This window comes from Heteronotia binoei, chromosome 17 (assembly GCF_032191835.1).
Source record: "Heteronotia binoei isolate CCM8104 ecotype False Entrance Well chromosome 17, APGP_CSIRO_Hbin_v1, whole genome shotgun sequence".
NCBI lineage: Eukaryota > Metazoa > Chordata > Lepidosauria > Squamata > Gekkonidae > Heteronotia > Heteronotia binoei.
Window position 1 is genome coordinate 29778560 of NC_083239.1, and position 288358 is coordinate 30066917.

The 288358-nt window shown below is 45.9% G+C and overlaps 3 protein-coding genes across 7 annotated transcripts; 2 read left to right on the top strand and 1 right to left on the bottom strand.

Annotated features, from left to right (window-relative positions):
* The first annotated feature begins 3237 nt into the window (after positions 1-3237).
* On the top strand, positions 3238-46555 carry SCMH1 (Scm polycomb group protein homolog 1). Of its 4 annotated transcripts, XM_060258108.1 has the most exons (15): positions 3238-3355; positions 6939-7056; positions 8265-8333; positions 12087-12157; positions 13200-13434; positions 18735-18823; positions 20650-20893; positions 29766-29998; positions 32308-32434; positions 35034-35234; positions 36867-37049; positions 39525-39656; positions 42800-43003; positions 43543-43685; positions 44674-46555. In XM_060258108.1, the coding sequence occupies exons 2-15, from the start codon at positions 7047-7049 to the stop codon at positions 44797-44799; spliced, it is 2067 nt and encodes a 688-aa protein (XP_060114091.1). In that variant the 5' UTR covers positions 3238-3355; positions 6939-7046; the 3' UTR covers positions 44800-46555. The 4 variants fall into 4 exon arrangements, with proteins under 4 accessions (XP_060114091.1, XP_060114092.1, XP_060114093.1 ...); XM_060258109.1 differs by lacking the exon at positions 39525-39656 and having other exon boundaries at positions 3279-3355; XM_060258110.1 differs by lacking the exon at positions 13200-13434 and having other exon boundaries at positions 3285-3355.
* A 2563-nt stretch (positions 46556-49118) lies between these two features.
* SLFNL1 (schlafen like 1) lies at positions 49119-54889 on the top strand. Its single transcript, XM_060257620.1, has 3 exons — positions 49119-49839; positions 52456-53130; positions 54694-54889. Exons 1-3 carry the CDS (start codon positions 49390-49392, stop codon positions 54811-54813), a joined length of 1245 nt encoding a protein of 414 aa, XP_060113603.1. The 5' UTR covers positions 49119-49389; the 3' UTR covers positions 54814-54889.
* Positions 54890-57095: 2206 nt separating this feature from the next.
* CTPS1 (CTP synthase 1) lies at positions 57096-150534 on the bottom strand. Of its 2 annotated transcripts, XM_060257623.1 has the most exons (18): positions 79090-79261; positions 77496-77666; positions 76373-76473; positions 75514-75630; positions 74006-74089; positions 73687-73767; positions 72751-72902; positions 71854-71986; positions 69930-70018; positions 67992-68086; positions 66836-66898; positions 64936-64979; positions 64344-64440; positions 63720-63775; positions 63525-63621; positions 62471-62615; positions 58483-58573; positions 57096-58107 (listed from the first exon to the last, which is right to left on the bottom strand). In XM_060257623.1, the coding sequence occupies exons 1-17, from the start codon at positions 79253-79255 to the stop codon at positions 58489-58491; spliced, it is 1776 nt and encodes a 591-aa protein (XP_060113606.1). In that variant the 5' UTR covers positions 79256-79261; the 3' UTR covers positions 57096-58107; positions 58483-58488. The 2 variants fall into 2 exon arrangements, with proteins under 2 accessions (XP_060113606.1, XP_060113604.1); XM_060257621.1 differs by lacking the exons at positions 76373-76473; positions 77496-77666; positions 79090-79261 and adding an exon at positions 150525-150534 and having other exon boundaries at positions 75514-75645.
* Positions 150535-288358: the final 137824 nt, after the last annotated feature.

A 288358-nucleotide genomic window follows, 5' to 3' on the forward strand; every position in this document is an offset into this window, starting at 1 on the left:
CTGGAGGAGACCTGGAAGGATGCCCTGGATTTTAGGGCATAGGAAAGCCCCCCCACCCCTATACTGAATGCCATCTGAGCTACGTGAGGCTCCCCTGCTGTAGACTAGCTACCTGTCTCCAGAAGAAAAAGCTAAAAGAGAGAAATACATTGTTAAAAGCAGAATGCACATCAACTTCTCTGATCATTAGCCACCTTTCTATTGTTGCCAAATTGGTGCGCTTTGCTCTCTCACTTTCTGTACTGAGATGCTGGCCACCATCTGGTTGGAATAAATGCTGGATGTGGCAGAGGTGACTAGTGCATCAGTCTTTTAATTTTTTTAAAAAGGGGCTTTACTCCTTACTTAGGGGATAAAGTAAATATAATCTGAGTGAGCAGACAGAGAACTTCCAAAAGCTGCCTCTTCTAGAGTTCTGTATTATGTCCCTGTTCAATAGAGGAGTGTAGGGAAGGTGTTTTTCTTCATCCCAGATTATGGTATTATGACCTATTGAACAGCATATTTATACATGTACAGGGAAGACAGTAGATTGTCTTTTGAACTCATAGCATTTAAGACTACAGCACAAAGCTGGAATCATGAGAAAGGTAAGCTAAGACACTCACCAGTGAGTAAAAGAGAGGAGGAGGTTTATTTTCCAAGACAGGAGGGGGGAAAAGATTCTAGAACTGGGAGTAAAAGCATGGGAAGAAGAAAGGAGGATGTTCTTGGCTTATCTCTTCCTGCCATGCCATTCTAAGGGTAAGGACTTCACCAGTGAGAAGTCAGTAGCCAAGTTGGGTTGGGCTCCCACGTATCACACAGCCTGGCACGTGCTGTTCCTTTAATCGGTCCTCTTGCCAACCTCAGCTGTAAATATGAAGAATTTGCTGTTATATTAGAGAAAGAGTTCCATTTGGCAATTAATGGTAGTGAGACAGTTGAGCCTTTTACACCACTGGATTTGCTTCATTTTATTTATTTATATAATTAATATATATATATATATATATATATTCAGTTTTAGATCACCCTCCCCTGCCAAGGCAGGGCTCAGTGTGGTGTACAGCGTTCTCCAGGAAAAACCGTTAGAATTGGGCTACAACTCTCCCATTTGTTTCTAACTGAACCCCTGAAAGTGGTCAGCAATTTTGGATCACGTTAGAAGACATCAGGATAATTTAAATTCAGTCCATAGGCTATCTTTGGTGACATATTGTGCATTCATCCATAATGCTGATTCCTCTTGTAAGTTTTCTTTTGTTCCTGCAACAGCATGAGCAATCCAGAATTTCCCCCCCTTCCACAATTTGGTTTTTCCCGACTTCTTAATCCTGCCGCTGTGACTTTGCAAGTATGTGTGGCTGTTAACGTTCTTCTCCCGTTCAAAAATCTACGCCACGCTGTTCCACTGTTGAAATAACTGACACCATGCCAGAAACTGCGTGAGGCTCTGACCCCTTTATGATAACAGTATCTCGGGAGCTGTTCCAATTCATGAGTCGCTAGAACGGTTTGCTGTTCTCCTGCAGAGCAAGTTAAGATCAGATGTGGAGCAGTGCTTCCTTTGAATGTATTTTTGATGCCCAGTGTTTAGGCGGTTCCTAAATAATGGAGGATTATGGAGGTGATTTGTACCAGTGCGTGTGCTAATTGCTGATGCAGGAAGCAAGCTGTCCTGGTACTTGCTCATTAATAGCATGGTTCTGTCCTTGGTCTCTCACTGGTGAAGTCCTTACCCTTAGAATGACATGGCAGGAAGAGATAAACCATCCTCCTTTCTTCTTCCTATGCATTTACTCCCAGTTCTAGAATCTTCCCCCCCCCTCCTTTCTTGGAAAATAAACCTCCTTCTCTCTTTTACTCACTGGTGAGTGTCTTAGTTTACCTTTCTCATGATTCCAGCTTCTGGACTATTCAGTCAAGGGACTTTTAAGCAGGTGTGGAATGTGTGTTATCTGTCTCCCTGTGCATGAGTCATCTTGGTGCCCTTCTTAGCTGCCTGCTCGGAGTTCTTGGCCCTCTTCTGCCATTCCAGTATACCCACCCCAACACACATTTTGTTTTGCAGTTTTGGGAGGGGGCCAGTAGCGGCAAAGGAGATTGATGCTCTGTTTATATATTTTTAAAGAAACCTGGACTACCCTCCCTGCTTTACATGTGACTGGGGCAGGTGCATGGATAAATGCAGTGGGCTGCCTCATCTCATCTAGCTGGGCCCTAAGGCTGTGATGTTAATGTGCATTTAGCTTGCACATCCGCACTTATTCCCCCCAAATATAAATAGGATCAGGTTACAAATATGCATCTGGACAATGCCAGAGGGTTTTTTGGAAGGAAAGAGGGGGGGGGGGGGGGGAAGATATTTTTTGCATTTTGCAATCTGATTTCTGTAACTTTGGTTGGTTTATTTTTCTCATGCCGCATGCCTCTCAGGTCAGTTTGCCTGCTGGTCAGTAGCCAAGTTGGGTTGGGCTCCCATGTATCACACAGCCTGGCACATGCTGTTCCTTTAATCTGTCCTCTTGCCAACCTCAGCTGTAAATATGAAGAATTTGCTGTTATATTAGAGAAAGAGTTCCATTTGGCAATTAAAGGTAGTGAGACAGTTGAAGTCTGTAGACTGTCAGGGCAATCCTAGACATTTTACACCCTTCTGAGCTTATTGACTTTAGTAGACTTGGTGATGGTGGAACATGCTGTCAAATTGCTGCCGTCTTACTGTGACCCTTCATGGGGTTTTCAGGGCAAGAAATGAACCACAGTGGTTTGCCACTGCCTGCTTCTGCAACCTCAGACCTCCTTGATGGTATCTTGGGCTGACCCTGCTTAGCTCCTGAGATCAGATGAGATCAGGCTAGCCTGGGCCATCCAGGTCAGATCTGTAAACACAGAAGACTTGAACCCCTGGTTAGGATTACACTGTGTGTTTGTTAGCAGGCTGACTCCATAGTGGTTTAACAGTGCAGTCAGTTTATTTTTTTTAATTCCAGACCCCGATATCTCATAAATTCAAAACAGAAAAACTTGGAAGCGGGATTGCATTGTGAATTCTTAGAAACCAGAAGGCATATTACAGTCGTGTGGTTTGATTTAAAAACCACCTGTTTTGTTTTTTCAGGAAACGCTCGCTTTTGAGGCACAAATTATGTTTTGTCAACATTTACAGCTGATATTTGATACTGAAGGTGTAATGAAAGGGTATTTCCTGTGTGGTATTTCCATAACTTTTTTTTTAAACCTCCTCTCAAGAACTTTGTATTTATTCCTTTTTTACTTTTTTTTGGTCCCATTCCCCCCAGTAAACCTGAGCCAGTTCCAGTTTGAGGACCTGTGATCAGCAATATAATGCGGAAGCCAAGCCCTCAGAAAGGTAAGCATGAAAATTCAGCTGAAGACAAGACCTTGAGAAACCTTTCCTTTCATTGGGATGTGTTGGTAGATCAGGCTTTATGTGAGAAGCTGTGTTTAAGTGGCAGAGTGTTCTTTGCATGCAAAAGATTTCTGAGTCCATCTCCAGCATCTCCATTTTAAGGACAGGAGGTGCCAGGAAAGGCCTTTCTTTACCTGAGCCCCTGGCTAGCTGCTACCAGCCAGATATTATACTGGATAGATCAGCCACATGATTGTTTATAAGGCAGTTATTTATATGTGTTAGTGGGGCTAGAGACTTTTTTTTTTTTTAGATTGTGGCCTACATTTAGATCTCGGTCCCCTCACTCAGAAAGCCACTCCCAGTTTACAGAAATGGGTATGATTTTTATTTTGTTAATTTGCTTTCCCCTTTTGTATCAGTGGCTTCATATTTAAGTGTTGTTCAGCATTTCTCTGTTACAAGCGCACCTGGGGCTGTGTCAGCTGAAACAGAATTTTGTGCTGGGGTGGGAGTGGATGTCCACCCACCTTTGGGGCTCCGCCTCCTCCACATGGCCTCACGGAAGGAGAGGAAGGCCCTGCGCACGTGCAGGATTACCTCTGTCAGCACCATCGGCCACTACCTGGTGATGGTGGAGAGTGCCATCAAGTTGCAGCCAACTTATGGTAAACCTCAAGACAAGAGATGTTCAGAGGTGGTTTGCCATTGCCTGCCTCTGTGTAGCAGTCCCAGACTTCCTTGGTGGCCTTCCACCTAAATACTGACCAGGATCAACCCTGCTTAGCTTGCAAGATCTTACATGATTGCACTAGCCTGGGCTATCCAGATTAGGGCAGCCACTACCTAGTCCCTTTTTTTAAAAAGCGTGGAAAACGTTAAAGGGCTTTTCCAACCTTTTCGGTACTGAGCTGCTCTGTAGCATTACAGCATGGCTTGATGGGGAAAGAGAGGGCTTTGGGGAGGGCAGTCAGTCAAAATCACCATAGAGAATGTGCTTTTGCCCGCTAGAAAGAGGAGGGGAGCAAGAAGTGGGGGAGCCAGCAATGAACACTCTAGGAATGGGGTGGTGTCATGAGGTTTTTGTGTCCCTGTGTAGGTGCAGCCTGTGTGACTCTGTAAACCACCCTGTACACAGATACTGGCATAGGAATGAGTACAATGAAGATGCTGTTAACTAGACCATTTTGTTTAGCAATAGGCCGTGTTTTGGCCCCCATCGTTTGCAGTCTCCCTCTGCTTTGCTGTGAACAAATTGATTTTTGGGTGCATAATTATATTTAAGGGGCACCTCGCTTGCAGCTCTGTTAACAGGCAAGGCTGAAGCTGAAAGGATCACAAGTAACTCTACATTGCCGCTTTGGCTCCATCTGCTTATGCGCTGACCATGGCGCAAGCTGGTGCGATGCTGGCAGATGCATCCTTCCCTTTTAATGAGGCATGAAACTGCCAACCAGCCTGCCTCATGGCACTCTCCTCTAGCAGCCGTAGTCTTTCATCCCACCGCAAGGCAACTGTGATTTCAGGCCCAGGAAACAATCCATACGTTCTGGCAGGCTTTCAGCATGTTCAACATGCAGCAAGAATGTGGGCATGAACTCTGGGGCTTCTGGGTTAAAGTACTTTTTTCATTACAGCTCTATTTCCTTCCCTCTTTAGCATTTCCCTTCACTGTCTTTGAACATTTGATTAGCAATTTTCTGCCTCAGAGCAAGGGAGTGAGTCTCAGTAAAGAAGACAATATGTATATCACTCTTCATTTACATCTCCATGCAAAGCTCAAGGGTTATTATAGCACATCCCCCCCCCCCCCATTGCCTCTCGCTCATCCTAGGGCACATCAGCCTCTCTCTAGAACCACTTGTCCTTTAACAGAACAAAATTAAATGGAGGAAAGTGGAAGTCCATAGGAGCCTGCTGAGAGGCAGCTGGAGAGCCTGATAACGAAGGGGCTGCTTGATTAGTCAGCAGTGTGGTGGTCTCCGCCTCAGTGGGCTCACTCCAGCCCTTGCATTTCAAGCTTGTCCTCATTTACTCTGTGGAGCAAATCCTCTAGCCGTTGCTGTCGCTGTGACTTCTGGTGTTACAAACACCGCATGCCATATGCCCTAAACCCAGCACCTGTGCCCGTAAGGCAGGCGGGTTCTGTCTCATCGCAGATGGGTTTCCTAGAAAGCAGTTGAAGATATTATTTAGCTGTAATTGGCATACATATTCACTGCGTTTCTGCAGGCTTCTTAGCTTTTCTCTTTCTCTTTTAATATCTTCATTTTAAAAAGGAAGGCTCTTGCTTTTAAAAATTAATAATGGCAGCTAATATGGTTTCTCCCGTAGAGAGCCAGGTAATTGGTTGCTGGAGTTAATGAGTGTTTGAAGACTGTACCGTTCTGTTGGAGGAGGAGGGGGTCTTTTGACATTGCCAAAATGTCTTTTTCATCTTCTGTGCTTGGGGTCCTCACCCCCCCCCCAAAACAACCCCTTATTTTTGAGAAGAGATAGAGGGCTCCCCCCCTAGTACAGTATCTAATTTCTGGCAGGCTTTCAGCCACTCTAGAGGGTATTAACACAGATGCTGCCTCATTCTCCAAGCTAATGTATCCTGCAAGGAGTAGCAGGGGAAGTGTCTCATGAAAACATTGGCAGGTTTTCCTTGGCATATTCCTGCAATCAAGAGTAAAAAGGATCTTGATTGCTCCGACCATTCTGGTCCTGAGGACCTTTGAAGGGAGTAGCATGGACTAAAGCATCCCGATTGACTTATTAATGTATTTATTCCCCTCAGTCTCTGGGCCAGGATGGGAACTGTTTCTCATAACAGTTTACTAGTAACTGAAGATTCCCAATAAAAATAAACAAGAACACCTTTTTTAAAATAAGAAAACTCGGGACAGACAAACAAATCCAATTGAAACAGCAGCAAGGATTAATTGCTACTAGCTGTGGTGACTAAAAGGAACCTCCTTAAACAGAAACAGTAAAGCATTGAATATCAGGAGGTATGTCAAGGGAATGCCTTGGCTTCTGTGCCCTCCTTGGCCTTCCAGGGCATCTTTGCTTGCTGAAACAATATGTGAACTAGCTGGGCCATGGGTGTGATCCAGTAGGGCTGTTCTTATGTTCTTACGCCATGCGTGCAGAAGAATTCATTTTTTTTAAAAAATGAACTGATTTTCACCCAGCGCTGCAATCATAAGAGTTTGGTGTTGGATGATCAGTTCATATGACTGGACTATGAAATCAGAAGGGCTTCCTCAAGACTCTTGTTCCCTAAAATGGTGTATTTGATCCAAGTCCTTATCCGGGAATAAGCAGTCCAGAGCTTATATTGTCTTGTATCAGCTACTTTTTCATATTTTGGAGAATGTGGGAAGGGGAAAACAAACTGAGGACTACTGTACAGAGTTGAAAGGTTTAGATATATGACCTAGACACATCTTCTAAGGCTGGAACTGAGGAGAGAGGAAGGGCAAGCATCCCTAAGAAAGGGTCACAATTTTTGCATTGTGGTTTTAATTTTAACTTTAAACTCTTTTCTCCCACCCCCCCCACCCCCCCCCTTTCCTTTCATTTGTGAAATATACAGGAGTTCTACCATGTAAATATCAGAAATGATTCTTGGAATCCCTTTTTGCTTGTTAAGAATATTCATCCCCCTTCTCTCTCCTGCTTCTTCACTGCTTAGAGGAAAGGGATGGATAAAAGTAAGTGATAATGCTATTAGCTTGGGTGTTTCACCTGGACATCATGTTTTGAAGAAGCAAGGTTTGAGAATATGCATGAAATCAGGTGTTAAAAATGGAGTATCTTCCTTTCCTACAATTGAACATTTCCCGCCTCTTAGTTTTTCCTTTTTGGAAATAGTACAAAATAGGACCAATGTAACTTTATTATACTAATGAAATCGGGCAGATTTCTGTGACTCTCCCAGAATGTCAGGAAGCAGGTTTAAGAACTCCATTTTGCCATTTGGCTCATGATGAAAGTGTTCTAGGAGCGCCACACCATGATCACAGACTGCTTAATAAGGTTGTGTTGTCTGTAAGTGGCAGCCCAAGATGAATGCAGGGTCACTGGTGATCTGTCCTTGTGATAAACTATTTAATGGAGCAGTAAAGTAAGATCCCCCTCCCCCACACACACACTCGCATTCAACCAACATCTAAGTGAGTCACCACATGCAGGCAGCATGGGGCTACACAAATGGGGAGGGGAAGCATTGTTGGGTGGGATGAATCCTGCAGGCACTGTTTATCACTTTCATTGTTAAGAGCCTCCTGAGGAAACCTATGTGGTAAGAATTTATGAAATGCACATTAAAAAAAATAAAGTGTAGTCCTTTCCCCCCCACACAATTTGATTACCTTACTGAAAGCAAAATGGTACCTTGATGGACCTGAAGGATTGTAAATCAGCAGCTCGGAAGATGTTCAGGGTGGGAGTTGAGGGATGGTCGTGGCTGTTCCCTCATAGTTCTCCTGATTCTCAGCAAAATCTTTCCTGGGTTCTGCTTCTGATTGGAATCGGAGAAATAAAGAGCAGTGACAAATTCCTGTCACCTCCACCCATGACTAGTTGCTTGCTGTTGACCTTTACAGAAAAGGGCAGATCTCTTGATCTGAATAGGCATCTTAAAGCTCATTGTTATTTTTAAACCAGCCTTTTAACATTTTAATATATGGGGTTTTGATTTGTTTTCTCTCTTTTTTTTTGTATAATAAGTTGTAATCAAAATGGTGTGGATGTGGGGAGGGGGGGGACTGCAACTGCATCCAGCATCTGCAGGTTACAAGCAGGTAGAGCAATGAATGGAGGGCAAAATGAGGCATAACGGCTTATTCATGAAGAAAAAACTGTAGTAACTTGATCCCTCACTTACGTGCTTATGTGCTGTTGTTGTTTTCCTTAATAGCAATAGACTGGAAAGATGGCAAAAAGCACAAGTACGGGCGCCTGTCAGACTCTCCCTCTCAGTACCAAGGTATGAAATGAATCCATTTTGTTCTTCTATTCTTGTCCTTGTTAGCAGATGGCAATTTCCTCTGCCAGTCCCAGTGAGTACGCAGTAGGCCCAATGGTATCTTTCAGTGGGCCCACTTAAGCACTATCAGAGTATGCTCGCCATTAGGTGCTGCAGAGCTTTTCATTGAGCCATCCATTTGACAATCATGTCTCTTTTATAATACTGACTGGATTATTATGTATTTACTTTATTTATATCCCACCTTCTTCCCCAATGGGGACCCAAAGTGGCTTACATTGCTCTCCTCGTCTCCATTTTATCCTCACAAAAACCCTTTGAGGTAGGTGAGGCTGAGAGTGTGTGACTGGCCCAAGATCATTCAGCAAGCCTCTGTGTGGGGATTCAGACCTGGGTTTCCTGGATCCTAGTCTGGCATTCTCTCTACTACACCACACTGGCTACCAAAGAATGTGCAATGGAATGGGCATAAACTTCCACAGACTTTTAAAGCTGTTTGTAGATAAAGCAGAAAGAGGGGTTAAAGGGACTCAGAGTCCCTTTAAACCCCTGCTTTCTGTTCCCCACAAAAGCTGCAAGAACAGCTGCAGCAGGGAGCACCCTACTCTCTCTGCTGCTCAGCTGTTTCAGGCTTTCTTGTGCAGTCCATTTAAAGTTTAAAGAAACTGTGCAAGAAAGCCCAAAAACTGTGGTCACTTTCAATGGGGTTTGCAGGACCAACAACCAGCTTGGTTTACAAACGAACCTCCCAGTTTGATTCTGTTTGTGGTTTGGCCACACACTGACACAAACCATATTTTTCCAATTCGTGCCCATCCCTTGTCATTGGAGTCCCTTTTGTGAAAGCATGGTATTTATACAACCAGGTGGCGCAGGGCTGGTTCATATATGCATGTACATCACTTTATGACTTGCAGATGAGTATGTGACTAATGGCATTAAAAAGCATTGTGTTTGAAGTAAAGTGATACATAAGCCCAGGCTACAATATGTGGTGCATGTCAGCTTGTTTGCATGTTAACATGAATTGTTGCAATGAACATGGCATGTGTTAGCTGGCCAAGAGAGAGGTTTTCTCCTTGGAGCAGTCAAGTTATGGGACTTTGATGAACTGGAGAATCTCCAAGGGATGGCCCTTGTAAGGACTGGAACACTAACAAAACAACACCCACATCTTAGAGAATCTCATTAGCCAAATTCTAGTTCATGCTCTGGCAAAAGGCCTACTTTTTAGGTTTTAAACTTGTGGCTAATAATGTGGAAACAGACCAGCTATGGACGACATAGTTTGGAGGTTGGTATCATGGCTTGACTGCTACTTGAGGTACTTGCTTCACAAAGGGGCAACTTTCTGTTTAATCACTTAGAGCAGGGGTGGCCAATGGTAGCTCTCCAGATGTTTTTTGCCTACAACTCCCATCATCCCCAGCCAGCATGGCCAATGGCTGGGGCTGATGGGAGTTGTAGGTAAAAAACATCTGGAGAGCTACCGTTGGCCACCCCTGACTTAGAGTTTTGGCTACTGTCATGCCTCTGTACAAGTTGTTCTTTGTAACATTGTCTTCTTACCCACTGAATTATGCTTAGCATTTTGGGGCTCAACCTCCCATAGAACGCAAGGATCATGTTGTCTCATGCAAGATTTTGACACTTCCTGCAGCTCATGCAGCATTTGTGACTTCTAGAGTTATTTCCTCAGAAAGGAGTAGCAGAAAGAAGAACCATGAATGGGAGGGGGGGGGCAGAATTCTTTGAAAAATGCCGGACAGTGAGGCCTAAAGGCCAAATGACATGAGTTACATGGCTGTAGTAACAACATTAGCTCCTTTGTTCTGATCTGCCAGTACACCATCTTGAAGAATTTAGATTTTATTCCTTTATCTATTCACCAGATATCAGCCGAAAGAAGAATTTAATGTTAGCTGAAAGCCAGAGTGTCAATGAATAAGAACAATTTTAGAAAGAACCTCAAATCTGGTTGCTAAAGAGCAGTTTTAAAAAATGAGTCAGATCCTACCTACAGTCCTGGGGGATGGGGGCTGAGGTTTGTGGAGGTACTGTTTGGACTTTTTTTACAATGCAAAAAGGGAAAGAGGCACAACAAAGTGCTGTAACTGAACCATTAGTTTCTCCTGCGTAGGCAGCCTTTTAAAGACCAGTTCCTACTTACTCCTGGCCTGGGTTGCTCTCAAAGGTGAGCAAAAGAACAAGGCAAATTGGTAGGGCCTGAGGCCTTCTTAATTTTCAGTAATCTGTGTGCATGACAGCTATTTAGGGTTGCCACTTTCCTAGGGTAAAAATTCCCTGTCCCTTTAGTAGAGTCTTAAGGGATGTTGTTTACCTGGTGATGTGATTTACCTCCATGTCATGAAGACCAAGCAGCCTGAATAGCCTAGCCAAAACTCATTAGAGTTTGGAAGCTAAGCAGGGTTGGCTGCAAATAATCCTTGATTGAGAGACCACCAAGGAAGGCAGTGCCAAAGTGCCTCTGCTTGCCTCTCACCTGAAATGTCCCATGGTTGGGGTCACTGTGAGTCAATCATTCTTCTTTGTGGAAATCTTCAGCTGCCCATTTCCATGCCCTAAGATTGTGTTAAAGGGACAGGACATTTTCCTTCAGTTCTGTTGGCGACACTACTGAAGCACTTCATTTGGTGGGCCCTGACTGAAAACCTGAAAATGTAGAGTTAAATGGGAATTGTTAATGCTTCTTCACTTTTGCTACATTTAGTGTTCTCCTAGTCACTGGGGAACAGAGGTGTCTTGCTGTTTAAGTTGTGCAGGAGTTGATAAAGTACAGGCTTTTAGGAAGTGAGGTTTTCATTATTTTACCCAGAAGCCTAACAGGGAGCTCTAAAGCATGTTTTCTCAAAAATTAAGATATATTCATTAGTTTGGGTTATTTCCTGCCTGCCTAAAATTGAACATAATAAGTAACTAGCAGCAATTAAAAATATGTATCTAGAACCCTCCAGGCCGTCAGTAGTAGAAGTTAAAACGCCCATCATAAATCAAAATAACCATGCTTAGCAAAAGTCTTTTTTAGAACTTAACTTTGTAATTAAATATGCTTAACAGTGCCATCCTAAGTGTATATCTTTTTAAGTGTATTAAAGTTAATGGCCTTATAATATGTTTTGATAAGTTATATATGTTTGCATTTTTTCAAAATAATACATAATAAATATATATTAAATACATTAATATTGTTATTGTATAATAAATGATATATAATAATAAAGAAGTCAGTGGTCTCAGAAAGGTGTGATTCTGCTTAGCCTGCTTCTTTTTGAGTGGTGTTTTAAAAAAAAAAAAAAACTCATTGCATCTTTTCACTACTGTATATACCCTGTCCGCCGCTCTTTCACCATTTGGGAGTTCCTAGGTAAAGGAGATTGTTAATATAGATTTTGCTCTGTAAATAGTTGTTTGGAGGCTACTGTTTGGGGGAAGGAATAGGTTAAGGGTCAGAGCATAGGTTAAAGGTCAGGTCTTGCTTAGCTATTGACCTTCAGATTACTTCTCTTTCTTCCCCTCTGTTGTAGGTTTCTGCTGCATGCAGGAGACTTTATCAACTTCTATAGTGGCTTTCTTCATTGGCACCAGGTTTTGGTGGAGAGGGGCAGTCAGTATTGCAGGTGGGGGGTAAACAGCTTCGGGATTTCATTAGGATCCTAACAGAAGGTGGACCGCTTTCCAGAGTTCTCAGAGCTTCTATTGAACTCAATCATTTCCTCTCCTCCATGCTTACAGGTCACTTTGTCTGGGATAAATACTTGAAAGAGACATGTTCCATCCCAGCCCCTTCTCATTGCTTCAAGCAGGTAAAGGGAGCATTTTGTGTGGGTTTTAAAAAAAGAGTTGGGATAAAGGGTCTGCTTTTGGTCATGACATGGACAAATGTGGGATAGACTTTTCCTCATTCATTGGGGGTGGGGCAATGAAGGCCAAAATTTCCATAATTTCAAAGGTGTTGAGACAAATTTCCATAATTGGAAAGGTATGGAAACCTTTCCCCCCCTTTTGGAATTCATGTAATACTTTCTAAGATCATGTAATCTTTACTGATCAGTGTGAACTATCATGTGAAATTGTATTGTTCAGAACTTTGAAAAGCACCAGAAGGAAATTGTATATTTAAAGGAACTTTTTTTGAAAAAAAATCTATAATGTAAATTATGTGACAATAAATTTCAGTATCCTTAATACTTTAATACCTGCCAGTGTAAACAGGGCCTCATACTTACATGTTGGGATTTGGTCCTGAATAAGTATGCATAGGAGCAGACTGAAAGTGTCATAGTAATCACAGAGAAAGTTGTCTGAACTGAAGGCCCCATTTTATGTATTTAGACCCTGCCTTTCTCCTCAATGAGAACCTAAAATGACATACATCATTCCCTTCTCCTCCATTTTATCCTTATGGATAAAAGGACTTTGGGGTTAGCCATGGTGACTAAAGGGAACCTCCATGTTCAGAGGCAGTAATCCTCTGAATCCCAGAGCCAGAAGGCAACATTAGGGGAAGACCTCATTTTGTATGCCCTGTTGTTGGACCCTCAAAGGAACAGGTGGGCGGCCACTGTGTGAGACTGGCTGCTGAACTGGTGGAACCACTGAGCTGATCCAGCAGGGCTGTTCTTTTATTGTTGTTTTTTTAAGGTAAGCATTTTAGAGGACAGTTAAAACTACATTGAGAGGGCTATATTTGATTAAGGATTCTCTGTAATTGTCAGTTGGGACATGGAGCTCTGACCTTGTTATTCTTAAGATGCCAGGAGCAATTCAGGGAATGAAGGGGGTTGTGAGGGAAGGAAAACATGTGATTCATTTCCCAAGTCTGACAGGGGTCCTGGTTCTCCTCAGTCCTACACCCCACCCACCAATGAATTCAAGATCAGCATGAAGCTCGAGGCCCAGGATCCCAGGAACACCACTTCCACTTGCATCGCCACTGTGGTAGGGCTGACGGGAGTCCGTCTGCGACTACGCCTGGATGGGAGCGACAATAAGAATGACTTCTGGCGTCTGGTGGATTCTGCAGAAATCCAGCCCATCGGGAACTGTGAGAAGGATGGAGGGATGCTGCAGCCCCCACTGGGTGAGTAGAAACATCTGTCTTCCAAGGAGCATGTTTAGGTTGTGGGTTAATTCCTGAGGGAGGATGAGCTATTCCTTCTACAGCTCATATTATACAAAAAGGGGCTTTGGAGTACTGGTGAATGTCAAGGAGGTGAAACAGAACCAAGCACTGTGCAGAAATAAGGTGTTATGTGTGCTAACTGCTCATGTTCTGTGAAGTGGGTGTTCCCAACCATTTCAGTGTGGTGACCCACAAGCCAAAATTTACTTGGTATGATGACCCACCCAGGGTTGGCCCAAGGTTTTTTGATGCCCTAGGCAAAAGTGTGACCTTGGCACCCTTCTAGTTCAGCATTCCATTTTCTACAGTGGCTAACCAGATGTTCTCGAGAAACCAATGGACATCACACAAACGGCACAGCTGCCCCCACTCTGAACCCCAAGCAAGTCGCATTCCAGCATACACAGCCTTTGACCACTCCCTTCTTCATTACTCTCTCTAATCCTCCTAAGATTATAAGTAACTCAGTCTTGATCAACAAGCAGAAAAGACAAAATACCAGCTAATGGGTGACATGGCGGATGCTGTTTCCAGGGTTAGGTCTTGGTTTCCAGGATTCAAAACAGAGCAGTGGAAAGAGCAGGAGCAGCCATTAGGGAGGGCTGGCCCATGATCCACCTTTGGAGGCTTAGCAACCCATTTTTGGATCCTGACTCATGGGTTGGGGAACACTGCTGTGAGGGATATGGGGACCTTGGTCCAAATTATCAGTGGAAATAGCTGCATTTTGTCTGCAGACAGTGTGTTCATTGTGAATCGTTAACCCACTTTAGTAGTGGCTTCTTCTGGCTTGACATATCCTCCACTTCAGTAAGTGCTTTTCTTATCTGCTTTGGATGAATTATTTTCTGCACATTGCTGGTGGCAAAAGGCAGCATCCCTCTAACCTGTGGGAAATTAAATCTTGCTGTGGTAATGCCCTCAGGTTTGAAATGATAATGAACATCACATGCATGCAAGCACAAACCCCAAGATGACCTCAAGGTTTGATAAAGCCAGGGCTTTTTGCTGGGGGGAAAGTGTAGATGACTGGGGCAATGGCAAACCACCCCTTAAAAAGTCTGCCGTGAAAACGTTGTTACCACAGAGTCAGAAATGACTGGTGCTTGCACAGGGGACCTTTCCTTTCCTTACATGAGAGAACTGGGATGCGGTCACTGAGTACATATTTACATTGAGTTTAAGGTAGATGAGTCTGATCCTTGCCAAGTAAGTCAACTATGCCCTCATGTTTCTTCTGTGTCTGGCCTACCAATAACTTGGCCATAGCACAAACTTCCATAAAAGTGCCTTTTTAAGAAAATTATATCCATCTTTCTTTATTAGAAATGTGCACTTCTAGTTCCCAGCCATGAGATGCTGCTACACCTTTCCTTCTATGTGATCAAGGAAAGAAATCCTTGCTGTTCACCCAAGACAAGAAAGGAATTTCAGTGGTGCTTCTGAATTCAGGTTTTCCTGTACCTTTCTGTTTAATAAGCTAAACAGTATCTGGTTATAGACTGGGATTCACCAACTGCAGCTTGCCTTAACAGTCAGCTGTTATTTGTGATTACCTCTGACGGTGCCTTTTCCTAAAGTTCCCCTGGTCTTTCACTTCATGCCAGGCTTACAAGAGGCTCAGAATCATTGAATATATGTATTATAGCTGCTGGATCATGTTCATGCTGGCAAGGTCTAAGAACCATCTTAAAAGAATCCTTAGACTCCAGTTTTAGAATCAACTTGTCTCTTCTTCCCAATGCCTTCTGATGTATATTTACTTATATTTTCTTTTTTTATAGTCTGCCTAGGGGTGGGCACAAACTGAAATTTGTCACAAACCAGGCCCAGTTTATGGTTCGCAAGCCTCCATTTTTGCCCATCCCTATATGAACCTTCCAGGACCATCAATGTGAGTCAATACAATTGACATGATGGGACATTCAGTAAGCAATACCGTAGGATTTGGATTGTATTACCAAGCAGAAATCTAAAAACAGAACTGAAGGAAATCGTATTAACACAACACATTAAATCAGGGGTGTCAAGCATGCAGCCCAAGGGCTAGATCAGGCCCCCAGAGGGCTCCTATCAGATCCGCGAGCAACTCACTGTCACCTGATTCCTTCTCTCTCTCTTGCTTCCTTCTGCATCACAGCTTGCTTTGCCAAGCTTGCTACAGAACAAAGCCTCTATTTTCTCCATTGGCTGACCACATGAAGCAGTTTATGTACAAAAACTTGCAGTGTCCAGCCATTTCATGTTTCCTCTTGGGTCTTAGGCTCAAAGCATTGACCATGAGATTTCTGTAATGAATGTTAATAAATCAAAAGTAGGTTTGCAACTTACAGATATACATCTGAACAGCATACTCAAGATTGCTACAACACAGATATTTACCGTTTTCTCACACAGCTTACCTCGCAGTCACAATCCTGTTCCCTCCGCAGCGCCCGGTCGGATTTCCCACCATCTGTGCCGGAGTTACAAGAAGTGCTGCAGCTTCTGCATAGCAAACGTAAACTGGGTTTTAGCGGTTTACATTTGCTATGCAAAAGCCGCGGCACTTCATGTAACTCCGGCGCAGATGGTGCGAAATCCGACTGGACGCTGCGGAGGGAACAGGATTGTGACTGTGAGGTTAGCTGTGTGCGAAAATGGTTATTGTCTCCAGATTTTGATGCAATAATTCAGAGCAAGAGGTGTCAGTTATGAAAAACTGTTAGATAAAATATTGCAAGAGTGCTAATCTTTTAAGCATATTTTATTTTAAGTTTTTTAAAAAATGTATTTAATTGTGTCTCTGTCCTTTATAAAGTTTATATCTCTGCTACCTGGCATTACATTTTATGACATGCATGGTCTGGCCCAAAAAGGTCTGATTTATGTCAGATTTGGCCCTCATAACAAATGAGTTAGACACCCCTGTATTGAATGATGCTAAATTCCATATTAGGAACTTAGTTTCAATAAGCTATATACACAGTATTGTCTCTAATTATTTTGATTAATAAATTTGATAAGTGTGGGCAGAAGAACTGAAAGGAAAGGAAAGGTCCCCTGTGCAAGCACCAGTCGTTTCCCACTCTGGGGTGACGTTACTTTCACGTTTTCACAGCAAACTTTTTACAGGGTGGTTTGCCATTGCCTTCCCCAGTCATCTACACTTTCCCCCCCAGCAAGATGGGTACTGATTTTACCGACCTTGGAAGGATGGAAGACTGAGTCAACCTCAAGCCAGCAACCTGAAAACCCAGCTTCCACTGGGGATCGAACTCAGGTCCTGAGCAGAGCTTAGAACTGCAGTACTGCAGCTTTAACACTCTGCGCCACTGGGCTCTAAGAAGAACTAAGACCAATACTTAATTATCTGTTTCTCCTTGTCACCAGTTGAGAACAGAGAGTCCTTTCTTAGAGTGTTTGTGTTTAACAAGATAGTTTTTACTGGGTAACCCAGTCATCTGCTGGAAATAATCTTGGGAAAGCGAGTTTTGCTGGTTTTTTCTTAGCCACTAGAGGGCAGGAGATATGATGCCAGTCACAAACCAGAGTTAGAAGGGCACCAGTAATCTTATGTGGCCTATAAACTCTCTCGATTGCTGTCGGGGGAGAAATGTTTCTGCAGGTATTCCAAAGGTAATTCATACAGTCTTGAAAGTAAGTCCATGAAAGCAACTAGACCACAAGTTGGATGGTAGTCGTTACGTTGTTGTTGTTTTCATAATCAGTACACACATACTGCATTAACTTGTGGCCAGTAAGAGAAGGGTCGTTTTCGCACTCACCTCCAGCCGGCGCGATCCCCCTCTTCACCGCGCAGGATCTGCGCGGATTTCCCACTAAATGCCGCGGAGCAGCCTTTTGCGCCGGAAACTCCCGTCGCAAAAGCCTTTTGCGCCGGAAACTGCTTTTTGGAGGTTTACGTTTGAGCGGCTTTTGCGCCGGGAGTTTCCGGCGCAAAAGGCTGCTCCGCGGCATTTAGTGGGAAATCCGCGCAGATCCTGCGCGGTGAAGAGGGGGGTCGCACCGGCTGGAGGTGAGTGCAAAAACGACCAAGGAGAAATGCCCTCATAAAACAAGTGGTAACTCCAGCTTTTTTCAAGCCCTTGACAAAACAATACCATCCCCCCTCTCCTGTAAGTGTCCATGTCATGGTAGCTTCTGCAGCTGAGTCCCAGTAGGGAAGGCTTGGTCAGACTAACAATCCTGTTTGTGCGCTTAAAAATGCACAAATGACTTTGCCCTGTGTCTTGCCAGCCAGCTTATTAGACGGAGAGCTTCCTGTTCCCGGTGTCTGCACTCAGGGGAGCATCTCATCCCACATGTGCCCTACCAAACTGGGTGCAAATCTTGCCTGCCCGGACACCACAAGGCACGTGTTACTCACCACGGGTGCTCAGACTAGATGTGATTTGCAGGTCTGAAGTAAGAACAGGCTCTGAAGAATACACCTTGTGATCCGCTGTATAGCTGCACTTTAGAATTTCCAAGCACTGTCACATGAATGATGACAGGAGTGTGGTTCTTATCCTTGCCCTTCCTCCATCATCCTCAGGAGTTCAGTGAGGAATCAAATTGCAATTGGAAGATGGAGGGAGGGAGAAGTTAGTTGTGCAAGTCTTAATGCAGAGCTTTATTAAGCCACTCATAAGCCACTGTAAACCAGCAGCAGCTGCCACCCGCTAATTATTTTATTTACCAGAAAACAGTGAAGCTCAAAGACTACCCAAGTATCTTCCACCAGCTACAAGGGATGTTCCAGCTTTACTGAGTCTCAGTGCTCTCAGCCGATTTCAGCTACCCATTCGAAAGATTGCACTGCACTTTTTATTAGTAGCGTGTCCAAAGAATATGGTGATAATAGGGTGTGGTGGTGAAAAGCGCATGTATGTCGCAGCCAACTTGTGATGAATCTGTAGGATTTTCAAGACAAGAGGAATTCAGAGGTGGTATGCCATTGCCTGCCTCTGCATAGAAATCCTGGGCCTCCTTGGTGGTCTCCCCTCCAAGTACTAAGCAGGGCTCACCCGGCTTAGCTTTTGAGATCTGATGAGATCAAGCTAGGCTGGGCCACCCAGGTCCAGGTATAACAGGGCACAAGCTATGCTTTCTGAAAGGTAAAATCACTCCAAAGCTTTAATTTTTAGTGCATGGGTGTTTGAAAATGTACCTGGAAACCTCCATGTGTCTTCATGATAGAAGGGCCTATCATGTATGGAGAAGATGCTTTTGGGTTCTGTCACTACCTGTTAATGCTTCCTCATCTCTGTTCACAGGTTTTCGGCTGAATGCTTCATCTTGGCCCATGTTTCTCCTTAAAACTCTGAATGGAGCAGAAATGGCTCCTGTTCGGATTTTCCATAAGGTACTTCAGCGTAAAACTTGTTTTCATCCCTGTTTTAAACCCCATAGTGCTGAATTTACGGGGATCAGATTTTGGTCATCTGTGTGCTTTTTGCTTAGGATGTTCAGTTTGACACATTCAACAGCTGGATTTCCCCGACCTGATTTTGAATTGGTCAGATATAGGGGAACTCGTTTCCCATGCATCCAGAATGCCAGTTCAGATTGGGACTGTGGTGCATGGGGGAGAAGAAGCTTCAACCTTTACCCCTGCACTGTTTTACTGATTCAAAATGTTTGCCCAGATGGGATGCAGTGCATGTAGCCCATCAGTCCTCCCTGCCATTCTGGGTCAGGAAAACAATAGGGGGAGGCTGAGGTTCTTCTCCCCCCATGCCACAGTTCCAATCTGAACTGGGATTTCAGGTGTATGGGAAACGAGTTGCCCTACTTCTAACTTCTGACTGTCTCAAAAGTCAGATCAAGGGAAACCGGGACCTACACATTGAAAAACAAAACCATGTCATTTGGGCCTTAGTTTCTGTGGAAAGTGCAGGATGACGACTTTGTTTTGTTAAAGGAAAACAAGTTAAACCCTTCTGGTTCAGAGTCGTCAGTTGAGCATGAGAGGTGAATAGAGACGGCAACTTGTATATTTCTGAAAGACATGTGGATATTTGGGATGAAGTCCATAATTTTGATGAGAGCATGACTTGAATGGTGCATATTAGCTTCATAGGTGGGTATGTGAGAGGTCGGTGGGGTGGGTAAGCAGTATTTGCAGCCAAGGGGGTAAGTCTCAGTTGTGCTTGGATCCAGGCAGGAGACAGAGCTACGTCAAGTTCCGGACAAAGGCAACATCAGAATTCGTCCATGAACATGAGGGTAGAGAGACAAGTAGTAGGTGAGAAAGCAAGACTGGCGCTGACAGGCATGAAAAGGCGAGGTGATCTGATGCAGGGAGTCCATTACAGCTCTCTGCATCCCTCTTCAGATCTAACGCTGCACTGTTTTAAATCTAGAATATTTTCTTACCCTAGCTAATGTAAAGGAAACACCTGGGTGGAGATGGTTAATCCTTGCTGGGTTAGATGCAAACTAAATTTACCACCCATGGAAGGCACTACCGTCAGCATTAAAAACAACTTTCCTGCCTCCCAGTGCAGTCCACTGATCTCCACAAAGTGCTGCTCCTGGAGAATGGGGACCATCAAGAACTACATGAGGGGCAAATCTGGAGGTCTGCATCAGGAGCAGGGGATGGCAGATATTGCCCCTTCCTTTTCATTGTAGCAGAAAACTTAGTCTGGATCCAACCCACTGACTGGGAGTCTGCTTCTGCTACTAAATGTTTTTCTCCTTTCTGAGAAGACTCCGAGAAATGTTCTGCCCAGCTTTGCCATGCCTTCCTTAACCTGATCAATCAACTTTTAACTGTGGTTAGCATGGTTTAGTGACAGAAAGCTGGTTGCCCTAAGCAGGATCAGCAACTTCCCTGGACAGAAAATCCATTTACAATTTTTTTTCTCAAATTGGACCAATCAAGAATTATTCCAATCACTGTTATTTGGACCTAACATGTTTAGTTTAAGGAAAATATGCCCCAATTCAGTGTTGTGTCTGGACTTCGTTTGTGAAAGCAGCCATCTTATTCAGAAAGAGAACTGTAGATTTTGCCATTTCCTTTTGCAAAGACTGCTGGGAGGCATAAGCTATTGAGCCCAAAAGCAGCTTAGTCAGTTATGGGTTTGTTTCATTATTAGTCACCAGATCAAAGCTGTGGGATTCTCTCTGTGGTGCTTGAAGGTGTTTAGGGGGAAGTTCACTCATGCTTTTCTTCTCCTCTAGGAGCCCCCATCTCCATCCCAGAACTTCTTCAAGATAGGAATGAAACTGGAGGCTGTGGACAGGAAAAACCCTCATTTCATTTGCCCAGCAACCATCGGTGAGGTGCGGGGTTCTGAGGTCCTCATCACTTTCGATGGCTGGAGGGGTGCCTTTGACTACTGGTGCCGCTATGACTCACGAGATATCTTTCCCGTGGGCTGGTGCTCAATGACTGGAGACAACTTGCAGCCACCTGGGACAAAAGGTAAGAGTCATGCCATCCTCTGCAATGCCCCTGCTTTCCACCTGTGCATATCCTTGCAAGGAGAAATGAGGGGATGCAGATTAGCAAAGTCATAACGAACGCCTGTCTCAGGCTTTTTATTGCAACTTCACCAGTTTAAAAAGGAAGCTAATTTTGGGCAATAGTTTGTTATCAGCCTGTTTCCAAGCAGATCCTGCAGTCACAAGTTTTTCTTGCCTCCTTTCATTGCACAGAAGATAGGTATTTTTCAGCTTCCTTGACAATTACTTCAAAAGATAGAGATTTTTGTTTTTGTTGTTTGCTTTGGGCAGCACTTTGTTGGTAGATTGAAAAGCCCATCTCTTTGAGCAACTCTCTCCCCTGCACCTTTTCTTTTTGAGTTCTGTGAATAACCAAACTCATGCTGGGGTCTAGATTCCTTCCCGTACAGTCAAGACTGTACTATTCTGAGAGCTGGAGTACGCAGACTTTGGCCTGACTCAGTACCGGATTAAACCCTGTGGAGGCCCCTAGGCAGTTGAAATCTTGGGGGGACCCTTGCAGATTATCTCAGAGTCTGAGTGCCTGCTCCACTCCCACAGCCGCTGCTGCAGCCTGCAGGCACCTTCTTAAAAGCCCCTTTTACTAAGCTACGGGGGAGACGCAAAGAGAGGCAAAGTTGGCGGCAATGCCAGCAGCAGCTGCACCAGGCAAGTCGGGCAAAGAGCAGCTGAGTTGCTGACTGCTCGTGCAGGCTGAAAGGGCTGCAAGCAGGGGGGAAACTGGGGAGGGGGAGCCAGCCCAGGGCCCTTGAAGGCATGGGGGCCCATAGGCCAGTGCCTGCTTGACCTAATTGTTAATCCAGATCTAGCTTGACTTCATGGCCAGTTGTTACTTGTGGTTACACCCCCACCCCCCCCGCCAGTGTGAAGTATGTCATGGTGTGCTGAACTTCGGAGTAGGCAGAAACAATGTAAGTAAGTCCTGTGGAGAAAAGGGGTGTCCAGTCACATACTGAGGGATTATGCAGGACTTTACAGAACCGTCCCACCACAATTTGTTTCTTGGACATTGCCATCTGTACAGACTCCACCAAATCCCCTTGCCTGAGATCAGCACAGGGACCAACTCAGTCCCCAAAAGAAATTACCAGCCTTACTGGCCATTTGTTCAGAGACTGGCAGCCTGTCAAGCAACATATGCTGAGCTTCGTATGATGATGGGCTCCCTGTTGATAGTGAACATTCATCTTGGTTAGGAGCCTTGGCTCGCATTACATACTGAGGGCTCTAAGCACCATGCACAGCATCTCCCGCTAAAAGAGGATCAAGTAGTAGGTGCTGTGAAAGACCTTAACCTGAGATCTTGGAGAGACTCACTGCCAGGCAGAGTAAACAAGACTGGTTATGATAAGACCAGTGGTAGGCAGCTTCATTTGTTGTTGTGTGTCTTATATGAATTCAGAGGCTTGCTTGGTGTCATTAGTGGGGTGCTTCAGTTCTTTTTTGCCCTGAATTTTTGACACTGACATTTCCTGTAGCCAGGGGTCATTTTGTAGAAAAATAGGCGGTGGAGCTTATCCAGGGATTGTTATCAGGACTGCGTCCTTGCTTTCCCCAGATGGCTCATACTCCCTGACCGGAATGTATGGGAAGGTACTGATTACTTGGTTTCAGTTCTCACTACTACTAATTATAAGCCAAAACGGGGGGGAGGGTGCAGCTGCACCTACTATTCAATGGACAAGATGGGGAGGAGAAGGGGGAACTGTAAGAAAGGTTCAGGAGCTGTGCTCCTGTGAGCTCCTGGTGAATTCAAGGCCTGTGGAGTCCTGTGTGCAAGAGAAGGGTTACATTGCTGTTCCTGAACCCTTGTTCTTCAAATGTTTTTTTTTTTCTGTTAGAGAGTGAAAGCTCTTCATTCAATATTTCTGTAACATATCTCTGAAAAGACCTTGGCTAGAAAGCAAGGCGCTTATATGCTCTTGATTTATTTCATCATTTGGATGGATTTCTGGGCCCCCTCCCAAGAATCTTTTTAGCACCAAAACCTCTGGAACTCTTTTACGCCTTTAGCAGTAGAGGGAGCAGAGAATCTGCTTGTCTGTCTTTTGCTTGGAGGACCCATCAGCTCCAGATATATAGGACGTGGCAAGCACAGTGTTTAAGAGAACTCTGGCATCCACATCCCGTGTCAAGGTTCTCGTAATCCTTGCTCCCAGTCCTGCATAAATGCCAGAATCTTGGTGAATGTTAATGTCAAGCATGCGGGTTCAATGATGAGTCGAAGTTGATACAAAGACTACGTTTATTGATAGACCGATACTTTGGTGTAACAGGTTCTTGAGAGTAATGCAGCCAATAAATTGATACAATACTTTTAAGGCTTACTTCAAACGGATTCCAAGGGATGGGGTTGCGGGGTAGCATTCACACATAAACTATCATAAATGTCTACATTCCCATAGTGTTATCAGGACTGCGTCCTTGCTTTCCCCAGATGGCTCATACTCCCTGACCGGAATGTATGGGAAGGTACTGATTACTTGGTTTCAGTTCTCACTACTACTAATTATAAGCCAAAACGGGGGGGGGGGGGGGGGGGAGGGAAAGAATAACAAACTAGCAGAGTTGGATCCTCCATGATACTTCACAGACCAGGTTAGGCAGGACCCTAAAACAATCAATTATCAATGGAATTTCACCATGCTTGACAGTTAATCTCTGCAAGAATGTTCAACACTTTGGAATGTCAATGAGAAATGACAGAAAGCTCTTGATGTTTTTTGGTGAATCTGAAGAATAAACATCTGGCAAAGGCCAAAGCTTCATTGTGTCTTTTGGGCACCTATTAACATTCAGCAAGGTACTTGACAGAGGTCTCAAACAAGCTTTATCTAACGTTTATGCAAATATCAAGAACTACCAGGTGCCTTTAACAAATGGTCTGATCACATCCATTTGTATCTCCTGGTACAGATAGGTTTGCGGAATTGTTTGGTTTTTTTAGAATGGTGACCGGTGAAGTATAGCCAGTAAAGTATAGTAGTATAGCCAGGAGACCCTAAGATTGTCTGGCAGAAGTTGTAGTTGTTTCAGTGTTATGTGCCACTAGGTGGTGAGCAAAATTTGTTTTTAAGGCAAGAGACATTCCAGAGTTGGTTTGCCATTGCCTGCCTCTGCGTCACACTGCTAGTAGTTATTGGAGGTTGCCCATCTAAATACTCGCCAAGACCAACACTGCTTAGATTCCGAGATCTGACAAAATTGGGCCAGCCTGGTCTGTAGATCACAGTGGATAGAGGGTACACATCTGCCCTGTCCATTGCTCTCTTTGAACTTAGAGGGAAGTATTTGTGAATTTCCTGCATTGCGCAGGGGGTTGGACTACTGTATGGAATGTAGCAATTCCTGGAGGTTCTTTCCAACTCTCTGATTCTATGATTCCATTGCTAGGGTTTCCAACTCCGGCTTGGACAATTCCTGGAATTTTGAGGTGGTGCTTGGGGAGGGCGGAGTTTGGAACGGGGAGTTTGCTCAGTAAGGAAATGATGTATCACTCTCCCACAGAAGCTACTGTTTCCTCCAGAGGAACGGATCTCTGTATGGAGATGGGCTGTATTTTCAGAAGAACCCCAGGCCCTGCCTGAAAGTTGATAACTCAAACTGTTGCCCCAGTCGAGCCTTAACAGAAAGGGACAGCGTATGAGAGGAGAGGATATGCAAACGTGGAAGAAATAACATAAATAGCCAAAGCAACAGGATGAACAACAGGATTTTCTGACAGTTTCCCACTAAATTGTTAAAATGCTAAGAATTGCTTCCACACAGCAATGATCCCCCATGGAGCTTTCATGGCCACCACAAGTGCAGAGGCATTGATGGTGACAATGGAGTGTCCTCATAACGGGTTTTCCTGCACTTAGCTTAACTCAGCAACAGCACCTGAGGCTTTTTTCAGAGTTTTTCTTCAAATCTTAATACAGGTATCACTGTAACATTGGTAACTAAAATATTTCTGTAGCCTGATCTATATTGATACATATTTATGTTAGTAACAACAAAAGCCTGACAAAGCTCTGGTGACTGGGGGAGTCACAAGGTGCGGGAGAAGGAAAATGTCACCAATATTGCTACATTCCATACAGTAGGCAAACATGCTTTGACTGTGATCTTTCCCAAGAGATTTGTCAAACCAGATTCAGGAAAGATTAGGGGGGGGGAGGGCACTTGGCTAGTGGCAATTATGGGTCAGTGTAGCGGATTCTCAAAACCAACCCACTCCTGTTTGAATGCCAGACCAGAGCAAATTGTGTCTGTGTGGAAGCGACCCGAGCTTTTGGCAGTTGACAAAAACATACATTACTGGTCTTCAAGCTTTGCTCCTTATGTTTAGGTTCAACTTTACAATAAGCTCTCCTGGAGTCGACTAGCAGAGTGGAGTTTGTCTCCCTTGGCTCTGTCCCAGCTGGCTAGAATTCACTGAGGGCCTGCCAAGCAACTGGGACCTAAGAAAGGATGCTTCTCGTCCCCTGCCCCCTAATCCTGTGCCAGGGGCAGTGAATGTCACTGTGGGCACAGCAGAGATCATAACTGCAGACTCTTGCCCCAGTTTCTTTTGTTCCTGTTAATGCAGTCAAGACTGTTCAAGATCGCTCTCCTGGAGCTGGAAGTTCCTTGCATACCCATAGCCAGGGCTTTTTTTAGTGATGGTACTCATTACCTGGTTGGGGGTGGGGGTGCTCTCCAAAGTCCCGATTGGGGAAAACAAGCAGAAATTAGCATGACCTTAGATATATATATTGGAACCCTTTTTTTGGGGGGGGGGGATGGTTTAAACAACAGAGATGTGCACAGCCGAATGGCAGCACCCTAAGAGTTAACCGTGTTTAGACAGATTGTAAGCCAGAGGCAGTCTTCCATTTTATCAAGTGATCTGGAATGTAAAGGAGTGGAGTTTCTCTCCCTTGGCTCCATCCCAGCTGGCAAGGATTCACTGACAGGCCTGCCAAGCAACTGGGACCTAAGAAAGGATGCTTCTCTTCCCCTCCCCCCCCCTCCAATCCTGTGCCAAGGGCAATGAATGTTACCGTGGGCGCAGCAGAGATCATAACTGCAGACGCTTGCCCCAGTTTCTTTTGTTCCTGCTAATGGAGTCAAGACAACTTGCTTGGCAGGCGAGCAGAAGTTAGGTTTTTTTTAAATTACCATGGAGATGTTTTAAGTGGCATAGGTCCATTCTTCTTGCACTTGTCAGCCATTATTCCCAGCAATTCTGGACAGATTATAAGGACTCCAGGAAGCTTTACTTCATTTGGCCAGAAGGGAGTGAAAATTCAGCTTCAGGTGTCCACAGGAGATTCAGGAATTCCTAGAAGATGACCCACAAGCAGGCATGGGTGGTAGAGTGCCTGCAGTTTGGACGGTTAGGTGGAAGTAACCCCCGGTGGCTCTGTTGAATTTCCTCTAAGAACGCAAAGGTAATAGGGTTTTGTTGTTCTCTTTAGTTGTATCGCTAGTGTGGTGTAGTTAAAAGGGGCAACCTGGAGAACAGGGTTTGATTCCCCACTCCTCCTCCACATGAAGCCCCTCAGCCCCACCTACCTCAAAAAGTGTCTGCTGTAGGGAGAGGATGAGACTGTGATTGTAAGCCGCTTTGAGATTCCTTAGGGTAGAGAAAAGTGGAATATAAATACCTTTTCTTCTCCTCCTCCTCTGACAGCTTTTTCCTTTTTCAGAGAGGAGATGGTATCTTTGGAGCCTGGTATCTTTCTTATGTCAAGGCAGAAGAATATTTTATGCAGGAAAAAAACATGGTTCTTCTTGTAAAGACCAGGTAGTAAACTGTGAAGTCTGCTGTTAAAAAAAAAAATGAATGGGAATTCTTTAATCAGGCAGATTTCCAAATCATGTGGGAAAGCTGTGTTGATTCAGGTCATTCTTTACTCTTCCCCCCTTTGACTACTTCAGCCAATTATGTCCTTGAACAATTGTTAGAATTGCAGAGGCAGTATCTGCACACATCCAGGAATGTTCTTTGTAGCCATCTTCTCCTCTCCAGAAAGGACAGAGTCTTAAAAGCCAGAGGTGCCTCTCACTTCAAGGTTACAGGTTGGAAACGAACCAGCCAGGCTCTTGGATCTCGCACAGCATGGATCTCGATACTTGGCGCTAATTGCCGTTCTCCTCCAGTGCGCTGAAGGGCAGAAAAAGCATTTTCAGCCTTTGCCTCCTTAGATCTGCGGGGAAGGTGGAGGGAAAAGGAGAGAGTGAGATCTTGTTAACGAATGATGCAAAAGGAAGCAAATTTTAGAGCTGTGACCCTGCAAGCCTCTGAAAAATGTACCAGGCAGCCAGCACTTAGGACTGTGATGCTGAAGAGAAACTGCGAGAATAACCGAAGGTCAGACGGCTCATGCTTGTTGAAAAGCCTGCTGCAGAGCACCATTATTTGTGGGTATTTTTATCCCTGTGGCCCTTGCCTTACCCCCATAAAACAATCCTGCCAGGAACTCTCTGCGGTTGACCCCATTTCTTTTACATCATGGTTCTGTGGATTGTTGTTATCCTCTACCCTGTTCCTTATGAATCGCGGAGCAGCAAAACACTCCACCCAGCCCTGACTTACGACACTGCACTTGTATCCCTCTGCAGGATCCGTGCATGTGAAATGCCCTGGAATTAGTGGCAATTTGCAGCAGTTTTTTGCGGGAAAGAAACCGTTCGTTGCCAGGCACTGTGTGTGTGGAGGGGAAGAGCACGGCTTGCAGTTATTGAAGTATTTTTGGCTCCCGTTGAGTTGGAAGGAGGGAGTGCTTAATGGATAGAACATCCACCTTCGCCATCCACTGATCAGAGCTTTGTGATTCTAGTACCGTTGCTTTAACTTGGGAGGGAGTTGGAGAGTTAGGGCAAATGAGTGCAGTTCTGTCTCCTTCAGTCCCCAAGCATGGTTTGTGAAGAGCAAAAGGAGCAGTAACAGGGAATGCGGAGCCTAGCGCAGAGTAACAAGGACAGGGCAGCCATCTGAGCAAGCAGAGCTCGCCTCTTGGGGAAAAACAAACAAACAGGGAGGTAGCAGGTCCCTGGAACTAAGTGTGATGCAGGCTAGTATTTCCTACCCTGCTGTGAGTGGGGAACATACCATTTCCTTGAAACAAGTCAAAAATAATGTTATGCTCAATCTTGCATATGGGAATAATCATACCTGTATTGTGTTGTAGCTTACGCCAAAGATTCTGCATGGAATATATAGAACATTAATTAATAAGTAATTGAAGTTGCCCCATGTGCTTCCATTTTTGATGCTTTAAATGACCATTTCCCTGCAGGAAACACCTCTTATAGGAAATCCACTTTACCCTGACCCCAGGGCAAGTATAGAGCACTCAAGAGTTTATCTTGGAGATGGCCTGTGGCCAGCTACCTGAGCTTATCTAAGCTGTACCTGATTGTAGCTCATTATGTACACCGCTGGCTTCTCCGTAGCTGTATTTTACCCTTGGACTCATATCAATAGATTGTCTCATGCTTAGAGCCAGCCACGTCCAAAAAATTGCCTAAAGAACTGTAGCAGTTCTGTATTCCCACTTACGTGATATATTTTTGCACAAGCGAGAAAAGGGGATATATGAACCCAAGGAAGAAATTAGGGTTGTTGGTATGGAGTTGCCTGGAAGCAGGGACAGGAGGCTGTAAGGGGCCAAGACAAAGGCACAGCGAATGAACCCATGTTTCAGTCACGTTAACCTAGAACCAGACGTGCAGGCTGAAGTTCCAGGGATATTGCTGCTGATTTCTCAGTGTTTTCCTTGTAAGTAGGACAAGCTGAGTCCGCCATAGAAGGCTGTTGCCATCCCTTTAGCATTTGTAAGTTACTTATGCAGCAATTAATTTCTTATGGTATGTTGTATCATGTCACAGTCTCAGAGTCAGGTGCTGGGAAAATGTTACAAGGGCAAGGAATCGTATTTATATCCCTCAAAGCAGCTAACCGCCTCATAAAATATATGAATACATATGAGATTATAACATGTAAATACACATGATTACATGTAAATACATGTGAGATTATAAAAATGAGAGCTAACATGCAGGTAGCCTGTAAAACAAGAGTAAACCATCTGCAGAGAAATACATAGGGCAGGTTAACATTCTCACAGGGAATGTTGGTGAGCATAAGTGAAAATAAAAATATGGGTTTACAATTATACAGTTTGCTGCCTTATGAAAGGCTAGCAAAGATGATATCAATTGGGTTTTTCAGGGAAGGAAATGGGCAACCACAGAGAAGGCCCTGTACCATCTAACTACCTGATGTACCTCAGAAGGCATAGAAAACATGGATTTGGATCCCAGGTGTCCTTTGGTACTTGTGGAAGATGAGTTCTTTGCTCTCACTGCAGTAGACCATTTTAACCTTCCATGGTTTTTTCTGGGGATCCATTGACCTAAGGGAAACAGAAAAGTTTACATTGCACAGCTCCTCTGAAACTACATGGAATCCAAGGCACAGAGCAAAGTCTGTCTGGATGATCTCAGGGGTGAAGAAGGTTTACATTGGGCATGTGTCCACCCTCACATTGTAAAATTTTAACCTATACTTCTATATTCAGATTATTCTTAATACCAAAGGAAATGCCCGGCAGTCAAGCCATGGCATACTGCTTCCAGAGGGGGGAAATAAAGTTCTTCAGGATAGTCTTTTGCATTGTATGTAGGGTCTTTAACTGCATATTTATGATTCTTCACTTTATGTATCTTCACTTCAAAACCAATAATGCTGCTTCAAGATCCTTGCTTGGGGTGGTTAGGTATCTTTGGCCAAGGATTATGCTTCTTTTCACGGGGGTTAGTCTGTGGCAACACACAGTTTGTCTTCTCTTCTGTGGCAGTGGTGATTCCCAAGAGCCCATTCCCTGTCCCCGATGTGATCTCTGACAAGAGCAGTATGCACAGCAGTACAAAGACCATGCTGGACCACCAGCCTGGGCAGAGGGGTCGCAAACCTGGTCGGAAACGAGGCCGGACACCGAAGGCTCTGACCACCCATCCCATCTCTGCTCCCTCAAAGTCAGTGGAACCTTTGAAATTTCCTAAAAAGAGGGGACCAAAGCCCGGCAGTAAGGTAGGTTGATGGGGTGCACATAGCCGCACGTTAGTACATTCCACTGTTACAGCTGTCCCAGCCAAGGCCTAGTGCTACAGCCAGCTGTGAGTATTCTAGGGCTAAGAATATTATACTGTTGACATGGTTATACCCCAGAATGTTACCTAGCTTTCAGTATTAGGTCTGAGCAAAAGGCAACCTGTTACGATGCACTTATTCTGGAGGAGTATTTACTAACATTATGATCAAAATGGCTATGCTTGTTCATTTGTTTAGAATTTATTTGTTTGTTTTTGCTGTTGAGTCTCCATTGACTTTTGGCAACCTCGTGGGGTTTTACGGCAAAAGATGTTCAGCAGTGGTTTGCCATTGCCCGCCTCCACATTGCAACCTTGCTATTGCTCAATGGTCTCTCCTCCAAATACTGATGTGGGCCAACTCTGCTTAGCTTTCAAGATCTGACAAGATCAGGCACTATCCAGGTCAGGGCACATATTCACGCAAGCATACTCAATTTTCAAGGATCTGTAATAAGAAACACAATACTTTTTAAAATCTCTAGTTAAAGCTATCTGCGTTTGATGAATTTTGGCCTGTAAACTGCCAAAGAGGCAACTAGCAATTTAGAGGGAGATCCATGTATGTCTTAAAACATTCAAAAGCTAATGAGTCTTTATTTTAAATTCCCTTTTCATTGTCCATGTATTCCTCGTTGAAAGGTTTCAAGTCATTGCTTTGACCATAAGTGCATGTATAAAATCAAATAAGACAACCAGCATTCTAATATAAATTTATATTGGGTACATCCCAACCTGCCTCTTCTTCTTTCTGCATCTTGTACAGCTCAGGCAGCTGGCCTCTCCCTGGAAACGGGTTAAGATCCATTTATTCTATCAGGCATTTGGAAACTGAGAGTGTATCAGTTGCTAATCATCGTATTAATTTTATGGAATTTTTAAAAATTACTTCCACATTTGGCTTGACTGCCTTTATTGGATTTTTTTGTTTGTTTCTTAAATAATTTGCTGTATTTAGGACACGTGTTCTTGGGAACCTTTCTGATACATTTTGTTAATAAGTAAATAAAAATTCATTCTGTTGAAATGGCGCTGTCACTGATAAGCGCTTGCTGTGCCTGTTCAAATATTATCGGTGTTTTATAATGTCCACCACCTGCTGTCTCAATCAGGACACCATCCTGTGCGCTAATTTGCCATTTTCTGTAACTTGGATAACCAAATATTTTCAAAATGCTACACAGGCCTCTGGGTGGCAGTGAGCACCACTGAGAGCTGAAGGCGCCTGATGCAGCCCCCACTCTAAAGCTAAACAAGCTCCTTGTTTGGCCAGTAGCTGGTTGGGAGGCTGCTGAGGAGTTCTGTATGTGAGCTTAAGGAAAGCTCAGGATGCAAAGGAGCAACAAATTTAAATCAGGCAATGTGGCTTAAAACTTCAGCTCCTTGTCACTAACTAAACTCTCTGCAGCCCCTCTAATTGGTCACGATTGTCTTTGATCATTTTTTGTCTGCTGCCTGTAAACTTGATCACTAGCAGAGCTCTTTGAAAGAAGCATGGCACCTGTTGAAGCCTTCTGTGTTCAGTGGACTTGGAAGGGTATAACTCTCCTTAGGGTTGCACTGTGTTTTTCATTTCCTTCCAAGCATGCTCCCCATGCTAGTTATCTATCCCTAACAGTTTCTTTCATCTGCCTCCTGGATTTCCACCCCTCCTTCAAGCTTGTTTCTTTAATTATTTAATCAATTTTATACTCCACCTTTCCCCTTAGTGGCGACTCAGAGTGGCTTACATTGTTCTCCTCCATTTTATCCTCACAACAGCCCTATGGAGTGTGTGACTGGCCTAAGGCAGGGGTGGCCAAACTTGTTTAATGTAAGAGCCCCATAGAATAAACGTCAGATGTTTGAGAGCCACAAAACATGAACATCAGAAGTTTGAGAGCTGCAAGACAAGGAAGGATGGAAGACAGGGGAGGGAGGAGGAAAGGAGAGATGGAAAGAAAGCAGCTTTAATGCATTCTCCAAGTCACTGGCTGGCTTGGCTTGGAGAAGTGATTTAAAGAGAGAGAAATGCCTTTCCAAGTTGGCTGACAGTGTGGTGGGGGCTTCAAGAGCCACACAATATGTGTGAAAGAGCCACATGTGGCCCCCGAGCCACAGTTTGGCCACCCCTGGCCTAAGGTAACCCATGAAGCTTTCATAGTCGAGTAGGGAATCAAACCTGAGTCTTCCAGATCATAGTCTTACACTCTAACCACTACACCACACTGGCTGTCTGAATTATTAATCTCTCACTCTCTCTCTCTGCAGAGGAAGCCTCGAACTTTGCTGAATCCAGCCCCCACCTCCCCTACAACCAGCACTCCTGAACCTGATACGAGTACAGTGCCCCAAGATGCAGCAACAATCCCCAGCTCTGCCATGCAAGCCCCTACAGGTACATAACCGTCCTTTGTAGGTGTTTGGTTAAGTGGAAGTAAAGGAGACCTGAGCAGTGGTAATTATAAATGTGACAGCAGGAAACTAGGGTGATCTCAGAAACAAAAGCAAACAGGGTTATGAGAGTCCAAGGTTCTCCCCCCTGTTTCCCTTCATCTCTCCATTAGAGCTTGCATATGTATATAATTCTGGAGTTGCAGCAGAAATGTCAGAAGCCTTTGAAGTTGACCCACAAGCTTTTCATCGCGGTATTCATCCTGGAGTCGTGAGGCACAGTTGAGTTACACTCCTAGGCAGGGGACTAGACAGCATGCTGTGGTGGTTCAGAAGACGTTGGCTTGTTCTCCTTCTTTAAGAAGTTTTCATAGGGTATAGATTTATACATGCTTGCAGCATATTGAAGTAGTCTCTTTTTTTCTTCACCTTCTCATCTCCTAGCATGTTATTCCTTTTTCATGGATATCCATTTGGTGTAGGGAGGGAGGGTGTTTAAGGTAGCATGCGGAATGGTGATGCTTTTTTGGCTGTGTGGTAGTGTCTCTTCTGAGAAATGCCCCTTTTTTGTATTTCTGCCTATATGAGTAATGAAAGAAAGTGCACCTAAGAAAAACAAAGTTATAATGCGGTCGTTGAAATGTACAAAGCTGCATTGTCACTTCAAAAACTACTGGCCTGAGCAGTCCAGAAAGTTCTGCTAAGCACTGTCTGCTAGTTCAGTGCATGCTTTGAACAGTTCCATCAGATCAAAACGCATCCTGTGGCCGGGCAGCTTTGTCTGCAGTCACCCATATTTCAAACCACCACCAGAAGTTGGATGTTGGTTGCAGCCATCCCTGCTTCACTTGCTAGTTGCTCGTTCTTGCTAAGTTTTCCTTCCAGACGTTTCGTTCTCAGCTGCGGAGAACATCCTCAGTGGCGTTGCAGCCGGAGCAGGCGCTCAGACCTTCTTGGCTGCTGTGCATTGAGTGGGGCCAGGGCTGCTGGAGAGCTGCTATTTCTAGGCTGGAGGGGGTGTGATGAAAGGGCAATTGGTTTGTGGATGTGCCCATTGTTTGGTGGGGCTTCCTGGAAGGGTAGTGATAAGGAAACTGGCTGTTGAATGTGACCATTGTTCTGTGTTAATTGCTGGGAGGGTTGGAAGGGGTTTGAAGATAAGGAAGCTCCGGCTGCAACGCCACTGAGGATGTTCTCCGCAGCTGAGAACGAAATGTCTGGAAGGAAAACTTTCTCCAGTAGAACACAGCACTTGATCCCGGAAGACTCTACAAACCCTAATGATGTTACCAGCCGTGAAAACCTGAAATCTTTGATCATGTTTGTGCTTAGAAATGTCTTTTAATCATCCCAAGTGCCATAAATCCAGCAGTTTTTTTTTCAAAAGCTCGTCTTTTGTAAGTATTCACATAGCAGTTTTCACAGTTCTTTGCTGGTGGACTGATGCAGGTGTATGTATCACTCTGCTGTTCTTTGCCCCTCATCACCTACATGCTGAGCAACAGTGTCATTGGCCACAAGAGGGTTGAACTCCTCTTTCCTGCCTGGATGGGAAAGATTGCTGCAGGCCAGGAGCTTGCCTACCTGTGAGGCACAGCTTGGGTTCCATTGTGGCTGAGCTATTTGAACATGATCCCAGTAGTGACTTAAAAGCCTCAGAAGACATATAACAGCTTGAGCTTTCGTGAGTCACTTCCTCTGCATCTGAAGAGGTTAGCTCTGACTCATGAAAGCTCATTCTGAAACAAATTTTTGTTCAGCCTTTAAGGCATTGATGCTGCAACAATATTTGAATCCTGTAGCACCCTAAGCCTTTTGAGGATCATATCGCCTGTCAGCAGGTATATCTATTGCAGACCAGTAGTTACCTACCTGAAACTTTGGGCTTTTCCCCCACACTTATTCTCATTGCTTGTGTGCCCATAGTACCTCGGGGTTTGTTTATTGGTTGTGCTTTTCAGCACATATTCTGCTTCCCCTAGTGTTTGCTTTGATATTTCATCACTGCATCTCCAGATTATTCCCCTGCACTATTAAAGAGCTGGGGAATAAACCAATGATACACTGATGAAGTATCAAAGATATACCTCTGGAGGGAACAAAACGCATGTCGGGGGGGTGGGGGAAAGAAATTATACAATATGGCAGAAGTGGCCAACGGTAGCTCTCCAGTTGTTTTTTTGCCTACAACTCCCATCAGCCCCAGCCAGCATGGCCAGTGGCTGGAGCTGATGGGAGTTGTAGGCAAAAAACATCTGGAGAGCTACCGTTGGCCACCCCTGCAATATGGGCACACAGGCAACAAAATAATGTGCAGAAAAGCCCTTTGCTACAGCAGAGTAACATGGCTAACCCTCTGGACTTGTTCATACAACAATATTGACAGAGTATATTATGTAAATACGAAAGCAAAGCTTTTCTTCCCTAGACAGCCTGGAACTCAGTGGCAGTTGCTCTCCATTTGAGCGCGTGCTTGGTGGTTAAAGCACGGTTCAGCCAAACAACTCCATGACAGGACAGTGACTCTGCAGGGAGCTATTGTTACTGGGAAAGTATCTTCATTTTTCTCTCATTTATCAGAAGCATCATGTCTTTCTCCACAGTTTGTATCTACTTGAATAAGAACGGGGGCACTGGGCCTCACCTGGACAAAAAGAAAGTCCAGCAGTTACCAGACCACTTTGGGCCAGCTCGAGCATCCGTGGTTCTCCAACAGGCAGTTCAGGCTTGCATCGACTGTGCTTATCACCAGAAAACGGTCTTCTCGTTCCTGAAGCAAGGCCACGGAGGCGAGATCATTTCAGGTGAAGACAGCCACAGTGGTTTCTCCTTGTTCTACTCATTTCTTGGTTGTATGCTCCAGAGGGGACATTTTGACTGCTCATGGCCTAGTTGTGTCCTTGCAGCTGTCTCAAAGAATGAAAAAGAAAAAGGCTTGTGGAAAACAGCTTGTATAGTTATATTAGGAGGTACAGGCTTAGTGTTAAAAGGGGTTTAGACAGATTCATGGAGGAGAGGTCTATCAGTGGTTACTAGCCATGATGGTTTAAGGGAACCTCCATGTTCAGATGCAGCTAGCCTTCGAATCCCATTTTCAGGAGGCAACACTGGAGGAAGCCTCAGCCTCCCTATCTGGTCATTGGATCTCCAGAGGAACTGGTTGGCCACTGTGAGACATGGTGCTGGACTAATTGGACCATGGGTCTGATCCAGCAGGGATCTTCTTATGTTTTTATTTGTCTGCCAAAGCAGGGTGCATTAAGATTTTCTTTAGTAATAAAACCTGTATTGTGTGCTTGGAAAGTTTGACTGCTTGCTCTTGTGGCAGTCAGTCTTTTTCAGTCTTTCAAGGCTCTTTGCTGCTAGACATGATTTATTTTATTATAAGATTGTCTCCGTTAATGCATTCAGGCCAGCTTTCAAAAATCAGATTTGCCCCTGTTCAAAGTAGAAACCACTTGCCTCTCAGACAGACAGGCAGCCATTGCAGTTGCTTTAGTATAGGTGTGATATGTTTACTCCATTACTAGCCTTTGATAATGGGCAGGCCACTTCATTTTTGCACGAATGGAAGCTTCTGAGTTGTCTTTCAGGGCAGCCCCCATGTCAAGCACTTTACAGCAGTCCAAGTGCAAGATTACCTCAGAACCAGTGTTCCCTCTAAGCTGAGTTAGTGGGGGCCTCCAACTGACAACATTTTTTCTTAGCTCAGGAAAAATTACCCCAGAGCAAGCTAATTTATGCAGTAGCTCACAACTTTAAAAGCTAGTAGCTCACGAAATAGAATTTTTGCTCACAAGACTCTGCAGCTTAGAGGGAGTATTGTTCAGCATTCCTTTAAACTTCATTACAGGGGCCTGAATCTGATAAGGATCACTATAGCACAGGGGGAGAAAGGGTATCTGTCCCCCACCATGCTGAGGGGCTGAGTTGCTCCCCCCCAGCTCATTCTGGTTCAGAAAAGTGGCACCGCTGGGGAAACAGGATCCCCTTTTTCCTCCATGCTGTGGTTGTCCTGGCCAGAACTGGAACCCTGTTACACAGTTTAAAGGCATTCTCAGGGGGAAACTTGCTCTCTAAAATGGTGATGCATCTTGTGGGGGCTCCCAGCTCTTATACTTTGGCCATTAGAATCATGAGTTTTGAAGAAATTAAAAACTTGTGTGTGGCTGCATGCCATTGAGTTGGTCTTAATAACAGGTATTACAGGGATTATCTTTGTGGCTTATTGGATTTTGCTTTTGGACTGACACAGCTATAAACATTCCACACAAGAGAACTTTTGTGGGGCCAGAGGAGGCACTCGATTCAAAACTTAAACAAATGCAAATACGAACGTCATCCTCATTGCCAGTGGTGGATCACTGCATGATCCAGGACTTCCGGTCCATCAAAAGTGAGCTTTAAGACGTTTGTCTTTGTTCTTTCTGCCACAGCTGTGTTCGATCACGAGCAGCACACCCTGAACTTGCCAGCCGTCAACAGCATCACGTACGTCCTCCGCTTCCTCGGGAAGCTCTGCCACAACCTCCGCAGTGACAACCTCTTCGGCAACCAGCCGTTCACGCAGCACCACATGCAGCACTCCCGCGAGTACGACCACGACAGGTACCTACCAGGTAGGAGCTGGGGCTGAGAGGCACTGTTATGGTCATTGCCCCAGGTGGAAGAACATTCCCACCAAGCAAAGTTCCAGAAGAGGGTAGGAGGACAAGTGGGTTCCCTCCATCCCACCCCAGGTTTCATTGGTGAGCAATTCTTGCTGCCTTTTGATTGAAGGCTTCACTTGGGCAATACTTCTGAACTTCAGAAGGTCAGCAGTTTTAGTCTTTTCCAACCAAAGCAACATAGTATCATAAAACTAACATGTTTATTGGGGCATGAGTTTCCATGGGTCAGAGCTCACCATCAGATGAATGAAGCTACAGCTGGTGGGGCGGGGGAGTCTGTCTATATGTATGTATACCCAAACAGAGTTTGTGGAAGAGCCTCTCCTTTGCATGCAGAAGGTTCCAGGTTAAGTTCCCAGCATTTCCAGCTAAAAGGGCCAAGCAATAGGTGAAGATGTCTGCCTGAGATCCTGGAGAGCCTCTGTCAGTCTGGGTAGACACTACTGACCTTGATGGATTGAGGATCTGATTCAGTATAAGGCAGCTTCCTTTGTTCATCTGAAGGATGGGGGAATGTTTATTTAGAGGATTTTCCCCTGCCCCTGTACTAAAAATAGTGGCTTATAGTAAAATTTTGTAGTGGCTTATATGTAAAAGCTTACAAGCCTATAAAATGGATCCAACCAGGGTCCCCCTCCTTTTCCCACCCAGTTCCTCTCCATATTAGGAGCCCCATGGCGCAGAGTGGTAAAGCTGCAGTACTGCGGTCTGAACTCTCTGCTCACGACCTGAGTTCGATTCTGGTGGAGGCTGGATTCAGGTAGCCGGCTCAAGGTTGACTCAGCCTTCCATCCTTCCAAGGTCGGTAAAATGAATACCCAGCTTGCTGCGGGGGTGGGGGGGGAGTGTAGATGACTGGGGAAGGCAATGGCAAACCACCCCGTAAAAAAGTCTGCTGTGAAAACGTCATGATGCGACGTCACCCCCGAGTTGGAAATGACTGGTGCTTGCACAGGAGACCTTTCCTTTTCCTTTCCCCTCCATATTAAAGCTCTGCAAGCTCACATGGCTTTTGGGCACGTAGATCTCATGATTCTCAGCTTAGCCTCTCTTTTTGGGGGGGGAGGGAGGGGCTCCCATCCTTTCTCTCTCAAAGACAGAAAAGGTGATTAGATCCAGCCTAGTGAGATGCAACAATAGAAATGCTGTAAAGGGAGAAAACAAGGAAATAGCAGCAAACCCGCAGATAAACCATAAAACTAGCCATACAATCCCAATTCACTTACAAAAGCAATAAAACCAGCAATCAGGATAGAACCCTCCCATAGTCTTAAGATGTAAGCAAGTTCCACTAACTGTCCAGAACATAAAAGGGACCAAAGTCCTGCCAAAACAGTAAACAATTCAGTTGGAGAGCATGTGGTCTACTCACTGCCTGCGATGAATTGCCAAAGGTAAGAGGAATAGTCTTTGTAAAGCAGGACAATGCATTTCACACATGTTGAGGACATGGTTTATAAACAGAGCTCTGTGTCCTGGGTGGGTAAATACCTCAGATTGTGTGCTGGGCAGACCTTATGGAAAGTAGCTTTACAAGAAATGTGGTGGCATCCTTATGGTAAGATTAAAGATCCTGCTTTGAATGGCAAGATGACAGCACTGTTGATAGACATCAGATGACAGCATGCCCTCCGAAGAGCCCATTGTGTCACTTTTGGGGGAGGGGAGCTCATCCGGGGTTGCTGCTCACATGCTTTTGATGCCAGCCGTGGGCTCCTTCCACAAAGAGGGCTTGTGCCAGGGTCCTTTGTGGTGAGGCAGGAGGCATCTTAAGTTCCCATTCCAGTTTGTGCATGCTTCTCTCAGCAGTTGCACACGTCTGCTTGAACTTGGTTCTAAGGATAAGGTATCTATATGTCAGAGCTGGGGGTGGGGTGGAGAACAGGGAATGAAAAGACAGACATCTGTCTATATACACTCATTTTGAATGGTTTATTCTGACAACCTTCTGGTTCATAGATGCAGTTCGGAATCATGTTCCCAGCATTAAGGAGTTCCTTTGAATGTCTGAATGCTCAGATTTATGTAGTTTTAATCTGCCTTGCAAATATTGCCTCTTTACCCCTCCTCAAATGGTAGCAGTTCTCTTTACAATTTTGATATCTGAACATATTCACTGGAATCAAGGAGCTCATTTCCCCCCTACCATGTTTTCTAGTATAGTATTCCAAACCACTGCCAGAGATCAATACCAGATAGTAGACCGTATGTGAATTTACAGTGGGAATCTGTGCTAGAGAATAGATTTGATTGCTTTCTTGGGGGTGGGGAGTGTGTACGTGCTGTGAACCATCTCATATCTGTGTTCCCTCTTCAGGGGATGCTGTAGTTAAAATTTTGACTACCCCAGAGAATCAGGAAAATTGAGCAAGGGTAGATTTTCTCAGGAAGATGCCTAAGCAGGCTTGTTCTCTCTTCCCCTAGACAGAAGCATTTCGTTAGATGGCTCTCTGCAGGGACCAGGCCGGGGTACAAAGAGATATTTCCAAGATTCCCCTCCATACAGTGCTCCTCTTTCCCCCAAGTTATCAAAGAATGACCGTCACCCTTTGGAAGGTGAGCACAGTGTCTGGTCCCTAGCTTGGTTTTTGGGGATGACTGGTTCAGCAAGCCGAGGCCCATAGAATTGTCATCACAGGTTGCAGGATTTGAGTCCAGCTGTCTGCCTCCAGCCTACCTGTTCATTGCTTAGGGCTTATCCGGACAGTGGCTTCCTTGGGTTAACTCTTGGATGCACAGCCAGGATTGCTGGAATAAGGGATGCAATTATGTCTGCAGGTCTGGCCACATGGGGCAATGTGGGTCCCCATCACCGGTGAAAATTGAAACAGTCTCATACATACAAACTGAAGAGTTGTAACTCAGTGGCACAGTATCTGTTTTGCCTGCTAAAGATGCCAGGTTCAATCCCTGGTATCCCTAGTTAGAGGGATCAAGTAGTGGGGGATGTGAAAATACCCTTGAGGCCCTGGAGAGCTGCTGCCAGTCAGTGTAGACAGTAGTGACCACGATAGATCAGTAGTCTGACTCAGGATAGAGCAGCTTCATATGTTCAAGAGTCGTTTGCTCAGATTTTACTGAATTTTGCTGGAATCACACCAGAGGGGGTGGGTATACCTTTGTGTTCTTTTCAGCAATTGCTGTGTGTCTTGAAGTATGAAGCTCTTCTTTCCTTTCCTTTCCTTTACTGTACTGTACACAGTATAAAAGTACTCCACTGTATTCAGATAGACGAAAGAACACTGTGTTTACAAAACTGTTGCAATCCTGGGCCCACATTTGAACAAAGCCTCCTGTGTGCCTGACCCATTCATATACGTCTTGTGTACTGCAGATTTTATTCCTCTGTAGAACGCTGGCGGCCCTGGCATGGTTGACCCAGGCTAGCCCCATCTCGTCAGATCTCAGAAGCTAAGCAGGCTCTGGTTAGTGCTTGGAGTGAGATCACCAAGGAAGTCCAGGGTCACTACACAGAGACAGGCAATGGCGAAACCACCTCTGTTCGTCTCTTGCCCTGAAAACCTATGGTGTTGCAGTGAGTTGGCTGTGACATGGCAGCACTTTTCACCCCCAGAACATTGGGGACATTTGAGGTTGCCTGTCAATTCATTCTCAACTGACAGACAACAAGGGAACTAGGATAGTCATCTGTGTCTCTGCCCTGCTTTATACCCCTCATGTTGACATAATATATCCTCCCAGTTCAGCATAAACCTGAATTACTCTGTTTTTAATGTTTTTAACTGTTTAAATATTTAACTGTTTTATACTTCAAATTGTTTAAATTTTATGTTTGATTAATTGTTGGAAGCCGCCCTGAGCCATTCGTGGGAAGGGCGGGATATAAATCCCAAATAAATAAATAAATAATAAACCTGCCTGATGTTTGAGGCCTACGGTGGAGGCCTTCTCTCCCCCCATTTAGATCAAATAGACAGTACTTCAGTGAAGGCTTTTCTCTACTTGCAGTCTGGTAGAGCACTTGCCTTAATCTCATTTTTTAGTGGCCGAGTTAAGACCTTTAAAATCCACCCCACCCCACGGTAGTTTTAATGAATTGATTTAGGTTTTTACCTGGTTTTTACCTGATGTTTTTACCTTAGCCTTTTACCTGATGTTTTTACCTTCGCCTTTTTAAGGGGAGGATGGGTTCTGTTGCTTCATTTATTGTTTCATCTCTTTTGACTTTTATCTTATACTGCTTTGTGGGCCTTTTGGTGGCTTAGAGGATTTCTAAATGAATCACATACAAACTAGCCTAGAAGATTTCAAATCAGTGGCATAATGGTGTTGAGAAGTCATGGGAAAGCAGCCAGGGCACAGATAATTTCTGGACCAGTTCTTCCTCATTCAGAAAGAGGACCTGAATTAAAAGAATCAGGCATATTGCTGCATCAGTACAAGCAACAATCAAGAGAATCCTTTCATTGCTCCCTGCATGTTTGAGATCCCCATATGGTGTAGTGATAAGAGTGTCAGACTAGGCTCTGGGAGACCAAGGTTCGAATGCCCACTCTGCCACACACTCTCAGCCTAACCGAGAATGGTTGTGAGGCTGAAATGGCAGAGAAGAATGTAAGTCCATTTGGATCACTGTAGGGGAGAAAGGTGGGGCATACATGAAATGACGTGATAAATAAAGGCCTGAGGGAAGTTTCCCAGTTGGCCTCACGGGACTGAAAGACAGCTTCCTCTCAGAAGTCCCAGCATTCCAGCTGTTCCATCTCTCCACTGCAGCGGATCAAAACGTGGTTCAGTTGGCCAACAAAAAAGAAACTCTCCACCTTTCCCTTGTGCTAGCCTTATAACAGGAGGAGATATCTTAAAAGGCTTGCCAGACTCAGCAAAGTATGTGGTTCAAGGCTTCCAGTTTAACCTTTCTCCCAGCTCCCCAAACAAAAATAGCAAAAAATAGCAAAAAAATGGAGAGCTGGTTTGGTGTAGTGGTTAAGTGTGCGGACTCTTATCTAGGAGAACCGGGTTTGATTCCCCACTCCTCCACTTGCATCTACTAGCATGGCCTTGGGTCAGCCATAGCTCTGGCAGAAGTTGTCCTTGAAAGGGCAGCTGCTGTGAGAGCCCTCTCCAGCCCCACCCACCTCACAGGGTGACTGTTGTGGGGGAGGAAGGTAAAGGAGATTGTGAGCCGCTCTGAGACTCTTCGGAGTGGAGGGCGGGATATAAATCCAATATCTTCTTCTTCTTCTTCCCTATGAGCAGCCAGGCTGGATATGTGGAGCAGGTCAGACATACAGCGAATGCCATTGCTTGCAGCTGGTAAATGCATCTTTAGTGGGGAACTGGCACTTGGTTTATGTAACTGAAAACTTATATCCTCCACCCTAAAGGACCAAATTGGCTTGCAGAAAGACTCACAGTACAGATGAGGACTGATAACAGAGAAGCGACAGTTTCCATGGGGTGCCAGCAATACCACTTTTGCTCTCCCCTTTGGCTGTACCTGCTGTTGTCAGTTTCTCAGGGCACTTATAGGTAGAAAAGCCTCAGCCCTCGCTGGCTGTGGTTTAGAGGGAAGTCATGTTTGGTTTTCCTCTCCCAACTTTCTGTCTAGGCAAAAGCACACCAAGTTGCTGTGTGGCTGATGGCTGCAGAGGCTTTTGTGCCCTCCTAGGCAGCCAGTGGGAAGTCGCCACCCTCCTCCTCCTGTTCTTCTCATCAGTGGCTTGTATGTTTTGCAGGGGAAACGTTTATCCTGGGCGATGGGCTGCCAAGTGCCTTGGAACCTCGCCTGGACCCATTAGACTCCGCCTTGAATGCTGTCAACGCGTCCAGTCCCAGCAGGACCTCCAGGGACTATCGGCTGCAGGGGTACAGGCACCTACACCAGCCTTCCAGCCTCACGCAGTGCGGCCCCTCTGCTTTGCACAGGCTTAGCACTGGGGGTAAGAGAGCAGAAACCACTTCCTCACAAAGAATTTTTTAAACTCCAGACCTGTGTTGTGAACATTAATGATTTGTGCAACTGGGAGAAATATGCAGCATCTTCCCATCCAGGAGGAGCTCCAGTCTAAGCCCTCTGGAGTAGGGCTGCCAAGTCCCCCCAGGACTCCGGGGCAGGGTAATCAGCTCCACGTTGGGAAACTCTTGGACATTTTAGAGAAGGAGCCTGGGGAGGACAGGACCTCAGTAGAACACACAGAGTCCACCCACCAGAGCATCCATTTTCTCCAGGAAAACTGATCTGTGTCGTCTGGAGATGAGCTGTAATTGGGAAGGATCTCCAGGTCCCACGTGGAGGCTGGCATCCTTACAAGTTATTCTACACAGGACTGCTCAGTCTTTGGTCCACTGTTGCTGCGGCCTGAACTCTGAAACAGATGGTGATGATTTGAGATGGTATGGGGAGACTGTCTAGAAATACAGCCCATTGCCCTCTCCCTCACCTCCTAGACCGAAGCCTTTTTTCTTGTTTACCCTCTAGGCTCAGACAGATACCTCGGACCCCGAGATACCTCACGTGTGTGCTCCCGGGACCCATCCACCTGGACAGTGGAAGATGTCATGCAGTTTGTGAGAGAAGCTGACCCTCAGCTCGGGCCCCACGCTGACCTCTTCCGAAAACACGTAAATACAATCAGTTGTTGGATGAGGGCCTTTGTAATGTTTGTAAGGAAGGTTCCTAGATGTTTATGGTTCAGAAGAGATGCTGGAACCTCTCCAAAGGGATAAAACAGGGTGTTCAGTACAATGCAGAGTACTTCTCATCCTTGTGATTAAGGGAAGGTAGCATTATGCAAAGCAAGCAAAAATTTCCATTCATTAGAGCTCCAGCACCCCATTAATAGTAGTGCAAAGGGAGACATTTTTGGAGGGTGCAGCTTATTGCATCACAATGCCATAACACTTTGGAAGGCAGCACCCAGCAAAATGTTAGTCAAGGTGCTGTGTAGGACATGAAAGGAATTTTATCCACAGGCTTCTGATCTTTAAAAAAAGACCTTTAGCATAGGGAGAGAGAGGAAGGGAGGAGCAGCAGAAATGAGACAGAAGAGGTACTGGAGAGAAGAAAGGGATCTGTTCTTAGAAAGAGGGTTAACACACATACCTGGCCAGAGAGCAGATATGGGAAGGCAAGGGAACTGAACACCAGCACTGGCTTGTAGAAAAGTAGCCATTCTTGCCCAGAAGTTTAGCAGGGCTCATTCTAGAGCAGGGAGGCCCCAACATTTTCAAGCCTGCTGGGGCACCTTTGAAATTTCGGCACAGTGTGGTGGGACACAGCCTCAGAATGGCCACCACCGCTGACCTTCAGTTGCACTGAAGATCCTTTTGCTATGGTGGCAGCTGCTGCCAAAGCAACATTTTAAAGAAATCTGCACAGGCCGTCAAATCTTCCAAGGCTAATCTGAAGCCTTGCTGGGGAAATGCTCCATCTGGCTCTACTCATTTTCTAAAAATGGAAGATGGGCGCCAACATGGGCACCTCTGTTCCAGAGAGAGAAGGAACAACACACACAAATAATACAGAGGGCATGTGTTTCTCATCTATCAGTTATCCATCTGTCTATCTATTGAGTCCTGCTCTAACATGCTTCCTTTTGTTCTGTGTTAGGAGATCGACGGCAAGGCCCTGCTCCTGCTGCGCAGCGACATGATGATGAAGTACATGGGCCTGAAACTGGGGCCAGCGTTGAAGCTCACCTACCACATCGACAAGTTAAAGCAGGGCAAGTTCTGAGCGACAGAGAGGCCCACCTTCAGTATTCTCGCCTCCCCCTCGTGAGCAGGTATGACTCGCCTGCGTTCCTCAGCCACCGTCTCATGGAGCGAGGAGGACTCCACCTGCACCATCTTTGCCAGTGAGAAGAGGAAAGTGCTCCTGAACAGCCCTACCCAAGGGATAGAGGCTCTCTCTGCTGGCATCCAGCAACTCACAGCTTACCTAACTTCAGCAACAAAGACGCTTTCCGTTGTGTGGATGGGGACTCCAGGGGATCTCACCAGAGCTGAGCTCATGTTGGCTTTGACCCATCTCCTTTGCCAGATACATCCTGCAGCTTGCCGTCCTTTTGCCACCCCTCTTTGATAAGTCTCCGTCACACCAGAAGGAGAGCACGGTTTTGAACTCAGAGCTGCCCGGGCCAGGAGTTTTCTCCCCTGCCCCCTTTTTAAAAAACTTTTCGTGCCATACAGGACAGACTGACAGTCTGCAGTGAGTCAGCTCAGACATAAAACGAACCGCTGCTGCTAGCCGGATTGTTCACTCCACTGGGTATGTGGGCAGGGAGGGTAGAAGGCAACAAAGATCTCCCTTCAGTTGGTGCTGGAACTTGCTTTCTGCCCTCAAGAGCTCAAGCGAACAGTATTCCCACGTTGCTGGTGCGAAGGCAGAAAGCATTAATATTTATTTGGAATAAGGAAGGGAAGATAATTGGGTGTGCCGCAGTGGATCTGCATTTGTGTTGCAAAGAACCATCCCTCCCTTTTGAAGCTCACCAAGTGAGCCAAGAACAGCGGGGTGGGAAGAAATCGTGGCTTTTTACTCAGATGTCATGGGGGAGAGACAACCAAGCAGACAGACTTCTTTTCTGTGTGTCTCCTTCCCTCCATCCCAAGCCTGAAATGTTTTCGTACTTACACTTGAAGTAGCCGCAGCAAAATGGTTCTCACTCTACATCGGTACCAACTTCTCCCGTTAACTTTGTCAGAGCCCTTTATGCTTCCCTGACCATTCATGGGAGGGGGAAGACCACACAGATGTGAAACCGGCAGGGGAGGGGAGGGGGGGCCTTGCCCAAACTCAGGCGGGGGACATGAATTGTTTTGTATGTATGTGTTCTGGGGAGGTGGGAGGGATGGTTAATGTATTTATTTTCATGGCACTTGAGCGGTGGGCTGTCCTTGCCCCTTAGCAGAGAGCTTCTGCCACTCGCAAAACAAGAACGGGAAAGAGGGTTAAGCTGAAGCTTTGCTCCGATTCCTCCGCAGCCTCTTCCTGGGCTGTCAGAAAGCAGAAGGAAGCTGTGTTTCAGTTGTCTGTGGCTCTCGTCCCTTTGGAAGGCTGCCGCAGAGATCCTGCAGCCATCAGGTGTGGGAAGTGTGCTCAGAGGCTGAAGCGCCTCCCAGGGCCCTGCCACCTCTCCCGTGGATGGTTCTTCCCCTTCCCCTCCAGGCGCTCTTGGAACTGTCCCAGCAGCGAAGACTGAAGACAGAGTGGGGGGGAGTCGAGGGGAGGGAAGCCTCCACTACGAAGCAATGAAAATTCATTGGCAATAAAGCCAGTCTGCAGGGAAGGAGTGAGAACTCACAAACTGCGCAAGGGCATGGCTGGCATGGTCCTCTTTTGGAGGTGGGGAGGGGAGTTGCCTGGCTGCAGGACACCATTTTGGGTGCACACTGCCTCCTGCAGGTAGCAGGGAAAGCCCTGCCAATAAGTCTCTTTTTTTTCCTGCACTTATTCTGTTGATTTGTTTATAAATAAAGGGGGAAAAGTAGGGCGCGCAGTGCTGCCGTGTGGCTCTCTGGTGACTGGTGCTGAAGTCGAGGGGGAGTGTTCAGCGGAAGGGAGAATTCAGGGCTCCCCCACGCAGGCTCTGCAGGAGCTTAGATGTGAAGGGCTGTGGCCTACTGGGGAAGAAGCAAGAGGGAAGAGATTTCCCCTGCCACAGATCCTTGGCGACACCATGGTATGAAACCTTGTCTGTTTAAAGGACTCTTCTCTCTTTGTTCCATTTCAGTGGAAGGGAAAAGGGGTTCATAGAACCATAGAGTTGGAAGGGACCTCCAGAATCTAGTCCAATGGAATTCATTGCCACAGGAGGTGGTGGCAGCTACAAGCATAGACAGCTTCAAGAGGGGATGGGATAAACATGGACCAGTCATCCATCAGTGGCTGTTAGCCACAGGGTATAGATGGAATATTTCTGGGGCAGTGATGCTTTGTATTCTTGGTGCTTGTGGGGGGGCAGTGCAACAGCTTCTAGTGTCCTGGACTTACTGGTGGACCTCCTGATGGCACCTGGGTTTTTTGGCCACTGTGTGACACAGTGTTGGACTGGATGGGCCATTGGCCTAATCCAACATGGCTTCTCTTATGTTAACCCCCTGTACAATCTGGGAACCTCACAAATACCTCCCCACCACCACCGCTGCCTAATTCCAATCATGAGAATTAGGGGTTGCGCTAAGAAGACTTCTGTGGCAAAACCCCACGCACACACATGGACAAGCATGTGTAGCACAATTGCTATAAGCTATAGTGGAGTACTCTGTGAAGATGGGAAATGCCCTCAACTTTAAAACAATACCAAAGCGGAGCCAGCTTGCCTCCTTTGAGCATGATGCTCCCTTATACTAACAACCCCTTTGGGCTGCTGAGCTCAGCACTACTTTGACTGGCAGCAGCGTTCCAGGGTTCTGAGAAGACAGACCCTTCCCCAGTCCCCACTGTCAGAGAGCCTTGTAAATGGACATACCAAACTGGACTGCTTCTGCTCTACCTCTGAGCCTCGGCTAGAGGCCATTGATGCCTCTCCTGCTTGCCGATTCTCTCCTGCCTAATTTGCATTAACTGTGAATGGAGGAGAGCCCATGTAAGTAAGAGGCACAGAGGCCATTCTTGGCAGGGGTTTAGTTTGTATTTTCTCTCCGTTGCCTCCAGGAGACATCCGCCCTTGCTGGAATCCAAGCAGCAGTTTGCTGGCATTCCAACACCCTCCGCTTACTTCCCTTCCTGTGGTGCAGCCTTCACAGTTTTGATTGCATTGGAGAGGGACAGGCGGTTTGTCTCAGCCACCCCTGGGATGAGAGGGTCTCCGTTCCCCAGCCGAGTGACATCTGCCTTCAGATTAGAATTGTAGCAATGACATCTATGACCTCATAATTTAAAGGACACAAAAAGGCATGAAGCCTCCTTTGCTGGAGGCAGCAGGGTTTCTCAGCACCCAACCTGAAGCTGCTCAATTTGGCATGACCAACAGCTCCTTCCATGGTACAATTTTGGTTTTCTGGGGAAGTGGGGGTGGGGGTTGAGGAGCCAGATTAGAATTTTGCTTTGGAGGAGGCCTAGTAATCTGGAGACAGTCTGCCTCACACGCGCACACAATTTTCTCTTTGCTCTGCAACTTGGAAAACTGATGGACATGGAGCTTCTCTTTGCCTTGGTGGCCTCAGGTGGCATGAACTTCAGCCTCCACCAACACCATGGCTGGTTGTGATCACAGTTCTGTTTTTTCCCTTGCCTGTTTCCTGTCACTTTAGAGTAACCAGAGGAGTAACTCTTGGGCTCAGGGTTTTTAATTTAGAGAAAGGAAGTGGAGGGTAGGAATAAACATCCTGTTCTCTCAGAGGGTAGTAGATGTTTCTGTGCAGCACATATGAACTTGCTTTCTATGGAGCTGCACTACAGCTCCATGAAGAAGACCACCATAGATTTATACCCCACCCTTCTCTCTGAATCAGAGACTCAGAGTGGTTTACAATCTCCTTTATCTTCCTCCCCCACAACAGACACCCTGTGAGGTGGGTGGGGCTGAGAGCTCTCTCAGAAGCTGCCCTTTCAAGGACAGCTCTGTGAGAGCTATGGCTAACCTAAGACGATTCCAACAGCTGATAGGCTTTTCCTGTATGAATCTGCCTCATATTTAGGACCGCTCAATGAAAACTCTGTAGTTCCAGAACATATTAGGTCTTCCTTAGTTCAAAGGCAGCATACCACCAGAAGCAGCAGATGAAGATCATCACTTTCCTTATGAGCTGCCACATGCAGAGAGACTTGGAAACAATGCTAGAACAGGGAGCCACTATCACATTTGAATCAAAGGCCTGAAGCAAAAAGCTTCTGTGGGACCGTGCATTCAATACACAAGTCATTCAAATAAGACACAAGTGCCTATGAGAGGATTTTGGCTCAGTGAGCATCATGTTTTCAAAAGGCCTTCATCTGGCTTATTAACATACTTTTCTCAGAAGAGTTAGCTAGGTAGCAGTCGTTGGCAGCAACCTCTTGCTATCAAATCAGCATCCTTGTCTGAAGGACTATCGTGACTATTAAATCCCAGTTTCTCGTGGGTTGTTTTCCTCACAGGCTGTGATATTCTTCCAAGGCCTCATCAACCACAGATCCTGTAGGGGAAGCTCCCAGTTTCTTCATCCACAATAATAAACTGGATATGAGTGGCCAGTAATCTCCGATCATGCGCTAAGGACAAAGCAAGAAGATCCATGTCGGCTTAACAAGACGTGTCCAGTTCACCAGCCAACAACATACCGATGAAGAATAAGAGCGAGCTGCGTGCCTGCTTCTGGATTCTCGCTTTAAGGCCTGAGAATGGAAACCGTATCTGTTCCAGAGGGGATAACAGAATGTGATCAACCAGTGTGCCAGTTAGAACATGCGCCAGAGCTGGCAGCTTTGCCAGAAGCAACAGCAGAAAAGGAAGAAGACCAACCTCTTGGCCCGACACGTTCCTACGTCCTCTACATTGGAAACTTGAATCCCAAATACTCACAGGAAGATATCTGCAGCATGCTGAAGGATATTTTAGGCACGGCCAGCGTCACCCTCCAGCGGCACAACATCGAAGTGATCAGGAAGCGGAAGCAGGCCTATGCCTTCGTGCAGGTGGCAACTGAAGCGAGCTTGGAGCTCGTCCTAAAACAGCTGCTGCTCGCGTCGGAATCGGAGCAAGACCTAGCCCAGGAGCTGGTGAAGAAAGGCAAAACTCTGGTTGTGGGATACGGCAAGAAATTTGCGCTTGGGGGCAACGATAGCAGAGAGGTAAGGTCAGGACCCAAAGGCTAATTTTCCTGGACCTGATATGGACTAGCGATCCAAGTCACTTGCCTGTGGATGATCCCAACTTTTATACCTACACATGAAATCATACTCGCACAGGAATCGTGAAAGAGAATGTTGTTTCTGAAATGTCATGGTAACGGTCTTGTGACCAGGATGTCCCACACTAGCCCACTCTCATTAGATCTCAGAAACCAAGCAGAGCCAGCCCTGGTTAGTATTTGGATGGGAAACCACAAGGGAAGTCCAGGGTCACTGCACAGAGCTCAGGTAGCGGCAAGCCACTTGTGAAGTCACTTGCCTTGAAAACCCCAAGGGGTCACCATGTCATCTGTGAAGTGACAGCACTTCCCACCCACAGGGGCTGAAACCCTCAGATCCCACTAAGCCTTTGGATAAGGCCGGGGGGGATTAGAACCAGTGTGCCTCTGAGATAACATGAGCTAGCTCACAGATTTTTAGCCTCCAGCTCACACATTTTTGTCTTAGCTCAGGAAGGATGACCCCAGAGCACACCAATTTATGGAGTAGCTCACAATTTTAATGGCAGTAGCTCACAAAGCAGAATTTATGCTCACAAGATTCTGCAGCTTAGAGGGAACATTGATTAGGACATTGTAGGATTTTAAAGGCACTGGGGGGAAACAACCACTCTGGCTTGGGTCCTACCTGAAAGCACTGCATGTGGCGATTTTTGTTGATTTCCACACCTATGATGCACCTGAAGCAATTCCTGGTGAGGCCTCACACACACACACCACAGCAGCATGTGGGGGCAACTGCAGATGCAGTAGAAAGGAGAAACTTCACCCCATAGAACCTGTGGTTGGCTCCAAATCCCTGGGAATGCATTGTTGTGCTAGTAGCAGCCGCTTTTAGAATCAGTTCAAAGGGACTTCCAGGGTCATCTAGTCCAGACCCTGCACAATGCAGGAAATTCACAAAAAAACCCTCTCCATTTTAGGTAAGAAGGTATTGTGCAAATGCTTTTCCCTGTGTGATGCTGTTGTGGAAAGAGTAATCGGATGCAATTCTCTTTCCTCACACTGGGTATCCTGCACTTGAGCATTCTCAACAAACCCCTGTGCAATATTCCCTTTCACACATCAAGTGAAGGAGAGCCAACAGTCTTCCTCCACAATTCATTCCGTTGCTTGCACATCATAAGAATTATTTCCTGCAGTTCAGACCCTTCCAGGGGCAGATCTAACCCATTCCCACATAGCTATATTTGTTGTGAAAACAAGTGTGCCTGATCAACAAATGTTGAGTCATTGCAACTGTCACAACAGAACCCACAGCACAGTAGCTAACAGGTTTCAGGCTGTGTCACTTTGTGCCATGTGTAAATAGGAGCCCTTTTCCACAGTAGAAAGTGTTGTGTGAGCCTACTTGACTGCCAAAGTTAACAAGCAGATGGTGAGGAGCACACAAGTGCAATTCCCAGCAACACTGGCATCCGCACAAGGTGCTGGAGAGATTAAGATGAAATCCATCACCCCCCAAGAAGGATCTTAGCCCAGGGTGGCCAAACTGTGGTTCAGAAGCCACATGTGGCTCTTTCACACATATTGTGTGGCTCTCAAAGCCCTCACCAGCCCATCGGTCGGCTTGGAGAAAGCTTTGTCTCTTTAAATCACTTTGCCAAGCCAGCCAACAGCTTGGAGAATGCATTTAAAGTTCTTTTCTTTCTACCTCTCCCTCTTCCCATCTATTTGCCTTCCTGCTCTCAAACATCTGACATTCATGTCTTGCGACTCTCAAACATATGTTTATTCTACATAGCTCTTACATTAAGCAAGTCTGGCCACCCCCATGCTAGCCTGTAAATAAGGGGTTTGCCCCCTTGGTTCCCTTCTGTCCCTCCGTTTGGAAATGTGCTTCTTCCAGTGAGTGGGGAAGAGGACCTGAGTTTTCTTGTCCTGAACCTAACTAGGGGAGGGGGTAGCAAAAGATTTTGTTCACACAATTAGTGGGAGTTATGGGCTGATTGGGAGGTAAGACGGCATGGCAGAGAAGCTTGGAAGATGAGATGATAAAAGGCTTGGAAGATAAGCAGAGTCTAGTTGGATGGGAGACCACCCAGGAAGGCTCTGCAGAAGAAGGCAATGGCAAACCACGTCTGCTTCCCACTTGCCTTGAAAGACCCTTGCTGGGGTCACCATAAGCCAGGTGTGACTTAATGGCACACATGTCCATATAGGCTGATTACCGCCAACAATCCATGAGTTCTCAATAAAAACATAATTATTTTTTAAAAAACGACAAAACAATCCCAGGATTCTACTTGCTGGATAAGCCCTTGTTCATCTGCCTCCGGAGTTCGATGTAGGTTCTCCCCTACATCAAGGCTCTAACCCACATGCAGTGCCTGGGTTAATTCCAGTCATTCAGTGCACAGAAGTCAGAATCAGCAATTGCAGAGATCTTACCCCATTCCAGTGGTAGGCCCACTTAGGTTTGGCTGTGCAAACCTTTACAATAAGGTGTTTGTCATGGGGTGCGCACCAAAGGCCTGACACTAAGCAACAAGTCCCTGAGATTGTTGTAAGGTTCCTTGGTACCCATTTGCATTGTTTTACTCTGTCACATCCACAGACCAACTCCATAGGGAGCAGCTTAGAATCTCGTCTAGGAGGGTTGCAGGTGCCCAAGATAACGAAGCCACCATCCAGCGAAACCCAGACTAATTCTGGCAGAAAGTTCGCTCAGCGTGCTTGGAGACTAACGGACCGGCCAGCTTTTCTAAGTGGCACTCGTTCTGACAGTGCCATTGTCCAAAAAGAGATTGTAGGCAAGGAACGCCTGTTCTTCGGTGCTTGCATGGGCAATGAGACGCGAAACGTGGAATTTAAACGTGGCGGTGGGGAATATTTGACAGGCACTCTGAAGCATCATGTGCGAAAGTACGTGTGCGCATTCCTCAACAGTGAAGGGGGAAGCCTTCTCGTGGGTGTAGAAGACAATGGCTTCGTGCTGGGTGTCCGCTGTGACCACAAAGATGAAGACAGGGTCCGCCTCCTCATCGACTCCATTCTGAAGGGTTTCAAGCCTCAAGTTTTTCCATCAGCTTATACACTGAGTTTCATTCCTGTCATTAAAGATGAAGACACCGGCATCTTCCTGAAAGTTATCCGGTTAACTGTCCATCCTCCCAAACAGCATGCAGAACCTCTTCTTTACGAGACAGACCAAGGCGAAGTGTACATACGGCGAGATGGCAGCATTCAAGGCCCTCTCTCTGGGAGTGCCATTCAAGAGTGGTGTCGGCAGGTAATCTTTTTTTTATATTGCTTTTGCTGAACCTGGTTGGTTGGTTTGCTTAACAGCCAACTCATGAAGTTGCAGAAAGCAACATGAATGTGCTCTTGCTCTCAGGGTCCAGAGTATCCTGATCTCAAGAGCTAAGCAGGGTTGGCTGGGGTTAATACTTGGATGGGAGACCACCGAGGAAATCCAGGGGTGCAATGGCAAACTGCCTGCCTTGTCTTTCACTGTAAAACCTTACAGCATCACCATATGGAGTCTGTGACTTGACAGCACTTTATACAAACTGTAAATTGCACCCCATGAAAGATAGTTTGTTGCATCAACCTAACAGATATTTCTTTTACATCAGTAAGTTGTAAAAGCACTGTTTTTACATAGTGTGTGTTCAGAACTTTACATCAGTAAGTTTTAGTAACCCTGCTCTAGATGGCCCAAGCTAGCCTGACCTTGTCAGATCTCTGAAGCCAAGCATCATCAGCCTTAGTTAGTACTTGGATGGGAGACCACCAAGGGGCGCTACACAAAGGCAAGCAATGGAAAACCATCTCTGTCCATGACTTGCCTTGAAAACTCAATGGGGTTGTTGCAATTTGGCTGCAAACTGACAGAAAAAAATCAGTTTTTTATAAAGGGGGAACCTCTTCTTCCATTAGAATTGCTACACAAAAGGGAGTTTAGCCACAAATTGGCACCTCCCCCTCTCTCTATATATATACACACACACACACACAGAGGGCTTTTTCTGTAGCAGGAACTCCTTTGCATATTAGGCTACACCACCCTGATGTAGTCAATTCTCCAAGAGCTTAGAGTAGGCCCTGATATATGATCCCTGTAAGCTCTTGGAGGACTGGCTACATCGGGGGTGTAGCCTAATATGCAAAGGATGTCCTGCCACACACACAAAAAAAGCTGTGTGTTTGTATGTATGTATTCAGAGACCCCAAAAAGGACTAGCTCTGTCCTGAACTCCTATGCACTGTTAGGGAGGGGCCAGTGGCTCAGCGGTAGAATATCTGCTTTGCAAGGTCTTGAAACCAATTTCTAGCACATTCATTTACAAGGAACAGGTAATGCGAAAGACAGCCTGAGACTGATATTGCTGTTGGTCAAAAAAGAAAACAGATTGACCAAGTCTGCTTATAAGACAGCAATGTACGTTCATGTGAAAACTTGGCTCTTTGGATAAATATCCTCTAAGACCCCCCATAGTGCAAATACTTATAGACAAGGAGTTCAGAAAAAGAGAAATCTAACAACTTACTATCCTATCCATTAGCATGCCGTTTGGTCAATTGAATTTGCTTATCTACCTCTCTGTAGATTTTAAGAGAGGCAGGGAAGAAACTGGTACATGTTGTCTTTTTCACTCATCATTTGTTGAGTGCCACACACCATATAGTAGTTAATAATACAATTCCGGCCAGAATTTCCCAGATCCATCAGCCATCTATGTCTTGCCAGTCTCTCAGATCCATCACCCCTTTCAGCCAGATTCACTACCTGCAAGCAGTCTGGGTGCTATCAAGGTGGGAACGGGATGACTATCCTTTTGTAAACCCCCAGAAATGGACAGAGGAGATCAAGAAGCTGGAGGAGAAAGCAGAGACTTTGTTGAAAGAGAAGGAGGAGCTGCGACAGCAGATACAACAGAACACCAGCCCGCGATGCTGCGCCTTCATGTAACCGCCAGAGCACTACGACAAAACCAGCCAAAGTAGTTAACGTGCTGGAAGTAAACAGAGGCCAAGAGAAAGCTCGAGTCCAGAGTCTTGTGTCTTTGTGGCAGCAGGATGCTGCTTCTGCAGTGAGAGTTTTATAGCAATCAAATAGATTGCATTTAGGTTCTACCACCTGTATTCGGACACCATGGCTTGTGCAGAACTTCAGTTGCTCCACCAGACTAAGTAACGAATCTCAGTTTGTCTGTTTCTTGCCTCCTCTGTATCTCTTAATGCGAAGAGCATCTTCCCTATCCTGCTGGTTCTGCAGCTAAGCAGGTTCGAAGAGCGGTACTTGCTTAAAACTCTGGTTTGCAAATTCAGAGGTTATAGCAAACCACAATTATTGCATAAACATTATTGCACAGTAGTTAAACAAGCAAAAAAACCCTTGTTGGTCTCACACACACACACAATTTGTTAGACTTTATATATCACAACAGCAGATCCAATGTATGAATGCTGTGATCTGTTCTACCAGAACACTGCAGAAGAGAGAGAGCTGCATCAGTGGAGACTCAAGGAAAAGTAGGAATAAACACTGCAGTGGAAAAAGAAATATCTTGGGGCCCCGGAGTGAAATAAAATTTCTTCTCCCACTGTCGCATCTCTTTCGGAAACTGGCATTAGTTTAGTCAAGCTTGCACATATTGTGACACACTCTCACTCCAAATCAAGTGCAATGAGGCGATATCAATAAAACTCCTGGGTTTTCCAAGAACAAAAATAAGAGGGTTGTGAACAGCTACAATCAATAGCAGCTCTGGTGGCTTTGGGTATTCCAGCTGGCGAGTGTGTGCAGGCTAATTCCAGCACGTGCACTTTTGCCTGATGAAGTGACAGTGGAATCCAGAGTCCTATAGCATTTCCCTCTCACCACCACCATTATCTTTCTGTCCACATAACAGCCACCCTCTACGATATACGTAGTCACTATATCTAATAGGAAAACGACAGGCTCCTGTGTTGATGGCAAAATTTGCAAGCTCTGGTATTCTCCCTACAAGGTCTCTACTTTCAACTATGCAGAAAAGGGGACTCTGAAAGATCATCCCCAAAATAAGGACATGCAAGGGACACGGCCTGATGAAGACTGATTATACCATACTCTATAGCAGGAGTCCACAACACCGATGCCTCTGGAATTCTGACATAGCATCATGGGGGCTGCCACAAAATGGCTGCTGCAGGAGGTGGAGCAAACCACAAAACAATTGCCGCAGCTTAACAGTGTAGATGCTCATGCTGTGGTGGCAGCTGCTGCCAAAGCAACATTTTAAAATATATATGCACCCAATCAGAAACCTTGCTGGGCAGAATTCCAATTAAGTTAAGCTGTGGCAATTTTTTTTGTGGTTTGCTCCGCCTCCTGCAGCAGCCATTTTGTGGTGGCCCCCACCATGCCATGTCATAATTCCAGATGTGCTACAGGCTCAAAAGAGAAGGTTGGGGACCCTTGCTGTAGAAGCAATGGAATATAGCAGGCAGCTGAGTATCAGCTAAAGGAAAGAGGGTTGGAGAGAAATCAGCCTGTTCAAGCCTATGACAGCTTAAAAGATCCCTGGCAGGTGGGGGGATTTTATGGGATCGTGCAAGATTTTCAAATTGCCCCCCTCCCCCACAATTCCCATCCAGCCCTGTCAACATCAACAAGGGATAGCAAGAGATGCCCCACACCAAGAGTCCCAAAGCTTTTGAGTCTGCAAACCATTTTAGAATTCTGACACAGGGTGGAGCCAGCCACAAAATGGCTACTGCAGATGATGATATTGGATTTATATTTATACTCTGAATCTCAGCATCTCAAAGCGGTCACAACCTCCTTTTACCTTCCCCTCCCCCCCCCCCCCCCACAATAGACACTTGTAAGGTAGGTGGGGCTGAAAGAGCTTTTTACAGCAGCTGCAAGTGAAGGAGTGGGGAATCAAACCCAGTTCTCCCAGATAAGAGTCCACGCACTTAACCACTACACCAAACTGGCTCTCACTGTAGCTTGCCTTCAGTGAGACAGTGAATATCCTTGTGCTGTCATTGTCAAAGCAACATTTTAAAAAAATCTGTAGTCAGTCAGAAGCCTTGCAAGGTGAAAGCCCCACTCACTATCTAAAAACACTTGACGGGCACCAGGAAAGTTGTCGGAAGGCACCATGCTGGGGATCCCTAGATGCCACATTGTTAACAGGAAAAAAAATAAGAGCTATCAAAAGATTCTGCAAGGTTGATAGATGACAGGATTTGGACGCAAACGGTTTTCCCAACATTTTAATGAATGGAAAAGGATATGGACATATGGTACATTTATATAGCAAAAGAAGTTCCCAATAACTTAGTGGTTAACACTGCTTACGAGCTACATTGGCAAAAGAAGAGATTATGAACACTTGTTTCTTGATGTTCCCACACCCCTTTCCTCTGTGTGTGTGTGAGGGGGAGGTGGGGAGGTGGAGCAAGTATTGCTGTAGAAACTGGCAACATTTGTGGCATCCCAAAAGGCCCCTGGCACAACAGGGGAAGAACAGGAGGGCCATCCCTTACAAAAATAAGGACCTCAGACCATCCTGTCCAAGGCAGATCTCTCAATGAGAGTCTCAAAGGCATCTTCTGTTGAAGTCACTTTCTCACATGTACAGTCCCCTTGATGCAAGGAGATCTTTCAAGTCCAGGAAGGACTTTAAAAGAGAGGGAGTGGATCTCAAATTTATAAAATGGGGTTGGTTTGTTTTTTACAAATTTTAATGCAATAATTGCAGCTTGACATGACGTATTCAGGAGCAATGATACCAAGGTTTCCTAAGCAGAAAGTGGGACTCCTGGAACAAAACAGAGTGGCAATGAAGCCCTAAATCCATCACTTGGGCTGGGATTAAGGGCAGATTTTCATTCTGCAGTCCTCTAAGGAAGGGAACGTCACCATTTAAGCCTCCTGCAGCAGAAGAGACCAGAAAATGCCAATCTCTCTTCTTGGCAAAGCTCAGACCTCTTCAGAAATCCAAGAACTACCCCAGTCCTGGGAAGTTCTCATTTCAAAATCCACAGACCATGTGGGTGCTAGGCAACGTGCATTTTCAGCTTCAGAGGCTTAACTAGAAATGAAAAAGTATGAAGAAGATTAAAAGAATATAAGTGTGACATGATTCCTTGAAATTAAACTGTGATGGCATGATTTGAGGAACTCCAACCAATGAGAGCATCCCAGGTATTGCAGAGAGAATGCCTGGCGTGTCCACAATAAAAGAGTCTTCTCATAGCCAAATATACCCTGATGGAAGCAAGAAACAAAAGGAATTATTGTGTGCATCTACCACCATAAAAGCACCCAAGTCAATACAAATAAATAATTTCACCATTATAAAAAAAATCAGTACTCTCAGAAGGGATCCCCTCAGCCTTGTACGGCATCACTGTCTAGAGGCAGAACACCAGCTGCGCTGATCATGCCGAATTCTGCTTTCTCTGCACCAGCACAGCATGGCTTGGGACAAGGGGGCCCCACCCCCAAACCAGAAGGGGCACAGGGACCTGACCAAGCACTTATTTTCTAGGTGATGTAATAAGAGAGGGGTTGACCTCTAACACACAGCCGGGGTGGGTGGGTGGAGCATAAAACCCCAGAACATTAAAAAATAAATATTACCGGCGATTACTCGTGATTAACTGCAGTGAACTTCAATTCTGTGATCTCGGAGTCCGGTGAACTGCTTCCACTTCTGTCACTGTACGTATCCCTGCAGAATTCAGATTGCATGAGAAAAAGAAAGGGGTTTGATCAGAAACGCTTCAAAGCTGCCTCTGGTTTATTTGCTGTGTTCATTCAAGTCGCTGGCTAATCAAGCCATGCGTGGCCAAAGCCCACAGCTAACTACAGCCTGCAACACTCAGCCAAACCAATTGCTAGACACAGTTCTCCAGGACATTCCTTAATATATGTATTTAATACATTTCCTGCATAACTTTCAGCTCAAGGCTTTTGAGGTGGCATATAGCTATTAAAGAAATCAATCATTAACAACAAAAAGTTGCACTAAATAGCACTCCTTGTGCGGTGGTGGCAGCTACTGCCAAAGCAAGATTTTTAAAACTCCGCACCTCCAATCAGGTCTCCAACGACCATTCAGAAGCCTTGCTGGCAAAAGCCCCACATGTCCCTGCCCACTTTCTAAAAATACTTGGTGGGCACCAGGAAAGTTGCTGCCTGGCTGCATGGCACCCACCGGCACCACGTTGGCGACCTTCTACAGGGTCTAAGGAGTGCTTGGCCGCCCATCTCAGGCAAACCCCCTTGAAGGTCATTTTGTAAAGGAAGCACACTCCAGGTTTGGCAGAAGTCCATGAATCATGGGCAAGCGGATGCTACACAGCCAGAATGCACAAGGGCAGGAAGGAACAATAGTGGCAATTCTTTTTTCCAGGAACAAAGCGACAGAAGAGGGCAGATTCCCAATAAGCCAGAAGAAAGAGCATTAAGAACGCTGACTTTCAAAACACAGCATCAGCAGTCTCTTACCCAAAATGACAGCTGTACACTGAGAAGTCAGCACAAGGAGACAGACCGATCTCTCTAAAAGGGGAGATGAAAGCCAGGCGTATCAAGCTACGATGCAGGCAAAAAGCCTCCATCACTTCTGTTTTGCAGAAACAGTGGTGACTTCAGCAAAGATCTACAATAAACTTTCCAGTGCAAGGCCATTCAACTACTAAAAGCCGCGCTTTTCAAATAAGAAACAGGCTTCCTTTTAACAACAGAGTCCTGCAGCACCTTCAAAAGAGCAATTACGTTACTGCGGCAGACACTTTTCAGAGTCAAAGCTTGTTCTGGCAGGCTAGCTGCAGTCATTTTTCCACGGTGCTGCCTGACCAAATAGGTAACTTGGTGACAATGACGACTGCTATGCATGCAGGCCGTTATACAGGCTTCAGGATTTCAGACTGTCTGCTGGCTTTTAAAGCTCTTTATCCAGAAGGAAACGGGAAGGCTGTGTCTACAGAGCTAGACAAAAGCACACCGATGCTATCAGAACTTCACACAAAAGTGATACACAAGAGCAGCACTGACAGCTGTAACACGAAGTCTGCAGCTTAGGGGATTGCAGGAGCAAACACATTTCAGTCTTTCCTTTTCTCTCCCCAAATTTCTTGCCGTCCACAATCATCACAGCTAACTCACTGCTGATCTCCAGTGGCCAGCCCCAATACCTTGGGAAACCTGTTTGTCCCCACTGACTGGTCATCAGAGGTAAGCGAAGCAACAGCTCAGAATTTTTTTTTTTTAGTTCATTTATTGTAATTAGCCATTGGCTGTTACAAATCTACAAAAATCCCAAGTAAAAGGAAAGTAAACTAGAAGTTAAAACAACGGACGCAATACAATGGCATAATTTGACCATGGAAGCGACATTCTCATGTATTGGGGCTAAAAAGCTACTCTCCACACGAACATTCTTAATACGATTGAAATAATTCTATCAAGGAAACTCTTAGAAGAGCCCCAAAACACCGCCCCCCATATGCCTTCTCGCAATCGTGGTGCTCGTACACATCCTGATTTTATGCGCTGTAGAATGGTTTCTATGCCTTTTAAACTGTGTTATTTTGTTTTGCCCCTTCATTTCCTCTTAACTTTATGTTGTGCAAGGAGGATGGAACTACCTAGCTATCCCAGAGTTATTTTATGTCTGAAGAACATTACTCTTGCATTTTTCTAGTGACACTGTTTTTTGCAGACAACCGTCAATTTTTCACTAATCTGCTGAAATGCAGTGCGCTGGACAATGAGAAATAAATATAATCTTCTCCCCACCCCCCAAAAAGCTCCCCAGAGCCCTCTGTAAAACAATCCTCTAGCCTAATGACACAAGAACTTATCTAGAACCAAGATCTAGGTGGGCAGCCATGTTGGTCTGAAGCAGCAGAACAAAGTCTGAATTCAGTGGAACCTTTAAGACCAACAAAGTTTTATCCAAGGTATGAGTTTTCGTGTGCAAGCACACTTCTTAAGACAAAGTTATCTTCAGGTTCAGATGTCTGAAGAAGTGTGCTTGCACATGAAAACTCATACCTTGAATAAAACTTTCTTGGTCTTAAAGGTGCCACTGAATTCACACTTTGCTCTATCTAGAACGTCACTTGTTATCCGCCTCCCCGCTTCATTCCATCCCAATGCTATAAGATCTGCTGGACATGGACAATAGGCCATATCTGTGAGGCAGAACCTGCCATTTTAGTCTGTATTGTCACTCTGTAGTTCTAGATTTTATATATTTTAAATTGGTCTTCTATTGGGTTTTTTTTACTGTTGATTGTTTTTATGAAATAACCTGCCCTGAGCCTGTTCTACAGGAAGGGCGGGCTATAGCAATGGCAATTATTAATTTGGATGGTGTGGGATTAAGATCAAAAGAGGATAGTAAATGGATTAATTTGATGTTAGTAGCAGCAAGACAAATGATAGCAAGGAATTGGAAAGAAGCTGAGGAATTGACAATTAATCATTGGAGGGATAAAATGAATACTATAATTATTTTGGAGTATTTAACGATGAAGATACGAAGAATGAACGGATTAAAGGTTAGGGAACAGGAGGAGGGGTGGTTTAGGAAGATGGTGAGATATTTGGAAAAGTTTAAACAATTTAAGACGATTGGTTGGTTAATAAGAAAATGAATGGACAAGATGTTTAAATAGAGTGATGGAGTTGTATTTGGATAAAATGTTAATAGTTATAAATTTATGGAATATTATAATGTATCTATGGCCTGGGACTCTCACAGAGGTGGAGTGGTGTTGGAATATATAACAATAATTTTTTTTTTTTTTAAAAAGGAAGGGCGGGCTTAAAATTGAATAAAATAAAATAGATAGATAAAAACAGAACCAAGGAAAGCTGTGGTTTTCTAGACACTCTGTAGACCAGGCATCCCCAACCTCTTTTAAGCTGGTGGGCCCCTCTGGAATTTAACAAAAGTGGTGAGCACAAACACAGATGGGCCACTTAAGGGGGCAGAGCTACACACAGAGGAAGCCCAAGTTCAGGGGAGAAGAGGAACAATTTCTAAAAATACACTGGGAAACAGGAGCGAGAGCGAGACTAAACCAGCACTGCAGTGTCTGCTGCTGCTAAAACAATCTCCTTTTAATCAGCGCAACCAATCTGGCCTCCACTGACCAATCAGAAGCCCTGATGGGCGGGAGCCCCAGCTACTTTCTAAAAACACTTGGCCAATTTGCTGCCTGCTTTTGAGGGACAGGTTAGGTCAAGGTTTTACTGTCCTACCACACACAGAGAAACCCTCATCACTGTCTAAAATAAAGCAGGCATCCAGCAGCACCATAAAGACTAACCAAATTTATTCCACCACAAGCTTTCAAGAGCCAGAGCTCACTTCATTAGAAGCACTGCTAGACTCTTGCTTTGTTTTGTCACTACAGACTAACTCAGCTACTCATCAAGCAGAACGGTCAGAATGTAGGATATTGCGCTCCAGGCTCAAGCAAAAAGGATATTGCATAGCCTGAAAGTATCTGCACCTAGCGTGACAGATTGTATCTTATTTGCACAACCAACGGCATTGGAAAGCACCTGCCAAGCAATCACACAATGAGCCAGGAACCTCAGCGGAACTCACCTGGGGGAGAGTCTGCAACCTTTCTGTATGTAATGTGTGAGTCTCCCTGAAGACGCCAGAAGGAGGCCAAAATATGGGGGAGACGGCTTGATGGGTCTGGAAAGGAACTCTGGGTGAAACTGAACACCAACGAAAAATGGATGCTCTAAGAAAGCAGAACATGCAGTGATCAGTAAATACTGAAAGCAAACCCAGACCAAAGTGCATGTTTCATATAAAGCAGGGCCTAATGGCTATCTATTACTGATAGACATTTGTGCTCATCTATGGGATTTAAGGAAACACCACAAAGATTTGACACATTACCTACTATCTGCTAATTTGGAAACAACTCTGGATTCCAGAATTCTTTCCACTATTGACCGCTGCAATGCTTGTCTCTCGTTAATTAAAGAACAAAGAGGTGCCCTTTGGACATCAAAAATTATATTCTGATTGGAGCTCAAGACAATCCAAATCGGACACTTTTTAATAGTTCCAAGGGAGGAGCAGCCATGCTGCTTTGTTCCAGTTAGCATCTTATGAAGCTTTTGATCGTGCTGGGAGCAAAAAGAGCTCAGATCTCATTAACTCTGCAAAAGACTTGCTCTTAACATTATTTCAGACTCAAGTTTCTTCCATCATGCCCAGAAATGTCTCTTCCTTCCCTCAGTTTTGTTTGTTGTGGAACATCCAGCTGAAATTTGTTTGTTGTGGAACTTCCAGCTCTGGTGAATTCAAATGCTTGCTATTCTGGGCCAATTTTGTTGGTGAAGTGGTTAAGTGTGCGGACTCTTATCCGGGAGAATCAGGTTTGATTCCCCACTCCTCCATCTGCACCTGCTGGATGGCCTTGGGTTCACCCATAGCTCTGGCAGAGGTTGTCCTTGAATGGGCAGCCGCTGTGAGAGCCCTCTCAGCCCCACCCTCCTTGGTGTCTGTTGTGGGGGAGGAAGATAAAGGAGATTGTGAACTGCTCTGAGACTGAGATTCGGAGTGGAGAGCGGGATACAAATCCAATATCATCATCTTCTTACCAGCTCCCCCTACCCCAGTTACTAACTCGATTGCTCACCTTCCAGCTCAACCACCTCCATTCGCTCTCCTTCGACATCCTGGCCCACAAACTTCATACCTTTTTCTTCAAAGACGTTCTTCAGCTCTGGATTTACCTGTGGAAAGAAAACTGGTGTCATGTGCTCTTGTCCCCAGAGAATGTTGGGGGAGGGGGGGGAGGGGACAGGGAAGATCTCCACATGGCAGATGGTACCTCAAATCTGTGCCTGTGCCTCTCTTCTATATAGTCACCGTCGCCATACAGTTTCCCTAACCAAGAGAAGAACACAGCCCTTCAGTTACAAGAAACCTGATTAGATCTCATCACCACCACTGCCCTAATCCCAGCTTCAAGGTTCAAATTACCAACTGCAGAATTGGAGTTTGTTTTTAGATTGTTATGCTGCTTTTAGATTGTATATTGTATTATATGTATTTGATTTTAATCTTGAATTATTGATTGTTACCTGCCCAGAGCCCATTCGGAAAAGGGCAGGCTATAAATTGAAAATAATAAAGAAATAATAAATAGATCAGATCTCTGTAACAGAACAAAGCTGGAGTCCGGTGGCACCTTTAAGATCAACGAAGACCAAACCCTGTAATTATAGGATTCGGTTAAATCCCAGCTCTGTTAGAAAGTGAGATCATGCAACTCCATCCGTGGAGATAAGTCCACTTTAGCAAGCCCTCGAGGTTAAGATAGTAGATTTCTATACTTTCCAAGAGAGATTCTGAACTTCCGTGCCTCAGCAACAGGTCTTAGCAAACCCATCAATAACCAAAAGGGGAGGAGGATGAAAAGAAAAATAAATAAGAGGTCTAGAAAAAGTCATACTCATGACTGAATTCTTTGTCTGGAAGATTGTTCTTCTCTTGCCAAGCCTCATGGTCCCACCCATTTGGCCAGGATTATGTTCCGGCATGTCTATTACCTGAAGGAGATAATGTGAAGAAGAGCACACTGTGATTGAAAAGGAATCAGAGGGCAAACACTGCTAAATTGATACCGGGGGGGGGGGAGGGAGGAGTGTTTTTTTGACATAATCGGCCTTTCAAGGGATACATAAGCACCATCCTTAACTGTGAAGATGCCACAATGGAGAAGTAAAACAAGTTGCATGACAACTGCATTGAGATTACCATAGAGTAATGATCTTCAAGCATTCCAGATCCAGACCCAAGTCACAATTACATTTTACTGCTTTTGACATTGATATAACAAAACAATACAGAACTGTCAAGTTGCTCCACTCGGACCATTTACACGCAAACAGTTTTCCAACTTCATTTTGTATCTACCAGTCACGGAGAGAACATTTCGCAAGCAAGCAATGCTTATTTTCCTGATAAAATTCCTTCTCAAACTGCCTAGTTGAAAGAACAGCGTCGCTTGCCAATGTGGTGGCATACAAGTAAAATCAACTTACCACTGGATGTGTGGTCTTGGGGTCAAATTCTGTAGAGTTGGCATCTGTACATTAAAGAGACATGAGTACATTAAACTCAGGCATCACTTGCTATGCAAACCCAGAGCTTTTTCTACTTTAATCCTTATTTTCTTCATTCTCAGGAAGAGGTTTCTTTTACCATCCATCACAACCAAGGTAGTGAGACAACAAATGCAACAAGTTAGAGGACCACAAGGTAACCAATGGATGAGATTTCCCTATAACCTAAAGCTTCCCTCCCAGCATACTGTAAGCCAGGATTTCCCAAACTCCCCCGCCCCCCCGGTTCTTTCCTGTGGTCCAGGCGGAGGACGCTCAGGGAGAAATACAGAGACTGTGCGCCGACCAGGAGCTTTCCCTGTCCCTCTTTTTCAAACATCAGAGAGAGGCAGAGGAGCACGCCTGGTTGGCACACAGTCTCAGTATTGCTCCCTGAGCGTTCTCTGCCTGGACCACAGGAAAGAACCGGGGGGGGAGTTTGGGAAACCCTCAGGGAGCAATACAGAGACTCTGCACTGGCTAGGAGCTTTCCCAGCCCTCTCTGATGTTTCCAAACATCAGAGAGGGATGGGGGAGGGCTTCTGGCCAGCACAAAGTCTCTGTAGCGCTCTCTGAGCGTCCTCTGCCTGGAGGACGCTCATACAGTGCTACAGTTGGCGGTGTGGGCATGGGGGGCAGGGGCCGGAGCATGGCACCAAATATAAACAGAAAGGGGAGGGGGCAGGGACAGTCAGGCTGCCCCTGGTGACCCTGCAAATGGGAAACGTTGCTGTAAGCTATTAAGAGACTAAGCAGTCTGGTTTCCCCTTCAGCACCTCCACCTCTGCCTCTCAGAATTTCACACCTCCTGATGCATGCTGAGCTCTTATCAGGCCACTGAGTGGTGGTCGTGTTGGCTGTAGAAACCCCTTCCCTATCTGTCAGTGACCTGCTTCTGTTGTCTTCCCAACAAGACACCCGAACACAGGCTTCAGAAAGAGCGAACTGGGGGCACACAAAGTACTGCAAGTAAAGAAACTAGGCCCATCTCCTTCTTTTCTCTCTCTTAAATCGACTCAGCTACTATCAGACACTATTCTAGGTGCCTACTCATCAGGTCTCTTTTGGGAGCCTTTTTCCTTTGGTTAATTTTAAAAGTCAGGATTAGGGAAGCATACCTAGAGATCTCCTGAGTATGCAGAAACTCCTGCCTTGCTTGCGGGTAGCTTGACTTTGTTGGGGGAGAAATGGATGCTGTTCCCCCTTTATGGCTAAACCTTGTATATTTCAAAAGCGGTACTCTGCGTATGCCGAACTACAGCAAAGACCCACTGTTGGTGACAACAGCTTCGATCGGCCTCTGAATCCCAGAGCCAGGAGGCTACACCAAGGGAAGGCCTTGGCCGCTATGCCCTGTTGTTGGCCATCCAGAGGAACTGATTGCCCACTGCATGAGAGAGGAGGCTGGACTAGATGGATCATTAGTCTGATCCACCAAGGCTCTTCTTATGCTCTTATTATCCAAAAGATTCTGCTTCACTAACAGTGGAGGTTTCTCCTAGTTGAAGAGGTGCATTCCATTGGTGGGAAGCTCCTTGCAACCAAGGAATCTCTGGAGGAAGGCTCAGTGAAAAGCAACCTATGGATCCAACCACCTTGGATACTAGCATCCTTAGCCCCCAACAGCCTGAACAGCCTACACTCCTCTAAGCTTAGAAGTTAAACATGGCTGGCCATGGCTAGAGCTTGGATGGGAGACCACCAAGGAAGGAAACAGCAAACTACCTCAGTTCATCTCCTGCCTTGAAAACTCCATGAAGGGTCACCGTAAGTCAGCTGGAGTTTGGCAGGACTTCCATTATTAACCCCCAACAAGGTATCCTTCCGTTGTTGCTTTTACCTTGCCAACCCAGGATGTTGCGTGCAAACTCCACAACTGCTAACTGCATTCCCAAACAGACCCCTAAAGGAAAAAAGGGGGGGCGGGGGAAGTAGACAAAGCTATTTAATGCAGGTACGCAGATAAAGCAAACTGCCTTTGCAACAAAGCCAGCTTTCCTTGTTCCATTCCCGTATGCAACTCCCTGGTAAAACTCCCAGGAATTATTTGCATAGGTCAACATGTAGAAGATAGAAACACAATGGAAGAGGCCGTTGATCCTGTGCAATTGTAGCAATCTTGATGCTCTAGACAGAACAGATACTGCTCCGTATTACCAAAATCCCTCCACTCCCCTCCCACCATCACCATGATGCCACATCTGTACCAGTGGGTTCCCAGATCACTGACAGGCCTCTTTATATACCCAGTCTCCACATGTTGCTAGGATGATGGCCTTATGATCAAAGTATGCATCCCGAAAGCACAAAGTTCTGTTCCCACTTTTTCTCCACATGCTTCAATGTATGTCAAGACCCAAGCAGACTCATATCAGGAATACCTTAAAATACCAAAATAGTCACCCATAATAGGAAAATTAGACCAAACTACACAGGGTACAAGATCCTTTAGAAATCATAAATATTCTGAATTTGTGCAATTTTATTAAAAGTGTTGAGTTACCTATACCAGCTGTTACAGATTTTGCTCATAGTTTGTAAAGTTTCCATTTTTAATTATTATTATTTTTGTTAAGCTGTAGTTGTTGCCAAGAGAGCCCCATGGTACAGAGTGGTAAAGCTGCAGTGCTGCAGTCCAAGCTCTCTGCTCACGACCTGAGTTCGATCCTGGCAGAAGCTGGGTTCAGGTAGCCGGCTCCAGGTTGACTCAGCCTTCCATCCTTCTGAGGTTGGTAAAATGAGTACCCAGCTTGCTGGGGTGAAAGTGTAGATGACTGGGGAAGGCAATGGCAAACCATCCCGTAAAAGGTCTGTTGTGAAAACGTAGTGATGTGACATCATCCCTGAGTCGAAAACGACTGGTGCTTGTACAGGGGACTACCTTTACCTTTTTAGTTGTTGTCTATATATTTTAATCTGTCTAACGGTATAACTGAAGTATCAATTTTTTTAAAAAAAGAAAGAAAAGGGGGGAAAAACCCTGTTATTTCTCTCACCCAAGAATGGCTTTTTCTGCTTTCTCGCCCAAGAAATGGCTTGTATCTTCCCTTCTGTCCCTCGAACACCAAAGCCACCCGGAACCAGGACTCCACTACAGAAAGAGAAAATGGTTCATTCAACAAACAGTGCAGGCACTTTTCAACCTTATCCCCTGAAAACATATTTCAATGTCAGACAAGCATTTTTAACACCCACATATGCAGCTACAGAACTGTGAAACTTCATGTTTCACAGAAGGCAGGTCTAGAAGTTGGTTAAACCCAGAATTATAAACCCCAAGTCTCTATCAAACAGCTGCAAAGCAAACAGAGAGAAGGCAGGATCTGGAACACAGATACAACAGGATACAGAGGGATGTTAATGGTATGGAACCTCTCACTGCCCCGGATGTAGCGCAAACACTTTGGGAAACCCAGTGGGGAGTAGGATTAAACACCCTTCTGCTTGCCAATTCTCTCATTTAAATCAGCCACACAGATGTCTTTTACAGACATCTTTCTAGTTCTGTTCGGGGGGGGGGGGACACTTCATATGTATAATTGTTTCAGGTGAACCTACTGAAGCCAGATAATGGGCATTTCTCATAAAGGGAGATGCAAACTTCAAAAAGAACCAATGATGGCTGCAATGCTCCTTTTCTTCCAGGAGACACTACTGTAGGGCAGTGTTCCCTCTAAGCTGTGTTAGCGTGAGCTAGCTCACAGATTTTTAGCCTCCAGCTCACACATTTTTGTCTTAGCTCAGGAACAACAGCCCCAGAGCACACTAATTTATGCAGTAGCTCACAACTTCAATGCCAGTAGCTCACAAAGTAGAATTTTTGCTCACAAGACTCTGTAGCTTAGAGGGAACATTACTCCAGGATAGTAATTCAGGTGCTCTGCTGCATCAGTTTACAATAAAAGTCAGCCAAAGTAGACATGCCAAATAAGGATCAGAGTGGTGAATGGGAAAGAAAACTTGAAGGGAAGGATGTTCTAACTTACACCCAAAGGATTTGAAGAGGCCAAAACAGTGTAATCTTATTCATTTAAGGAATTTATATGCTACTTCTCCATAGGTCTGCTAAATTCCACACACAATACACCCTTACCTGCCTTCTCGTTTGTTTGTCTACATGAGAGAGCCAGTCTGGTGTAGTGGTGAAGTGTGCGGACTCTTATCTGGGAGAACTGGGTTTGGTTCCCCACTCCTCCACTTACAGCTGCTGGAATGGTTTGGTTAGCCAAAGCTCTCACAGAGTTGTCCTTGAAAGGGCAGCTTCTGTGAGAGCTCTCTCAGTCCTACCTACCTCACAGGCAATGTTCCCTCTAAGCTGCAGAGTCTTGTGAACAAAAATTCTACTTTGTGAGCTACTGGTCTTAAAGCTGTGAGCTACAGCATAAATTATTGTGCTCTGAGGTCAATTTTCCTGAGCTGAGACAAAAATATGTGATCTGGAGGCTAAAAATCTGTGAGCTAGCTCATGCTAACTCAGCTTAGAGGGAACACTGCTCACAGGGTGTCTTTTGTGAGGGAGAAAGGTAAAGGAGATTGTAAGCTGCTCTGAAACTCAGAGGAAAGGGCAAGGTATAAACCCAATATCATCATCATCACCATCATCATGACATTATCCTCTCAATCTCTGGAACTGCTGATCCTCCCCCCTCCCTCCATGTAAAATCCTCAACCATTTCAGTCATCCTATTCTTGGCCACTTACACAACGGAAACACATCGTTTCTCGCTTCTTTTATCCAGCTATTGAGCACATATAACTGACTCAAGCCATGAGACAAAAGCAAGACTAGACTGTCTTTTGAACACGATGTTCAAATGGGTTTGGCCTACATAGGGAGCCCTGGGCCGAGCAGGAAAACAGCGAGAGAAGCCCAGCAGCTACCCTTCAATGTCAGCAGTTCTGTCAAAGGAAAGCAAGGTGACAAATCTCCTTACTCAGCACTGCAGAGTTTCTGCCAGGCCTCATGGTATCGAACAGGCTCTTCTTGCAGTGTAGCCGGTTCCAAGTCAGCAGAATCAATGTACTAGGAAGAAATCCATAAGGAAATATGAGAGACTGCGGCAGAAGAAGAGGAACCCAGTGGACCCTTGACAGCATCTCTTTTTGCTCATCACTGACTTTATCCATCTATCTTTATCCTACTCTGCTTCCAAGGACTCCAGAGCAGAGTATCCAGTTCTTCCTGGCTAATTTTTAATTACTACAGATGGACTGAACACTTCCAGAGGGATTTTGAGCTGCGATTGCTGGTTGTTTTCTGAAGCTACACGTGAAAAGAGGGTCCTGAAATCTGTTTTAACCATAGAAGTTTGGGGTGTTTTGTGCTTCATTTTAGCACTCAAACAAATATGTCTGTAGAAAGACAAGGGAAATGAGTGCTGTTTTAATAGTCACATATTTGTTCTGCTAATGAGCATTTGTCCTGCTAAAGAGCTAACTGGCAAAGTATGCGTGGACTGGCAACCGCTAATCCTATCATCATTTATGCATATCAGCAACTTTGAGCCCTGGCTGGTCTTTACTGGATGATCAAAGAACCAGTGGAATCCATTCTGTGACCCCCACAAGGGCTTCAGACTTCTTCTCTAAACAGCAGGCCTGCCAGGCCACAAGACAAAGTGCTTTGCCACATTTCATGCTTCGAAAGACATGTCACAGCCCCTGGTTCCAGATCGTTTTCTTCCCACGCTTCTGAGCTAACTGTATGCCACAGATGCATTTAGACCCACCAGTTCAGACACCAGCTTCCAAGACAGCTCAAACTGTCACTGTAACCGCTAGAAACAGGAAGTAAACAGACGCACGCAGCTGGGTTTCTTTGCGGCCATCAACTGTTAAGATTACAGGCTTGCCTCTCTAAATCTGAACACCCAGCAAGAACATAAGCCGTGCTTGTAGGGAGAGAAACAACTCAAGGCTTTCAGTTAGGTTGGGCTAGGTTTCAGAGGGTGGGGCCTGTGACTCCTTCCACTCTCTGCGTAAGAAGGACCATACTGATTCGTCTTGTACCTTCTTATGGAAGGTTCCCTCCCCTCTTTTTAGGACACATCTCAAGAGAAAAACAAACACCTCCTTTAGTTCACACACATGCAGAGTGATGCTGGGGAACAGAGAGGACCAGAATTGGGGATGAAGAGGGAAATGGATCCTCCTCCCTCTGAAAGGAACAAGGGAGGGCAGCACAGTATAGCCTGCTCTCACGAGGTCTCGGAAGCTAAGCAGGGCCAGTACTTGGAAGGGAGACTACCAAGGCAGACTCTGCAGAGGAAGGCAGCGGCAAACCACCTCTGCTTCTCCCTTGCCTTGAAAGCCCCTCGCTGGGGTTGCCATAAGTCAGCTGCCACTTGATGGCCCTTAACACACCCCCTCTGAAAAGCATAAAAATCTGTTGGCGCAATCCTGCCAAAGAACAAGTTGGAGAAGTGACTTGCTCCAGGATAATCATTTTCACAAAAGAACTCAGCTTAGAACACAGCTCACATTCATCCTAACAAAGAACAACCTTTAATGGTGCTATCCTGAAATCGGCTGTTATTCAACCTTTCAGCACATCTTATGAAACGCAGGCACACTTCTTTTAAAGGAGTTACAGAACAAAATTTATTTTGATAAAAAGCAGGAGGATTTTGTCACCAAGGAACATCACACTCATTACATTTCAAGCTATTCTGGCTTTCGGAAATCAACCCTCCCCCCACCAAAAGAGGTACCAGAAAAGCTCCACCATGAAACACTGGCACCCCATCAACTGCCACATCACTATGACAACAAAGATGTCCCACTTACTACTGTGTTTAAACATTCAAAGCCTGTCCTAGCAACAGCTAAGATTCTGCTGAAGCTGGTGAGAAAGTGTACCTTGATCTCAAGCTTGTGATTGATAGCCAGGGCAGAGTGTTCCAAAGCTTTAATGACAGAAGCGTAGGAATCTGAGAACTTGGTGTATTTGCCAACAAGAGCAATTGAGCAGGTCTCCAATAAACGATCGTATCTGTATCAACGGCAACAAAAGAACACTACTGCAGGGCACGAGTTTAGAGCCCGGCCACACCAAGTTAAAACACTGAACAAGCGATCCCAGTCAGCACGACCCCTTCAGTCAGAAAGTGACCACAGAGATATGGTCTGAGACAAGGACGTCCAACAAGTAGTTCATCCACCCCCTTAAAAAGCCCAGGAAAAGGCTGTGAACAGATTTACAAAAAGTTTTGTGGGTTTTTAAAAAAGGCTTTATAGGATTTCCCTCTGTGCTACTTAAGCTAGCAGCTTTATTTTAGGTGTCCTTGAACACAAGAAGCAGTCTTATACTGAGACAGACTTTTTGGTCCATTAGGGTCAGTCTTGTCTACTTATACTGGCAGAAGCTCACCAGGCTCTTAAGTAGAGGTCTTTAAGTGATCCTTTTAGTGGGAGACACTGTGGACTGAACCTGGGACCTTCAGCATAACAAGCAGATACTCTGTCACTGAGCCACTGCCCCTCCCTCCTTAGAGCACTGGTTAGAGTACTGGGCTAGGATCCAGGTTCCAATCCCTACCTTCCCCAATCCCCATTGTGCTAGGATCCAGGTTCCAATTCCTTTTGGCAGGGTTGCGCCTGCCAGGTGACCTTGGGACAGTCACCCTGTCAGTCACACAGCTGGAAAGGTCTCCTCTAAAGGAACAGCACTACTTGCTAACTGTTCCGGTGCTACTGCAGGAAAACCGAACAGCATACACACAAACAGAATTAAGTCCCCATAGAGAGGGAGCTCACCTGTCCGCCATCTCCTTCCATTTCATGAGCATCCTCCTAGGCTGCCTCTCAATAGGAAGGTCGAGTCGGTTTCGAAAGTAATCAACCACCCCCTGCTCCTCTAGTAATAGAGGCACTCGGTAAATGGAAGATACATCATGAATGCAAATTACCTGTTTAGCGAGAGAAAGAACACATTAGGATCTTACTGCATTACATGATATGCAAAATAATGGGCAGCTGACTGAATAGAATTATAGAATCGCAGAGTAGGAAGGGGCCATTCAGGCCATCTAGTCCAAACCCCCTGCTAAGTACAGGATTAGCCTAGAACATCTACCAGATCGATCTCATATTGATGGTCATTAAACATACATTACCCAAGAAGCAGTGCACAGACCACATTCACAAATGTAATGCACTCTTGTGTTTTCATTTAGAAATAATAACCCTGCCTAAAGGAAATATGGCAATATAAGGAAGTTCATAAAGATGCCAGGGGTGAGGGGCTCAGGCTGTCCCAAACTAAGCAGAAACCTTAATATTCTCTGCATTCTTGCAACAAAGAGGAGTTAGACATGCTGTCCCAGTTTCTAAACCTAACATGGGCACATAAAATCTAGTAAAAGAACCGGTTTGGCAAAGTGGTTGTGTGCAGACTCTTATCTGGGAGAACAGAATTGATTCCCCACTCCTCCACTTGCAGCTGCTGGAATGGCCTTGGGTTAACCATAGCTCTCGCAGAGTTGTCTTTGAAAGGGCAGCTTCTGTGAGAGCTCTCTCAGCCCCACTAACCTTACAGAGTGTCTGTTGTGGGGGAGGAAGATAAAGGAGACTGTGAGCTGCTCTGAGACTCTGAGATTCGGAGTGGAGGGTGGGATATAAATCCAACATCATCATCTTCTAAAAACAACCACAACTGCTAACAGCATTGGAACAAACTATAAGAGTTTTTACCTGCTCTGGTTCTACGTGACAAAACATGGAAATCTTTTCTTTTACTGAGGTGTCTAGAGGAGTGGAGCACCGGCAGACAATCTGGGGTGGAAGGACAAACACAAGGAAACCGTAAGACAAACAGCACCACCTTTTTACCTAACTTTTAATAACCCTTTATACATGTTATTTGTTTCTAAAGCGCTATGTATCTTCCATAGTCTATAATTTCTTCGGTGTAGTTACAAAAAAAACTTTCTGTCCCAAATCCCAGAATGACAAAAAGTTTCTGTACAAACCCGGGGTGTGCTGTTTCTCTCTCTCTCAGCGCAACACTTACCAGATCTGGTGAAAGACCAAGACCCCGAAGTTCACGGACACTGTTCTGGGTGGGCTTCGTCTTCTGTTCTCCTGTAGAACTTGGCTAGTAAATAAGCAACCAAAAACACAGGAAGTCAGTGTGTCAAATGAAGACCCACTGAAGTGCGATGCCACATTCAGATTTTAATCATTTTTTAAAAAACCCATTTTAAAAGGAAACACTCAGCAGTAAGAGCCGAATGAAGTGACATTTTGTTGATCAGTATATACAAGCATACATGAGCCCCAGTGAGAAATAACAAATATATATATACACACGAACGCATGTGTGAGAGTGAGAGACTATGTATCCAGGATACATCAGACCACAATAAGGATCACAACTTATTCTTCTATTTGGAATGTAAGTGAACCATACGTACTACATGGTTTTTTTGGCTAGAAATAAAGCTCCATAAAAGGAAGGGGCTGTGGCTCAGCTGAACAGCCTCTGCTTGGCATGCAGAAGGTTCCTGTGTCTCCAGTTAAAAACAGATCAGGTAATGGGTCATGTGAAGGACCTCAGCCTAAGACCCTGGCAAGCCACTGTAAAGTACTGCAAACAATACTCACTTTGCAGGACCAGTGCTCTCTGATTCAAGTGTTCTACTAAATTTAACCTATAAGACCCAAGCAGAAGGTGATGCACACGTAAACACACTTGAAACTGCCTTATACTGAATCAGATCCTTGGTCCATCAAAGTCAGTATTGTCTACTCAAAGTGGCGGCGGCTCTCCAGGGTCTCAGGTAGAGGTCTTTCGCATCACCTAATGCCTGGTCCTTTTAGCTGGAGATGCTCGGGATTGAACCTAGAACCGTCTGTATGCAAAGCAGATGCTCTACCACTGATCCACAACTCCTCCCCTAAACAGTGAGTTGCAGTACTGCCGTCATGACTGTCCACTTATGCATCATAATCATGAAATTTCAAGATCCACTGATTATTTAATATCATACAACCCACCATCTCACTCCACTGAGGACACACACAACCCATTTGTTCTTCCAAACTTTTACCAGCCAATTAGCCTTACGAGGCAATACAAGAACTGCATCAACTGGGACATCCATACCCAGCATGCTATTTAGATGCAGTGACACAGAATTCAATCACTCAAACTACTTCTCTGTTGAAAACCAATGTCGTTTAAAACAAACTTGTTTTTTTTTTGCATTTCACAACATATGCATAACCTTCTAAATGGCATTTCACTGAGTCATTATGCCTCTATGTCTCTGTTTCGTACTGTCACTGTTAACTTCAACCCCTTTTTTGCAGTTTTCAAGGATGCAGTTCGCGCCATCTCTGGGATTAAACTAATCTTCTCCCAAGCTACTTCAAAGAAGTCACAGTCAGTCAAATTACCTTTTTATACAGTCAAATTCAACTATATCCCCAACACTTCAGGCAGATTAGCTTTACACAACTAGGCACTGATCTACAACAAGCACAAAGGACACAATGAAAACATTTCCCAAGCCTTACCTGGGGTACCAGACTAACATGAATATTGCAGAAGTTCTCTCTCTTGACTTTGAACTGGAACTGGCGGAATGCCTCAATAAAGGGCATGCTTTCGATGTCTCCTACCGTTCCTCCAAGCTAAAATAAAGTGATCTAGAATTAAGCACATACTCTGTTCTTAGGCCACACAGCCCATGTCAGAAGTTGGGTTTTCAGGTAGCCGACTCGAGGCTGACTCAGCCTTCCATCCTTCCGAGGTCAGTAAAATGAGTACCCAGCTTGTTGGGGGGAAAGTGTAGATGGCTGGGGAAGGCAATGGCAAACCACCCCGTAAAAAGTCTGCTTTGAAAATGTTGTGAAAGCAACATCAGAGTCAGAAATGACTGGTGCTTGCACAGGGGACCTTTCCATTCCTTTCCCTGTTCTTAGGCAACACAGCCCATGTATTGCTGTGCAGAATTGTCAGCAGTTAATCTTTAGAGTATAACATGTAACATAACAGGTAATGCAGTTTATGGTGGTTTAGGTTCCATTTTCAGACAGACAAATAAGGCCATCCCATAGCAATGCAGATCCTGACATCTCCATGCTTCTACTGTCACCCAGCCTATACCCTTCCCTTTCAATCCCCTCTTAGACTACAAAATCTATACCCTTACTGAATCTAGTTTTTGCCGCTGGAGACCATAAACCATGTACTTCAACACTATCTCAATTTGGACATAGGCAAATAACAGGCCCTCAAGTGCTTTGCTGATCTCAAATATCCTTGTCCAAAACTCAGGACACTATACTAAGTCAATACAAAGTGATCCCTGAGAGATTAATCCATCCCGAACCATCACAAAGTACCAGACACAGGAGAAGAGGAGATACCAGCCTCAATCACGCAGACTTGAGGCTCTATGCCATCTTCATCGACTGGGATCCGAGCCTGCCTCATGACCCACTCCTGGATTGCATCTGTAATATGCGGCACAACTACAAAACAACAAGAAGACAGTAGCAGGAATACCCCATTCGACTACTTTCCAACCAAAAACACATCACAGAAATCAGTATTTTGCGTTTCTCATCATATTAGGCTCCATTTTCTGCACACCCCAACATAGAACTTTGCCTGCTTCAGTACAATCCTATTAGCCCACAGAGATCTGCTGTAACTTTCATGGCAGATGAACCAAGTTTGAGCCCAGTGGTATCTTGAAGACCAACGAAGTTTTATTCTGGGTATAAGCTTTCATGTGCATGCACACTCATTCAGAAACATTGTGCACATGAACACTTCTTCAGATAAATTGAAACAGAAGTCACCAACCACTACATATAGGTTGTACATATATGTAATGGTTGGTGACTTGTTTCAACATATCTGAAGACATGCACATGACCAAGTCAGGCCAAATTAAGGATATTAAACTATTCACTGACTACAAAGTCCACTGTATCAGTAAGCCCAAGCTTAAAGCTGTGGTAAGGGGGATTTTCAGCTAACGCAATTTTTAAGAATGTCCTACATGTCCTTCGTTCTGCAGAGAAAACCCTGTAGGTGAATATCTCATTTGCCAGGGCAGGGAGGGAGGGCAGAATGCTTGATTTAGAAAGCTCTCCTCAGGGAGGTGGATGTAACCAACTCCCAGATTAGCTTCTGCAAACAAGTCAAAGATTTCTCAGAAATGCTTTTGATCTATAAACCACTGGGTGGCAAAGCCCTCTGTGGTTTTAAAACTGCTAAGCTGGTATTTTTCAGTACTGTATACATTGACTGACTTGATGGCAATTCTTTTTTTTCTCCATTCACAAATATTTAAAAAATGTTGTATGATGCTATGGAAACACTGTGAGAACGAAGCATTGCAGGATTTAAAAAAAAAAATCAATTATGAAATGCTCTGTCACAAGAAACAGCACGCTTCATCTCAACTTGAGTACCCAAAGAATGAAACGCTGCAAATGAAATTAAGAGAAGGAAACAAATGGACGGTTACGTTTCTGATATTTACCTTGAACAGTTTTGCCCAGATAGTCTCCTTTCCTTTCTTTATTGATGACATACTGATAGATTTTCCCTGTCGTCAGATTGTTGTCTTTGGTGAGACGGATATCAAGAAAGCGTTCATAGTTACCAAGGTCCAGATCCACTTCCCCTCCATCGTCCAACACAAACACCTCACCTGGAACAAACAGTGACATACAAAGGTGAGCAGATGTGACTGCCTCCTCCCCCGTGTCCCTCTTCCTCTGCTAAAACCACTCTGCTGAGAAAGAAAAATGGCAACATCATTTTCCAAAATCCCTTAATTATTTCACTCATGCAGCTAATCCACCCAACAAAGCTGTACACAGAGGTAAGTGGTATATCACAATGGCTATGGGGGTGGTGCAATGCTCCCCTAGATATAAGGTAAAATGAGAGGGGACATAATGATTTGAAACAGGGGAACAAAGGTGTTTCAAAATGCAAAGGGTTGAAAAATTGAATAACTGGGGAACAAATCAGTTGGAGCTTGAGAATGAAAACGTTAAGTTGAATATAACAAGGTGAGATCTCAGTAGAGGAAAATCAAGGGTAGTGATACCTGATCATATTTACAAGTAGAAAAAACTAAGGCAGGAGGCAAAACAGAAACAAGAGGTGAGGCAGAAAGATAGAGGACTGAAAAAGTGTTACAATAATCAAATCAAGACATAATGAGGGAACAAAGAAGAAGAAGAAGATATTGGATTTATATCCCGCCCTCCACTCCAAAGAGCCTCAGAGCGGCTCACAATCTCCTTTACCTTCCTCCCCCACAACAGACACCCTGTGAGGTGGGTGGGGCTGGAGAGGGCTCTCACAGCAACTGCCCTTTCAAGGACAACCTCTGCCAGAGCTATGGCTGACCCAAGGCCATTTCAGCAGCTGCAAGTGGAGGAGTGGGGAATCAAACCTGGTTCTCCCAGATAAGAGTCCGCACACTTAACCACTACACCAAACTGGCTCAAACTAAATTATGGGAAGGAATGGAGGGGGATTCTTAATTACAAATTCTAAAAGGGAAAAAAAGAGGAGGCTCAAACAAAATACCAAAAGGTGTAGCTTGATAAGAAAGAAAAATGGCAGCACAATTATCAAACTATAAGAGACGGAAGGAACATGAGGAGCCCTGAAAAAAAGGAAATTCTGTCTTGGCAAAAAAGACAGCTATGAGGACAAAGTCAACAAAATGAAAAATTAACAAAAAAGACAACAAGAGACCACAGAAAAGAATAACTGAATATTGTCAGCATGGACATGATAGTATATATCAAAAGATTTCAGTATGTGTCTTTTCTAGCATCTTTTTCTCCTGGCCAGTTAATATTGCTAGTAGCATCGCTCAACTCTGTGCTTAACAGGCTACCTAACCTGTACCTGGAAAAAAGTTCTGTTGCTAATCCACTGTCAAATATGTGCATACAAACATCTCCAGAAAGAAAATATGAATGCAATTTTACACATTACAAACGACGCCCTCAGAAATATTTCTTTCTCAAAAGTGAAATGTTACATAAATACTACATAGAATTGTGTCTTGTGCAAACATTACATAGAATGGATTTTTATCCCCACCTTACCGTGCTCATAAGGAGAAAAGGTTCCTGCATCAATGTTAATGTATGGGTCAATTTTAATGGATGTGACGTGCAATCCACATGATTTGAGAATTGTCCCAATGCTGCTGGCAATGATCCCTTTCCCAATCCCAGAGATAACACCTCCCGTTACCAAGATGTATTTCATTTGTTATATTGTCTGGAAAAGAAAATAGGAACTTAGAAAATGTAGAACATCTGTTTGGAAAAAATACATATATCTTCCCTCCCGAATCAAAACACAGCAACTGTTTACAAAAGTTACAAAACAGACCATTAATGCTGTCTACCTAAACCATAAAAGGCACATGAGAAACCCTTCTACTTCCAGTTCTATCAAATCCTGTGCTAATTCTCTCCAATGAAACCTTCAATACAAGCAACTACTTTTTAGACTTGATTCTTCTACTCAGTCTTCATCATATTCTAATCAGAGTCCTCACTGCGAAGTTTTAGTTTACAGAAGCAATCATTACTACATTAACCCTTACTGCAACGAAGTCTAAATCCTTGCAACTGAATTCACACATGTTCTTCCTCTTGCCTTGTATCCCCCTCTCCTTAATAATCTGGACTGTAAACTCCTCTGAGGCAAGAAGAACTTGTCTTTTTGCTTACCCCATTCTGTAAAGCACCACGCATGCTGCTGGACACCATATAAACAACCAGTGAAAATCAGAATAGCTAACCAAAGGAAGTTGTTCACAATGCAATAAGGAACTCAATTAAGCAATATGGATGCTATGACTGAGAAAGAGCAAGATCCAAAGACAGAGAAGCAACACGAGCTTCCTAGGAACCAGACAGCTGAGAGTGGGGAGAGCGAGGATCAAGACGCTGAGTAAATTTAGATTTAGAAAAGGATAATTCATAGAAACCCTACCAAAAAGGACTAAAGATTCAGCTGAAGTGCTCATCAGCTACTAGGAAACTTCTAGGTTGAGAGGTGGAATAAAAATCACTCAAATAAATACAATTTCTGGGAAATTATGTTAAGTATTATCTATACATGGTATATGAGTTCAGTGAGCTTGGGATGATAAAGTATTATTCTGTGAGCTGCTGAGCAAACAGTTTTACTGGAATGAATTGGCAATTTGGCTGGAGTATTATGTCATGCCTGGCCAAGAGAACATCTCTCAAGGAACAGGAGCTAACTGAATTTATGACAGGTGGTCAGCTTCTGTGCAATCCTAAACACACTAAGGAAGCAGTACCCATTGAGTTCAGTGGGACTGACCTCTAAGTAAATCATGCTTAAGACCAGGGGTGTCAAACTCATTTGCTATGAGGGCAGGATTTGGCTAAAATGAGACCTTGTCGGGCTGGGCCATGTGTATCATAAAATGCAATGCCAGGTAGCAGACATATACCCTTTATAAAGGGCACAGACACACAATTAAAGATTTTTTTTAAAACTTAAAATAAAACATGCTTAAAATATTAGCACACTTGCAATATTTGTTTTACAGTCTCTAATAAATGTCACCTCTTGCTATGAATTATTGCATCAAAAACTGCAGACAATGTCTGTGCTGTACCAGTTCTGAATATGTGCTGTTCAGGTGTGCAAACCTACTTTTGATTCATTGACATTCATTACAGACGTTTCATGGTCAATGCTTTGAGTCTAAGACTCAGAGGAACATGAAGCAGCAGGGCATTGTGAGCTTTTGTACAGAAGTTGCTTCACGTACTAGGCAAGAACATGTGAAGGCACCATGGCACAGACTATGTGCTTCTCAACAAAACTATAATTCCCCCCAGAAAAATGACTACAACTAAAAAAAAATACAACTCCCCCCCCCAAAAAAAACTACAAGAACAGAAGGACAGCCATATACAGTGATCAGTGTCAGCCTACTATCTGGGAAGTCTAAATTCAAGACCCTCAATCAAAGGAAAATGTGAAAGAAAAATTAAGGAAAATTTGCTGGGTAAACCTGGGGTGGAACACACTCTCAGCCTAATGCTGATATTTCTCTTCTAAATAGTTCACATGCTTTCCTATTGAGAAAGACTGGAGGGCATGAATACAGTGAAAAAGACGAGGGGAACCCAGTTATACCTATAACAAGCCCAACAAAACTCTCTCTCTCCCTGTAGCAAGGCAAAAAGCTCATACCTTAACTAAAACTCTGCTAGTCTTAAAAGCACACTTTGTAGCTCTCCTGATGTTGGGGTCTATGCAAAGGAAGCTCTGGCTCTTTCTTTCCTTCCCCGGGCATGAGGAAAGGGAGGCGCCTCAGCCATTAATTAGAAGGAAGAGAGGCTTGTCTCAGTAGCTCTGAAGGGTGATTAATTGAGCCTGGCAAAACTTAATCACCCAGCAGAGCTCCCTCATTGGCTGAAGCTGCTCCTCCCTCCTCCTCCCTTTGAGAAAAGGGATGCGGGAGAGGGAAAGGCTGCTTTATCCGTGGAGAAACACAAAATGGTGACCGAAAAAAGCAGACAAGGGAAAATGAAGCAGATGACAACCAGTTGCTGGAGGGCCTGATCTGGCCCATGGGCCGTGAGTCTGACACCCCTAATTATGACTGTAGAAAAGTCTGTTACAGCAAAAGCAACCAAGGAGTCTTGTAGCACTTTCACCAACACATCTTAACCTTTTTTGAGTCAAAGGTCACTTAGTCGGGTGACACTGCATCCAAGGGAAGCTAGCTGACTCGCGGATGGTTCAGCCACAATAAATCCATTATGCCACAAGGCTCTTTGCTGCTCTGGATACAGCTGACTTACCCCTCTGGGCTTCGTGGCCCAGGAACAGATTCATCGTGACAGAAGATTTCATGGATGAGAGTCTACTGCAAAAAGTACTGGCCACTTTGTATACATATAAGAAGAGCTTTTCTGGATCAGACCCATGGTCCATTCACCCCAGCATTCTGTTTCACACAGTGGTCAAACAGTAGCACCTTGGAGGACCAACAACAGGAAACAGAGCCAAAAATATCCCTAGGGTTGCCTGGTCCCTTCTGGCCACCAGCAGGGGATGGGGAGGTAGGGTAGCCAGATCCAGGTTGGGAAACTCCTGGATATTTGAGGATGACAGGAACCTCAGTAGGGTATAATGCCATACAGCCCACCCACCAAAGCAGCTATTTTCTCCAGGGGAACTAATCTCTGTAGTCTGGAGATGAGCTGTAGTTCCAGGGGATCCTCAGATCCCATCTGGAGGCTGGCATCCCTACCCCTGATGTTGCCTCCTTAGGATTGGTATTTAGAGGGAGCCTGCTTCTGGCCATGGGAGTTTTTACACACACATACAATCCTTTTCAGTATCCACGTATCAGCATTACCTACACACACGCTATATGCGCTATATATCTCCCAATGAAGCAGGGGGTGAGTAAAGTAATAAGAACATAAGAGAAGCCATGTTGGATCAGGCCAATGGCCCATCCAGTCCAACACTTTGTGTCACACAGTGGCCAAAAAACCCAGGTGCCATCAGTGGGGCCAGGACACTAGAAGTCCTCACGCTCTTGCACATTCAGGGGTGGCCAAACTTGCTTAATATAAGAGCCACGTTGAATAAATGTCGGATGTTGCAAGAAGCTGCAAGAAGGAAGGAAGGCAAGCAGGCAAACAGATGGGGAAAGGGATGGAGGTGGAAAGAAAGCAACTTTAACTTTAAATGTATTCTCCGAGTCGCCGGCTGGCTTGGCTTAAAGAGATAAATGCCTTTTCCAAGCCGGCTGACGGGGCGGTAGGGGCTTCCAGCACCACACAATATGTGTGAAAGAGACACATGTGGCTCCTGAGCCGCAATTTGGCCACTCAACACATTTATTTCTGCAAAGTGAGGACAGAGAGTAGGAGGGAGAGGCCAGCTTCAGACTGCAGCCATTACCCACATGCAGGGGTCATTTTGTAGAAAAACAGATGGTGGAGCTCATCCAGGGATTGTTATGCAGCTGCACCAACTATTCAGTGGACAAGGTAGGTAGGTGGGGACGGTGGCAGACTGCGTCTAAAAATATCGGTTGCCAGGAGACAAAGGGGGTCCACCCACACCTGTAAGGCTATCATTTAATTTTTCTAAGAAATAAATAAAAATGTCAAAAATACGTAAGTGGAAAAAAGATACAATTAAAACTTTTGCAAAATAAATGTATATATATATTAGTAATTACAGTGTACATATATTGTATATATTATGGACAGTATACGGTAGATAAATACAGATTGCATTTTCTCCAGGGGAGCTGATCTCTGCCCCATGGAGATCGGTTGGAAAAGGAGATCCCCAGGCCCCACCTGGAGGCTGGCAACCCTAAATACAACGTAAATTTTAGCTGCATTACTGATATTGGAACTTCTATTATATTTTCAAGCTACTAAAAGGCCATTAACATTGTTAACATATTGTCTAGTTTAAGGGGGCCCACTTGCCATTGGGCAAGCTGACACCCTGGCCAGTCCAGCAGCGGGTGGGTGGGGAAGAGGAGGAAGGAACCCTCAGAAAGGTTCAGGAGCTGCGCTCCTGTGAGCTCCTGCTGAATGCAAGGCCTGCCCACATGACAGTTTACACCACCTGAGTGCCACAGAATCGGGACCCTCGGTAGTACTGAGGCGGGAAAGGAAGGGAAGAGGGGGCCATCCTGTCCCCACGGCCACCACCCCCGTCGTACTGAGGATCGCCAGTCAGCTCCGGGCCACCACTCCCCAAAGCCGGCTTGACAGGCGCCTCCCAGGGCTCTGCTTCGCCCCAGCCCAGGCCAGGCCACAAGCCTCCCTCTGCACCTCCCCCACCCCCGTCGCGCGCCTACTCATGCGCCCCCCCCCCGCGCCCTCAGCATACCACTCGGCGCGCACGCGCACAAAGCCCGACCGCCGAAAACGAGCCCAAAGGCCTTTGGAGGGGGATCTTCCGACGGCCGCTTGAACTGGCCAAGGGAGGACAAGGCGGCAGGCGAAGAAGAGCGAAGCCGGCGCGCGCGGGACAACGCATGGCACAGAAGAGGAGGGGGGAAAGGAGGAGCTACGGCTAAGCGGAGTGCGCTTGCGTCAAAACTCGGGCAGCTGGCGGCCGGGCCCGGCCGGCTTTCTCTCGGCTGTTTCTGATAGGCTGGGAGATTTCCCTCTGGTGGGTGGGCTTTGGTCTCGGAGGCGGGGAAAGGGGAGGAGTCAGAGTAAGGAGTGCATGAATGGGGGAGAATTCTATTTCGGAATTGCCGCGGCGCGAGCTTGTATAGGAGCGTTCCATATTGCCTCTTAAGTGTTTGTCCGTTTAATGCAGGGGTGGCCAAACTTGCTTAATATACCACATAGAATAAATGTCAGATGTTTGAGAGCCGTAAGACATGAATGGGGAGGGACGGTGGCTCAGTGGTAGAGCATCTGCTTGGGAAGCAGAAGGTCCCAGGTTCAATCCCCGGCATCTCCAAAAAAGGGTCCAGGCAAATAGGTGTGAAAAACCTCAGCTTGAGACCCTGGAGAGCCACTGCCAGTCTGAGAAGACAATACTGACTTTGATGGACCAAGGGTCTGATTCAGTATAAGGCAGCTTCATATGTTCATATGAATATGGAAGGAAGGAAGGAAAATAGATGGGGAGGAAGGAGAGGTGGAAAGAAAGCAACTTTAACATTAAATGCATTCTCTAAGCCGCTGGCTGGCTTGGCTTGGAGAAGTGCTTTAAAGAGACAAATGCCTTCTCCAAAATGGCTAACAGGGCAGTGGGGGCTTCAAGAGCCACACAATATGTATGAAAGAGCCACATGTGGCTCCCAAGCCACAGTTTGGCCACCCCTGGTTTAGTGCAATGGTAAGTGCCAGATAACCTGAATAGTATGTGTGTCAGTTTAATATGATATAATGGGGCCGCTTAAGTAATATAATGTATATTGATGCATATATCTAATAAAATGCAGGTGGACAGTCATGTTGATCTGAAGCGGCAGAACAAAGTTTGAGTCCAGTGAGATCTTTAAGACCAACACAGTCTTATTCAAGGTGTGAACTTTTCGTGTGCACGTGTGCTTCCTCAGGCAGGCAGGCAGGCATGTGTGCACATGAAAGCTCACACCTTGAATGAAACAACATTTGTTCTAATAGAATGCAGTGCATTATTAATAGTAAGACAAGCTTGTGTAAATTGGAGGTTGCATATCACAAATAGATCCTTGTGTATATTGGTGTGTAATGGTAATGATTAAATACAATCAGGTCATAAACAATGTTCCCTCTAAGCTGCAGAGTATTATAAGCAAAAATTGTGCTTTGTGAGCTACTGGCATTAAAGCTGTGACCTGCTGCATAAATTAGTGTGCTCTAGGATTATTCCTCCTGAGCAAAGACAAAAATGTGTGAGCTGGAGGCTAAAAATCTGTGAGCTAGCTCACACTAACTTAGCTTAGAGGGAACATTAGTTGTAAACAACATATGGCTTATACCCCACGTAGGAAAGTTTGAATGCAAGAGACAGACAGGTGGTTTGCCATTGCCTGCCTCTGCATAGCAACCCCAGCCTTCCTTTGTGGTCTCCTGTCCAAAATGCTAGCCCTGTTTAGCTAGTCTGGGTTACTCTGGCTGCTATATTAATAAAATCATAAAGAGTTGGAAGGGACCTCCAGGGAACCTTTTATGATGTGCATTTTCATATAAAGTGTAAATATTAATGGGACATATTATTAGTATTAACTATGTATCAAGAGCCGGTGCTTAGAGTGTTGAATTTGGATTTAGGAGACCTAGGTTCATTTATGGGCAAGCCAGGGTTGGCTCCATAATGCTCATTTCTCATTTGCTAACCCACTTGCAGAGCTTTGGTAATAAAGGTATAGAACTTCTATGACTGTACATGTGGATATATGCACACCATGATTTATCAAGGAAAGTATTACTATTCTGACTGGCAGCAGTTCTCCAGGGGCTTTCTCATCATCTGCATCCTGATTCTTTTAATTAGAGATGCCAGGGATTGAACCTGGGATCTTTTGCATGCCAATCGGACACTCAACCACTGAGTCGTTGTGTCCCCTCCACAAAAATGGGGGACCCAGGTGAGGCAGAGACTTATTCTTGTTTACATCGGAGTTCACAACTTCTTAAAATCAAAGAGCCACAATTTCAAAATTCCGAGCAAGAGATCAACAAAGAACCGGATACCAGAAAACTCATTTGCGTAACTAAAAGAACACTGCTTCATGTTAATGGTAATTGACGCACGGATTAGTAATCCATTAAACATCCTGCAGTCCAAACACTGGTTGTTGCAAGTCCTTCCTTTGAAACAGCATGCGCGAAATCCCACAATAATTAACCAAATATACATAGGAGCACCAAGTACTTCTTTTAGCACACAGGCATACATTAGCTCATAAGTAACAGTAACAACTCATAAGTTGTTTGCCCCTTTCTGTAAGTTATTTTTAGCCTTCTAACACCTTAGAAACCCACAAGATTTTCGGGACATAAACTCTCGCATGTCAAAGCTCTACCAAACATCTAACTGTTTTACAGCAGGCCAACATGGCTGCCTTCTGAAATTAACTGTGTGTGTTAAGTGCTGTCAAGTTGCTTCTGACTTATGGAAACCCAATGAAATGATGACCTCAGGTCTTGCAAATTGAGGGCCATGGCTTCCTTGATTGAGGCAGTCCAGCTCATGCTGGGTCTTCCTCTTTTCCTGACTAGAGAGCCAGTTTGGTGTAGGATTTGATTCCCCACTCCTCCACTTGCAGCTGCTGGAATGGCCTTGAAATGGCAGCTGCTGTAAGAGATTCCTCTTTTCCTGACTAGAGAGCCAATTTGGTATAGGGTTTGATTTCCCCACTCCTCCACTTGCAGCTCTCTCAGAACTGTCCTTGAAAGGGCAGCTGCTGTAAGAGCTCTCTCAGCTGCACCCACCCCACAGGGTGGGGGGTGGGGTAGGAAGTAATGGAGATTGTGAGCCACTCTGAGACTGATTCAGAGAAAAGGGCAGGGCATAAATCTACAGTCTTCTTCTTCTTCACCAGCAAGTCTTGCCTTCTCATAATGTGACCAAAGTACGATAGCCTCCTATTAGACATTTTTGCTTCTAGGGAGACTTGAGGCTTGATTTGATCTAGAACTCCTTTTTGATGGTCCACTCTCCATAAAACTCATCCAACGCCCTATTTCAAAAGAATCAACTTTCTTTCTGTCAGCTTTCTTTGTTGTCTGACTTTAGTGCCGTAAAAATCTTTGCATGCTGTTCCCTCCACACACTAGTTAATCCAGCATCCAATATACCTTAACAAACGATTTCATTTGATTTTTTTCTAAACAGCATTTGGATGCCTTCGGTTGCAGATGCCTCGTGTACATGGTATAACAACTCTTGTCTTGTAATGGTGCAATGGATGGATGAGGCCGCTAGATGGCAAACTTAAACAAGAAAACATCACCCATCCCGGAGTTAGCTAAACAAAGAGGTCAACCCCAACAATAGTGTTATCCAGGTGCAGATAATCTGGTTAATCATACTAGTTGTGTAAATCCAGATAGGAGCCTGGAGGATTAGTTGATTCAGCCACTGGTCTTCAGAAGGTCAAATTTTCATTTCTAATCTAGGAGCTGTGGAATGGAAACTCAGTAGTAGAAATTGTGTGACATCTTAATTTTTCAAATATAGCCCTGTTATGGACAGCAACTAACATTCTCCATGGTCATCTCTTTACCATCCCCTTTCTGTGAGGAACTTGTTGGGACAGTGTATTTCATCCTCACAAGAACTCTGTGAGGTAAGTTAGGCCAAGCAAGAGTGACCCACTCAAGGGCTTAATTCAGATGGCCAATTTGGGCTGATACAGGAAACACCCATGTGGTAAAGGAGATTGTGACCGCTCTGAGACTCAGATTCAGAGTATAGGGCAGGATATAAATCCAATATCATCACCATAATCACATCCAGATTTAAATGGCTCATTCAAATGTGCACATCTGGGTCCTTCCTTACGCCTGCCCTTACCTTGTACTCCGCCGTTGCTCTGCCGCTTCAAAGAGCTACTAGGTAGTAAAGGTAAAGGTAGTCCTCTGGGCAAGCACCAGTCATTTTAAACTCTGGGGTGACGTTGCTTTCACAACGTTTTCACGGCAGACTTTTTATGGGTTGGTTTGCCATTGCCTTTCCCAGTCATCTATACTCACCCCCCCACCCCCAGCAAGCTGGGAACTCATTTTACTGACCTTGGAAGGATGGGAGGCTGAGTCAACCTGGAGCCAGCTACCTGAACCAGCTTTTGCTGGGATCGAACTCAGGTCGTGAGCAGAGGGCTCCGACTGCAGTACTGCAGCTTTACCACTCTGCGCCACTAGGTAGTAAGTGGCAGCAAATCGCTGAAGCTCTTCCAGGGTGTCTTTCCTGGCTGTCTGAACGGGCGGGGAGCACTCACGCGCTTGAGTGGTGTGACTGCTCATCTGAGTTGTGCGCAACCTGTCCCTGTTCCAACAGTGGGCCATGCACTGCCTGACCTCCCCCGGGGCGCTTTCCACTAAACCGGCTTTCTTCTGAGATGGGAGGCTGCTGCCCATCTGTACCCAGCCACGGCCACCCACTGAGGTTCATGCGGAGATTCTCACTTCTTCTGCTCCATCTTTCCCCAAGGTTGGGAGCCTCTGCGCACTCAATTGGGATCAAGGATTAAAACAGCATTTCAAAAGGACTGAGCAGCAAATAAAGGCGGATAGACTAGAAACAGAAATTAGTGGACACATTCAGATATTCCAACAAGCTCTCCCCTCCTTTAAAGGCACGGATGCAACTTATGGGCTGTATCAACAGAAGTAGTGTCCAGATCACGTGAAGTGATGGTATCGCTTTGCTCTGCTCTGGTAAGACCTCACCTGGAGTATTCTGTTCAGTTTTGGTCACCACATTTTAAGAAGGATATAGACAAGCTGGAATGGATCCAGAGGAAAATGACGAAGATGGTGAGGGGTCTGGAGATCAAGTCCTATGAGGAAAGGTTGAAGGAGCTGGGGATGTTTAGCCTGGAGAGGAGGTGGCTGAGAGGTGATATGATCACCATCTTCAAGTACTTGAACGGCTGTCATATAGAGGATGGTGTGGAATTGTTTTCTGTGGCCCCAGAAGGTAGGACCAGAACCAATGGGTTGAAATTATCAAAAGAGTTTCCAGCTCAACATTAGGAAGAACTTCCTGACCATTAGAGCGGTTCCTCAGTGGAACAGGCTTCCTCGGGAGGCGGTGGGCTCTCCTTCCTTGGAGATTTTAAACAGAGGCTAGATGGCCATTTGACAGCAATGAAGATCCTGTGAATTTAGGGGGAGGTATTTTTTAGTTTCTTGCATTGTGCAGGGGGTGGGACTAGATGACCCTGGAGATTCCTTCCAATTCTATGATTCTATAATTCTAACTTGTTTTTCATGCTCATTCATGTGGTCTCATCACCTTCCCCTATACTCCTTCTTCAAGAATCCTGGAGTGTGGTTTTGTTTTGTTGTTGTTTGCCATCTTCTGAGCATGTAGCAGGTGTCCCTGGGTGGGGGGGGGGGAGAAGTATTTGTGAATTTCCTGCATTGTGCAGGGAGTTGGATTAGATGGCCCTGGAGATCCCTTCCAAATCTATTATTCTATGATTCTTGTCGTTGGCACAGGAAGCCTTCAGTCAAACTTCAGTTTCCTGCAATGTCCAACATTTAATCTCAGCCCATAATCCCTGTTTGTGGGGAAGAAATGAAACTCTAGTTTGTACAGTTGCTTGAATTTGGAAGTCATCACAAATTTGAGTCAAGGCTTCCCACTCTGGGTGATGATGATGATATTGGATTTATATCCCACCCTCCACTCCGAATCTCAGAGTCTCAGAGCAGCTCACAATCTCTTCTATCTTCCTCCCCCACAACAGGCACCCTGCGAGGTGAGTGGGGCTGAGAGGGCTCTCACAGCAGCTGCCCTTTAAAGGACAACCTCTGTGAGAGCTGTGGCTGACCCAAGGCCATTCCGGCAGCTGCAAGTGGAGGAGCGGGGAATCAAACCCAGTTCTCCCAGGTTAGAGTCCACACACTTAACCACTACATCAAACTGGCTCTCAGTCTTTCAATCACTTTCAATCACACTTTGTGCCCAGAAAGAGGAGAGGAAGAGCACATGGTAAAGAAGCCACTTCAGTGCCCATCAGGTTTGTCTTGGCCTCTGAATGCAACCATGATCGCAAATAACAACAACCTTGAAATCTTCTTGGGGTCACTCACTCACATTCTTCCCCACTGCTTTCCCCACTCTAGGGTTACCAGCCTCCAGGTGGAGTCTGGAGTTCTCCTGGAACTACAACCGATTCCCAGACTGCAATTCGCTGAAGGAAATAGCAGTTTCCAAGGGAGGGTTCTATGGCAACCCATTCCCACTGTGCTCCTTTTCCCTCCCCAAACTCCAGACTCATACCTCCAGGGATTTCCTAGACTGGAGTTGGTCACCATACCCTTTGCTGATTCTCACTTTTCTTACTGCTACCCTTTCCCCACACTCATTCTGCTAGCTCTGTTCCTCCCCCATATTTACCTCTCTCCTTCCTACTCTTCTGCCTCTGCTTCCTTCCCTTCCCTTCCCCCTTTGTCGACTGCCACTTGTACCCCTCTCCCCTTCTGCTTTCTTCTCTGCTTGCAACCCCCACACTCTGTGTTTGCATCCTCTCCTCTTGTTTTCATGGCTCTGTTGCTCTTGGTCACATATTAGTGTATAGTGCTGCCTGTCAAGTCATAGTCCCCTAGTGCTTTTTTCCAGGCAAATTAGTAAGCAGTGGTGGTTTACCATCGCCTTCCTCTGCAAAAATGTCCTTGGCAGTCTCCCATCCACATACTGACCCTGCTGAGCTTCTAAGATGTGGGAAGACTGGGCTACACCAGGGGTGGCCATACTTGCTTAACATAAGAGTCACACAGAATAAACATCAGATGTTTGAGAGCTGCAAGGTATAAAGGAGGATGGAAGGAAGGAAGGAAGGAAAATAGATGGAGAGGGAAAGGTGGAAAGAAAGCAGCTTTAACTCTGCCACCAGCTGGCTTGACTTGGAGAAGTGATTTAAAGAGAGAAATGCCTTCTTCAAGCTGGCCGCCAGCGAAGTGGGGGCTTCAGAGCCACACAATATGTGTGAAAGAGGCACATGTGACTCCTGAGCCTCAGTTTGCTTTCTCCCCCCCGGGGGGGGGGCGGATTGAACCCTGTGGAGGCCCCTAGGCAGTTAAAATCCTGGAGGGCCCCTCGCAAATTATCTCAGAGTTGGAGCACCCACCCCACTACCTGCGGCCCCTGCTGCAGCCTGCAAAAACCTCAAAAGCCCCTTTGACAAAGCTGTGGGGGAGAGGCAGAGAAAAGCAAACTTGGCAATGATTCCAGCAGCAGCCGCACCAGGCAAGTTGGGCAAAGAGGGGCTCAGTTGCTCGCTGCGCAGGCAGGCTGAGAGGGCTGCAAGCAGGTGGGAAACGGGGGGGGGGGAGCCGGCTCGGGGCCCCTAAAGGCATGGGGGCCCATAGGCCAATGCCTACTTGACCTAATAGTTAATCCAGCCCTGCCCCGGGCTATACAATAGCATTCCAGAACAATACCTTAAAGACTACGGGCATTTTCGCACAGAGCTTACCCCGGAGCGACGTCCCTCTTCACTGTGCAGCATCTGCGCGGATTTCGCACCAACTGCTCCGCAGAACCAGGAAGAGCCACGAAGAGGTGCAGCTTTTGCATCGCTAACGTAAACTGGTTTTTAGTGGTTTACATTTGCAACGCAAAAGGCTCGGCACCTCGTGGCTCTTCCTGGTTCTGTGGAGCAGTTGGTGCGAAATCCGCGCAGACGCTGCGCGGTGAAGAGGGACGTCGCTCCGGGGGTAAGCTCTGTGCGAAAACGCCCTACCTCTTTCTCTTTGTTCCTACCCATAGCATCTAGTCAACATCTGAGTCTTACTCTGTGCCCCTCCACCATCTGAGATGCAATGCAAGATGGCCTTTTCGGTTGTGGCCCCAGAATTATGAATGTGATCAAGAAGGAATTCTGGCACCCACTAGCCTCTCTCTGATACCTTGGGTGGGGGTTGCTGCAACTGGTTCAAACTGAAATGGATCACTTTCTCTTTACTCATGTTTTATATTGTTCAGATAGGGTTGTTAAGTTCTCCGCCATGGAGAACGTTCCCAGTTGGAATGCAAGCTGTGTATTATGGTTGCCAGGTCCCCCTTTGGCCACCTGTGGGGGGTTGAGGTGAAGGGTAGCCAGATCCAGGTTGGGAAACACCTGGAGATTTGAGGGTGTCGCCTGGAGAGGCCAGGGATCTCAGTGGGGTACAAAGCCAATGAGCCCACCCTCCAAGGATCCATTTTCTCCAGGGGAACTGATCTCTGTAGTCTGGAGATGGTTGTAATTTTTAGGGGGGGGGGATCCCCAGATCCTGCCTGCAAGCTGGCATCCCTACTATTTACATTTTAAGTAATTAAATACAGTCAAGTTTCCAGCATTTGGGGAAATCGCAGGGGTCAGCACACCTGGAGTGCAATGGATGAGCCTCACCCTGGGAAAACCTCAGGTAGGGGAATACCTTGCTTCATTATTCTTAGCTAAGTTTTGGTTATAACCTTGTATTCCCATGCTGGTTGGGCTTGCAAATTACTGTGGTTTATATGTCTCATTTTGAAGTTCCTTGGGATCTTGTATTTCTTTTCTGTTATGCCAATAAAGGTTATGTCTGTCAGTAGAAGATAAGTTATTGGATTTATACCCCCCCCCCCCCGTTGCTCTGAGTCTTGGAGTCTCAGAGTGGCTCACAATCTCCTTTGCCTTCTTCCCCCACAGTGGACACCCTGTGGGGTAGGTGGGGCTGGGAGAACTCTCCCAGAGGCTGCCCTTTCAAGGACAATTCTGTGAGAGTGCGGCTGGCCCAGGGCCATTCTGGTGGCTGCAGATGGAGGGGAGAAAGAATTTTTAAAAAATTAAATATAAGTTACAATAAGCTTGCCACAAATGGGGTTGTGGTTCTGTGGCCACCACGCTAGGAGCTATTTTGCACCCTTCTTGAATCAAGCAAGTCAAACGGGTTGCCAGATCTCACCAGTGACTAAGATACACCCCATTCCTGTGCAGCCTAATTTTACAGGGAGCTATTAAAAATTTTTTTTCTTTGGTCATTATTTTTAAAGCAGTGTTGAGACACAGTCAGAAAACAATAGATAAATATCTTTATTCTGAACACACACACACACAAAGAGCTCATCACAAGCTCCCAAATTGGTTGCAGCTGCAAAGCTGGCACAGGAAAAGAAGGGGAGAGGGATTTTCAGCAGTTCCACTTTCCAAGTGAGTCCTCTTCAGCATCTCACATGCAAACGCACCCCCCCACACACAAGCACAGACCTATCAGCAAATCCCATAGCAGGCACATGGAAGCTGCTGTAATATTTGCAGAATAGAAACTAGGGTTGCCAACTCTGGAAACAGAGGAGAAGTCACTGCAGTCACCGAGGGGCAAGGTAGCCGTGACTTTCCTGCATTGGACTTGGGATTGGACTAGATGACTTTGGGTATCCCTTCCAGCTCTGTGTTTCTAAATACCAGGAGATTTTGGGGGTGGAGTCTGGGAGGGAAGGGCAGAGTTTGGGAAGGGGAGGGACCTTGGCAGGGGATATAGAGCCTGCCCTTAAAGCATCCATTTTCTCCAAAGGAACTGATCTCTGTTGTCTGGAGAATAGCTGTCATACCAGGAGATTTCCAGGCTGGCAACCCTAGCAGGGCCCTTTCAGCCCTGGAGACCAAACAATTACTTTCTCACAACCAAAAACAGCATGGCAGTTTACTTCGGCTGGCCTACATTCATCCTGCCTCCCAGTTTTCTGGCACAGAACAAATCAGAGCTTGGGGGAAGCAGTGATGCCTCAGCAGAATCTCTACCACCAGGGCCTTTTTTTTAGCAGGAACTCACAGGAATGCAGTTCCGACTGGCTTGGTGTCAGGAGGTGTGGCCTAATATGCAAATGAGTTCCTGCTGGGCTTTTCCTGCAAAAAGCCCTATGTGAAACAATGGTGACATCTGGGGGTGTGGCCTAATATGCAAATGAGTTCGTTGCTGGGCTTTTTCTACATAAAAAGCCCTGTCTACCACCATTCTAGAAGAGCTGTTGAGAGTCAGTTCCATTCATTCATACGGAAGCCAACCAGAAGGTGCCCTACAGTACTTCTGGAGTCTAGTTGGGTGTTTTCATAGCAGCGCTTTACCAGGTCCGGGAAGGCTGCCTGTACCCACTTCTGACCAGTGTTGTGAGCTAGCTCACAGTTTTTTAGCCTCTGGCTCACACTTTTTTTTGTCTTAGCTCAGGAAGAATGGCCCCAGAGTAAGCTAATTTATGCAGTAGCTCACAGCTTTAATGCCAGTAGCTCATGAAGTAGAATTTTTGCTCACAAGACTCCACAGCTCAGAAGGAGTATTGCTTCTGACTGCAAGTAGGTAGGCCCCCTTTGTTATTGCTCCCTCCTGACTAGACTCCCTAAAAATACAAAATTAGCAGGTAGAAAGGTTGTAATCTAGCTTTACTTAGCAGGAATTTATCAATCAATGCATTTGTTCATTCATGACATTTTTCACCTTCCTTTCTCTGATTTCCCACCTGCAGCCATAACCTATTCTTATTTTTAAACGTTTTACTTTTCATTTCAGCCCTCAGCCATCTCCTTTGAGCCCTTTTCCAGAGATGCTGTATCTATGCATGCTGTGAGCCATTCAATGCATTTTGAGAGTGCATGCTACCCACAATGTTCCATGCTGGTAGGGCTGCTAGCTCAGGGTTGGGAAATACCTGGATATTTGGGGAAGTGGACCCTGGAAAGGGTAGGGTTTGAGGAGGGGAGAGACCTCTGTGGGGTATAATGTCATAGACTCCACCTTCTGAAGCAGCTATTTTCTCCACGGGAACTGATCCCTGTCACCTGGGGACTGGTTGTAATTCTGGAAGGCCTCCAACCACCACCAGGAGATTGGCAATGCTCTCCATCATCACCATGCTGTCTGAACAGGGCAACACATGTATTTTGCATATCCGTGGAGCTTCAGTGATCATGCAAAATACATGCATTGTCTCTGTTCAGAAAGAAGACGACATTGGACTTGTATCCCGCCTTCCACTCTGAATCTCAGAGTGGCTCACAATCTCCTTTACCTTCCCCTCCACCCACAACAGACACCCTGTGAGGTGGGTGGGGCTGAGAGGTCTCACAGCAGCTGCCCTTTCAAGGACAATCTCTGTGAGAACTATGGCTGACCCAAGGCCATTCCAGCAGCTGCAAGTGGAGGAGTGGGGAATCAAACCCGGTTCTCCCAGATAAGAGTCCACACATTTAACCACTACACCAAACTGACTCTTGGATCACACACTTGGACCATGCACATCGGAAGGATCCAGTCTAATTTGGAGGTTCTCTGTGTTTGTAGCTATGATGTCTTAAGAGGGCTCATGCCACATGGGTCAAGCAAGCTTCACTAGGAAGTACAACTTAATTTATCATCCTTGAAATTTCCCTTGATATCCATGCACACTCAACAGAGGTCAGGCTTGGTCTACATATGCAGCCATCAGCTGCCAGGATGGATCTCATCATTTCAGACACAGAGAAAGAGGGATCATGCCTTGGAAGGTTCTGTTATATAAAATGCCCCCGTAAGCAGAAATCCAGCACAGCAGGAAGTCAGCTGAACTAGAATATTTCTACTGACCATGTTAGTTTTCTATTGTTGACCCACAGGGGCTGTGGCTCAGAGGTAGAGCATCTGCGTGGCGCGCCAAAGGGTACAGGTTCAATCCTTGGCATCTCCACTTAAAAGTATCAGGCACTAGGTGATGTGAAAGACCTGGAGAGCAGCTGTTAGCCTGAATAGGCAATACTGACCTTGATAGATAAATGGTCTAAATTACTATAAGGCAGCTTTGTATGTACACGTATGTGTGTGCATAGTCTGGAAGGATGTAGCCTGTTCTGTTAATTTAGCATCGTACTGCTTCATTCTGCTGCATGGGGAGAGACCAGGAGTTTTACATATGCTTTATATGCCACCAGATGTTCCAACTGCAGTTGTAAGCATTCCACATTCAGAGATCAGGGAAAACATACAAAACCATGGGCTGCAATTACACACTAAATCAGGGGTGTCAAACACATGGCTCAGGGGCCAAATCAGGCCCCAAGAGGGTTCCAATCAGGCCTGTGAGCAAGTCTATTTTCTTCTCCCTTTCTCTTGCTTCCTTCTGTGTCACAGCTTGCTTTGCCAGGCTTGCTCAATCACATAGGAGCTACAGAGCAAAGCCTCTATTTTCTCCATTGGCTGAGGCTCCTCACTTGGGGAGGAAGGGGGGGGGAGGAAGAGCTGGCTTTGCCAGGCTCTCTCAATCATACAGCAGAGCTACTGAGCCAAGCCTCTTTTCCTTTTATTGACTGAGGCTCTGCCCCCAAGGGAGGGAGGGAAAGAGCCAGAGCTTCCTTTGCCCATTTCCTTCAATCACACTAGAGAAATACAAAATCTTTAATTGTGTTTGCCTGGGTCCTTTATAAAGTTTATATCTCTGCTTCCTGGCATTACCACCCTGAGCCCGCCTTTGGCGGGGGAGGGCGGGATATAAACATAAATTTACTTTACTTTACTTACTTTACTTACATTTTATTTCTCAAATGGCCCTGCCTAACAAGGTCTCATTTATGTCAGATCTGGCCCCAATAACAAATGAATTTGACACCCCTGCGCTAAATAATGCATTGTGTGAACTGGCAAAATCCACTTGAAAAGTGCACCGAAAGTGGATTGAAAATGCATTATTTAGTGTGTATGATAGCAGCCCATGTGTCCCTCTCCTAGCACAGCTCCTTTTTAGTATTTGACAAAGACCTAATCATAGAGTTGCCAACCTCCAGGTGATACAGAAGTACAATTGATCTCCAGCCTACATAAATCATTTATTTATTTACTTAAAACATGTATTCCACTTCTCCTGGAAAAATGGCTGTTTTGGAAGGTAGACTGCATGGTATTATACCCTACTGAGGCCCCTCCTCCTTAAATCCAGCCCTTCCAAGCTCCATCCTTAAATTACCAGGTATTTCCAAATCAAGAGGTGGCAACCAAACCCAAAAGCAAGATCTTAGATTTCTTGCTGCCTCATGTAGCTGCACTCTCAATATGAAGTGTTCTAGCCTACTCCTTGAAATGCTAGCTTTCACCTTGCAAGGAGAACAGTCAGACATGTTATTGTCCCTTCCCCTGTCTGCTGCTTCCAGCGGGTCAGTTCAGTCAGCAAATATGCTAAAAGTGGAAAATAGAAACCATTTACAATGTGGTAAAGAAAGTAGTCGGCCATTTTATTTGAACTTATAAACAGTACATAACCTCAACATGATCTTGAAGGAATGGTGCGGAGGAACCCTTTCATGTTTCTAAAGAACTAGCTCAGAAAATTAACAGTCATATTAATGTAATCAAGAGATCATAGTACTTCAGACCAGCAAGGAGCATGGCTAATTAGGCAGATTTCAAAACAACAACTCTCAGCTCTTTGACAGAATATCACATGCTGTAAGTACCGTTGTAATTGAAAGCAAAATGAGCTATGTTATTCTTTTTTCTGTTGGGGAGGGAGGTATAAGAAGATCAGTCTTGTTACTGAAGATGTTATTACCCTCTTCGTTGCCTTGACTGGGTACTGCTCCATAAATTAGAACGCCACCATTAACTAGTATAATACAAACAGTGGATCGTATATTCTTAAAACATTAGCATAGCTCACAGTTCTCTTACTAAAAAGAAGGGTAGGTTTTATCTCCTACTTTTCCCTACCCTGAGGAGTCTCAAAGGCTTCCTTTGCTCTTCCCACAACAGACACCCTGTGAGGAAGTGAGAGAGCTCTGAGAGACCTGTGACTGACCCAGGATCACCCTGCAGGCTTCAAGTGGAGGAATAGTGGGGAATCAAACCGGGTTCTCCAGATTAGAATCTTTCCCTCTTAATCACACCACTCTGGCCCTCGTGTGGTGTGGCAGCAGCACTAGGAGTGAGGCGAGCAGAACCTGGTTCCAGTTCCCCTTGCCACAATTACATGACCTTGGGCCATTCATTCTCTCACAGCCTAGCCTACCTCATGGCGTTGTTGTGAGGGAGAACTGCATAGGCCACCCTGCTCAAACGCTGGTTGCTAGGCCCACTCAGCTGGCAATCAGCGAATCCCTTTTGCACAAGAGATCTCTTTGCGGGTGGAGGGGGTGGTGTTCACGTAGCATTTAGGCTCATTTAGGAAATTGGAAATTGCTATACTAATGGGGGAAGGGTTACTTGCTGACAGGGTTTTTTTGTAAAAAAAAAAAAGAAAGAAAAAAGAAAGAAGCCCAGCAGGAACTCATTTGCATATTAGGCCACACCCCCTGCTGCCAAGCCAGCCAGAACTGCGTTCCTGTGTGTTCCTGCTCAAAAAAAGCCCTGGAGAACAGACTCCATGGCACTGTACCTTGCTGAGATCCCTTCCCTCTTCAAACTCCACCCTCCCCAGGCTCCACCCCCCAAACCTCCAGATATTTCCCCACCCAGAGCTGGCAGCCTTAGGTACTTTCAAAGTGCAGCCCTAAACAGAGCTACAGCTACAGCCTTCTAAGCCTGCTGGGTTGGAACCACAGTAAATTTTCAGCTAACAGAAGTCACTTCCATCAATGGAAAAGAACTTTTATACCCTCCCCTCTTGCACTACAACCCCCTGATCTCCCCAGAATGTTGCTCTTGGGGGACAGGGGACCCTCAAGAATGGCAGGAGGGAGGAAATCGGGGGAGGGGGTCTGCAATAGGAAGTGGGAGTTGGTAGAAATTACTTTTGGGTTGCCAGACCCCTCCTGGCAACCGGTGGAGGTGGACTTATCAGGAGCAGCTGGGAGGCCCAGCTACATGCACTGACACGTCTATGTCACTGCCCAATTGACCCAGAAGTGATGTCATCACTTCCAGGACATCAGGGGTGACACTCAGGTGCTTGGTGAAAAACTCTATGCTAAATTTGGCTTCTACCATAGAGTTTTCACCAAATACCAGAGTGACACCCCTGATGTGATGACATCATTTCTGGGTCACGTGTGTAATGGCACTGGATCTACCTCTTTTTCTGGGTGAGTTCCTCCCTGCTGGCCAGCTGATTTGGGGTCGGGGAAGTGGGGCCTGGCAGCAGGGGACCCCCACCTTCAGCAGGAGAGCTGGGAACCCTAAATTGCGCCCATCCCTTCCATTAGAGAAAAACTTAGTCTTGATCCAGTAGCCCATTGCCTCCAATGGATTTAGAAGGGTGTAGCCCTGACCTGGATGGCTCAGGCTTGGTTGATCTCATCACATTTCAGCAGCTAAGCAGAGTGGGCCTTGGTTAATACCTGGATGGAAGACCACCAAGCAAGGCCAAAGTATCCATGCGGAGGCAGGCAATAGCAAGCCATTTGCCTGAAAACCCCTACAGCGTCTCCAAAATTCAGCTGCGACTCGATGGCACTTTCCACCACCAACTTTATTTAAGATTTCCCTGTAACGTGCTTTTCTTAGTTTTACCTAATTTGAGCAAACGAGCCCCATAAAGACAACGCCAACAGCAGATGCCTGGCTTTGTGCCAAAATTATGCTGAAAAGCGAATTAGACCCCAAGCAGATGAAACTGTGTTGTGAGATCCATTAGATACAGCAAATGCAAATGGCTACTTCCAGGAGTCTTGATCAAATTAAACAGCAAGCCAAATGAGCCCACGATTGAATTAGCCGGGAGGCAACGTTATTCCTCATGCATGTCACAGAGGTGGTTAATCCAATTGTCTCAGATCCACCCCCCCCCCCATGTCGCCCTGAAATGCTGCTGCTGTGCTTCTACCAAGAATGTGTGAATTATCCAAAATGTCCCCTTTTTCATGCTCTTTCCATCTCTACAGATCCAAACGGAGAAACAGATCGATTGATCTGACCTCTTTAATTTCAGATTTGCCCAGAGAGCTCTTCCAATATGTGATATTGCACTAGATGTGTGCTTTTGGTTTTACAGCGATACCTGCAGCATTGGGATAGAGGCTCAATTAACTTTTGGTCTTGGCCCCTGTAGGGACAAACAACAGGCACTTGCATCTTTTTTTTAAAAAAAGACATTTGTATTGTGCCCGTCTTTTCCCCTTCACTGAGGCTTAAGGAAGTTGTTCTTAGAAAGCAATCTGTAGCATTGGAAAGAGGTTAGGGTTGCCAAGTCTCCCGTGGCCTCTAGGCATTTCCGGGAAAACTCTATGGTTTTCCTGGACACTCTAGCAATTTGGAGGTAAAAACTCTATGGTACCTATTGTACCATAGAATTTTCCCTCCCAAATTGCTAGAGTGTCTGGGGAAACCATAGAGTTTTCCCAGAAATGCCTAGAGCTGCCAGCACACGGCATCGCTGGCACAATGATGTCACTTTTGGGTGACATCATTGCATCGGCGACGTTGGGGGAGGTTCCCCCCACTGTTCCTATGTGGGCTGGCAGGTAAGGAATCTGCAGGGCAGGGGAAACCCCACCTGGTCGGGGGCCTTGGTAGCCCTAGAAGAGGTGCAGTTAATTCTTGCTTTTGGCATTGGTAGGGAGGGGAAAGCAGGTAACTATAATGCCTGTCTTTTTTCTCTAATGAACATTTAAGTAGTTGGGATTTAAATTGAGAAAGCAACACAGAAGGAAGAGTTACACCTCCTTTCCCCAATGCTCCAGCCCAGGTTTCCTTTGCAGCTGTATTGCGCAAGTAGAAATGCATACCAGGAGTTCCATGTATGGAACAGCAATGTCACATGCCGGTTAAAATACATGTATGAAACCAACACCATTATTAGATTGCTTGATTTTGCTATCCCATTCACCCTTTTGCCATCACCCCCGGTTTGCAGGCAGCCCCATCTGATTCTTCCCTACAATCTTTTTAAGAACTAACAATGACGCATTGCTCCAGGCACCATCCTTTTATATGATAAGATCAGCAGCATACTGAGAGTACTTGGGGAACGGAATCTGCATATAAACCTACACCACTAGCAGGGCCTTATTCGCTGTGGCCCCTGAGCTGTGAAACATTCTCTGTCAAGAAGCTTCTGTATCTTCTTCCCTGACCTCTTTCTCAAATGAAGTTAAGACTTCCAGTGCAAGCCTGTAAGCTATTGCGGTGTAATGCTTAGACTGTGGGACTAAGAGTTGGGAGATCCAGGTTCAAATTCTTTCTCAGCTATGAAACTCACTGGAAACTCACCGTCACTCTTTTTCAGCCGGACCTAACTCACAGAGTTGTTGTGAGGATAAATCAGAGACAGGGATGCTGACCATGCATGCTTCTCTGAGCTCCTGGGTGGAAGCATGGGATAACAAAGGATGGACTTATTATCTACCCGGCATGTGGAAACTGAGACTGTTTTTCCAGTTATTCCCCACCTCACAGGACTAATAGGGGAATGGGAGTGGGATAGTTTTAGAACAGGTAAGAAAATGTTAAGCCCAAGTCTTTTGTGAGATCTGGGTCAAGACTCTTCAGGTGCTTTTTACAGAGGCGGAATGTTGCAAAATCCATTCACAAATTTTCAGGTTCAACCTTTGCCATGTTTGCATGTACAAGCATGACAAAGCATGTGTCCCAGAGACAAGAGTCTTCCATTCCTCACTTTGGGATTTCCTCGCTAGAACTGCTAGAAAGGGAGCCAACTTGAAAGGAAGAACAACACTAACATCTCAGGCCAGTAAGAAGCCTCACCTCCCAAAAGACAAAAATAGAGGCAAAGCATTTAGCAGGCATGCTAGCCCCCTCTTGCAGACCTTGTGTTCCAGGGGGCTAGCACCTTAGTGTAGATCTCCCCAATATGTGTGGTCACCATGTTGACTGAACAGGGCCAATGTCCATATTTTGCATGTGCAAATGCACAAAGCAGAGGAGCCTCGTGGTGCAGAGTGGTAAGCTGCAGCAGTGCAGTCCAAGCTCTGTTCACGACCTGAGTTCGATCCCGGTGGAAGTTGGGTTCAGGTAGCCGGCTCAAGATTGACTCAGCCTTCCACCCTTCTGAGGTCGGTAAAATGAGTACCCAGCTTGCTGGGGGGAAAGTGTAGATGACTGGGGAAGGCAATGGCAAACCACCCCGTAAAAAGTCTGCCAAGAAAACGTCATGATGTGACATCACCCCAGGGGTCGTTAACAACCCAGTGCTTGCACAGGAGACTACCTTTGCCTTTTTATGCACAAAACAACTACTGTATTTTTTCAGGGTTCTCTGGATGGTGCCTACTAAACCTGTATAAGCATAAAAAACATGTTGTTCAGGCAACATGGCAATTAAGCTTATTGGGAACATCATGGGTTGGGAAATTCTTGGAGATTTGAGGGTAGAGCCTGAGGAGGGTTGGGTTTAATGCCATAGAGTCCACCCTCCAAAGGAGCCATTTCCTCCTGATATCTGTAGTCTGGAGAGCTGTTGCAACTCTGGGAAGTCTCCAGGCCCCACCTGGGGGTTGGCAGTCTGAGCAGGCAGTGCATGTCACAATCCATGTGGTTGCTGGGCCCCCAATTTACACAGATGTAATATCTGGAAAGGGCTAAGCCTTCTAGAAAACAAGTCAGCATAGACCACTGCATCATCCGTAGAATGAGCAAACCTTCTCATATTTGGACTCCATTATATCTGAAAGGCCTTGACCCAGCTAGCCCAGACTAGACCTGTCTTTTCAGATTTCGGAAGCTAAGCAGGTTCAGTTCTGGCTAGTTTTTTGGATGGAAGACCACCAAAGAAGTCGAGGGTTGTGATGTGGAGGCAGGCAATGGCAAACCACCTCTGAAGTATCTAGTCTTGAAACCCCTATGGGGTGGTAGGGTTGCCAATCCCCAGGTGGGGGCAGGGGATTCCCCGGTTTGGAGACCCTCCCCCGCTTCAGGGTCGTCAGAAAGCGGGGGGAGGGGAGGGAAATGTCTGCTGGGAACTCTATTATTCCCTATGGAGATTTATTCCCATAGAAAATCATGGAGAATTGATCCATGGGTATCTGGGGCTCTGGGGGGGCTGTTTTTGGGGTAGAGGCACCAAATTTTCAGTACAGCATCTAGTGCCTCTCCCCAAAATACCCCCAAGTTTCAAAATGATTGAACCAGGAGGTCCAATTCTATGAGCCCCAAAAGAAGGCGCCCCTATCCTTCATTATTTCCTATGGAAGGAAGACATTTAAAAAGGTGTGCTGTCCCTTGAAATGTGATGGCCAGAACTCCCTTGGAGTTCAATTATGCTTGTCACACCCTTGCTCCTGGCTCCACTCCTAATGTCTCCTGGCTCCACCCCCAAAGTCTCCTGGCTCCGCCCCCAAAGTCCCCAGATTTTTCTTGAATTGGACTTGGCAACCCTATGGGGTGGCCATTGATCAGGTGTGACTTGAGAGCAAAATATACCATCTAGCCAGGCCTTGAATTCAGCAGGAGCTCGCAGGAGCACAGCTCCTGAACCTTTCTGAGGGTTCTTCCTCCCCATCTACCTACCTTGTCCATTGAATAGTAGGTACAGCTGCATAACAACCCCTGGATGAGCTCCACCACCTATTTTTCTACAAAATGACCCCTGCATCTAACTATCTGCATTTTATCATCTATCTACCTATCAGTTCCCCTCCAGCCTTGCAGATGCATTCCCTATTTTTGTGAATCCTTTCCACTTGGCCCATTTCATGCGTTTGTTTGCCATAGATCTGACAGCCATTGGTCAGCGATCTGCATAACCCCTGCCCTTTTCCCCACCCCATGATGCCCTATGAGTCAGTTAACCCTTTAACATCATCACTGCTGCGCTGATGTTGCTGTTTTGGCTCCCCCCCCCCTTTTTGCTCATTGTTTTCCAGGTCAGGGGGGGGGGTAGAATTGCTAAAAGGATCAGAAAATGTGATATTATTAATTTTGGTCATCTTCCATCTCCTTTATCCCGCCCTCCTCAACCTGTGGTGCAGAGCAGTAAAGCTGCAGTACTGCAGTCCAAACTCTCTGCTCACTACCTGAGTTTGATCCTGGCGGAAGCTGGGTTCAGGTAGCAGGCTCAAGGTTGACTCAGCCTTCCAGCCTTCCATCCTTCCAGGGTTGGTAAAATGAGTACCCAGCTTGCTGGGGGAAAAGTGTAGATGACTGGGGAAGGCAATGGCAAACCACCCTGTAAAAAGTCTGCCATGAAAAACATGATGCAATGTCACCCCAGAGTCGGAAACGACTGGAGCTTGCACAGAGGACTACCTTTACCTTTGGGGAAGGGACGGTGGCTCAGTGGTAGCACATCTATGTGGTAAACAGAAGGTCCCAGGTTCAATCCCTAGCACCTCCAACTAAAAGGATCCAGGCAAATAGGCGTGAAAAACCTTAGTTTGAGACCCTGGAGAGCCACCGCCAGTCTGAGTAGACAATACTGATTTTGATGGACCCAGGGTCTGATTCAGTATAAGGCAGCTTCATATGTGCACAAGCTAAAATTGCTCTCCATTACCATGAATACAAAGTTTGTGGCTTTTAGGGTGGGTCCAGGTGGGTCCTGGGGATCGCCCAGAAATTATGGGTTATCTCTAGGCTTGAATTAGTTCCCCTGGAGAAAATGGATGCTTCGGAGGTTGTGTCCAGCCTACCACCTGGCATGCTGGCAACGTTCGTTTTAAACTGGTATTAATCACATTGCAAGTTGCATTTTTGCCAGAACCTGAAGAAGAAACCACTTTGCTTCTAAAATGGAGTATGACAAGCAATTTGAATAGAAGAACACCGCAGGTAGACCAGGGGGTCCCCAACTTTTGAGCCCCCTTGGAACCTTGATATGGGAGTGTCCCCACAGCCACAAAATGGCTGCTGCAGGAGGTGGAGCCAACCACAAAATGGATGCTGCAAGAGATGAAGACACATATGCACACAGGAAGCCAAAATGCAGGTGACGAGACTAATTTTTAAGAATACACTGGGAATTTGTGGAGGGGGGGGAGAAGAAAACCAGTACTTTATTGGCAGCTGTTGCTGCAACAATATTATTCCCATTTGGACAGCCAGTCTAGGGTCACCAATCCCCAGGTGGGGGCAGGGGATCCCCCAGTTTGGAGGCCCTCCCCCCGCTTCAGGGTAATTAGAAAGCAGGGGCGAGGAGGAAGAGGGAAATGTCTGCTGGGCACTCCATTATTCCCTATGGAGACTGATTTCCATAGGGTATAATGGAGAATTGATCTGCGGGTATCTGGGATGCTGTTTTTTGAGATAGAGGCACCAAATGTGCAGCATAGCATCCAGTGCCTCTCCTCAAAACGCCCTCCAAGTTTCAAAAAGATTGGACCAGGGAGTCCAATTCTTTGAGTCCCCAAAGAAGGTGCCCCTATCCATTATTTCTCTCTCTCTCTCTATCTCTGTCTGTCTGTCTCTCTCTCCATCCATCCATCCATCCATCCATCCATCCATCCATCCATCCATCCATCCATCCAATCTATCTATCTGAGAGTCCTGCACTAGTAAACAAAAATGCAGAGCAGCTGACAACTGCTCTGAACCAGAGTTCAGAACAACTTCTTTTTTCTCTCTTTTTGTGAAGAGATTATTATTATCTGCATCATCATTCATTATTTGCAGTCCTCCCCTGTGAAGTGCAGCTGTTTCTGCACGTTGTTCATTCTCTGGTACAAAATTTCTTTTAAAGGAATTCTCCCCCCCCCACCACCACCCCAAGTCAGTCCTGTTGGAGATGACAATGCACTCAAATGACTCCAAGTCTAGATATTAGCTAGAATTAACATTTGTAAAGGGAATCGAGAGACAAAGGCAAAGCTGGGGAGGAGGAAGAAAATGAAATGGATTTAAAAAAAAAAAATGCTCATTATAGAATGATAATATGGGATGGAGGCTGAACGTCCTCTGGCTGAAGAAGAAAAGAATCCACAATCGGTCCAGGAATAATTTGTCCACATTGAATGGGGGGAGGGGATGTGATCTGGCCCGAAGCCCGAAGAGGGAGGCAGATCCATCCTTGGAATAATGACCTCAAACCTCCACTTTCCAAAATGAGGCATAATAAGACAGGCATCATAAGACAGAAGAGCGTTTCAGGGAAGGAGTCATGGCTCAGTGGTAGAACATTTGCTTTGCATGCCGAAGGCCGGGGTTCAGTCCCCAGCACCTCCAGTGAAAGGATCAGGAATGTGATGGGAAAGAATTTTGCCTGAAATCCTGAAAAGCTGCTGCCAGTCTGAGCAGGCAATACTGACCTTGGTGAACAAATGATTTGAAGATAAGGCAGTTTTGTGGGTCCTTTTGAAGGAAAGGGGCTGCAGCTCAGTGGTAGAACATCTGCTTGGCATTCAGAAGGTCCCAGGTTTAGTCCCTGACATCTCCAGTTCAAAGGGTTAAGTAGCAGGTGATATGAAAAGCTACTTAAGATCTTTGAGAGCTGCTGCCAGTCAGAGCAGCCAATGCTGACCTTGATAGACCAAGGGTCTGACTCAAGAGATGGCAGCTTCATGTGTTCAAGTCAATACTTTCCAAAGAGATGCTTTGTGTGTATGTCTTCCTTCCTGTGTATGTCTTCCTTCCTGTATTGTGATGGCTATGAGTAGGAAAGGGTCGAGTTTGGGGTTAAGGAGTCTAGAGCAGGGGTGTCAAACATGCGGACCAGGGCTTGAATCAGGCCCCAGGAGGGCTCCTATCAGGCTCCCAAGCAACTGGCTGTCATCTGCTTCCTTCTCCCTCTCTCTTGCTTCCTTCTGCATCACAGCTTGCTCTACCAAGCTTGCTCAATTGCACGGGAGCCACAGAGCAAAGCCTCTACCCGCAGATTGATTGGGTCAATATGTGTTCTGGTCGAGAGAAAGAGACTGAGTTTCTAGATGCTCTCAATGACTGCTATGCAGCAGATGGTCACAGAACCTACCAGGGGTGGTGCGATCCTGGATTTGGTCCTAAATAATCCCCAAGACTTGGTGAGAGATGCAAAAGTGATTGCACCACTTGGGAGCAGTGACCATAAAGTTATTGATTTCACCACTTGTATAAATAGGGAGTTGCCCCAAAAGACCAGCACAACCACGTTTAACTTTAAAAGGGGTAAATTCTCTGAGATGAGGAGGCATGTGAAGAGGAAACTGAAAGGAAAGGTAAATACAGTCAAAACCCTTGGGGAAGCCTGGAGACTATTTAAAACTACAATCTTAGAAGCTCAGATAAAATATATACCACAAGTTAGGAAAGGCACAAACAGGTATAAGAAAAGGCCTGCAAGGTTAACAAATAAAGTAATGGAAGCTGTAAAAGGTAAGAAGGATTCCTTTAAGCAGTGGAAAGCTAGTCCAAGTGAGATTAATAAAAGGGAACACAGGCTGTGGCAAATCAAATGCAAGACTGTGATCAGGCAGGCAAAAAGGGACTATGAGGACTATGAGGAGCATATTGCAAAAAACATAAAGACCAACAACAAAAATTTCTTCAAATATATTAGAAGCAGGAAACCAGCCAGGGAGGCAGTGGGGCCCTTGGATGACCAAGGGGTAAAAGGATTACTGAAGGAGGATGTGGAAATGGCTGAGAAGTTGAATGCATTTTTTGCCTCCGTCTTCACTGTGGAAGATGAGAAGTGTTTGCCTGCTCCAGAACCACTAATTTTGGAAGGGGTGTTGAAAGACCTAAGTCAGATTGAGGCAACAAGAGAGGAGGTCCTACGACTATTTAACAAATTAAAAACTTATTCATGTAGGCAGGGCTTTTTTTGTAGCAGGAACTCCTTTTCATATTAAGCCACACACCCCTGATGTAGCCAATCCTCCAAGAACTTACAGGGCTCTTTTAACAGGGCCTACTGTAAGCTCCAGGAGGAGTGGCTACATCAGGGGCATGTGGCCTAATATGAAATGGAGTTCCTGCTACAAAAAAAGCCCTGCATGTAGGGGAAGTTCTGCCCATTTTACCACATCAGCTCTCTGGCACCTCAGGAGACAAACGTCAGGAGAGATCTTTCTCTGCCGGAGGGCTGCTCTTGCCAGTCAGAGGAGACAATATTTAGCTAAGAAAACCGGTGACTTGACTATCAGGCAGCCCCAGGTCTTCATATATGTTCCTACAAAAAGGTCTGTGTGCTTTCTTCTTGGCACACCCCTGTGCTGAGCACAGAAAGGCACTTCAACAGATTTGGCTACCTGAGAGCCCCAAGTGTCCCCTTGTGAGCTACATAATCCACAGGCTGGAAGCATCCGGATTTCAGGGATGAGAAGCAAGGCTGCCGATCCCTGAGACAAGAACCATCTGGACGTGTGCCTTCTGCTGTCTGCACCAGGCTGCTCTAGCCCTCCATTTGGCATTCGCCACAGTTCCTCCATATGCTGCTTCACATGCCTGATAGGGGAAATCAGCTCAGGAAAGCTCTCCTTACTGCTGTGTTGGCAGACACCATGATGGCCCCTCACAGCCCTTATCTTAAAGACAAGTCCTAGGTGCCTAATTAGCAGTTTATTTTCTGTTTGGTATGTCCTTTATATTTATTCAGCTATTTATACCTCTCTGTTCTCAAAGGGAGCTGAAAGCAACTTACGATGTCATTCTCCTCTCTTCCTTTTTCTCCTCACAGCTACCACCCTGAGGCAGGTTTAAGGGAAGAGACAGTGAGTTGCCCAAAGAGCCTCCATGGCAGAGTGAAGATTCAAACCTGAGTCTGGCTCTTGTTATAGGCTCAGGTTCAAGATGATGGCATCAGTCATCACAGGGGGCGTTTTCGCACTGACCTTAATCGGCAGCGACGCCCCTCTTCAGCGCGCAGGATCTGCCCGGATTTTGCACCAATTGCCGCGGAGCACCCGGAAGAGCCGGAAAGTCCCGCAGCTTTTGCGGCGCAAATGGAAACCGCCAAAAACCAGTTTCCATTTGCGCCGCAAAAGCCGCGGGACTTTCCGGCTCTTCCGGGTGCTCCGCGGCAATTGGTGCAAAATCCAGGCAGATCCTGCGCGCTGAAGAGGGGCGTCGCTGCCGATTAAGGTCAGTGCGAAAACGCCCAGGGAGTAACTAAAAGCCTCTTCCTTTTGTCTCTTCACAGCAGCTGAGCAAGCGCCAAGGAGCAGGGTGAGAGGTCCACCTTAGGACATTTCCTGCACATGATATACCATCTAACATTCCTTAGTTCTTCTGTAAACATGAGGCAAGCTGCAAATCGACAGTCATGAAACTGGCCTACTGTACAGTAGTACAGGGTTGTTATATGGACAAGATAAAAAGGATGCCTATGAACACTTTGCAAATGCCAAGTATAACTATATAATTATATATTATTATAACAAGGGCTCACTTTGTAGCAGGAGCTCCTTTGCATGTTAGGCCACATACCCCTTATGTAGCCAATCCTCCAAGAGCTTACAGTAGGCCCTGTAAGAAGAGCCCTGAAAGCTCTTGGAGGACTGGCTACACCCGGGAGTGTGTGGCCTAATATACAAAGGAGCTCCTGCTACAAAGTGAGCCCTGATTTAGTTCCTCCTCTTAGGTTCATCATTTTCTTTTGTTTTTATGGCAAATAGGTATGAACCATGCCTTTCCTTCTGACAGACTCTGAAACGTTTGAAAGCTGTCAAGATCTTCCTATGCACTCTCTGTCCCATAATCTTCTTTTCTGCAGGCTAATTGCATCTTTCCTCAGCTGACTCAGCTTTTAGACCATTTCTGCCTTAGCGCTCTCCTCAGAAACCTTCCCAGGTCTTGAAAAAAAAAAAAAATCCCCTCAACCGAATACAACACTGTCAATGAGGAATCAGCCAGTGCTAAGAAGGCGGAAGACAACAAAAGCTTGGACGGGAGGGACAGAAAGATTTTCAAGAGCGTTCAGTGTTCACACACCAGAGCAGGAAAGTGGCAGGAACAAACCAAGAGCATGAACCTTGCACCCCCTCATTCTTTGCTATCTGGTGGAATATTAGTAGTTAACAGAACAAAGACAGATACCGTCCCCATTGGACAAGGCCTAGGTTGACCTGATTAGTTTCTCCAACAACAACTGGGGCAAACTGTCTGAAGTCTGGCTTCTAAAACAAATTTCGCCGTGTCTCCTGTTTAATGCAACAGCTCCTGGGGCATGTTCCAAGTGGACAGTTCTCTCCTTCCTTGGCTTTCTTGTTCAGGGGACGGCTCCATGCTATCTTTTGACCTCATTAGCTTCCCATTGGGTTTTGCTTCCCTGCGTGTTCCAGCCTTCACTGCATGCTAATTGCTTCACAAAACTGTCCACAAGAATTTGCTCTGAGAAAGGCTGCTTCTCTTGCCAACAATCAGTGTAATCAGCTATGTGGAAGAAAGTGCCGGAAGGAGGAATGTGGTCATGGTTCAGGAGCAGATGAGCCTCTTAATCACCTTTATATGAGGAGGAGGATTATTTTAGATTTATATCCTGCCCTTCACTCTGAATCTCAGAGTCTCATAACGGCTTACAATTTCCTTTACCTTCCTTCCCCTCAACAGACACCCTGTGAGGTAGGTGGGGCTTAGAGAGCTCTCACAGAAGCTGCCTTTTCAAGGGCAGCTCTGCGAGAGCTATGGCTGACCCAAGGCCGTTCCAGCAGCTGCAATTGGAGAAACATTTATATACCAGCTTGTTAGAAAACATAAATAGGCACCCTGCTGAATCAGAGCAGTGGTCCATCTTCGCCAGCATCCTGTTTCACACAGTAGCCAACCAACAGGCCATAGAGGGCCAACAACAGGGCTTAGAGGCCAAGAAACGTTGCTGGATCCTATCTCTTCAATTCAGTCTCACAGGATTCTTTTCCTAATTACAATCATATGAACTTATGAAGTTGCCTTATACTGAATGAGACCTTTGGCCCATCAAAGTCATTATTGTCTACTCAGAAAAGCAGCAGCTCTCCAGAGTCTGAGGTCAAGCTCTTTCAGATCACTTATTACCTGATTCTTAACCGGAAATGCTAGGGATTGAACCAAGGATCTTTCTGCATGCCAAGCGGATGCTCAACCACTGAGCCAAAGCCCTTCATGCCCTATGATCCTTCTGGGACCTTATGATCTAGTAGTGGAAGTCCAGGGGGACGACAAGGAGGGCACCATCAACAACAGTAGAGCTGCTGGCAATTCCTAGGGAGGACTGATATCACTTCTGGGTTTCCCCCAGACATGATATCATGCTGTTAGCCCTATGGCAATTTTTTTGTTTATTCTTCTCTTGCCACCATTCTGAGTGGAGATAGAAAGAGATGGTTGCCAGCAAAAGGTCTCTCACCATACCACGAGGCTCAGCGACCCAATGTGAGCCCCTCCTTCAGTTTTTTGTAAAAGCTGAGAGGATCTAGTTCATGGGCTGTTCACCACACACACATGCGTGCGCGCGCGTGCATATAAACAACAACATTGAAATTAACTAAATGTTACATGCACAATACCATAAGGTTGCAAGCTAGGGTTGCTAGGTCCAACTCAGGAAATATCTGGGCTCTTTGGCGGTGGAGCTGGGAGGCTTTGGGGGTGTATCCAGGATACTTTCTCATTCCAAATAAATAATAAAAATTGGGGCTTTTTTCCCCCTGCCAGAGCCCACAGGAGTGGATATCACTTGTATAGCAGGAGATCTCCAGGCCCTGCATGGAGGTTGGCAACCCTAAATATAGTTAACCAAGGTGACTGCAAGTAACTATGGGCTCATGTTGAGTAACAGTAACAAAGTGTCCAAAATTGTATCTTCTATTGTCTGTTTCAATAGAGACAGTGCTGGTTAGAAATCCTGATCAAGACAGCAAGTTATTTTCATCCCTGATAGTTTGTGCCAGATTGTCTTCAATTGTTTTCAGTTTTCAGTAGCGTAGTAAACTCAAGCAAGCCTGCCTTGATGATGGTAGTAGAAGCTACCAAACATGAGGCCTTGGCATTTTTGCCTATCACTCTGAGAATGACTCCCTCTGAAGTCCAAAGCCTGCAACTTGGCAACTCTTTCCACAGTAATACCAGCTTTTGATTATATTTGATGATGATGCTCATCCCCAAACTCTGACACAGGAGGCTATATATTAAAACCCTCCAATGCTGACAAAGTCATGCCATCGCTCAACCAGGCTGTCCAAAGAGTGCTGTAACTCTCCCTTTGAATCTTCTGTCTTCCCTTGCTAGTGTTTATCCACATGAGTCAGTCCATCTATTCAGAAAGAGGGAGAGCCGTGGCTGCCCATCCATTACAGGAGATATGAGAAAATAAAGCAAAGGAATTGGGATTTTTAGTTCAAAGGCAGGGAAATCAAAGGGAGAAATAGGGGAGGAGGTGGCATATAAATTTTGATTTAGTATAGAGTTTGGGAAATGCTTCTTAACAGTAAGAAATATTTAGCAGATGGATCAAGTTCCTATCTTGCTTAGGTTTCCAATTGTGCTTATGTGCATCACCTTATGTAACCCTGTGACTTATTAAAACCCTACTTAAAGTTCCATCTAGTACCCAGTAAGGTTTATGGCTGTGGAGAAGTTTGATCTCAGATCTCTCTGGTTCTAGTCTGACACACCAATCATTCCTTTTTACCAGATCTCATCAACTAGAGCTGCCCTTGTGAGTAATAAAATGGAATTGTTCAGGAGACATTCTTATAAAAGGAACAGGGTTTATCAAACTGTTTGTTGTGTGTATTATCATGTTTTCCCTGCATTCTTTTCTGATGCTGGTAATCCAGCTTTTTCATTGTTTGTGGCATGTCATGGCTCATTGCACAGTTTACCATGCATCTTATACCGTCTTTCCTGCTCTGTTTTTAAATGTTGTGATCCGCCTTGAATATCAGTGAGAAAGATGGAAGATAAATTTTAAAAGACATTAAAAGTTATATTATCTGGCACTTCATTGTCTGGACAACTTGGAAACCATCGCTTCTTGTGAATTGCTTCTAATCACTTCTAATAGAGGGGTACCCTTACTGTCTCAGCAACTGCTGGGCAATTTTGAGGGTGGTGCCTAGGGAAGCGGAACGTTTAGAGGAAAATGGCATCACTTCCTGTGACACTCTAGAAATTTTCCCTAATCTCTGTGGTAAAGACAACAAAGACATAGGGATATTCCTAGAGCATTACCATGGAGGCCATTTTTCAGCCTTTTCTTTCTCCTGCTCCTCAATTTCTTGAGGGAAGGAAATTAGGGCTGAGGACAGGGGATTATCCACTACTGCATGTGGGCAAATGACAAGTCTAACTGACACCATGCCATCTCTAGATGGCTCTCCAAGCAAGATAGACACCCCTTCAGCATCTGTTACTCCCCACCCCCAGCCCAGATTTTAACAGTTCTTTGAAATTTCATACCCAGCTGATTTGGGGAAGGGGAAATAAATGTGAAAGGGAAAGGCCTTTGCCATCCTTCTGGGAAGGGCCATTTTGTTGCCCTTCTCACCAGGAGAGAAAGGTGCATGAAAAGCTTCATTACTTATTTAGAAATGGCAGCTCTATTTCAAGTTGTCAAGGATCAGGAGGAAGGTCTAGCAACAGATTCCACTTTACCTGAGTATATTTAATTGCACACACACACATACATACCCACACACATATATAAACAATGTTATCATTCTTCTTTCTCATTCATTCATCTTTCTCTGGAGTTGGGGAGATGGCTCTTGGCACTTTGAAGATGATCTTCTCTCCTTTGGAAAGGCATACTGTCAAGAAAGACGCTAAAATTATTTCCAAAGCTGTTAGGAGGGGGATGAGGAGTGAGCTTACTGGGAGCAGGGAAGAATGCCGAAAATAAGTGTGATGTGCCTATGTGACCCAGAAATGACATAGGCATGTCAGGAACATTGGGGAGGGGACACTCTGGGTTTTGGACAAAACTCTATGGTAGAATTAGTTTCTACCATAGAGTTTTGCCAAAAAAACAGAGCATCCCCCCCCCCCCCCCCAAATGTCCCTGACTTACCTAAATCACTTCCAGGTCATGTAGGCACATCATGTTTAATTTCTGCATTCCTCCCAGTTTGGGGGGGTAATTCCCTCCAACAGGCTGGCAGCGGAGAGGGCCTGAAAATGGTAGACCCCTGCTGGGGGGTGGAGGGTCTGGCATCCCCATGCTGAATTCCTTATTGATCAATAGTAGGGGGCAGCAAAAGCAGAATCTCGTGGGGATTAACTCTTCTGTGTTCATTTGTAGGCCCCCAGATAAGCATGCACAAGTAGAATTTACTGCCAATTATTTATATTGTTCGGGAGATAAAGTTTTAAAAAAATATTATTAGGGAGAATTTTTCATAGTGCTTCTTCCCAGGAGTTTAACAAACAATGTTAATCTCTTGCTCCTTTAGAAAGTTTTTGCTGGTCCCCAGTATGTTGCTGGCAGACGGGGTGGAATTCTAGCAGGAGCTCCTTTGCATATTAGGCCGCACCCCCTGGTGTAGCCAATCCTCCAAGAGCTTATAAAACGGAGCCTTGTAAGCTCTTGGAGGATTGGCTACATCAGGGGGTGTGGCCTAATATGCAAAGGAGCTCCTGCTAGAATTCCACCCCTGCTAGCAGAGTATTATAGACAACAACAACAACAACAACAACAACAACAACAACAACAACAACAACAATAATAATAATAATAATAATAATAATAATAATAATAATAATAATAATAATAATAATAATAATAATTTGTCAAGCATCAGTTGTTAAATACCCAGGTATGTACTAACAGTGAATATTCCATTTAAACAATCAATGCAGTTGCTCCGTACAGTGCAATCAGTGGGGTTACACTAGAGCAGGGGTGGCCAACGGTAGCTCTCCATATGTTTTTTGCCTATGACTCCCATCAGCCCCAGCCAGCATGGCCAATGGCTGGGGCTAATGGGAGTTGTAGGCAAAAAAAACATCTGGAGAGCTACCGTTGGCCACCCCTGCACTAGAGTAACTATTCAGAGGATTGCTCTTTTAGACAACATGAGTCGTTTTCCTGAGATGGTCACATAAAACAAGGTCTTCTGGGTAGTATGGCTTAGAGGTTATTTATTGAAAAAGTTCCACTCCACCTTTGTGAAAGTTCTCCCAAGGGAGTACTGCTTGGCTCTTTCGTTGCTTGCTCGCTCCCATTTGATGACGTCATCGGTTGATTCCAAGAGCTTGTGGGATGAGGTCGTGCTAAATAAAGTTTACTGCTATTAGTTACACGCTACAATGACTAACCTGGAGCTATCATGCTTTGGTCACTCCATGAGAGGACTCACTGGAAAAGGCAATAACATTAGGAAAAGTTGAAGGCAGCAGGAAAAGAGGAAGATCCAACCTGGGATGTATTACTTTTGTAAGGAAGCCACAGCCTTCAATTCAGGGCTGCCAAGCTCCCAGGTGGGCCAGGGGTTCCCGCAGTGGACCAAGGGGGGGATCCCCTCCTGACATTGCCGGCATGATGATGTCACTTGTAAGTGACATCGTCGCATCAGCGACATTGCATGCTAGCCGCTCTAGGAGCTTCCGGGAAAACTGTATGGTTTTCCCAGACGCTCTAGCAATTTGAGAGGAAAACTCTATGGTACCATAGAGTACCAGAGGCCGTGAAGCCTGTGGGGGACTTGACAACTCTGCTTCAGTTCACAAGACCTGAACAAGCCTGTCCATGATAGTGTTAGAATATACAAGGTCACCAAGCAGATGTTCCACCACTCAGCTACAGCCGCCCTCAGCCCTTGCCAGTTGCTTTTGCAACAGAAGATAACTTGCACTCCCATTGGCTACAGGCCACAACCTCCGTTATTGCCTGGTGGAAGATGTTTTGGAGAGCCCACCCCCATGATGATCTGTTATATTTCTTCAGTACAACTGTGGAGCAAAAATTTCAAAATATCCCAACTCCTTAAGATTGCTGCTGATCCATTGAAACAAATAGAGTCTCATCATGCTTTCTATTATTTCAAGCATCAAATTTAATTTCTACACCCTGTCAGGAAGCCAGCATGCACCACCAGCTGCCATTGCGCACTCTTGCCTATGATTAACATGACATCTTTAGCCATCTGTCAGTTTTATGAACTTAAGTTACTCGCTTTCACCAAGAGGATGCTTGCTGTTTGCAGGACCAGGAAAACACCTTGCATATCCTGCGTCTTGCAGCAACAACTCAGAAACTGTCATACATCTAGCCTAGGAAGCTTATTTTAAAAAGACATTTGGGAGGGGGGGACTCTACTCTGAAAAGTAAAATGACAATTTATCTCTGTTACTATTAGATCTATGCAAGTTATCACTAGCCCCCCCCCCCAGGTTCCACCCCCAGATCTCCAGAATTTCCCAACCTGCATCTGGCCACCCTACATCTGCATTCCCCAAAGGTGGCCAAGGGGGGACCTGGCAACCCTAGTACACAGCTTACATTTCAACTGGGAAAGTTCTCCATGGTGGAGAACTTAACCCGATCTGAATAATATAAAAGCAAAACATGAGTAAGGAGAAAGTGATCCATTTCAGTTTGAACCAGTTGCAGCAATCCTTATCCAAGGTATCAGAGAGAGAGAGGCTAATGGGTGCCAGAATTCCTTCTTGATCACATTTAGGGTGACCATAATGTCTGAAGGCCAGCCAGGGACACTGGGGGGGGGGGGGGGGGTGCGCGCGCGCCGCCGGAAACAGGAAGTGACGTCACTTCCGGTGACGTCACTTCCGGTGATGTCATGCCACCACCGGAAACAGGAAGTGACGTCACTTCCGGTGACGTCACTTCCGGTGATGTCATGCCACCACCGGAAACAGGAAGTGGCATCACTTCCTGTGACATCATTTCCCCCGCGTCACCTGCCGGAAACAGGAAGTGACGTCACTTCCGGTGACGTCACTTCCGGTGATGTCATGCCACCACCGGAAACAGGAAGTGGCATCACTTCCTGTGACATCATTTCCCCCGCGTCACCTGCCGGAAACAGGAAGTGACTTCACAGCACTTCCTGTGACGTCCCCAAAAATCCCCCAAATATCACCGCCGGAAACAATTTTGTTCTCAAATCCTGTATATACTTCATCAGTATATGGGATAAGGCACTTTCTCAACTGTGCTGCATAATGCAGCCTATTTATTTTGTCCTGTTGGCTCTGTTGGCTCTATCTGCGCCACCTTCATCACTTTCGGGGTGTGGATCCCCCAGTGGGGTGGTCTCCCGACTCCCTCCGCCGACTGTTTCTGATAGCCCTGCGCCCCCTCTTTCATTTGATATGTGTCCCGTGCGGGTGCCACCCTCCCGCCGGGAGATGCCGCAAAATGAGCCCCCTTGAGGCTTATGGCGGCAGGGCTCGGGGGAAGCGAGCTAGACTGCTGTTCTTTTGAGGGGTTATAGAGTGTTTCGAGCCCGTCCCTGTGGCATCAGTCCCATCGTTGTGGGACCAAGGGGGCCGGCGCAGCGGCACGCCGAAGCAGCCTGTCACTAATAACACCGGTCAAGATGCAGGACAGGAACCTGGAAGTGACCGACAGGCTGCTTCAGCGTGCCGCTGCGCCGGCCCCCTGGGCCCCACAATGATGGGACCGATGCCACAGGGACGGGCTCGAAACACTCTATAACCCCTCAAAAGAACAGCAGTCTAGCTCGCTTCCCCCGAGCCCTGCCGCCATAAGCCTCAAGGGGGCTCATTTTGCGGCATCTCCCGGCGGGAGGGTGGCACCCGCACGGGACACATATCAAATGAAAGAGGGGGCGCAGGGCTATCAGAAACAGCCGGCGGAGGGAGTCGGGAGACCACTCCACTGGGGGATCCACACCCCGAAAGTGATGAAGGTGGCGCAGATAGAGCCAACAGAGCCAACAGGACAAAATAAATAGGCTGCATTATGCAGCACAGTTGAGAAAGTGCCTTATCCCATATACTGATGAAGTAAATACAGGATCTGAGAACAAAATTGCACTAGAAGACACAAACGCAAAGCTCCCTTACACTGAATCAGTGCTTGGGTCCACCAAAGTCAGTATTGTCACATAAGAGAAGCCCTGTTGGATCAGGCCAGTGGCCCCTCCAGTCCAACACTCTGCGTCACATAATAACATAAGAGAAGCCCTGTTGGATCAGGCCAGTGGCCCATCCAGTCCAACACTCTGCATCACATAACAACATAAGAGAAGCCCTGTTGGATCAGGCCAGTGGCCCATCCAGTCCAACACTCTGCATCACATAACAACATAAGAGAAGCCCTGTTGGATCAGGCCAGTGGCCCATCCAGTCCAACACTCTGCGTCACATAACAACATAAGAGAAGCCCTGTTGGATCAGGCCAGTGGCCCATCCAGTCCAACACTCTGCATCACATAACAACATAAGAGAAGCCCTGTTGGATCAGGCCAGTGGCCCATCCAGTCCAACACTCTGCGTCACATAAGAACATAAGAGAAGCCCTGTTGGATCAGGCCAGTGGCCCATCCAGTCCAACACTCTGCGTCACATAAGAACATAAGAGAAGCCCTGTTGGATCAGGCCAGTGGCCCATCCAGTCCAACACTCTGCATCATATAAGAACATAAGAGAAGCCCTGTTGGATCAGGCCAGTGGCCCATCCAGTCCAACACTCTGCATCACATAACAACATAAGGAGGGAGGGAGGGAAGGAAGGAAGGAAGGGAGAAAGGGAGGAAGGGAAGAAGGGAAGAAAGGAAGAAGGGAGGGAGGGAAGGAAGGAAGGAAGGAAGGAAGGAAGGAAGGAAGGAAGGAAGGAAGGAAGGGAGGGAAGGGAGGGAGGAAGGAAGGAAGGGAGGGAAGGAAGGAAGGAAGGAAGGAAGGAAGGAAGGAAGGAAGGAAGGAAGGAAGGAAGGAAGGAAGGAGGGAAGGAAGGAAGGGGGAGGGAGGGAGGGAAGGAAGGAAGGAAGGGGGAGGGAGGGAAGGAAGGAAGGAAGGAAGGGGGGAGGGAGGGAAGGAAGGAAGGAAGAAAGGAAGGGAGGAGGGAGGGAAGGAAGGAAGGCAAGGGAGGGAGGGAAGGAAGGAAGAAAGGAAGGGAGGGAGGAGGGAGGGAAGGAAAGAAGGGAAGGGAGTGAGGGAAGGAAGGAAGAAAGGAAGAAAGGGAGGAGGGAGGGAGGGAAGGAAGGAAGGAAGGGAAGGGAGTGAGGGAAGGAAGGAAGGAAGGAAGGAAGAAAGGAAGGAAGGAAGGGAGGAGGGAGGGAAGAAAGGAAGGCCGCCCCCCGCCCCCCCCCCGCTTTCGGCCCCCTTACCTTAATCCAGGGCGGCGGATCCAGCGGCGGCGGGGAGTCCTCCGGCGGCGGCCTCGCGGCGAGGGAGGGAGGGAGCTGCCGGGGCTGGCCTCTGGAGGCCTCCAGGGACCAGCGCCAGGCCTCTCCGATACCGGCGCTGGCCTCTGGAGGCCTCCAGGGACCAGCGCCGGCTGCTCCGCGGCTTCCCCGCGGCCTCCGCTGGTCCCTGGAGGCCCTCCAGAGACTCTGGAGGGCCTCCAGGGACCAGCGGAGGCCGCGGGGAAGCCTTCGCTGGCCGGCGCTGGTCCCCGAAGGCCTTCCAGAGGCTCTGGAAGGCCTTCCGGGACCAGCGCCGGGTGCCCCGCGGCTTCCCCGCGGCCTCCGCTGGTCCCTGGAGGCCCTCCAGAGACTCTGGAGGGCCTCCAGGGACCAGCGGAGGCCGCGGGGAAGCCTTCGCTGGCCGGCGCTGGTCCCGGAAGGCCTTCCAGAGCCTCTGGAAGGCCTTCCGGGACCAGCGCCGGGTGCCCCGCGGCTTCCCCGCGGCCTCCACTGGTCCCTGGAGGCCCTCCAGAGACTCTGGAGGGCCTCCAGGGACCAGCGGAGGCCGCGGGGAAGCCTTCGCTGGCCGGCGCTGGTCCCCGAAGGCCTTCCAGAGCCTCTGGAAGGCCTTCCGGGACCAGCGCCGGGTGCCCCGCGGCCTCCCCGCGGCCTCCGCTGGTCCCTGGAGGCCCTCCAGAGACTCTGGAGGGCCTCCAGGGACCAGCGGAGGCCGCGGGGAAGCCTTCGCTGGCCGGCGCTGGTCCCGGAAGGCCTTCCAGAGGCTCTGGAAGGCCTTCCGGGACCAGCGCCGGGTGCCCCGCGGCCTCCCCGCGGCCTCCGCTGGTCCCTGGAGGCCCTCCAGAGACTCTGGAGGGCCTCCAGGGACCAGCGGAGGCCGCGGGGAAGCCTTCGCTGGCCGGCGCTGGTCCCGGAAGGCCTTCCAGAGCCTCTGGAAGGCCTTCCGGGACCAGCGCCGGGTGCCCCGCGGCTTCCCCGCGGCCGGCGCTGGTCCCGGAAGGCCCTCCAGAGACTCTGGAGGGCCTCCAGGGACCAGCGGAGGCCGCGGGGAAGCCTTCGCATGCCGGCGCTGGTCCCCGAAGGCCTTCCAGAGGCTCTGGAAGGCCTTCCGGGACCAGCGCCGGGTGCCCCGCGGCCTCTCCGCGGCCTCCGCTGGTCGCTGGAGGCCCTCCAGAGTCTCTGGAGGGCTTCCAGCGACCAGCGGAGGCCACGGAGAGGCCTCCACCACTGCCGCCGGGCCCCGCGCGCGGGCGGGGAAGGCGGGGAGTGAGGGTGGGAGCGTCCCTGCGCGTGCGCAGGGGCCCTGCGCAGGCGCAGGGACGCTCCCTCCCTCACTCCCCGCCTTCCCCGCCCGCGCCCGCGGCCCACCGGCTCCTGGGCTGCCTAAACCGGGACCTTTAATGGTCCCGGTATAGGCAGCCCGGGATCCGGGATTGGGTGGCCAGATCCGGGAATGTCCCGGGAGACCGGGACGGTCTGGCCACCCTAATTCATCATTCTGGGGCCACAACCGAAAAGGCCACCTTGCATTGCATCTCATATAATGAAGGGGCACAGAGTAAGACTCAGATGTTGACCAGATAATATGGAGAGGAACAGGGCTTTTTTTGAGCAGGAACGCATGGCTTGGTGTCAGGGGGTGGCCTAATAAGCAAATGAGTTCCTGCTGGGCCTTTTCTACAAAAAAGCCCTATTCCAGAATATTTATTGTATATCGTCAAAGGCCGTCACAATAAAAGATGTAGAACATGCTAGTAAAAATGTTCAAAAAACCCAAAGTTCTTATGTTGTTCCCCATTGTGATGTGTAAATTAAGCCTCAAATCCTTCCCTCCTTCCCAACCATCACCAATGGAAGAATTGTCTACAAAACAAAAAAATATCAAGGTCTTTTTAGCAGAGTAGAAAGTATATAAAGCTGGGTGGAAAACTCAGGGCACCAGGAAAGGACACAGTGTACTCTAAATGTAGGCAAAACTCTTGTTGCTTTATACCCAAGCACTGTAGTTTGCAAGCCAGATTAATAATGCCATTAAATCAGTGCTAGTGATTACAAAGCTGGGCTCGGTAACACATCGACTGAGGTGGATTTTGAATAGGCAAATAATGTTAATAAGAACCTTTGGGAGATGAATTCATATCCTGGGAATGGTAGGGGTTTAAAAGCTTATTTGCCTGTTCCGCTTTGTATACCATCTTCCAGGTCCATTTCCATAACCAAATCAGCACTTTTGTGATCAATTTGGTCGTTTTGAATAAAATAAGTCATGACTAGAACAGTCAGGTAGATATTTCAGAACAAGACCCTGGTTACTAAAAACGCCCCTCCTCCAGCACACAATTGTATTTGGTAAACTGTTATTGAGGTAAATTTTAAATTCAGCCTTTGATTTGGGGAAGGGGCAAGGAACAGATTTGCTTCATGATGACCCCTCAGTACAAATTTGAATCTTTCTATCTTCCATAACTGCTAATTAATTTTCCCAACTGAGAATCAGAACACCAACAGGGAAGATGACAGGGTTGCTAGGACTGTGTCGGGAAACACCTGGAGACTTTGGGGGTGGATCTGGGAGGGGGGAGTTGTGGGGGGGGGGGCTCAGCATGGTACAATGCCGTAGAGTCCACCCTTCAAAGCAGCCATTTTCTAAGGGGGGGCGGGGGTGGACTGATTTCTGTAGTTTGGAGATGAGCTAGGGTTGCCAGGGCTGTGTTGGAAAATACCTGGAGACTTTAGGGGTGGAGCTGGGAGAGGGTGGGGTTTGGGGAAGGGAGGGGCCTCAGCATGTTACAATGCCATAGAGTTCACCCTTTAAAGCAGCCATTTTCTCTAGGGGAGCTGATCTCTGCCTGGTTGGGGGCTGGCAACCCTAGCAGATGATTATGAGTTGTGCCAGGTCCGCTAATCCACATGTTATAAAATACACAGGTTTGATCTGCTTTCCTGCTGTAAAATGATCCAGGGGAGGGGAGTGCTTTTTATCCTGTACATGACATTTCCCTCATTGAGACAAATATATACCTTGGAACAGTTGAAGAAGATATTGGATTTATATCCCGCCCTCCACTCCGAAGAGTCTCAGAGCGGCTCACAATCTCCTTTACCTTCCTCCCCCACAACAGACACCCTGTGAGGTGGGTGGGGCTGGAGAGGGCTCTCGCAGCAGCTGCGCTTTCAAGGACAACCTCTGCCAGAGCTATGGCTGACCCAAGGCCATGCCAGCAGGTGCAAGTGGAGGAGTGGGGAATCAAACCCGGTTCTCCCAGATAAGAGTCTGCACACTTAACCACTACACCAAACTGGCATGGAACAGAAGGCTGAAGCCCCTCCAGAACTGAATCGGCCATGGCACACTTGGAAACTTTGATTCCCTGAAGTCATGTTTGGCTGAGCAAAGATCATAGACCAACTAATGTCTAGTTTAGGCCCTAGACGTCACCACAAAAAGGCTCCTGGCTTAGGTAGGGTTGCCAAGTCCAATTCAAGAAATATCTGGGGACTTTGGGGGTGGGGTGGAGCCAGGAGACTTTGGGGGTGGAGCCAGGAGACATTGGGGTGGAGCCAGAAGCAAGGTTGTGACAAGCAGAACTCCAAAGGGAGTTCTGGCCATCACATTTAAAGGGACTTCACACCTTTTAAATGCTTTCCCTCCATTGGAAATAATGGATAGGGGCACCTTCTTTAGGGGCTCATAGAATTGGACCCCCTGGTCCAATCATTTTGAAACCTGGAGGGTGTTTTGAGGAGAGGCATCATAAGTTATGCTGCAAATTTGGTGCCTCTACCTAAAAAAACAGGCCCCCCCCCCAGAGCCCTAAATACCCAAAGATCAATTCTTCGTTATACCCTATGGGAATCGGTCTCCATAGGAAATAATGGAATGTCCAGCAGACATTTCCCTCCCACCCACTTTCTGATAACCCTGAAGTGAGGGGAGGGCCTCCAAACCAAGGGATCCCCTGCCCCCAACTAGAGATTGGCAACCCTAGGCTTAGGTGAATCCCAGTTTTGCTGGCTTCCCCTTCCACACTGAGAAAAATTACAAAGTTTAAAGATAATATAATGTTTTTACAAAGAGATAAGAGATTCACTTCTGCCTGATTTGGGGCCCCAGCAAGCCTGGTGCTATCAGAGTTGACTAGTTTCCTGTGTGGTTAAGTGGGCCCTGGAGACCAGAGTTCAAATCAGTCATGACATGACTATGTGCCACTCACTAACTCTCCATCTAGCCTACTTCACAGAGCTGTTGTGATGATGAAAAGAGTGAATAATCTTAATTTAATTCACTTTGAGGTTTTCCATATGGGTAAGGCAGCACAAAAGAGTGTGGAGCAACAAGCATCTGAAAAAAGGCACAAAGATCAATGTTTACAAAGCGGTTGTGATGACAACCCTCATCTACGGCTCCGAATCGTGGGTTTTATACCATCATCACTTGCGACTCCTTGAGCGCTTTCATCAGCGCTGCCTTCGCACCATCCTCAACATCCACTGGAGTGACTTTGTGACCAACACTGAAGTCCTCAAGAGGGCGGAGGTTACCAGCATCGAGGCACTGCTGTTGAAGACGCAGCTGCGCTGGGCAGGGCATATTTCTAGGATGGAAAACCACCGCCTTCCCAAGATTGCCCTGTATGGCGAACTCTCCACCGGCCATCGAAATAGAGGGGCACCAAAGAAGAGGTACAAGGACTCCTTGAAGATATCCCTTAGCACCTGTCACATCAACCATCACCAGTGGTCTGACCTAGCCTCAGATCGCAAAGCATGGAGGCACACCATCCACCAGGCTGTCTCTTCCTTTGAGAACGCACGCATAGCTGGTCTTGAGGACAAAAGGAGATTGAGGAAGAATCGCACTGCTACAGGACCAACCCTAAATCAGACTTTTCCCTGCAGCCACTGTGGCCGGACCTGCCTGTCCCACATTGGTCTTGTCAGCCACCAGCGAGCCTGCAGCAAACGTGGACTATTGCACCCTTCTTAAATCTTCGTTCGCGAAGCCAAGCCGAGAGAGAAAGGCAGCACTGTCATATGGCTAGACCAAGGCTATTTGGGGGGCAGGAACGTAGTTCCGGCTGGCTTAGTGTCAGGGGGTGTGGCTTAATATGCAAATAGGTTCCTGCTGGGCTTTTTCTACAAAAAAGCCCTGTGTGGAATTATGGTGATGTCACAGGGTGTAGCCTAATATGCGAATGAGTTCCTGTTGATTTTTCCTACAAAAAAAGCTCTAAGCTAGACAATCCTGGCTTGTCCATTAAACATATTTCTAAATCCCAGATCTACTCTCTATCCTCCTTAGGTAGTTTGTTTCTGTCTAACTCTGGAGACCTATTCGACTGAAAATTGTCAGTTTCTTCTCTTTGAGAGCCTCACTTTCACAAAACATAGCTTTATTGCCAGAAAATAACAGTCCCAACAGAGACATCTTCCCAGCAGAGACCGATGCCAAGAAATCAGTTACTTTGTCAGCAATGTTCTTTCTTAATCTCCTGAGCTGTTAAAATCAAGCTAACTTTCTGGCCTCACCCATCCGTGCTTTTCCACCCATCCCGGTTCTGATAATATTTATGGTGATTTTTATGCTGTTTCAGATTCCATCATAGTTTCCCTGCAAAATAAATCATGCCTTCTACATTTCCCTTGTACCAATGCTGGCCCTGTCATTTCCTATTTAATGTGTTTTTCAGGGGGAAGTAGGTTCTCAGGCTTCAAGCACTCGTGAACCTAGCAGTTTCATTTCCATTCTTTCCTTATTTCCTTTTTTTTTGGCCATCTAATAACAGCTGATTTATGGCAATCCTGTGGGGTTTTCAAAGCAAGAGACATTCGGAGGTGGTTTGCCATTGCCTGTCTCTGTGTCACAAACCTGGTATTCCTTGGAGGTCTCCCATCCAAACACTAACCAGTGTAGGCTTCCCAACCCTCCCGCCCTGGCGGGGGACCCCCGAATGTTCAGCCTCCTCCCCCGCTCTTAAAAAATCTGGGGGCGGGGGGGAGAGAGAACATACCTGTAGGCATCATGTTATTTTACAGCTTGGGATCCATTTTTAAAATGTGTCCCTTTAAGGCTGCACAGGAATCAGGAACGGCCCTTTCTTTTCCTGTGCAGCCTTGCTTTCGTTTTCACAGCGAGCAAATTCTGCTGGAAGAAGACCAAGTACGGTAAGTATTTGTGTGTGTGTGTGAGAGAGAGGGGGAGGGGGGATTCCCTGGTATGGAGGCCCTCCCCCCCTTTAGAAAGTGGGGGGGGGGAGGGAAATGTCTACTAGGCACTCTATTATTCCCTATGGAGAATGATTCCCATAGAGAATAATAGGGAATTGATCCATGGGTATTGGGGGCTCTGGGGGGGGGTTATTTTTTGAGGTAGAGGCACCAGATTTTTAGTATAGCAGCTAGTGCCTCTCCCCAAAATACCCCCCAAGTTTCAAAAATATTGGACCAGAGGGTCCAATTCTATGAGCCCCAAAAGATGGTGCCCCTATCCTTAATTATTTCCTATGGAAGAAAGGCATTTAAAAAGGCGTGCTGTCCCTTTAAATGTGATGGCCAGAACTCCCTTGGAGTTCAATTATGCTTGTCACATCCTTGTTCCTGGCTCCACCCCCAATGTATCCTGGCTCCGCCCCCAAAGTCCCCAGATTTTTCTTTAATTGGACTTGGCAACCCTAAACCAGTGCCAGCCCTGCTTGGCTTTTGAGATCTGCTGAGATCAGGCTAGCTTGGCTATCCTCTGCGTATTTGCTGGGAGCTCCTCTGGGGTTTTCGTTTAGGATCTAGTAGTGTTTTTTGCTCTTATCGGGATGGCCCAAGTTAGGTTAATATTGTCAGATCTCAGAAGTTAAGCGAGATTGGCATTGGTTAGTTTTTGGATGGGAAACCACTAAGGTATACCAGGGTTGCTATGCAGAGGCAGGCAATAGCAAATCACCTCTGAATGTCTCTTGCCTTGAAAACCCTGTTGGGTTGCCATAAGTTGGCGTTGTTTTGTCAGCAGTTTCCACCACCGGTAGTGATTTGAAAATATACTGACGTGTGTGTCCCACTCCTGCTAAATAGTGATTTCGTTCTGAATCATAAGATGAAATATAGTCCAACCAAATATAGTCCATCCATCCCTGTTTACCAAGGATAGAGTCTGTTTTTAGCAACCGTTCCTAATAAACCCATGTTTTTATTTTGTACTAATCTGAGGGATATGGCAGGTTGGATAGGAAAGCCCCCTTGTCAAAATGGTGCGCATCATTCAAAGTTCAACTCCCTTTCCAAGATCTCTAAAAGTTAACTCTCTCAGATTGGCAGATGTATTTTGGCTTTGGGGAAGGGGCCATGGATTGGTGGCAGAGCACTTACTTGGTGTTAGATTTGCTGGTATGTTATAGCCAGGAATCTCTATTAGGTAGCAGAGTGCACAATGCTGGGGGCGGGGGGGGGGGCGTTATGACTTTGTACAGAACAGTTGAAAAAGAAACATTTGTAAACTGTTAAATCATTTTACAATTTATAACTAAAACAACTCAACAGTAACTTTGTAACCAAACAACTCATAAAATTGATTCTCTGACTTTTGCAAAAGTTTAATTAACTTTCTATATATGAAATCTAAAAGAGGGACTATTTATAATATATAATTTAAAATATAAAAAAATCATTAACTCATTAATTAACTCATTATTTTTTTTGCGCACTAGGCTTACACACAGCAGCCGCTTCTCAGTACTGTGTGTGCTAGCGAAGGTACAAAATTAGCAAAGGTACAAAGTTACACGAAGCCTTTTGTCAATTTCAAACTAAGAAGAGTCCTTTATTTATGGAACTCCATTCTAGATAGCATATGTGAGAGACAGGATCTAATCTAACTAGCTCAGATGGATGCAGATGTTCAATGCATGCCCTGCATCTGTAGTGCCAAAGATGGAGAGCATGTGTGCATGTGGGAGAAAGAGAGGTTAAGCTGGAAGGAAGGATGTCTTGTCCCTAAGTGTGGCATTCTACTTCAAAGGGATAGTATCAGATTGCAGAAAGGAAAGGATGTTCTGTGTTTCCTGACATCTCTATGGCTGCTTACAGATGGGCAATTTCAGGCGACCCAGAGACAACTCAGAAACCGACTGGAAAAACCTGTCCAAATGAGCACATCTGCCACCTGTCCCCATCCTGTACTCAACCCGTCCTCCAGCATCGTCAGAGCGGCTAAAAAAGTTACCGCTTTCGAAGTGGTAGCAAATTTCTGAGCCACAAGCCAATCACCTTACTAGCATCTGGATGCAGAAGCACTCAAGCGAGGCACCTTGGCGGTGTGAACCCACCAAGCTGCCCCAAGCCACTTCCAGACTTTTTTGTTAAAAAAATATATTGATTTCAAGCACATAGGCACATGGACGCATGAGTGCACATGCACGTAACCAATAAATTAATGGGGGGAAAGAAACCCAAACCAAGCTTCAGGGATGGTGCGCAACAGCTGTCTGATCACGCCAAGTCACCCCGTGCACGGATGAGAACAGCTTGCGGGGGAGCATGTGGATGACTTAGAATGCTTCTTTCTGAGCCGGCCTGATTTGGGACACCTCCCGTGCACCCCAAACTGCCCGTCTGTAAGCAGCTTATCTCTGAAGTCTGAGAAAGAAGACAACATACAGTCCTCCACTTCCAACACTTGGCATGCAGAAAATCCCAGCATCTCCAGTTAAAAGGATCAGGTAGTTGGTGTTGTGAAAGATCTCCACCTGACACCCTGCCAGATAATACTGACCTTAGGGTTTGTAGAATCTTTCGGGCTCAAGTGCCGTGTTCTACTGGAGAAAGTTTTCCTTCCAGACGTTTCGTTCTCAGCTGCGGAGAACATCCTCAGTGGCGTTGCAGCCGGAGCAGGCGCTCTGACCTTCTTGGCTGCTGTGCTCACTCAATGCACAGCAGCCAAGAAGGTCAGAGCGCCTGCTCTGGCTGCAATGCCACTGAGGATGTTCTCCACAGCTGAGAACGAAATGTCTGGAAGGAAAACTTTCTCCAGTAGAACACGGCACTTGAGCCCGAAAGATTCTGCAAACCCTAATGATGTTACCAGCCGTGAAAACCTGAAATCTTTGATAATACTGACCTTGATGGCCCAACAACCTGACTCAGTAGAATGCAGCTTGTGTCCCTGTTTGTGTGCACTGATGAGCAGGTTGCTTCCAGCCCTTCCAAAAAGGACATGTGGAGTGATAACAGTCAAGCAGTTTGGGGTGATTGAGAGATGCCCCAAGTGGGCCGGCTGGAAAAGAGCTGGCCCGAAGACTCCCCAGCTAAACGCCTGCATCCTGTCTGCAAGGCGGCCAGGCGCCTCCGTATGCATAGGCTCCTTAGAAGCTGGACCACTCCCCCCCCCCCCCAAAAAAAGTTAAGAGCTCAAGCACTCATGGGCTCAAGCACTCCTGACAGTTTTTAAGGAAGCTGGAAGCTGCTTGGGCCAGCTTGATGGTTTCATAAGAACATAAAAGAAGCCATGTTGGATTAGGCCAATGGCCCATCCAGTCCAACACACAGTGGCCAATATATATATATATATATATATATATATATATATATATATATATATATATATATATATATATATATATATATACACACACACACACACACACACACACACTGTGGCTAATAGCCACTGATGGACCTCTGCTTTTTATCTAATCTCCTCTTGAAGCTGGCTATGCTTGTAGCTGCCACCACCTCCTGTGGCAGTGAATTCCACATGTTAATCACTCTTTGGGTGAAGAAGTACTTCCTTTTATCTGTTCTAACCTGACTGCTCAGCAATTTCAGTGAATGCCCATGAGTTCTTGTATTGTGAGAAAAGGAGAAAAGGACTTCTTTCTCTGCTTTCTCCATCCCACGCATAATCTTGTAAACCTCTGTCACGTCACCCTGCAGTTTCACACACCAAGGTGCCTCACTTGCTCCTTTCTGCTTGCAGACGATGACCAGGTGACTGGCTGCAGGCTCAGAAATTTGCTACCACTTCAGAAGTAGCTTTTTTGAACCGGCCTGTGGAAGCCAGAGGATGGGGTGAGTACCGGGCAGGGAAGGGTGGCAGATGTTTGTGTGGGGAAGGATTTTTGGGGTTGATTTCAGAGGCATCTCTGTTGGTCCAAAGTGCCAATCTGTAACCCCGCTGGCTGCTCTTCTGCTCACTTCAGGTGACAGAATACCCTGGAAGAATAGCCGTATCTTTAGCAAGTAAACCAGTTGGTACACACACAATATCCTTTTCCAACTTGATATCCTTCTGAGCCTCTTGCAAGGCAAATCCTGAATGCAGGTTGATAAGGGAGAAGAGGCAGCACCTGATATAAGACCTTCCTCTGGCTTGTTCCCACCATGGCACCATCCCCAGGGGTCATGAGCAATCGACTTGGCAGGCCTTTGCACTTACATATCCCCTTTGTGGGTCTAAAAGCTCCCACTGTTGCCTAGATACAGGCTGTCGAGGTATAGCACAGGGGATACCTGGGACATCATTAACAAACTTTCAGCGAAGGTTTTCAGTTGGCAGCTTTTAAAAGAAACCTGAGCCACAGGCTATAAAATCTTACCCACGGCAGCCCCGAGGCAAAGCATCTGTTTGGAAGTATCTAGTAGGCATCACCAGGCCATAGCAGCAGGAAAGAGTAAAGTAATTGTGGTGGTTCCTTTAATCAGGGGCCCTTATCTAGTGGATGGCTGGACTGTAGGCCATATGAGGAGATTGATAGGCTTATGAGCTAAAAGACCAGCCAATGCCCCCAGTTTCTTGGAAAGGACAAACACAAAGTTTTGCAGAGCTTGAGAAAGCAGCAAACCCTGGGGTAAAGCAGCAAACACAGGGGTAAAGAAGCAACTCATGGGCACTCAATGAAATTGCTGTGCAGTCAGGTTAGAATGGATAAAAGGTAGTACTTCTTCACCCAAAGGGTGATTAACACATGGAATTCACTGTCACAGGAGGTGGTGGCAGCTACAAGCATAGATGGCTTCAAGAGGGGGTTGCATAAACATATGGAGCAGAAGACCATCAGTGGCTATTAGCTGCAAGGTTTAGATGGAACTCTGGGGCAAGTGAAGCTCTGTATTCTTGGTGCTTGGGGGGGGGGGGGGTACAGTGGGAGGGCTTCTAGTGTCCTGGCCCCACTGGTGGACCTCCTGATGGTGCCTGGTTTTTTGGCCATTAGAGACCAATTTTGCACGACGCTTTTAATCTTGGTTTAGCCCTGTCCCCAAGCTGACATTCTACACTAAAATCGTAGAATCATGGAGTCGTAGAGTTGGTTTCTCTGATTCTAGAGTAGAATGTCCGTTTGGGGACAGAGTCTAGTGCGAAATTGGTTAGAGTGTTGAACTGGATGGGCCTTTGGCCTGATCCAACATGGTTTCTCTTACGTTCAATGTATATCACACGCAATGACGACTCCACATGAACATATGAAGCTGCCTATTACTGAATCAGACCATTGGTCCATCAAGGCCAGTATTGCCTATGCAGACTGGCAGCTGCTCTCCGGGGTCTCCGGCAGAGATCTTTCCTGCCACTTCCCACCTGATCCTTTTTAACTGGAGAAGCCAGGGACTGAACCTGGGACTTTCTGCATGCACAGTCCCTTCCCATCTGCTTCCATGCCTCTGAAAAGCCATTGCCTGTAAATGGTTACGATGCCCCTCTAGCACAAGGTCTATCTGCCAACTGCATCCCAGCCTTGCCCTGGATAGACTCTGGTAGGGTAATCAGCATTGCCCTGACCTGGATGGCCCAGGCTACCCAATCTCACCAGATCTCTGAAGCTGAGAAAGGTCAGCCTTTGTTTGTTGTTGGATGGAAGACCACCAAGAGAAATTTCAGGGTCGCTGCACAGAGGCAGGCAACAGCAAACCACTTCTGTTTGTCCCTTGCCTTGAAAACCCGATGTGGCCTTCATAAGTCAGGTGAGACTTGATGGCACTTCCCACCACCGATCAGCATGAGGCACCCTGGCTCCACCCCCTAGTTCCAGCATGCCCTGGGGGAGACCTGGTTGAAGTATTGGGACAAGTGCCAGAATTGTCTCTTCAGCAGGGCTCTTTTTGTAGCAGGATGGTACGCTGCATATTAGGTCACAAACCTCTGATGTAGCCAATCCTCCAAGAGCTTACAGGGCTCTTAGTACAGGGCCTATTGTAAGCGCCAGGATGATTAGGTACATCAGGGGTGTGTGACCTAATAGACAAAGGAGTTCCTGCTACAAAAAAGCCCTGCTTTCCAGGATTCAATTCCCTCCCCAAGAGAATAAAAATGCAATGTGTGTGTTTTGGTGTGTGTGTCAGAGGCATGCATTCTGATCCACACACATGACCACTAAGGCCCTGCATAGTGCCCAGCTTTCTCTTTTCCACAGCAGCTGAAATGCATACATATTTGAACTGTTACTCTGTGTTATAATGATGTTTCTGCAGGGGATATCTTTCACCGAAAGAGCAGAGATTCTCTAGGCTTCGAGATCCATAGAAGAGAGGTGAAGATAACAGCAGAGTAAACGAATAAAGCGCACATAAGGTGGAGCAAAGCCTTAGGCAACTGGGTAATAATAGAGAGAGGAACTCAAGTAGAGAGCCTTGGTATGAGAACAGGGATGTTACATAAGCCCCATCTCTATTTTCCTCTGCACCGGGTCTCAGGGTATGTAATCAAAGTGCATGCGCTGGTTTATGGCTTTATCCTCTATCCTTCTGGGATGCTTCCCAGCTCTCGGGTCCATCACAGGATTTGTAGCAGGCAGCAAAGCAGAAAGGCAGCCATTCCCAAAGTCGTCAAAGTAATCAGTGTCCATATTTCACACAACCCTAGTTCTAGAAAACAAAAAAGAGGGAGAGGGGGATGTTTTGTCATTTAAGAACCTCATCTCTCCACTCAGAGGCTATCCGTTGCATGAAGCCAATAACAGCTGCTTCCTTGCAGTTGTTTTACTCCATTAGAAGTTATTGGGTTGATATCCTGCCCTATACTCTGAATCTCAGAGTGGTCACAATCTCCTTTTACCTCCCCACCCCACACAACAGACACCTGTGAGGTGGGTGGGGCTGAGAGAGCTCTTACAGCAGCTGCCCTTTCAAGGACAACCCCTACAAGAGCTATGGCTGGCCCAAGGCCATTCCAGCAGCTGCAAGTGAAGGAGTGGGGAATCAAACTCGGTTCTCCCAGATAAGAGTCCACGCACTTAAGTGCTACACCAAACAGGACTCCCAAAGAGTCTCTTTTCCCAGCATCTGTATGGCATCATCTGGCCTCTTCCAAGCTTCAGTCTCCCTCATGTAGGGTATCTTATTTGGTCTGCATCCTATGTCCAACTGGCCTGGTTGAGTTATACCACACTGAATATCACACTGAATATAAATCCAGTCTGCATGTGGAGCTACCAGCTCTGGGTTGGGAAATACCTGGAGAATTTGGGGGTGTGGCCTGTGAAGGGCAGGGTTTGGGGAGGGGAAGGACTGTGGCGGAATATAATGCTATAGAGTATGGGTGGCCAAACTGTGGCTCGGGAGCCATATGTTGCTCTTTCACACATATTGTGTGGCTCTTGAAGCCCCCACTGACCTGTAGGCCAGCTTGGAGAAGGCATTTGTCTCTTTAAAACACTTGTCCAAACCAAGCCAGCTGGCAGCTTGGAGAATGCACTTAAAGTTGCTTTCTTTCTACCTCTCCCACTCCATCTATTTTCTTTCCTCCTTCCCTTCCTCTCTTCCTTCCTTTGTTGCTCTCAAACATCTGATGTTCACGTCTAGCAGCTCTCACATATCTGACGTTCATGTCTTGCAACTCTCAGACATCTGACATTCATGTTTTGTGGTTCTCAGACATCTGGCATTTATTCTATGTGGCTCTTACATTAAGCAAGTTTGGTCACCCCTGCTATAGAGTCTATCTTCCAAGTGGCCATTGCTCCAAGTGCACTGAGCTCTGTCACCTGAAGATCAGTTAGAATCCCAGGAGATCTCCAGCCACCACCTGGAGGTAGGATTGCCAGGTCTACCCAGAGACTTTGGGGGTGGATCTGGGAGAGGGCAGGCAAGGGTTTGGGGAGAGGAGGGGCCTCAGCCTGGTACAATGCCATAGAGTCCACCCTTCAAAGCAGCCATTTTCTCCAAGGGAGCTGATCTCTGCCTCACCTGCAACCCTATCTGCATGTCCAAACAGGAGAGTCATCAGGCCAACTGTACCTTGTGGGGAGGCAGTCAAAATTTATCCTGCAGTTTACACTGGATGGGAAATGGTGTGCTATAGCCCGATCTTGTCACATCTCAGAAGCTCAGCAAGGTAGGTACTTGGATGGGAGACCTCCTTGCAAAGCAGATGCTCTATAACCAATCCCCTTGGCTAAATCGCCGACCTCTTAATCAAATGTGTTCTTCTCTTAGAACTTCCCCAGAAGCAGATATTTCTGGAAGCTGGAAAACGTAGAAAGGAGTTAGGGAGGGAACATACAATAGGTGTGGGAAGCCAAAGCCATAGAAGTGGGCAGGGGTGGTTTTCCGTTAGGTCTCTTTGACAAGGTTGCCAACTGAGGTTCTGGATGGTGAATTTTGAAGACTTTCATTGCTTTTCACCCCAAAAAATATTGCACTGTTGCATTTAGTTCTATGGAGGGTTATAGTTCATGGCACTCAAATAATTGAGTTTTTGAAACATTGACCGATTTCACACCCATCCTACACCACTCAGACGTTCCTCTTTTCAGTGCAGCATCCTTCCGATTTCCCACTATCTGCCCCGGGGCTTCATCTTGCGTCGCCGTTTTTGCGAGGCAAAGAGAAACTGCTAAAACCCAGTTTCTCTTTGTTGCGCAAAAACGGCAACATAAGCTGAAGCCCAGGGCAGATAGTGGGAAATCGGAAGGACGCCGCGCTGAAAAAAGGAACGTCAGAGTGGCATAGGGTGAGTGCAAAATCGGTCAAACGTTGTTTGAATGAGCTGACTTTCTTAGCAGTGTTTTTTTTAATAGGCACATTGAATGTAATCCAGCCAAAGGTGAAGCAACTGAAGTTATGTAATCCAGCCCAAAGTGAAGCTGCTAGGAGTCCAGATAAACATCTTTTTAAAACTCAGGAGCCTTCAGCAGCTAAACAATGTCAGTGATCCCAAAAGGAAGGGAGTATCATGCATGATCTTGATATACGTGGTTGCCATTTTGTGTTTGTAGGGCTGTGTGTACATTTTCGAGAGCTGTCAGCTCTTGGGAAATTGGGAAATCCCTGGAGATTTGGAGAGAGGAATTTGGGGAAGGCAGGATTTGAGGAGGGGAGGGACCTCAGTGTGGTATAATGTCATAGGCTCCTCCTTCCAAAGCAGCCATTTTTCTCCAGGGGACCTGATCTCTCTTGCTTGGAGACCAGTTATAATTTCAGGAGCACTCCAGCCACCACCTGGAAACTGGCAACACTTCATTTTCCAAGTTTGGTATACAAAGCCAGAATCCCAGATTACTGAAGCTGTAAAATACAATGTGTTGCACTATTCACACAAAATGGCAACAGCACATTGACAGGATCACTTCCCAATATGTGAGGTTGGTGTGCCAGAACTGTAGCAGCTGAATGGAGACTTATAGTTAATGAAATAAATGAAACATGCTGGATGGTGCCAAAGGGGCACTAACCAAGTTCACATTCTTTGTACAGAAGATTTCAGGAGCGAGAGAACAAAAAGACCTGTAATTCTTCCATAGCTTTGTGCTCCTCCTTTCTTTGGACCTGGAGAAAGAGCAGAAGATACAGGGCTTTTTTGTAGCAGGAACTCCTTTGCATATTAGGCCACACACCCCTGATGTAGCCAATCCTCCTGGAGCTTACAGTAGGCCCTGCACTAAGAGACCTCTAAGCTCTTGGAGGATTGGCTACATCAGAGGTGTATGGCCTAAAATGCAAATGAGCTTCTGCTACAAAAAAAAAAAAAACCCGAGCAGAAGCATATGAAGAAGCATACGGACACACAAACAAGAACATGGGGCCTCTCTAACCCAAACCTTGTGTTCTTCAGCTTGACTTTTCCAGCCATGGATTGAACTGGGGATCAGCCTGCACTGTAGCTAAGGTTGCCAACCCCCAGGTAGGGTCTGGTGATCTTCCAAAATTATAATGGCTTTCAAAAGTAAAGACATCAATTCCCTGAATAAAATGGCTGCGTTGGGCAGTGATTGGACCATATTGCACCATACCCTGCTGAGCTGCCTCCCCGCCCCAAACTCCATCCTCAGGCTCTGCCCTCAAAATCTCCAGGGAGGGTTGCCAGTTCCAGGTTGGGAATTACCTGGAGATTTGGGGGGTGGAGCCTGAGGAGGGCAGGGCTTGGGGAGGGGAGGAGGGGGACTCTAATGGGGTAAAAGGCGACAGATTCCCACCTTCAGAAGTGGCCATTTTCTCCAGGTGAACTGATCTAAGGAGATCTGCCACCTGAAGGCTGGAAACCCTACCTTCAGATATTTCCTAAGCATAGTTGGAACTGTAGCTGTACTACTCAACTTCAGCCCCTCTACAGACGACAGTATCCTGCAGTTCTTCATCAGCAGTGGCCACCGTAAGGTGAATGAAGAGGGCCAACACAGATCCCACTCCATTTAGAAAGACAAGAGTCCTGCATTTTAATCTACCCAGAGCCAACAGGGCAACTTCTCTGCTCAGCAGGGTTGCCAGGTCTCCCTTGGTGAATAGCGTGGGATGAGGGGGTCGGTTTGCCAGACACAGGTGAGAAAATTGCTAAAGATTTTGAGATGGAGCCTGGGAAGGACAGAGAAGAACCTCAGCAGGGACATAGACTCCACCCTCCAAAGCAGCCATTTTGTCCAGGGGAACTGATTTCTGTAGTCTGAAGATGAGCTGTAATTCCAGGGGATCTCAAAGTGATAAGTCCTAGCAGAAGTTCACCTTGCAAGAAGAGAGAGCTTCTTCTTTCAATCCATTAAATCGTGTCTAGACCCAGTGACTCCTGCTTCATGGAATTTAACTCACGCAAGCGTGGACTCTCCCTGGAAACTGAAAAAAACAAATGGAGACTATTAGACTTTGGTCACATGATAAAAAGACAAGAGTTGCAGGAAAAGTCAATAATACTAGGGAAACTTGAAGGCAGTAGGAAAAGAGGAAGATCCAGGGCTTTTTTTGTAGCAGGAACTCCTTTGCATATTAGGCCACACCCTTCTTATGTAACCAATCCTTCAAGAACTTACAGGGCCTACTGTAAGTTCTTGGAGGATTGGTTACATCAGGGAGGTGTGGCCTAATATGCAAAGGAGTTCCTGCTACAAAAAAGCCCTGGGAAGACCCAACATGAGATGGATGGACTCAGTCAAGGAAGCCACAGCCCACAGTTTGCAAGACCTGAGCAAGGCTGTTAAGGATTGGACATTTAGGAGGACATTGATTCATAGAGTTGCCAGAGCTTTTTTTGTAGCAGGAACTCCTTTGTCTATTAGACCACACACCCTGATGCAGCCAATCCCCAAAAGCTTACAGGGCTCTTATTACAGGGCTTACTGTAAGCTCCAGGAGGATTGGCTACATCAGGGAGGTGTGGTCTAATATGCAAAGGAGTTCCTGCTACAAAAAAAGCCCTGAGAGTCACCATAAGTTGGAAATGACTTAACAGCACTTAACACGCACAAAAAGTAGAACGGTCACTCCAGCCTCCCCAGCAGGGAAAAACCATCACAATGAAGAATAATCTGCCTTCCGATGTTAATTATTATTAATTCCCAAAGTATCCAAGGACTGCTGTAGCTAAAACCAGGAGTGGAGGGCTGCAGCCTTCGGTTAGATAGAATTATATCAGTCCCAAATTTTGCAGAAGTGGGAGGATCCGAAGAGAAAATATGGAAAAGGGAGATTATGATAAAATTGGTCTAGCTGATCAGCTCTTCACTAGGCGAGGGCATTCTGGTGTTAATAATTAACCAGGATCTTATGATGGCGAAAACAGCCACACTGGATGGTAGGAATACCGCTTCAGTATTCTGGCAGCGCCTTCCTCCCTATTCACCTTGGTTACTGTGGTAACCGTACATCTGCTTCCACAATATCCTCCATTAATCATTTACATGCAAGAGGGGGGGAAAGGAACTTGGAGGAGCCAGCCATACTGCACAAGTTATTTTTAACTTGCTTTCCTTCCCCCCAACCCCACAAAAAAAACCCACCCACCCCCCAATATGAATGCATTTCTTGCTCAGATCCTAGAAAGGTGTGACTTGGAACAAATAACATGACAACAGTCACAAAACCTCTAATTTTATGGGGTCTTGGTTTGGTCAGCCCCATACTTGAAAACATGAACTTGCCATTGGGCTCTTGAGGTCAATGTTACCTACTCAGACTGGCAGCACACATATAGAAGGACCCAGGCCTGGCATATCGAGCTCAAAGAAGTGTGGCAGATGTTGGGGTAGATCTGTCTCTTCCTGAGACTCTGGGGAGCTGCTGCTGACAGTTAAAATAGATCATATTGTCTTATTCTGAATGCAGGCTCCAGAGTATGAATTAAACAATCCACAAAAGGGGCAGACAAGAAGGAATTTCTCTTCAAAATTGGGAGGGGGGGAATCCCAGGATCTGAGGAAGCAAAAATTATGGGATCCAAGTTTAACACCGACCCAGTGGCAACAGATAACCTCCCACCCCTATTTCTGGCCGCAGTCTTCTAATTTGAGGTATCTAGGGATTTCCCACAATCTTTGTGGTAAAGACCATAGAGACTGAGGATATTCCCAGAGCTTCACCCAGGAGTGATGCTGGGTGCAACTCTGCACCATGAAATGACATTACATCCTCCATGCCACTTTAGGAAATTCCCCAATCTCCAGAGGACCACAAATGACATCACATTCCCCGAAAATCTTCTGGTATGTGCCAGTGCAGGACTGGCAAACCTAGATCTTCCCCATCTTCCTCTCCCTCTTGGAGCAATTTCCAACCCCAGGGAAGTTTATTCCCGGAGAAAAGCTCATTGCACATGCTAATAGCTGTATGGGTCAGGTGAAGCCTCTCCTTTATGGACATGATGCTACTCCAGGTTGATGCTCTGTATGAAGCTCCAGAGGGGGATGGTGGGGAAAATATCAGACTGTGTTTTTCACTGGCAGTTTGCAGGATCCAAGCCACTAACAGCAACATCTATAGTTGTAAACAATGAATGTCCACTGAGCTTGCAAAACTGCATTTTGAGATCTCAGCAGCCATCTTGGGGGTTGCTAGGCAGCCACAACAATATTGTCAGCCCTTAGAGCATTGGCTCCTATTAGTCAAAGGAGAGATTGAAAACAGGTTTAAAATGGAAGAGAACAAAGGAAACGGGAAGAGGAAAAACTTACAGGGGACATAATTTGGTGAGTGGGGAAGAAGAAAAAAGGAGAGACTTCCAATGGAAGGGAAGGAGATAAGCCTGAAGCCTGTGTTTGCAGATAAAGGTTATTTGGCTGGTGGGTGTGAAGGTGAGTCGAAGCAGGGAAACAGGAAATAGTGGGTGGGGACAAAGCTACAGTAGGAAATATTGTAAAGTGAGTTCAGTCAGCTCTTAAGTAAGCAGTAACAGTTTTTTCAAAAAGAAACAGTCACAAACAGCACAGGAAACTCTACGCAATATATACACTGTGGCTGAGTTAAACACGCCCCCTTTAGTTGGCAGCAATCCCTCCTATTGGTCTCTCCAGGATCCTTCATTTGCATTTCCTGGAAGAATAGCCTCACATCCTGAGTGGCCAGTTCTAAGGCAATGGCCAATCAGAATGTAGGCATCGGGATCCTGGAGAAGCATGCTTCAAGCTCAAGCCTACAAGCTCAAGCCTACTAACAGTGAACACAGCAAACACATAACAGGAAATGACATGCCCCAGTGATTTCTCATGGGTATGAGACAGCTTAATACGTATCTGTCCAGTGTGCATCTCATAAACATCCCTAGCCATTTAAGACATTAACTGACAACTTGACCCTGATTATTAACCAGCAATCTGTTTACCAAAGGAATAGCTGACCAGCAGCCTCAACACTATTGTTAAATTATTCCAGCAATTGCTTTTAAGAGGCGAAGAATCCTTGTTTAATATGTTCTGTGAAAGTCCTCTTCATTTAAAGCACTGTCTTCAGCATTGCCAGAGGGGGGAACTATCTTTAATCCCAGGTAGCAGCAGGGATGCACTGGTCAACAAACGCCTGAGCTCAGGGGTGGCACTGGCAACCAGGGCTGGTGCGTCCCAGTAGGCCAGGTAGGTGGCTGCCTAGGGTGCTACCTGGACTCAGGGGTGGCCAGTGGGTGCCCCCTCCCCATGCACACCCTGCCACCACCACGCTCACCCTTGCTGCCTACCTCTCTGCTTACCTGAGGGAATGTGGTTGTCAGAAGGGAAGGGGTACTGGTGGCGGTGGGGCGGTGAGGCAGCAGGTGCACTCAGAGGCACTCAGAGCCAGGCTCCAAGCACCTCCGAGTGCACGCACTGCCCCGCCATCCCCACTCAGCCTTGGAAGCACAGCCCTGGGAAGTCTGAGTGGGAGCGAAGCAGCAGTGAGAATGCTTGGAGGCACTCGGGCCATGGGGGGGCAGGGCTGAGGGCCTAGGGCACCAGAAACCCTGGCAACAACATCATATGATAGGAAGAGGTGGTGTCAGAGTGTCCATGCTTGCCCAGGAAGAAAGGAATGATCATTACCATTGTGTGACCTCTCCTCACCACCCTGCTGTATATCTCAGAGTGTATTTAAAGAGAGACAGGAAGAATGTTGTGTTTTTAATTCTGGGGATTTTGAAAAAGACTAATCCTGGTCCTTTGAATTCTGTGTATTTTTTTTTAAAAAATATCTCTGCGTTGTAATCAGCATCATTTTAAAAATGTGTTAATTGCTCTGTTACATTTTGCTTCCCTGCAAGTTGGTTTTGCATTGTAAGCTGCCTGAAGTCTGTAGGAGATAAAGGCGTATTTTGCATGGGTGTTTTCCCTCATTTTCATCATGCATGTCCATCAGATTTTCTTTGTCATTCTGCATTGATTTTCCTCCCTTCAGCACTAAGTTTGCTTTCTGGTTGTCCTTTCCCGGGTTTCTCTGAGAGCGCTTTCATGCCGATTTCCCCCTTGTTTCACTTCCAAACTGAAGGTAATTCAAAAGTGTACAGATTCCCTTGGATTCCCGCCCCCCACTCTTTTGCCTCCCTTCAAAGGGAGGCCCCCACCCATATCGAGGTTGTTCCACCTACTTGGCCCCTTCTGCCATCCTTCATTCTTCATTGGTCAACAAGCTCCATTGATTACTTTTTAATTTTAAAATAAATTTTTGTTTAATTTCTTTTTTTTACAAGCGGCATGAGTCTAGCAACATGAAACCAGCGCTACTCTTGGATCGCTGAACTTTAAAAAAATTAAATGTGGGGGGAAGTCTAAAAGGAGGCTTAGTTGTCTGAGGTTTAGTTCCATGCTGGCATTGACTTGAAAAATCTGAGAGGAGGCAAACTGCAGCACTCGCAGTTAAAAAGGGGGGGGGGATTTCTGTGCTGCATGCAAACAAGATGGGGGGAGTCATCAGCATGGTGAATGAAATTGACATGAGATGTAAAAAGAGAGAGAGAGAGACTGGGATGGGAAACCTGAAGCTTTGAAAACATTTTCCTTTTAATGCTTTAATGAATTGAGTTTTGGGAGGAAAACAATTTTGGCAGTCTCCAGAAACCAAACATTAAAGTGGTGGCTGAGCCACACAGACCTTCTGCAAACTGCCAAACTTAAGATCACTTCTTCCATTTGGAAGAAAGAGTGCAATCAGCACAAGAGAGACTTTAAAAAACTGCCAAGATCACAACAAGTTTGTAGGATCAGATGAGAGAATCACAAAGAGAAACCCACACAAATATGCAAGGAAGAGCAGGAAATTAGCATTACTGTGCAATTGCACTAGGGCATCGGAGAAAGTAACATTTTTTTCAATTTAGTAACACAAGACTAAAAAAGCTCTGTAGAGCTTCTCCATCTCCATACAGATTGCAGCACTATGCAAAGTGTGGTAGAGTTGCAGCTGACTTTGCACAGGTATGCACACACACACATGTTGCCAACAATCAAAGTTTGTGATGCCAGTGTCATTGGTTCTACCATCCATTCTGCACATTCAATTTATTCCCCTATCTTATAAGATCATGAGATTCTACCATTTTTCACAGTGGCTGATAACACAGCAGAGACTCTCCTAGTGCTTGGCAATATGGAAAACAGGGCTCCACAGTTGCTTGTCAGTTTCAAAAAAACAGTCTTGTCAGTTTCAACATTGAGTTTTCCCCCTTTGCCTGCATTCCTTTCTGTTCCCTTTCATTCAATAAACTAATGCTAAAATGCAGGGGGGGGAGGTTGTAGAAAAAGCCCAACAGGAACTCATTTTCATACTAGGCCACACCCCTGACATCACCATGGTTTCACATAGGGCTTTTTGTAGAAAAAGCCCAAAAGGAACTGATTTGCATATTAGGCCACACCCCCTGACACCAAGCCAGCTGGAACTGTGTTCCTGTGCATTCCTGCTCCAAAAAAGCCCTGCTAAAATGCATGTCCAAAACCTGAACTATGAGGATTTAAATGGAAGCCTGATAGCGCCTGATTTTTTGGCCACTATGTGACAGTGTGTTGGATTGGATGGGCCATTGGTCTGACCCAACATGGCTTCTCTTATGTTCTTATGAAGGTGTTTGCAGGAAGCTATGGTGCAGCTGCAATAGAGTAATTGCGTAGTTTTTAAAAAATTGGACACCACCGCTGACCAGGCCTGTAGACAGGAATTTTTTGGTAGGGGGGCACTGGAGCCACTGGAGGGGTGTGAGGTCACTGCTGACATCACAAAAATTAAATTTAAATAAAAAATAAAACTTGGCAAGGGGAGGGAGAGAGGGCCACAGCTAGGGCAGAATTTCTGCATTGTATCCAATGACATGACTCCAGAAAGGAGGTTTAAACTTTAAACCAGGGGTCCTCAAACTACGGCCCGTGGGCCAGATGCGGCCCGCTGAGGACGTTTATGCGGCCCGCCGGGTTATGGCAAAATCAGACCGGAAGTGACGTTCGACCTAAACTCGCGTTAGCAACGCACACTTCCGGCACTGGGCTGAGGCGGCAGAGACAGAGTGTGAGGTGATACCGAGGTGAGGTGAGTTCCCAGGCCGGGGTGTGTGGTGTGGGGAAGGGAGAGAGATGCAGAAGACGGAGAACTGACAGCCCGCGGCCTTGTACAGTAACGGCAGTCCAGCCCTCCAACAGTCTGAGGGACAGTGAACTGGCCCCCTATTTAAAAAGTTTGAGGACCCCTGCTTTAAACTCTATGCTCAGCTGGCAGGTGGGAGGAAGAGCCAGTGTGATGGAGGAACTGTGTGGTCAACACCAGTCACCCCAGGTTCCCTTGCCATACCATACCAAACCTTTAATGGCATAATAGATTCAGATAAAAATACACAGAATATAAAAATTTAAACATTGGAGATAAAATCAAAATAAAACCGAGCTTACAGATACATTCAAACATGGTCAGAATTAAATTTAAGGATGTCAGCCAGAAATTTTGCCACAGCCTCACTAACCACCCCCTCAGTATCACTCAATAAATAATAACAGGGTGGCAGAATAGACAAATCTGGAGAAAAAGAAAGCTTGCCAAATAAATCTTTACGGAGGTTATGGTAAAAAGAACAATCAAGCAATATATGCTGGATTGAGTCAGGGGTATTCGCTCCACAGGAGCAAAGTCTGTCGGCTAAAGGGACTCGCTGATATCTCCCTTGTAAAACTTTGGAGGGAAACGCGTTTAGTCTGGCCTCCAGTGGGAGGGGAGGGTGACCAGAAGACTGGGGGGTAGAGGCAGCCCTAATTTGAGAGGGGGCAGCACCCCTAATGCCCCACCATTAGCTACAGCCCAACCCCCATAACATGTCACAAGTGACGTTCCCATCTCAATTTAGAAAGCTGCAGATTTTAAAAATTGTAGCTGCAGAATAAATACGCCAAAGGAAAAAGAATGGTGCATAAGTTGGGCACAGAATCCGAAGTCAAACTTAAAGGCTTTTTGCTGAGTGTGTCCTCAGTAAAATGTGCATGCCTAATGGGCCAAAGCTGATATAAATGTTTTGACTAGAGAAATAAACGGGGCCCTTGCACTTTAAGCATGGGGGTTAAAAAAATTTCCCTTAAAATAATTGCAAAACAGGGCAACTGTGTAGAAGCTGAGGACCTAACTGATGGAGCTCCACAAGCTGCCTGAGGGCCCTGACTAGGGTCGCCAACAGGCCTGGAGAAAATAACCCCCTGTCCCTTTAAGAGAAGTTTAATTATTTTTTTTATTATTTTTTATTTTATTTTATTTATATCCCGCCCAACCCCATGGAGGCGGGCTCAGGGCGGCTCACAGCATAAAAGTTCTAACAATAAAATTCAGAATTAAAATACAATAATTTACATAATTAGAACAACTAATATAACAATACATCAGTCAATGTCAGTGTGCTATCTTATAGACTTCCTTCAGAGTATTTCAATACCGGTCAGTTATAAGCTAACCGGAAGAGGCCCTGCAGAACTGTCCAATGTCCCACAGGGCCCTGACCTCTTCCGGTAACTGCTTCCACCAGCAAGGGGCTGTGATTGAGAAGGCCCTGTCCCTAGCTGACTTCAACTGGGCCTCCTTTGGCCCGGGGATTACAAGCAGATTTCGAGAGCCAGACTGCAGCACTCTCTGGGGGGCATATGGGAAAAGACGGTCCCTAAAGTAGGCAGGTCCTAGGCCATATAGGGCTTTAAAGGTAATAACCAGCACCTTGTACCGGACTCGGTATATTATTGGCAGCCAGTGCAGTCCCCGAAGGCCTGGCTGAATGTGCTCCCATCTAGGGAGCCCTAATAACAGCCAAGCGGCGGCGTTCTGCACTAGCTGCAACTTCCGGGTTTGGCACAGGGGCAGCCCCATGTAGAGGGCATTACAGTAATCCAACCCTGAGGTGACCGTTGCATGGATCACTATTGCCAGATTGTCCTGCTCCAGGAAAGGAGCCAATTGCCTCGCCTGCCTAAGATGAAAAAATGCGGACCTAGCAGTGGCTGCTACCTGGGCCTCCATGGTTAAGGCAGGCTCAAGTAGTACCCCCAGGCTCCTGACCCTGTGCGCCATTGTCAGTGGCACACCGTCAAGAGCTGGTAGGGGAATTTCCCTTCCCAGACCACGGCGACCCAAGCAAAGGACCTCTGTCTTCGCTGGATTTAGTTTCAACCTACTCAGCCTGAGCCATCTAGCCACGGCTTGTAATGCCAGGTCCAGGTTTTCTGGGACACAGACAGGCTGGCCGTCCATGAATAGATAGAGCTGGGTGTCATCAGCATACTGGTGGCAACCCAGCCCATACCTCCGGGCAATCTGGGCAAGGGGGCGCATGTAGAAATTAAATAACATCGGGGAAAGAACTGCCCCCTGAGGCACCCCACAATCAAGCGAGTGCCTCAGGGACAGCTCACCCCCAATTGCCACCCTTTGTCCCCGACCATCAAGGAACGAGGAGAGCCATTGTAGGGCCAACCCCTGAATCCCCACGTCGGCGAGATGGCAAGTCAGCAGCTGATGGTCGACCGTATCGAACACTGCTGATAGGTCTAACAACACCAACACTGCCGAGCCGCCTCGATCCAGATGCCGCTAGAGATCATCCATCAGAGCGACCAGCACTGTCTCCGTCCCGTGACCCGGACGAAAGCCGGACTGATGGGGGTCGAGAACGGAAGCATCCTCCAGAAAACTCCAGAAAATTAGAAATTATTTATCAGCTGACCTGATAGAGCTGCATGCCATGAAACGCATCAAATACCCATTCCCACTTTCCTGGCCTTCCGTAAACTATGCAAAATTGAACTGTGTTAGGGTTGCACCGCACAATATGATTATACAGGTTCACTTAGATAAATTATCAAGGACTGCAGTCTGTACTGCTGTGTTTAGCTTATTGTAAGCAGGAGCATCTATGTAATTTCTGTACCACTTCATCTGTCATGTGACTAGTTGCGCTCTGCTTCAGTTCTTCTGGTTCTTTCATTCTTTCTGGTGGTTTCAGACTTCTAAAATCCTAATTGCCTTGGTTATTGAATGCCCAAATTTTTTGAGTGAGTTTGTACTGGCTCACCATGTGCAATCTGCCAAAAGTCCCTGTGAGAAAAGCAGAATATAAATGATGTCAATATATTAAAATAAAACAAATAGACCTCAGTTAAAAGGGACAGGATGTTTTCCTCCAGGCCTTACTGGCAACCTTTCTCCCAAAACCCACAGGTAGCAGGTTGCCATTTTAAGACACATGATTAGCTATGACCAATCAGAAGAGCCCCCTTGCATTCTACATCCCCTACTCCACATGTGCTGTATGTTGAGGTCCCCCCCACACACACACAAAGGGATAAGAAACAAGGGCTCTGAATCAGTAATTAGACATTGCACCATCCTTCGCTGCAATTTGCACATAAAATGTTCCAGGCAGTGGCTATCAAGGATTTCTGTGTATGGGGGGCGGGGGAGAGTGGTTCCCCTTCCCTGAAGCATCATTCAACCTTTATATCAAACAGGATCCGATGAAATGCATCTGTGTTCGGTGACTTCCCCCCCCCCTCCCCGTTTAAATGAGTTTGCTCTCTTTGAAAAAACATTTCCATCTCCATTTAATCTTTTTATATAAAAAAGACAAGGCACACAGGCAAACAGAAAAGCTTTTGTATCAAAATATAATGAATAATGAATGGGAAATCATATCTGCACGAAAGATTGTCAACTTAGATATGCTTTTCCATATGACCTGCTCTTTCCCTCATCTCTCTTCCACCTCCAAATTTATTGTTGCATTTTTCCCTGCCTCTAATTTTATAAACACAAGCACCTCTCCATGACTTGCCGAAAAAGATGTTTGCTTAATCTTTGGCATTTCCTTTCACAGTATGTTTTTTGCAATCGCCAAACAATCCGGCTTTGTTAGTTTCAGATTAATTAAGCCATTGTTTTAAGAATCTAAGGCATGTGCATGTTAAAAGTTCCCATTCAAATTGTCCTTGTTCTACTGGTGAGGGCGGGTGGGGGGAGAGAACACTGCCAAGGAAATAATTAGAAAATAGATGCAATCAGAGTTAATTTGGGTCTTGTCACATTTCATTCTTTGAGCACTGCTGGACTTTTTCATTTCTGGAGTCACCCCTCCCACCATCCAGAGAACATAAGGTTCTTATCTAGAATAGGATGTGACCAGCAGTGTGATCTAAAGCATTTTTATTTTGAAGCACATCCCACTGAATTCAATGGAACTTGGTGGTGGAAAATTGTTTTCAAGTCACAGCTGACTTATAGAGACCCCATAAAGCAGGGGTGTCAAACATGCAGTCCAGGGGCTGAATCAGGCCCTCAGATGGCTCATCAGGTCCCCAAGCAATGTGCTCTGGTCTGCTTCCTTCTCCCACTCTCTTGCTTCCTTCTGCATCTCAACTTGCTTTGCAAGGCTCGCTCAATTGCACAGGAGCTACAGAGTAAAACCTTGATTTTCAACATTGGTTGAGGCTCCTCCCCGTCCTGGTCCCCTGGGGAGGGAGGGAAAGAGCCAGAGCTTCCTTTGCCCAGTTTCTTGGATCCCATGGGAGAAATACAAAGAAAGCACTTTTAAGAAGAAGAAGAATTGCAGATTTATATCCCGCCCTCAGAGACTCAGAGCAGCTTCAAATCTCCTATGTCTTCTCCTCCCACAACAGACACCCTGTGAGGTGGGTGGGGCTGGAGAGGGCTCTCACAGCAGCTGCCCTTTCAAGGACAGCTCTGCTAGAGCTATGGCTGACCCAAGGCCATCTCAGCAGGTGCAAGTGGAGGTGTGGGGAATCAAACCCGGTTCTCCCAGATAAGAGTCCGCACACTTAACCACTACACCAAACTGGCTCTCTAGACCAACAAGTGCTAACGTTTTAAGCATGTTTTATTTTAAGGGTTTAAAAAAAAAATCTTTAGTTGTGATTGTCTGTGTCCTTTAAAAAGTTTATATCTCTACTACCTAATCTGAAATAGGTACACACATGGCCTGGCCCAACAAGGTCTCATTTATGTCAGATCCGGCCCTCATAACAAATGAGTTTGACACCCCTGACATAACAAGGTGGTTTGCCTTTGCCTGCCTCTGCATCACGATCCTGGTATTCCTCAGAGGTCTCCCATCCAAATACTAGCCCGGGCCGATCCTGCTTTAGCTTCCGTGATTTGATCAGATCATGCTGGGCTCTCCAGGACAGGGTTCAGTGGAACTCGCTCCCTATTTAAGCGAGCTAACGATTGCTTCCTGGGATGCTGTACATGGTGGGCTGCAGCTAAAAGATGTAGGCTTTTCAGCGATGTTCTTGGGAACATCGTTTTTAGTTAATTTATTCTAAGAGATTTTGATGTTGTTATGTATGTGGACTCAAGGGAGAACTGAATTGGGTGTTTCTGCATGGCTCATTGGAGCCAGACGACCAGAGCTTGGGGACTTGGGAACAATAGGCAGCAGGATCCGAATCCCTGCTGACCTGCCCCAATCACGGCCCCCCTGCTGGTTTGAATGGACCAATAGAATGCTAGTACGGAACCCTGATGTGGGTATAAGGTTGGCCCTGTTAGCCCATTCCTCAGTCTTATGCTTATGCCTCACTATGCTGAAATCAATAAAGAGCCGATGCTTCACTACCACCTCGCCTCTTCCATGCATTGAACCCACTATCTTATAGATGTGGTATTCAAGATGACTTTGCAAAGTGGCAGATGAAACAACTGAAAAGAATCAAATCACAAGGGAAAGGAAACCCCCACACAATTACAACCTGTCATGCAAGTCGGAACTGTCCACAAACTAAAAGGAAGCAGGGGGAGCACAACAACAACAACGACAAAAAGCATGATCTTTCCAAAGACTGTCTTTCTAATTGCAGATGGGTAACTAACTGTGTTTGTCTGCAGAGCTAAAGTAAAACAGGGGTCCAGTGGTACATTAGAGACTAGCAGAACATGTGTGTTAAATGCTGCCAAATTAATACGATTTATGGTGGCCCTATGAATTAATGGGTGTTTTTACACTGACAGTTTGTGACTCTCTATCACTGCATTGGAAACTCACCTTTTACATTACCTAACATTCTTACAACTGTTTTCCATCGTTGCTGCCCGAAGCATCTACATTTGTTTCAGTGAGATGAGTTCTGGCGCTGCTGTTGCAACGTTTTTTCTCAAAACTACTTTTGATCCGGTCATTTCTCTACAGGCGTTTCAAACTTGTATTGTAAAAGTTTTCATGCATTTTAAAAGACTCCTCAAAAAGCCACAAGGTGCAGTAATTTGCATGAGAACTGACAGCACTTGAAATTGTTACATATCATTGCTTGCCTCATCTTGTAATTTAATTGTGTATTGTTTTTGCAGTGTTGACACAATTTCCACGCAATCGTATACATTTAACTAAGCACTGGTATTCCATCTGCCCTCTGATCAAAGACCCCCCCCCACCCAAATTGAAACACTTTCAGCAGGAAATATAGAAGTTTGGCTATGCAAAATGAGTGCAGCAAATCCACCAATGTAAAAGGAAAATAATTAAAGCGGAATGGTGGCAGGCGATTTGAAGACTCTAAAACTCTGGATCAATGTAAAAACACCATTGTCCTCCAAAACTTCCTAGAATTACCAGTCTTGCTCACATCTTGCAAACGGAAAGCTGAGACTTCCTTGATTATGGCAATCCAACTCATGTTGGGTCTTCTTCCTGTCCTGCTGCCTTCAGTTTTTCCTAGCATTATTGCCTTTTCCAGTGACTCTCATTTTCTCATAATATGACCAAAGTACAATAGCCTCAGTTTAGTCATTTTAGCTCCTAGGGAGAGTTCTGGATTGATTTGATCTAGAACAGGGGTTGCCAAACTACGGCTTGGGAGCCACATGTGGCTCTTTCACACATATCGTGTGGCTCTCAAAGCCCCCACCACCTGTCAGCCAGCTTGGAGAAGGAATTTGTCTCTTTAAATTACTTCGTTAAAGTTGCTTTCTTTCAACCTCTCCCACCCTCCTCCCTCCCCCGTCTATTTTCCTTCCTTCCTTCCACCAAACAGCTCTCAAACATCTGACATTCATGTCTTTCAGCTTTTAAACATCTGGTGTTTATTTTACATGGCTCTTATGTTAAGCAACTTCAGCCACCTCTGATCTAGAACCAGCAGAATGTATTCCATTAAAGCTTCCATGAGCCAGACCTCGCTTCTCCAGTTGAATTTTCATCAAATGAACATTTGTGATTCTTCATCTTTGGCGTTTCACTCTCCAGAGAATTTATAAAATATACGGAAATGGATCAGACTGTTTGCTGGCTGTGGCTCCAGCCTAATGCAAATTTTATGCATATGTGGTGGCAGTGTCCCAAAATAGTTTTATATACTATGATAGTTGATTATTCAGTTCCCTTTGAGCTACTGGGAGTGATGCTTGGATTTTTTTTCTTTTTAAAAAACATGTTGTTATCAGCTTGAGTGCAGCATGCTGCAAAAGACTGTCTTTCTAATTTCTGATCTGTAAAGTCAAATAGGAGCCCAGTGGCATGTTAGAAATTAACAGAATATATTCCACTATAAATTTTCAGATCAAATTCTTATTGTGGCTCTACAAAGATTAAGGAATGGCTGATAAAGAACTAGAATGCGGCTGCAACAGCTAAACTGACAAAGCTTGTACAGCTAAGAAAAAAGGGGGGGTGCAAATCTGCAGAGACCTTTTTTTAGCATTCTGGAAACCATTTGTTCATTTTATATACCGTATATACTCGAGTATAAGTCGACCCGAATATAAGCCGAGGCTTCTAATTTTACCCCAAAAATCTGGGAAAACTTATTGACTCGAGTATAAGCCGAGGGTGGGAAACGCAGCAGTTACTATTCCTGTGGCAGGTAAGGCCACAATGCTGCCTGCAATGAAAGATGAGGAGAATGGTGATGAGGGAGTGATCAGCCGAAGGTTGCCAAATGAGGGAGACGACAGGGAGAGTTGAACTCCAGCTTTAGCTGTCCTTGGAATTCCGGGGATGCGGGCGGAATAGTGACTCGAGTATAAGCCGAGGAGGGGTTTTTTCTGCCCAAAATTTGGGCAGAAAAACTAGGCTTATACTCGAGTATATAGGGTATATAAAAAAGGTCTTTGAATTTGTGTGTTTATAATGGGGTAGATCTGGCCTCCAGTTTCAGTAGGTTGAAGCACTTGAGGCTCTTTAGCTTGGAGAAACATCGACTGAGGGGTTACATGATAGAGGTTTGCAAGATTATGCATGGGACAGAAAAGGCAGAGAAAGAAGTACTTTTCTCCCTTTCCCGCAGTACAAGAACTCGTGGACACTCAATGAAATTGCTGAGCAGTTGGGTTAAAACAGATAGAAGGAAGTACTTCTTCACCCGAAGGGTGATTAACACATGGAATTCCCTGCCACAGGAGGTGGTGGTGGTTACAAGCATAGACAGCTTCAATAGGGAATTGGATAAACATATGGAGCAGAGGTCCATCAGTGGCTATTGTTGGAACTCTCTGTCTGGGGCAGTGATGCTCTGTATTCTTGGTGCTTGGGAGGTCTTCTAGTGTCCTGGCTCCATTGATGGACCTCCTGATGGCAACTGGCTTTTGGCCATGATGTGACAGAGTGTTGGACTGGATGGGCCATTGGCCTGATCCAACATAGCTTCTCTTATGTTCTTAGGAAAAAGGGGGCAGGTTTTGCTGATTTCTCCCCTCCTGTAGCAGATTTCTGACTCCACCAGTGCAGCCATTTTCTCTATATGAACTGATCTCTTTTACCTGGAGATGAGTTGTCATTCCGGGAGATCTCCAGCCATCAATGGGAGGCTGGCATCCCTAGGTGATATATTCAGATAACTGGATGACCACACTTTGTTCAAAAGACAGGCTTTCTTATTACTGATGTTGATTATGTCGGATATTGTAACTGCGTGCAAGAGGAACTGGCAAGAAAAAGGTCAAGTTTTTGTATCCCATTTTTCTCTACCTTAAAGCAGCTTACAATCTCCTTCCCTTCCTCTCCCCGTAACAGTCACCTTGTGATGAAGGTGGGACTGAGAAAGTTCTGAGAGAAACTGTGACAGGCCCAAGGTCACCCTGCAGGCTTCATGTGAAAGAGTGGGGACTCAAACCCAGTTCTCCTGGCTAGAATCCACTTCTCTTAATCTAGGGTTACAAGCCCCCAGGTGGGGCTTGGAGATCTTCCATTTTTGCAGCTGATCTCCGGCTGGCACAGATTAGCTCCCCTGGAGAAAATGGCTGTTTTGAAGGGTAGACTCTATAGCATTGTACAATGCTGAAGCCCCTCCCCTCCCCAAACCCCGCCTTCTCCTGGCTCCATCCCCCAAACCTCCAAGTATTTTCCAACACAGATCTGGCAACCCTTATCTTAACCACTTCACCACACTGTCTCTTAAAGAACAAAAAGTTTGTTTTTCAGGTGTGGTTTTAGAAAAAGAGTAGCAGCAGCTGACTATTCTCCACCTCCATTTCTCATTCTTCATCTACTCAACCTGCCCAGATTTGCCTACCCAAATTTCCCCTGACCCAGATTTTTTTTCAAGATCTTTATCTTCTTTGTTATGCTGAAGAAAAGCCTGAAAGAAAAAAAATCCCCTTTAGCTACCATGACTGAGAGAACAGCAGGGTGTATTTATTTAAGGCAGGTGTTCCTTATCAGTCAGAATATGTTTCTGTACTTCAATGATAACTGTTCTTATTCAGTGTTTCCCTTTCTGACACCTCTCACCTCTTTCTCTCATCTTTTTGAAAGGCAAGTGTTGTCAATGGCTTTTTCCTCCTAACAAAAGGCTGGGGTGAGAGAGATTTAGGGGCCCAGGACATTCGTTGAGTTTTATAACAGGTTGAAGAGGGGTTAAATCCTGATCTTTCTGGCTTAAGCCAAACACAAAGTACACAACTATACTGGCTCTCAAGTAACAATTCTTAGACACAAATACACAGGCTTTTGAGGAACAATTCATAGACACAAAGATAGATAGATAGATAGATAATTTTATTTGTATCCCGCCCTCCCCGCCGAGGCAGGCTCAGGGCGGCTAACAACATCATACAAATTTCAATTATACAAAAAGCAAAAAACACAAAATTACATTTAAGCATTAAAATTCTGATTAGGTTTAAAATTAGTTAATTAAGTTAATAAAAGTGCTAATACTGTTCTTTAGGATGGCGGTTATCATTAACAATTTCTTCCTTCGTCAGCGAAAGCTAGTCGGAAGAGGAAGGTCTTGCAGGCCCTGCGGAATTGTTCAAGGTCCCGCAGGGCCCGCATCTGGAAGTTGGTTCCATAGGCTCGGGGCTACAGAGGAGAAGGCCCGGTTACGGGTACATTGCAGCTTCACCTCTCTCGGTCCGGGAGTAGTCAACAAGTTTTTTCCAGCTGACCTCAGTGCTCTCTGGGGTTCATATGGGGAGAGACGGTCCCTAAGGTAGACAGGTCCTCGACCATATAGGGCTTTAAAGGTAATGACCAGCACTTTGTAACGAACCCGGTATGTAACTGGCAGCCAGTGCAGCTCGCGCAGTCCAGGCTGTATGTGCTCCCATTTAGGAAGCCCCAGCAACAGCCTAGCCGCCGCATTCTGCACCAGCTGCAGCTTCCGGGTTCGGTACAGAGGCAGCCCCATGTAGAGGGCATTACAGTAATCCAGTCTCGAGGTGACCGTTGCATGAAGTACCGTTGCCAGATCTTGGCGCTCTAGGAAGGGAGCCAACTGCCTTGCCCGCCTTAGATGGAAAAAGGCTGACTTGGCGGTGGCTGCAATCTGGGCCTCCATTGATAATGAAGGCTCCAGTAAAACTCCCAGACTCCTAACCCGGTGCGCCGCTTTCAGCGGCACCCCGTCGAAGACCGGAAGAGGTATTTCCCCTTCCCGAGCGCCCCGACCCAGACAAAGGACTTCTGTCTTCGCTGGATTCAATTTCAGCCCGCTCCTCCTCAACCAAGTTGCCATATCCTGCAAGGCCCGGTCTAAATTCTCAGGGACGCAGTCAGGCCGGCCGTCCATCAGCAGATAGAGTTGGGTGTCATCTGCGTATTGATGGCACCCAAGTCCGTATTCCCTGGCAATCTGGGCAAGAGGGCGCATGTAGATATTGAATAACATTGGTGAGAGAACTGCCCCCTGGGGCACTCCACAGTCCAGTGTGTGCCTCCGGGACCGCTCGCCCCCAATAGCCACCCTTTGTCCCCGATCCTCGAGGAAGGAGGAGAGCCACTGTAAGGCAGACCCCCTCACCCCTATGTCGGCGAGGCGGCAGGTCAGTAGCCGATGGTCGACCGTGTCGAACGCGGCCGACAGATCTAGCAGCATCAGCACCGCCACACCACCCCGATCCAGATGCCGTTGGAGATCATCTACCAGGGCGACCAGTACTGTCTCCGTCCCATAGCCCGGGCGAAAGCCGGACTGGCAAGGGTCTAGGATGGAAGCGTCATCCAGAAAGCTCTGCAACTGCAACGCCACTGCCCTCTCTATTATTTTACCTAAAAATGGTAAATTGGAGACCGGTCGGTAGTTTGCCAATTCGGCCGGGTCTGCTGTACTTTTTTTCAAGAGGGGTCGGACCAAAGCCTCTTTCAGAGATGATGGAAAACGCCCCTCCAAGAGGGATCTATTTATGATGTCCCGTAGAGGACAATCTAGCTCCCTCAGGCAACAAACACACGGGCTTTCCGGTAACCATTTTTAGACAAGGACACACTGACTTTTGTGTAACAATTATTAGACACAAACACATGTGCTTTCAGGTAACAATTCTTAGGCACAAACACACTGACGTTTGGATAACAATTCTTAGACACAAACACACTGACTTTTGGGTAACCATTCTTAGACACAAACACAAAGGCTTTCCCGTAACAATTCTTAGACATGCTTTATAGTACAAATTCCAATCCGGTAATGCTAGACCTCCTCTTAATTTACTATCTTGTAGGACTTTCAGTTTAATTCTAGCTTTCTTGCCTTGCCAAATAAAGGCCTTAGTCATGAGGTTAAGTTGTTGAAAAAATAATTTAGGCAGCGTAATTGGAATTGTTTGAAACAGAAATAGAATTCTTGGAAGAATGTTCATTTTAACTGTAGCAATCCTGCCTAGAAGAGAGATTTGTAGGTCTTTCCAGTTGGTAAGATCATTACAAAGTTCTTTTAATATTTTTTCATAGTTGTCTCTGTATAAGGATTTTAAGTCATTTGTCAGCTGTATCCCCAAATACTTTATCTTCTTTTCACATTTAAAACCTGACAATTGTTCTAAGAGTTCGATTTGTTCTTTCTCGATATTTTTGGTTAAAAATTTCGTTTTCGCGACATTCAACTTGAATCCCGATACTTCTCCGAATTCTCTTAATCTTTGCTTTAAAAATACCATCGAGGGAGAGGGTTGCTCCAAGGTAAATACGAGATCATCTGCAAACGCCAACGTCTTAAACTCTACATTATTAATTCTAGTCCCTCGGATTTGGGTGTCATCTCTAATCTTCTTAATCAACGGTTCTAATGTCAAAATGAAAAGTAAAGGGGATAGCGGACACCCCTGTCTCGTACCTTGTTCTATCTCTATTATATCGGTCATCACACCATTGAAGCTCACTTTGGCTATCTGTTTTGAGTAAACCGCTTCTACCATTTTGGAGAACCTTTCACCACAACCAACGGCAGACAACGTTGCTTTGATAAAGTTCCAGTTGACGTTGTCAAAAGCCTTCTCTGCATCTACAAAAATAGCCGCAAATTCCTTGTCCGAATGCTCTCTGTAGTATTCAAACAAATTCAAGAGTAACCTCACATTCTGGCTCATCAAACGTCCTGGAACAAAGCCAGCTTGGTCTTCATGGATTAATCCAGCGATTACTTTCTTCAATCTATTTGCTAATATAGCTGCATATATCTTGTAGTCACTGTTCAAAAGTGAAATTGGTCTATAATTTTTAATTTCAGAAGGATCAGTACCTTCCTTATGAATAAGCGTAATTAAGGCTTCTTTCCAAGTATCTGGGATCTCAGCTGTGTTGTAAGCGTTTTCAAGTACTCTTTTAAAGGGCAGCAATAGTGAGTCTTCGAAGGCTCTAAAAAATTCAATCGGAAGACCATCTGGACCTGGAGTTTTATTACTCTTTTGCTGTCTAATTACGTCCACAATCTCCTGTATTGAAATGGGGGATTCCAGGCTTGTTCGCTGTTCCTTTGTTAATTGTTTCATTTCTGCCGTCTTTATGTATTCTTCTTGTTTTGGTAGTTCCATCTTCTGCTTTTTATAGAGACACCGGTAAAAGTCTTGAATAATTTCTTTCATTTGAAGATTTTGATATACTTCCTCCTGAACTTGATTTTTCAACATTTTTATAGTTTTTTTCTCTTTCTCCTTTCGCAACCTGTAGGCCAACCATCTACTCACTTTATTCGCGTTTTCGAAGTAATTTTGCCTTACCCATTTCAGTTTTTTCTCAATTTCTTCCGCCAAAAGAGTGTTTATTTGATGTTGAACAAAAGTGATTCTCGACTTCATCTCCTTTGAGTTTCCAATTTTCTGCTGTTCCTCAAGATGCTTCAATTTTGTAATAAGTTCATTGTAGGCTTTCCTTTGTTCTCTCTTCTTTTTTGATGAATATCTAATCGCAAGGCCTCTGAAAAAAGCTTTGAATGCATCCTATATAGTTGACATTTTCGTATCTTTTTCCAAGTTTAATTTAAAAAATTTAAATTTTTCCAAGTTTAATTTAAAAAATTCTTGAATCTCTTTTTTGGCCCCATCCAAAAATTGGGGCTCTTTCAAAATTTGTAAATTTAAGGACCAACGGGGGTTTCTTGACTGCTCCTGTAAAGTTAACACAATTGGGCTGTGGTCAGCGTAGGACTGGGGAAGAATATCAACTTGGTTAACAGACAATATCATACCCAAAGATATCCAAAACATATCAATTCTTGACCAAGATTTGTGTGCGTGGGAGTAAAAAGTAAAATCTCTTGTAGTTGGATTTTTTGTCCTCCAAGCATCAACCAAGTTCAATTCATGTGCCATTTTCAAAAAGGTACTAGGTAATAAATTTCGATGTTTCTTCTTTCTTTGAGGGTCATCATATTTTTTATCCATTTTGATGTCAAATATAGCATTAAAATCTCCAACAATGCAGTATCTATCCGAATTGTATTCACAAAGTTTGCTATACACATCCTGGTAAAACTTCTCTTGATTTTCATTAGGGGCGTAGATGTTTCCAATTATTGTTTTAAGACCATTCAGTTCCAATTCCACAATAATAATTCTACCCTGCTCATCTGAATATAGACAGTTCGATTTAATATGGTGGGATATAAATATGGCCACACCCTTCTTCTTTTTAAGAGGATCACATGATGAGTATAGGGTACCCAACTTTTTGTTAGCCAGATACTTCACATTGTCTCTCCTAATATGGGTTTCTTGCAAGCAAATAATTTGTGCACCCGATTTAAACAATTGCTGAAAAGTTCTCTTTCTCTTCCCAGGTTCATTTAAGCCGTTAACATTCAAAGAGAGTATCTTGGTTCCCATCCTAGAATTCATTTTGTTGGATCAATACTATCAGGTATCTTGGGTAAGTCTTTCTTGCTCTGAAGTCTGGTTTTAATCTTCTCACGCTGCTTTTTGGGAGACACCTCAAGAGGTCCCTTGGCACCTTCCTGCTCTTCATCAGACTCAGATCCATTCCGTTTTACATGCTCCTCCCAAAATTCTTCCATCTTTGCCTCAGTGGTGATATTATATCTTTTGGCTTGATATGTGAAGAATAAGCCTTGTGGGATGAGCCATCTGAATTGAATTTCATGTTTGACCAACCAGGTGGACAATTTCTTAAATTTGAATCTCCGCTGTCTAACACTCCAAGGTATTTCTTTCAAAATCTTAATTTTGGTACCCTTCCAATTCATTTCAAACTCTCTTGCTTTTTGTAAGACTCTTCCAATGGTCTCAGGGCGGACGAATTTTACTTGAACTTCTCTGGGAAGTTTAAACTTCCTTGTGTAGCTGGAAGATACTCTTTTAGCCCAAAGAATATCTCTTGGGCCTTCTTCTAGTAAATCTTCATCATCCACCATCAAAATGGTTGTAATTTTGCCAATCAAATCTTCCTCTTTCTCTTCTGGCAGGTTTTGAAAGCGGAGAATAGTTGCAGCTTTTTCCATTTCCAGCCTCATCACCCGGTCTTCCAACTCCATCAATTCTGTTTGGTTTTCTCTGACTATATTACTTGTTTGCCTTTCTCTGTCTTCCATTCTGTCCATCTTTGCAGTTAAACCATGGACTTGTTGCGTATTAGCTTGCTGTATCACTTGGTTGAGAGCTTGGTGTAAATTGGATAATAGAAAACTATTGACCATCGAGGGCGCTGGACTGGGAGAAGGCTGGCATAGCTATATGTGGTATCATACCCCTACAAAAACTGGTCGCTTTTTTAGACATGAAATAAGGAAGTCCTTGTATAGGACTTGGGAGGAAATTAAAGTTTACTACACTCATACTCCAAAGTGGTTATCTCCGATTGAAGCTTTGACTCATCCAAACTTGTATAATTGGGATATCGTGCAAGATTACACTTATCTTTTAAATGATCACAACGAATTGATCGAGGAGGAGACTCTTAAGCTAAGTTGGTGGCTTCAGTGCCAACTTAAATCAAGATTTCGCAATGACAAAGAAAAGGGGTTTGCGAGCACACCACTGGACTTAGATCTTATTTTGGACTCTAAACAAAAGATAATTTCTAAGGTATATGACTGGCTGCTTCAAATTAAGATGCAAGATGAGGTTGTGAAGGAAGCATGGATCCGCTGGCTGAAGGATTTCGGCTACAATATAGATTTGGAAGAATGGGAAAGATTATGGAAGCAAAACTTAAAATTGTTGAAACCAGCAGAATGGAAAGAAAACCTATATAAAATGGTCTATAGATGGTATCTTACACCAGATAGGTTGGCCAAAATTTATCCTTCTTACTCTAACAAATGCTGGAAATGTCTAGAAGTTAAAGGGTCTTTGTTTCATATATGGTGGAAATGTAAAGCGGCAAAAAAATATTGGTCGCAGGTGAATATTTGGATCCAAAAAATCCTAAAAATGCATATTAACCATGTACCGGAATTGTATTTGCTGAATATTTGTAGACAGAGTTTGCCTCTTCCTAAACTGAAAATATTATTGTATATAGTTACTACTGCTAGAATTCTATATGCTAAGTACTGGAAAAATGACATAATTCCTAATAGAGATGAGTTTATTAACAAACTGTTGGCTGCCGCAGAATCTGATTTACTATCTACAAGATTAAGAAATGGCAATGTCCAAAAATGTCAAGAGGAATGGGATCCTGTTTATAAATGGGTTAAAAGTAGAGATGCTGGAATTGAGTAAATATGGGACATTCTTTCTGTTCAATATGTAGATGTTTAATCCTTTCCATCTCCCAGCGTGTATGGCTGGGTAGGTGTTTTGTTTGTTAGATGTTATACTTGTTTGTGTTGATTTGTTTTCTGGGTGATTGAGAATGTTGTTATTTTTGTTCTATATATGTTTTTTCTGTTTCTTTTGATTTCTTTACTCTTATCAATAAAATCTAAAATTTCAAAAAAAAAAACAATTCTTAGACATGAACACACTGGTTTTGGGGTAACAGTTCTTAGACACAAACACATGGGCTTTCTGGTAACAATTCTTAGACACAAATGTATGGGCTTTTGCATAACAATTCATAGACACAAACACACTGACTTTGGGATAACCATTCTTAGACACAAACACACAGGCTTTCCTGTAACAGTTCTTAGACACAAACACACTGACTTTTGGGTAATAATTCTTAGACAAAAACACACAGGCTTTGGGATAACAGTTTTTTCCTTTCCTTTCATGGTTGACTCATTTGACCAAAAGTCTCAAGTCAGGCCACTCCTCAGGCATACAAAGTCCATACCTTGAATAAAACTTCGTTAGTCTTAAAGGTGCCATTGGACTCAAACTTCATTCTGATGCTACAGACCAACATGGCTACCCAAGTGCATTATTATTCATACATACATACATATATATATATAAATTTAAAATTAGATATTTTTAATTATTATTTCTTCTTCTTAGCCCCATTATCAAATTCCTTCAGCATAATCATGATCGCATAGAAGAATTGCCATGGCTAAAGTAATCCTCATCCTTTAATAGAAATGGTACTATCTTAGCTCTTTCAACAGATGCTAAGTTCCTTAAGGTTGGAACCCACCATTTCACTATTTATATCTATATATCTATGATAGATGATAGATAGATAGATAGATAGATAGATAGATAGATAGATAGATAGATAGATAGATAGATAGATAGATAGATAGATAGATAGATAGATAGATAGATAGATAGATAGATAGATAGATAGGTAGATAGATCCAGGGCTTTTTTGGTAGGTCTGGATTTGACATAAATGAGAATAAGGCCAGGCCATGTGTGTCATAAAATGTAATGCCAGGTAGCACAGATTTAAACTTTATAAAGGGCACAGACAAACACAATTAAAGATTTTTTTTACTGAAAATAAAACATGCTTAAACATTAGCACACTTGCAATATTTTGTTTAACAGTCTTTGATAACTGACACCTCTTGCTCTGAATTATTGCATTCAGAACAGGAGACAATGTCTGAGCTGTAGCAATCTTGAGTATGCTGTTCAGGTGTACATTTGTAAAAAAAAAAAATCCATGTGGAGGCAACCAGTACAACACTATTGAAGAGGCAGCACCAGTGTTGGTTGATTTTCTGATTTCTCTTCTAAAATCCTTTGTGGGACCCTCTAGCTCTAAATAATGTGGAAAAATTATCCTGGCTGATAAAGATGTACACAGTGGATGTTCCTAGAACCAGCGGCTTAGTTAATACAGAGAGAAAAGTTCTGGCTCCGTCAGCAAAAAAAGGGACTATCTCCTCAGGTCATGATCCAGCGACTTTTTCTTTAAATACAAGAACAGCAAGTATGTCAAAGACTTAATCTCACTGTTGTGTGGAGCCCTTATCTATGCTGTTATTATTGCCTGGTAAGAATTCAATTGATGTCTACAGCCAATGCTTGCAACAGCCGTATAAAAGGATCTTCCTGAGGAGAAAAGATTAATGAATAAAGGAGAGACTGAGAAAAAGACGGTCCTTGTGGCTCTCCCATGCCGATCCCATTTCTTTTGTTAAGGTTTGCGAAACAATGAGCAGGCACTATCAGGGCCGGAGATGCCGGAACACGTTTAAATCAGGATGTAACATAGACGGAAAGCCAGTACTGGCTATGGTGGTGAAAAGTGAAGTCGCAACCAACTTATGGCAACCCCAGAGGGTTTTCAAGGCAAGAGACGTTCAGAGGTGGTTTGCCATTGCCTGCTTCTGTGTAGCAATCCTGGACCCTTGGAGGTCTCCCATCTAAATACTACCCAGCGCTAACCCTGTTATGCCAGTTTGGTATAGTGGTTAAGTGTGTGGACTGGGAGAACAGGGTTTGATTCCCCACTCCTCCACCTGCAGCTGCTGGAATGGCCTTGAGTCAGCCATAGCTCTTGCAGAGTTGTCCTTGAAAGGGCAGCTTCTGTGAGAGCCCTCTCAGCCCCACCCACCCCACAAGGTGTCTGTTGTGGGGGAGGAAGATAAAGGAGATTATAAACTGCTCTGAGATTCAGAATATAGGGCAGGGTATAAATCCAATATCTTCTTCTTCTTCTTCTGTCTTGGCTGTCTTGACCTCATCCAGCTCTGGTTCCTTGAAAAAATAATGGTCTTCTTGCGGACTTTCAGAATTTGCAATTTGCAGCTGAAACATAACAGAAGAAGAGAATTAAGTGAGGATAAGCGTAAGGGAAAGTAGTTCAGTAGGAGAGTATCCGCTTGGCATGCAGAAGATTCCAGGCTCAGTTCCTGGCATCTCCAGGTCAAAGGATCAGATCTCTGCCTGAAACACAGGAAAGCCACTGCCAGAGAATAGACGGTCTTGACCTTGACAGACCAATGGTCTGATTTCAATGAAGAAGACATTGGTTTTATACCCTGCCCTTCACTACCTGAAAGAGTCTTGGAACATCTTACAATCACTTTCACTTCTTCTCCCCACAATAGGCACCCTGTAAGGAAGGTGGGGCTGAGAAAGGTCAGAGAGAACTGTGACTGACTCAAGATCCCCCAGCTGGCTGCATGTGAGTGGAGAATCAAACCAGATTAGAGTATGCCGCTCTTAACCACTACACCACAGCTGGCTCTCTGAGGCTGCTTCCTGCAAGAATTCATTAAGACATATAATTTACTTATAATTTCCCCCCCTTCCTTAGGCCAAGGAAGCCAGTGTTCCAAATGAATACAAGAAGTTTAGGAGATATCTGCAACTAAGGACTATTCCATAATGAATGGCCATTAATATTGAAGAACAGAGAGAACAACACGCAGGGTTCCCACCCACCCTCGGTAGAATAGCAACTGTTGACAAAACTGACTGATATGTTAAGAAATTCACTGTGCAACCCTAAACAGAGTTATGCTCTTCTAAGTCCACTAGAAGGGTGTGTCTGGATAATATCATATTTGAACATATGAAATTGCTTTTTATTCAGTCAGACCACTGGTCCACCTAACACCTTATGGCCTGTTCTGACTGGCAGGTGTGCTTCTCCAAGGAGGAGGAGGAGGAGAAGAAGAAGAAGAAGGGAGGAGGGTTGGATTTATACCCCACCCTTCACTTGGAGTCTCAGAGTAGCTTACAATCTCCCCACAATAGACATCCTGTGAGGAAGGTGGGGCTGAGAGAGCTCTGAGAGAACTGCTCTTGAGAGAACAGCTCTGAGAGCACTGTGACTGACCCAAGGTCACCCAGCTGGCTGCATGTGGAGGAGGAGTGGGGAAACAAACCTAGTTCTCCCAGATTACACTCCAGACTAGAGTCTTAGCCACTACACCAAACTGGCTCTCTATGCCAGAGGGTTGATATGCAACCTTCTGCACAGGCAGCTACAGAGTCATTCATTGCCTCTCTAAAGCAACCCAAGCAGCTTGAATAAGACAGACCAGCCCAAGCTCATAAGAGCTTGTCAGCGAACCAGACTCAGCCCTGGTTGGTACTTGGATGGGAGAGCATTGAGGAAAACTAGGGCTGGTATGCAGAGGAAGGCAATGGCAAATACTGTGGCTCATCTCTTGAAAACAAGAAGGTGTCCTAAAATATATCAGCTCAGTCATAAGTTGGTTGTGACTTTATGGCAACACAATTATTATTAAAGTAAACTAGTTATCACAAATAAGCCAAAGTTTGTTCATGATGGCATACATCCGGATTATTCATTTATTTATTAACTTCTAGAGGATTGTGAGGCACTCCAAAGGGATCTGTTGAGGCTGGGTGAGTGGGCGTCAACGTGTCAGATGAAGTTCAATGTGGCCAAGTGCAAAGTAATGCACATTGGGGCCAAGAATCCCAGCTACAAAAACAAGTTGATGGGGTGTGAACTGGCAGAGACTGACCAAGAGAGAGATCTTGGGGTCGTGGTGGATAACTCACTGAAAATGTCAAGACAGTGTGCGATTGCAATAAAATGCCATGCTGGGAATCATTAGGAAGGGAACTGAAAACAAATCAGCCAGTCTCATAATGCCCCTATATAAATCGATGGTGTGGTCTCATTTGGAATACTGTGAACAAATCTGGTCACCACACCTCAAAAAGGATATTATAGCATTGGAAAAAGTGCAGAAAAGGGCAACTAGAATGATTAAAGGTTTGGAACACTTTCCCTATGAAGAAAGGTTAAAACGCTTGGGGCTCTTTAGCTTGGAGAAACATCGACTGCAGGGTGACATGATAGAGGTTTACAAGATTATTCTTGGGATGGAGAAAGTAGAGAAAGAAGTACTTTTCTCCCTTTCTCACAATACAAGAACTTGTGGGCATTCAATGAAATTGCTGAGCAGTCAGGTTAAAACGGATAAAAGGAAGTACTTCTTCACCCAAAGGGTGATTAACATGTGCAATTCACTGCCACAGGAGGTGGCGGCGGCTACAAGCATAGCCAGCTTCAAGAGGGGATTGGATAAAAATATGGAGCAGAGGTCCATCAGTGGCTATTAGCCACAGTGGCTATTGGCTATTGGCCACTGTGTGACACAGAGTGTTGGACTGTCTGGGCCATTGGCCTGATCCAACATGGCATCTCATTTTCATTTCATTTTATTCGATTTATATCCCGCCCTCCCCACCAAGGCAGCTCAGGGCAGCTCTTATGTTCTTAAGATAGATAGAGAGAGAGAGAGATGATAGATAGATAGATAGATAGATAGATAGATAGATAGATAGATAGATAGATAGATAGATAGAAAGATAGATAGATAGATGATAGATAGATAGATAGATAGATAGATAGATAGATAGATAGATAGATAGATAGACAGACAGACAGACAGACAGACAGACAGACAGACAGATTTTTGTTTTTTTAATTAAATTTCTAGCCTGCCCTCCCTTTCTAAAAAAATTACAACGTTTGTCAAATCTTAAGAGTTCAGCAAAATTCTCACAGGGGGTTTGAACAATGGAGCCCAGAAGCAAGTATTTGGGGTGAGGATGGGGTAAGAAAGAAAGAGTACATTAAAATTTAGAGTTTCTGGAGTTCCGCTTCTATGAGCTCCTGCCCAAAATGAGGCCTACCTGGCAGAACATCTCTCTCTTACAAGCCTTAAGGACATAAGAACATAAGAGAAGTCATGTTGGATCAGGCCAGTGATACACCCAACACTCTGCATTAAGTCTTGCAGGGCATGGACGTTTCTTGGCAGAGAGTTCCACCAGGTTGGGACCAGGGCACTTAAAGCCCTGGCCGTGTTCAAAGATAGCTGGATATCTCTTGGGCTGGGGCCACAACTCTTTGTCTGTCCTCTCCTTACAGGCTACACACCAATAGACAGAAGTCTTTGACTAGCTCCAATTAGTCTAATATGAATGCCCATGACTTTTTTTCTGGAAAAGTAGATGCTGGAACTCTCAAGAGGGAAATGAAGGAGAAATACACCTGTGCCCCTCATGAAAACATTTTTTTTTGAGAATTTTGTTTCCACCAAGAGGTTCCAGAGTTCTGTCCCACTGCATTCCCCCAGAAAAAAAGCCCTGTGAATGCCTGAATAAAGTAAGGGTTGGATCACCAACTGGTGAAAAAAAGGAAGGAGGGGTCTCATTTCAAGGCGATCTTTCTAACGGGGCAATTGCCCAAGGACTGTGCTGTGGGGTGGGGGAGTCAACAGCCAGCACAGGTGATATGTTATATGGCATACCGAAGAATCCACCAGCCAGTGTCTCAAACCTATTTTTATTTATATCTTATTTACATTATTTATACTCCACCTTTCTCCCAAGGTAGATTACACAAAGTAAGTTACTACTTCAAAATGGGACACTTGATAATCAGTGCATTAGGATTTTTGAAGTCTGGAACCACACATTCTCTCTCTCGGCTTGATTTCACGAACGAAGATTTAAGAAAGGTGCAGTAGTCCATGTCTGCTGCAGGCTCGCTGGTGGCTGACAAGACCAATGCGGGACAGGCAGGTCCGGCCACAGTGGCTGCAGGGAAATGTTTGATATGGGGTTGGTGCTGTAGCAGTGCGATTCTTCCTCAATCTCCTTTTGTCCTCAAGACCAGCTATGCGTGCATTCTCAAAGAAAGAGACAGCCTGGTGGATGGTGTGCCTCCATGCTTTGCGATCTGAGGCTAGGTCAGACCACTGGTGATGGTTAAGGAACCACTAATGTGTGGAACCACACATTAGGCAGTACAGAAATCACAGAATGGAATCCTACTTACAATACACTACATGCAACAGTGCAGACAAGAAGTCCCAATCATGTGTCAAAGTAAGTTTGTGAGCTGTTTTATACAGTGCAGCCTTATTACTTATGCAAAAAATGCCACACCCTCTTGAACAGTTCAGTTTTGCATAATCTGATAGGGTTTTCATCTATCAAAAAAATCAAAATGGCAATCGCACAAAGCTTTGGGGGTGGGGGTGAGGGCAACAAACCTGTAATTTTGGAATCTGCTTCCCCTGCAAATGTGTCCAAAACTCCAAATGGATTGGTTTTTGGAAGTGTTGTGAAATCCCATTTGGCCGGATGTTTAGCAGCTGGCAACAGGATCTTTAAATTTGCTTTCATCTGCAAGTGACAAAACCCGATTTCCTAAGGAGAAAAAAAATGAGCTGTCGATCATAAGAAGCAGTGGGTTTAACAAAATTGTTTTACAACTGACGGGCACCAAAAGAGCAACCTTTTTAGAGTTTGGAGTTAATGAAATTTGCATCTGCTGATTTAGCAGTTCACAGAAGCGACAAAGTGCGCTACATCAACAAATACAGCAAATTATCACACACAGATGAATAGTCACAGAAGAACACAAAACAGCAGCATCTAGAGGTTATAGAAAATGTTATAGTTAAAGGAGCACTTAATATCTTGGGAGTTTTAATATCTTCACTTGCCCAGAGTCTTTATGGCAGACTGGATTAGGAACAGGTATGTACATATATATGATGGTTACCAAAGTGGGGGAGCATGTGCCTTACAGACAGGCCTCATCTGGGGCAGGAGCAGAGCTCCAGAACCTCTGGATTTTATTGTGCTCTTTCTTTCTTTACTTTCTCCCCCCCCCAAAAAAAAAATACTTGCTTCTGGGCTCCATTGTTCACACCCTCTGTGAGAATTTTGTTAAACTCTAAGATTTGACAAGCTTTCTAATATTTTTCCCCACAAAAAAAAAGAGAACATAACCAAAACCATTTAAAGCAGACAGATGGAAATCTTCATCATGCCACTGTGGGCACACAGGAGACAGTAATTTAAAAAGTATGATGGGAGTAAGGTTTTATTATGACAATTATAATTCAAGAAGCATTTTAAGGTAGATGCTGAGCTGATATAATTTAGGACACCTTCTGGTGATGTCAGGGGTGTGTGGCAGATGCGAATGAGTTGTGCTATGAGCTCCAGCACCTCTTTTTCTATGAAATGACCCCTGATTACAGGCAAAAGAGCCCAGGTTCACTCTCTGGTACCTCTGGCTCTATGACCTAAGGTGGCAGAGGTAAGGAAAGATTCTGGCTAGGCAGACCCTAAAAATAGGGCCCAGCCGTCAGGTGGGACCTGGAGATCCCCTGGAATTACAGCATCTTCAGATGAAAGAGATCAGTTCCTCTGGATAAAATGGCTGCTTTGGTGGGTGGGCTGTATGGCATTGTACCCTATTGAGGTCCCTTTCATCCCCAGACTCCATCCCCAGACTCCATCCCCAAATTGCCAGATCTAGGTTGGAAATTCCCAACCTAGATCTGGCAACCCTATCCTTCCAACTTTCTGCTGGAGGCCAGGGGGGGATGTGGCAACCCCACCTAAAAAGAGTTTGTAAAGATTTTTTTTTTAACTCTTGTTAAAAGCCTTGGATAAAAAGAAATGTGGTCTGGTAACCCTCGAGGAGAAGGTGAGAAGGGAAACTGCCTGGTGACCTTCAAGGGGAAGGTGAGGTGCCACCACCAAAAAAGCCCCATCTCTGGTTGCCACTCATCTCACCTAGGCGTAGGGTTGCCAAGTCCAATTCAAGAAATATCTGGGGACTTTGGGGGTGGAGCCAGGAGACTTTGGGGGTGGAGCCAGGAGACATTGGGGCGGAGCCAGGAACAAGAGTGTGACAAGCATAATTGAACTCCAAGAGAGTTCTGGCCATCACATTTAAAGGAACAGCACACCTTTTTAAATGTCTTCCTTCCATAGGAAATAATGAAGGATAAGGGCACCTTCTTTTGGGGCTCATAGAATTGGACCCCCTGGTCCAATCGTTTTGAAATTTGGGGGATACTTTGGGGAGAGGCACTAGATACTATATTGAAAATTTGGTGCCTCTACCTCAAAAAACAGCTCCCCCAGAGCCCCTGAAACCTCCAGATCAATTCCCCATTATACCCTATGAGAAGACGTTTCCCTCTCCACCCCCCCCCCCCCCCTTTCTGGGAAATCTGATGCAGGAGACAGAACTCACTCACCTCCGGAGGTGCAAAGGCACATGGTCCTTTGGGGGCGTGGCTGGGCTCCCCTCCCTTCACCAGCCAGCTGACTGGGGGCGGGAAGCAGCCTGAGAAAACGGAAGAGCTCTGGCTGCTGTGATCGGGGCTGGGTGGGAAGGGCTGCCGTTCTCCCCCTCCCCCCCCCGCTTTCCCTTTTATGGCCAGCGGGAGGAGGAGGCTCCAAATCGGGGGTCTCCAGGCCTAGCGGGGGATTTGGGACCCCTACCTAGGCGGGGTACACAGAGCAGGGCTTTTGAGAAAGATCGTAGTTGGTGGGCTGAACAGTACAAGAGGAGTCTGTCCTTCAAGTACCCCAAGCCCAACCCAAGCCATTAATGGCCTTAAATGTAACAACCAGCAGTATGAACATATGAAGCTGCCTTACACTGAACTAGCTCCTAAGTCCATCTAGGTCAGTATTGTCTACTCAGACTAGCAGCAGATCTCCAGGGTCTCAGGCATTATTACTGCTGTCCTGATCCTTTTAACAGGAGATGGCAAGGATCGAACTTGAGACCTTGGTGCTTGGGGGGGGGGCACAGTGGGAGGGCTTCTAGTGTCCTGGCCCCACTGGTGGACCTCCTTATGGCACTTGGCTTTTTTTGGCCACTGTGTAACACCGAGTGTTGGACTGAATGGGCCATTGGCCTGATCCAACATGGCTTCTCTTATGTTCTTATGACCTTCTGCAAACCACGCATATGCTGTTACCACTGTGCCATGGCAAGTACTTTGAATTGTGCTCAAGAACATAGAGCCAATATAGTCTTTTAACACAGAGATGATATGATTCCATAGTCTGCCACTTGAACTAGTAGTTTGCTCTTAGGGTTTGCTCTGGGCAATGCTGGATTAAACCCTGTGGAGGCCCCTAGGCAGTCAAAATCTTAGGGGGCCCCTAGCAAATTATCTCTGACTCTGAGTATCCACCCCACCACCCACAGCCCCCACTGCAGCCTGCAGGCACCTTCTCAAAAGCTGCAGGGAGAGGCAGAGAGAGGCAAACTTGGCAATGACACCAGCAGCAGCCGCACTAGGCAAGTCGGGCAAAGAGCGGCTCAGTTGCTGGCTGCGCATGCAGGTTGGGAGGGCTGCAAGCAGGGGGGAAACTGGAGGGGGGAGCCAGCCCGGGCCCATAGGCCAGTTTCTACTTGGCCTAATTGTTAATCCGGCCCTGGCTCTGGGAGATTTGGGGACGGTGCCTGGGGAAGGTGGCAGAGAAGAGGGAGCCCAATGTGGAGTCTGCCCTACAAAGTTGCCATTTCCTCCAGGGAAAAATCATCTCTGGAGGATGACGATCAGCAGCAATTCCAGGACAACTCCAGGAGGCTGGTCACTCTAGGCTTATTAAGGACACTGTCACCCCTGTGTGGCTTGCAGGTGACAACTGTACATCATGCCAGTCAGAGAAGTATGAATTTCATATCAAGCATGTTCAGCTTAATATGTTCAGCTGTGATAACCTGACAGGAAGTGACCGCTGGGTCCATTTGGTTTGGAACCAAATGACTTTGAATGCTAACCAAACTGGTTTGCCCTGGCTTGTTTCAAAAACTGCATATGTAAAAAACACTGCTGATCAAAACAGAGCAGCACCCATTGACATCGCTAAGCACTGCTTAGAGGGACACTGAACAATAGGATTTTTTTAAAAAAATGCATTTATTTATGATTACAGTTCGTGATTGATTTAAATGTCTGTTTAAACAACTGCCTGCTAAGCACAGAAGTGGGAATAGGAGAAATATAGAAGTCCATCAGGCCTTGTGAGAATGCAGATGTGAAATAAGTCAGTTGCGCTGTAGAGCCAGTTTGGAGAGCCAGCTGTGGTGCAGTGGTTAAGAGCAGCGGACTCTAGTCTGGAGAACCAGGCTTGATTCCCTGCTCCCCCACCCCCCACATGCAGCCAGCTGGGAGACCTTGGGCCCCTCACAGTTCTCTCAAGAACAGTTCTCTCAGAACTCTCTCAGCCCCACCTACCTCCCAGGGTGTCTGTTGTGGGGAGAGGAAGGGAAGGAGATTGTGAGTTGCTCTGAGACTCCAAGTGAAGGCTGGGGTATAAATCCAACTCTTCTTCTCCTTCTCCTCCTCCTCCACCTCACTGTCAGGAATAAAGTATGTATTTATTTCCCTTATTTATAGTCCGCCTTTCTCCTTGAGTCTCAAGGCAGATTTCATTATGTAAGTCAATGCAATCAATAGGCTGGAACATCCAATAAACAATGTAAAACAATTTGGATTGCAGAAATCTGAAACCAAAGTAAAATCTGAAACGGAGCTGCAACAAAGCATAACATGACATGTTAAGTGATGCAGAAATTGCACAATAGATTCATACTTAAAGCAACAGACAATATGTACTGTACACAGCGCTGTAGTCCACAGTCCTTAATCCTTTGCCAAAGAATCTGAACACATCTGCATTGCCCAGATCTGGATGGCCTGGGATAGTCTGAACTCTTGGAAGCTAAGCAGACTTGGTCCTGGTCAGTGTTCCCTCTAAGCTGAGTTAGTGTGAGCTAGCTCACAGATTTTTAGCCTCCAGCTCACACATTTTTGTCTTAGCTCAGGAAGGATGACCCCAGAGCACACTAATTTATGCAGTAGCTCACAACTTTAATGCCAGCAGCTCACAAAGTAGAATTTTTGCTCACAAGACTCTGCAGCTTAGAGGGAACATTGGTCCTGGTTAGGACTTGGATGGGAGACCACCAAGGAAGACCAGGGTTGCTATGCAGAATGTCTCTTGCCTTGAAAGCTCTACAGGGTCACCATAATTCTGCTGTGAGTTGACAGCACTGTCTTCCACCACCATGACATTCCTATTACCTGTGCAAAAAAGTCCTCCTGAATAATGCAGCACTGCATCATTTGCAGAAAGCCAGAAGAGTGAAAGCCTTCCTGACCTCATCATACAGGCCGTTCTATGAGGAGGGGGCCACAACGGAGAAGGCAGTTATTGATTTTGCCCATTTGCAGGCTGGCACCTGAAGAAGGCCCTGCTCTAATGAGCAATGATGTCATGGTGAGGCATAGGGGGAGAGGCGGTCCTGCAGATATGAGGCACCAAGGCCATGAAGGTCTCCGTGCAAGATAGCTAATTGAGCCCAGTAGCTAGAGATGGGTACAAACCAGGAATATGCAGTTTGTTTCAGTTTGCGGTTCATGGCATGCTCAGTTCATGAGCCATAAACCATCATGAACTTTTAAGAGCTAAACAAACTGGTTCAGTTTGTGAGATTTGTGATATGATATCCCCTCCCTGCAGTGTGCTAGAGAAACCAAACTCACAGGGGATCTCTGGTTCATTCTCCTATACCTTCCCTGAAAATTTGGTGAGGATTGGATTTTCAGGATCCAAGTTACACCCCACCCCCAAGAAGGCACCCCATTCCCCATTGTTTTCTATGGCGGGGAAAACAGCAAAAAAAAAAAGCAAGGGCAATTGAAGCCTAGTGGAGCAGAATCAAAGTTCCAAAGAATTTCTGCAATCAAAACTGAAAGGGGAGATTTTTTTTAAGCCCAGCAAAACCAGTGCAATGTGCCCAGCAGAACCCAGTGCCAATGTGGTAACTCCAGCTCAATCACAATCCAGGCTGGTGGGGCATTTTTTGCAAGCCCAGAAAAACCAGTACAATGTACAGAGTGTCCAGCAGTACCAGTGCAATCACAGAGTGCCCAGCAGAACCTAGTGCCACTGGCCTTGCATGCTTAAAAGGACTGATCTCAAAGCACTGGGTCACAAATCCAAGCAACGGGGTGGGATTTTGCAAGCTTTGTGCAGGAAAATGAGACCTGAACACAATGGAATACAGGCAAAGGGGGGGGGGAGCCCTCTTTAAACTGACAAGATTAGTTTGAAACTAACAATAGTGTTTCTAAGGCTGGAGTAGGCTTCCCAATCTCCAGGTCCCAGCCGGGGATCCCCCGGTTTTACAGGCTTTCCCCCACCCCCCAGCCAGCTGACCAGCAAGGGGAAGCCCCACCCCCACAGTCACCATGTATCTCTAGAGCTCCAGCAGGTTTAGAAACCTGCAAAAAGGTCCATTTTTAAAATGTGTGCCTTTAAAGTTGAGCAGGAAACAGGAAGCACTTCATGGGGGGAAGGTCAGCAGCAGTTTCATCAGAGCACAGACCCTCCGTTTGTTTTGCTTTCGTTTTTAAATTTGTGGAGGAACCAGACTCAGTAAGTGTGTGTGTGTGTGTGTGAGAGAGAGGGAGGGGACAGTGGATTCCCTGGTTTGGAGGCCCTCCCCCCACTTTAGAAAATGGAGGGGGGGAGGGAAATGCCTACTGGGCACTCTATTATTCCCTATGGATAACGAGTCCCACAGGGAATAATGGGGAATTGATCTGCAGGTATCTGGGGCTCTGGGGGGGAAGTTCTTTGAGATAGAGGCACCAAATTTGCAGCATAGCATCTGATGCCTTTACTCAAAACACCCTCCAAGTTTCAAAAGAATTGGACCACGGGGGCAAATTCTATGAGCCCCCAAAGAAAGTGCCACTATCCATTATTGCTAATGGAGGGAAGGCATTGAAAATGTGTGCAGACTCTTTCAATGTGATGGCCAGAACTCCCTTTGGAATTCAATTGTACTTGTTCCAACCTTGCTCATGACTCCACCCCAATGTCTCCTGGCCCCACCCCCAAAGTCCCCAGATATTTCTTGAATTGGACTTGGCAACCCTAGGCTGGAGAATTCCACCTCACCCACTTTGAAGTTTAGTAAACATTTTGTTTGGGGAGACTGTATGGAAATGTATCCATTCACAAACCAGCAGGAACCTCCATGAAATACTTGAAAGTTTGTGGAAATTTTGCACTGGTTGTCCTGCCACAAATGTCAGTTTGTAAACAACGAACCAGCTGAAATTCATCATGAACTTTATTTGCGAGCCAGTTCATGCCCATCCCTACCAGTAGTTGAGGGACAGCCAATGGAGCAACCACATAATGGGAGTAATATGCACGCTCCATCTAGCTCCTGATAATGAACAAGCTGCATCATTCTGCACTAACTGGAGTCTCTGAGCTGACTTCCAGGGGAGACCTATGTAGAGTGCATTATAGTAGTCTTTTCTCCATGATACCATGGCATGGATTCAGGTGGCCATATTGGTTGTGTCAAGGAAGGCCGTCTTGAGGGCTAGACTGAGTTGGAAGGAAGCATTATTTGCAGCTACATTCATTTGCTTTTTCAGCAGTATCGTTGGATTCAGTATAATTCCTAAGCTCTTTGAATCAGCAAGGATCAGCTGAATCCCATTGAAAGTGGAGGTTACAATGTCCTTCAAAATTTCTGCCTTCTCATCCAGCATTAGCTCTGTTTCCAGGATTCAGTTTCAGTTTGTTTGCTCATAGCCGAAAATGATCACAGGTACCTCTAGAAATGAAAAAAAAAAAAAAAACAGAGTTTCTGGTGATTTCTAGAGCTACTTGCTGTCACTTTCAGGTTTTCCCCAGAAGTGATGTCATGATTCCAGTGATATATACAATGTACAGTTGTACTTCCTTCAGTCCTGATTCTTGACCTAACAGGAACTATTACATGGTGTCAGAAGTGACTTTCCATTCCTAGTAGCTGTACAAGTAACATTTGGTTCACCGTGAGTACTGTAGGAACTGCCCCAAACAAAGCAGAATAGCATACATGAGCTACAGTGGACAGCTGACCTAAAAGACCTAAAATGCCAGTGATGTCGCCAGGCTTTCCTTTCCCCCCACCACTATGTGGAGTAGCAGGAGGCAACAGAGCTCAGGTTGGGTAATCTCCCACCCATATCTCATATTAACCAGCACAAAATAATTTAACCAAATTTGTCCACCTAGAATGGTCTTGAGTTGGCCTCTGAAGCCAAACAGAGCTTCCCAAAGTTACATTCCAGAATATTGGCACTGGTGAAGAGAAGAGGTGCACTTCTTTCTCCTTCTTCATTAGTGATGTCAGTGCAAGCCACCAGAGGAGTTTCATTTCCCATTCGTTAGCCGTGCTTTGCGAATGAGACATATATATATATAATTTCTAACGTCAGTCTGAGCAGTCATGCCCGCTCATGTTCTTCCACAAAGGGCTGGGTCCGTCCGGAGATGCTGCAGTGAAAGACTCCCTGCCAACGCTCAGCAAGCAGAGGCGGGTTTTTTTGCCCATCTTCAGCAAAAGCTGAAGAGCAGGCTGCTGTTTGCAATGCGATTTAGCTGTCAAGGATAACGTATGTCTCCTGCCCTCCAGGAAAAGGGAAGCAGAGGTAGAGAGCAATCGAGCTAAACATGTTTGTACACACATTGGAGGCTTTGGCAATATCTGGGATGAGAGAATTAAGCTTTGTGGGGAAAGAGGATATGCGCTGAAGCAACAGCACACTGCCACAGTTGCCTGACAGGCAGCAGGGGACTCTTGCGGACGCTGTTTGCACATGAACAATTACCACATCACACTGGTGTTTGCAGCGGTGCACACAAATGCTGCCGTCCAACAGCATGCAAAATGTGACTAGCGTAACCTGTAGAACACTGCAATTCTGACTGTTGGCCATTGCATTGGGCAAAAAAACAACGTCAGGACAGGGCCAGAAGGTTGATGTTGAAGCGGTCCATCAGGTTTTGTGCCGGCGCTTTCCCATCCTGCGAGTCAACTAAAAGCTAAAACAGAGATTTTGCTTTTCTTTCCCAGTGGTGTTGGGGTTTTCAGCCACAAGACTTCTGGCATATACTGTAACCATTGCAAAAAATGAATTTGAAAGAGAAGGATTCAAGGCAGGAGAGAAGAGCTGAACTTCTCGGTTCTTCTGGAACTACCAACCAGAACTCAAGTCACATTGCCATTGGTGAAGAGGCAAGAAGAAGAAGAAGATATTGGACTTATATCCCGCCCTCTCCTCCGAATCTCAGAGTCTCAGAGCAGCTCACAATCGCCTTTATCTTCCTCCCCCACAACAGTCACCCTGTGGGATGGGTAGAGCTGAGAGGGCTCTCACAGCAGCTGCCCTTTCAAGGACAACCTCTGCCAGAGCTATGACTTACCCAAGGCCATCCCAGCAGGTGCAAGTGGATGAGTGGGGAATCAAACCCGATTCTCCCAGATAAGAGTCCACACACTTAACCACTACACCAAACTGCCAAGGATACGCTCCAGCTCCTAGGGAAGAGGGCCACTGTTCCTCATAGAGCTGATACAGTAAATGAATCCATCAATTGTTTTCAGGACAGCTTATCATATTTCTGCCAGCCTGATCTTCAACTCAACCTGCACTATCGATTATTGCTCTTCTACTATCTGTTTCTGCTCAGGGCTCACCTGTTACTGTTGTGGTTTTTTTGAAATTGTTTTATTGTTTACTTTCACTGTTGTGACCCACCCTGAGTCTGCTTGTGGGGGAGGGTGGAATATAAGTCAATCTACATTAATGAATAATAAACTCTGAGGACTGTGGGGTGGCAGTAGAGCTGCCGAGCATAGGAGATGCCCTGCCCCAGCTCCTGATTCTCACCACTGCTCAGATCAGTGGTGGGAGAAAAATAAAGGGGGGGGGCGAGGAAATCATTGCCTGGCTGACAGTGTGATGTCACTTCTGAGAGAAACCTGTAAGTGATGTCAGTCCTCTCTAGGAATCATGGGAACCATAGAGTTCCCAGTGATTCCTATAGAGGCATGATGTCACTTCTGGGCTTTCCCCAGAAATTATGTCACTCCAGTGCTGCCTGCACTCCCCCATGCCCTGCCCCTCCAGTCTCCGATTGAAAAAGAAGAAGAAGACTGCAAATTTATACCCTGCCCTTCTCTCTGAATCAGAGTTCAGAGCGGCTTACAATCTCCTTTATGTCCTTCCCCCACAACAGACACCCTGTGAGGTGGATGGGGCTGAGAGAGCTCTCCCAGAAGCTGCCTTTTCAAGGACAACTCCTACAAGAGCTATAGCTAACCCAAGGCCATTCCAGCAGGTGCAAGTAGAGGAGTGGGGAGTCCACACACTTAACCACTACACCAAACTGGCTCTCTATTGGTTGCCCAGCTATGTCTGGCCACCCCAGGTGTCAGCCTGGTGATGTAATGGGGCAGGACTTGAGGACATCACAAGAAGCAGCAATATTAACAACAGGTCTTCCTTACATTATTAGGAGGTATACCATATACTACTAATGAATGGATGCACTCTTAATATTACAACTTTGAAGAAAGGGACTATTTACCACACAGACACATTTTTTAAAATAACATGGAAAATATGCATTGAATGTATAACGAAGACCTGGCCTGGGTGGCCCAGGCTAGCCTGATTTCATTGGAAGCTAAACAGGTTCAGTCCTGGTTAGTATTGGGATGGGAGACTACCATGGAATGGTGACCCAACAGCGTTGCCATAAGTCAGTTGTGACTTGATGGCACTTTCCACAACCAAAATGAATAATATAACTGAGCTACTAGAAGCAGATTGTTGCCACCCATCTCTGATCTAGACAGATTCACAAAATTGTAGAAGAGGTGTCAAAACTCATGCGTTATAAGGGACATGTGGGACTCTGTGGGGCTGGGCCATGCGTGTCATTAAATGTAATGCCAGATAGTGAAGATATAAACTTTATAAAGGATACAAACACTGTTAAAGATTTTTTTAAAATTTAAAATACGAACATGATTAAAACTCTTGTGCTATTTTGTTTAAAATGGAAAGGTGGGGGAATAGTGGGATTTAGCAATTTTAAAAATAAAACATCAAGAAAAAGCACAAGGATCACAGCAGAAACTTAAAATATAAAATGCTCTGAACCTAGGAAAACATGAAATGGCTGGGCATTGCAAGCTTCTCTCCCTAACCCCGAGTCTGTTCAGGTTGGCAATGGCTCTCCAGTGTAATATCCCCCTTTGGTTGTGGGTTCCTAGGTTAGAATACTCACTAGGCTCCAGTTCTTAGGTCCATTCAGCATAGACAAGCTGGCTCAAAGCATCAACCCTTTATTTGCAAGGATACAACTCCAGCAAGAAACAGCTTCAACTGATCATACAAACTCTGGAAACTACTTGAGCTCCGCTACACTGAAATACATTGCAGCACAGACAATGTTACAAGGCATATGCGGAATGTACTGTCCTCTGTGCCCAGACAGACTACTCCCTTAGAGCAGAGACCTTAATGGAAAATCCATTCAACATTTTCTTTGCAGCCTTGCATGCCCAGAAGAGCTTCCTGCTGCAGCTGGCAAAGACAGAAGGAGCTAAGAACTTCAGCATCCTCAGAGCTTCAAAGGGGGAGGACAAGAGGAGGAGAAGGGGGAAGGAAAGAGACATGGAGCCAGGGTTTTTTTTTGAGCAGTTCTGGCTAGCTTGATGTCAGGAGGTGTGGCCTAATATGTAAATAAGCTCATGCTGGGTTTTTTCTACATAAAAGCCCTGTACAAAACAATGGTGATGTCAGGGGTGTGCCTAATATGCAAATGAGTTCATGCTGGGCTTTTTCTACAAGAAAAGCCCTGCATGGGACTAATTAAAGTCCTGAGTGGGTAGGCTGTGGCCCACAGGCCGTAAATATGACACCCCTGCTGTAATCTAATCCAACTCCCTGCAGGAAATGCAAACTAGAGCATTCACTGCAGATGGCTACTCAGCCCGTATCTGAAGACCTCCTAGTCTGAACACCTTCTAGACTAGAGGGTTGGTGAGGGGAGAGAAAGAGAGCATCATCATGCTACTGACAGAATGTCTCCTTCTACCACAAGCAATTATTTCAGTTTTTCATTTGTCTTTTTACAACAACAACAAAAAGACTTCTTGAGAGCAATGCTCCCACTAAGTCGTGGAGTCTTGTGAGCAAAAATTCTACTTTGTGAGCTACTGGCATCAAAGTTGTGAGCTACTGCATAAATGAGTTTGCTCTGGGGCTATTTTTCCTGAGCTAAGACAAAAAAAGGTGTGAGCCAAAGGCAAAAAAAAAAAAAAGTGAGCTAGCTCACACTAACACAGCTTAGAGGGAACACTTCTTGGGAGCCATTATGACTAAAGGGCAGTATGTAAACACAGCATGTAAAGAAGCAAAATTTGAATTCCCTACAGGGAATGGAAAAATGGGGAGGACCGGTGAGGGGGGCAGCAACAATAGGGAAATTATGACCAAGATAAGAGTTAAAGAGTCTACACACACCCCAAATACCCCTTTATCCCCCAGCCACTTTTGCTCAGAAAAACAACCATCTGGAAGTTTCAGTACACACGTATTCATAGTTCCGCTCTAGAAACAAAGGAAGGATAAGAGGGTTGTATTGACGTATTTCTTTGTACAAATGATTTTTCTACCACCTCGCAGTGGAATACAAAACTTATTTTTAAACTATTTCATCACAGCATACAAAACAAACCAGCAGCAGACGCGAATCTTAGCCACTAACAACAATTAGACCAACATCAAGCTGTACCAACTACGCAAATCAAGAAATGAATGTCAGTTTTCTAAAAGGCAGAACTGCAGGGAGAGGAGAGGAGATCATATTTTTAAAAACAGCAGCCCAAAAATATTTTTGTAAAAATAAGCTTTGAAAATACCTAGGGCTGCCAACCCCCAGGTAAGGGCAGGGGAGCCCCCAGTTTGGAGGCCCTTCCCCCGCTTCAAGGTCATCAGAAAGCATGGGGGGGATGGAAATGTCTGCTGGGCACTCCAGACCGATTCCCATAGGGTATAATGGATAATTGATGCACAGGTATCTAGGGCTCGGGGGGGGGGGCTGTTTTTAAGGCAAATGCCCCAAATTTGCAGCATAGCATCCAGTGCCGCTTCTCAAAACACCCTCAAATTATGAAAAAGATTGGACCAGGGGATCCAATTCTATGAGCCCCAAAAGAAGGGGCCCCTATCCATAATTTCCAGTGGAGGGAAGGCATCTGAAAGGTGTGCAACCCCTTTAAATGTGATGGCCAGAACTCCCTCTGGAGTTCAATTGTGCTTGTTACAACCTTGCCCCTGGCTCCACCCAAATTAGCACCACATTGTTTTAATTTAAAGTTTCAATTTAAATGTTTTTATCGTTGCTTTATTATGGTGAGCCACTCTGAGCCTGCTTTGGCAGGGAGGGTGGGATATAAATCAAATGAACATAAACACCCCCGATATCTCCTAGCTCCATCCCCAAAGTTTCCTGGGTCCACACCCAAAGCCACCAGATATTTATTGAATTGGACCTGGCAATGCTAATCCTACCCCAGGGCTTGGGTTGCCAACTCCAGCTTGAGAAATTCCTGCAGATTTGGGGAAGGGAGGAACTTGAGTGCTGTATAATGCTATAGACTCCACCCTCTAAAGCAGCCATTTTCTCCAGGGGGTGGTGGGTGGGACTGATCTCTGTTGTCTGGAGATTGGCTGTAATTCTGGGAGATCCCCCCCCCCCTGAAGGTTGGCAATTCTACCAGGGCACTGTTATTTAAAAACTCTCAGGAGCTGTGGACTACATGTTCTACTGTGGCCCTTTAAGACTACATAGTTGTAGAGCCAATTTATCTGCTTGTAAACTGTAATCTTTGCCTGGAAGGCAAGGTATAACCAAGGTAGCTCAACGTCTGTTGGTCCACTTACCCAGTAGTCACGCATTGTCACACGGCCCTGAAATGCTCCCAACATCAGCCAATTATGTTGCCATTCCCAAACTCTCCATGGCACAGACGCTATTGCGAAAAGAATGGAGCAGGCAAAGGGGGAAGGGTTGGACCAAAGGGCCTGTTTCTCCTCTTTCTCAGGGAGTAATGTTTCTGGGGGTGGGGGCGGTGCTTACACCTGATGCATGTAAGGAGGAGGTGGGGGGATCAGGCCCTCGGGCTTCGTTCTGCTAATCTCTTGGAGTGCTGATTGCGGTTTGAAACATTTCTCATTAGCTGCTCATTCAGCAAGCCGAAACGACTTCTGCCAGCTCAGCAGAATCCAGGGCACATTTTTGGCTCTGCAGCGCCAGGCAGCCAATTTGATTTCCTCATCATCATGCGAACCGACTCCACTTGTTTCCTTTTCATTTCACAGTAACCAGGGCCGTGAGTTTTACTGCAGTTTCTTGGCTTTCTTTTTTTCAAAGAGACGTTTTGCAACCTGAAACACTCAACATTCTGCAAAGGGATAACGGTGTGGGTTTTTTTCCACTTCAGGCCTAAACAACAAAGAGCCTTGCGGCACCTACCCAATTAGTGGTGCTAACTCTAATGCAGGGTTACCAACCTACTGGTACAGCCGATGGATCTCCCAGAATTACCACTGATCTCCCGAGATCACTTCCCCCCAGAGAAAATGGCTGCTTTGGAGGGTGGGCTGCTAGGATTGCCAGCCTCTGGGTGAGGCCTGGAGATAACAAATGCTGGTGTTACTTTCAGAGACTTCCTTTGTACCCATTTTCAGGAATTTCAATTTGTTGATATTTTGAAGCTGTTATAATAGCTGTTTGGAAATAGGAAAGAACTGACATAAAATCTGAAAGGATTTTTCTCTGACGGAATCAGCACAAGCACTAGCGCTTTAACTCGTCCAGCAGGAGCCGGAAGGGGAAGATACTGAGATCGGAAATAAGCTACTAAAGTCGGAAACTGACTTGCTTACATGGGACTGAATGAACTTGAGACTTTGGTTGTTATAACTTATGTTTGATTATTTTATTGTGATTAGTTTATTGTGATAATTATGAGATATATACAATATTGGGATATGAACTCTGATTTTGGACTGTTTCACTTTTAAGACAGTTTTGGAATTAGGTTCAATACTAGTAATTTTTAGTGTGTGATACTTCGTTAATTCTCCACAGTATTTTTGGGTTGTCCTTGCCTCTTTCTGTGGTTCTCTAGGATACATCCAGGTGGGGCCTTGAGATCTCCCGCTTTTGAAATTGACCTCCAGGTGACAAAGATCAGTGCCTCTTGAGAAAACAAGTGCTTGGAAGGGTGGACTCTGTGGCATTGTACCAGGCTGAGGCCCCTCCCCACCGCTCTCCAATCCCTGCCCTCTCCTGGATCCACCTCCAAGGTCTCCAGGTATTTTCCAACACAGATCGGGCAACCCAAATTATAATCCACCTTTTTCACTTGGACTCAGGGCAAGAGTGGCTCAATGTAACCGACGGATGGGACATTCAATAAACAGTGCAAGAGGAACTAGGCCTGCGAACCACCCAGAAGTCTGAAAACAGAACTGAAGCAAAGCATTAGTATTAAGACGCATTTAATGATGCAAAATGTCTCAGTAGGATCTTAGTTTCAGTAAACTATGGGGCTTTTTTTCAGAAGGAATGAACAGGAATGCAGTTCCAGCTGGTTTGGCATCAGGGGGTGTGGCCTGATATGCAAATAAGTTCCTGTTGGGCTTTTTCTACCAAAAAAGCCCTGGTAAGCTATACTTAATTTATCCAAGAAACTTTGTGAATCATTTACTTCAGTGCAACTCTATTGCCTGCATAGAAAAGCCCTCTGGAATAGTTCAGTTTTGCACAGTTTGCAGAAAGAGTGGGGATCCTTCCTGACCTCCTCAGGCAGGCCATTCCTGAGGTGGGGGCCACAACAGAGAAGGCACCTGTGCAAGCAGCTGATGGTATTGCCCATGGTATTGCATATTTTCAGGCTGGCAAATACTCAATTTCTATATTGTTGAAAGGATTCAAACCAAAGATGGCAAGTGCCATCTTCCTCTTCTGGAAACGAGTATCATGAACAGTCTAAGCAGGGATTTAAATAAACAAACTGATCTGTTCTTGCGGCAAGATTTTCCAAATCAGACTTTACCAGTACCGCTGATTACGAAAGGCAAAATCAGAACCACATATTAATGTCAAGATGTATCTAACAATTGCACACCACTGGGATTATGTATCATTAGCCTAGTAGGTTTTTCAATGTAATAATAGGAATGAATTACCATGGGGGGGGGGGAATGTTTGATTCATGTCTTCATAATCAGTGGGGCAATGGACCTGGAAGAAGCATCAGTGCCAGCATCTCTTTCAAGAGCAGAAGCATTTGGCGAGTGACTCCCTCTTAAAGACCAGGTATGGAGAGAGATTGCTTTCAGTGACTCATTAGTAGCTTTTGTTTGTGGATCTCCCAATTTGGAAACTTGAAACTGACATCATTCATGAACTCATTCTCCAGGTAGTACAAATGCACACCATCAAAGGGCTCCTATGGTTTGTTGTTTTCCTTTTTCTTTATTCCACATGGGCTTTTGATCATTCCTGTTACATACTTGTGGGGATAAAAATGCCTCCTATGGCATAGTTGACGATTCTTAAAATAAGATTTTTGATCAGTTCTGTCATTTCCCCATGAAGACTTGCTTTGTCAGTTTGTCTCCCCCCCCCCCCCCCCGAGCAGAAGAGATTCGTCTTATAGTACAAATAATGTTGGATAGAGTGGCAGTTAGCAGGAGATTACTCTTTCTGTGGTTTCTCCTGTGGTCTGGGTCAAAGGAAGGGCTGCCAATCTCCGGCTGGCAGCTGGAGATCTCCTGGGCTTCCAACTGATCTCCGGGCAGTGGAGATCAGTTCCCCCAAAGAAAATGGTCATTTTGGAAGGTGGACTCTACAGCATTCTGCCCATTGAAGTCCCCTCTCCCAAACCGTGCCCTCCTCAGGCTCCTCCAAAATCTCTAGGCATTTCCCAAGATGGAGCTGTCTGTCCTAGTCAAAGGAGAAGGGATGCCAGGAGATTGCCGGGGGGGGGGTGTTGCTGGTAAAGAGCAGCTGCAGGAGAACCTGATTCAGAATGGCTCAGGTGGAGGGTGAGGTAATGCTATCCCCATTCCATATTTACCTTCTAAACCAGGGATGGCTAAACTTGCTTAATATAAGAGCCACATAGAATAAGTATCAGATGTTTGAGAGCCACAAGACATGAACATCAGATGTTTAAGAGCCCCAAGGAAGGAGGGCGGAAGGAAGCAAGCAAGCAAGCAGGGCCAGTGTGTGGGAATAGGCAAAGTAGGCAGTCACCTAGGGCGCCGCCTGGCAGTGTGCCCCCTCCCTGACGCATGACTCTGGCTCCTGACCGCTGTCCCCTTGTCCTCTCCCATCACCAAGCTGCCCTCAGCAAAGCAAAGCCACCCTCGTCTCCCCGATGTGTGACTTAGCCTCCCACCTCATCCTATCCTGCCACCCTCCTTCCTAACATGGCCGGAAAGCACTTATTCTCACAATTTTTTATAACATCACTTTTTTTGAAAAATTAAAAATCAGTAAATTAAGAATGTGAAAAGTTTCAAGTTTGGTGCTCTTCAATTTCCCTATATTTTTAATAAGGGGGGGGGCGTTAGTGGGTGATTTGCCTAGGGCGCCAGAAAGCTAGCACTGGAAGGAAAATAGATTGGGAAGGGGGAGAGGTGGAAAGAAAGCAACCAACTTTAAATTCATTTTCAAAGCTGCTGGCTGGCTTAGCTTGAAGAAGTGGTTTAAAGAGAGAAATGCCTTCTTTAAGCCAGCTGACAGAGTGGTTGGAGTATGGAGAGCCGCACAATATGTGTGAAAGAGCCACAATTTGGCCATCCCGTTCTAAACACACTCTTATGCACTACACCGGGAGAACTGTACCTGTACCCAGATGGCCCAGGCTAGCTGAATCTTGTCAGATCTCAGAAGCTAAGCAGGGGTGGGCCTGATTAGTACTTGGATGGAAGAAAGTTCAGGGTTGCTATGCAGAGGCAGGCAATGGCAAACCACCTCTGTTCATCTCTTGCCTTGAAAACCTCATGGAGTCACCCTAAGTCAACTTGACAGCACTTTCCACATTACTTGTAGGTTTCCACTAGCAAAGCAAAAAGGCAAGCCCGATGAAGTAACTGAGAGGTTGTGGAAGTGCAATGGGAGAAAAGGTTAAACCTCTCCCACTCACCTACGCTGCTTGCTTTGACCCTGGTTTGAAAGGTTTCTTTTTAATGGAAGGTAGCTCTGTTCATGGATTTCCCAGCCTCTTGTATAATTTGACCTTTAGGAGGCTTAATATCATGTTCTTTCACCAGGTGCCCCTATTTGCAGTTTGCCTCTTGCCTTAGGGTGCGTTCAGACGTACCATTAGTGGCGACACAGCTCCGTCTCGCTGACGGATTAAATGTGTTCCTTCAGACATCCACATCTGGCAATCGAGCGACATCCAGGGTCATCCCAGCTTGCTGCGCCTCAATGCCGCATTACTTTGACAGCGCAGAAAGTCTGGCCCTTTTTCAAAAAAGCGGCACAAGATTGGCTTTTTCCTGTTTGGACAGCTCACTTCAATACTGCCCCTTGGAACGTTTACTGCCCCTCCCACCTTTTTTTTTTTTTTTAAGCCCCAGCAGACATGCGCATTGCCAGATCATCCAGGAATCTGAGGTGGCACTTCTGCTTCTCCAATCAACACAGGATCGGGGGGGGGGGGGGACGTTATCCAACTATTCAGAACAGGGGGGAAAAAAATCTTTTTTTTCAATGTGGAGGATTTCCAGATATCATTGTCACTGCCAATTTCTAGGAAAGTAATTCCTGGCAGTTCCTTGGTTTGAATCGGCAACATTCATTCCGGAAACTTTCCCCCCTTCCCCCCCGCCTCTGAAGCAATGTTTGATTTCCCACCTCCAAAAATTGGGCGCATGTTCAATGGACCCCCCCCCCCAGAAATCACCATCTGATCATGCATGTTCCAAGAAAAGAGCGTGATAGTATTGGATGTCTGATCGCTCAACAACAGAATGAGTCGCATTCTTGGATGCTCGTCTGAACGGCCCTGCATCGAATCAATATTCAGCGGTTCAAATTTGAGCGCTGCACACCCGCTTTTAATGGTACGTCTGACTGCACCCTTGGGGAGGCTAATACTGTGCTCTGTCACAAGGTGTCAGTGTTTGAACCTTTTTTTGTTGTTCAGCAGGTTCAAATGTTTTAGTCAGCGATGCGGGCCAGATAAGGTATGCATTTAAAACAGCACATAGATGCTTGCTTCCTAATCCAGCTCAACTCAGAGTGATCTTTGGTCACCTTCAAAAGTTCATACAACAGCAAGTACTAAATCTCATTTCTCAAGCGGATGACCAATCTCTGTTCTCAGGTTTACAAAATGCAAGTTTCTAAACCTCCAGCAAAAGCACAATGCAAATAGAACACCTTCCAGCTGACTAATGCTGGGCTTTTTCTGGAGGCTCAAATCGCTCCTGATTTTCTTGGGAGTCAAGCATTGGAATCAGTCTGGGCAGGATTCTTTGGCACATCTGTCCTCTGTCTGCATCTTCGCAGTTGTGCAGCCAGTTTATTTTCTTCTACATGTGTCTTCAATAATGAGGATTTCCAAGAGACATTGTCATTGGGGGCATCACAGCACACACACCCCTTTTTAAAGAAAAAGAAGCTAAAATATCAATACATCAATGGGGCATTGTAATAATAGGCTTGGGAAGTTCTCTGAATTCCCAGTTTCATTCTTTTTAAAAGTCTCTGTCTTCTTCCCCTGCTGAGATATGCTTTTTCTTTATATCTGTGTGAGGGAGAGGGAAAGAGACTTACTTAAATAAATAAACAAACAAAAAGTTTGAAATTCAGAGACCTACTAAGTCTACAGTTACAAGGCAGATAGTGATATGTCAATATTTTAATGACATCTTAAAAGAAATATCATTTGTCTTCAGGATGGCGAGGAGTAGAGGATGTGGTTTGACCACAATAGTCTAATAATTGAACAGTGGAGTGGAGGTGGGCAGGACAACCAGCAGAAACTTTACACACAAGGAAAGAGCCAATTCAAAGTCAGCTTCCAGAAAACACTGGGGTAAAAGTGTTTTAAAAAACAGAAAAAAGGGGGGCAGTGGGACAACCCCCCCCCCCAAAAAAACCTAAAGGCACAAAAATGCAAGTGGAAACTGGGATAAACCAAAGCAGCATGGGGCCAGAACTCATGGGAAAAACCCATGCGGAAAAGCCCACTGAGTAGGCACATGGGTCTACCAGGGCCACAGTTGTCTATTCTGACTGCCTTTCCCACCCTCACTACCTGGTCTTTTGAACTGGAGATGCTTTTTGATTGAACCTGGGACTTTCTGCATGCAAAAATGTTCTAGCAATGAGCATTTCTTCTCCTTTTTAGATTTGAAATGACACATTTATTTTTAAAAACAAATTCTATGCTCCTTTCCACTCAATTCCAAGGTATCTCCAAGGTGGTATACATTAATGTCACACATTAAGACATTTGAAACACTGCCCTGGCCGGAATAGCCCAGGGGAAACCTGATCTCGTCAGATCTTGGAAGCTAAGCAGGGTCAACCCTGGCAAGTACTTGGATGGCAGAGACCTCCTTAGGGGGTCTGGGACAGGCTTTATTCAGCCACCTCTCTGAATATCCTCCAGGCAGTGTAGATGGGACAAAACTGGAATGATATGGTCCCTGTGACCCACTCCTGTCAACATTCTGACCCTTTGCATTTTGCACCAACCGTAGCTTCCAGATATGATAGAGGGGTGATATGATAGAGGTTTACAAGATTATGCGTGGGACAGAGAAGGCAGAGAAGTCCCTTTCTCACAATACAAGAACTCATGGGCACTCAATGAAATTGCTGAACAGTCAAGTTAGAATGGATAAAAGGAAATACTTCTTCACCCAAAAGGTGATTAACACGTGGAATTCACTGCCACAGGAGGTGGTGGTAGCTGCTAGCATAGACAGCTTCAAGAGGGGATATGGAGCAGAGGTCCATCAGGGCTATTAGCCACAGCGTATCGTTGAAACTCTTTGTCTGGGGCAGTGATGTTCTGTATTCTTGGTGCTTGAGCAGGGGGCAACAGCGGGAGGGCTTCTAGTGTCCTGGTCCCACTGGTGGACCTCCTGATGGCACCTGGGGTTTTTTGGCCATTGTGTGACACGGAGTGTTGGACTGGATGGGCCATTGCCTGATCCAACATGGCTTCTCTTATGTTCTTATGTCTTCAAGGGCAGCCCCACGTAGACCATATTGCAGTAATTGAATATAGATATTACCAGATATGCACCACAGGGTCTTATGTCTTCAAGGGCAGTCCCACGTAGAGCATATTGCAGTAATCCAATCTAGATATTACTAGATATGCACCACAGTAGCAATATCCTTTTTGCCAAAGAAGAGCCACGACTGGTTTGTCAGCTGAAGATGGTGAAAGGCAGCCCTGGCCACCACTACCACCTGTTTATCTACAGGACTCTAACAGAACTTACCTTTTGGGAACAGCCTTCCCCTGATCAGATGACATAAATACAATCCCAGTGATTTAAAGGGGATTATACAATCCTTTATATAAGCAGAACGCAGGAGGACACTCTTTGGAAGTAGGACGCAGTTCTCAGAATACCATTTCCTGTTAGAATGCCTTTCCACCCAGCCATGTGCCAGAGTGTAAGGACTGAGTGTCCTAGAACAGGTCGACACTGATCAGAACAGAGGGAAACAGACTAATACTCTCGGTTGCACATTGGACTAGAGTAGCTGTATTGTTGCTGGATCTTTCCCCCACCTTTTCACCAAAACACCAACCTATTACTGAGGGAAGGCAGCATGGAAAGAAAAGCTACTCCGTCTGCGAGAGAGATTCCTCAACTCCAGTGTTTAGATTTACGGATTCTGTTGTATCAGTATAGGTCAGATGGGCAGATTAGCACCAATCCCCCCCCTTTTTGGGAGGGGGGGATACAAATTGTGGCAGAATATGAGCATCCTTCCTCCACTTTCCAAAATGCTGTGGACATCCAACACACTCAGACATTTGCTGATGCTCAGGGAAACTTGCCAAGAAAAGATTTACATGCATTAAGTCAAACATGTATGCTCTCAGGGTAATGGCTATTAGATTTTGATCAGGGAGCTCTGGATTCAAATCCTCTCATAGCTACAACATTCACAGTGTGATCTTTAGCACTCTGACTGCCTAACTTCTCACAGAGGATTAGAATGAGGATACAAGGGGAGCAGGACTCTTTTTTTGTAGAAAAAGCCCATCTGGAACTTATTTTCATATTAGGCCACATTCCTGACATTATCATAGTTTCACACAGAGCTTTTTAAAGAAGAAGCCCAGCAGGAACTCATCTGCATATTAGACCACACACCCTGATGCCAAGCCAGCCAGAACTGTGGTCCTGTGCATTCCTGCTCAAAAAAAGCCCTGAAGGGGAGTGTGAAGATGGATATTCTTTCAGAGAGAGAGAGACTTTTTCAGTTGAACAGTCTTTATTTCTCAGTAGTCACATATGTGGTCTCTAGACCAAAAGTCCTCTCCTAACACACCTAATGCACTGTCAATATTATTTTAGGCTCTGTTCCTCTCCCCCCAACTAGGCCCAATCTGCATTAAAGTTTGTTCAGGATTTGACTTCACAATCTTTCCCATGGCTTATTGACAGTTAAAAGTGCCATCCAAAAAGGAAGGGGAGGTATCTTCCTGACTGACAAAAGGGCCTGCCAGTCAGCATTGTACACAGGCAGGTCTGAAAAGGCTACATGATTGACACAAGGAGCCAGCCAGTCAGCACTGTGCCCAGGTAGATTTGAGAAAGAAAGAAGGAAATAACTTCATGATTGACAAAAGGGCCAGTCAGTTGGTACTGTGGTACTTTAGCTTCTCCTCTTCAGCCAGACAAATAGTTCAGCTCAAGCATAATCCTTTGCAAAAGGCTTATAGGTGCATGTGTGTCAAACACAGTCCATAAGGATGCACTACTAAAATCATGCTTTTGTGTCTTTGCTTCCCTAATGTTTCAGAAGAAGGGCCAGATTTAAAAGTAATAAAATACATAACAGAACAACATGACTTCAGGAACTGGGTGCAAATCGTATTTATCACACCATTGGCCCTCATCAAAAGTGGATTACCGTTATTGTCCTAGTTTGAGCTCTCCTCAGAAACAAGATCTCTGTATGTTCCGCAAAATTTCATAATCCACCCCAGGAAAAGCATAATCCCTCTTTAAAAAAACCCAAAACAGCAGGTGTTATTTTTTTTTCCTGCATTACATTTGCATTCTTTGGCAGGGCCACACCATGGCCAGGATGCCAGGAAAATCACCAATGGATTTCCCAGACAGTTTTACCAGTAAATAAAAGTCACTAAGGGGAGAGTTCTTTTGGATTTGGGCACAGTCTAGGGATTAGGCAAAATTGACAACCTCCAGGTGCCACCTGACGATCTCTTGCTATTACAATTAAGCTCCAGGCAACCAATATCAGTTCACCTGGAAAAAATGGCTTTTTTGGAAGGTGGTCTTTGAAATAAAGTGAGATCAGCTAGCTCTGAATCAACCAAGAACACTATTGCAAGAAGAAACAGTCACAAACAGCACAGGCACTTTACTCATTATATACACTGTGGCTGAGTTAAACACGCCCCACTAGCAGGCAACAGTTATTCCTATTGGCTCACTCCAGAATCCTTTATTTGCATCTCTTTGTTACAAGTTGTTATATTCTTAGCATCCTGACTGGCCAGTTCTTTCAGGCTTCAGGATCCTGGTTTGCAAGGAGTGCCTGTCTCAAGCTCAGACAACAAGAACCCAGTGAGATGCAATACATAACAGTCTCAATGATATTATACCCTGCTGAGGTTCCTTCCCTCCCCAAAACTTGCACAAGCTCCACCCCCAAAATTTTCAGGTATTTCCCAACCCAGAACTAGCGACCCTACAAGAAGGGCATGAATCTCTCTAACCCGCACGCCTCCCAATTCAATTTTTGCTACCCTAAAGAGCTCTTGGTGTCATTATTTGCCTTGCTGAGAGAAGCATAACAGGTCACAAACCGACAACCTCTGTATTCCAGTTAGTTTGTTAATAAACTGTGTTACTAAATGTTGTGATGACTTTTGGTTCGGAAAATTGGGAGTTTCTAGGACCATTCAACAGATGAAATTGCAGCTCTGCCTATCAACCAAATCCCGCCACCCCCTATTGGCAAAACCAATGTTAAAAGTAATGCCTGGGTTTGCATATCTATCATGCACAGTGTATACACTTTGTAAAAAAAAACCTCATTAAAATGGCATTTTAAAAGGATTATTCAAAGGCCATCAAATGGCATTACAATGGACCAGTGTGGAAACAGTGTATAAGGAAAAAAGAAGGGGAAATAAAAGAAACGAGGAAATCGGGATGAAAACACTCACAGTGGATATGTATGAAAAATGAAAGCTGGTAGATTTTCACATGCCCTAATCTGGAGAGCCCAAACCAGCCTAATCTTGTCAGACCTTCGAAATTTAGCAAAGTCAGCCCTGGTTAGACTTTGGATGGGAGACCACCAAGGAAGTCCAGGGTTGCTAAACGGAGACAGGCAATGGCAAACCTCCTCGGTTCCTCTCTTGCCTTAAAAAGCCTAACAGGTTGCTATCAATTGGCTGTAACCCGATGGTACTTTCCACAGCCAGATTTTTACATGCAACACCCTTGCTTCCTTCATGCATTACGATGCAGTAAAACTGTTTGTGTGGGACGCAAGAGAAAAGAATGAGGGAAGAGGATAACACTGGCATTTAACAAAAGGGCAAAGTCAAAGCGCAGACATTTAATCAGAGGAGACAGCGGAAGAAAAGCCTCCATTTTTGCAAGCACTCAGGAAGCTGAAAAACCACCCATGACTGCAGGTTACACACAGATCCAGCCCACCTGCTTTACAGTCTTTATTCTGTTTATTATTAGGTAACAGGAATGGAACATCAATGTTAAAAGTACCATTCCCCCTGGTTATTGGTGGGTGTTATGTTTGAAACATGCCAAAAAACCATGATTTCCAGCAGCCCCCATATTGGACTCTAATCGACTGTACAATTATGCCAGACCAGTTTTGGGGCACTTGGCCTTCCTGAACTATCCTGGTGCTGAGCCAAGTCAGTCACAAGGCACCCTTCACTTGGACTGCGGCACTATGGACAGAGTTGCCCACAAAACCATAAGAACCCCAGCAGGTCTGTAGCTATGGGGTGGGGGACAGGCCGCTCTATTAAAAAACCCTTTCCCTCTGTAGGGCTCCTCCATTAGCTATGGACACGTTCCTCCCTGTCACACTGAGATGAAGCCAAAGAACTTGGACTCTGGGGGTAACACCAGCAACCTCTTGCCCTACCAGCACCCGCCACCCCTCCCTCCCCACCACTTGAGAAGCAGCCCAACCCCCGCACTCGTCCCAAGGCATATCTGTGGTGTAAGGGAGAGCGAGAGAGAGAGCAAGTAAGAAGAAGAAGAAGAAGAAGAAGATATTGGATTTATATCCCGCCCTCCACTCCGAAGAGTCTCAGAGCGGCTCACAATCTCCTTTACCTTCCTCCCCCACAACAAACACCCTGTGAGGTGGGTGGGGCTGGAGAGGGCTCTCACAACAGCTGCCCTTTCAAGGACAACCTCTGCCAGAGCTATGGCTGACCCAAGGCCATGCCAGCAGATGCAAGTGGAGGAGTGGGGAATCAAACCCGGTTCTCCCAGATAAGAGTTCGCACACTTAACCATTACACCAAACTGTGCTCTTTTTATTTCCCCTTCATTTTCCTTATACACTGTTTCCACACTGGTCTATTGTAATGCCATTTGATGGCCTTTCAATAATCCTTTTAAAATGCCATTTTAATGAGTTTTTTTTTTTTACAAAGTGCATACACTGTGCATGGAAATGACATTACTTACAGGTCCCCCGCTCTAGGACTAAGAGGACTTGGCAACCCCATCATCTGAGCAGGTAATGTATCCCCCACCAATGATACTCCTGCTGTTGCAAATATCCCTATCTGTTTTCTAGCTCTTTTCCCATCCCCAATTTCAGGACCTCCAACTTGCTGCCACAGAACTGGCTGGCTGAAGGAGCCCTGCCCCTGAAGAGTGCAGTGTGTCGTGACATGGGAAGCTGGGATGGGAAACTGGAAGCCCTACTTTGGGGTGGATCTGGGAGAGGGAGGGGTTTGGGGAGGGGAGGGGCTTCAGTATGGTACAATGCTATAGAGTCCAACCTTTCAAAGCAGCCATTTTCTCCAAGGGAGCTGATCTCTGGCAGCTGGAGACCAGTTATAAAAGCAGATCTCCAGGCCCCACCTGGAGGCTGGCAGCCTACATGCTGGGCAATTCTTCCCTAAGAAAACTTTCAAGTGGAGATACTTAGGATCTTCAGCATATAAAATACGGGTTCTCTATTTTGCAAAATCAGCAGCAGGGAAGGAATTCCGGGAGGCTCCTGCAGGCCTAGACAGACGCCGTTCCTTCCTTTCACACAAAGGGAATCAGAGGTAGAACACAATGTGTTGTTTTTTATTCTGATGAGAAGCTGTCCAAAACACAGGACATCAGGGGTTTGGATTGGTAGCAAAGGGGACAATTACTGGCACTAATTAATTTCTAGCTGTGCAATATGTACACAGGGGAAAGAAAAAAGCAGCATGGCATAAAAGCCATGCCGGGAAATGCAAAGAACGAACCCAAGCCCTGGGGCTTGACAAGAAAATCTTCCCACTCTTTCTTTAGCTTTCCCATTCTGCCTTTAGCTTGCCTTCTTGCAACCACTTCTCTGCTCTAAGCCGCTTCTCCATCTGGTCTCCTCCGCTTTCTGGGGGGGCGGGGTCTCCTGATGATCTAATTACCTTTACATGGGGGGGGGGAGGTATGCTGAGAAACAGGGCAGCAGTCTCCTGTAACCCAAATCAGTTGCTCCGAAAGTGACCAAGCCACAGCCGAGGAGCCAATCTTGACATCTTCAGAAAGGCAGAATTGTCTTGTGCAGAATCAGGTTTTATTTCCTCCTCTGTTTTTACATGCACACTAACAAAAAATGGAAATGTGGGAAACAGATAAAACAGCCAACAAATTGGCGAGGTGAGTGTGTCTCATAAAGATCCTTAATTCATTCCTGCTGAGGACTCTGGAACTTGCAAATCATGTTCCTAATTGTGGTGTGCTGCATGCGCAGGATCATGGAGAATCCCCCTGGGCCAAAATTATATATGTGCTGAATGTGGATGAGGACTGATTCCCAAACAGACCTGCTGCTTCTCACAAGGTCTGTCTCCTGGTTTTAGGCAGGAAAGATTCTCACAAAATGCTGTCAACTCCAGCCTGAGAAACTGTTAGAGAGCTGGGGCTGTGTTTGTGGAGGTCAGAGTTTGTGGAATGAGAGAGTTCAGTGGGGACAAGATGTCACTCTAGGAGTTCTATTTCCCCTGGACTCTATGTAATACCATAGAGTTTGGTTTGTCAGTCCCTCAGTCAGAGCAGGGGATCACCCGCCCCAAGGTCTCATTGGGGAAAATAATTTAAAAACTGACGAAGTTGCATGTGCTGCTATGCTAGTTCCATGGAAAACCCAGAGCTGACAGAGGGTAAGTCTGCAAATTGATGGGAACTCTATGGTAAAACCATTAGCGTTTCCGGTGATTCCTAGAATTACCCTATATCACATACTGATTTTCTCCTGAAGTGATGTAATAGTGCACATGATGTCACATTTCTCCTCATGTCCCTGCCCTCAAACCTTCTGCTTGGCCAAGCCATTTTACATACGGTCAGCTCTGCAAAGCTGTCCGTTTCTTCATGGGAACTGATTTCTGTAATTTGGAGATCAGCTGCAACTCCAGGAGAACTCTTGGCCCCAACTTGAAGCTGGTAAACCTCATTCTCAAACGGTTTGCAAGGTACTGAGAGTCCCTTTTTCAGCACAATTAAGAAGAGACAGAAAGCCTGACAGGTGTAACAATGCTCAGGGCAATAAAGTGGCTCCAGAGCTTAGACCAAGAGCCCATTCACTCACCCATTTTTTTCCAGTGTGATAAAACAGCTAACTAATTGCCCTGAGTCTGGATAGCCCAGACTAGCCTGATCTCATCAGATATCGGAAGCAAAGTAAAGTTGGGGCTGGTTAGTATTTGGATGGGAGACCATGAAGGAAGTCCAGGGTTGTGATGCAGAGGCAGGCAATGGCAAACCACCTCTGTCTATTCCATAACGTCTGAATCTACTGCTTTTACCACTGCACAACAACTGCTACTCTTGCAACCATAAATGGCCCAGGTACAGTGCTGGCGCCAGGGTTCTCGGCACCTCAGGCGAGGCCCTTCCACCTGTGCCTGCCCCGTCACCCCTGCTCAGCCCCTTCCTCCTCCCTCCCGCTGCTGTCCGCCCACCTGCAGCACTCCAGGCACTTGCCTTGCGAGTTGAGTTGTACTCTTCTCCGACTCACTCCTCAGCCCCTGGTATTGCTGCTGGGCTTTAAGGCTTGGTTGCAGCTTCCTGAGTTGCTGGGCTTCTTCCAGGCCAGCACTTCTTCCCAGCCTGCAAGAGTCTGCCCCAGCTAGTGACTCCTGTGATGGGATGCCGCTATAGGCAGCCGCCTACATTGTCTAATGGTTGGCGCCAGCCCTGCCCAGACACATAAAGAATATAAGAGAGGCCATGTTGGATCACAGTGGCCAAATTGCACTCCACCAGTGGGATCAGACCTCCAGAAGCCTTCCCACTGTTGCCGCCCCCAAGCACCAAGAATACAGAACATCACTGCCCCTATGGGTGTCATGAGCCCTGACGAGGAGGCGCTGGAAGGGTTAACAGACCTGGAAGAGTTACCAGCCAGTTCCTCAGCTGAACAAACAGCAGATGGCCCATCAATCACTCTCCAGGCACCAGTGTCAGCTGTTGATGATCAATCTCCTCCAAGCTCTCCTCCTCCCACCTCAAGAGTTCGAAGCAGGCTCCAGAAAGAACTTTCAGAGTGAAGACATGAGGCACGCCGATGCTTCAGATCTCTCAGCGCTGAGTTCTAGCAGAGTCACTGCCACCCAGGGAGCAGGCTGATTGAGACTCCTATATAGCTCCCACCCAGGACCTGGTAACCTTGTGGAAGCAACAAGTCTATTCTCTGGCTTGCATCCACACTCCTTCCTGATCCTGACCTGCTTGATTTCTTTGGCACCCTGACCCTTTGACTTTTGGACATTGACTTCTGATTCCAGTTTGTGATTCTGCATTGGTGACTTGGCTCCTGCTTGACTTCCTGGACTTTGACCTTGGACTGGCTCTTTACTCCTGCCTGCCTGCACCCTGAGAACGTGACAATGGGTGGAATTCTAGCAGGAGCTCATTTACATATTAGGCCATTCCTCTGATGTAGCCAATCCTCCAAGAGCTTACAAAAAAGAGCCTTGTAAGCTCTTGGAGGTGTGGCCTAATATGCAAAGGAGCTCCTGCTAGAATTTTACCCCTAACTGCCCCAGACTTAGTGTTCCATCTGTACCTTGTGGCTAATAGCCGCTGATGGACCTCTGCTTCATATTTATCCAATCCCCTCTTGAAGCTGTCTATGCTTGTGGCCACCATCAATCACTTCTTGTGGTGGTTAATTCCTGGTGTTAATTACTCTTAGGGTGAAGAAGCACTTCCTTTTATCTGTTCTAAGCCTACTCCTCATTAATTTCATTGAGTGCTCACGAGTTCTTGTATTGTGAGAATGGGAGAAAAATGCAGATCTTTGGAAAAAACCTTCAGTTCCACAAATCTTCACAGGAAGTTCTAGGTTCTACCAATTCAGAAGTGTGGGCTAGCAAATACCCTGAATAAAGGCCTTAGTCCAAGGGTATCAAACTCATTTGTAACGAGAGCCGGATCTGATATAGATGAGACCTTGTCAGGCCAGGCCATATGTGTCCTAAAATGTAATGACAAGTAATGGAGGTATACATTTTATAAAGGACACAGACAAACACAATTCAATTTTAAAAAAACCTTAAAAGCAAGCTGTGACACATAAGGAAGCAAGAGAGAGGGAGAAGGAAGCAGATGAAGTCGTTCGTGGGCCTGATAGAAGCCTGATTTGGCCCACGGGCCACATGTTTGACACCCTTGGTTTAGTCCATAATGGCACCAACACCCCGCCCCCCCCCCCAAACACACACACACAAGGGAAGCCTTTTTAATACTGCTTTTTATCCTCCTTCAGAGAGCAAATCACCTTTCATTTACACGGGCAAACAGCGCAAAAACACTTTCCTGTTTCGACTTCTTTCAGTGGCAAGCTGCAAATCTGCTCTTGAGGGACTGGGAACTAAAATAGCTTGGAAAATTCACCTGCAAAACTAATTCTGCATGTGTCCCATTGGGCCAGACTCCACTGGAAATCCAGAATGTTATGTCACTGGGTAATCTGAGTGTGGAGCGTTCTGATTTAGCTTTACCTCCTGGGCACAGAGGACTGCTTTGTTTGGCAAGAAGGGCTGGCCGAGGGTATTACCAGGTAAGGGAGTGGGGGTGGGTGGGTTCAAATGTTTTGCTGCACCATTAAAGAGTTACATGAATTGCAGCTATAAATATAATGGAAGAATGGCAAGTTTTCCCAGCAGTTAAATCCTAAATTTAAGGGTTGTATATTTGCAGATTTCTAGACCGACTTGCTCTAAAACCACCATAGACCCTGCCTCCCATTTCTAAGCACAAAAAATGAATTCCATTGACAAGAAAAGTTAATTTTGGGAAGCATTCGTTACAGAGGTGTAGATAGATAGATCATAGGATTTTTTTCCTGGGAGAATAAGGCAGAACAGAGTTCTGGAACCTCTTAATGGAAACAAAATTCTAAAGAAAATGTTTTTAAATTTAAACAAAACTTTTATTGATAAAAACAAAACAAAAACATACATCATTAAAAATAGATCAAGCTAGAATATACAGGATTTTTAGCTAAAGTATTTTCCTTAGTGAGATAAGTGATTACAGGAAACCAAGATACCGCCACCTTTTTTCCCATAAACTGTGGGAGAAGTCAGAGAGGATAAATAAGCCAGAGAGGATGAAATAACATTTAAAAGTTCATTAGGGGCACCCCTGTGTTTCTCTTTCATTTTCTTTTTGAGAGTTCCGGCACTTCTTTTTCTAGAAAAAAAAGCCCTGGATGGATGGATGGATGGATGGATGGATGGATGGATGGATGGATGAATAGATAGATAGACAGACAGACAGAAAGACAGACAGACAGATCCAAGAGGGCAGCCGTGTTGGTGTGAAGCAGTTGAACAAAGCAGGAGTCAAGTTCACCTTTAAGACCAACAAAGTTTTATTCAGAACGTAAGCTTTTGTGTGCTCTCTAAGCACACTTCATCAGACGAGGGGAGCAGGTATTGTGGGCTGAAATACATGCAGTTTGTTGTTTAAGAGTGCAAACTGGCTGTGGTCACATGATAAAACAGTGTGGCTTGGCCATTTGGTCTGGATAGCCATAAAACGTAATAAAGTTCCCTGCCAATTGGTGTTTTTGCAAATCACAGAAGGACATGTATTTCCTAGTTGTAGGCTACAGCAGACAGACGGACGGATGGATGGATTTTTGTTTTTTAATTAGATTTCTAGCCTGTCCTCCCCTGCACAACAGGGCACAGGGTAGGTTACAGAAATAAATATATACAACAAATTGAGAACAATTAAAACATAATCACACAATATTAAAATATTGGAGAGCCAGTTTGGTGTAGTGGTTAAGTGCGTGGACTCTTATCTGGGAGAACCGGGTTTGATTCCCCACTCCTCCACTTGCACCTGCTAGCATGGCCTTGGGTCAGCCATAGCTCTGGCAGAGGTTGTCCTTGAAAGGGCAGCTGCTGTGAGAGCCCTCTCCAGCCCCACCCACCTCACAGGGTGTCTGTTGTGGGGGAGGAAGTTAAAGGAGATTGTGAGCCGCTCTGAGACTCTTCGGAGTGGAGGGCGGGATATAAATCCAATATCTTCATCTAAAACTATACAGAACATCCAGTGATGAAACTCACAAAATTAACTCTCAAAAAGAACCCCTAGCACTACGGCTGGTTTTATGAGGCTGCAGCCAAAAAGGCTCTGGCTCTGATTGATGTCCTTTGTGCTGAGGACCACCAGAAGATGTTGATCTATAGAGCGTAAAACTCTTTGAGAGACATACTGGGAGAGACAGTCCTGCAGATACGTTGGTCCCAGAGTGCACAGAGCTTTAAAGGTTAATACTATAATCCTGAACTTGATCTGGTATTCAGCGGGGAGCCAATGCATCTGATGGAGCACTGATTGTATGTGTGCTCTTAAAGGTGACCCAGTAAGGACATGAGCTGCTGCATTTTGGACCAGCTGAAGTTTCCCGGTCAGTTTCAAGGGAGGCACCTCATAGAATGAGTTACAGTAGTCCAGCCTGGAGGTGACCATTGCATGGATCACTGTGTCTAAGTCAGGGGGGGAGAGATAGAGAACCAGTTGCCTGACCTGTCGAAGATGGTAAAATGCTGATCTGGCAACACTTGCTATTTGAGCGTTCATTGAAAACGAGGCATCTAAAATCACACTCAAACTCCTCACTGTTGGTGTTGGTGGCAATGGCACTCCATCAAGGGTTGGGAGTTGGATTCCCTGCATCTGTACACAGATAAATGGGAGAATCTGCAAGTTCAAAAAGTATATATAGATTAAACTCCACCATCCTGCATAGTGAACTTTCTCTCATTCATGTGTCTGATGAAGTCCACTGTGGCTCACAAAAGCTTGTGCAGGCAGCAGGAATAAATCCTGTTAGTCTTTAAGTCTGTGCCCCTAAACATCTGCTTAATTTTGGACCCCCCAACATTCCCCTTTGCAGATGCTTCCTAGCCCTTTCCCAAGGCTTTTCTACACACCTGAGTTACTCCTGGGTTTTTTGGGAGTCAATCCACAAGCACAGGAATTGGTTTGAGCACAGTGTTCCACACATCTGCCTCCCCTTTGCATTTCCACAATTGTGGAGTCGGTTTATTTTCTTCTGCACGTGCCCTCAATAATGAAGATTTTCTAGAGACAGAGCTGTTGTCATCAGTGGTGTCAGGCATCACAGCAACCCCCCCCCCCCCCAATCTTTTAAAGAAATGGTACTAAAATATTGGTGTTATTTACTGATGTTTGTTGCCTGAGCTTGAGTCAGGCACTCTTTGTAAACCAGGATCCTGAATCCTGGACGAACTGGTCAATCAAGATACTAGGCATGTAACAATGGAATGCAAATGAAGGATTCTGGAGAAAGCCAATAGGAGTAACTGTTGCCTACTAGGAAGGCATGGCTAGCCATAGCCGGATTGTATATAGTTCACAGTGTTGCCTGTGTAATTGTTTCTTCATGAATAAAGTGTTCTTGGTTGATTCAGAGCTGGCTGAACTCACTATTTAACATTGGTATATCACTCACATGTTGAATCAAAAGGCTTAAGAGGTTCTCTGAATTTCCAGCTTTCAGTGCCGGATTAAACCCTGTGGAGGACCCTAGGCAGCTGAAATCTTGTGGGAGGGGGCCTCGCAAATTATCTCCTAATATCTCAAAAGTCCCTTTGACAAAACTGTGGGGGAGAGACAGTGAGAGGCAAACCAGCCCGGGGCCCCCAAAAGGTGTGAGGGCCCTTAGGCCGCTGCTTACTCAGCCTAATTGTTAATCCAGCCCTGCCAGATTTCATTATAAAATAAAGTGTCACCCTTTCCCTTAAATCTCCAGCTTTTAAAAAAACAAACAATCTCAAAATCAGCTTCCAGAAAATCACAAGAACAGAAGTGGTCTCATAAGAACAGGAAAAAACCTGTGTGTGTGTGTGTTTGTGTGTACAAAACCCCTCAAAGTGAAGTTTCCGGGTCAGTAAATGTGTACGGAAATCAGGTGATAAACTGAAGCAGCACGGGGCCAGAACAGACCCCCCCCAAAAAAAAAAATGCAGAAAAGACCTGGAATACCACTGCCTTACATTTAGCACAAAAGAGAGATCTTTTTTTAAAAAAAAAAAAAATCCACTAAACTGCCTTATTACCATCCTATTTAAAAAATCTAATTGAAGTGCCAATGTTGACACAAGCCTGGGAGCCCTTGAGGTGATGCAGGCACTAATTCCTCAGCAGAGCAAACAGTTTACCAGCTAGAGAGTTCAACTAATAACTCAGGTCATTTTGGGAACTGGGCTCCACAATTCAACAGTGCGGGGAGTGGGGGGGGGGGGAATGCTCCAAGCACATTATTCCTAGTAGTCTTTTCATCTCATCTGAGAGGAAGAAAAGAATGGGGGTGGGGGTGGGAAGAGGTCCTATTTTTTCTTGCCCAGTCTTTGATCCTGGCTTTTTTTCAATTGCATGTTTATTATCCTGCCTTCCTCCATGCCCCTCCTTCAACATCGCCCTGAGAGCCTATTGCAAAACCTCATGCAAACAAGAAACTCACAAAACCTGGAGTCTTCATCTTTCAAGGTCACTATTGTCTGCTCCAGGGGTGGCCAAACTGTGGCTCAAGAGCCACATGTGGCTCTTTCACAAATATTGTGTGGCTCTTGAAGCCCCCACTATCCCATCAGCTGGCTTGGAGAAGGCATTTATATTTTTAAATCGCTTCTCCAAGCCAAGACATTGGAGAATGCATTTAAAGTTGCTTTTTTTCAGCCTCTCCTTCCCTCCTTCCCATCTATTTCCCTCCCTCCCTTGCGTTCATGCCTTGCAGCTCTCAAACATCTGACATTTATTCCATGAGGCTCTTACATTGAGCAAGTTTGACTATTCGGACTGACAGTAGCTCTCCAGGGTCTCTTTCACATCACCTACTGCCTGGTCCTTTCAACTGAAGATGCCAGAGACAGATAGGGATGCCAAGTCCAATTCAAGAAATATCTGGAGACTTCGGGGGTGGAGCCAGGAGACATTGGGGGTGGAGTCAGGAGCAAGGGTGTGACAAGCATAACTGAACTCCAAGGGAGTTCTGGCCGTCACATTTAAAGGGACACAGCACACCTTTTAAAATGCCTTCCTTCCATAGGAAATAATGAAGGATAGGGGCACCTTCTTTTGGGACTCATAGAATTGGACCCCCTGGTCCAATCGTTTTGAAACTTGGGGGGTATTTTGGGGAGAGGCACTAAATGCTATACTGAAACTTTGGTGCCTCTACTTCAAAAAAACAGCTCCCCACAGCTCCCGATACCTCCAGATCAATTCCCCATTATACCCTATGAGAATCGATCTCCACATAGGGAATAATGAAGTGCCCAGCAGACATTTCCTCCCCCCCGCCCCCGTTTCTGGTGACTCTGAAGCGAGGGATTGGCATCACTACTCACGAGTTGCTGTCAACTTCTTCAAAATAACACAGACACACCATCCCAAGAGGAAGCCTTTCCAATCGGAGACTGAAGCCTCCAAAGGTGGAAAGTCACATGGTGGCTGACTGGGGGTGGGAAGGAGCCTGGGAAAGCAGAAGAACCTCCGCTGGGACCTGGGGATTGGCAAGCCTAGGAATGGAACCTGGGACTTTCTGAATGCCAAGCAGATGCTCTACCACTGAGCCACGTCCCTTCCCATTAATGAGAACACATAAAGTTGCCTTATATTGAATCTGATCCTTGGTCAACCTTGTCTACTCTGACTGGCAGCAGCCCACCAGGAACTCAAGCAGAGGTCTTTCATATCACCTGGGGTTTTCTGTATGGAAAGCAGATGTTGTTCCTCTGAACCCTCTCCTTACAGGAATATATGAAGCTGAGGCCTTTCAAGGCTACTCTTGTCTACTCAGATTAACAGCAGCTCTCCAGGATCACACACAATAAGATTTTCACATTACCTGCTACTGGGGTTGCCATCCTACAGAAAGTAGCTAGAAATCTCTTGGAATTACAGATGACAGAGATCAGTTCCCTGGAAAAAATGGCTGCTTTGGAAGATGGACTCTATGGCACAGTACCTGGCTGAGGTCCCTTCCTTTCTCAAGCTCTGCCCTCCCCAGGCTCTACCTCCCAAATCTCCAGGTATTTCCCAATCCAAAGCTGCCAACCCAACGAGCCAAGGCCAGGGCAACATCCTTGGCATAGAGCTGACGGCTCTCTCATAAGCACTGAATAGGAATCCATTTTCCCTTCTGTGTTATCAAGGCTGATCACATTGAGACCTCATGTGCACACACACACCACACACACACACACTCCCTCAGCGGAAAAGCTGCAGTGTGATTTGGTGAAACTCTCCAGGATGTCAGTTCCACCAACTGACCACACTGCTGTTTCCTGTTTAGATGCACTGAAGCTACATTTGCACAGTTTGAAGAGAAGCTCTCCCTTCTGTGCAGCCAGTGGCTGGTGAGAGCTGAAGGAACAGAGAAGCAACAGCTGAGCTAGTTGGAACTAGGGGAACAAAAACAAAAGCAATCTTTTTTGGACTGTTCCTAGAGTCACATTGCACAAGTCAGGGTTGCCAGGAACCCTAGTGGAGGTGGGAGTCACCAAGTCCTGTTCCCAGCCTCTGATCAGCTGGCCAGCAAGAAGACTTACCAGTAGAAATGCCTAGGCCACATGGCCAGGGCCACACAGGAAGTGATGTCATCATGTCAGTGACTTCTGGGTGACACTCTGGTATTTAGGCAAAAACTCTATGGTAGAAGGCAGTTTTACCACAGAGTTCTTGCCAAAATACTAAAGAGTTGCCTAAAGTTGCTGGCATGATGATGTCACTTCCTGTGTGATGCCAGCAATGTGGCCTGGGCCTTTCTCCTGGTAAGTCCCTCCCATCCCCCACCCCCTAACCCAAACACAAGTTTAAACGTCCCACTGAAACCTAGGCAACCAGTGGGAGATGAGGGAGGCATTTTACTGTTACTGGTTTTCTTTTTACTGTTAAGGGCAGTATTTACTAGAGGAGGCAGCAATCTTTGCTACTGTACAATGACATCACTGCCAGCCAACTTGGAAGCACTAACAGTGCGAAGGGGAGACATTTTAGCACTCACCTCAAAACTCCAGGTTGTACCAGAAGTAACATCATCATCACTGCCCCACCCCCATTTTGCTGGCCTGCTTCTGCCCAGCAACTAGATGAGCATTGGTGGGCATCAGCAACCATTTCCAGGACTTTGCCCTCCATTAACACCTGGAAAGCCTACTGAAACTGTCCACAGAGATTTTAAGTATCAACATGGGCTGAACACTCTCTTGTCCATGAAATCTGCCACTGGACTGAATTCTCTGTGGACACAAAGTGGCATTGCTCAACACAGTCGCAATTCTTTAGCGAAAGTGCTATAGGATTGCCAATTCCCAGGTGGGGGCAGGGAATCCCCCGGCTTGGAGGCCCTCCCCCCCACTTCAGGGTCATCAGAAAGTGGGTGGGGGGGGAATGTCTGCTGGACACTCCATTATTCCCTATGGTGACTGATTTCTATAGGTTATAATGGAGAATTGAGCCACAGGTATCTGGGGCTTTGGGAGGGCTGTTTTTTGAGATAAAGGCACCACATTTTAAGAATGGCATTCAGTTCCTCTCCCCAAAATACCCTCCAAGTTTCAAAAAGATTGGACTAGAGGGTCCAATTCTATGAGCCCCAAAAGAAAGTATGCCTATCCTTCATTATTTCCAATGGAAGGAAGGCATTTAAAAAGTGTGCTGTCCCTTTCAATGTGATGGCCAGAACCCCCTTTGGAGTTCAATCATGTTTGACGCACCTTTGCTCCTGGCTCCACACCCAAAGTCTCCTGGCTCCACCCCCAGTGTCCCCAGATATTTCTTGAATTAGACTTGGCAACCCTAAAGTGCTATATACTTTGCACTTGAAAGGGTGATGCCATAGTGGTTAATGACAGGACAGGGAAAACTTGGGTTCAAATCCCTCCCTCCTTTCTTTAACCATGGGACTCACTGGGTGAGCTTGGGCTAGTCATACCATACCAAACCTTTAATGGCATAATAGATTCAGATAAAAATACACAGAATATAAAAATTTAAACATTGGAGATAAAATCAAAATAAAACCGAGCTTGCAGATGCATTCAAACATGGTCAGAATTAAATTTAAGGATGTCAGCCAGAAATTTTGCCACAGCCTCACTAACCACCCCCTCAGTATCACTCAATAAATAATAACATGGTGGCAGAATAGACAAATCTGGAGAAAAAGAAAGCTTGCCAAATAAATCTTTACGGAGGTTATGGTATAAAGAACAATCAAGCAATATATGCTGGATTGAGTCAGGGGTATTTGCTCCACAGGAGCAAAGTCTGTCGGCTAAAGGGACTCGCTGATATCTCCCTTGTAAAACTTTGGAGGGAAACGCATTTAGTCTAGCCAACATAAATGCCCTGCGATGACTTGGGCTAGTCACCAGGTTGTATGCTACCACTTTTTGTTTAGTGCAAGCAGCTTTCTTCTGGATAGATAGATCCACAGCAAAAAGCGTTATAGATTAATTTTTTAAAAATAATAATAATAATAAACTTCTAAGGAGCTAGTAGATTGTGCAATAGATCGCTATTGTGCTGTAGTGATCTAGCAATTGCCAGGTTTTAAAAGCCTGCAAAAGACATCTGGTGTGTGAGGGAGTAGCCATGGAGGGACACTGGAATGAAGAAAATGCAGAGTAAATTGCAGTGTGGAAGCTCTCTGTTACCTGAAAGGCCTCTTCATTCACTGTGGCAATGAGAACTGTACAGAGCATCTTTGCTATGTACTTGCTCATGATTTTGCAGGATGTGTGGACGCAGACATCTTGGCTTCACCCTGGCAACTAAAAGGGAGATGAGGAAGGAACTGATGGAGTTATATGATTGCACCCAACGTGAAGGCATAGCTTCAAGTGTGACCTGGAAGTGACATCATCTCATCATGGGCAAGGCTCTAGCATTCATGTCAAACTCTGTAGTTAAACCATAGAGATTTAGGTGAGTGCTAGAGGATCATCTTGTGTGATGACGTCACTTCCTGGTTGCTCAGCAATTTGTGTCATTGCCTTGGGAACAATGCTCACACAAACACCTTTTTGCTGGCCAGTTTCCTCCTGCTGCTCAGCTAAGCAGTGGCAAGAAGCAGTGGCAGGGGGTGGGAGATGTTTCACCATAAATGGGAACATGGTAATCCTACTGGCAACATCTTCACTGGCCACAGAAAAAAGACAACAAACCCAGGATTTGTCAAGGCCAACCAGGATTTGAGTTATAGGATTGCCAATCCCCAGTTAGGGGCAGGGGATCCCCTGGTTTGGAGGCCCTCTCCCCAGCTTCAGGCTTATCAGAAAGTGGGGGGGTGGGAAAGAAATGTTCACTGGGCACTCCATTATATACAAAGACCAATCCCCATAGGATATAATTGAGAATCAATCCATGGCTTTCTGTGGCTCTGAGAGGGGCTGTTTTTTGAGGTAGACACACCAAATTTTCTGCATAGCATCTGGTGCCTCTCCTCAAACCCTGCTCCAAGTTTCAAAAGATTGAACTGTGGGCCCAATTCCATGAGCCCCAAAAGAAGGTGCCCCCATCCTCCATTATTTCCAATAAAAGGAAGGCACTTAAAAGGAACACAATCCCTTTAAATGTGACAACCACTTTGGAGATTGTCACAACCTTGCTCCTGGCTCCACTCCCAAAGTCTTCTGGCTCCACCCCCAAAGACTCCTGGCTCCACCCCAAAGTCCCCAGATATTTCCTGAGTCAGACCTGCCAACTCTAGATCATCTGCAATTAAATTCTGGTTTCATAAACAAACTATCATTAAAATAAAACAGGGTTTTTAAAATGGAATGTAAGAACTGTGCACTTGTATGCCTTGTTTATGTAGCATGTGGTTTCTACAAGCTTCCACAGATTCAGCTTTCCATTTTTACTTTGTTTTCAGACCTGCAATGGCTTTGGGACTGGGTTAATCACTTTGAAATGCCGGGGCAACGAGAATTTCCCATCATGAGAAAGAGAGTGAAAAATGACATGGTGGGGGGGAGACACGCACTCCCCAGAGGTCACACTTTTGTCTCATTGGAACTTGGCTGTGGCTCAAGTTCTGTTTTCCCAATTAAATGGAAAATGAGAGGCGGCACGTTGCACAGGCCATTTTCGGTTCATTCCTAGAATGCAGTTTGAGCATGGGGAGGAAGAAGCAACTGCTCTCTCCCACCCCACCCCACCAAGGCAGCTTTTGCATGAGAACAGGACTTTAAGTACCACAGAGACAAATCAATTTTGAGCTCCTGGCTGAATTCTGTGGAGAACCACTTCCTTCTCTCTTTTCTTTACAGGTTCTGGCCAAAGCCCAAAAAGCAGCATACCCAAAGTTCTGCAAGAAGCTTTCAGGGTATGTGTGGGTGATACCAGATGGGCGTTTAAAGCCGCCCGGGGGACGGGAGGCAGGTGGACCAAAAAAGTGCGTCCATATGGGCACATCTGCCTCCCGTCCTCCGGGCTTGCAGGGAGCCAGCTCAAAAAGGCATCACTTTCAAAGTGGTCCCTTTTCGCTGGGGCACTTTTGAGGAACCTCCCTGGCCATCTGGAAAGCCGAGAGGCGCCCAGAGAGCACCTGGGGAGCCATGGACGGGATGCAAGAATGTTCCAGATGCTCCCTGGGCACCCACAACCCGCCCCTTTTCTCAGCGCCATCTGGAAGCTCCGGGACGCTCCATTTCCAGCCAGCTCTCTTTGGGATGGCTCGAAGCTGACCCAAACCAGACGTCAGGTATCACCCACTGTGTCTCTTTCTTATGACTGTCAATATTCACACACAGTTGGATATGACCAGGGCTTTTTTTGTGCAGGAACACACAAGAATGCAGTTCCAGCTGGCTTTGTGTATGGTCTAATATGCAAATGAGTTCCTGCTGGGCTTTTTTGTAGGAAAACCAATGGAACAATGGTGACATCAGGGGGTGTGACCTAATATGCAAATAAGTTCCTGCTGGGCTTCTTCTACAAAGTAATAGTAAGCTGAGTAATAGGAAGCAGAGAGTGAGTATAAATGGGCAGTCTTCGCAGTGGAGGATGGTAAGCAGTGGGGTGCCGCAGGGCTCGGTACTGGGTCCCATGCTCTTTAACTTGTTCATAAATGATTTAGAGTTGGGAGTGAGCAGTGAAGTGGCCAAATTTGCGGATGACACTAAATTGTTCAGGGTGGTGAGAACCAGAGAGGATTGTGAGGAACTCCAAAGGGATCTGTTGAGGCTGGGTGAGTGGGCGTCAACGTGGCAGATGCGGTTCAATGTGGCCAAGTGCGAAGTAATGCACATTGGGGCCAAGAATCCCAGCTACAAATACAAGTTGATGGGGTGTGAACTGGCAGAGACTGACCAAGAGAGAGATCTTGGGGTCGTGGTAGATAATTCACTGAAAATGTCAAGGCAGTGTGCGTTTGCAATAAAAAAGGCCAACGCCATGCTGGGAATTATTAGGAAGGGAATTGAAAACAAATCAGCCAGTATCATAATGCCCCTGTATAAATCGATGGTGCGGTCTCATTTGGAGTACTGTGTGCAGTTCTGGTCGCCGCACCTCAAAAAGGATATTATAGCATTGGAGAAAGTTCAGAAAAGGGCAACTAGAATGATTAAAGGGCTGGAACACCTTCCTTATGAAGAAAGGTTGAAACGCTTAGGGCTCTTTAGCTTGGAGAAACGTCGACTGAGGGGTGACATGATAGAGGTTTACAAGATAATGCATGGGATGGAGAAAGTAGAGAAAGAAGTACTTTTCTCCCTTTCTCACAATACGAGAACTCGTGGGCATTCGATGAAATTCCTGAGCAGACAGGTTAAAACGGATAAAAGGAAGTACTTCTTCACCCAAAGGGTGATTAACATGTGGAATTCACTGCCACAGGAGGTGGTGGCGGCCACAAGCATGGCCACCTTCAAGAGGGGGTTAGATAAAAATATGGAGCAGAGGTCCATCAGTGGCTGTTAGCCACAGTGTGTATGTGTGTGTGTGTGTGTGTATATATATATATATATATTTGGCCGCTGTGTGACACAGAATGTTGGACTGGATGGGCCATTGGCCTGATCTAACATGGCTTCTCTTATGTTCTTATGTTCTTAAGTCCTCACCTGGAGTATTGTGTTCAGTTTTGGGCACGACATTTTAAGAAGGATATAGATAGGCTGGAACGGGTATATGGTATGGTATATGGTATGGTAACCAGTGTTATATATGCCATATATACCATATTATGGTATGGTAACTATATGGTAACCAGTGTTCCCTCTAAGCTGAGTTAGTGTGAGCTAGCTCACAGTTTTTTAGCCCCCTGGCTCACCTATTTTTGTCTTAGCTCAGGTAAAATGGCCCCAGAGCAAACTAATTTATGCAGTAGCTCACAATTTTAATGCCAGGAGCTCAGAAGGAAGTAACGTTTTTGCTCACAAGACTCACAGCTTAGAGGGAATATCGGCAACCACTTGCAACTGGGTTGTCTTGTTCCCATGTGGATGCTGCCTCTGCAAAAAGATCTGAAGCAACCTTGAGGACCGCCTAGCCTCACCCTGCCTCCAAAACACTGGCATTTCAGAGGGAAGCAAGGACTATATTTGCAAGATTTTGTATTCCTTAGTTCTGCAAACAGCCTGCCTCTGTTGTTGTTGGGCTTTTTTGCAGGGTGGGGGATCCAAGCAGGGGTCAGCAGCCTTTGACTATGAAAGCAGCAGACGATGTCAAAATCTAGAGCAAGGAATCAACAAAGAGTTCAGTTTGCATAATTGAAACTAGACAACATTACTGACAGGTGGATTAATGATCCACAAAGTTCCCGCAGCCCAAACACTAAGTGTTGCAAGACGTTTGTTAGGAAGTGGCACACAAGAGATTTCATAATGAATTAGAAATGTACACAACAGTGCCCTGTACCATTATTTTAGGGCAGTGGCATAAATATGTGCACAATTCCCACTTGGATTCTGGGCAATGATTAACCTCTCGTCATTTTGGACTGTATCAACAAAAAAAAGGCAAATGCAATTTTGTGCTGTATCAGCAGAAGTAGTGTCCAGATCACGTGAAGTGATGGTATCGCTTTACTCTGCTCTGATAAGACCTCACCTGGAATATTGTGTTCAGTTTTGGGCACCACGTTTTAAGAAGGATATAGACAACCTGGAACGGGTCCAGAGGAGGGCGACAAAGATGGTGAGGGGTCTGGAGACCAAGTCCTATGAGGAAAGGTTGAAGGAGCTGGGCATGTTTAGCCTGGAGAGGAGATGGCTGAGAGGTGATATGATCACCGTCTTCAAGTACTTGAAGGGCTGTATAGAGGATGGTGCAGAATTGTTTGCTGTGGCCCCAGAAGGTAGGACCAGAATCAATGGGCTGAAATTACATCAAAAGAGTTTCTGGCTCAACATTAGGAAGAACTTCCTGACAGTCAGAGCAGTTCCTCAGTGGAACAGGCTTCCTCGGGAGGTGGTGGGCTCTCCTTCCCTGGAGGTTTTTAAACAGAGGCTAGATGGCCATCTGACAGCAATGCAGATCCTGTGAATTTAGGGGGAGGTATTTGTGAATTTCCTGCATTGTGCAGGGGGGTTGGACTAGATGACCATGAAGGTTCCCTAACAGCTTTATGATTCCATGATTCTATTTCCCTTTCTGTAAAAGATCTCTAAAAAGCTCTTTGGTCTCATAATAACCTTTCCTTGCCATTCCCTTCATATACTGGTTATTTCAGTACCCTACCTAACCCTCCAGTAAACTCAGGGCTCCCCAATCTGTTTGAGCCTGCAGACACCTTTGGAATTCTGACACAGCATGGTGGTGACAGTCACAAAATGGCTGCCACAGTAGATGAACCCAGCCACAAAAAATGGCTACAGCAGTATGCCTTCAGTCACGCAGGGAAGATCCTTGTGCTGGGAAGGCAGCTGCTCCAAGCAATGTCTTTAAAAATCTGCACAGCCAATCAAATCTCTAATGGCCAATTAGAAGTCTTGCTGGGCAAAAGCCCCACCTACTTTCTAAAAACACTTGGTGGGCACCAGGAAAGTTGTTGGTGGGTACCACAGCACCAAGTTGGGAACCCCTACTTTAATTTAAAGATTTCATTGGGGTTTTTTTAAAGAACCTAAAGGTTCTGTACTGAGCTGCATTTGGATCTGTAGCCATAGGTGGCAGACTGCTTCTGCTGATAGCCAAGTAAGAGGGTTATTGTGGAGCTTGCTTTAAAAAACAGCAACACTGCCCTTGGACTATCTTGCTCCTTTCGGTTTCTTCCTTTGCAATTTAACAGCCTGCAATAAAAGTTAAGTTTGATTTATACAAGGCAAGCAACCTCGCCCAGGAGCAGGTAAGCCTTAACTTTGCATGTGTAAATACCATTGTCTTCACAGCAAAGTTTCTAAGGGACTTAGTAAATGGTCACATTCAACTGCCCTGGTCTGGGTGGCCCAGGCTAGCCCAGTCTCATCAGATCTTGCAAGCTAGATGAGTACTTGACTGGAAGACCACCAAGGATGTCCAGGGTCACTATGCAGAACCAAGCAGTGAGGAACCACCTCCATACATCTCTTGCCTCAAAAACCCTAAGGGGTTGCCTTAAGTCAGCTGCAACTTGACAACATTTTTCACCAGCAAGAACATTCAGCTCCATATTGAATGATGACACCCACAAGCTTCTATAATCTCTCCTGCAGCTGGCCTGGTGCAATAAACCAGTGGTCTTCAACCCATGGATTGAAATGGCCTGATGGGTCATGAGGTCCCCACCTTCTAGCAAGCCCCTATAGAGTCACACTAGGGTTGCCAATTCCCAGGTTAGGGCAGGGGATCCCCCACTTTGGAGGCCCTCCCCTCGCTTCAGGGTCATCAGAAAGCAGGGGGACGTGAGGGAAATGCTTGCTGGGAACTCTATTATTTCCTATGGAGACTTATTCCCATAAAAACTAGTGGAGAATTGATCCACAAGTATCTGGGGCTCTGGGGGCGCTGTTGTTTGAGGTAGAGGCACCAGATTTTCAGTATAGCATCCACTGCCTCTCCCCAAAATACCCCCCAAGTTTCAAAAAGATTGGATCATGGGGTCCAATTCTATGAGCCCCCAAAGAAGGTGCCCCATCCTTCATTATTTCCAATGGAAGGAAGGCATTTTAAAAGGTGTGTGGTCTCTTTAAATGTGATGGCCAGAACTCCCTTTGGAGTTCAATTATGCTTGTCACACCCTTGCTACTGGCTCCACCCCCAAAATCTCCTGGCTCCATTCTCAAAGTTCCCAGATATTTCTTGAATTGGACTTGGCAACCCTAAGTCACACACTCCAGGGAAACAGCTACAGGTCTTTCTCATCACCTTTTACCAGATTCTTTTAAAGGGAGACATTGGGGATTGAACCCAGGACCTTCTGCATGTCGGGCAGATGCTCTATCACTGAGCCACTAGCCCCTACGCTAATGAGCGGTTGCCATTTGGGGTGGCTGCTTCTAGTGCCTGTAATGCTCACACTGCAGGGCTTGAGAGATGCCCAGGTCCCACTACAGGCTGTTCCCCTCTTGGAAGAAACTGCCAACATGAGCCACATTCAAGGGTGACATCAGGAAGCTTGGCTGTGACACATTTTGAGCAATCTGTGTCTCTGATTCATACACCCACATTCAAAGCTTCTTCTACATCTGTGTTGACCTTTCGTTATCACAAGCCAAACACAGAGGCAGGAATCTTCAGGCATATATGTGCACATCCATACTATTCATGCACCACCACCCAGCTCCCGTACCAGCCACCCTCCAAATTATAATAAAAGTCATTGTGAAACACACACACGCATTCAAACAATGGCAGATTGAAACTTTTCCCTTTACTTTTTCAGGGATTTCCTCGGTAGCTGAAGGGACACTAAGTTCATTTATTTATTTATTTATTTATTTTGGAATTTATATCCCGCCCTTCCCACCAGGTGGCTCAGGGCAGCTTACAACATGTAAAAAACAAACATATAAAACTAGCATAGAATATAAAATTAAACATAAAAAGTTAGTATTTCATAATTTACGTAGTTAAAATTTAGATATTTATCACAGTTATATACATAAACATTAAACCATACAGCGATCTTACAGCTACACTCAGTTCAAGTTCAGTGCCGGTTAGTTGTGGGCCAGCCGGAAGAGGGCTGTCTTACAGGCCCTGCGGAATTGAGCAAGGTCCCGCAGGGCCCTTACCTCTTCCGGCAGCTGGTTCCACCAGGAGGGGGCCATTACGGAGAAGGCCCTGTCCCTTGTAGTTTTCAAACGGGCTTCCTTTGGCCCCGGGGACAACCAGGAGATTTTGAGTTCCTGATCTCAGTACTCTCTGGGGAACGTGTGGGAAGAGACGGTCCCTCAGGTAGGCAGGTCCTAGGCCATATAGGGCTTTACAGGTAATGACCAGCACCTTGTACCGAACTCGGTACATACCATGAGTCATTCATGGTATGCCATAGTGGGGGGGAACTGCAGAGGCAGATCCCATTCAGAAATTCTGAAGAATATCCTTTCAAACAAAAAGAGGGGACTTTGGAGTGGTTTCCCAATTTGGAGAAGTTAAAAAGAAACTGTTTCATCAGCTGCATAGGGAGAAAGGTCAAAGTAGCCTTGGAGCAAGGGGAAAGCAACTCACCAAGGACCCAGGAATGTTCCAGGAAAGAAGAGGCAGAGCATCCCCTTTTGCCTGTGAGTAGCAGGACTGGACTGGGGAAATAAAACATCCCAAGAGCATGCTCAGGTGAGGCCCTCAGAGCTGCCAACCTCCAGGTGGGTAAAGGGAGAGAGGTCACTTGTAGGATAAAGACAGCACTTTCATTCAAAACTTCATTCATCCAAGCATGAGCCTTTTGGAGTTTAGTGCCATTTTGAAATCTTACTGCAGACTTTCTGTCCCATTTGTCCATTGATGCATCAGAAACACTTTGATATTTTTCTGAGCTTTTGCCTTTGGTTGAGATCTGTGGTTGGAGCCCCCTGTGCTGGAAGAGAATTCAAAGCAGGAATAATCAAGTCAACCTCCTGTTCACTGGGACTCCTTTGATGGAACTGTGAAATTTTGGGGGAATTGTTATTGCTATTTAGTCTTCTAGTGAACATATTTGTATGATTTTGTTTCAATACATTCTTAGTTATTTGGTCACTATAATTTCGGTTGTGCTGTCTTTAACCTCCAGGTGGGGCCTGGAGATCCCCCACTTTTACAATTGATCTGCAGCTGGCAGAGATCAGCTCTCCTGGAGAAAATGGCTGCTTTGAAGGTTGGACTCTTTGGCAATGTGCCCTGCTGAGGTCCCTGCCTTCCCTAGGCTCTACTCCCCACCCACCCCAAACTCCAAGTATTTCCCAATCCAGAGCTGGCAACCCTACTCCCAGATCTGGCCTAGGGACCCCGACCTCCAGAAGGGGATCTGGGGATCTCCCGGAATGACAGCTCATCTCCAGACAACAGAGATCAGTCCTGCTGGAGAAAATGGAAGCTCTGGAAGGTGGATTCTATGGCATTGTACCCCACTGAAATTCCTGTCCTCTCCAGGCTGTTAGCAGTCAGACCCCTCCTCTCACTGAGGAGCAGTTCATAGATAAACACCCTTCATACAATATCATCTCAAATTGTATATAATATCATCTCAAATTTTAGGCCAGGCAATGGACAGCCTGGCCTAAAATGACACAAAATGGTTGCCAACCAGGACAAGTCTGGATACTGGATAGTTTAGAAGTGCGGGAAAGAGTGGCTGACCTGCTGACAAACTCCTCCCCACCCTAGAGAGATGAATAATTCAGAACAATGGGTCTCCCCAAGACAGACTTCATCCACACCAAGGTTAATCCAAGTGGATGACAGACCTCATCTACACCGAGCCTTCCTTCCCCTCACCCATTTACCCTAATTAAGCAACACTTAACACTATTCACAAAAACATGGAGAATCCCCCACCCCCACATGGATTGGGCAATGGATGCTCCATTGCCTTGAGAAATGCCTCTGCATCCCTAGTAGCAATGATTACATAACATGAAATCATCCCAATGTGGGAGCAGCCCTAGTTTTAGATCTGGATGGAGGACAATAGCCACTCAAAACGTTTTCTAGAAACAACCGGGAGAACTGATTGACCACAATAAAGTAGTTTCCCCATCTGGTACTCAGAAGGTCATCAAGCACCATTAGCATTTTATAGTTTATCTCAGAAAAACCCATCAAGGTTTACCCAAATCTGTCAAGTCGGCAGATTCAATAACGAGTCGATGTAGATACGAAGAAGCTAGTTTATTGATACTGGTTACTTGCGGCCTTGGCCAGGGCTTGAAAAGACTGGAGACCGTATATTAGATACATTGCATATAAGGAGCACTTCAAAGGGATTCCTATGGGCCGGGGGATCTTGCAAAGGGAACATTCACACATAGATGTTACCAATACATTCTCATGTTGATTAGAGGCCCGTGGCCTTGGTACTCTCAGGCTTCCTGTCTCCCCTGGGCCTGAGCTGAGAAGGTTCAGATAAGACTTTTCACACATCACCATTTCAAAGCAGGGACATTCTCTTCGATAGGGAGGGAGGAACAGGAGAGAGCTAGCTAGCAGCATTTGGTTACACTTTGGTTCTACCCAGCATGCTCCTTGAGTGAGCCAGAGTTAAAACCAGACTTGACAAAATCATTGTTCATCTTTGAAAAATGCTTTATTATTTGGGGGGCAAACACGTCAGGTTGCCCCAGGGAGCATTTTGTCCTATAAAGTATGGCTTCCTGCTCCATAGCAGTGTGTGTGGGTGTTCCTGTTATCAACAACATGCACCCCTGGTTTGTGGGTTTCTTCTCTTCTCCCTGTGAAATGCTGGTTGTTTTGCTGCTGCTTCCGTGGACCTCTAGAAGACCTGGTCACTATAGTCCTTTTGCCCATAACTATTCCCACTCCTCCTCTTAGCTAACTTGTGTGTTTTAAGTGTGTTTGTGTGTGTGTTGCCCTTTGATTTCTGTTTCAATAAAACCCTTTCCAGTTGAACATCTGACTGGTTTATTTGAGAGTTCTCTTAAAGGGGGGAAATCCTAATATATATTGGTGGAGATCCCAGTTACTTACCTCTCACTCTGTTTCCTTAAGCTAATTCCCCCAATTAAATAGGAGACTGTCTCTTTGTGATAACAAGGCTCCATCCCCAAATCTCCAGGCATTTCCAAACCTGGATCTGGAAACCCTACCCCTCCCCATCCCCTGCCAGTGGTCTGGAGAGACCTGGCTACCCTAATCTGGCCTGATGCTACCAATCCAGCAAAGGGGGAACTCTGTATGCAGACACGCGGTATAGACACCATGGGGCAAATATACCCATTCACCCTGCACTTTCGTATTCTTCTGAACTGAACTTTCACTGAACACGGGGATCCTACTCTCCATCTGGGGGCACTTGCTATTGAGTACAATGAGAACAATGGCCAGTGTTTCTTTTAAGCTTAGTGTTTTTACTGGTGTGTAAACTCCACCCCATGTATACACACTTCAGAATGTATGAGTTTTCTGGATGAGATTTAAAAAAAATAAACCCTGGCTCTTTCTTAAGCATGTTCTTCCCATCCATTCTATTGATACACACGTGGGTAATATTCTCACAAGTACATGCCCATTATTTGCATTGAAACCTGGCTTCGTTTCATCTCCGCCGCACCTGCCCCAGAGTACCACTATAGAGAGACTTGGAAACCCAACAACCAACTCCAAGCAACACACACACAAAAGTTGCCTCCACAGAGACATTTAGTGCTTTCTACATCACCTCCCAGACTTTATTCTTTTCAGGCTTTGATACAAGCAGCCATGGAATTGGACAACTTCCAGGTCTTCCCGTACTTTGCTGCACACCTGCTTTTGTATGATCTTTCTAGGAACTAAGTAAGGTGTAGATTTTCAGAACTCCCTACTTGTATCCAGACTGTTTTCTTTCAGTATCCCCTTACACCCATTTCCACCTACATCCCCACATTGTCTTCGCCAGCTTTTAAAATAATTAGTAGTCGTTATATCACTATAACATTGGTGGTGGTGGAAAGTGCAGTGAAATCACAGCTGCCTTATGGAGTCCCTGTAGGGTTTTCAAAGCAAGAGATGATAGTTGATTTGCCATTGCCTGCCTCTGGATAGCAACCCTGGTGTTCCTTGGTGGTGTCTCATCCAAATATTGACCAGGGCTGACCCTGCTTAGCTTCTAAGATCTGACGAGATCAGGCTAGCCTGGGCCATCCAGGTCAGGGCAAAGGCAAACAGAGGTGGTTTGCCATTGCCTGCTCTGCATAGCAACCCTGGTCTTCCTTGGTGGTATCTCATCTAAATATTGACCAGGGGTGGCCCTGCTTAGCTTCTAAGATGTGATGAGATCAGGCTAGCCTGGGCCATCCAGGTCAGGGCAGAGACAAATAAGGTGATTTGCCATTGCCTGCCTCTGCATAGCAACCCTGGTGTTCGTGGTGTCTCATCCAAATATTGGCCAGGGCTGACGCTGCTTAGCTTCTAAGATCTGACAAGATTAGGCTAGTCTGGGCCATCCAAGTCAGGGCAGAGACAAACAGGTGGTTTGCCATTGCCTGCCTCTGCATAGCAACCCTGGTCTTTCGGTGATGTCTCATCCAAGTACTGACCAGGGCTGACACTGCTTAGCTTCCAAGATCATACAAAAGCAGGTGTGCAGCAAAGTAGGGGAAGGCCTGGAAGTTGTCCAATTCCATGACTACTTGTATCAAAGCCTGAAAAGAATAAAGTCTGGGAGGAGATGTGGAAGGCACTAAATGTCTCTGTAGAGGCAACTTTTGTTTGTGTGTTGCTTGGATAGTTGTTGGGTTTCCAAGTCTCTCTCTAGTGGTACTCTGGGGCAGGTTCAGCGAAGATGAAATGGGAGGTGGTGTGCTCTCCTTCCTTGGAGGTTTTTAAAGAGGCTAGATGGCCATCTGACAGCAATGAAGATCCTATGAAATTTAGGGGGAGGTGTTTGTGAGTTTCCTGCATTGTGCAGGGGTTGGACTAGATGACCCTAGAGGTCCCTTCCAACTCTATGATTCTGATGATATTGGGCTAGCCTGGGCCAGCCAACTCAGGGCACTATAACAGGGGTGGCCAACGGTAGCTCTCCAGATGTTTTTGCCTACAACTCCCATCCGCCCTAACCATTGGCCGTGCTGGCTGGGGCTGATGGGAGTTGTAGGCAAAAAAACATCTGGAGAGCTACCGTTGGCCACCCCTGCACTATAACATTAGTAATATAGTGTAGCTACCACCTTAAAAAAAAAAAAAAAGCTAGCAGAAAGTCCTCCTGCAGTGGGAGGGGAAGAGTTGGCAAGCATAAGAAACATCAAGGAAAACATGGAGAATCCCCCTACCCCTGCATGGATTGGGCAATGGATGCTCCATTGCCTTGAGAAATGCCTCTGCATCCCTAGTAGCAATGATTACATAACATGGAATCATCCCAATGTGGGAGCAGCCCTAGTTTCAGATCTGGATGGAGGACAATAGCCACTCAAAACGTTTGCTAGAAACAACCCAGAGAACTGATTGATCCCAATAAAGCAAATATCCCCCTTCCCCCCCCCCCCCAAGAAAAGACCACCTGGCTGAATGTAGTTCATAGCAACCTGTGGAAATTTCTCCAGGAGTATATGGGTAAAGATCTTCTGCACATGTGCAAACACAGCAGCTTACCCACGGGTGCCCATGCGCATTCCAAACCTGAGAAGAACTTCTAGGTGAAACAGCTCTTGATTCGGAACACAACCAAGCACTGCTAGCTGAGCTAACTTGTATAATGAACCAAGGAATTGCATATTTGGAAGACATCCAGGCTTTTATTTTCAACTACATTGTACGGGAAATGGTAAATGTACGACCCTGAATGCCCAGAAGCTCATATTAATGAGAAAACATCCTTCTATGAAGTGGAAAGAGAACTGATGTGCCATGCCTAGCAGCTTAGTTTTGCACGGGCCCAGAATGGCGCATGAAAGCACTGCATTCAGCACACGAGAGGAATGCAACTACCACAACAGGATGCCAGGAGGGAAGGAAAGAAGTGTTTGCAGATGCATCTTGACTTATGTCAGTTTGAACCCTAGAACCACCACACCCAGAGCATGAAAGAAGCGACTGCACAGTGTCTTAAAGACCTCGGCATGAAACTTGGCTGGCCCAACGTATCCCTTATAATGTTAGAAGGCATGTAATAACTGTATGAGTCACCTTGGCATGTAATAACCAAGTGTCACCCACATCAGTTGTGACTATGATCCCACTAGTGAGGTTTTAGAAGCTCAGGATGGGAGACATGAGTCTCACTCCATCTTTACAGTCATGCCATGAGATAGATGAAGCTGAGAGAGTGTGACTTGGTCATCACCAAGGTCATCACAGTGAGCTTCATGGAGGCAGACGGAAGAGCTGAAGCCAATCCTCATCCAACACTCTAACTCAGGGGTGGCCAAACTGCGGCTCAGGAGCCTCACATGGCTCTCTCACACATATTGTGCAATTCCCAGAGGCCACGGAGGATCTTGATGCAGGTTTACTCTCAAATAAACATGCTTAGTATCGGGAGCATGACTTATAGGTAGGAGACTATTTTTGTCGTGTGTGAAGTGGGGAAGGAGGGGGTAATAGGTAGGCTTGCAAGCTCTTCTCCTCCACCACAGAGGTCACCCAGAGACCTAGAGCAGGGAAACAGAGTGCAAGAAGAGCCGAGGGATCAACTGGAAGGAGGGACGGAATTAAAGAGAGTGGCATAGGAATCCCCTTAGCTTCATAGCTCTTGTAGGAGCTGCATTTACTAACCTTGGTGTCAAAGCAAAGAGAGATGAATAAGGATGCAAAACGGTGGTCAGTGATTTATATGATACAGGTGTGTTTCCTTCTCCTGCTGGTGCCAAAAATAATTCCCTAACCTTTCCCTATGCTGGTCTTATGGGGACTGATATCCCTAACTTTTGTTTTTAAAAAGAGTTTCCATCTAGCATGGTCATGTTGTATAATGCATATATATATATATATATATATATATATATATATATATATATATATATATATATATATATATATATATATATATATATATATATATATAATCTTTCTGTGCAAATAAAGTATTAAGAGTTTTAATAAAGATGTGTATGTAATATTTTTTCATGTCTTACAGCTCTCAAGCATCTGACATTTATTTTATGTGGCTCTTACGTTAAGCAAGCTTGGCCACCTCTGTTCTAACCCAATGTGGTGCCACGGGCACCATCCATGATGCCCGCCAACACTTTCTTGGTGCCTACCAAGGTTTGTTTTTTTTAGAAAGTGGGCAGAGCCAGGAAGGTCTTATGCCCAATGAAGCTTCCAATTGGCTGTACAGATTAAAAGACACCCTGTTAAACAGATTGTCTGGCTAAAATGTGAACAGTTGCTATGACTGTTATGGCCACATTTCACACCCTGACATTTTGTGGTTGGCTCCACCTCCTGAGGCAGTCATTTTGTTGTTGCACCCGCCAATTCACAATCTACCATATTCCAGAATTCCAAAAGCGCCCATGGGCTCTAAAAGCCGATCCTAGTCCATGGTTGGGGACCCTTGCTCTAACCACTACTCTTTGTCTCACCACCCCCAGAGGTAGAAGCACCCAAACAGAAGCAAACAAGGAACTACCTCATAAGATAGGTACTTTCTATCATGGGGTGTTTTGGTAGAACTATAGAGGGACTGGCATGGCTGTTACGTAACCTGAAAATATCTGGCATGTCAACACACCGGCCTGCTGATTGCATTCACAAACACTAGAACTACCAGAGAGAGCCAATGACTGGACAAGTCCTTCCTTTCAACTGGGCTAAAATTCCATACAATACTTGCATAAGCCTGGTTGAGAAACCACTTGACTTATGGCAACAGAGCGCCACATCTTATGTAATAAGTGCAATCTTCCTTAGCTTGCAGAAAAACATTTTGATCCCAGTCAAATGCAGAACTCGTCCGCTGGGTTCTGATGGCAAGGAAAGGCGGACAGACAAGAACAGCAGCCTGGCAGAGGGAGAAATCTGAATGAAGTCCAGGAGTCTTTTCCCGTCAGTCCTGGGAAGCGTGAGAATTTCAGCAGGAGGTGGGTACTGCAATGTTTGGAAGTTTGTTGGGATACCCTGACCAGGCCTAAGACTTTTAGGGAACGAGGAATCCAAAAGGTCCATCTGATTCTTATCCAACTGAATACCTAACTGTGCAGTACGCTTTCCCTGAGAATGCCCCTGAGACAGGTCAACACACATTATAAACCCACGCATGAAGCTGCCGTATACTGAATCAGAACATTTGTCCATTCAAGGTCAGCAATGTCTACTTAGACTGGCAGCAGCTCTCCAGGGTCTCAGGTAGAGGTCTTTCACAGCTCCTACCACCTGATCCCTTCAACTGGGGTTGCCAAAGATTGAACCTGAGACCTTCTGCATGCCAAGCAGATGCTCTGCTAATGAGCCATCTGGGAGTTCCATACTTCCTAGATGTAAATGGACTAAGGTTGTCAACCTCCAGGTGGCACCTGGAGATTTCCCACTATCACAATTGATCTCCAGATGACAAAGAGCAGTTCCCCCAGAAAAAATGGTTGTTTTGGAGAGTGGACTCTATGGCCTTATATCCTGCTGAGGTCCCTCCCTGACCCAAACTCCATCCTCCCCAAGCTCCAACTCCTCCAAAAATCTAGGTATTTCCCAATCCAGAGCTAGCACCCATAAAATGGGTCCAATTCCCAACCCAGAACTAGCAGCCCTTAAAATGGGTCCAATTCAGATTAGGAGTGTGAGGAGTGGAGAGAGGGAAGTTATGCTGCACTTCTCCAAACTACAGCAGTGCTGACTCCTGCCCAGTTTGTGTGGAGTTGCCCCAGAGCAGGGGTGGCCAAACTTGCTTAACGTAAGAACCACACACAATAAATTTCAGATGTTTGAGAGCAGTAAGTTATCAGTGTCAGATGCATGAGAGTCACAAGACAGGAAGGAAGGAAGGAAGGAAGGAAGGAAGGAAGGAAGGAAGGAAGGAAGGAAGGAAGGAAGGAAGGAAGGAAGGAAGGAAGGAAGGAAGGAAAGGTAGAAAGAAAGCAACTTTAAACTTAAATGCATTTTCCAAAGTGCCAGTAAGCTTGGTTTGGAGAAGTGATTTAAAGACAAAAATGCCTTCTGCAAGCTGGCCAATGGGGGTGGTGATGGCTTCAAGAGCCACACAATATGCGTGAAATAGGGGAGACCCAAGTTCAGCTTTCCCTAGAGTAGGGTAGCCACTCCCCAGTTGGGGCAGGGGATCCCTTGGTTTGGAGGCCCTCCCCCTTCTTCAGGGTATCAGAAAGCAGGGGGAGCAGAGTTGAATGTCCAGTGGGCACTCTATTATACTCTATGGTGACCAGTTCCCATAGGATATAATGGAGAATCAATGTGTAGGTATCTGAAGCTCTGGCAAGGAGCGGTTTTTTTTTTTTTTAGGTAGAGGCACCAAATTTCCAGCATAGCATCTGGTGCCTCTTCTCAAAAACTCCCAAGTTTCAAAAAGTTTGGACCAAGGGTTACAATTCTATGAACCCCAAAAGAAGATGCCCCCATCCTCCATTACTTCCAATGAAGGGAAGGCATTTAAAAGGAGTGCAGTCCCTTTAAATGAAATGAACAGAGCTCCCTTCAGAGTTCAATCGTGATTGTCACAACCTTGCTCCTGGCTCCACCCCCAAAGTCGCCAGATATTTCCTGAGTCAGACCTGGCCAATCCAACCCTTTTCCTCCAGTTGTCCAGGAATATAGTGGCAAGAAGACGGGACTGAAATAATTTCCCAAGAAGAAGCCAGTCTCCTCTTGAAGTATTGTCAGAAATGTGAAAGGCAATAGGTCTTGGGTCACAAGGTTTTTGTTATGTACTGCTGTTGCTGGTTCTGTTTTGAGTTTGTGCCAGAACAATAAGTGTTCCTTCCTTTGCTCTGCCTAGAAATTTCTTTCTGTGAAAGTCCCAGCTGTGAGTCAATTTTTGCTTCTCTCACTCTGTTGCATCTTAAATTGCAGAACAACACTTCAATCCGGAAGTCTGCTATTTATATCTTCTCAAGTGAGATAAAGTCCATCAGAAAACCAAAGACTCACTTCCTGGAATTTTAGCCCACAAGATAAGAAACAAACAAACAAAAAAGAGTTCTCTCCAACATCACTGCCACAACTAGGTTCCCCAAGAAGCACAATGCATCATACATGGTTCACCCCTCGTCTGTTCTGTTCTCACAACAACCCTTTGAGGTAGGTTAGGCTGAGAGGGTATGATGCACCCAGTGAATGGACATAATGTATGTACACAAAAAATCCTGATCTTCATACCAATTCAACTCTTCTGTAAGCTGTTCTTCCAAAGAACAGGCTGAACTTCTAGTTTTCTAAACAGATTTGTTCAGCTCTGATTAGCTGCCCTTTGGTCAGGTGACTCTCCTTTCCTTCTCAGGCCTGGCTGTGCATAGTGCTGATTGGCTGATGCTCATGTCACACAACTATTCCAAGAAAAGGGCTATAGATGTTATCAGTTGAACAGTGAAGCTGGAGTAAGCACAGTGGACCCTTCAGGTGAAAAAAAAGTTTTATTTATTTCATCTATCCTGCACTTTTCTTCCCACATGATGCAAAGTGCTTACAACATTCTCCCATTCTTGGTCTTATCATCACAAAAAGGAAGAATTGTTGCTCAGTGGCAGAGCATCTGCTTGGCATGTAGAAAGTCCCAGGTTCAATCTCCAGCATCCCCAGTCAAAATGATCAGGTAATAAGTGTACAAACGTTTAGATCCTGGAGAGCCATTTGCAGTCTGAGTTAGGGGTTTCAAGACTTTCCTGGCAACTTGCAGGGGATGGAGGGGGACTTACCAGGAGAAAGAAAAAGGCCCAGGCCATGTTGCTGGCATCACACATGAAGTGATGTCATGATGCCAGTGGGGCTATGCTCTGTGTAATGTACTGAGTGACGAGACGGTTTGAAGGCAACATACTTTATTCGGTGGTACATTACAAGAGAGAGAACACGCGGGCCGGGTCCCGCTTATATACATTTCCCGGAACTGCCCCCCAGTCTGACCAGTCCAATCCTGGCCAGTCAAACTAGAGAGCTAGTTTGGTGTAGTGGTTAAGTGTGCGGACTCTTATCTGGGAGAACCGGGTTTGATTCCCCACTCCTCCACTTGCACCTGCTGGCATGGCCTTGGGTCAGCCATAGCTCTGGCAGAGGTTGTCCTTGAAAGGGCAGCTGCTGTGAGAGCTCTCTCAGCCCCACCCACCTCACAGGGTGTTTGTTGTGGGGGAGGAAGGTAAAGGAGATTGTGAGCCGCTCTGAGACTCTTCGGAGTGGAGGGCGGGAAATAAATCCAATATCATCATCATCATCAAACTTCTCACCACAGATCTTGATGGGCGGGGCGTATAGCGAGCTACATCCGGGGACCCGTTGGTTTCCCTGGGTCGCCTCTGTAGCGATTGCCATGTGGTACCTTAGCTTATGTTTCAAGACATAACGCTCTGGTACTTGGGCAACAACTCTATGGTCAAACTCTGGTAGAGAGTTTTTGCCCAAATACCAGAGTGTTGCCCAGAAGTCGCTAGCATGATCATATTACTTCATGTGTGGCACCAGGAACACAGCCTGGGCCTTCCTATTTGAGCTGATAAGTCCCCTCACTGGCACTGATCCTATTTGTGGTGGTAAGTTCCCTCACCGGCCCCTCACCACCAATTGGTGGCTGGGGGGCAGAGACTGGCAGTGGGAACCCTGGTTTTAATTGGGGGGGGGGTTCCTCATCTGAATGAATAGTAATGATTTTGAGAATAATGCAGCTTCATGCGTTCAACAACCCTGTGAAGTTAACAGAACAAAGCTGGAATCCAGTAGCACCTTTGAGACCAACCAAGCTTTATCGAGAATGTAAGCTTTCATGTGCTAGAAGCACACTTCATCAGACAATGAAATGGGGGTACAGTTGGCAAGCTATATGTAGCACTGCTACCTATACCCCATTTCATTGTCTGATGAGGTATGCTTCTAGCACACGAAAGCTTACATTCTGAATAAAACTTTGTTGGTCTTAAAGGTGTTACTGGACTCCAGCTTTGTTCTGTTGCTTCAGATCAACACGGCTGCCCACCTGGATCTACCTGTGAAGTTAACTGAGAGTGTGCAGCTGGTCTAAGTTCATCTAGCAAGCTTCCATGGCAGAGAAAGGATTCAAAACTGTGTCTCCAAGATCCCAGTCCAGGGCTCCCCAAACTTTTTGAGCCTGCATGTAGCTTTGGAATTCTGACACAATAAAGGGAGACCTGCAAGAAACTTTGTCCCCCACCTTTGTTTCCCATTCCCCCCAGGAGTCTATGCAGGCTCCCTCTCAATCCCCAGCAGCTTTCCCTTTTTCTCCCCTCCCACCACCTCCAGTCAGTCCAGCCCAGCCCAGCCCAGCCCAGCCCACCTGCCCCTCCCCCCCCCAGCAGCACCTCGTGCTCAGTTATTCCATTGCTCTCCGTTGCTGCCATAGTGCTATGGCTACTCTCCACCAAGCGCCTGGAGGAGCAAGCCCAGGCCAAGCAGCAAAGGTGGTGGTGAGGATGATGGAGAAAGACGTGGCAGCACAGAGAGCCAGATGGGCACCAATTCTTTGCCTCGGGTGCTGGGTGAGGAGATGGGACACACCTCGGCTTGGTTGAGATGCCTCCTTCCCTCGCCAGGCAAAGCAAAGGTTGGCAGGCATCAGTTGGTGGAGGGGATGAAGCAAGTAGCAGCTGCAGGGTGTCCTGCTGGCCACGCGAAGGCCACAGATGGGTCCTGTGGGGCATCCTGCTCGCTGGGTGGAGGCAGGCCACCCAGAGCTGGTTGGAATGTCTGTGCATGCACAGATAGCACTTTTTAGTTGCTCAGGGAGGATTAAAAAAAACCCCAATGCATTTTTAAAAAGGTTTTTAGATTTTTTTGGAAAGAGTGCCCCAAGTTTGCAGAAATATCCATTTATCCTCCATCAGCAGTCTGTGGAAATTAGTATCCGCACACAGGGAATTAGATTTATAGATGTGATGGGATCAGCCACAAAATGGCTGCCACAGAAAGCAGAGCCAGCCATAAAATGGTGTCCATAACCTACTTTCAATCACACACTGAAGATCCTTTTGCTGTGGTGGCAGCAGCTGCCAAAGCAACTACACAGCCAATCAAATTCTCCAATGGCCAATCAGAAGCCTTGCTGGGCAAAAGCCCCATCTGGCTCAGCCCACTTTCTGAAAAACAATGGGTGAGCACTATGAAAGGTGACAGCAGACACCATGCCACCCACGGGCATCTCATTGGGGACCTCTGCCCTAGTCCAGCACCTTTACCACTGTGCCACACTGTCCCTCTATATATGTTATAAATGGAGTCCTGTCTTCCCTTTCCATTCAGACACCTGAGATGCAAATTTGGACTTCAGCCCTAATCACACACATAGGGGATGAGAAAAACAGACATCTTATCAAGATCACTGCTGGTTTTACAAAAAAAAATAAATTGACTTAATTTGTATCTTCAGGGGCCCCCTGGTTCTTTTCCACTATTAAACTAAACTACTGCTTAGAACAACTCTACCACAGCAGTACCATCCCGGAGGTTTTAAAAAATTATTTGTAATGTCATTTTTGCCCTGAATAAAGACATCTAAAAAGCTTCTTTGGGGGGCACTAGAAGCACTTGTGTGTCTCCAATCCCACAATTTATAACCGATCCTTGTAAAAGCACATTAGAGGAGGATGTTTTTTGTTGTGGTTTTTCTTTGACATGAGCTTCTCTGGTGCTCCAGGCTTTTGACTCTCTAAATTGCTAACAAAGGGGGACTAGCCCTCCCCCAGCTATTTTTGCTGCTTTTAAAGAGCTCTATTATCTATCCCAAGATTAGCCGTGTTCCCCCACTCTTAGCTAAAGAGCATTCTTGGGAGAGCCACTGACTCCTGCTGAATAATAAAAAGGGAAGAGAAAAGAGTTTGGATGAGTGACTTTTGTGACAAGACACTTGGCTTCCCTCAGGTGAGAAGGGTTAAGTGGCCTCCTGAAACAGGGCCTGCCAAACAGAGCAGTGAGGAAGCCTGTTGGGAGTATCACAGAAACAAACAAACAAAAAGCCTTGTGTTTCATTGACAGAAACACTGGCCATTTGGAAGAGGCAAAGAAGCCTGAAGGGTCAGACTATAGATTGTATTGGCATGCTGTGATTAGAACTCTGGACATTTCATTTCTCATTTAAAAAGCAGCCACCATTTGGGAAGAAGGAATTAGGATCAGAGCCACAGCACTGGAAAAGGGCAGGTTTTGTTCTTTCCTCCTGCCCACACGTCAAATTGAATCAAAATGAAATTTTCCGCTAACAGAAGGGACAGGTGCAATTTCCACAGATTTCCCCCTTTTTACTGCAGATATCCCAGTTTGCCCCTTATGCCATTCCTGAGGGTCTCAGGGAGATCAGTGAACTGCGGTGGGAGGCAGGAAGGCAGGATGTCCTGTTCCGGTGGCAGAAGTACCTTCCGTTGGTGGAAAGTTTAGTCTGGGTCCAACAAACCATTTCACTTAACCAAAATTCTTTCTTGGATTGCTTTAAGCATGGGTAGGGTTGCCAAGTCCAATAAAGAAAAATCTGGAGACTTTGGGGGTGGAGCCAGGAGACTTTGGGGGTGGAGCCAGGAGACTTTGGGGGGTGGAGCCAAGAACAAGGATGTGACAAGCATAATTGAACTCCAAGGGAGTTCTTGCCATCACATTTAAAGAGGCAGCACACCTTTTAAAATGCCTTTCTTCCATAGGAAATAATTAAGGATAGGGGCACCATATTTTGGGGCTCATAGAATTGGACCCTCTGGTCCAATCGTTTTGAAACTTGGGGGGTATTTTGGGGAGAGGCACTAGATGCTATACTAAAAATTTGGTGCCTCTACCTCAAAAAATAGCCCCCCCAGAGCCCCCAATACCCACGGATCAATTTCCTATTATTCCCTATGGGAATCGTTCTCCATAGGGAATAATAGAGTGCCTAGTAGACATTTCCCTCCCCCCCACACTTCCTGTGAAAACGAAAGCAAAAGAAAGGGAGGGGCCGTTCTCAGAAGCCCTTTCTGCTTCCTGTTTCCTGTCCAGCCTTAAAGGGGCAGACATTTTGCAAACGGCTCAGGAGCTCTATAACATGAAGCCTAAAGGTATGTTCTCCCCCCCTCCACCCCCCACCCCCGCTTCCAGAGTTTTGAAGAGCGGGAGATGAGGCTGCGAACCCAGAAGTCTCCCGCCAGAGCAGGAGGTTTGGGAAGCCTAAGCATGGGGTTGGAGGTGGGGAGAGAGACAAGAATAAAACAGATTCCTCTCTTATTTATTATTATTTATTTAGTCTGTTTTTATCCCACCTTGCCTCCAAGAAGCACAGGCTGGCGTGCATTGTTCTCTGACAGTTTGTCATCACAACAACCCTGTGAGGTAGACGAGGTTGAGAGAAGGACTGGCCCAGGATCGCCCAGCAAGCTTCCATGGTGGAGTGGGGATTCAAACCTGGTTCTCTCCAGGTCCAAGATGGACACTCTAACCACTACACCACACCACACCACATACCACATCTTTAATACTATGTAATGTTTTATTGGCATTGACGATGTGGGGGGGTTGGATTTTTGATCAGGAAAAAACACTGGGGGGAGAATTTACAAATAGATCCTTCTGCAGGCTCTTAACTGGTCATCTGACACCCCCGTCCTATACGGCCCAACCAAGGGCAAGGAGCCATTGATATATTTTGCTGGGTCCAAGAGACTCTGTCTAGGGTTGCCAGCTCTGGGTCTGCAAATATCTGGGGATTTGAGGGGGTGGAGCCGAAGGAGGGTGAGATTTGAGAAGGGGAGGGACTTCCATGGGAAATAATGCCATCGAGTCCACCTTACAAAGAGGCCGTTTCCTCCAGGTGAACTGATCTGTGTCACCTGGAGATGAGATGCAATCCCAGGCGAACTCCAGCCCCCAACTGGAAGTTGGCAGTTCTAACTCTGCCCCAGGTAGAAAGCTCGTTGCCATGATATGGCCTACTGAAGTCTTTTTCTTGATGCATAAGATTGTATGTATGGTACAGAGTCAGACTGAGAGACGGTGTGGTATAGATTTGTATGGAGCCAGGTAATGGTGCTTCGGCCCTGCCCCGTACAATGAACCAAACAAATGTTAAAAGCATGTTGGCATAACTCACTTTGTATCTTTCCTGATTAAGTTGATATTTTACATTATGTTTTATTCTGTGCATTACATTTCACAATTGCTGTTTGTTGCTAGGGTGGGAGATCTCCTGGAATCAGGACTGATCAGCAGGTGACCGAGAACAGTTCCCCTGGAGAAAATGGCTGCTTTGCAGGGTGGACCCCATGGCACTATACCCCACTAAGATCCCATCTCTCCCCAAGCCCCCCCCTTCCCCATGTCCCACCCCCCAAAATATTCAGGTATGTGATGTCCCAACCAGGAGTTGTCAACCCTTGTTGTTGTTGTTCAGACGCACAGTCGAGTCCAGCTCTTCGTGACCCCATAGACCACATCACGCCAGGCCCTTCTATCTTCTACCTTCTACCTAGGGGAGGGACGGTGGCTCAGTGGTAGAGCATCTGCTTGGGAAGCAGAAGGTCCCAGGTTCAATCCCTGGCATCTCCAAAAAAAGGGTCCAGGCAAATAGGTGTGAAAAACCTCAGCTTGAGACCCTGGAGAGCCGCTGCCAGTCTGAGAAGACAATACTGACTTTGATGGACCAAAGGTCTGATTCAGTATAAGGCAGCTTCATATGTTCCTCCTAAGTTCACTCAAATTCATGTTCAATGCATCAATAATACGCTGTTTAACCATCTCATCCTTTGCCGTCCCCTTCTTCTTTTACCTTTAACCTATTTTCTACTTATTACACCCTATGAAGTGAGTTCTAGCCCTCAAAAGCTCACATACTTACAATGGTATCTAACACAGCATTAGTCTTAAAAGTGCCACAAGACTTCTGCTATGGTTGCTAGGTCCCCCCCAGCCACCATCAGGGGAGGAGGGGGTAGGGTTGCCAGATCCAGGTTGGGAAACTCCTGGAGATTTGGAGATGGAGCCAGGGAGGGCAGGGACCTCAGTGGGATACCGTGCCACAGAGTCCGCCCTCCAAAGAATCTTTTTCTCCAGGGAAACTTAATTCTGGGGGATCCCCAGGTCCCACTTGGAGGCTGGCATCCCTAAATTATTCATGTTAAAAAGTGTGGGCTCTTTTTGTCCAAATAGAACATAAATGGCATGTAAGACTGGGCAATTCTACCCCCCCCCTCCATGCAACTCATTTGGAAACAAATCCCTCCCTCCCTTGGAAGCCCCACATTTGCCTCAGTAGAGTAAGAAAAGATTCCCCTAGAGAGTCAGCCAGGGTCCATCTATGCACACACTCACACCAGGCATCCAGAGATTTCCCCACCTCCACAACCCGCCTCACTAAGAATGTCTGGAGTCCAAAACTCATCAAAGACCAAGAGAGCCATCTGTTCGAAGGGCAGCCAACCTTCCCTCTGAAACAAAGACAAGAAACAAAAAAAGAAAGAAAGAGATTCACAGTCTGGCAGCCACCACCCCAGACAAAGGCGACCCTTTTATGGCAAGGTCTTGTTTCATTTCAAGTAATGAAGGGCAAAAAAACCCCACAGCTAAGAAGAGAGACAGCACTATATACAGCGTGAACACACAGATGATCTACAGACGATGCATTACAGAGTACAGCATACACTTGATTATTCTTTTTATGTGTATTGAGTAAAGCCCTCTGCTGACGTTCCATTCCAGTCATGCAAACCAGGAGTGGCACACCAGCTGCGTGGAGATGGAGCTCAAAGGGTTACGATTCACACAAGTGGAAGCTGCACCTGCATGTAAAATCTACACATTGCCCAGTTCACAGGTGATGGTGACCCTGGATCACAAAGACCTATGAACTCCCACTATGGGCAGTTGGTGGGTTCTTGGTTCATGGGAGTGGGACATCTCCAGAGGGCTGTAGATCACATTGTGACTCCTGTAGAAATGAACATATGACTTAAAACCCACTGGTACTGATCTTAGTTTTGCAGTGAATGTGATTTGACTCTTTCTTACAAGCAGATGTACATGTACACAAGTAGGATTTATGCATGTATCCTGCAGTGGAAGGGAGCAGAGGCCTAACTATATGATACGTGTGACATGAGCAAGCTCACAGGATCCCTGATCACATATCATTGAGGGACTCACCTGCCAAAGCACCATTGGTTGCAGAGGCTTATACACAGGACTTTTTTTGTATCAGGATTTCCTTGGCATATTAAGCCACACCCCTCTTATGTAGCCAATCCTCCAAGACTCTTATTACAGGGCTTACTGTAAGCTCTTAGAGGATTGGCTACTTTGGGGGTGGCCTAATATGCAAAGGAGTTCCTGCTACCAAAAAAAAGCCCTACTTATACGCATTGCAAGAAGAGGCACTTGAGGCTTCCCACCCAAGCCATTTTCACCAGTGGAAACAGCCAAGATGGGGGTCTGTTTGCCCCTTTCTCAGGCTCTGTGTGTCCTTGGTCACATGATCCCAGGACAGGTAGAGCCAAAGAAAGTGGCAAGCAGCCTCACCCTGGGCATTTCCACTGGTGAAAGTGGTGTGAGAAGGAACTAGAAACTTCTCCATTTAAAAGAATGAAAGCGGGGGATTCAGATAACTTAATAGGCAAGTTGATATAAATTGTTATTTTCAGAGGGGAGCTGTGTTGGCCTGCAGCAGAAGAGCGAGAAGCAAGTCCAGCAGCACCTTAGAAATCAGCAAGATTTTGGGAGTATAAGTTTTTGAGAGTCAAGACTCCCATTGTCAGATGACCCCCAAAATCTTGTTGGACTCCAAGGTGCCAGTGGGCTCAAAGCCAGCTCTATTATAGACTATATAATATAGTGGGTTCAAAGCATCAAGAAGACGAGGCAGCAATGATAACAGCTCTTTATTGAAGGCAGCATGGTATAGGGCTGCCCGAACAAGACCCACGGGCCAAGCCTATATACAACTACTGGTTCCCGCACAAGCACATTATTGGTTCATTCAAACAGGCAGGGGGGCTGTGATTGATGTAAGCCAGCAGGTATTTGGATCCTACTCTCCGTTGTTCTCAAGTCCCCAAGCTCAGCTCTCATGGCTGCAATGAGCCAGGCAGGAATCACATACTGACACCATATACGGTACATAACAACAATATTCAGTAGCTGATTTAAAATAATAAAAAACTCCAGGGGTGGAAGGAAATCACCTCTGCACAGCAGGAAATATGGTGCTGATCTTGTAGGCGGGACCAGGAAGAGACACACTTTCCTGTCCACATGGGAGCCTTCCAGGATTTGCTGCCATCTTTCCCAAAACAAAGTAGGTTGGAGGAAGAGTGAAGAAAAGCTACTGCGGCAGAGCATATTATCTGTGCTATGCACTGAAATGGTTTTATGTGTATTTTAATTTTTTTAATTAATTAATTTATTTATTTATGGCAATTTGTAGTCTGCCCTTTCCCAAGAATGGGCTCAGTGAGGATAACAAACACTCTAAAAACAGTATAAAAACAATATCAGAGCGATGTGGACAATACAGTTTGACAGATCATACAAATTATAAATTTGTGTTAACTGTTCAAAATTGTTGTGACCCATCCTGAGCCTTATGGGAGGGAGGGAGGGAGAGAGGGAGAGAGAGAGAGAGAGAGAGAGAGAGAGAGAGAGAGAGAGAGAAAGAGAGAAAGAGAGAAAGAGAGAAAGAGAGAAAGAGAGAAAGAAAGAAAGAAAGAAAGAAAGAAAGAAAGAAAGAAAGAAAGAAAGAAAGAAAGAAAGAAAGAAAGAAAGAAAGAAAGAAAGAAAGAAAGAACTTGGAAGAGGTACAGAAACAACATAATGTCACAATGTTGTGGGGTATGGTTGCCAATCTCCAGATGGCACCTGGAGATCTCCTGCTATAACAGTTGATCTCCAGAGATGACCAAGATCAGTTCCCCTGGAGAAAATGGCCACTTTGGCAGGTAGGCTCTATGGCATTATACCCTGCTGAGTTCCTGCCCCTCCCCAGGCTCCACCCACAAAATCTCCAGTTATTTCCCAACCCAGAGCTGGCAACTCTAGGTAGCCAGGAGAAAAGCTGTCCAATAGCATCCAGGCTGAGGCAAACCATTCAGGCATAAAGTGATTAATGTTTAATTGGCCCCAAAAGTGCGCAGCAAAAACCAATGAATAGGAGCCACAATGGATTTTAATTCCAAATGAGGAGGCATCTGTCGAGTGCAGCTGAACAGAAAATCCAGTGGCACTTCATAGACCAGGGGTGGCCATACTTGCATAACGTTAAGAGCCACATAGAATAAAGTCAGATGTTTGAGAGCTGCGAGACATGAATGTCAGAGGTTGGAAGGAAGGAAAGCAAATAGATTGGGAGGGAGAGAAGGAAATAAAGCAACTTTAACTTTGAATGCATTCTCCAAGCCACCAACTGACTTGGCTTGAAGAAGTTATTTAAAGAGACAAACGTCCGCCGCCTCCAAGCTGGCCGCGGGAAGGTGGGGGCTTCAGAGCCACACAATATGTGTGAAAGAGCCACATGTGGCATCTGAGCCACAGTTCGGCCACCCCGACATAGACTAACCAAATCGATGCCCCCCACATCAGCTTCCTCTGCGTCAGAGATCACTTCTTCAGATGCATGGAGCGTTCATCCATAAGCAGAGGTGCATACAAGTTACCTTAAAAGTTACAAGGGAGAGAAAAGACGATAGTGGGGCAGATATGGTGGCTGGGCTTTGCCGCGTTTAAATTTAAATCCCGGTCCCTTTGATGCCGCCATGCTAACAAACACTGGAAGCGATTGAGCTTTTCCTGGCACCCGCGTCGGTGGAAAAAGCGAATTTTCCAAAGCGGCATGAATGCGTCGCCATGGCAACGGAATGTTCAATGTCCACACGCAGGTATTTTGCAAAGGAGAAGCGCTCACCTGCTCCTCCAATCAGCGGGCAGGAGGAACGGGCCTGGCGCAGCGGCCCAATCGCTGGCGGAGCACGCAGCCTGAATGCCAAACAGGACGGGCGAGAGTAAACATCGCTCCGGTGCAAGCGGGGGTGGAGGGAGGGGTGTGTGTGTGTGAAGGTTTAATGGGAACCGGGCGCCTGTTGGCGAGAGGCGCGCAAAGAGTCAAAGCAACACATTTCGATTCCTTGAGAACGATTTGCATTATTCATGGTGGATGAATCGCTCGGTTTCTAATAGAGAATGCTGAACCGGGAGAGTGGCAGAGGGAGTGCAGGCTTTGAGCAGGTGTAAGCGATGGGCGAGGGGGGGAGAGGCCTAGAAAGAGGAGACATACTCTTCGTTATTTCTACACCGGCAAAACGGGTGCATGCCCGCACAACCACCATCACAGTGACAGCCGCGGAATAAGAATCTGTGAAATTGCAGGCACCCCGTAGGGACGGTTTGGTTAAGGTGTCCAACTGTCAAGGGAAAACAGCACATTTCAGTACTGACTGCAAAGTTTATTTATCTAGCACGTTTGGGGGTGGGGAACCTTACCCTTTTCTCTCCATGGAGCTCAGAGTGGCACACCTGGTTCTTCCGTCTACCGTTTAAAACTCACAAGGTCGTTTAATCCTCACAAGGTAGGCTAGATTTATATCCTGAGAACGTTTCTATGCCTGTGGCTGCCCTACAGGAAGTTTTGCAAACGCGGGGACTGGAAGCTAGGGCTTAGACCAAAACTATAACCACTATACTGCACCAAAGTTGACTTCAGGCTTTGCTTTTCCCCTTGGGAGTGACTGTAATGGGGAACATCAAGGAATCATGGGACAATTAGAAATCTTGGCCTCCCCCATTATACCCCCTTAGACTCCCAGGGATTTAAGTAGGCTGGTTTCTATTTCTTCCACTTTTCTCCCCCCCCCCTTTTCTTTCTTTTTTTTGCCTTTAACGAAACACACAAAGCTGCCTTACACTGTATTTTTTTATTTAGCTAATTTGTGTACCCCACCTTTCTCCTCCTCAGTCTTCTCTTCTCCATTTTACCCTCACAACAACCCTGTGAGGTAGGTTCAACTGAGAGAACACGACTGGCCCAAGGTCGCCCACTGCATTTCCGTCACACAAGTGGAGATTCAAAGCCAGGTCTCCCAGATACTAGTCCAGGGGTAGGAGTCCAACATTCAGCCACTGCACCATGCTAGGTCTCAGTCAGAACCAGACTCTTGGTCTATCAAGGTCAGTACTATGTACCGTGACTGGCAATGGCTCTCCAGGGTCTCAGGTGGAGGTCTTCCATATCACCCGGCACATGATCCCTTTAACTGGAAATGCCAGGGGATTGTACCTGGGACCTTCTGCCTGCAAAGAAGATCCTCAACAACTGAGCCGTGGCCCCTCCCTAAACTAGCATCTTCTTTCAACAGTCCACCCCTTGGGAGAATATTTGATCCTCATCAACCTAGGATTTATTTTCAAAGCTTCTTTAGATTAATTTAATAAATATGACCATGTATTTATAAATAGTAAATATGAAATATAAAATTCAAGCTTATTCATTGTTAACTGATGTGAGATCCTTGTGTTTTATGCTGGGCAGCAGGGCATGTGGTGTGGCTCTCACCATCTCTCTGCCCAAAGTGACACCTACCATATGGACTTAACATCATTCCTACTAGCATAGGCCCATCCTGTTTCTTCAAAATACAATCCTTCTAATTTTCCCCTGGGAATAAGTCCCATTGGACAGACCCAGGTAGGATTGCTCCATCGGTCTTATTAGTATGATGGATTTATGGGGCACTAAATAGACGCCAACAGGATATTTGTTTCAAATGGGTAAAATTGCATTCAATGATGCCCATAGCTTCATGGAGAAAGATTACGAAAGGGGTCCTTTTTGAGCCTGTGATCACCTCTGGAATTCTGACATCGTGTAGTGGGAACAGCCACAAAATGGCTGCCATAGGAGGCCAAGCCAGTCACAAAATGGCTACCGTGGCTTACCTTCAGTCACACAGTGAAGAATCTTTGTGGTGTGGCGGCAGGTGTCATCGAAGCAACGTATTTAAAAATTCACTAAGCCAATCAAATCTCCAGTGCTCCGTCAGAAGAAGCCTTGATGGGCAAAAGCCCCATCTGACTCCACTATTTTCTAAGAAGACTTGATGGGCACCAGAAAAAATGTTGGTAGGTATTGTGGTGTTGGGGACCCCTGGAGGAGGATAAAATTAGAGACATAGTAGCCACTGTAATGAATAAATATCCTGATGTGTAGGAAAGGCCAAGGTTGTGAGGAGTTGACCAGAACTCCATTTATATATTGATTTATTGACTTCAGTTACAGTTCACCTTTCTCACAGACAATCAAGATGGATTACAACTAAGAACAGTGCAGGGAGAACAGCACTATGCAAACAACCAACAATTATGCAATATTGACTGTACTCAAAATTGCACTAAAAACCACAGTGTAGTATAAACAATACAGATTGTGTAAGTCCCAAAGGTTTTGACCCCTAAATATCTGTCCAAGTACCAGTCTGGAAAGGACAATAGAAAAACCATCCACATTTGTTGGCCCACTGTAGGAAAGTCTTCTCCCATAGAACACCTCTGATGCACACAGCACAAGAGATCTCCACCCAGCTCTGCACACATGATTTTGGGGAACAGTTCATTGGCCAGGGCCTTTTTGGATGGAACTGATTGGTCAAAGACAAACAATGTGCGTAGCTGCATGAGCTCAAAATAAACCAATGGATCTTAAACCAAGAAAGTCTGACAGCAATTGGCTGCTGGGCTAATGACTCAGTTATAGGAAAGATTGAGGAGAGAGACAAAGACATGCCCAGATCTCCTTTTTACAAGAGACTTGAGCATGTGCAGTGCATTAGCAGAGATCTAGGACTGTTTTGGGGCAATCCATCCATGCCATAGAGAGTTAATTCCTCCAACTAGTGGCAGTACTACTCAGGTGAAGACAGTCCAAGGATTCTGGATGTTGTGCATAAAGCCTTAAACATAAAGCCTTACACCTCACAACACTCCTTGATAGCCACTTCAATAACTCATGTACCTCTCGTGGCTAGTTATCTATTGGGTGGAAATACCCTGCTGGAAAGTGACAGGGGGTGACTGAAACGTTCAAGAATTTTACGGGTGAACTAAGGAGTGAAATTAATGATAGACAGGAAAGATTGATCTAAGGGGGAAACTTTAGTTTCAGCAAAAGATGGTTGCACAACTGTGTTTTGGTGAACTCCTTATCTAGCGGTATGTATCATCCTTCTGCGCAAACATGCGCCCCGCCTCCAAGTATGCCAGTTTACACAACTTCAGTTCCTGCAATACTGCCAAATGACTTCACAACTGAAAAAAAGTGGCCAAGGTATCTTAGACATTATAGTCAGAGAGAACTGCTACCAAGTACCAACCAAGTCAGAGGCTATTACTGGCAAACTCATGGATCTTTAATGGTCAGGGCTGGCCTGCCCACTAGGCAAATTAGGCATTTGCCTACGGCACCGGCAGGGCAGGGGCTCTGAATTCGGCCCTCCCCCGCTCCCCATTCCCTAGACAAATTCTTCGTTTGTCTGAGGGCTGTGCTCTCCAGCCCCCTCCCCCTTCCCCCACCCCATTTCAATGCCCGAGAAGGGGTGGTGGAGCACCGCTTTCCCCAGGCTATTTAAAGCACCCCCTCCCCAAGATCAGCTGATCAGCAAGTAAAATGACGCCAGAGGCTCACAGTTCCTATGCCGGCCCTCCACCGCAATTATTATCATCAGTGTGGGGTCGGGGCGGTAGCAGCAGCAGGAAGAACAAGCGAGCTGCCGAAAGAGTTTTCGCTGCTGCTACCTCCTCCCCCCTTCCTTCCCACGTGATCCAGGTTGGAAGGGGGGAGGAGGCAGCAGCAGCGGCCACTCTTTCGGAGGCTCACTCGTCCTTCCCGCTGCTGCTGCCCCCTCAACCCTGCACTGATGATTGGTGGGGGGGGGCTTTAAATAGCTCGGGAAGCGCAACGTTCCACCACCCCTTCCCAGGCATTGAAATGGTGAGAAAGGGAGGGAGGAGGAGGCTGTGGAGCACCAAGGCCCCCCGCTTGTCCCCTGTGCCAGCGATGGGGCACAGCACTGCGGAGGGGGGCAGTGGCCAGTGAGTCTGCCTGGGGCGCCATGTGCCCTAGGGCCAGCCCTGTTAACGGTGGTGGAAAGTGCCATCAAGTCACAATCCACTTATGGCAGCCCCTTCATGGGGTTTTCAAAGCGAGAGATGTTCAGAGGTGGTTTGCCATTGCCTGCCTCTCTATAGCGACTCTGGACTTCCTTGGTAGCTTCCCATCCATGTCCTAACCTGCTTAGCTTCTGAGATCTGACAAGATTGGGCTTGCCTGAGATGTCCAGGTCAAGGCAGATCTTTATTAGCAATTTCTGCATACATGAGAATGACACAGTTAAGTTTCTGTAGCTCTCCCCACATGGAATGACACAGTTGTTGGTGGAAAGTACTATCAAGTCATAGCTGACTAATGGCAGCCCCATAGGACAGGGATGTTGAACTCAATTGTTATGAGAGCCAGACCTGACATAAATGAGACCTTTATTGAGACCTTTATTGTGTCTCATAAAATGTAATGCCAGGCAGCAGAGGTATAAACTTTATAAAGGACACAGACAGAGATTTTTTTAATGGTTAAAAGATTAGCACTCTTGCAATATTTTGTTCATTTAAAAGTTTCTGATAAATGACACCTCTTGCTCTGAATTATTGCATCAAAATCTGGAGACAATGTCTGTGCTTTAGCAATCTTGAGTATGCTGTTCAGGTGTGTGCCTGTAAGTTGCAAACCTACTTTTGATTTATTGACATTCATTACAGAAATCTCATGGTCAAAGCTTTGAGCCTAAAACCCGAGGAAAACATGAAATGGCTGGGTTTTGCGAGCTTTTGTACATTAGTTGCTTCGGGTGCTGGTCAGCCAATGAAGAAAATAGAGGCTTTGCTCTGTAGCTCCTGTGCAACTGAGCAAGCCTGGCAGAGCAAGCTGTGATGCAGAAGGAAGCAAGAGAGAGAGAAGTAAGCAGATGACAGTGAGTTACTTGTGGGCCTGATAGGAGCCCTCCAGGAGCTTGATCTGGGCCTCAGGCCACACATTTGACACCCCTGCCATGGGCAAGAGACATTCAGAGGTGGTTTGCCATTGACTGCCTCTGTGTCATGTGACCTTCGTATTCCTTGGAGGTTTCCCATCCAAATAGTAGCCAGGGCCAACTCCACTTAGATTCCAACAACTATCAGGTTATCAGGCTAGCCTAGGCTACAGGGTTGGAGTGGATTTAACAGGCGTTTGATCTGCAGTATCTGTCCAGGAAACAGGATTAACAGTGCAGACCTAACACCTTTCATTGCTCATTAACTTCAACAGACTAGAAGAGTGACTGTTCAGAACTGCATTATCCAGATAGGCAGGCAGAAACCTTGGTCTGTTTATATGGGTCTTAAACTGAAATCTACTACCCTTCACCAGATAAGCAACAGTAGCATCACATGCTTGCCTGTCCAAGCCACAAGTAAAAACTTGGGATATCGAATTGCATTCCAGATGAGGCAACTTTTATTATATAGGTATATTTATGATCTGTTCATGCAAGTGCAGGGATATTCTCAGTGAAACCCTTGTACCCAAAGACCATCAATCAATATCTTAATGTTTAATTTCCATTTTTTAAGGGCCTGGGGGAAATCTGGGAGTTTAGTCTCAGGACACATTGAGCTCTTGAAAACACCTCTTCTGTCGATTGTAAGCAGGGACAGATGACTGCCTAAAACTTCACTTAGTGCCCAAAATTTTGAATGGTGGTAGGAGGTGCAATCAAGTCATAGCTGACTCATGGTGACTCCATAAGGTTTTCAAGGTGAGAGACCTTCAGAGGTGGTTTGCTGTTGCCTGCCTCTGCATAGCAACCCTGGCTTCCTTGATGGTCTCTAGGGATGAGCATGAACCTGGGAAATGGAGATTCTTCCCAGTTTGTGGTTCATGAGGTCACATGAACTTCCTCATTTACTGAACTGGTTTGGTTCATTAGGTTTGGGTCCCTCCTTTCTGTTGGAGGTGGCTCCCTGAGGCGAGCGGAATGGAAGGGGAGAAGATATTGCAAAAGCCACTTAAAGGGACTGTTCCCTTTAAATGACTTTTGCAAATGGGCTTCTGAAAGCATGGCTTCCACTTTCAAAAGGCATTTAAGGGAAATGCTTGGCAGGGGGGGGGAGCAAAAGGGATCACTAAAATGGCTTGCATCTTATTTCAGCCTAAGAGGCTGAAATGGATGCAAACCATTTCAGTGATCCTTCTTGCTTCCCACCACCAACATGAACCCCACGGACCTTCAAAACCATGTGGAGGGTCATGGACAGGTATGGGCACAAACCATCCATTTACGAACCTTGAAATGGCAGTGTTCATCATGAAATAAGGTTCATAATGAGGTTCGTGCTCATCCCTTGTTTCGAATACTAGCCAGGGCTTAGCTTCTGAGATCTGATGACATTGGGCTAGTCTGATCCATCCAGGTCAGGGCAGATTCTGAATGCCCCCTGCCAGATTTGTAGATCACTCCCTGGGGGTACATATGGTTTTCACTATGAGTCACAGGTCTATATATATATATAGAACAAAGTAGGAGTCAAGTGTCACCTTTAAGACCAATGAAGTTTTATTCAGAATGTAAGCTTTCGTGTGCTCTAAACACACTTCATCAGACGAGGAATCAGGTACAGTGAGCAGAGCTACATACAGCTGGTAGGCAGTGGTTTAGAATGCAAAATGGTACATAGTGCAATCCTTTACAGAACTATCTCTAGCCCCTTGAAATCAATGAGCTGAGACTGGAGAAATTCTGTATTTAAATTCATTCATTCCTTTAATTATATATTTGTTTATCTATGCTTTCAATTTGCAGCCAATTTCTGGCAACCCCACAGGGTTTTCAGGGCAAGAGATATTCAGAGGTGCTTTTCTGTTGCCTGCCTCTGTGTAGTGACCCTCGTATTCCTTGATAGTCTCCCATCCAAATACTAACCGGGGCCAACCCTGCGTAGCTTCCAAGATCCTACAAGAGCAGGTTAGTCTGAGTTATCCAATTATATGGGGCTCCAGTAGCACCCTAAAAGACTAACATTTCAGCATGAGCTTCCATGAGTCAGGGCTCACTTCCTCATACATGTAGAAGTGTACATCCATTAGGTCTGTTTAAATACTCAAGAGAAGGGGAGGGAATATGTAAGGCAAAGTGCCATCTTGCCTTCCCTCAAGGGTTAATGTGTTTAATAACAGGCCTGGTCTTCTTTGCAGGTGTTACTAATTAGTTTCTTAGTCTGCCTGGTACCTTATCATCTTCAAGGTCAGAGTAGAAGTGGACAATTAGCTTCCCATGAGAGCATATTTTCAGTGATGGGAGGGGGGAAGACCAAGAGCAATGATGTAATTTTCCAGGGCTTTCTCCTGAAGATGTGTCGTGATTGGGCATCATCTTCACCTGACTTGGAGGGCCAAAGCTATAATTGCTATATGATTCCAGAGGCTGGCTAGCTGAGACGTTCATGGGCTGAGCACCTATTTTCTGTGCTTTGCAATTGCTGAGACCGTAAGACTGTGCTTGTTAGATGCGTTCATCTGGATGCAAGTTCATGCTGACTAACATAGCTTCTAAACAGTGTTAGGTAGATAAAGCTAGCTTTTTTTGTTTTGCTTGCGGTTTGATCTGTGGTGATCTGTTGGCTATATTTTCATTAAATCGTCTGCCTTCATAATAAGTTACATAAATATATAATATTTTAAAATAACAGCAGTCTGGTTATTTACATGCAGTTGCCCTGGAAACCTCCGGGGTCAGCCTGTTGACTCCTTGACAATATTATAAAGAGAGGCCAGGCCAGTGTAGAACAAGAACCCTTAAAAAAAAAAACCAGTTCACCTAGAATGCATGTTCATTTAAGAAAAAAGTAGGCAAAGTAGGGTTGCCAAGTCTTACCTGGTTCTGGGTGGGGGATTGTTTTCTCAGTCTGCCTGGTATCTTATTGCACTGGGCATGTCACGCACACAACACTCTGGCTATCAGGTAAAAAATCTCTATGGTGCCATAGAGTTTTTACCCAATTGCTAGAGTGTTGTGCGACATGCCTGGCATGATAACGTCACTTCCAGGTGACATCGTCATGCCAGGCACATCACAGCATGCCAGAGCTCTTTGGGATGGGACTCCCCACACTGGCCTGTTATGAGGCAGTGTGTTGGAGGCCCCAAAATTGGGGAAAACCCAGCCCCTGGTGAGAACTTAGGAAGCCTAAGGCAAAGATGGAATCTGATCATATTTTACCACGAAAAACACGAAAAGAGGTAGAACACCAGTAGCCGCGCTCTCCAGAATCCAGTTCTCTTCCCAACTCCCAAGCTTCATGAGAACTGTATGACACAAAGGAGCTGCGCACCCCAACCACTTCCAGCCCTTTCTGAAATATGGTTTACATCTCTGGTTTGGGAAATTCCTGGAGGTTTGAGGGTGGTGCCCAGGGATGGGAGTCCAGTGAGAATGTGAGTCACTCTAGGATTTCCATTTGTCCTAGCCTTTGTAGCATATCATAGAGTCTGCTCTCTGAAGTCATCATTTCCTCCAGGGGAACTGATCTCTGGAAATCAGATCTTTCTAGAAATCAGTTGTACTTCAAGGAGTCCCACCTTGACACTGGTAACCCTATGAGTCTGATTGTGTCTAAGGCTAAGGCACTGTGCCCAATCCCAGGCGAACTGTGGGGGTTTTCCCTGGCATGGCTGCTGCTATTACAGCAGCCAGCCCTTACTTCTATTCTCTCTTGTCCTCTTCACAATTACCATATCCCTTTGTTCCGAGCCACACTTCTGCCTGTCTGCCAGAGCAGCTGAGGCAGGATCAATGTGTTGTCCTCATTCAGGCTCTTCGTCTGGGGCCGCTTTGTGCCTCTTGAAAAGAATGCCTGGATCATTTGCATAAAAATGTGCTTAAAGCAGATAATATGACTGCGCACGGGTGTACACTAGAGGCCGGCGGGCCGGGGGGTAAGGGAGCCCTGCCTTCATCTTCATTAATCAGCGAGAAAGAGTAGCAGGTGCCTCTTCTGACAGCTGCCTGTGCTGACTTCCTGACTTCTCTGGATGCCGCCCATTTTAAGAACACAGGGGAGAGCTGGGCCCAGAGAGGGCAAAAGCCCTCACTCTGAGCATGCTGGAATGAGCTCCAAAGCGACCCTCCGGCAGAGCTGTTGACCAGTGTCCGCATGTTAAGGAATTCCCACACAGAGAGTCTCAGATCCGAGGGAAATGCAAGGTCTTGCTTCGGGTATTTGATTGAAAACAATATGCTGCAGGGCTTTTTTTGTAGCAGGAACTCCTTTGCACATTAGCCCACACATCCCTGATGTAGCCAATCCTCCAGGAGCTTATAGGGCTCTTAGTACAGGGCCTACTGTAAGCTCCAGGAGGATTGGCTACATCAGGGATGTGTGGCCTAATATGCAAAGGAGTTCCTGCTACAAAAAAAAGCCCTGGATTAAGGCTGCCATCCTCCATGTGAGGCCTGGTGATCTCTGAGAATGACACTGGATTTCCATGCAGATATCAGTTGCCCTTAGGGTTGCCAAGTCCAACCCCAGAAATATCTGGGGGCTTTGGGGGTGGAGCCAGGAGACTTTGGGGGTGGAGCCAGGAGACACTGGGGTGGAGCTAGGGGAGGAAATGGCGCCGGGGAGCATGGAGAGCCGCCACGTCTCGGAGCAGGCGACGCCGCTGCGCAGCTGCCACCTCTTCTCCGCTTGCCGTGGCTGCTCCTCCGAGATGGGCTCAGCCTGAGCCCATCTCAGAGGAGCAGCCACGGCGAGCGGAGAAGAGGCGGCAGTGGCGCGGTGGCCTCGCCCGCTCCGCCTCTGGGGTGGAATCAGAGGGGGGGTGGAGGCGGGCCGGGGGCGTGGCGAGCCGCGAGTCCAGGTCCTAGAAGGGCCCGGATTCGCGGCTCGCCATGCTCCTGGCCTGCCTCCGCCCTTCCCTTCTTTGGTTTTGCCTGTGCTGCTGCCGCCTCTTGGCTGCTCCTCCAAGATGGGCTCAGCTTGGGCCCATCTCGGAGGAGCAGCTGCAGTGGGCGGGGAGGGGGTGGCAGCGGCGCGGCACGGCGGCCTCGCCTGCTCCGGTATTGGGCGGCTCGCCATGCTCCCCGGCGCCGTTTCCCCCTCCCCCCGCTTCCGTTTTTTGGGGGAGCGGGGGAAGAGGGTGGAAATCCTGGGGTCCCCCGCCAGGGCAGGAGGGTTGGGAAGCCTAGTTGCCCTGGAGACAGGGTTGCCAGCTCTGGGATCAAAAATACCTGGAGATTTGAGAGTGGAGTCTGGGAGACTGGGCTTTAGGAAGGGGAGGGACCCCAGTAAGGTATAATACCATGCGGTTAACCTTCCTAAGCAGTCCTTTTGTCCAGGAGAAGTGGGATACGTGTTTTAAATTAATAAATAATAAATAAATAAGCTGTCTATGTCGTCTGGAGATCAGTTATGATTCCAGGGGTTCTCCATCCCCCACCTGCAGGCTAACAACCCTAAAAAAGATTTTGGGAGTGGAGTGTGGGAAAGGCAGCGTTTGGGGAGGGACCTCTGCAGGGTACAATGCCATACAGCCCATCTTTCAAAGCAGCCACTTTCTCCAGGGGAATTGATCTCTGTTGGGTGGAGGTCAAATGGAATACCAGGAGATCTCCAGGCCAACCTTGAGGTTGGCAATCCTGCCTAGAGACATGGCTGCTTCGGAGAGTGGACTCCATGGCATTATACCCCATTGAGGTCTCTCCCCTCCCCAAACCCTGCCCTTCCCAGGCTTCATCCCCAAATCTCCAGGAATTTCCTAATTTGGATCTAGCAATCCTGGGATGACCAAACATTTCTTTCTTTGTTTCAACTACTTCTACCCCAATTGAAGAAAGTCATTCAAACCAGCAAAAACTCTTAATTTCATTAAAAAAAATACAAGCTGCATTATGAGATGAGGGCTAGGGATGTCAGCCTTCAGGTGGGCCCAGGAGATCCCCCAGAATTACAGCTCATCTCCAGACTACAGAGATCAGATCACTTGGAGAAAATGGATGCTTTGGAGGATAGATCTTATCAGATCTCAGAAGGTAAGCAGCATCAGCCCTGGTTAATATTTGGATGAGAGACCATCAGGGAAGTCCAGGGAGGCTATGCAGAGGCAGGCAATGGCAAATCATCCCTCTTGCATCAACCCCCCCCCCCCCATGAAATTATTAGTCATCAACAAATTGACACGCAATAAGCAACCTGCAAGCCAAGTTTTCAGATCCTGATTTGTCACACCTTTATAAAATAAGTAGGGTAGCCTGCATTCACACTGAATGAGAGGAGAACCAATTTGGTGTAGTGGTTAAGTGTGCGGACTCTTATCTGATTCCCCACTCCTCCACTTGCATCTGCTGGAACGGCCCTGGGTCAGCCATGGCTCATGCAAGAGGTGTCCTTGAAAGGACAGCTGCTGTGAGAGCTCTCTCAGCCCCACCCACCTCACAAGGTGCCTATTGTGGGGGAAGGAGATAAAGGAGATTGTAAGCCACTCTAAGACTCTGAGTCAGAGAGAAGGGCAGAGTATAAATCTCCGGTCTTCTTCCCATAGCTAAACCATGGTTATGTGTAATGTTTGAATCAAGCTGGACTATTCATCTTCCGTTTCTGTTTTCATGTTTATTTACAAAAGGATGTAGTTCCCATCGGAAACCTCACATGTTCACCCGTGCAAAAACTTGCATTGTACTGCGCATTAATCTAAATGTTTAAGCAGCCATCTCAATATGTGAAAAAGTAACTGGTTTCGCCCCCGGCAAATCTCTAGTGTTACTAGCTTTGGGATGGGAAACAGCCTGTAGATTTGGGGGGCAGCGTTTGGGGTAGTATAATGTCATGTGGTCCACCTTCCAAAGCAGCCATTTTCTCCGGTGGGAAAACTGATCTTTGTTGCCCGGAGATCAGGTATAATCCCAGGAGATCTCCAGCCCGCACCAGAGGTTGGCAACTCTACAAATTCCTCTCCCCAAGTCATTTCACCAGCCTAATTTTTGTAGGTTGGGCTGCTGTTAAAGGGTCAGGAGTAGAGCCAATTTCAAAAACGAGTCACCCCGTATATCTCCATTATTCACACTCTCTGAATATTGGCACTGCGTGTACAGAACAGCAATAGACACCTTCACAATTAAACTGTAATGGCTGTATCAGCCTATGTGCCAGAGTCAGGCAAAAACTATTAAAAGGGAAATAAATTCTTATCTGGGTTTACTTGCTTTGGAGCTTAGCCCAGTTCTGGATTTCTTTCCAATGGCAGTAGGGAACTGGCTGAAACTGATAGCAGTCTATCTCCGCTGACTCATAGTTGTTGGAACTCTGGTAAGACGCCGCATTGAGCAGGTAGCAAAGACAATCCTTCGGATAAGGTTGCCAGATTGCAATCCCAAGGCTGCAGCCTGTATCCAGTCACCCAGTTAAGAAAAAGTTAAGCACCCTTCATTTTTTGTAAGGGGTGGGGGGTGGCAATTTCTGCCAATTCCCCACTCCCACTGCAGGGACAACTTTCGTTCCTGGGAATAAGCAGTCTCTCAGGAAAGGAGAATTGGTGAAATTTATTTTATTTATTTGCTTTATTTATATCCCATCTTTCTCCCCAAGGAGGACTCCAAAGCTGCTTATATTGTGTTCTTCTCCTCCGTTTTGTCCTCTCAACAAGCCTATGAAGTAGGTGAAGCTTAAGGGTTGCGAGTTCTGTTTTCGGAAATACCTGGAGATATTGGGGGTGAAGCCTGGGGAGGGTGGAGTTTGGGGTGAGGTCGGGGAGGGGCCTCAGCAGGGTATAATGCCATAGAGTCCATCCTCAAAAGCAGCCATTTTCTCCAGGGGAACTGATTTCCATTGTCTGGAGATCTAATTCCAGACCTCCAGGTCACACCTGATGGTTGGCAGTTCTATCCTTGATTGTGCTCTAAACTGACACACTACACTGGCTTTTTGTTAAGAAAACTTAAGTACCTTTTACAGGGCAAGCCTACACAGAGTCAGGGCTTTTTTTGAGCAGGAACACACAGAAACGCAGTTCCTGCTGGCTTGGTGCCAAGGGGTGTGGCCTAATATGCAAATGAGTTCCTGATGAGCTTTTTCTTCAAAAAAGCCGTGTGTGAAACAATGGTGATGTTGGGGTGTGTGGCCTAATATGCAAATAAGTTCCTGCTGGGCTTTTTCTACAAAAAAGCCCTGCGTGAAACAATGGTGGCATCAGGGGGTGTGGCCTAATATGCAAATAAGTTCCTGCTGCACTTTTTCTACAAAAAAGCCTCACACAGAGTTATCCTCTTCTGAATCCATTGAAGTCAACTGACTCAGAAGAACATCATTCTGCTTAGGATAAGACAACAGGAGTCCAGTAGAGACTTAGCAGTGCTACCCTAACCAGAAGTATACTTTTCTAAGTCCATTGTAAGTTTTCTTAATCGTTGGATGCAGGTCCCTTTTAACATGCCAAGGCACTGGGAGAAACCATTTCTTGTTCGCCATGCTTTTGAGTGAAACCAGAATCCAGCTGTGGAGGGGAGGGGGAACAGAGTTACAAAGAGCAAAGGTGCAATGAAAGTTTTACCTGTGAGCTTCGTTGGTGCTAAGAAATGTTTAACCATGAACAAACTGCAGAGAAAAATCCTTCAGTGCCATGATTTCAAAATTAAGAACATGCATAGGATATAGGAGCCTCAAATGATGCATTCCAAAATGTGCATTGATTTTGATCTTTTGCTGTGGAATTGTATGCATATTTTATTTTGGACATGTTTCAACTTTGATGGAACACCCTTTGGAGACTATTTAAAATGAGCCACAAACAAGTACAAGCTGATTTCTGAGAGGACCTTTAGAAAATTCTTAAATGGGGGAAGGCGGGATATAAATGAAGTCAAGAAATATGCCATGTTTGCTGTCTAGCACAGCTCCTGCATACGCTACAGCTGTGTGCCAGGCTGAAATTCTACAGGTCTACCCCATGATTGCCTTCTGTGTTTGGACATGGTTCTTTGGTTAATTTTTTTGCCTGCCCAACAGATGCTAGAAACCAGTGATGGCTCCAAGAAGCACCAGATGCCCCACAAAAAACCATTCCTGCCCCCCTTTCTATTCCCCCTGCCTTTAGTTGCCATATATTGTAACCATATTACATGGTTTAAAATATAAGAAAATAAGAGAAGCCATGTTGGATCAGACCAGCAGTCAATACAGTTCAACACTCTGTGTCACACAATGGCCAAAATCCTGGTGCATCAGGAGGTCCACCAGTGGGGCCAAAACTCCAGAAACCCTCCCATTGTTGCCCCCCAGCACCAAGAATACAGAGCATCACTGCCCCAGACAGTGTTCCACCTATATCTTGTGGCTAATAGTCACTAATGGACCCCTGTGCAATATGTTTATCTAATCCCCTCTTGAAGCTTTGTATTCTTGTAGCCACCACCCAGGAGCATAGCCAGAAAATTTTGGGTGGTGGGGTATTGGGAAGTCCTGCGGGGCAGGGGAGCCATGAAGGGAGGAGGAGATGGGGAAGGAGGAGAGTTAGAAGCTGCTGGCAAAATGGCTCCTCACCCACAGCCCTTGTGATTCTACTGGCTTTCTTGCCTACATCAGTCGGGGAGGGAGAGAATCTCCAACTCTCTTTTTCGTTTTGCAATTTCCCTTCCCCATATCCACCCCAGAGAGCCTTGCATTTTGCAGATCAAGACCTGCTGGTTGTCCCCGGCCCAAGGGATGTCCGCTTAGCCTCGGGCAGGGCCATCCAGGGCTTTTTCTCCCCTGGTCTCAGCCTGGTGGAACATGCTTCCATCTGAGATCAGGGCCCTGTAGGACTTACCCTCATTCCACTGGGCCAGTAAAATGGACCTGTTCTGCCAGGCCTTTGGTTGAGGCAGCAGGTGTCCAGTAATAACTCTACCTTCTCTGCTGAAGCTTACCACCTCTACATGGTCAACTAAGGGCGTTTTCACACAGGGCTTACCCCGGAGCGACGTCCCTCTTCACCGTGCAGCGTCTGCGCGGATTTCGCACCAACTGCTCTGCAGAGCCGCAAAGAGCCACGGCTTTTGCGTCGCAAATGTAAACTGGTTTTTGGCGGTTTACATTTGCAACGCAAAAGCCGCGGCACTTCGCGGCTCTTCCTGGTTCTGAGGAGCAGTTGGTGCGAAATCCGCGCAGACGCTGCGCAGTGAAGAGGGACGTCGCTCCGGGGTAAGCCCTGTGCGAAAACGCCCTAAGAAGATCTTACAAGCTAATGGTACCAGTTGGAAATATATGCACATGGATAAATAATGTATTCTGTTTTTTAATCTATGCTGTTTTAACTATTCTGTAATTTATATTTGATATGCACTGCAATTTCTATTATATGTTTTAGCTTTTGCTCTATGATCCACCCTGAGACTGCTTGTGGGGAGGGCAGAATGCAAATTGAAATAAATAAATAAATAAATAATAAAAAAAGGAAATGAGACTGAAACTTCCCTGACCGTGCTTAGGGTCATTTTGGAGGCCCCACACACATCTCACCTTTTTTTGCAATTTTTATTTTAAAAAATATTTTAAAAAATTTTCTTATGGAAGTGGTGCTCATCTGTGAAGGGCATTGCCCCCATATGCCCCCCATGCTGATACCACAGGTTTATTACTCTTTGGGTGTTTATCTGTTCTAAGTCTACTGCTCATTAATTTCATTGACTGCCCACGAGTTCTTGTACTGCAAGAGAGCAGGGAAATTACTTCTTTCTCTACTTTCTCTATCCCATGAATAATTTTATAAACCTCTATGTCACTCCTCAATCATCTTTTCTGCCAGCTAAAAAGCCCTAACCTCTTTGACTTTTCTTCAGATGGAAGGTGCTCCACCCCCCTTAATAATTTTAGTTGCCCTTTTCTGCACCTTTTCCAATGCTGGGGTGGGGGCTTTCCAGTGTTTTGCACTGAGTGTCACATGTATGACTATCTGCCCAAAGGACAGAAGTCTTGGGTGTGTGCTCGATACAAGGAGCTCCTGGTCCTCAGGGAATGAGTTCGTACCCTTGAGGCCGAGGTGACTGCCCTGAAGAAGCAGAGATGGTCAGTTAGGCACTTGGGGAAGACTCTCGGGGGCGTATTAGATGAGCCCCGCTCTGAACGTAGCAGCCCCGTTGCTGCCAGAGAGCGAGAGGGTCAAGAGGGAACAGGGCACCGTGCTGAGGATAAGGGGAATGCGCCCTCAGAAGGGACCTCTTCTTCGGTTGGTGAGCGGGAATCCTTTTGCGCCAAGGAACCATTCCTGGGCAGGGGGAGGGGGGAGTTGGTAGTTGGTGATTCGATCCTTAGGCAAGTAGACAGCTGGGTTGCGAAACCGCGTACTGACTGTATGGTGACTTGCCTGCCTGGTGCGAAGGTAGCGGACATTACACGTGTAGCAGATAGACAGTGCTGGGGAGGAGCCTGTGGTCGTGGTGCATGTTGGCACCAACGATGTGGGGAATGCAGTTGTGAGGTCCTGGAGGAAAAATTTAGGCTACTAGGCGGGAGACTTAAGGCCAGGACCTCCAAGGTAGCCTTCTCAGAAGTGCTACCTGTTCCACGTGCAGGGCAGGAGAGACAGGCACAAATCAGAAGTCTCAATGTGTGGATGAGACAATGGTGTAAAGAGGAAGGGTTTAAGTTTGTTAGACACTGGGATGCTTTCTGGAACAAGCGGGAGCTGTACAAAAGAGATGGTCTCCACTTGTCCCCGGATGGAACCAGGCTGCTGGCGCTTAAAATCAAAAAGGTAGCAAAGCAGTTTTTAAATCTTGGGGGAAAGCCAACAGGAGAAGAAATGTCTCTGGTTTGGGAGGACTTGTCTCAAAGAGATGAAGGGTTGGCTGCTATTTTTCTACCGGGTAACGGATCAGAGTTGTCCACTGTGATGGTGACAAACAGTATGGACTGTCTGCCAGAGTCTCGAGGCGGCAGGAGGAAGGTGGCGGGCCTAGCTTGCCTTGGAAATTATAGATGTTTGTATGCAAATGCTAGAAGTGTTCGAAGTAAAATTGGTGAATTGGAATGTTTAGTGTTGGGAGAAAACATAGACATTGTGGGAATTTCAGAAACTTGGTGGAATGAGAATCAGTGGGACACGGTGATTCCTGGATATAAGTTATATCGGAAGGATAGGAAGGGAAGGGTTGGAGGTGGGGTGGCTCTGTATGTCAGAGAGGATATACGGTCCAGTAAGACTGAGGTCAGAAAATTAGATTTACTTTTAGAAATGCTTTGGGTTGAAATAGAGGGCCCAAAAGGAAATTTAACTATGGGAGTTTGTTATCGCCCACCAAATCAAAAGAGAGAGGACGATTATAATATGATGGAAGGCTTAAAGATAGCGGCTAAACTTAAAAACTGTGTTGTAATAGGTGATTTTAACTACCCACAGATTGATTGGGTCAATATGTGTTCTGGTCGAGAGAAAGAGATTGAGTTTCTTGATGCTCTCAATGACTGTGCTATGGAGCAGATGGTCTCAGAACCTACCAGGGGTGGGGCGAGCCTGGATTTGGTCCTAAGTAATGCCCAAGACTTGGTGAGAGATATTAAAGTGATTGTGCCGCTTGGGAGCAGTGACCATAATGTTATTGATTTCACCATTTGTATAAATAGGGAGTTGCCCAAAAAGACCGCCACAACCACATTTAACTTTAAAAGGGGTAAATTCACTGAGATGAGGAGGCATGTGAGGAGGAAACTGAAAGGAAAGGTAAATACGGTCAAAACCCTTGGGGAAGCTTGGAGACTATTTAAAACTATAATCCTGGAAGCTCAGATAAAATACATACCACAAGTTAGGAAAGGCACAAACAGGCATGAAAAAAGGCCTGCATGGTTTACAAACAACATAATGGAAGCTGTAAAAAGTAAGAAGGACTCCTGTAAGCGGTGGAAAACCAGTCCAAGTGAGATTAGTAAAAGGGAACACAGGCTGTGGCAAATCAAATGCAAGACTGTGATCAGGCAGGCAAAAAGGGACTATGAGGAGCATATTGCAAAAAACATAAAGAACAACAATAAAAATTTCTTCAAATATATTAGAAGTAGGAAACCAGCCAGGGAGGCAGTGGGGCCCTTGGATGACCATGGGATAAAAGGATTACTGAAGGAGGATAGGGAAATGGCTGAGAAGCTGAATGAATTTTTTGCCTCTGTCTTCACTGTGGAAGATAAGAACTTTCTGCCTGCCCCAGAACCACTAATTTTGGAAGGGGTGTTGAAAGACCTGAGTCAGATTGAGGTGACCAAAGAGGAGGTCCTACAACTGATAGACACATTAAAAACTAATAAGTCACCGGGTCTGGATGGCATATATCCGAGAGTTCTGAAAGAACTCAAAGTTGAACTTGTGGATCTTCTAACAAAAATCTGTAATCTTTCATTGAAATCTGCCTCCGTTCCTGAGAACTTGAAGGTAGCAAATGTCACCCCCATCTTTAAAAAGGGATTCAGAGGAGATCCGGGAAATTACAGGCCAGTCAGTCTGACTTCAATACCAGGAAAGTTGGTAGAAAGCATTATCAAGGACAGAATGAGTAGGCACATTGATGGACACGGGTTATTGAGGAAGACTCAGCATGGGTTCTGTAAGGGAAGATCTTGCCTCACTAACCTGTTACATTTTTTTGAGGGGGTGAACAAACATGTGCACAAAGGAGACCCGATAGATGTTGTTTACCTTGACTTCCAGAAAGCTTTTGATAAAAGTTCCTCATCAAAGGCTCCTTAGAAAGCTTGAGAGTCATGGAGTAAAAGGACAGGTCCTCTCGTGGATCAAAAACTGGCTGAGTAATAGGAGGCAAAGAGTGAGTATAAATGGGCAGTCTTCGCAGTGGAGGACGGTAAGCAGTGGGGTGCCGCAGGGCTCAGTACTGGGTCCCATGCTCTTTAACTTGTTCATAAATGATTTAGAGTTGGGAGTGAGCAGTGAAGTGGCCAAGTTTGCAAATGACACTAAATTGTTCAGGGTGGTGAGAACCAGAGAGGATTGTGGGGAACTCCAAAGGGATCTGTTGAGGCTGGGTGAGTGGGCGTCAACGTGGCAGATGTGGTTCAATGTGTCCAAGTGCAAAGTAATGCACATTGGGGCCAAGAATCCCAGCTACAAATACAAGTTGATGGGGTGTGAACTGGCAGAGACTGACCAAGAGAGAGATCTTGGGGTCGTGGTAGATAACTCACTGAAAATGTCAAGACAGTGTGCGTTTGCAATAAAAAAGGCCAACGCCATGCTGGGAATTATTAGGAAGGGAATTGAAAACAAATCAGCCAGTATCATAATGCCTCTGTATAAATCGATGGTGCGGTCTCATTTGGAGTACTGTGTGCAGTTCTGGTCACTGCACCTCAAAAAGGATATTATAGCATTGGAGAAAGTCCAGAAAAGGGCAACTAGAATGATTAAAGGGCTGGAACATTTTCCCTATGAAGAAAGTTTGAAACGCTTGGGACTCTTTAGCTTGGAGAAACGTCGACTGCGGGGTTACATGATAGAGGTTTACAAGATAATGCATGGGATGGAGATAGTAGAAAAAGAAGTAATTTTCTCCCTTTCTCACAATACAAGAACTCGTGGGCATTCGATGAAATTGCTGAGCAGACAGGTTAAAACGGATAAAAGGAAGTACTTCTTCACCCAAAGGGTGATTAACATGTGGAATTCACTGCCACAGGAGTTGGTGGCGGCCACAAGCATAGCCACCTTCAAGAGGGATTTAGATAAAAATATGGAGCAGAGGTCCATCAGTGGCTATTAGCCACAGTGTGTGTGTATATATATATATATATATATATATATATATATATATATATATATATATATATATATATATATATATAAATATATAAAAAATTTTTGCCACTGTGTGACACAGAATGTTGGACTGGATGGGCCATTGGCCTGATCTAACATGGCTTCTCTTATGTTCTTATGCTATAGTCTGGGGTGGAATTCTAGCAGGAGCTCCTTTGAATATTAGGCCACACACTCCTGATGTAGCCAATCCTCCAAGAGCTTATAAGGGTCTTTTTTGTATGCTCTTGGAGGATTGGCTACATCAGGGGTGTGTGGCCTAATATGCAAAGGAGCTCCTGCTAGAATCCCACCCCTGGCTATGTTATTTTTTTTAAGGTACAGTAGGGTTGCCAAGTCCAATTCAAGAAATATCTGGGGACTTTGGGGGCGGAGCCAGGAGACTTTGGGGGTGGAGCCAGGAGACATTGGGGCACAGCCAGGAACAAGGGTGTGACAAGCATAATTGAACTCCAAAGGAGTTCTGGCCACCACATTTAAAGGGACAGCACACCTTTTTAAATGCCTTTCTTCCATAGGAAATAATGACGGATAGGGGCACCATCTTTTGGGGCTCATAAAATTGGACCCCCTGGTCCAATCGTTTTGAAACTTGGGGGGTATTTTGGGAAGAGGCACTAGATGCTATACTAAAAATTTGGTGCCTCTACCTCAAAACATAGCCCCCCCCAGAGCCCCCAATACCTGTGGATCAATTCCCCATTATTCCCTATGGGAATCGTTCCCCATAGGGAATAATAGAGTGCCCAATAGACATTTCCCTCCCCTCCCATGCTTTCTAAAGCAGGGGGAGCGCCTCCAAACCAGGGAATCTCCTGCCCCCTCCCTCTCTCACATAAATACTTACTGGGTCGTGTTCCTGCAGAACTTTCCTTTGCTCTGAAAACAAAAGCAAAAGAAAGGGAGGGGCTGTTTTCCGAAGCACTTCCTGTTTCCTGCTTCCTGCTCAGCCTTAAAGGCAAATATTTTAAAAACGGACCTGCAGGAGCTCTAAAACTACATGGTGATTGTGGGGGGTGGGGCTTCCCCCGCCTGCCAGCTGGCTGGGAGCGGGGAGAAGCCTGTAAAAACAGGGGATCTCCCACTGGGACCTGGGGATTGGGAAGCCTAAGGTACAGTGAGCAGAACTGTTCACAGTATTCCAAATGAGGCATCACCAGGGATGTTTTGTAGAAAAATAGGTGGTGGAGCTCATCCAGGGATTGTTTTGCAGCTGCACCTACTATTCAATGGACAAGGTGGGGACGAGGAGTAGAACCCTCAGAAAGGTTCAGGAGCTCTGCTCCTGTGAGCTCCTGCTGAATCCAAGGCCTGGGCATCACCATAGATTTATACAGAGGCATTATGATACTGGCTGATTTGTTTTCAGTACCCTCCCTAATAATCCCCAGCATAGCAATTGGCTTTTCTATGGCAATTACACACTGAAATCAACATATTCAGTGAGTTATCTACTGTGACTCCAACATCTCATTCCTGGTCAGTTACCACCAGTTTGGACCTCATTAACATATATTTATAGTTGGGATTTTTGGCTCCAATGTGCATTAATTTGCACATGCCCATATTGAACCTCATTTGCCCCATTGAGACCCACTTGCCCAACCTCTAGAGTACCTCAGTCCTCTCTGTTACTCACTGCCCTGAACAACTTATGTGCCATCCACGAACAGACACTTCTCCGCTTACTCCCAACTTCAAAACAAGTTAAAAATAACAGACCTAGTACAAAGCCCTGTGATACCTCACTGGTTATCACCTTCCACTGTGAAAACTTCCCATTTATACTTGCTCTCTGTTTCCTGTTAATCAGTTTTTAATCCATAAGAGGACATCCTCTTATCCCATGACTGTTGAATTTACTCAGGAGCTGTTGATGAGGAATTTTATCAAAAACTTTCTGGAAGTCTAGGTAAATAACATCTACCAGGTCACCTTTGTTCACAAGTTTATTCACCTACTAAAAAAATCTAAAAGGTTTGTGAGACAAGATCTTCCTTTACAAAATCCATGCTGATTCTTCCTCAACAGTTTTTGTTCATCAATGTGCCTACTAATTCTATGTTTAATAACATATTCCACATACTTACCAGTATCAATGTTGGATTGACCGGCCTGTAATTTCTTGGATTTCTAGAATCTTTTTAAAAGATGGGGGTCACACTAGCTACCTTCCAGACCTCAGGAATGGAGTCAGATTTGAGTGATAGACTGCACACTTTTGTCAGGAAATCCACAACTTCACATTTGTGTTCTTTCAGAATTATTGAAGTCAGTTTTTAATTTGTCCATCAGTCATAGGACCACCTCTCTCATTACCTCAATCCAACTCAAGTCTTTCAACACCCCTCCTGAAATTGGCAGTTCTGGAGTGGGCCAGAGCCTCCCATCTTTCACAGTGAAGATAAAGGCTAAAATACATTCAGCTTCTCTGCCATTTCCCTATCATTCTTTAATAGTTCTTTTACTCCTTGGTCGCCTAAGAGCCCCACTGTCTCCTTGGCTGGTTTTCTGCTTCTAATGTATTTAAACAAACTTTTATTTTGGTGTTTATGTTTTTTGCAATATGTTCCTCCCTTTTTGCCTGTCTGATCACTGACTTGTATTTTATTTGCCAAAGCCTATGTTCCCTTTTATTTACCTCACTCAGACTAGCCTTCCATCGCTTAAAGGAATCCTTTTACTGCTTCCATTACTTTGTTCATTAAGCATGCAGGTTTTTTAAAAATACCTATTTATACCCTTCCTAACCTGCAGTATACATTTTATCCAAGCTTCCAGTATTGTTGTTTTAAATAGCCTTCGGTCTTCTTGAAGAGATTTGACTCTCCTTACCTTTCCTTTCAGTTTTGTCTTCACAAGCCCCCTAATTGAAGAGAAGTTATCCCTTCTAAAGTTAAATGTGGTTGTTTTGGTCTTTTGGGGCAAGTCCCTATTTACATAAATGTTGAACTTAAAAACATTTTAACATTGAACTTAATAACTTTCCCAACTGGTGCTATCACATTTACATCTACCACTAGGTCTTGAGCATTATTTAGAACCAAGTCCAGGATTACTTCCCCCCAGTAGGTTCTGTGACCACCTGCTCCATGGCACAATCATTGAGAGTATCTAGAAACCCAACCTCTTTCTCCTGATTTGAACATATATTGACCCAATCAATGTGTTTGTAGTTAAAATCACCTATTATTACAGTTATTTCATCTAGCTCAGGGGTGGCCAACGATAGCTCTCCAGATGTTTTTTGCCTACAACTCCCATCAGCCCCAGCCAGCATAGCCAATGGCTGGGGCTGATGGGAGTTGTAGGCAAAAAACATCTGGAGAGCTACCGTTGGCCACCCCTGATCTAGCTGCTTTCCTTTATTCTTTTGCTATTTCTAAATTATCCTCTAATCATTGATCTGGTAGGTGATAACAAACTCCCAGAGTTAACCTTCCTTTTGGGCCCACTATTTTCACCCATAGCATTTATGTAAGCAAACCTATTTCTCTTAGATTCTCAGTTTTACTGGTCTGTATACCCTCTCTGACATACTCCACCTCCAATCCTTCTGCCCTATCTTTCTGATATAATTTATATCTAAAAATCACTGTATCCCACTGATTATCCTCATCCCACCAAGTTTCTGAAATGCCCACAGTGTCTATGTTCTCCTCTGACAATAAGCATTCCAGCGTCCCCATTTTATCTTCTAGTACATAAACATCTATAATTCCTTAGACATGTTAGGCCTGCAACATTCTTTCACATGAGGTGGTGACGGCTGCCAGCATAAACAGCTTCAAGAGGGGATTGAATAAACATATGGAGCAGAGATCCATCAGTGGCTATTAACCACAGCATATTGTTGGAACTCTCTGTCTGGGGCAGCGATGCTCTGTATTCTCGGTGCTTGGGGGGCACAGTGGGAGGGCTTCTACTTTCCTGGCCCCATTGATGGACCTCCTTATGGCGCCTGGTTTTTTGGCCACTGTATGACACAGAGTGTTGGACTGGATGGGCCATTGGCCTGATCCAACATGGCTTCTCTTGTGTTCTTATGTGGCCTCTAGACTTTGCCAGGCAGTCAATATTGTTTGTCACTGTCTCAGTGGCCAGTCCTAATCCATTTCCCGCTAAAACAGCTACCCCTTCAGATCTTAGAGATGAGCCATCCTGAAAGACAGGTTGCTTACCTGTAACTGTAGATCTTTGAGTGGTCATCTGTGCATTCACACTCATGGGATAGAGTGCCTGTGCCGATCCCCAAATTGGTACCTAAAAGCCCGAGATTTTTTCATGCTTGGCACCAGCGGGCATGCGCAGGCGTCCCAGTACACATGCTCGCCGGAGCCAGCGCGAGGATCCCGCCAGTTCCTTCCTGGACCAGGTGGCAGCCTTGCACACGTCCATCAGGGAAACGCCTTTCAGGAACGCCACCGACATCGCCATCGCTCTTGTAGAGTGTCCACGAATGGGCCCAGGCAACGGCTTCTTTGCCAACAAGTAGCACAGTTTAATAATCTCAGTGAGCCACTTTGAAAGCCGCTGAAACGAAATTCTGGAACCCAACTTAGGAGCAGCATAAGAAACAAAAAGATGCTGGTCCTTTCAAAAACTCTTGGAGCGACTCAAATAAAACAATAAGGCACGCTTAACGTCCAAAGCATGCCACCTACTTTCCTTGTCCAAGGAAGGTGTAGGATAAAATGTGGGCAACCAAACTTCTAACTTAAGGTGAAACTGGGAAACCACCTTGGGAAGAAAAAAAATATCAGGAGCTAACGACACTCCAGACTCCTGAAAAACTAGATATGGGTAGTCACAACGCATAGCCATGAGCTCCCCTGCACGGCGTGCCGATGTAATTGCTACCAACAAAGCAGTCTTCCAAGATAGAAGCTGTAAAGAACATGTGGCCATTGGCTCGAAGAGACGCCGAGTCAACCTGTCCAAAACTAAAGTCAAGTCCCACAGCTGTGGGGGTGACCTCAATGGAGGATGCAACTTGAGCAGACCCTTCAAAAACCTCTTAGAATGAGGGTGTGCAACAACTGAATGCCCCTCAACTGACTCATGGAACGCAGATATTGCTGCCAAATAAACTTTAACTGATGAAAAGGCAAGGCCAGCATGCACCAGAGATAACAAAAATTCAAAAATCACCGATAGCCCCACCCATTGGGGCGAGACTGCAGGATCAACTAAAAACTGAGGAAACTTCCACCACTTCCTGTCTTAGGAAGCACGGGTAGACAACTTCCTGCTGTTTAGGAAGACGTGTTGGATTCTGCTGGAAAACTCACAGGGTCAATGAACCACGCTGTCAGCTTCAGGTGAGGCACGTTGTGATGGAATACATGACCGTCCTGAACCAACAGAAGGTCTGGTTCCGCCGGAAACTGGTAGAAAACCCCCCTCGCTAGTTGAAGCAAGATCGGGAACCAGTTCTGCCGAGGCCACCACAGTGTCACTAGGATGCAGCATGGCCTCTCTCTTGCAATTTTGTTGACAACTCTTGTCAACAGTGGCAGAGGTGGAAACAGATATAAGAACTGACCTTCCCACGGGAACAACAGACCGTCTCCCAACGACTCTGGATCCGTGCCCCCTCTGGAACAAAACAGAAGACAATTCCGGTTCCTGGCTGTGGGAAACACATCCACCTGAGGGTACCCCCAGAGCTGAAACACAGGTTGAAGGAAGCGCCACTGTATCTCCCACTCGTGCGGGGATGCTGCACCCTGCTCAACGAGTCCGCCTGCAGATTGAGCACTCCTGGGAGGTGCACAGCCTTCACGTAGATGTTGTGCTCCAGGCACTCCGACCACAGTTCCAGTGCTAGCGCACAGAGCCGTCGAGAAACTGTCCCGCCCTGCCTGTTGATATAACACAGGGCAGTAGTATTGTCTGTTAACAGGGCAACAACCTTCCCCGCCACCATGGGGCGGAAAGACCGAAGGGCAAAATGCACTGCCAACAGTTCCAGGTAATTTATATGACAGTGAGTCAATTGAGAAGGGCAAGGGCCTCCCACACACAGAGAGTCCATGTAAGCACCCCATCCCCACAGGGACACATCTGTGGTGATAGTCACTGTTGTTGCAGGTAGGTGGAAGGGAGCTCCCTGACAAATGTTGTCCCTGGATTTCCATCACTTCAGGGTCCTGAGAGTCAAAGGTGCGATTATGAACCTCTTGCGAGGTAAGTCCCGTAAAGGACGAAATTGCCTGAGAAACCACAATTGAAGGCCTCTCATCCTCAATTTCGCAAACAACAGCACGCTTGTAGTCGCCGCCATCAGCCCCAGCATCCGCTGCAGCTGTTGCGCTGTGCCCCATTTCCGACTCTGTAAAAGATTGACAAGATTGATGATGTCCATCGCTTTCTGCTGCAGCAGAAAGGCGTGGTAAAGATTTGTGTCCAGCAAAGTCCCTATGAACTGAACTGTCTATGATGGAATAAGATGAGATTTTTCCATGTTGACCTGCAGCCCTAAGGTGTGAAGAAGACGAAGAGTGGTGGTAATATGGCTAGACAGACTTTCTTTCGACTCTGCCACAAGGAGCCAATTGTTAATGTATGGAAAGACGACTATCCCTTGAAGCCGGAGATGTGCGGCCACAACACTCATCATCTTGGTGAACCCGAGGTGCAGTGGACAGACCAAACAGAAGGGCTTTGAACTGGAAGTGGTGGGAACCTACTGCAAACCAAAGGAAATGCCTGTACGCAGGATGGATGCTGACATGGAAGTAGGCATCCTTGAGATCCAACGTTGCCATCCAATCCCCTTGATGGATGAGGGGAGGAACTGTCTGCAGTGTGGACATTCTGAATTTTTGGTACACGATAAACTTGTTCAGATTCCAAAGGTCCATGATTGGTCTCAGTCCCCCATCCCGTTTGGGAACCAGGAAATAATGAGAGTAGAAACCTCCCGTTCTGGCTTCTACTGGGACCCGTTCTATGGCTTGTTTCTGTAGGAGGTTGCTCACCTCCGCCAGCAGAGGTGGGGAAGGGGGTGTGGTGATAATCACAGATTGATTCGGAACCGGAACGAAGTCTATTTTGTAGCCTTCTGCGATGATGGAAAGAGCCACCTGTCTGTAGAGATGGACTCCCAGGCCAGAAGAAATTGACGAAGGCGTATGGTTGATGAAATAGGCACGGTGACGTGTGCTACCAGAAAGTCAAAGGCCCTGCTTTTGTGCGCGAGCACCCTTAGATTTGCCAGTGGTCTGAGCTGAAGCATAGCGGTTTCTATTGTTTCCCCTGTAGGGAGACCTACTCTCAGGTTGGGAAGAGCGAGGTCTCCACTGTTGTTCTGGGGAGAATTTTTGGTATGGCTTCTTGGACCAGGATTTATGCCACTGTTTCAGTTTAGCAGCCCTAGAAGAGACCGGGACACCCAGGTTCCTCAAGGTCTTTATGCTCTTGTCCATCTCCTGGAGGACATTGTCGGTGGTAGAGCTGAAGAGACCTTCACCCTCGAAGGGTAGATCTTCAACGAAGGCCCTGGTGTCCTGCTGAAGAGCAGTCGATCTGAGCCAAGAGTGGTTAAAATCAAAATGGTGGCAGAGCAGTTTTAAAACTAAATCCTGAGGGAAAGCCAAGAGGAGGTGCAATGTATCTGGATCTTCTTCGTGGTCTCTGTGCTTCACACTCATGGGATAGAGTGCCTGTGCCGATCCTCAAATTTTAAGCACCAGCAGCCTGGTTCCTTCTTGAGACAAGTGGAGGCCATCTGTTTTGTACAAGTCAGGGCTTTTTTGGTAGCAGCAACTCCTTTGCATATTAGGCCACACACCCCTGATGTAGCCAGTCTTCCTGGAGCTTACAGCAGGCCCTGTACTAAAAGCCCTGTAAGCTCTTGGATGATTGCTACATCAGGGGTGTGTGACCTAATATGCAAAGGAGTTCCTGCTTCAAAATAGCCCCGTGGCGCAGAGTGTTAAAGCTGCAGTACTGCAGTCCTAAGCTCTGCTCACGACCTGAGTTCAATCCCTGGCGGAAGCTGGGTTTTCAGGTAGCTGGCTCGAGGTTGACTCAGCCTTCTATCCTTCCAAGGTCAGTAAAATGAGTACCCAGCTTGCTGGAGGGAAAGTGTAGATGACTGGGGAAGGCAATGGCAAACAACCCTGTAAAAAGTCTGCTGTGAAAACACTGATGAAAGCAACATCACCCCAGAGTCGGAAATGACTGGTGCTTGCACAGGCGACCTTTTCTTCCTGCAACAAAAAAAAAGCCCTGGTACAAGTCCTGCTTGTTCCAAAAGCATCCCAGTGCCTAACAAACTTAAACCCTTCCTTCCTTCTCCATTGTCTCAGCCATGCACCGAGACTCCGAATTTCTGCCTTTTTGGCTGGTCCTGCGTGTGGTCCTGACCTTGAGTCTCCTGCCGAGCAGCCTAAACTTTTCCTCCAGGACCACATTACTGCATTTCCCCGCAGAGTTGGTGCCAACGTACCACAGCCACTGACTCCTCCCCAGCAATGTCTACCAGCCTATCTAGACCATATGTAATGTCTTCGTACCAGGCAGGCAAATCACCATGCTGTCAGTATATGGATTCACAGCCCATCTATCTATATGCCTAAGGATGGAAATCACCAACCACCAAGAGCCCCCCTCACTCCCTGCCCAGGTGCCAAAGGATAGCTGTTTACCAACTGTAGAAGGGATCCTTTCTGAGGAAACATTCCCTCTTTCTTCTGCATGGTACCCTGTTTCTCCTGTTTACTTCTATTCGGTAATAATCCAGTGTGCAAAACATCTTTGGTCTCCATATCATGGTCTTCACCACTCCTTTGGCTCTCCAGAGTATATTTTTCTAGGACCACCCTTGGCCCCTATTTACCAGGGAGGTAAGCCTGAAGTGTGAAGAAAGAGGGATAATACAGAATCTGACCCCTGCAGTAGAATAGCCAGATCAACAAGATTTGTTTAACTTTCACCAGAATTCTTTTTTTAAACTGCCAGACAGAACAAAGTCCAGCCTGTATGCTTTGTGACGATCCTGCACACTTTGCTCTAGAATCGGTTCATTAGGGATGTTTGCCTTTCCCTGTGCCTGCAAATGGAATGGACTTTAAGGCTTGTAGCCCTGTGAATGCTTACTTGGAAATAAGCACCATTGATCTCAGTGGGACTTTCTTTAGAATAACCATTCAAAGCATCAATCTGCAGACTCACGCCATCTAACTGACCCTATAGATCAGGGGTGGCCAAACTGTAGCTCGGGAGCCACATGTGGCTCTTTCACACACATTGTGTGGCTCTCAAAGCCACCACCCTGTCAGTTGGCTTGCAGAAGGCACTTATCTCTTTAAATCACTTCTCCCAGCCAGGCCAGCCCATGGCTTGGAGAATGCATTTAAAGTTAAAGCTTTCTTTCCACCTCTCTCTCCCCCCATCTCTTTGCCTTCCTTCCTTGCAGCTCTCAAACATCTGACATTCATGTCTTGCAGCTCTCAGATATCTGAGGTTTATTCTATGTGGCTCTTATATTAAGCAAGTTTGGCCACCCCTGCTGTAGATCTAGTACAGTTTTATCTCACCCTCCGTCCAAGAAGTTCATGGCTGCATATGTAGATCTCCCTTTCCGCAATGTTTATCATTAGGCATGGTCTAGATAGACTAGTAGACATGGGTTTCCCCCCTTTCTTTCTGGAAAAAGTGGTGCCGGAGCTCTCAAGCGAGAAATGAAGGAGAAATACATGAACCTTTAAACATTTTTTGAGAATTTTGTTTCCATTAAGGGGTTCTGCAACTCTGTTCCACCATGTTCCCCAGTAAAAAAAGCCCTGACAACATCCTTGTAAGGCAGGCTAAGCTGAGATCACGCAACTGGCCCAAGGTCACCCAGTCAGCCTCCATGGTAGAGTGCAGATTTGAACCTGTATTTCCTAGATTGTAGACCTTAACCATACAAATGCTATCTTGGTTGTCTGTTTCTTTGTACCCATTATATTGGCCTTTGAAGAGCTTTTTGTTAACTTTTTTTAATGTGAATGCCTAGGCCTCTCATTCTTCTAGTTTGGACCTCATAAGATGTTGGGGGCATGAAATGGAAAACAGGAGAACAAGGTAATCTTCTTTGGCTCCCCATTGGGGAGAAAGGTGGGGGATAAATTAATTAAGGTCAGGGCTTTTGTTGTAGCAGGAACTCCTTTGCATATTAGACCATGCACCCCTGATGTAGCCAATCCTCCAAGAGCTTACAGGGCTCTTATCATAGGGCCTACTGGAAGCTCTTGGAGGATTGGCTACATCAGAGGTGTGTGGCCTAATATGCAAAGGAGTTCCTGCTACAAAAAAAGCCCTGATTAAGGTAAAATATATGGTCCATGTCCTGACCTGGATGGCCCAGGGTAGTCTGATCTCATCCTATCTAGGAAGCTAAACAGGGTTGCTCCTGGTTGGTATTTGGATGGGAGACCACCAAGGAAGTCCATGGTTGCTACACATAGACAGGCAATGGCAAACTACCTCTGTTTGTCTCTTGCCTTGAAAATCCCATGAGGGGTCAACTATAACTCAGTTGTGACTAGATGGCTCTTTCCACCACCAAATGGTCCATTGGTCTAAAAGTTACTTCTATGTTCTTACAAACCATGGCAGACTATGCTACCATATAAAGGATTAAACATGCAGATTGTATTCAGTCAAGACTTGAAGTGGAAATCTTAACCAAGATCTGTCACATCTTCCTGCCCCATTCATAATCACCAGATAAGATATACAGTATGCCAGGGGTGGCCAATGGTAGCTTTCCAGATGTTTTTTACCTATGGCCAATGGCTGGGGCTGATGGGAGTTGTAGGCAAAAAACATCTGGAGAGCTACCATTGGCCACCCCTGCAGTATGTTTTTGAAAACCCAGGTTCATCTAATCAGAGCTAACTGGAAAAACTGACAGTAATATTACTCAGGTCGTTTTCGCACTCACCTCCAGCCGGTGCGACCCCGTCTTCACCGCGCAGGATCTGCGCGGATTTCGCACTAAATGCCGCGGAGCAGCCTTTTGCGGCGGAAACTCCCGGCGCAAAAGCCGCTCAAACGTAAATCGCCAAAAAGCAGTTTGGCGTTTGCGCTGCTTTTGCGACGGGAGTTTCCGGCGCAAAAGGCTGCTCCGCGGCATTTAGTGCGAAATCCGCGCAGAAGAGGGGGGTCGCGCCGGCTGGAGGTGAGTGCGAAAACGACCTCAGAGAACTGTCACCCTATTCTGCTCAAGCCCTCCAGAATCTGCTGCTATTGATAATCTGAACTGCCTCATCTGTTGCGTGTGCTTAACTGTTGTTGATGTTAAAGTAAAGGAGAAGCGGGAGGAAGAAAGTGTCATTATATGGTTTAAACACTAGGTCCATGATGGCGAACCTATGACACGCGTGTCACTGGTGACACGCGAGGCAATTTGGCTGACACACCGGAAACCAAGGAGCGTGGTGAGCTGCGAGTCCTTCGGAGGCTGCTGAGCCCGTCTCGGAGGAGCAGCAGCTACTAAGGTGAAGGCGAGAAGAGGCGGCAGCAGCGCAGCAGGCCGCCGCTGCCTCTTTCCCCGGCTCCAGGCCGGGGGTGGGAGGGAAGGTTGGCCGACGCTGCCAGCGCCTCGCCTTGACCTGGGGGTGGGAGGAGACAGCCTCCTGGCGCAACCCGTCCCCTACCCAAAGCAGAGGCAGCCAAATGTGCCTCCTCCTCCTCGCAACAGGGCCGAGCTTTGCAACCCCCTTTTCCCGCCCTCCCCGGGGCCTGAGGAAATAGGTGGGTACAGCAAGAAAGAAAAAAAGAGCATTGCAAAAAAAGAGGCAGGGGGGGAAAGAAGTGCCCTCCTGGGCGGGTCGCGCCTTTGCAATGCCGGGGCTTTGCAAATGCAGGAGCAAGGCAGGCGTGTTTTTTTCCGTTTGTTTGCACGGAGCGGCTGGGGGGGGGGAGGCAGAGATGGCATTGCAGCAGTGTGTGTGGGGTGCAATGCCCGAGGGGGCGTCGCTCTTGGGCCTGTTGTGGGGCTGCCCCCCTCCCTCCTCCTCCTCCACCCGGTCCTGGGGTTTTTTTTACAACCAACATGATCTTTCTCACTTTGCTCTCTCGCTCTTTCTCATGGCTGCCTGCCGGAGGCGGGGTTTCAGATTTAAGGACAAGCTGCCCTTTTCAGCTTGGAAGAGGAGGAAGGGGGTGGGCGATGGGGGCTGTGTGTGGGTTGCAAAAGAGCAAGGGGAGGGGAGCATTGGGTCGCCCCCCTTGGCTTCCCTTGGCAAGCGCTGGAGGAGAAAAGGCGGGAAGAAAAAAAGATACACCCTTTCCCGCAGGGTTACCAATCCCCAGGTGGGGGCAGGGGATCCCCCTCTCCCCAAAATACCCCCCCAAGTTTCAAAACGATTGGACCAGGGGGTCCAATTCTATGAGCCCCAAAAGATGGTGCCCCTATCCTTCATTATTTCCTATGGAAGAAAGGCTTTTTAAAAGGTGTGCTGTCCCTTTAAATGTGATGGCCAGAACTCCCTTGGAGTTCAATTATGCTTGTCACACCCTTGTTCCTGGCTCCACCCCAATGTCTCCTGGCTCCACCCCCAAAGTCTCCTGGCTCCACCCCCAAAGCCCCCAGATATTTCTTGAATTGGACTTGGCAACCCTAGTCTGACCTAGGCTTCAAATATCATCAAATTATTGATATTTCTTGAAGTGACACGGTGAAGTGACACGCGACCCGAGGAAGACTACACTTTTTCCTAATTTTCGACACACCAAGCTGAAAAGGTTAGCCATCACTGCACTAGGTCATGCTATCATTAGTTCCCATTTGGACTGAGTAGGGACCTTCCTTTGACCCTAGATGAAGAATATGGCTGCCATCTTAAGTGGTGTCTGAGGAGAACTCACATAGGATGCCGATGTTCTATGAACAGAATGGTTGATGTGTGATTTAGCCCTAGAATGTAGTCAATGCTGGATTAAACCCTGTGTAGGCCCCTAGGCAGTCGAAATCTAGGGGGCCGCTCATAAATTATTTCAGAGTCTGAGTCTCCGCCCCACCACCCACGGCCCCTGCCGCAGCCTGCTGGCACATTCTTAAAAGCCCTTTTCACTAAGCTGCAGGGGAGAGGCAGAGAGAGGCAAACGTGGCAACAACGCCAGCAGCAGCCACACCAGACAAGTCGGGCAAAGGGCAGCTCAGTTGCTGGCTGCTCATGCAAGCTGGGAGGGCTGCAAGCAGGGGGCGGAAACAGGAGGAAAAGCCAGCCCGGAGCCCCTATTGGCATGAGGGCCCATTGGCCAGTGCCTACTTGGCCTAATTGTTAATCCGGCTCTGAATGTAGTCATGGGGGCCTTGTCTGGATTGGCTATCCAATGGACGGGAAGGGGTGTTAAGTCCACATCATTTCCCTTATCAAAACTTGTATCAGACTTTGATAAGCCCCTATGGATGAAAAAGACAGGCTCCCACATTGTGCCTGTCTTTTCCCCTGTTGTGCCTGTCTTTTTCCCTATGCTTTTTTTTAAAATCATGGAACATCACAGGTAGGATTGCCAGTGCCAGGCTGGGAAATACTTGGAGATTCTGGGGGTGGAGCCTGAGAAGAATGGGGTTTGGGGAGAGAAGGGTGTTCTGCCATAGTGTCTACCTTCCAAAGTGGCCATTTTTTCCAGATGAACTGGTCTCTATCGTGTGTAGATCAGTTGTAATCCCAGGAGCCTGCCAGCCACCATCTGGAGGGTGACAACGCAACACTAATCACAGGGAAGAAGTTCAGCCAACCTTACACGGTGCCATGGTCCTGACCCAGGTGTATGGCCCCCATGGCTGGTTTTTAGGGCCAAATTAGATATCTAGTATTCCAATCATGGAACTCTGATCTAACATATAAATTGGAACTATGGACTCCACAGCAGTCCAGATATGGACAAGGTTCTAGACCCCAATACAGTGGGCTCCCAGACTGGTGCAACAGCCATGTACTTAGAAAATTCCACATGATACAAAATATCAGTCTGTATAATATGCCTGCTGAAATAATAGAAAAAGACCCTTCCCAAACAGGAGAAGTGTGCTGGAGTTCAGTGAATGGGGGGCAATGCTAAGAACTGGAAATGCATATACCCAAATCTAATTAACACTGTAGCATGCAGCTAATATATTCCAGTGTTCCATAAAGCACCTTTAAAGTTTATTATCACATCTCTAAACTGCAAATGTTGCCTGTGAAGATTCATCAAGAGGTTCGTTGTTATTTAATCTTTTGTAGAGGGGAAAAATCCTCCAAACGCCTGTGGTACCTGTGAATGACAAATCAGTTACATTTCACACAGATTGTTTCTGAACCTCGAAGATAAACCTTTAGCAGCCCAATCTATCCAAGATGTTTACTCAGATGGGTCACAGTAAATTTCATTGAACTTACTCCTTAGTAAACACGTTCGGGATTATAGCTAGTACAATCCTGTATGGAATTACGCTAGTATAGGGGCGGTGGAAAGTGTTGTTGAATTGCAGATGATTTAGAATCATGAGTTGGAAGGGACCTCCAGGATCATCTAGTCCAACCCCTTGCACAATGCAAGAAATTCACAAATCTCTCTCTGACACACACACATCCCCAGTGACCCCTGCTCCATGCTCAAAAGATGGGGGGGGGACCTCCAAACTGGCCTGGAGAAAAATTGCTGGCTGACCCCAAGGTGGCAATCAGCATTTCCCTGGGCCATGAGAATTAAGTACTGAGCAACCCTTCCCGCCCTCATGATCTGCCTAATTCACAAAATCAGCATTGCTGTCAGATGGCCATGTAGCCTCTGTTTAACAACCTGCAAGGAAGGAAAGGAAGCTTGTTCCACTGAGGAACCACTCTTAACTGTCAGGAAGTTCTTCCTAAAGACTTATGGCAACCAGTGTTCCCTCTAAGCTGAGTTAGTGTGAGCTAGCTCACAGATTTTTAGCCTCCAGCTCACACATTTTTGTCTTAGCTCAGGAAGGATGACCCCAGAGCACACTAATTTATGCAGTAGCTCACAACTTTCATGCCAGTAGCTCACAATTCTCATGCCAGTAGCTCACGAAGTAGAATTTTTGCTCACAAGGCTGCAGCTTAGAGGGAACAATGGTGGTGACCCCATAAAAGTCTCAAGGCAAGAGATGTTCAGAAGTGGCTTGCTATTACCTGCCTCTGCATGGCAAGAAGAAGAATTGCAGATTTATACCCCGCCCTTCTCTCTGAATCAGAGACTCAGAGTGGCTTACAATCTCCTATATCTTCTCCTCCCACAACAGACACCCTGTGAGATGGGTGGGGCTGGAGAGGGCTCTCACAGCAGCTGCCCTTTCAAGGACAACCTCTGCCAGAGCTATGGCTGACCCAAGGCCATTCCAGCAGGTGCAAGTGGAGGAGCGGGGAATCAAACCCGGTTCTCCCAGATAAGAGTCCACACACTTAACCACTACACCAAATTGGCTCTCACACCAAACTGGCAAACCTGAACTACCTTGGTTATACGATCCAGGGCTGACCCTGCTTAGCTTCCAAGAGTTTAAGAGATCGGGCCATCCTGAACCATCCAGTTATGGTAGTATAAGTCAACACTAGTATAAGCCAACTGAAATCAATGGCGTTAGAGTGGAGTTGACGCTGCATAGGAGTGCACTATTGGCCTCCCTGGTATGATTTAGCAAACCGCTCTAAGCTCTACAGTCCTACTGTGGTATCAGAGTAGCTGAACCCACGGCAAACAGGAAGGTCATGACATTTCTGATGATCTGGCCAATCACTGGCATTGAGTGAAGTAAGGCAGACAATAAGCCAAGGAAGCTGCAGGAATGATTGCTTGAAGGGTGTTCCTTTTTAGATTCTAACCCCCATCTTAGCTGGGAATCTCTACAGAGTTTCTTGAAAGATTATAAACCCAGGCAAAAGCACAGATCAGCCTTGCTGGTGAATTTATACCTTGCAGATCCACAAGTAAAAACAATGCAACAAAATCAATTAAGTCTCTTTCTTAACAGACTTGTGAACCTTTGCCATGTTAAATATTACATGCACAGCCAAAACAAAGGGGTGTGTGTACGTGTGATGGAAATGTTAACATTTCCTTCAAGGGCAATGTCCAGAGATTTAGCAACAGAAAGAACCATTCAGTGGCAATTATGAGACAGGGCCTGGAACTAGCCTGCAGCTAAAGCAAACAGATGTACAAGGACCAGGGTCTAATTTGACATTATGGCAGCCATGGGAATGGCCAGTGACGGCTGATTCTGATTGGGCCTGTGCCATGTGGGGCAGCCAGGTGATCTTGTTTCCCCCCTGCTCCTTTTCTAGTTCCGAAATACTTGAAAAAGTACAGGGGTGAAACAAAATCCCTTGGTCCTCTGTCACCATGGTTTTTGTGGTTTTTTTAACAATGATCAAATTCTTCCCTAAAATGGTGGCAGCTTCCACAGGTCCAACCCATGACCACCATAATGTTTATTTATTCATTTACATTATTTATATCCAGGCGCTTTTTTTTTTTAGCAGAAACGCACAGGAACACAGTTTTGGCTGGCTTGGCATCAGGGGGTGTGGCTTAATATGCAAATAAGTTCCTGCTGGGCTTTTTCTTTAAAAAAAGCCCTGTGTGAAACAATGGTGATGTCAGGGGGTGTGTACTAATATGCAAATGAGTTCCTGCTGGGCTTTTTCCACCAAAAAAGCCCTGTTTATACCCCACCTTTCTTCCCAGTGGGGGCCCCAGGCGGCTTACATGGTCCTCCTCTCCTCTGTTTTATCCTCACAACAACCCTATGAGGCAGGCTAGACAAAGAATGTGTGACTTGCCAAAGATCACCCAGCAAACTTCCACGGCAGACTGGGGATTCATACGTAGAAGCTTTCTAGCAGGGCTGGATGAAAAATTAGGCCAAGTAGACACTGGCCTATGGGCCCCCAACACCTTTAGGGGCCCTGGATCAGCTCCCCTCCCAGTTTTCCCCCTGCTTGCAGCCCTCTCAGTCTGCACACACAACCAGCAACTGAACCCCTCTATGACTAACTTGCCTGGCGTATTGCCAACTTTGCCTCTCTCTGGCTGTCCCCTGCAGCTTTGTCAAAGGGGCTTTTTGAGAAGGGGCCTGCAGGCTTCAGTGGGGGCCGCAGGGGGTGGGCGCTCTGACTCTGAGATAATTTGCAAGAGGGGCTCCGTGATTTTGACTGCCTAGGAGCCTCCACAGGGTTTAATCCAGCCCTGCTTTCTAGCCCAACAGAAATCGTTGCTCAGCTAGAAACTTCATGGAAGTCATAGGAAAGTCTACATTATGGAATTATGAATGGCTTGCCTCCAAGGACTGTTATGTATGTGTGTGTGGTACAGTTGCAACAATTCAGCAAATAAAGGGGACGATGAGTGAACTCTTTTCCAGTTTATCATTACGTGGTCACCTGGAGGATTTCCTTACTCGCCACAGGCGACCAGGAGAGTAGCTGTTTGGAAGCCTGCCTATAGTCCCGGCAGGCCAAGAACAGTGCAGGCAGAGGTGGGGGTGGGGGGCCAAGTGTTTGTTCACAGTCTCAGGAAAAAAATCTGACTTTTCCAGCCAGGCAGTCAAATGCCATCTGTCTCCTTGCTGGGGGAATCCCCCATCCTGCAAACAAATACTACTCTCTTTTAACATTCGGGCTGGAGAGAGGCACATGCCAAGCAGACATCGCAGCTATTGATTCTATCTGCAGCCTCCTAAAAGGACAAAGCTGGAAAAAATGGCAGGAGGAGAGGCCTGGGAGGGGGGGGGGGGCTGCTTTTCAAAAGCATTGTTTTTCCTAGTCGAGGGGGAATTTTTCTTTTCGTTTCGGTTAGAGATGCCGTTCAACAAAAGCATCCCTCCCCCTTACCACCACCCCCTTCCTCTCTCTTCATGCAGAATTACACCCGCAGGGCTCTGGCAGAAGGGAGATGCTGAGCTCATGAGGATAACAATATTGGACTTTGTCCAGGGACTGATTGTCTAATGTGACTTTTCATTAGTCTAGAATCCACCTCTCTTCCCCTCCCCTACCCACCTGTTACCTCCTTGATGCTGGCAAGTGAAGAAAGAGATCCATGCATTTCCTACCCTTCAAAAACAAAACCTTCTATCCTGACTCTTCAAAACTGTCTCTCTCTCTCTTTAAAGGCAACTAAGGGAGAAACATGATAATTTGTAAAAATTAGGCACAGGGATAGAAAGAACGTTTTTCTCCCTCTCCCATAATACTGGAAGCCGAGGAGGGGGGTAGGGTTGTCAAGTCTGTGTTGGAAAATACCTGGAGACTTTGGGGTGGATCCGGGAGTGGGCAGGGTTTGGGAAGGGGAGGGGCCTCATAATTGTAGAATGCCATAGAGTCCACCCTTCAAATCAGCCATTTTCTCCGGGAGAGCTGATCTCTGCCAGCTGCGGATCAGTTGTAAAAGCGGGAGATCTCCAGGCCCCACCTGGAAACTAAGTAAACACAGGATAACACCATATAGCAATAATTGCACTCTGCACTACTTGCTGAACTTCAGCTTGTATAATAACATCTTAACAGACCATAAACATTAAACTGAAAGTACTTTTCACAACTTATTCATACAAAGTCCAAAAGCGCTTCTTAATAACGACGTAATGTGGTAATTGAAAATCTTTGAATCACAGTCCTCAATGCAAACTTCCACTGGGGTGTGAGTCTTACAGTAGACGAAGATAATGTTGGTAACTGTCTACAGATCAACTGTTATTCAAAAATAAACATATACAGAAGTGGCTAGTGGCTACATGCTCCCTTGGTTACTCAGCACGGTTCTGGCCACGTTACTGATTTTGGAACCACTGCTCAAATGCTTCAGTTGCATTTAGTCTCTGTTATTCTCCTGGCAGCTTTACTGTTTGAGGAGAATTTGTGTTTCCTTACAAAGAGGATGTTCAGAGTTAGAATCCACCACCCGCTGTTTGATGTGAATATAGGATGAGAGTGATTGCCCAGAGAGATTCTAAGTACGGTATATCTGCATTCCAACAGTATTTGGTGTTGGTTTGAGTTGCATGTAGCAACCAGGAAAACACATTCATCTTTTGGAGTTGCGACTAGCAACAGGGAAAGATTTCTCCAAGGATATTGGATATTGTAGTACAGTCCGAAAATTTCACTTGCAGCGAACGATTCTTGAGAAAGAATAATTGAAACAGACGGAAAACCAGCCAGCTGTAGAATCGTATTGCAGAGTGAGCACCACGCTTTGGAAATCTACTTCTTGGACTTAATATTGAAAATATCACAGAGACCATATGAGAGTCAGAAATTGATTTTTATTGTTTTGACATGGTGGACATGATTTTTAATATTCTTCTTGTATTAGAATACTGGTTTGGGATTAGACTTTTTGCATATGAGATATTATAATGATTGTATGTTATACAAACATTATTCATTAATATTATAGTTACAACTTTTCATGGTGTTTGGTAGTTATTGATTTATAGTTTCTGTAGTTCACCTGTGGTTCTCAGATCTTGTTTTATATCACAATTCATTCTCCAGCATGATTGAGGGTGAGTGTAGGGGTGGAGCCTGAGGAAAGTGGGAGGGGCCTCAGCAGAGTACAATGCCACAAAGCCCACCCTCCAAATCAGCCATTTCCTCCAGAGGATGATCAAAACAACTGGAACTGGCGTAATCAAAAGAAATAACAGAAAAACCACCAGAAGCAATGAAATTTACCCGGAAATGTGTATAAATACGTTTTGGTGCAAGCTTAAAAGAAACTTAAAAGTTTTAAGTTTCATTTAAGCTTGCACTAAAACATATTTATACACGTTTCCGGGTAAATTTCATTGCTTCCGGTGGTTTCTCTGTTATTTCTATTTCCTCCAGAGGAACTGATCTCTATCATCTGGAGATCAATTGTAATAGCAGGAGGTCTCCAGGCTACACCTGAAAGTTAAAACAATCTGCGGAGAAAGTCACGGCACCGAATCTGGATCACAAATCAACAAAACTCACGACCAAATTACTATGAGCAATGAATTACTAAAAATAAATGTTTATAATTCTTATATGCATTCTCCCCACTGGATAGCCACTGGATTATTTAGAAAGGAGAGAATCTCTACATGAAACATTAATCACCTATTGGAAGTAGAACATTTACCGGCACACCCTGGAACTGCTGCGGGGGTGACTTTCAAGTCAAAAAAGTATGAGAACAAAGGATTTAGACACTTTTATGACATTGGAGTACATGTAGGAATTATATTGGAGAATTTGTATTGATTATTTATAGAAGAGAACACACATAAAAATTATAAACATTTATTTTCAATAATTCATTGCTCATAGTAATTTGGTTGTGAGTTTTGTTGATTTGTGTTCCACCTGGAGGTTGGCAACCCTAGTTAGAGTGCCAGGCCAGGATCTGGGAGACCCAGGTCCAAATCCACACTCTGCCAAGAAAGATGTAGGGCCAGTCACTGTTTCTCAGGCTAACCTACCTCATAGGGTCGTTGTTGTGGGGATAAAATGGAGGGGAGCAGGAAAAGATGTTGTAAGCACTGTTCCCTCTAACCTGAGTTAGTGTGAGTTAATTTTTAGCTTCCGGCTCACACATTTTTGTCCTAGCTCAGGAAGGATGGCCCCAGAGCAAACTAATTTATACAGTAGCCAAATTGCTCGCTCATAAAGTAGAATTTTTTTCTCACAAGACTCCACAGCTTAAAGGGAGCATTGGTTGTAAGCCACTTTGGTCCCCACTGAGGAGAAAAGTGGGGTATAAATAACCATCTGAAAATTCACGAGCAAGCCTCTGCTCTCAGCAAAGGTCTGCTTTGCTTGACTCGGCTCCAGATTTCAGAGGCAGGAATATAAACACAACCTTCCCAATCGACTGCTGCTGCCGCCACCAGACCGAGTTTATCCAATCTGAAGCTGGAGAGGCTTAAAATATCCTTGGGCCTAATCCGTGCCCTCCAACATTTCACAGTTGAAAAATAAGGACACGCTCGTTAGCGCCTCGTTTTCGCAGCAAGGATTACCGCTCCATCCCCCTGTACACATTGTGAAAGGCTTGGCTCTGCCTGCAGTCTTCATTTACTCTGCAATAGCCTGTCCTGCAACTGTTTTTTAAAGCCGAGAAAAGTGTTTGCACTTCAGATTAGAGATATTCTGGAAAAGGAGTCATCAATTTGCTACAAAAGCAGCCTGGCCATCAAGTAGAATGGACTACTAGGCACTGTAGCATTCATGTACTTTCGGTTGCATTTATCTATTTACTCTAGGGTTGCCAAGTCCAATTAAAGAAAAATCTGGGGACTTTGGGGGCGGAGCCAGGAGACTTTGGGGGTGGAGCCAGGAGACCTTGGGGGTGGAGCCAGGAACAAGGATGTGACAAGCATAATTGAACTCCAAGGGAGTTCTGGCCATCACATTTAAAGGGACAGCTCACCTTTTTAAATGCCTTTCTTCCATAGGAAATAATTAAGGATAGGGGCACCATCTTTTGGGGCTCATAGAATTGGACCCTCTGGTCCAATCGTTTTGAAACTTGGGGGGTATTTTGGGGAGAGGCACTAGATGCTATACTAAAAATTTGGTGCCTCTACCTCAAAAAATAGCCCCCCCAGAGCCCTCAATACCCACGGATCAATTCCCTATTATTCCCTATGGGAATTGTTCTCCATAGGGAATAATAGAGTGCCTAGTAGACATTTCCCTCCCCCCCCACGCTTTCTAAAGGAAGGGGGAGGGCCTCCATACCAGGGAATTCCCCCCTCCCTGCCCCCTCCCTCTCTCACACACACAAACAAACACTTACCGCACTTGGTCTTCTTCCCTCTGCCTGCTCTGAAAACGAAAGCAAAGAAAGGGCGGGGCCGTTCTCCGAAGCCCTTCCTGTTTCCTCCTTCCTGCCCAGCCTTAAAGGGGCAGAAATTTTACAAACTGCTCAGGACTCAGGAGCTCTACACCAACATGAACGCTTCAGGTATGTTCTCCCCCCCCCCTCCACCCCCCCACCCCCCCGCTTCCTGATTTCTGGAGACCGGGGGATGAAGCTGGGAACCCAGGAGCCTCCCGGAAAAGCGGGGGGATTGGGAAGCCTAATTTACTCAGGGCTTTTTTTGAGCAGGAACACAGTTCCAGCTGACTTGGTGTCAGGGGATGTGACCTAATATGCAAATGAATTCCTGCTGGGCTTTTTCTACAAAAAGCCTTGTGTGAAGCAATGGTGATATCCGGGGATGTGGCCTAATATGCAAATGAGTTTGTGATGGGCTTTTTCTACCAAAAAAGCGCTGCATTTATTTCATTTGGACTTTCCTTTCTTCCCAGAGAAGCTGAGGCCATTCTCCTCTCCTCCATGCGAACCAACCCTCTGTGGTAGGTCAGGGTTAAGAGGTATGACTGGCCCAAGGTCACCCAGAAAGCTTCTATTTGGTGTAGTCTATCGAAGCATAAAGTGTACGGACTCTTACCTGGGAGAACTGGGTTTGATTCCCCACTCCTCCACTTACAGCTGCTGGAATAGCCTTGGGTCAGCCATAGCTATCGCAGGAGTTGTCCTTGAAAGGGCAGCTGCTGTGAGAGCCCTCTCAGCCCCACCCACCTCACAGGGTGTCTGTTGTGGGGGGAGAAGATATAGGAGATTGTGAGCCGCTCTGAGTCTCTGATTCAGAGAGAAGGGCAGGGTATAAATCTGCAGTCTTCTGTGCAGATTTGAACATGGTCTCCCAGATCATAGTCTGGCACTCTAACCACTAGGATAACATGGAGCACAGGAGAACAAAATAAGCCGCGTTGGGTCCCCCACTGTGGACAAACGCTGAGTATATACATGAGGTAAAATAAAATAAGCGAACAAACAATGTGTGTATTTACTCTCTGATTTTTTCTGTGACTCCTAAGTGCTATTCATCCCACTTGAGACTAATTAACACAGGATGAGCCACAGAAGAGAAAACAATCCTCACATTCTAGCCACACGAGATGTTGCATTAGCGTTATGGATCTATCGAAGCATAAACAGCTTTGAGCATGGCTTGCGCAAATGCCCCCAAGCCTGGTATTCACATTTGGTAATCAGGCTGTGAATTACGTGGGAACCGCACACGTCGTCTTGGTACGTGGCAGAGCGATTTGTGTGACATGTGGACTGAATATCCAGATGGATTTCTCCCCCCCACCCTTCTCCTTTTTTCTGTGGCAATCCTTCCATAGAATACGGGAGTGGTCTGGAGTGGGATCGGATCCAGTCATGATGCAAACAACACACCTGTCAACAATGGGCAGGAAACCACCCAGAGAATGATAAGATGGCACAGCTCCACAATCAGTTACTGGGAAGTATGCATTCATTGTTAGGTGTAGGTATTTGTAAGGCCAAATAAAACTCCACAAATGCAAAAAACAAGTGAAAACTAAGACTGTTGACAAAAAAAAATCTGTGGATGCAGGCCTTAAATTCAGCAGGAGCTCACAGAAGCGCAGCTCCTGAACCTTTCTGAGGGTTCCGCCTCCTCCTCCCCACCTACCTACCTTGTCCATTGAATAGTAGGTGCTAGGGTTGCCAATCCCCAGGTGGGGGCAGGGGATCCCCCGGTTTGGAGGCCCTCCTCCCGCTTCAGGGTCGTCAGAAAGCGGGGGGAGGGGAGGGAAATATCTGCTGGGAACTCTATTATTCCCTATGGAGATTTATTCCCATAGAAAATCATGGAGAATTGATCCGCAGGTATCTGGGGCTCTGGGGGTACTGTTTTTTGGGGTAGAGGCACCACATTTTCCATATAGCATCTAGTGCCTCTCCCCAAAATACCCCCCAAGTTTCAAAAAGATTGGACCAGGGGGTCCAATTCTATGAGCCCCCCAAAAAGGTGCCCCTATCCTTCATTATTTCCTATGGAAGGAAGGAATTGAAAAGGTGTTCCGTCCCTTTAAGTGTGATGGCCAGAACTCCCTTGGAGCTCATTTATGCTTGTCACACCCTTGCTCCTGGCTCCACCCCCAAAGTCTCCTGGCTCCACCCCCAAAGTCCCCAGATATTTCTTAAATTGGTCTTGGCAACCCTAGTAGGTGCAGCTGCGTTACAATCCCTGGATGAGCTCCACCACCTATTTTTCTACAAAATGACCCCTGTGTGGATGCATGGCAACATTAAAAATTGCAGTCTGGGAAAAGGCACTGTTTATCTATACTTATATTATTAAATTATTTACTGTAACGTTATCTATACAGTTTCCTGAGTGTGACTCTCATCTGAGGATACCTAAATCCACAGATCGATGCCACATTTTCATTAAAACAGATTTTTGTGCAAGCTTGGGTGCCTCTTCAAAATTGCAGAAAGATCTGGAATCTTTTCTTTAAAAAAAAAAAAACAGCAGGGGGTTAAATTCCACCAAAAGCAAACTAGCGTTCTCCCCGAAAGTGCAGAGAATGCTCCTACCTTCTGCATGGTGGAACCAGGGGCCCACAGTGGGACCAGTGAAGGGGGTGGTAAAGCTTCCCAGGGGCTGAATCAAACCCGGTTCTCCCAGATAAGAGTCTGCACATTTAACCACTACACCAAACTGGCTCTGCCAGATCCTTTAACTGTAGATGCTGGGGATTGAACCTGGGACCTTCTGCATGCCAAGCAGATGCTCTACCACTGAGCCATGACCCTTCCATATTATATTTATATCCTGCTTTCTGCCCCATGGTGACCAACAGGGGCTTACATTATTGTTCTCCCCTCCTCCATTTTAGTCTTCCATTTTATTACAACAATTGTGGGACTTCAGTGGGGAGGGGCCATGGCTCAGTATTAGAGCCTCTGTTTGTTATACAGAAGGTCCCAAGACCAATCCCCAGAATCTCCAGTTTAAAAATTCAAGCAGAAGGTCATGTCAAAGTCCTCTGAGACCATGGAGAGCTGCTGCCAGTCTGAGTGGACAATACTGACCTCGATGGACCAAGGGTCTGGTTCTGTATAAAGCAGCCTTGTGTGTATTCACGTGTTAAGCTGAGAGTGACTAGCCCCAGGTCGCCCATTATGCTTCCACGGCAAAGCAGGGATTCAAATCTGGGTCTCCCAGGTTATTGCCTGACACGCTTAACTGCTGAATTTAACAGATTAGCACCATGACCCTCCTGGAACTCTAACATCTCCAGCTCACCAGTAACAAACATGCCACAAGATTCTAGTTTTCTGCTCATGAGAGTGCTGTCAATGAAGAATACATTGGCAGCAGGAAGCAGTCATACATGACTAGTACACAACGCATGGGATGGCCTGGGGAAGGTCTCTGAAATGACGTAAACCAGGCCTGTTTTTGTAGCAGGAACTCCTTTGCATATTAGGCTACATCCTCCTGACCTAGCCAATCCTCCAAGAGCTTACAGGGCTCTTCTTACAGGGCCCCTTTCAAGCTCTTGGAGGATTGGCTACATCAGGGGGTGTAGCCTAATATGCAAAGGAGTCCCTGCTACAAAAAAAAAAAAAGCCCTGACATAAACCATTTCATGGTAATGGTCAAGCAGCAGAAAACAGGAGGATCCCTCTAGAAAGATGCTGGTGTATGTGATCCCTGATCGTATTAACTCTCTCCGCTGGGAGCCAAGCGCCGAGATTATTAGCCAGCCGAGATGTCATTATAATCAACAATGGCACATTGAGTGCGCAGGGAGGCCATCCAGAGGGCACTGCCAAGGATTATGCAGCGCCTTGGCAAGACTGGGCTTCAAGGCCCTGTGCCAGAGGACTGCCATGCCCTCTGTTCTGGGGTATGTTTCAGGGCAGGTGTACATAATAACCCCATTCTTGTGACCAAGGTCCAGCCAGCTTCTCTGTGCCTCCCACTCTCTTTTGCTACAGTTTTGTCTTACCTGCTAGAGAGCTAGTTACATTTCTGGAAAAGTTTCCAGAAAAGGGGCCTCTTCCATATTAACTATATATTCTGCCACTTCCACTAGCTGAGGGTTTTTCTCCGCTTCCTCTGAGGCGTCTCTAACCATACAGAGGCAACATGGTGTGGTTAGAGTGTTGAGCTACGATCTGGGAGATCCAAGTTCAAATCCCCTCTCTGCCACAGAACCTTGCTGGATGACCTTGGGTCAGTCACACTCTCTCAGTTTCTAAACTTCCTCACAAGGTTGATGTCAGGATAAAATGGAGGAGAGGAGAATGATGTAAGCTACTTTGGAGCCCCATTGAGGAGAAAGCCAGGGTTAAATGACCCAATTTATTTCAGAACAAAGTCTGAGTTCAGTGGCACCTTTAAGACCAATAAAAATTTTATTCATGGTATAAAGCAGGGGTGGAATTCTAGCAGGAGCTCCTTTGCATATTAGGCCATAGGCCCCTGATGTAGCCAATCCTCCAAGAGCTTACAAGGCAGCTCTTGGAGGATTGGCTACATCAGGGGGTGTGTGGCCTAATATGCAAATGAGCTCCTACTAGAATTCCACCCCTGGGTATAAGCTTTCGTGTGCACACATGCTTCTTCAGATACACCTGTGTCTGGAAAAGTGTGCATGCACACAAAAGCTTATACCATGAATAAAACTTTGTTCTGCTGCTTCAGACCAACACAGCTACCCCACCTAAAACTAATTTTGTTTATTCAGTCGTTCACTCCTCTCATTTTTTACTATGGACCTTCTCAGGTTTGCTTAACTAACACTGACAGTGCAATCCTAAACCAAGTAACACTCTTCTAAATCCACTGGTTGTTACGCATTTCTGTGAACTGAAGCTATGCCATTCATTCTGTTGACCTTCAGTAAATTGTGGGGCAGGTTTTTATTCCAGTGCTCGTTCTCTATGCATTAGAGCGGCACACTGATCCAAGATCCCCTGCTGAGTACTCAAAGATCACATAACCTTGGAGAATTCAGAAATGGATTTATATATTTCAGCTTTGACAGGCAACTAGCAAAACTGTCCGGATGGCAATTTTGGTGGGGTTTTGTAGGTTAGCCCAAGAAGCATTTTATTCTCAGTTACCGTTTCCATAGGTCCCCAAAGAATGTGTGACATTTCTAGTTTTTATTCCACAGATGGAATAGTCATGTAACGTGCTGGGGATTTAGCTGCCCTGGAGTTCTCCCTGTAGACTTAAGGTTACCAGGCAGAATATAAATGAAACTGGCCCATATCAAATCAAACTATTAGTCCATCTTGCTCAGAATTCTCTGCTCCAAACAGGCAGCAGTTTCCAAGGTCTCAGGAAGAAGAAGACGACGACGACTACAGATTTATACCCCGCCCTTCTCTCTGAATCAGAGAGCAGTTTACAATCTCCTTTATCTTCTTCCCCCACAACAGACACACTATGAGGTGGGTGGGGCTGAGAGAGCTCTCATAGAAGCTGCCCTTTCAAGAACAAGCTCTGCGAGAGCTATGGCTGACCCAATGCCATTCCAGCAGCTGCAAGTGGAGGAGTGGAGCATCAAACCCAGTTCTCCCAGATAACAGTCCACACATTTAACCACTGCACCAAACAGAAGTACCTTACTAGTCCTTCAGAGATCCTCTGAAGAGGACATGCTGGGGACTGAACCTGTGATCTTCTCTGTGGAGAGTGTGGGAACTGCCATTGGGTCATGGCTCCTCTTGTTTATGAACACACCAAACTGCATTATATTGGGTCAGACCACTGAACTGTCTAAATCTGAGTAGCAGCAGCAGTTCTTCAGGGAAAATTTAACAGCACATGCTGATCCCTTAACTGGAGATAGCAGGGACTGAGCCCTGACCTGGATGGCTCAGGCTAGGTCAATCTCATTGGTTCTCAGAAACCAGCAGCGTCACTAGGGCGGGGCCAAGGGGGCCATCAGCCCTCCCCCAGAGCATTCTCATTGGCCCCAGGCACTGACCCATGACCCCCCCCAACAGGAAGGGACTGGCCCTGGGACTAGAACGCTGCTGCTGTGTGGGCTGGCCGGGATTCTGAAACCGGGGCCGCGCTGCCACCTCTACCACAAGGGTATCAGCATTCTGTTCAGCGGGGGTGAGTGGGCGGGCTGGCTGAGCTTCCCAGCTCACGCTGCCGCCGAGTTGCTTGCTTTCTGTGCATGGGGGGCGGGGCTGGGCTTCCAAAACTCCAACGGTGCCTCTGCTGAGTGAGTCCTGCCTGTTTTCTGTGTGCTTGGGGGGTGGGGGGGCGGAGGGGCTTCCCAAACCGGTGCCGTGTTGCTGAGTTGCTTGCTTTCTGTGCATGGGGGGGGTGGGCTTCCAAAACTCCAACGGGGTTGGATTACGGGGGCTGGTCACATGACCAGAGGGGGCTGATCATGTGACCAGAGGGTGGATGAGGGAGGGGCCATGTGAAGTGGGCGGGGTTGTGTGCGGAGGGGGTGACGCAGCCCTCCAAAAGGGGTGATGCCCAATGGGGGGGGTGACTTGAATCAGTTACACCCCAGGGTGCAACCCACCCTAGTGACGCCTCTGTCAGAAACAAAGCAAGGTCAGTCCTGGTTAGTATTTGCAAGGGAGCAGGGGTGTCCCTAGGGTATCTAGCATCCTAGGTGAGGCCCTGTCAGATCAAATTCAAGGTGCTGGTCTTAACCTTTAAGGTCCTACACAGTCTGGGACCAACATACCTAAAAGACCATCTCTCCCACTATGATCTCCCACGCTGCCTGAGCTCTTCATCATGTGGTCTTTTAGTGGCCCTTAAATGGTTCACCCCACATCTACCAGGCAAGAGCCTTCCCTGTGGTGGCCCCATTCTGGTGGAATACTCTATCAGAGGACATGCATGCCCAGTGGGATCTTGTTAGCTTCTGGAGGCCTTGCAAAACAGATTTCATCCAACAGGCTTTTAATTAGTCATTGCATGTTGATAGTAATTTTTGTATTGTTTCCAATATATTGTTTTACTATTGGGTTGTTGAATGCACACATGTTCAATAGGAGATTTCTATAGCTGATATTAAATTGGGCTTATTATTATTATTACTTTGAAGATTGTTTATTGAATTGTATTTTACTTTGACGTAAGCCACGCTGAGACTCACTTGTCATGGGATTAGTAGGGCATAAATCTGATAAATAAAACAAAAATCTGCAGCAACACTCACTAAAGATGCCATAAATTTCACTACAAACGTGTTCCAGCAGTCCACCTCACCTGGTGGATAAGATCTGAATTGATCAGCTGGTCTGTTCAGATTGCAGTAAGTGACTCAAAAGTCCTCCCAACAGTTTTGTATCAGGTTCCCCCCCCCCCAAAAAAAAACCTGCACATGTGCAAAACCACTGTTCATCCAAACAGTTTAGCAGCCATAAATGTTGCTAAGACCTGGTCATAAGAACATAAGAGAAGCCATGTTAGATCAGGCCAATGGCCCATCCAGTCCAACATTCTGTGTCACACAGCAGCACACACACACACACACACACACACTATGGCTAATAGCCACTGATGGACCTCTGCTCCATATTTTTATCTAAACCCCTCTTGAAGGTGGCTATGTTTGTGGCCGCCACCACCTCCTGTGGCAGTGAATTCCACATGTTAATCACCCTTTGGGTGAAGAAGTATTTCCTGTTATCCGTTTTAACCTGTCTGCTCAGCAATTTCATCGAATGCCCACGAGTTCTTGTATTGTGAGAAAGGGAGAAAAGTACTTCTTTCTCTACTTTCTCCATCCCATGCATTATCTTGTAAACCTCTATCATGTCACCCCGCACCCCGCAGTCGACGTTTCTCCAAGCTAAAGAGCCCTAAGCGTTTCAACCTTTCTTCATAGGGAAAGTGTTCCAGCCCTTTAATCAGTCAGACAAACACCAAATGAGAGCAGCAATTATTTAGGACTGGTTTGTATGATTTGTGATGGATTTAACTGTCTGTTTAAAAAAAAAAATTCCTGCTGCCCAGAAGAGTGGCACAACAAGTAGAGGGAGAAGAACTTAATCAGATCATGGGTGAACCACATGTGTGAAAAGTCGATTGCATTGTACTGCACCGTTAAGCTGCACTACTGCAGTCCAAGCTCTGCTCACGACCTGAGTTTGATCCTAGCGGAATCTGGGTTCAAGTAGCTGGTTCAAGGCTGACTCAGCCTTCCATCCTTCTCAGGTTGGTAAAGTGAGTACTCAGCTTGCTGGAGGGGAAATGCAGATGACTTGGGAAGGCAATGGTAAACCACCCTGTTAAAAAAGTCTGCCAAGAAAACGTCTTGATGTGATGTCACCCCATGGGTTGGTAATGACTCGGTGCTTGCATAGGGGACTACCTTTACCTTTTCATACTGTTAAGAAAAAATATGAAGAAGCAGCCTGCCAAATGGCTACAAATGGGTCACTGTCTGTTGAAAAACTGGCTCCTTGTTTGCGACCAGCCAACAGCACATCAGAATTCCTGCAGTGAGCTGAACTGGCTTAGACTGGAGTAACGCTGCATAGGATTGCTTTGTATCAGTCCACTGAAAACTTGGCTCCCTCTTCGCAGCTGTCACAATCAGGACACAAACAAAACTGAGAATTCCTAATGTTTATCATTCAGGAGGAAGACACCTATGTTACAGGGCCAGTGCAATGGCCAGCCTCCGAGATGTTTAAACAGGCTAATAATTAGCCCAGAGAAAACTTGTTCAAGGACATGCTGTGAAAACAGCCCTTCCAGTATTCCTGGTACTGGCAACTTCCTCATAGAGGGCTTTGCTTAGGAGAGGAACCACTGTTCAGGTCCAAATCCACCCGTCCACCGCTCACATCATTCTTTCATGTCACCATGTGGAGGGAGGAAGCCTCGCTGCAGTTGTTTAAAGCAAAAGAGATATCTCATCCTGCCAATCAAAGGTGTTGTTAGGTTCAAGAGGCCATCAGCAAGATGTCCTGCAATGCATCTCCCTTCTATGGACATGGAGAAAGAACAGGGAGCTTTTAATTATACAAGTACTTAAATTATGGAATGCACTGCCAGAGGGCATTGCGATGGGCACCTGAACAGCATATATCAGGGGTGGCCAATGGTAGCTCTCCAGATGTTTTTTTGCCTACAACTCCCATCAGCCCCAGCCATTGGCCATGCTGGCTGGGGCTGATGGGAGTTGTAGGCAAAAAACATCTGGAGAGCTACCATTGAGCCCCCCTGGCATCTATGATTTTAGGAGGGAATTAGATAGATCTATGAAGTATAGGTCCATCAATGACCACTAGCCATGATGGCTTAAGGCAGGGGTGTGAAGAACTCATTAGTTATGAGGGCCAGATCTGACATAAATGAGACCTTGTCGGGCCAGGCCATACATGTCATAAAATGTAGTGCCAGGTAGCAGAGATATAAACTTTATAAAGGATACAGACAAACACAATTCAAGACTTTTAAAAAAAAAAAAGCTTAAAATAAATTATGCTTAGAATATTAGCACTCTTGCGATATTTTATTTAACAGTTTCTGATAACTGATCCCTCTTGCTCTAAATCATTGCATCAAAATCTGGAGATAGTGTCTGCTGTAGCAATTTTGAGTATGCTGTTCAGGCGTGTGTCTGTAAGTTGCAAACCTACTTTTCATTTATTGACATTCATTACAGAATATGGTCAAAGCTTTGAACCTAAGACCCAGGGGAAAACATGAAATGTCTGGGCATTGCAAGCTTTTGTACATAAGTTGCTTCATGTAGCCAATGGAGAAAGTAGAGGCTTTGCTCTGTAGCTCCTGTGCAATTGAGCAAGCCTGGCAAAGCAAGCTGTGATGCAGAAGGAAGCACAAGAGAGAGAAGTAAGCAGATGGCTTACTGCTCGTGGGCCTGATAGGAGCTGCAGGTTTGACACCCCTGGCTTAAGGGAACCTTCATAACTATATGATCAGAGGCAGCAAATCTCTGAATAACTAGGCAGCAAGTTAAGCCTTTAGGTTCTGTTTGCTGGCGCTCCAAAGCAGCTGGTTGGCCACTGTGCGATGCAGGATGTTTAACTAGACGGATCATTGACCTGATCTAGCGGGCCTCTTCTTATGTCCTGATGTCCTGCCTCCTCCTCCTGCCCCCAGCTGCCCCAAAATGCCAGCACCATTCCTCCGCTCCCAGGTGAGTGAGCAACTAGGAAGCAAGGGCTACCATCACTAGCCCTCTCCCTTCAGCTCCTTATAGGAACAGAATGAGGAGAAGCAGTGCAGCACTGTCACATTTATGGGGGGCTGTTGAAACCATTTGATGGTTTAGGTTGGAGAGTTTCTAGTGGTTCTTCCATTCTGAGGAGGAGGAGGAAGAAGAAAGAATTGGATTTATACCCTGCCCCTTCACTCGGAGTCTCAGAATGGCTTATAAACTCCTTCCCCTCCTCTCCCCACACCAGACACCCTGTTATGTATTGAGACTGGAATTTGGCCTTAGGGTCAAGCAGAGACTTGGCTGAGCTTGAGGCTCCATAACAATAGCCACCTGGATTCTGGAAGGAGGCCAATCAAGGGTCGTTAGGCCAACCATGAACCTATAGTGTGTGTGATGGGTTTTTTGGGTGGGAGTTATTTGCATGCATATAAACAGGGCCTTTGGCCCTGCAAGTCAGTCCAGTTTCTACCTTGCTATGCTGAATCACTGAATAAAGAGCTGAATTCACTAGTACTTGAGTGTCCTCATGTTTCAAACCCAGTACATTTCACACCCTGTGAGTTAGGTGGGACCGAGAAAGCTTTTTGAGAACTGCTCTTGAGAGAACAGCTCTGAGAGAAGAACTGTAACTGAGCCAGGATCATCCAGCTGGCTGCATGTGGTGGAGAAGTGGGGAATTAAGCCTGGTTCTCCAGATTAGAGTCCACTACTCTTAACCACAACACCAAACAGCAGCAGCAAGTAGCACACAAGTGGGCAGGAAGGGCATCCACACATTGTGCCCCTACACCTTTCATTGCTGCCACCTCCCTGCTCCCCTTCCCTCTGCACAAAAGCACAGCTCTGATTGAGATGATGCCCCCCCCCCACCATGGACAGCAATCCTCCATTCTCTCATTTTCAGCTGAAACATCCTATAAAGATACAGGAAAAGGAAGGAAAGTTCTGTCAAGGCCCAAAAGGGGTTGGAGGAGAGATAGAACTTAGGTCTGCCCTTTTCCCGTATTGACTGTGGGTGGAGCTGAACAGATGCCTACAGTTCCTCCTTTAAATTGACTGTTGCCCTGAATTGACTGTCGCCCTGCAGTTTCTCTTTGAATTGCATCAAAGGAGGTTTTCCTTTGGTCTGATTTAAAGGGAAAGCCCCAAGAGATCCAGGACATTCTGAGTATGACATCATGTGGATGTTCCCCATTTAAATTATTCTATGTAGAGAAGCTTGTTAGATGCCTTTTTATTTTCTCTTTGTGGCTTTTGAGCAGTTTATTTTAGCCTGCTGATTCTGCATTTTTGTTGCACACTTACTGCTTTCTGTATTTATTTATTTTTCTTCATTTGCTTTAACAAAAGGCCTTGTGATTTGCCTGACTTACACATTTCTGTTCTGAACTGGATCCTTTCAGATGCTCCTTGGAGCATAAGGTTGCCAACCTCCAGGTGGTTGGTGGAGATCTCCCCAAATTACATCTGATCTCCAATCTACAGAGATCAGTTCCACTGGAGAAAACGACAGCTTTAGAGGGTGGATTTTATGAGTTCGATCCTGGCAGCAGGGCCGGCGCTAAGGGATCTGCCGCTAGAGGCAGACCCCCACATTGTGCACCCCCCCCCTCCAGCTCCCTTTTGTTTGTTTTTCGTGCGCACTATATGCACACCACAATGACGTCACTGAAAGTGATGTCATAAGGGGGATTAGAGAGCGGCAGGTGGCGCACAAGAGTGTTGCCAGGCCGCTGCTTTCCCCCTGCACTACACTCTTTGGAGACTTCCTTGGAAGCCTCCAAAGAGCAGAGTTTGTTAAAGGCGACCACTTGGACTCTTTCGTGTTTTAAACAATTTTATCGATAACATATGGTAACAATTTCCGTTAATAACTTCTTTTCATCTATCCCAAATGCTTCTTTCTAATCACCCCTCCCCGCATTACTTGACCCCCCCCCCGCCAGTGTTATTTACTCAAAATACTAACATTAAAAGGTACCCTTAATTACTAAGAACTAAAATTAATATTCTTCTTTCTTCTAAAGTTTAATCATTATCAAAAATTGTCCAAAGTCCTTTTACTTTCCACTCGTCTTCTACATAACGTCTAAATTTTTTCCACTCCCTTTTAAAATCTTCTAAATCATAGTCTCTTAAAGTTCTTGTTAATTTGTTCATCTCACTCCATGTTATAACTTTTACAATCCAATCCCATTTTTCTGGTATTTTTTTCTTGATTTCATAACTGCGCATATAGTGTCGTAGCAGCTGAAAGCAAGTACCAAATTATAGTTCTATCTTCTTTTGGAAATTTTCCCATTTGTAATCCCAACAGAAAAGTCTCTGCAGCTTTCTTGAATTCATATCCCAAGATCCTAGAAATTTCTTGTTGGATCATCTGCCAATATTTTTTTGCTCTTTCACAAGTCCACCACATATGGTAGAAAGAACCTTCATGTTTTTTTTGCATTTCCAACATCCGTCTAGCATCTTGTTATTCATCTTTGCCAATTTTTTAGGAGTCATATACCATCTATACATCATTTTAAAACAGTTCTCTTTAATACTCTGACATGTGGAAAGTTTCATAGAGTTCTTCCATAAATATTCCTATGTATTCATCTGTATTTCTTTATTTACATTTATTGCCCATTTAATCATTTGAGATTTCACTACTTCATCTTCTGTAGACCATTTTAAAAGTAACGTATAAGTTTTTGAAATTTTCATTATCTCCAAGCAGAACTTTTTCTATTTCTGTTTGCTCTCGTCTTATTCCTTTAGTTTTAATATCATTTTCCATCAAACTCTTTATTTGTTGCATTTGAAACCAATCAGGTATTTGTTATTCAACTCCATAGCAGTTTTCAATTCCATTTTACCACTTTGTATTTTTAATAGTTGATTGTATGACAGCCATTTTTCCTCACCTGTCTCAGCTGTTATTTTTATCACTTCTGCTTGCACTATCCATAATGGTTTTCTTTCATCATCATATTTCTTATATTTCATCCAGGTATTTAACAAATTATTTCTTCTATAATGGTGAGAGAAAAAACTATCCATCTTTTTCTTCCCATAATACATATAAGCGTGCCAGACAAATTTATTTCCATGACCTTCCAACACTAAAAGTTTTTATTCAACAGCGTCACCCAGTCTTTTATCCACACTAAACAATCTTAAATCTGGTAATTGGAATCCTCCTCTTTCTTTAGCATCTATTAAAACTTTCATTTAAATCCTTGGTTTCTTCCCAGCCCATACAAATTCCGAAATCTTCCTTTGCCATTTGTTAAATTGTTTACTGTCTTTCACAATCGGAATAGTTTGAAACAAATACATTATTCTCGGCAAAATATTCATCTTAATTGCAGCTATTCTTCCAAGCAATGACAAGTTAAGCTTATTCCATTTTATCATATCTTCATCCATTTTACACAATAGCTTTTCATAGTTATTTTTGAACAGGTCAATATTCTACATTGTTATTTCCACACCCAAATGTTTTACTTTAGAGGTAACTTCACATCCTGTTAGTCTCTGCAACTCCTTTTGTTTATTTACTTGCATATTTTTACATAAAAATTTTGATTTTTCTTTATTAACATAAAATCCCACCAGTTCTCCATATTCTTGTATCTTAGCTAACAACAAAGGTGTAGGATTTTCATTTATAAGCATTATATCATCTGCAAATGCTCTATATTTGCAAATAAATCCTTTAACTCTCAATCCTTCTATTTCTTTATCATCTTGTATTTGCATCAATAAAATTTCAAGAGTCATTATAAACAACAAAGGTGAAAGCGGACAACCTTGTCTTGTACATTTGCTGATTATCATTTCATCTGTATGATCTGCATTTATACATAACCTTGCACGTTGTTCAGTATATATTGCCTTTATCATTCTTATAAAGTTTTCCCCAAACTCTATTTTCTCCATTACTGCAAACATAAAGTCCCAGTTCAAATTGTCAAAAGCTTTCTCTGCATCCGCAAATAATAATGCAACTTCTCTGGATGTCTTTCATAAGATTCTACAATATTTACAACAGTTCTAATATTGTCTCTTATTTGCCTTTTAGGGAGAAATCCCGCTTGGTCTTCCTTTATGAAATTTATCAAATATTGTTTAAGTCGTTCTGCCAAAATTCTTGTATATATCTTATAGTCATTATTTAGTAATCAAATTGGTCTATAGTTCCTCTCAGACTTATTTGTGTCTCCATCAATTTACAGTCATGGATTGTTATTTTTT

What these genes read in the sequence shown, in the direction of transcription:
- SCMH1 (XM_060258108.1), top strand. An exon ending in CGGAGGCGAGATCATTTCAG is followed by an intron (nt 35,235 to 36,866) that starts GTGAAGACAGCC and finishes TTTCTGCCACAG; the next exon opens with CTGTGTTCGATCACGAGCAG. An exon ending in GCACAGGCTTAGCACTGGGG is followed by an intron (nt 43,004 to 43,542) that starts GTAAGAGAGCAG and finishes TTTACCCTCTAG; the next exon opens with GCTCAGACAGATACCTCGGA.
- SLFNL1 (XM_060257620.1), top strand. Translation starts at nt 49,390, where the DNA reads ATGGAAACCGTATCTGTTCCAGAGGGGATAACAGAATGTGATCAACCA. An exon ending in GGGGCAACGATAGCAGAGAG is followed by an intron (nt 49,840 to 52,455) that starts GTAAGGTCAGGA and finishes TCACATCCACAG; the next exon opens with ACCAACTCCATAGGGAGCAG. An exon ending in TTCAAGAGTGGTGTCGGCAG is followed by an intron (nt 53,131 to 54,693) that starts GTAATCTTTTTT and finishes GTAAACCCCCAG; the next exon opens with AAATGGACAGAGGAGATCAA.
- CTPS1 (XM_060257623.1), bottom strand. Translation starts at nt 79,255, where the DNA reads ATGAAATACATCTTGGTAACGGGAGGTGTTATCTCTGGGATTGGGAAA. An exon ending in CTCAAGTCTGCGTGATTGAG is followed by an intron (nt 75,631 to 76,372) that starts GCTGGTATCTCC and finishes ACTTTATTTTAG; the next exon opens with CTTGGAGGAACGGTAGGAGA. An exon ending in CAGAAACTCTGCAGTGCTGA is followed by an intron (nt 68,087 to 69,929) that starts GTAAGGAGATTT and finishes CTCTTTCTGTAG; the next exon opens with TGGAGTCCTGGTTCCGGGTG.